The following is a 288,358-nucleotide window of genomic DNA, read 5'->3' as shown; positions in this document are numbered from 1 at the left end:
TCCAGAAAATAGGATGCTGTATGTACTTGACACAGCTTCTCTTCTGAGAAAAAATCCTGAAGGTTTCACTATTTGTTTTTATGATATATCCAAGAAGGAGAACTAGACTGTCACAATTTTATTCTAAAAATAATCAAAACCAGCACATGACCCAACTGAAACACCAGAGAATCATTTTCAGATTTTCACTTTGCCTTAAATTTTATGATAATTTTATGCTAATTAAGAAAGAAAAGCTAGAAAATGCCTGTTGAACGCACAGCTTAGAGTTAGGGTTCCGAGGTGGGAGCCTGGCATGTATTCCCACAGTCAGTCAGGCAAGACAAGGAAAAGCTCTCAGGCTTTCCCATTTTAGATTCGTTCTGGACTGAGGCAGAAATTTTGTCAGTTCAGAGTAAGGTTTGAAAAAACTCTGCATTTTAACCCTGCTACTTCCAGTCTAAGACAGTTTACTACTGCTTAAGAGACAAAAGTTAATCTTTTTCCTGTCATGGTCACAGGACTCTGTGTTTCACAGAGCGCTCAAAAAACAGAAATTCCTCTCAGTATTATTAAAAGGTAAAAAAAAAAACTTGCTATCTTTTGCTATATAGACAGAGAAGAGTGGGGTTTCCTGTGCTATAGAAGAAATATTACCTCTAGACTCTATGCATTAGCTATTATAAAAGGCTTAGAAATCTTGCTCTGACAGAAGACAGGTGCAACTGCTACAGGCACCTTCTTATACACTTTCTGAGTGCTGACGTACACATTGCTTCCTTCAGCTTCTCCATGTGTAACTGAAACCAGTCTAAATACAAAGTCATGTCCTTCCCAGGTACCTCCAAGGTGAAAGACTTTGAGGTTTTCAAGCGAAGGACAACTCTCCTACAGTTTTGTTGCAGTTTATATGACAGAAGGAAGGCATGCCATCCAAAGGGACCTGTGAGTGTCCCATCCTTGGAGGTGTTCAAGGCCAGGTTGGAAGGGGCCTGGGCAGTCTGATCTGGTGAAGGAAGATCAGCCCATGGCAGGGAAGGCTTTCTGGATTGTTTTTAATGTCTCTTCTCATCTAGACCATTCTGTGATTCTGTGGTCCCTGAAAGATATTTGCTGGGTTTTTTTCCAACATTGTTTTGGAGTGGTAACAGTTCTGAAATTGTGGAATTCCCCAGAAAATAGAAAAAACTCGTTCTTCTCAGCAACAGTTTACACACGGTGTGTTTTAAAATGTCTTGCTGTTCCTCACAGTTTTCAAAAAAGCACACACATGGTGGTAGGAAACATAGCATGAGAAATTATCTCGATTATACATCTGGATACAACAGGGCCACAGATTCATAAGCAAGCTATTAAAAGTTAGTGCATGTTTCTTCATCCTGGTATGCTATTCGTATACTCCAGCATTTTGTCAACCAAGCTTTTTTCCCATTGAACAACCATACTGACAATAAAAGGCGTGAATCCAGGTGTAAAATCCAGGTGTAGCTTTGCTTGCAGCTTAAGAAAATGTTTGAAGAAGACACAGAATCATATCTCAGTAAGAACTGTATGAAGTATCAAACAAAACTCTTGGCCAACCCAGCAAACCTGAAAATGAAGGCAATGCCATCAGTCAGGAAGCATGAAGCAGCCCATCAAGGTTATTTTGGTATTTTTTGCAGTTTAGCACTTGACTACCAGGTTTCTTTCAAAACCACCAGTAAAAATGCATGACACCCAATTTCAACACTGATGTATGAATGAGTCTCAGTCAGCAAATCAAATAGGTTCAGAGCTGACTGCAGCCAAGCCCTTTCACCATCAGCAGGGTGGGTGATATGTGAATGGTCTAATTCTCACTTATACCACAGTGTCAGTGCTGATACAGCCCTCACTATCATTGTGATTATGAAGCTACCTGACAGCGATACAAAACTGTCCTCTTCTAATACAGAAATAAGAGTTAAGGATACATCTGCATTCACATTATGGCCAGTCTAAACTTGGAAGTTTTACTGGCAGAGACATGCTGGTTCAGAGTGCAGAGAAAGTGTCACACACCTCTCTAACAACTGCGCTGGCAGGCACCCTGGCGGAGTGCTTAGATAGGCAAGAGAAGTTTCTGCAGGACAACAGCAGCTGTCTGCATAAGCGAGGCTCGTATGAGAGGCAAGGTACTTTGAACTGGCTTAGCACCCTTTCACTGAGTTTGACCTAATGTCTAAAGCCACAGATGTGTCATTAACGATACTATATTCCAGGAAATGGTAAAAGCGGTAACAGCAAGCGTGCTCTCTTTTCAGTATAGATGTCTTCTCTCAAGGGTAGGAAGTGCATCAGTAGAACTACCATAAGTTCTGAAGGGAACTATCTCCTCAACTACAACAGTGTAGTTAAAATGGTCCAGAAGATGAAGTAGTCTAAGAAGAGCACTCTTTGTCTGTAGGTGACTTCAGCTAGACATGCTTTAGGATAGTGCATCAAAATAGCTGAAGGTTATTAAGCAGTAAGGTTTATTAGGTAGTTTCAATAAAACTGTTGCAAGAGAGTAAAATTGCAAGCTCAGACAATAACAGTGAAGTTGTACTCAAACAGGGATGGGGATTCCCAAGGATAGCAAATTTGGACTTCCCATTTATGACTCAGAAGCTGAGGAGACTTCAAAAGCTTGCCTGCTGCCTTGTATACAAAACTATCATGTACATTCTTCCTCCCATTGTTTTACAGTGCTAAAATTAGTGCAAAGCAACTGTGGAAAGCATGTACGGAAATAAAGAAACTTTGCTGAACATGGTTTTGTTTTTCATAATTTCAGCATTCTGCTCTGAAACAGAAAACTGTTGACATTACTTCAGACCTTTATCACCCTGCTAGATACCCTCCTTCTGCAATAAATCCTAGAAAAGATTTTGAACTCTTCAGGCCAAAAGTGGGCAAGTAAAATGTGCAGTGCAAAATAGCCATAAATTTTATGGAAGGCCTTCATTTATTATTTCACTAATGCTTTTTTTTTTTTTTTTTTTTTGTAATAACAAGATGATCTACTGAAGATTTCAAGTACACAGCATGAGGCTATGCCCTCCCTCCATCTAGAATTCCTCCTGTTTTCCCATTGTCTCGTTCCTGCCACTGCAATTCTCAACCACATCACTTTCATCCTTCCTAACTCACTCTTTGCCTTCACTGCTGCACTGGTCTCACTAGGCTCCATTCTACATTGCAGTACTCACCAATAATTCCACAAAGTTTCTAGATAGCTTGCAGAGTCAATCAGCCTCAATTACCTTGCCTAAAATCTCTACTCGGTTAATTTTATAGAATCATAGAATCATTAAAGAGTTTGAACTAACAGGGACATTAAAAGGTCATCTAGTCCAACACTCTGCAATGAACAGGGATATCTACAGCTCAGTCAAGTTACTCAGTGCCTGGTCCAACCTGACCTTTAATGTCTCCAAGGATGGGGCACCCATCAGCTCCCCGGGCAGCCTATTCCAGTGCCTCACAACCCTTGCTGTAAAAAAGTTCTTCTCATATACAATCTAAATCTCCTCTCTTTCAGTTCGAAACCATTTCTTGTTGTCCTACCACCACAGACCCTGCTAAATGATGTTCTTTCTTATAATACCCCTCTAGATACTGAAAAGCAGCTCTCAGATCTCCCTTCTCCCCCAGCCTGTCTAGGTCTCTCTGAATGGCATTCTGTCCCTTGAGAGTGCTGACCACACTACACAGGTAGGCATCATCTGCAAATTTGCTGAGGATGTGCTCTGTCCCACTGCTGATGGATACATTAAAGAGCACTTGTCCTGGTACTGACCCCTGTGGGACATCACACATCACATATCTCAGTCTCAACACTGAGATATTTACCCCCAGTCTCTGAGTATGATCTTGCATTCATTTCCTTGTCCATTGAACAGTCCACCCATCAAATCTTTCTAATTTGAAGAGAAGGATGTCTCTGTTCTCTGCAGGGCAGTTGGACTAGGTGACTTTTAATTCCAACTCTAAGGATTCTATGATTCCATGTTACGGGGGACTATGTAAAAGCCTTACTGAAGTCCAGGTAGATTACATGGCTTTTCTTTTGTCCACTAACACGATTATATCATCACAGAAGGCCGCTAGATTGGTCAGACAGAACTTGCACATGATGAAGCCATGCTGGTTGTTTTTTGTCACCTCCCTGTCTTCCATGTGCCTTAGAAAAGCTGCAGGAGTATCCATTCCATGATCTTCCCTGGCACTGAGGTGATGCTGACAGGTTGGTAGCTCCCTGGTTCTTCTTTTCTGCCCTTCTTTAAAATGTGCGCTACACTGCCCTTCTTCCAGTCACAAAGGACTTTTCAAATGTCATCAAATGTGGCTGGGTAACTGTATCAGTCAATTCCCTCAGAACTCTGGGATGTATTTTGTCAGAACCCGTAAGATATTCAGGTTCCTCGGGTCATTGAAAACATGATCTTTGCTTATGGTGGGAGGGGCCTCACCCCCCATTGCCCTCTTTCCAACCTATCCATTTGAGGGCTGTGTTCAGAGCACTTACCAGTGAAGACTGAGGCAAAAAAATGTTGAACACTTCAGCTTTTTCCTTGTCCACTGCTACCAGCCTGCCTGTATTTCCCTCTTGGAGTTCCCTCTTCTGGTTACTGTGCCTCTAGAAGCATTTTTTTAAATCTACTTCTTTGCACCCCTTGCCAAGTCCAGTTCCAGCTGGACTTTGGTCTTCCTGACCCCATCCCTACGCAGCCTAGCAGCATATTGATATGCATCCCATGGTACCTGTCATTGCTTCCACTACCTGTGCATTTTCTTCTTGCTCTCCAGTTTGACCAGCAGGTCCCAGTTTGGCCATGCCAGTCTTCCTGAAGCCCTTCCTTTCCTGACTTCTTACACCTGAGAATGGAGAGCTCTTGTGCCCCAAGGAAAGCTTTCTTAAAGATCTGCTAGCTCTGCTCCACTGTTCTCCAAGACAGTGTTTTGTTGACTAACATCCTGAAGAGCAGGAATTTAGCTTTCCTAAAATTTTAAATCCTCGTGTCTGTCCCATATCCCTTGTGAGTGTAAACTCCACCATTGCATATCACAGAATCACAGAATCACACAGAATTGTAGGGGTTGGAAGAGAGCTCCAGAGATCATCGAGTCCAACCCCCCTGCCAAAGCAGGTTCCCTACAGCAGGTCGCACAGGTCGGCATCCAGGCAGGTCTGGAACATCTCCAGAGAAGGAGACTCCACCACCTCCCTGGGCAGCCTGTTCCAGTGCTCCGTCACCTCACTGTAAAGAAGTTCTTGCACACATTGGTGCAGAACTTCCTATGCTGCAGTTTCCGGCCGTTTCCCCTTGTCCTGTCTCCACTCACCACTGAAAAGAGTCCGGCCTCGCCATTCTGCCCCCCACACCTCAGATATTTATAGACCTGGATCAGGTCCCCTCTCAGTCTTCTTTTCTCAAGGCTGAACAGACCCAGTTCACTCAGCCTTTCCTCATAGGAGAGATGCTCCAGGCCCTTCACCATCTTTGTGGCCCTCCGCTGGACTCTTTCCAAGAGATCCCTGTCTTTTTTGTGCTGGGGAGCCCAGAACTGGACGCAGTGCTCCAGATGAGGCCTTACCAGGGCAGAGTAGAGGGGGAGGATCACCTCCCTCGACCTGCTGGCCACGTTCTTTTTAATGCACCCCAGGATGCCGTTGGCCCTCTTGGCTACAAGGGCACACTGCTGGCTCATGGCCAACCTGTTGTCCACCAGGACATCCAGGTTCCTCTCTGCAGAGCTCCCCTCCAGCAGCTCATCCCCCAACCTGTACTGGTACATGCAATTATTCCTCCCCAGATGCAAGACTCTACACTTGCTTTTGTTGAACCTCATCTGGTTTTTCTGCCCAGCTCTCCAGCCTGTCCAGGTCTCGCTGAATGGCAGCATGGCCTTCAGGCGTGTCAGCCAATCCTCCCAACTTTGCATCATCAGCAAACTTGCTGAGGGTGGCCACTATCCCCTCATCAAGGTCATTGATGAAGATGTTGAACAAGACTGGACCCAGCACTGACCCCTAAGGAACAGCACTAGTTACAAGTCTCCAGCCAGACTCTGCACCGCCAACGACGACCCTCTGTGCTCTGCCAGTCAGCCTGTTCTCAACCCACCTCACTGTCCATTCATCTATCCCACACTTCCTCAGCTTTGTTATAAGGATGTCGTGGGGGACAGTATCAAATGCCTTGCTGAAATCAAGGTAGACTACATCCACTGCTCTCCCCCCATCCACCCAGCCAAAGACAACATCATAGAAGGCTACCAGATTGGTCAAGCACGACCTCCCCCTGGTGAACCCATGCTGACTACTCCTGATAACCTCCTTTTCTTCCAGTTGTCTGGAGATGACATCCAGCACAAGCTGTTCCATTGCCTTTCCAGGGACAGAGGTGAGGCTGACTGGCCTGTAATTGCCTGGATCTTCCTTCTTGCCCTTTTTGAAGACCGGAGTGACATTGGCTATCCTCCGGTCTTCAGGCACCTCCGCCGTCCTCCAAGACCTCTCAAAGATGACAGAGAGCGGTTCAGCAATCACCTCCGCCAGCTGCCTCAGCTCCCATGGATGCATCCCATTGGGTCCCATGGATTTATGAACATTGGTGTTGCCTAAGTGCTCTTGGACCGCCTCTTCCCTGACTGAAGGGAGGTCTTCCATTCCCCAGACCCTCTCACTAACCTCCAGGGTCTCGAATTCCCAAGGTGGAGCTTTTTCACTGAAGACAGAGGCAAAGAAGGCATTCAGTATCTCTGCCTTCTCAGCATCCCCTGTTACCAGAACACCCCCGTCACTTAGTAGGGGTGCCACATTCTCGCTAGTCTTCCTTTTACTGTTAACATACTTAAAAAAAAGCTTTTTTATTGTCCTTTAACCCCTTCGCCAGATTCAATTCCAGGCGAGTTTTAGCCTTCCTCGTCGCATCCCTGCAGACCCTGACAACATTCCTGTATTCTTCCCAAGTAGTCAGACCCTTTTTCCACATTTCGTGGGCCTTCTTCTTTCCTTTGAGTTTGCGCATGAGCTCCTTGCTCATCCACACAGGTCTCCTGCCACCCTTTCCCAATTTCTTCCTCACAGGGACGCACCGATCCTGAGCTTGGAAGAAGAGCTGCTTAAATGGCGACCAGCTCTCACAGGCCCCCTTACCTTCCAACACCATAGCCCAAGGGATAGCTACAAGTAGGTCCTGGAAGAGATCAAAGTTGGCTCTCCTAAAGTCCAGGGTAGCAATCCTACTTTTCGCTTTACTTCTTCCACTCAGGATCTTTACAGCCCTCTTCAGTCAGCTCCTTTTTCCTCCCTACAGAGAAGAACAGTTTATTTTTTGGATGATTTCTTATCAGGACTGGCATAAAAGCTACAGATGATCTTGTAGCCTAAATAATATATTGCAGTCCATTCTCAGACAGTGTAGGTATGGCGAGAACTTTAGTAGCCTAGGTGTTAAGCACTATGTTACAGAAACTTCACAGATTAAAAAGCTTTGTGCAAACTCTCATCTCTAGTTGTGAACTGGGAAAGGAAAGGAGGAAATTAATGATTACACAATAAATCAAAAAACAGTAGGGTGAATGAAAGTCTGTGTTATAACCCAAACACAAACCAATGGAGACAGAGAATAGCTTGTTTGGTGTTTCACTCCCCACAGCCACCAAAAGCAAGCCTCCCTAGGGAAGAGTTGCTAGACAAAGGACACGGGTTGATCCTATTTCAGCACAGATTTCTGTGAAACTCTCTGCAGTAGACAGAGGAAAAACATGTAAGTCAGAAGTTCTGGAGGGGAGTGCAAAGTCAACATGCGGGTACATTGACTGGAAGGTGGGAGGGTTATGAAGTCTCAGTGTGCTATAGCAGCATGCACTTAACTGCTCTTTCCAACAAACCCAACTGTGCAGTGCTCTGCATTCTTATTTGCCGCTAATTGTGACAATCAAGGTGCCAAGTCTCAGAAGGGAAACTGAATATATATTGTTCTCTTTGTATGAGGGCTGCTCCAAAAGTAATGCTTCCCATTTTATGTTGGCCATGATGTCAAGGGCAGATGTTGGTAGTGTAGTAGTAGAGGTTGAACTTTCTCATCAATATCTCATTATATTTTATTGCCATGCAACAGATGGCAGCAGAGGGGCAGTCTGACAGAATACTGTCTGTTGTGCAAGTGTGTATGAAGCAAAAGTGTGTTACTGAATTCCTCCATGTAGAAAAAATGGCACCCACTGACATTCATCAACACTTGTGGAACATTTTTGGAGATCAAACAGTGGATGTGAGCACAGTGAGGTGATGGGTGGTACATTTCAGCAGTGGTGATACCAATATGAAAGACAATCCACGTTCTGGAAGGCCATGCAGATTTTTACAAGTGTGGCATGCAAGCTGTTGTTCATTGCTGGCAAAAATGCACAGCTAATGGTGGTGACTGTGTTTCAGAGTAGTGTTTTGTAGCTCTGAATTTTCTCTATCAAACAGAGTTATTGTGCTTTTTGTATCTGTTGTGGTTCCATGAAAAAAAAACAAGAGGCATTACTTTCATCACAGCTTTATGTCTCTAGCTGATATATTTCCTGCAAATTACGAGAAATGCAGTGCTTTCTTTTAAAAGCAAAAATGGAAATGGGCTTCTTGTCAGCAGAGAGACACTAGAACTCCCATTAATCTCTCTTCCTTGCCGCTAAAAAGCAGAGTTCACACATCCTGCAACCCCTACTGATAGTTAATAACTTGGCTCCCTGAGAGCTAAGAATAAAAAAAAAATAGAAATCTTACTGGAAAATCAGCATGGCCTTTCCTCTTAATTGCAGCATTGTGACAGAACCTATATTGAATGTAAATATTTGCACTTTGACAGCACTGCATAAAGTAAAAAGACCAATATTGGCATTTTTTTTGTGTACTGCACATTCCTACAGAAAATCATCTCCATTGCTATCTCAGTTGCCTGTCTGGTTATTGAATATCAGTCAATTGCAGCAAGCATTTTTGAAACTGGTGTACTAACAGATGAAAATAATTTGGTTCCACTATGTTTATATGAACTTTCTCTTACAGAAAATCATTCTGTCTAGGCTGACAAATATATGTTTGCTATAAATATAGGAAAAGAAATTGATACCGGTTATTACTTATAACAATTAGAATGTTTACTTTTACAAGTGTAATACAGCACAGTAAATACATACATAATTGTTTAAAAAGTAGTCACATCAATAACTAATCACAGTGATACATCAGAACAATGCTCTCTGGAAATACTGACAACTACTTCCATAAAAACCGAGTCATCCACTGTTCATGAGAAGCAAGCTTCAAAGTCCAAGGGAAGTGGTCAGACCAAAGCAAAATCATTACAGCCTGGAGAATCTTGACTTTTTTGTTGATTGTTTTCTAAGCCCTACTGATAGTTCAGAGTTGGCAGAAGATTTGATAGTATAATTTGTTATTGATGCATCATGTATGCCATAACCAACAAGAAGAACATTAATTGATAGCTCTGGCTTCCATTGTAGCCCTTCACATAAGAAGAGTACTGAGTGACTGCCATCAGCGGAACAATGTCTGTAACTCAAATGGTACCACAAAGTTCTGTACACACTGAGTATCAAATCCATGAATTGTTACTGGTAGTTCCTCCTTCTGTCAGATGGGAATAAATTGCATTTGTTGAACAGCATCAGCAGTCTTTCAAATACTCGCACCTGTACATGCTTACACCCGTTCACCATACTCTCCCACAAGCCTTGAATTGAAAGCAATTATAATTATACAGTGAACAAAAATAATTACATAGAAATAAAGTTTGCAGCATTTATATAGACATACTAACAACATACAGACCTCATCTCCCTCAGCCTCCCCTCTCTTCACAGACTACCCTGTCCATGTGACATCCTATGGCCACCCTCATGCCTGGACTATTAGCCGTGTGAGCTGCTTCCCATCGCACAGCCATTATTTTTATGCTGCTGTAATAAGTTGTGCATCCTCTCACTGTTGTACGATGAACAGCCTTATGTGACTAAATTATTGCTGAGATTATGTAAGAAGGATTATGTAAACTCAGCCCGTAAAATGACTTCACTCTCCCTCTAATATTGTTTTTTTTTTAATTTCCTCCTTTTAGCTAGACTTGCCTAGAAATCAAAGTCATGCTGGCGCAAGTCTGGTTTTGAAAATTTGCCCTGTTATCCTGCTTGCCTTCCATGCAGAGAGCTGTCATCTTTAAAGCGAGTTTCAATGAAAAGCTCATTCCAGTGCATAGTTCACTTTCATTTACTTTTTGTTCTATTTATCGATATAAATTCATACTTTCTTTTACATATTTATGAAAAAGGTGTTTCCCTTCACATGATTAAACATACATTTCTGTACATGATTTTTAAAATAAAGCAGCAATTTTTTTTTTACCATCAAATTCAATGATTTCCACATTAAAAATGATGGAAAGAAATGAAAACAAGTTTTAAAATATTTTGAAATAAGTGGTTCTTTTGTTATGTAAAAGCATTAGAAAGTCTCCAAGGTACTGCAAATAAAATAATTTATAGTAAGTGAGATTATTATTGCTGGGAAAAGGACCTCTTAATGCCAGTTTTCTGCAGGAAAAAAAAAAAAAAATCAGATTGATCCAATAAGGATGCTCAGAAATATACAGCAAATAATCAAAGCTTTAAGGATCCAAAGCAATAACTATAAAGTGCATGCTGAGGCAGCAGTTTGGAACAGGATCTTTCTGTTTATCTGGGAAGTAGGTAAGGGAGGTAGCCTTAGTGTCCTTAAAATGAAGATAGGTGGCATATTTTATCACTGTGTTCTTCCACAATGGTACTTTATCTAGAGAAGCTCCAGCAGCATAAATGTGGAGTAATTCATTTTTGAGCCAAGCAAGGATACATGGAGCTGAAATAGAGCATTCAACATTGGGAGGATGCAAAAAAAAAACTGTCTGGAGAGCCCATAAACTGACCTGCATGGCTCCCCAGAACAAAGCTATTATGCCAGAGTAAATTTTGCTCACTGTACTCCTACAGCACTCAGATAGTAGTGGCTCACCTTCCAAAGACAGCGTTACTACAAACTGAGTAACTCACCCATGTAGCCACATGACTGAACCATTAATAACCAAGAACAAGCCCTGAAAATGACTAAAAAGTATATAATATTTATTAGAAATAGGTATCAAACGGTGTATCAGAGGTGATTTGTATCCCACACACTTTCTGCCTTCAGATGACGAGTTTCAACATCTTGTCCCTCAGATGTCCTAGATGTCTCGCCAAAAGCATCAGCTGCAGCTCTCAACTCAAACATGATGATGGCATTTGGAATCCTTAGGTAACAGTGTAACAAGATCTGTCACCTGGATGTGGAGGTGCAATCCTTGTAAGAAACGCATTCTGTCTGAACTCAATCCCCTTTCATACTTGTGTTCTCGTGAGTCTTGTTCCAGCTCACCTGGACGCCTCATAAAGCACTGTGGAATTTTGGGTTTTGATGGATCAAATATATATGTAAATATACACATTTGTTTGTTTCTTTATTTGTTTATATTTGATCCATCAAGACTCAGATATATGAAGTTCATATTTTCTTACGACTGTTCCTTTGTTTCATCTACTGAAGCACTACAAGGAAGTGTTTCTCTGTTTTTGATGTCTCACATACACATTAGTGCAAAGCAAGCTGATGAAAGCACAGGCACATGGAGATGGACAACCCTGAATTAATTCTACTAGATCTCACCTAGCATTGGCTTTACATGGTATGAATATCTACTCTAATGCTATGATTACCATGTTAAGTAACTTAAAGTATAATGATTTGCACTTTGTAGAAGTTTTTGCTTATCACATGCATTGTGGACAGGAACTACTTAAATTTCATGAGAATATCTTGAAGACAACAGTGATAGGCAGAGGGATTAAAGCTGAAATGTATTTTATAAGTAAATAAATGGCCTTACTGACCTCAGTGGTTTGCCTGAAAGCTTCTTACGTGTCTAATAGCCAAATATCATTTGCATTTGAAACCAAGTTTCTACAAAAATGTTAACAGCTCATTCTCATTTATCTCAGTTCTAATTTCAAAGCTGATAGGAGTTAGATGAAACACCTGAAAAATCTGGCACTAAGAAATTCATCCAAGACCTTACTATCATGACTGTGTGTGTACAAAGAGGGCTTTAACTGCCTTCATCTCAGACCTCTGCTCTCTGCTCATGGTCCATGAGCCTCATGAAAGCTTAGGCATGGACATTTACTGCTTGCCTTGTCTGTGTTATAAGTCTTTCAGTCCTATCCTAGATGTCTCTTGGACTTACGCTGTTTACTGGTTTGCAGTCCTGTTTCTGGTTCCATATCTGCTACTTCTGGATGAGTTCCCTGGATGAACCCTGCACCTGATTCATTATTTTCTCTTGTGTGAGTCTCTTGATGCAACCAGTCATCAGCATTCTAATTCTGCCCTTCCTGCTCACGTTCTGGAACCACGTTGTGGTGGTGGCATGTGTGGTTGCTCCTTTCTGGTTTGTCCTCTCCTGTAGAGCTGCACTGCTCTTGCTGCTCTTTGACACACAAGACAGACAGATTTTTTGAGTATTTCCCCTGTTGAGTTGAGTGCATGTAAGCTCAAAACAAAACCTAGTGTTTTTACAAATACTTGTAAATTTCCATTCATTGTGTTGGACCAAATTTCGGTCTCAGCAACTGTACTGTAAGAACAGAGAAACTTCCTGAAATTTTCCTGTACCTTATGATATCTAAGTCAAGTCGGAATCTATACAGACCAAAATATTACTGAGAATATATCACTGAATTAAAACATTAAAAAGGAACAGATCTCCTTTTAAGACCAATGATGAAATCATTGCTTTTTTTTTCTTCTATTTTTTCTTTTCTTTTCTTTTCTTTTTTTTTTTTAACCAGGGAAAAATATCTGATAAAAGCTTTGGGATCATACAGCCCATTAATATATAATGAGCAGTTGTTCCTGCTTGATTACATAGTTGAGAAGAAATTCAAGATAAAAGATAGAAAGCAAGGAAAAGAAAAACAGTTTTAGGAAAACATATGCAGAGCCTGATCAGAAAAAATGGAATGTAGTAAGCGGTTACTGGAACCTGCACAAATGAACTAAGTCAATATTCAATTTGTCACGTAGAAATGATAGTATAGATCATTGCAGTGCATCAGTACTCTCTGCTATAGCCATCAAAGCATACAGAGCAATGCTGCTCAAACTGATCTGATGTGGAAAAAACATGTAATTAGAACATGTGGATACAGAGACTGCAAAAAATGTAAACTGTGCTGCAAGTCACTGAGACATAAAAGATAGAAAGAGATATAATGCTCTTAGAGAAAACAAATATGAGATCAAACTCTGTTAGAAGTACTTTTTCATCTGGGGTCATGTGGGAATTCAAATGCAGAACTTTCATTACATTTAATTGGTGCCATTGTATGAAGTCCCACTGCACCAAATTGTTAATGTAAGCCATCAAGAGTGGATTTATACTTCTGAAGATGTATTGAGGAACAGCAATTTCTCACTTTATTATGAGCTTTGAGCCTCTAAAATCCTTTTTTCTTGGAGGATGCATTTTAATTGTCAGTCCTCTTCAATTTACCTGTTAGAAAATGCCATTTGTACTACAGAAAAATAATCTGTATGTTGTTAACCATTCTGGATAAGGAAATGAGACAGGAAACAAATATTTTTACTATTATCCCTTTCATTTTACACTCAAGGGATTGTTTTGGCCTTTTTATGTTTATTAGTTTTATCAGAGTTGACTCCATGAATATTCCCTATGTGAGAGCTCAGCTAACAGTTTTCAAAACAGGCTACAGTTTGTCTAGATAAGTTCAAGATGTTGACTTCTTAGCTGTGACAACCTCAGGGGCTGGTGATTTGCTGGCACCAGTGGATGCCAATGGAAAAAAGCAATCCTCCCAAGTTAGCATTCCACTTCATTTTCCGCAACTAATTGATGAAGTGTTGGAAAGCACTCTGACAGGGCTGTGGATTCACAGAATGGGGCATCTGAAGTGATTTAAAGGAGGAATTTACTTAGCAACATCAAGATTTCTAGTTTTTCCTATGTTGCATATCTGTTTTTATTCTTGGTGTCTAATTTCATCCTTCTCAGGAATGAAGAGGCCATTGAGGAGATGAACAAGAAAGTGTGAATATTTGTTATACTTATGCCCAATATCCAGAGTTTTCAGCAAATGTTTAATCTCCTTTCAAATGCTTTTGTTTCTTTAGTGTTCTCTTTAGAGAACAAATATCCAAATATTCCTTTTTTAAAGAGAAATGAACTTTATGAAATCAAATTAGGAAGAAAATATATGAATTCTGTGTGAAGGCTGTGGCATTTTTGTCTAAACTTCACCAGTTACAAGATGAAAGATCATAAAATAGGAGAATAAAAGAGAGAAGTAGGGGAGCTACAATTGAGATCAAATAGGTAGAGCATTTACAAGCGTCCTAATTACCTTGCTGTTGGATTTCAGGTGTATAATAACTTTCTGAAGTGTAATCAGTTCTTCATAACTCCTCAAGTTCATATAAAAATTTCTCTCTTTACTTTCTGCCAAGATGTCTGGGGATGTCCATCCACCTCTTCTCATCAGCTTCCCTACTTGTCTGGAAACATTCATGCTGGTAAGTAACTCCAGGGCAAGGACTGTTCCCATGCTGTGGGCCAAATGACACTGTCCACATTGCACAAAGCTGGCTTGAAGTCTCATTCATGGTGTTCCTTTTGGTGATTACATGGCTCTAGAACATTCTTGCATGCTTTTACTTTTAATTTAGGTGTCTAAGCATAGAGAAGGAGCTGTGCTCAGGGATAAGGCATCAACTTATGAATGCCTGTTTGGGATAGCCTGGCCCACACTATCCCCTGAACTGTGCTCAGGCAGTGTTTCAGAGAGTATTAGCTGGCACAGACCAAAATAGTATCGTTGTCTGTGCTAGCAATGAAGCAGCAGCTTTGGAATGCTCTCCTAAGACTATCTCAAATGGAGATACAACCTTTGTGCACATCTATCTTCTGCATGTTACACCCCATACTGCGGAAAGTGCTGTGTTTTTCCACCTTTCTCTTCTGCTCCTGGTAAGCATATTCTAGTGATCTTGGAAAGGGTTCATCACAAGTAGACTTCTCTGCTGGCTGATCTGCTTCCTCCAGGAGAACACATAAAGTGCAAACCTTGCAGGCTCAAGAAATGGCTGAAGCGTATTACAGTGAATCTGTCAGTGGCTGTTAAGCATTGTCCAGATATAACCACAGACTCAGGAAGTCATTAGGCTGCCAAAGACCAACTACTGAGACAGTATAGCAGGCAGCAGGTCACAGTACTTTTCTAGGCATTTGTTGCCAGTCTCTGTCAGAAACAGGCAACAAGGTAAAAGGTCTTGCTTCTTTGAAGTGCTGGTCATCATGACAGTTGTGACTTTCTCAGTAGTGAGACTAATGACTAGATCTTCAAGGAAGGAGGAAGAGAGGGAAAATATACTCTTCAAGTTACTTATGATATTATTTGAAGAATAAACATGTAGAGGAGATGATATTTCTTGGAGAAACTTGGCTCCCAGTCTCACCCAAGCAATATAAAATCTAGATGTAGTGTTATTATCAGGTACATTCTAGGAACTTTCATGTGTTTAGAAGCACTGGCTTCTTAGGAAGAAAAAGGATTTTAAATACATGAAAGCTGTAATCACAGAATCATAGTACTGTGATATTTGGGGAGACTTCTGGAGATCATTGAGTACAACTCCCTGCTAATGCAGGTTCCCAACAGTACGTTATACAAAAAAGCACACTTTTTAATCCACCCCAGGATACCATTGGTCATAAGGGCGTACTTCTGGCTCATGGCCAATTTGTTGTGTCCCACGACATCCAGGTTCTTCTTCACAGAGTTCCTCTCCAGCAGATCAGCCTGTACTGATGCATGCCATTATTCCTTCCCAGGTGTAGGATTCTGCACTTGCAGAATCTGCACTATTGTTGAGCAATATCAGAGTTCCTCTCAGATCAACTCTCCAGCCTGTTCAGATCTTGCTGAATGGCAACACAGGCATCTAGTATGTCAACAATTCCTCCCAGCTTTGCATTGTCAGCAAACTTGCTGAGGGTGTGCTCTATCCATTCATCCAGGTCACTGAAGAAGACATTGAACAAGACTAGCCCCAGCACTGACCCCAGGGGAGCACTGCTAGCTTCACACCTCCAACTAGATTCTTCATTTTGCTGATAATAACTCTTTGATCTCTGCCCATTAGGCAGTTCTCAATCCACCTCACTGTCTGCTATCTGTTGCACACATCCAAAGCTTATCTTTGATGATGATCTTCTGGGAGAGAGTTTCAAATCCTTGCTTAAATCAAGTTATGCAACATTCACCTCTCATCTACCCAACTGGTGATGACATCATAGAATACTACCCTTGGTGAATCCATGTTGGCTACTCCTGATAATCCTTTTTTCACCCACTTGCTTGGAGATTACATCCAGGGTAAGCTGCTCCAACACCTTCCCAGGGATAGAGGTGAGGCTGACTGTCTAGTAGATTTCTGGCTCCTCCTCTTTGCTTCTTATCAAAACTGGACTGACAATAGTTTTCCTTCTCTTGCTCTCATCAAATCATAGAATGGCTTGAATTGGAAGGGATCTCAAGGATTATGAAGTTTCAACCCCTCTGCCATAGGTAGGGTTGCCAACAGCTAGATCACATGCTAGGTCAGGTTGTCCAGTGCCCCATCCAAGATGGCCTTGAATACCTCCTGAGATGGGGCAACCAAAACCTCTCTAGGCAATCTGTGCCAGAACCTCACCATCCTCTCAGGAAAAATCTTCTTCCTGATATCTAATCTAAATCCTTAGTTCTAAACCATTCACTCTTGTCCTATCACTATCTACCCATGTAAAAAATTGATTTCCCTCCTGTTTATAATCTCCCTTTAAATACTGGAAGGCCATAATGGTGTCTCTCATCAGCCTTCTCTTCTTCAGACTGGACAAGAGCCCAGCTCCTTCAGCTTGTCTTCATAGGAGAGGTGTTCCTGTCTTCTGACTGTCTTCATGGCCCTAGAAGTTATCCATGACCTTTCAAAGATGATAAAGAGTGGCTTAGCAAATACTTCTGCCAGTTCCCTCAGCACTTGTAGGTATATCTCATCAGGGCCAGTGGATTTATGTGCATTGAGTTTGCATAGAAAATATCTGACCAGGTCATCTTCTATCAAACGGAAGTCTTTCTTTTGCCAGTCTCTCTGTTATCTCCAGGGTCTGGGATTCCTGAGGGACAGTCTTAGCAGTCAAGACTGAAGCAAAGAAAGTGTTCAGCTCTGCCTTCTCAGTATCTTCCATTATCAGAGCACCTATGTCATTTAGCTGCAAACCCATATTTTCCCTTGTCTTCCTTTTGCTACTGATGTAATTAATAAAGAAGACTTTCCTATTGTCCTTGACCTCCTTCACAAAATTCCAAGTTGGTCTTATTGCATCCCTGCATGCCCTGATAAGTTTCCTTGTGGCCAGATCCCCTTTCCACATTCTGTTGACTTTCTTTTTCCATTTGTGTTTTCCCATGATCTGCTTGCTCATCTGTATTTTTCTCCTGCCATTTTTGCCTAATTTCTTGCTTCTAGGAATGCACCAATCTTGAGCTTTGTGACTGAATGTCAACCAACTCTCTTAAGTTCTCTTACCTTCCAATGTTCCAATCCATGGAATACTTCTAAGTAGGTCTTTGGAGAGGTGAAAGCTGGCTATCCTGAAGTTCAGGATTGTAATTGTACTTACTGCTTTATTTCTTCCACACAAGATCCTGAACTCCACTGGTCCACTTGGTTGCTGTATCCAAGGCTATCCAGTCTTCACAACCCAAAACAGTTCTTCCTTGTTTGTAAGAACAATGTCCAGCAACACACTCCTCCTCATTAACTTCTCCATCACCAGCAGCAGGAACCTCCTGGACTGTGCACACCTGGCAGTGTTGCTTTTCCAGCAAATATCAGGGTGATTGAATTCCTTCATGGAACTAGTGCCTGCAGTCACAAGGCTGCAAAAGTAAAACCTGTGGCCTATGAAGACCACAGCTAATATGGGAACTAAGAACTATGTCCAGTTGATTTTGGAAAGTCAGAAACTAGTCTTTTTGCAAACTGCAGATCTACTGCTGTTTGAAAGAAAAGTACAATTGAATGTTTCAGAAAAATAGCTGCTGCCACCATACAACATATGCAGGCTTTGCAGGTGACTTTGTCTCTGATGTTAACAAATAGATTCATGCCAGCACACATAAACGGTCTTTTAAAAACATGGACCAAAATATGACAGAGTGGAACAGAGATTACCTTAAATTCTGAATTGTGCTTCTGGAAGAGCTGCTTTGAGTCAAAAGCCATGCTATGAGGTACAGAGTACTTCCTCCCTTTCAGTTCTTGCTGCAACACTGTAAGATAATTTTTCCCATTAATGGCCATCAGGAGATATCAATGACTAAGGGAACATAGATGGGTCCAAACAGCTGCATACGATGTGGGGAACAGAAAAGAGGCCATGGTGCTAAGCTCACCTCTGTGAGAATATATTGCATAAAAGCCACATGTATTTATGTAGTTGGAAGATAGGTATTCATGCTCTTGGCACTATATAACCTCAATTTAGGATAGTATAAAGAAAATGCATAGACGTGGGGCTAGATTTAAAAAAAACAGTTTGATCACTTACTTGCATGGTCTTTCATATCTTTCAAGAAGATAGGCCATCCATTGGAGCATCTACCATGTTCCAGTTTTTGTGCTTTCTAAACATGTAGCTGTAAACGTCACTGTCTTTTTGGCTTACTGTCTTTCTTTTCTTCTTTATCTGGCCTCTCTGTTTCGCACAGCTACAGAAGTTGCTTTAGATTTTGGACTTATCCTTCATGAAAGAAATTCTATTTAACTTCTTCCCCAACTTTTTAGCTAAAATACCTATATAGAAACTGTTAGGTCAAGACCTGAGCCATTGACTGAACACCTGGTGAAGGAAAGTAGCCTGGGAGCACAGGTGGAACAATTCATCCGTATGGAAGGGATGGGCCTTGGCTGCACCCCCCTCTAACCTCATTTAAGGGTGGGCAGCCATAAGATAAGCATCTCTACTTGGTGATTCCTTCCTTTGTGGTGTTTGGGGAGCCCTTATCCTTGGAAACAAGTAAGCAATTCCTTGTTACCAGATTGTGACCATTACCTTTCTTGCATAATCCAAAACTGGTTTAAAGTAGCTGTATCTGCTGCTGCATATCCTCAGAATACTTAGAGATAATGATTCTATAGGAATCAAAAGCAGAGGTATTTGCCAGGTATTGTATCCATCTATCACCAGCACCTCCAGCTCCACCATTCTTGTCCTCAGATTATCTTATCCAGAGTTCTCCAAGTGTGCCAGCAAATTAATTCCCTAAGAAGGTATGCAGGAGAGAGCCAGCTGATAACAGAGTGCATGCCACTTGTCAGCACAGAACTAGAACAGCCTAATACATTATTAATAACTTTGTGTTACCTGGCTGTTAAAAGAAATATGAAGGTCATATGATACTCAAGGCTGAATTTTCGCATGAGCAATATGCAGACTTAAAAGTCTCAAATTTTCTAAGAATAAGAAATCAGTTGCTCAGTAATTTTCTTCTTCTATAAAATAAAGAACTAAATGAATTGTACCCTACGTAAAACTGTTGAGAATGCTAGGTTGTTACAATTACACTATTATGTACCTCTGTTTTTGTTTACCAAGCATTAACCATTCAAGGAGCGTTGCTGCCCTTGTTCTGGTTTCTTCTAGTTTTGAAAAACAACGCATCTATCCCTGAGAGAAAAGTAAGGAGAGAGTAGATTGCATTATGTTTCTTAATTCAGCTCAAGAATCAGAATCATAGAATGGTTTGGATTGTAAGAGGTCTCAAGGATCACCAGGTTTCAGTCACCTCACTGTAGGCAGAGCTGAAAACCACTTGATTTAGCTATCAAATGCATGCCCAATCCCTGAAAATCAGCTTGTATGGGGCCCTGGGCAATCTGATCTTGCACCTGATTGTGACATGTACAGTCTCTCTGGACTGCCTGTTACAGCATCTCACCACCCCTCTCAGGGAAAATCTTCTCTCTGACATCTAATTTAAATCTTCTCTCCTTTAGTTTAAAAATTAAACCGTTCCCCCTTGTCCTATCACTATCTACCCTGTAAAAAGTTGCTTATAATTTCCCTTTAAATAATGGGAGGTATTGGTGTCTCCCTTCAGCCTTCTCTTCCTCAACTAGGCAAGCCCAGCTCCCTCAGCCTGTCTTTGTAGGAGAGGTGCTCCAACCTTCTGATCATCTTCATGGCCTTCCTCTGGACCCAGTCCAAAAGCTTAACAGCTTTCCTTTGTTGGATGTCCCAGGCCTGGACACAGTACTTTAGATGGGGCCTCATAAGGGCAGAGTAGAGAGGGACAATCACCTTCCTTTCCCTACTGGCCACCTTCTTTTGATGCAGTCCAGGATACAATTGGCCTTCTGGGCTGCAAGCACACACTGCTGGCTTATGTTAAGATTTTCACCTTCCAGGAGCACAAAGTCCTTCTCAGCAGAACTACTCTCAGAGAGTTCTCCCAGTCTGTACAAGCCTGGGATTACCCTGACCCAAGTGCAAAACCTTGCACTTTACTTTGCTGTACCTTGTTAGGTTCACATGGCCCACCATTCGAGTTTATCAAGGTCCTTCTGGATGGCATCCCTTCTGTCTGCTGTATCAACCGCACCTCTCAGCTTGGTGTCATCAGCAAATTTGCTCAATGTACAGTCTATCCCATTATCTACGTAACAAATAAAAATGTTAAAAATGTCCCAAGACAGACCTCCAAGGGACACCACTCATCACCAGCCTCCACCTGGACATAGAGCCATTGACCAGGTCCCTCTGAATATGGCCTTCCAACCAATTCCTTATCCACCTAATGGTCCACACTTCAAATCCATGTCTCTTCTATTTAGAGATAAGGACATGGTAGGAGACCAAGTAATAGGTCTTTCCAAAGTCCAGGTAGGTGACATCAGTTGCATAGTTCTCTTTGTAAAGTTTATCAACATTTAGAACAAGTCTTACAATATCACAGTAAGAAAATCAGGGAACATAAGATCTTGTGTTCTTGCATGAAAATCTATCCAAATATGGCAAAATGACAAACCAATAGAAATACTATTTGTAGGAATGTTTTAGCATACCCAAGCTAAATCTGAGCACAATGAAGTACCATCCAAAAAATGGCTGTTTGGCTCCTAATCCAGTGTCTCTGCAGGCAGTGCATACTATATGCACCCTTTTCTGTATAAATTTCTACCCAAGCTAAACAAAGCAAACAAGCTCCATCCTATTGTAACCCTTCAAGAATTTCCCCCAGTCAGTATTAGCAGAACGACTTACTTCCAATCAAAAAATCACATCGTTGATTTATGAAGTCTCATAAGCACACATGATAAAATCAGAATGGAAGTAAGGAAACAGTGACACTTCAGTGACCAGCTCAGTACTAGATGAGGAAATGGCTATTCTGAGAAGAGTAGAGAGCTATTTCTCTTTACTAAAATACTAACGTGATAAGTAAGCTGTCAGTTCTGTACTCATGATATGTGGCTCTACAGCAGAATTAGACATCTCCTTGGCTCTGCTGCAGCTTCTCTCCCTGTAACTCTTTATGCATTTTGACTAGCTGCTCTTGGTTGTTCTTAGATTAGTCTTGACTGTAGGTGACTGTTTGTTTCTCACATACCATCCTGATAATCTGAGAAAAACTCTCCCAAATTCCAGTCAGGGATACAGTATAATGGGGAGCTGACAATATTTTACACAGTTTGTTCCAATTCCAGCCTATTTGCTTTCACCCTGGAGACAACAAAAGTTAGTACAAACTGGAGGCAAACACAAGGAGGGAAATGAAACAATGAATCTTTTCATCATGCTAAGTACTGATCTTGGAAAGAGAAGCTGTGTGTATTTCTCTCCACTGTGGGTTGTTGAAAGAAAGACAAGAAAGAAAAAAGGGAAAAAAATATTCTGTCCCTCTCTTTAACAGCTTTAAAGATCAGGAGAGGACTTTCAGAAGCAACTTTTAAAATACACAGCCTTACTTTATGTTAAGTACAGAGATACCACAAAAATAACTGGAACTATGGCTAGAAGAAAGCATGAGGTCATCTAGATCAACCCCCCGCCCAAAGGTGTTGCTCTCAGTGTTACTTACCTAACTCATATTTAGTTTCAGTGATGGGGACAAAAAGTATCCCAATGTAACCCATGGACAAATAACTAAATCTTAGCTAATGTTTTAACAATTCCTGTCCTCACTGCAAAAAACATGGAAACACATTTTATTCCTTCTCTCTTTTCAGCAACATGTAACATATCTGAAGTTGCATCCTGCCTCCCCTTTTCCCCACACTAAATAACCATATTTCTTTCCATTTTTCCTAAAGGTCATGTTTTGGACTTTCTGACCTGCAGCTTTAAGGTAGCACTAATCACTCACCTCTGCAGTGATGAAACTTAACATACCAATGTTATGTATAGTTGCCAGGTGGAGACAATTAGGCACCGGTTTAAAAACATGCTCATTCATTGCTTGTTCTTCATTCCTATGCTATCAGTCTTAATGATTTGCTGTGTGTCCTCGTAAGCTTCTTAGCAGTACATTTGAATTGCATATACATATACAATTGAATAGTATAGTGAAGCCACACACAAGTCTGTACTGGGACTTAGTGCAGATATCTGGTAGCAATCAGCTTATGAACTTTGCAGGCTTGACAATACCAAGCACTCCTGAGCTCTGATGGGCCAGGATGCATACACCATTTGTAAAGATGCTCAGCAGCTCTCAGGCAGAATATCTGATCAAAAGACCCACTTTTTTTCAGAATTTCTTCTGGACATCTTCCCAGCTAAGGGAAGAGTCAACCTCACTGCTAAGAGTTCAACCTTGCTATTGTGGTTTGTCAAGTTTAACAGGTTTTCCTGTAATCCTTTTCCTTTTACATATTAGCACACTGATATTTTCTATTAGGAAAAAGATCAGAATTGATCACCGCCATCATGTTAGGTAGCTCTAGCCATATCTGCAGTTAGTTGAAAGATGTGGAAGAGGGGAAAGAGAAATATACATCATTTTAAGATAAGTATTAGTTGTGCTGTGCGATATGAAAAATAATCTTTTATGGAGGGTTTTGGATTTAGCCCTCTGACTATGTTAACAGAACAAGTAGTAGAAAATACATGCACAGAATAGAATGAAGATCAAGACGTGGGAGGTTTTTTTCTTTTTTTTCTTTTTTTTCTTTCAAAAATCATCTTCTGGTTCATTTAGTTGAGGTTTGCCTGTCTGTGCATTCAAAAAAACTAAAAATTTTATGATTTCAGCAGTGGAATACATTGAAACAATTGGAAGTGCAGATGGATAGAAGATATTTCTATCTCTGTGGCACACATAATCTCCTATTCGTGCACTTCTGTGCATTTTCTGTCTAGTTTGAAACTGCAGTGCAAGGCCAGTTAACACTGCTCTGAGACAAGTAGTTTCTTTTCATTTCCACCCAGCTGTACTGACAATTTTACTAGTGGGAAGCCAGACCAAAGGAAAGGAAACATGTCATTATGCATGAAAACAGTGTTTGCTTTCAGTGGCTGGAATAAGTCTTTCCCAGGAGACCTTCTTACAAGATTATTTCTCCCTTAGAGAACTTTTTTATTCATGACTCCCACTTGCTTTGTCTTGCAATTTCCAAAAGAAACTTTTATTTTCATGTTTCCAAAGAGCACATGTTTCTAAAGGTGATGTTACTAAAAGCCTCTAACTCAATTCTTTGCCAGTCCAGGCAGAGAGAAAACTTGGATAAAGGTCTAGATGTTCTACACATGAATTAAAATGTTTTGTTATGGTGACAATACCATATTCAGATACAGAATTATGTATTTTAATGTTTTTCACGGAATCAAAGAATCCTGAGAGTTGGAAGGAACCTTTAAGGGTCATCTAGTCCAATTCCCCTGAAATGAACGGGGACATTCACAGCTGGATCAGGTTGCGAAGGCTTGATCCACCCTGGCCTTGAAAGTCTTCAGGGACAGGCCATCAATCACATCTCTAGGTAACCTGTTCCAGAGATTCATCACCCTCACTCTAAAATACATTTTCCTTGTATCTAACCTAAATCTTCTCTCCTTAAGTTTGAAGCCACTTGCCCTTGTTCTATCAACACAGATCCTGCTAAAGAGTCTGTCCCCTTCCTTTTTGTATCTTCCCTTTAGATATTGAAAGGCTGCTATCAGGTCTCCTCAGATCCTTGTCCAGGCTAAACAGCCCCGGCTCTCTCAGCCTATCCTCAAAACAGAAGTGTTCCCTTCCGTGGATCATTTCTGTTGCCCTCCTCTGGACATGCTCCAACAGGTCCATGACTTTCCTGTACTGGGGACTTCACATCTGAACACAGTGCTCTGAGTAGGCAGGCAGGATCACCTCCATCACTCTGCTGGCCACACTTCTTTTGATGCAGCCCAGGATATGTTTGGCTTTCTGGGGTTTGAGGGCAAATTGCCAGCTCATGTCCAGCTTCCCATGTACCAGTACTCTCAGGCCTTTTTTGGCAGGGCTACTCAATCCTTTCATCCCTCAGCTTGAATTGGAAGTGGATGTTGCCTCAACCCAGTTACTTGAGAACAGTTGTGTGTGTGTGGAAAAATACCTGATACTTCACACTTTTGGAGGGAAGAATATTCTTGAGGAATTGAAGCAATTTCACAAGTCATGTAGTGATTGCCTAGTCCAACCCCCTTGCTAAAGTAGCTTTCCTACAGTCGGTTATATAAAAAAAGTGTCCTGGATGGTTCTGAATATCTCCAGAGAAGGACACTCCACAACCCATGTCGACAGCCTGTTTCAGTGCTCTGTCACCATCAGTGTAAAGAAGTTCTTTCTCATGTTTGTGTGGAACTTTCTATGTTCCACTTTGTGCCCATTAACCCTTGTCCTTTTGCTGGGCACCCATTCACCTGACACCCAGCCATGGCTGAAATATGGCTTGCAGAAAAATTCAGGACAAAGAACTTCAGTTCCTTTAACAACTGTACTAGCAACCCGTGGAGGTCTCTGATGTGCGTTAGAGGAGTCATAAGATACTAAATTTCTTCAAGAGTTTCTCAGAAACCTTCAGCTACTCCTGTGAATTTTTTGTAATGTGGAGGAGCCTGTAGGGATAGCAGTTCTGTGCAGATGCCTTCATGTAATGGGAGTACATGGCTCTAATTATGCCTTTTCCTGAATTTGTATGCAGGCATTACTGGTCTGTGGTTTCTCTCCTATCCTGCTCCAGGATGGAAAGTGGAATCTGATGAAAAACAGAACATACTCTGTTCTGTGTATTTCCCTAGAGTGAGGCATCATGAGCTCCAAACTTTTCTAAAAACAAGGAAGTCCTTTAAACAAAGACTTATCCCACCAGATGGTAAACAGCAAGGGGCTTCAATTCCTGGCTGTCACAATTCCGGGACTGAGTCAGTTAGTGCCAGTTTCAGAGCAGTAGGAAACAGAAAAAAGATGAAGGTGCACGCACTTATCAGCTGTAGTTTAATATGCTGCAAGAATACTTTTAAAGGCTCTGACTATCTGCAGACAAAAAACACTCCATGAGATAAAAATCATTATTGGATGTATCTGCCAAGTTCTCCCACTGTTCAAGGGCAATATGTAGGGGCTTGCAGTAGTTGTATTCCAACATGAAATCACAGCTGTCATCCTGTGACAGAGAACTCAGAAGTACTTAAGATTTTTCTAATTACACTTTAGATGTTTGAAAAATGAAAGTGGCAGTTATTCTTAAACTCTGCATCACAAAACTATCACTTCGAAATTAAAGTAACTCTTCTAATATCAAACATTTACACTAAGATACTGTTATATCATTTCACTGTGTTAACAGTAGCATTAGAGTCACTCATGGCAGCGAAAACAGATCTTCAAAGTCAAAGGTTGTGCAATTTCTTCTGTAATTGTGCTGGTCAGCCATAACTTAGTAGGCCTGGAATTGGTGCTCACACCCAGAATTGGTGTTCAGCCCAGCAGCTGAAAAGTTATGAGCTCAGCTCTGGGGAGTTTTGAAAGGTGATATCTCCTCCACTGTGTGGCAAGCTCTCAGAGCTCAATTAACCCTCAAAATTCTGACTCTAGTCATGACATTAATGTATGTTTTCCTTCCCACAGGATGTCACAGCTGAAGACGTCATCCCTAGAAACATATGGGAAGATGGAAAGCATTTCAAAGGCACTATTTCCAAATGAAAGCTCTAGAATATAATAAAATATAGACTTCAATGTCTGTATTAGAAATCTCTGGACATGCCCACTCGGTTCAACTTCAGTGCTTGATATACCCAGACTAGTATGACAGTCTTTGGAGTTCTGTGCTTGAAAAAAACAGATTTCAGAGGTAAATCTCATGAATATTTCTTCATTGTGCTCCAAAGAAATGTGGTGAAAGCCTATAGGAATTCCATGCATGCCTTAGGAAGCATTCCAATCTATAAAATGTCCTACCAAAGCCAAAGAACAGCAGGGTATCTATGGTACTGTAGCATCCTCACTGATGGCAATAATTCCCCTTATCTGTATGGAATTGCTTCTGTATTTCAGATGAGCAGCAAAGGATATGGATTATATATACTTGGAGGCAATAGGAGGGCAAGTACATTTAGAGTTACAAATGAGACCCGGAGATTTCTTGCTAATATTTTATCCAGTGTTAAGACCCTGAACTCTGCCCTCTCTAACCAACTGGGGAAATAAATGCCATTCATGCTTGTAATGCAGTGCATTACCCAAATTGTCTACTTCAAGGTCAATCATGATTATCTCAAAAGTAGCAGGAAGATTTCAGCAGGAATCACATTCATATCCTTCCTGTAACTTTTCTCTTCAATCCTTTTGGGGAAGTCCACTTAAGACCCTTCCTTTCCTCCCACCTCCTCTCCTCCACCCCACCAAGAGATAATCAGATATCTTTTTGCAAGCTAGTGCATAATACTTATTCTCAGATGCTTAATCAATTCTGAAATAAAAAAATGTTGTAATTTTACACTGAAAGCTAAATTGAAATATTATCCCTGTGCAAATATCCACTCTAAAGCATGTAAGACTGGCTGACAGCACCCAAAAGGCTTTTATAGCATCTGTTCACATTCACAACTTTGGGGCCAATGAAGCTACCTTATTCCCCAAGTAGGGCAGCCACAGCCTCTGAGCAAAGACCAAAAGGATAATTTTATTTAATGCTAAAAAGAATTGACAGTTAAAGAGAATTATTGACTCTGTGGACAAGAATCTTGCTGCTTCTGGATGCCAAAGCCAAACAACGAGACATCTTGCTGCCTGCCCAAAGTAAATCTCAACTTGTCAACACTTGCACTAGTTTTGCTATCAGGTCTAAGATTTATCTTCTAGACTATGTTTTCAGGTTTCCCTTTGTATATCATGGCCAGCTCAATACTCTTCAACTCCAACTTATTTAGAGTACCAGCAAGACTGATTATTTGAAGTAGCATTGTTTCTCTGTACACAGGCCTGAGTTTCTGAAGATCTTATGTGTGGCATGTACACAATTTTCATACTGCCTTAACTGTACATCCTATTTACTCACTGCTAATAACTCTGCACTGATGTCAGAGATCCCATTAATCTTAGGCAGAAAAGCATTGACTGCTGTGGACAGTGTCACTTTTAAAACAGAATTGTCTGATATCCTAATATGGGTCACTCTTGAAGTCTGGAAGTTATGGCTTTGTGGAACAGAAATCCTCATGGGGATACTGCCAGTTGCCATGGCTGTAATAGAGTTACTATTTGAAACTTTCTGCCAGCTAGAACCTTCTGCCATACTCTATTAGTACCTGTCATAAGCCTACCCCATGGATCCATCCTAAAACTAAGTCCTAGACTGTAATTGCAGGAACCGTGCTTTACTAGCCCCACGATAATTCGTCACTGTCACCTAGTGAACTTCTATTGCAGCCCTTTGCCTGGTGCAAGCAGGCAACTTTCAGGTCCTGAAGAAGATGCACTCTCCACAGATAACCCTTACTGAAAGAAAGATCCTTGCCCCCTTTCCCGGCAAGCCATTAGATCTCTCATCATTGTTCCCTGTCATCTCTTGCTACCTACCTGTAGTCATGCCCCCTGTTTGAGTCAGTTTTTTCAGCTTTGTTTAGACACAATTGTGATTGTCCTTTCCTATCCCATCCCATATATTTTCTACCAGTTCCCTTTTATCATATCTGATAGGTTTCTCTTCATTCAAAGGCTGTTCCACCCTTACCTATAATCCATTTGTTTCAGTATCTAAAGGTGATTTAGTAATTCTCACTGACTCATTTGAAATACCAGCCTGCACGTTTTTTGCTCAAATCTCACTCTAGTACTCTGATCTTACATATGCAATCATGAAATTCTGTTTCTTTAATTTGCTTACAAATCCTTTTTTCGAGGTCGTCTGCTCCTGATGTACTATGATAAGTCTTCACCAATTTTGGAAAACATTACAAAGGATAAGAAATCACCTGTAACTACTGTGTTAGATTTCTTTATTGCTGAAAAAAAATATTTAGTTTTCAGCAACTCATATCTAACACAGCTACAGAAAACACTACATTCTACCTCATATGTCATTGATAAAATTGCCATTTAAAGCCTCCCTTTTTGACTTCAGTCCCTGGAGATCATGACTGGACTGGAAGGAAATCAGCTTGGCTCATAGAAACAATGGTATGTTGGAAGTCATGAAAAAAGGCAGGCGGAACGTCAATAAAATCCTACAGATCTCTTTATAGAAAGATTTTTCTAAAGACAGCTGGACTTCAACCAAGCCATTTTCCCTGTTTCTAGGTGCTGACAGCAGCAATAATTACCAAATACATGTATCTGCTGATATGATCATCTCATGAACAAACACACCTAAGAAGGACTGTTAGGTGACTCCTGCTCCTTCACAAGATTAGTGCCTGTCCACCTTGTAAACAATTTTGTCAGCAACAGAAAAAAAGTTATTAGGGAAAAAAAAAGATTTTAATTAGAAGGCATGAATGTGCAAAAAGACAGATATGATTAGGGTTAATGTAAACATGAGTCCTGCCGCCTTTAGGTGCAAGGAACAAGGCTTGGGTTTTCAAACAAGAAACATCCTTTTTTCTTCTTCTTCTTCTTTTGGAGTTAAAATTATTTTTAATCTTTTCAATTTTCAGTGACTCCTTTGGAACTATTTTTATTACTCTCTCTCAGAGTAAGCTGCTGCTTTCAGTCACTGTACTGCATTTTTTCAAGCCTCTCCTCTATGCTTTCCTATTGGAATGCACAGCATATCCTGACATCCTAGGAACTGCAATTTGAATTGAGCCGCAACTTGGCTTTTATTCTAACTACTTCTAGTTCTAAATATTTGCGTATTTCTCTTCCTTTAATCTAGATGTTCTTCAAAGATTCTCTTATAAAAGTGCAGAAGAGCTGTTACTAAGAACTATGTTGCAGTCCCTGAATTTCATTGACTGTCCTTTGCTTGATCCTTGTGTGTTATCTTCAAAAGAGCAATGGTTCCTTGAAATCACCCAAACTACAAAATGTGTGAAGATGCTATCAGAATGACTGTGAAATCTGTTTTGTCAGGATCTTTGTATAAACTATATTTTCATTTCACCTGTTCTGAGATTTGCAAAAGATTTTTGAGAAACATAAAAACTAAGGTACCTCAGATACTTCAGTCAGATTTTTCCTGAATATAAATTTTGGACAGTAGAAATGATTTTGCTGTTCTATGGAAAGTTCATAGCCATTTAAGTGTGTTCCCACTTTTTTTTGTTTGTTCTGTTTTGTTTTGCAATTTCAGAGATGAGTAACGAAAGCTACTTCCTTCACCTAACCAATTTAGAAAAACAGAACTTGGGTGCAGTCTGAACAAACCTACCCAGTTGTAGTTAACAGTAAACTGAATGGTGCTCATTATAACAAGAGTATATTGGCAAGACTACAGCAAAGTAGTTCCACTAAGTTTATCCTTGATACAGTTAAGCTGATGGAATGTGTGTTTGTGTTATGTTGCCAAAACAAATTCAGCAGGGACACAGAAGTTGCTATTATTTTTTTCTTGTACTGAAAAAGATTTCAAACACTTCAGGATATAATGATCAAGGTCCTTTTTCAAAGAAACCTGTCACATGGTTGGAGAAAAAGAACTTGATTGTTGGTCAGAGAAAATGCCCAGAAAAAGGCAAACCGTGAGAATTTTCTGTGCTTGTGACCTCACTCCAGATCAGCCTAGTTTTCTTTGTAACCTGTGCTAAGTGATTTGTTCTCTGGTGAAATGAATTTGACTGGAAAAATAATAAACTGAAGTCTGACATTTGGAACATGTCCCTACTGTTTCACTGTAGCAGAGTTTCGATATAAATAGAAAATTAATTAGTAAATAACTGAAGAATCAGAAACGGAAGGCTATTTATCTCAGCAAAATAAACATTTATCGTGCTGCAAAGAACATAACTGAGTCTTCATGATCATAACACAGATAGCCAATAAAGGAATGCTGGAAAAGCGGAGTTTGCAGCCAGAAGTCAGTACTGTTTTACTGTAAAAGCTGAATTCAATCCTTGTCAGAACCTCAGGTCCCAGAGACCTGAGCACTTTACAGAGATTTGTGAATAAGGATTAAGTTACAAAAACCTTCATATATACAAAGATTAAGAAGAAAAGCAACTTGCTTACAATCATGTAAGAAAGATAACTTGTACCTCCTAATCAGACTTGAAGCAAATCCAGAAATGATGAAGGCTTAAATACAACTCTATCTTCTCCCCTCATTCCATAAGAAAATCACAGAGTAGAATCATAGAATCACCAAGGTTGGAAGAGACCTCCAAGATCATGCAGCCCAACCATCCACCTACTTTCAGCATTTCCCCACCAAACCATGTCACTTAGTACCACATCTAAATGTTTCAAGAATACCTCCAGGGACAGTGACCCAACCACCTCCTTAGGCAGCCTGTTCTAGCACCTGGAAACTCTTTTGGAGGAAATTTTTTTCCTAGCATCCTGAACCTCCCTTGGTACAAATTGAGGCCATTCCCTCTTGTGCTTGTTCTTATTATGCAGGAGGTCAACCCCCACCTTAACCACAAAATCCTTTCAGGTCATCTCTGAGCCTCCTCCAGACTAAACACTTCCAGTTCCCTCAGACACTTATTGTAACACTTATGCTCCAGACCCCATATCAGCTTCATTGCCCTTCTCTGGACACGCTCCAGGGCCTTGATGACTTTTCTGTAATAATGGCCCCAAAACACAGTACTCGAGGTGCAGCCACACCAGACCAGAGTAGAGAGGAATGATCACTTCTTGCTCCTACTGGCGTCACTATTTCTGATACAACCCACGATGCCTTTGGCCTTCTTGGCCACCTGGGCACCCTGCCGGCTGATGTTTAGCTGAGCATCAAAAAACATCCCCAGGTCCATTTCTTCTACACAGTCTTCCAGTCACTCTGCCCCAAGCCTGTAATATTGCTTGGGGTTGCTGTGGCCAGCATTCAGGACACAGGACTCAGTCTTGCTGAATTTCATTTCATTGGCCTTAGCTCAGCTATGCAGCCTGTCCAGACCCTGCTGTAGGGCCTTCCTATACCCAGGCAGATAAACATTTCCTCCCAGCTTGGGGTCATCTGTAGACTTATTGAGGGTGCACTCAATGCCCTCATCCAGGTCATCAATAAAAATATTGAACAAGACAGGCCTCAATACTGACCTCTGGGGAACACCACTTATGACTGGTTGCCAGCTGGAATTAACTCCATTCATTTACGAGCAAAGAGTGTATACCTGTCCAGGACATGGGCTGCCAACTTCTCTAGTAGAATACTGTGGGAGAAAGTGCCAAAGGCCTTGCAGATGTCTAGGTAAAATATCAACAAAATGTCAAGAGCCTTTTCCTCATATACCAGGTGGGCACTTGATCATAGAAGGAGGAGAGGTTCATGAAGCAGTACCTGCCTTTCATGAACCCATGCTGGCTGAGCCTGATTCCTCAGGTTGTCCTGTATATTCTGTGTGATCTCAATGAAGATGATCTCCCCCATAAACTTTCCTGGCACTAAGGTCAGACTGACAGGCCTGTAGATCCCTGGATCCTCCTGATGATCCTTCTTGTAGTTAGGAGTCAGAAAAAATGCAAGAAGTGGAGAGGAAATCAAAACATTTGCAAAGGGGTAACTGAAATTAGACTGCACTTGCTTGTCAAGTAATCAGTACGGTACTATGTACAGTAGCCATCACTCTAGAATTATATACATAATAGTTTTATGAATGAAACCCACATTGTCAGTGTGGATAAATCTGTGCTGCATACTCAAGTATATTTTCATGTAGATACAGGCAAGAAAATCAAGAGTTAGAAACATATTATGATTTTGTAATGCTGACTAACAAAAAAAGGCTGTATCCATACAGTCTGGAATAAAATGTGAAAAAAAGGGCTTCTAGAATGAAAATACAAAATAAATTCGTGTTTATAGAGAAATAACTGGAAAATAATCTTGTCAGCATGTCTTTATTATTTTTATAACAAGACTAAGAAGCTGCTTGGTCTACATAAATGTAGGTCTTACTGCAAAGAAATAGTACCTACCTAACACTATGCAATTAGAAATAACATTTAAATCTATTTTTACAGGAAACATTTTGCAAAAAATACTGCTGCATCATTTGAAAGTTGGGATAGATGATGTCTTCCTTTTTGCCTTGAATGAAAGTAGTTCTCATATAAAAGTATTTCCCATACGCATTTTTCTTTTCCTTTTTTTTTCCTTTTTTTTTTCTTTTTTCTCAACATAAGCCCTACTTGTTTTGTAAAATGTCCACATCATCAGAAATCTTTTCTATAGTACATGGGAAGATTGGCAAGCAGAGGATTTTGTGGCTAATTAAACAAAAGCAGATTATGAAGATGTCAATCACATTATATGATCTTGAGATCTGCTATTTTAGATGCAGCCAGTAATTACAACAATGGACACTTCAAATGGCAGGCTGCATTTCTCAGATAACGGCATTCTTAGCTCAGCCCTAGAAGGATGCCAGAGTGAGATCTCACAATTGTTTCTTGCAGTGTACAGCGTGCTTAGAAATAAGGGCAAGCTGAGTAACTGTCCTGCTGCTGTCAGAACAGAGCTGTGAGATGTCTTTGCCCCTCTGCAATCTCGTATTTGACACAGAATTCTCAAATATTATATATACTTTTGCTCTGCATTCTCCCAAAAGATAGTACTGGGCACTACAGTGGAGGACAGTCTTTACAAAACATCCTAATTTCCAAATCATTTTCCAAGCATAAAAGTTAGATCAATTAAACAGAGGACATAACTATATTTATGTCACGTCTTCAGCATTAGAGATGACATCAGCTGTTCCCTGTTTAGATCTATCCATCCCTTATGCTGGTAGAATTGAAGAAGGTTAAACAGGCTTCAAAAATTTCTTCTTGTTCTGATCACAGGTGACAGAAGATATGCCCTTCATATTTGTATCTCTGTACATTGGCTCTCCTGTCTCTCCTGTCTGACTGTGACTGTAAGCTTGCAAAGTTGTGGAGACTTCTGCTTGTGGCTGTAGAATTTCCTGCTGCTTTACACATAAAACCGTATGGAACATAGACAATAGTTCAGGCGTCCAAATACACTTTCTCATAAAGCTGAAATTCTAAATTTGGGTGGATGCTTAGCTAGATAGCCTAGTGCTACTGTGAAGATGCAAAGTACAAGAGTTACTGTTCTGACTGCACAAAGCTGCGCCTAGGTAAAATGTTAGGAAGGCTGCACCATCTGTATTGGACTGAGAATAAGCCTACGTACAATTGATATAAGCCTCCAAAAACACACAGATCCCATGAAGAAAGGGCAACTTGTATCAAGGCTGCTGAGTACACAAATGTCACAAAAGACAGACAACTTTTGGCAGCACAGCTCTTCCCTATTAATGTTTTCAGTTTAAGAACAGTCACAATCATATCCTGTAGCCTTTTCAAGGTCCTTTTTATCTTGTGCTTACACACACACACAGATGAAGATGAGACTTGACATTTGTGCGGATAAGTTTTACTGCAGATGATAAATTCAATCACTTCTGGAAGGCTGCACCACTCCATATTTCTCAGAAGACTCTCAGGTGAACTGTTACACTTCTTTCCACCCTAATCTAGTGGCTTAATAGATCTTTTTTATTTTGGGATTATTAAATGAGACAGCTTGCCCAAGGAGGCTGTGGATGCCCCATCCCTGGAGGCATTCAAGGCCAGGCTGGATGTGGCTCTGGGCAGCCTGGTCTCGTGGTTGGCGACCCTGCACATAGCAGGGGGGTTGAAACTCGATGATCACTGTGGTCCTTTTCAACCCAGGCCATTCTATGTCTCTGTGAAATGCTTGCACTGCTGCTTAGCAGAGACAGAACTGTGGTTATTCATGTTCAAATTAATACCATATTTGAGAAACAATATGCTATCTATGTATCTCATGTGTGGCATCCGTTTGGATTTCAACTTTTATAAAGTTGGTCAGTTCTGATACTATTTTGCTTTAATATCACCATGCCATCTGGCAAAGCACAACGTCAAAGCACAGTGTGACCATGGGAGAACTGCTTCTCTTTTCATGGCAACTTTGCAATAAAAGGAAGAAAACACAGCATTTCTTTCAATTTAGAATCTCAAATCTTAGACAGTACAATCAACCTATTGTTGGTAAGATTGTAACTATAAGCACATTTTTTTTGGGCTTGAGTTTAAGATTGCAGTCGGAATCTGAATTCCCAGAGCTTTTATGTACTTCAGTAAAATCCAAACACAGTTCCCTTTTTCCAGTGTGCTTCTTAAAATCCTTTTGATTCAAATTGTTGGATGTACCCAATATGTTTGGTAGCCATTGAAAAATGTAGAGATAAGGAGGATGAAAAGAAGTAATAAGGTGCTGTGCAAGCTATAAGTTTAACAGAGAAACACAATTTGTGTGGCAAATGTTGTGAAGAAGGTTCTGAACAGGTCACATCCTGTAGCAGGAACTCTGGGTTACTGACAAGTGGAACTGGAAATTCTCCTGCTTGAGAGAACTGTCCAGTCCTGGGGGTTGATTTATAAGACGGAAATGTAAAGTCATCCAATAACTTTGGTAGGCCTAGTAGAAAAGCCATGTACAAAACAGATTAATTGCTCTGGAATTACTGAAACTTCAAACAGAGGAATATACATATGAAACTCTTCATTAATATAACCCCCGATAAAGAATTAGTGAAGGTCCATAGGCAGTGCTCATCATGAAAAATTATGACAAAGCCATTTGTAAAAACTTTATTTTGTGAGAAACTGTGTTTATAATCAGAAGATGTATGCTTTATTAGAAGTTGGATGCCTTTGGCTTTCTTGCTCCAAATGCGTGAGATGTCTGGCTCACGGGCTCTTGTCCTGGTGGGGGACTTCAACCATCCGGACATCTGCTGGGAAAACCACACGGCAAGCTGCAAGAGCTCCAGAAGGCTCTTGGAATCCATTGACGATAGCTTTCTGGTTCAGGTATTGGACAGACCGACCAGAGGTGAAGCGCTGCTAGACCTGCTGCTTACCAACGCCGAGGAGATCATCAAAGGCGTCAAGGTTGGAGGCTGCCTGGGCTCCAGCGACCATGCCCTGGTTGAGTTTGTGATCTCAAGCGATGTGGGCCTGGCAAAGAGCAGGATCAGGACACTGAACTTTAGAAAAGCAGACTTCAAGCTACTCAATGGATTGCTGGCCAAGATCCCCTGGCGCGCTGCCCTCAAAGACAGGGATGTTGAGGAGAGCTGGCGGCTCTTCAAAGATGCCCTCCTGGAAGCACAAGAGGTCTCCATTCCTCTGAATAAGAAAGTGGGCAGGCGAGGTAGGAAACCGGCATGGCTCAGCAAGGACCTGCTGAGAGAACTGAGGGCGAAGAAAGGGGTGTACAAGCTCTGGAAACAAGGCTGTGTCACCTGGGAAGAGTACAGGGATGCCGTCCGGACTTGCAGACGTGGGATCAGGGAAGCCAAGGCGCAGGCAGAACTGAACTTGGCAAGGGACGTGAAAAACAATAAGAAAACCTTCTACAGGTACATTGGCCAGAAGAGACAGGCCAAAACGGGCGTACCTACTTTGGTAAATTTAAAAGGAGAACTGGCTTCAACAGATGAAGAGAAAGCTGAGGTGCTGAATGAGTTCTTCACCTCGGTCTTCACTGGTGGCCAGGATTCTAGTCTTCTTCACGTCCATGAACCCTGCATCCCCAAACCTCTATGTGGGGACCAAGGAGGTAAATCCCTCCCCACTGTAAGGGCAGAGCAAGTCCGAGAGTACCTCCTTAGACTGAATGAATACAAGTCTATGGGGCCAGATGGCGTGCATCCCAGGGTCCTGAAGGAGCTGGCTGAGGTGGTTGCCGAGCCGCTCTCCATCATATTTGAAAAGTTGTGGCTGTCAGGTGAGGTCCCAGATGACTGGAGGAAGGGTCACGTCACTCCCATATACAAGAAGGGGAGCAGGGAGGACCCGGGGAACTACAGGCCGGTGAGTCTCACCTCCGTGCCTGGGAAGATCATGGAACAGATCCTCCTGGACAACATGCTCGATCACATAAAGAATGAGCATGTGATCCGAGACAGCCAGCACGGCTTCACCAAGGGAAGGTCATGCCTGACTAATCTTGTGGCCTTCTATGATGGAGTGACGGCATTGGTGGACGAAGGGAAGGCAACCGATGTCATTTACCTGGACCTGAGCAAGGCCTTTGACATGGTCCCCCACCACATCCTCATCTCCAAATTGGAGGGAAGTGGATTTGATGGGTGGACGACCCGATGGATAAGCAATTGGTTGAAAGGCCGCAGACAGAGGGTGGTGGTCAATGGCTCTATGTCCAGGTGGAGGCCGGTAACAAGTGGTGTCCCTCAAGGGTCTGTCTTGGGACCGGTGCTCTTTAACATCTTTATTAAGGACATCGATGAGGGAATTGAGTGCACCCTCAGCAAGTTTGCTGACGACACCAAGCTGAGTGGTGCGGTTGATACGGTGGAAGGAAGGGATGCCATTCAGAGGGACCTCGACAGGCTGGAGGGCTGGGCTCGGGTGAACCTAATGAGGTTCAACACAGCAGTGTGCAAGGTTTTGCACTTGGGCTGGAGGAATCCCAGGCATCTGTACAGGCTGGGAGGAGTGGTCCTTGAGAGCAGCTCGGCAGAGAAGGACCTGGGGGTCCTGATGGACGAGAGACTGAACATGAGCCAGCAGTGCGCTCTGGCAGCTCGAAAGGCAAATGGGATCCTGGTCTCCATCAGGAGAGGGTGGTCAGCAGGGAGAGGGAGGTGATTGTCCCTCTCTACTCGGCTCTTGTGAGGCTCCATCTGGAGTACTGTGTCCAGGTGTGGAGCCCTCAGTACAAGAAAGACATAGAGATCTTGGAAAGGGTCCAGAGGAGGGCGACTAAGATGATCAGGGGGCTGGAGCACCTCCCCTGTGAGGACAGGCTGAGGGAGTTGGGCTTGTTCAGCCTGGAGAAGAGAAGGCTGCAATGTGTGACCTCATTGCAGCCTATCAATACCTGAAGGGAACCTACACCCAGGAGGGGAGTAAACTCTTCAGAAGGGCTGACAACAGCAGGACTAGGGGAAATGGATCCAAGTTGAAGGAGGGAAGATTTAGGTTGGATGTTAGGGGGAAGTTCTTTACAAGGAGAGTGGTTAGGCCCTGGAACGGGCTGCCCAGGGAGGTTGTGGATGCCCCGTCCTTGGACGTGTTCAAGGCCAGGTTGGACGGGGTCCTGGGCAACCTGATCTGAATGTGTGCGTTTGGTGGCCCTGCTAGGCAGGGGGGTTGGAACTACATGATCCTTGAGGTCCCTTCCAACCTGGGTGATTCTGTGATTCTGTGATTCTGTGATTTAGCATATGCAAGTTGCATATGCTAAAATTTACAAAAATTACACCAAGCACATTTCAGTATTAGATATTATTTTTAAACAATTTAGAAATTAGTCTCTGGGTTAGAAGCTAAGAATAGAAATCTTTCCCTGACCTGTTTGTGTTCCACTGTGACATGATTTTCAAGTTTAAATATAATTTTACAGTTCTAAACTTTCTTAGAATTTTCTTAGCATTGCTAGTTCAAAAAACAAAACAAACCAACAAAAAACCCTTCAGATATTTCCCCATTGTATGCTGGCCACCTTAAAATGTATTTTCTCCTCTCTCTTAACCATGGTTTAAGTCTTGCCCAACATTTACATAACCACACTCCATTTTCACTGTTGTATGGTCAGATTTCCACCATTCTGTTAGATTCTGGGTAGATTTCATAGCAGCTTTCAATGCTTTTCATTACTGCAAGTTACCACAAAGAAATCATGCAGCCATGGGCAACCACAACAGAGATACCATGATCTTGTGATCTCCTTCTGTTAGTCAAACCAACTGCAAACTGAGCCTAACCCAGTGCAATCATGAACACTTCAAAGTACATCTAAGCACCCAGCAGATGCTCAGAAAGATATAACCAGTCTCTTGCAATCCCCTTTTCTCTCAAGCATAGCAAGTTTATGATCACTGCAAGGTAAAATTCACCAAGGCCAAACTAAAAAAATATGACACTATCCAATTAATGTTCAAGTATTCTCACGTATGGCCTGTGTACCCATCAGAATATTTTTTAGAGGAACAGAATTGGTAAGAAAGCAGGGGAGGTGCTACCTCACAAGAATGAGTGAGCAAAGGATATTTTTTTTATGCATACAAAAGCTACGACTTGCAGTAGTGTAAAAAGGAATTAACAGGATTTTGGGGTCACTAAATGTCTTCTCTATGCCTGCTAGAAATAAGAAAATATTATGCATGTACGGTTATGAACTGCTAGTTGTGAGGTTATTCAGTGCCAGGATGCAGAAGCTGATAGTGAACGGATGGATCAGTAAGGATGCAGAAAGAATTGCCCTAGCTGCTCAGGAACTTATGAAGAAGAAAACAAAAGATAGAAGAATATTGGGAGAAAATGAATTAATGTTTTCCTCATAATCATGTCATCAAGAAGATAGACTTCTGCCCACAGAGGGCAGAGTTGAGAAAGCATAGTTCACACAAAGATGACATTGGCTCCCCAGGAGACCCACAGTTCTATCTGTGGTTTGGGGTTAAGCTGTGTCCTAGGATTATCTCACAGTGCCAGCTACAGAAACCCTTGCTGGCTTACTTTCTCCCACAGAGGAATTCTCAGAATACTGAGTTGCCTGCCCTGTCCTTGCTCTGGTGATTTGACATAAACCTATAATGGTAGCCTCACTTGAATGGTCTGACAAATGCATGCAGAGTGTCTGCTTTCACAGAGCACTTTTACAGTCAGGATCATCAGGTTGTTGAAATTTCAATGTCTAGGGTTTCATATAACCTCACTACTGCTATACATGATATCTCTGATATGTAATGTTCTTTGTGCCTCCTTTACTGCATACAATCACCAGCTGTCTTTTTATTTACAGTTGCACAGATGCTTGGAGTTTACAAGTACCTGTGCAGGGCCTAGCACAGAGGAGACAACAGTTTCAGGAGACTTCTCAATAATTTAATCACTTATGTATTGCTGTCTTTTCCACCTGGCAGCCTTGCTACCCAAACTACAGAGTACTTTCTCATGGGGCTTTCGGCATATCTCTTATCATGCAGTGTACAATTGTGGATACTAGCTTGGTAAAACTGCTTCAAAAAAGCGAAGGAGGTATTTGCTGTTTTCAAGTAGCATCACCTTGGTTAGCAATTCTGTGTTTACCTAGTTCCTTTCAGTCATTTTTGTTTCCTGCAGGACAATACTGTGACCTTCTTTTCTGGTCTAAATCTGCCAGAAGCAGACATGCAGTGGTTGAAAGCACCAAAAAAACTAGCATGACTCTGGTAAAGTAAAGACTTGGAATCCTAAGAGAATACCACTAAACTGGAGCTGAACAAGCTCCTTCCATTATCTCTTCTCTCTTATTTCTTGTCAGGACAAGGAAATTAGTTTGGAACAGGTTACAAGTATAAGTTTGTGTCTTGAAATGTTCCATATGCTGTGGTTCTTGGTATGTATGCGCAGTTAGCTTGGTAGGCATTACACTTCTCACTCTAAAGCAGAGTCTGGTAGCAGAGAACTAACAAGCACCAATGAGTCTGCATTCAAGTGCATAGGCCACTTCATCCCGACTTGCATGAAACTACCTTATGCAATAGGAACAGGTTGTGGTGAAATGCTTCAATCTTCCAAAAAAAGTTGTCACAGCTCTCACAGTCTTTTGTCTGCATTGTCCTCAGCCTTGTATTTACAGAACATTCTTAGTTTCTAAAAGCAATTTCAGGCATAGAAATCTCAATAAAGAAATTTAAAAATGAAAGAAGGAAATGGATTTTTCCTACTCTCCATTACTGCCTGGATGCTAATAGCTTCATCCTGCCAGTGGTTGAAAATCTCCTGCTAGGAAGTGAGTTCCCTCATTATTTAAATGTAATCAGAGTGCACTCAGTGCCTCGCTAAGGCACTTGACACTTCATAGGAACAGATGCTAAATGTTCAGTACATTAACCATCTGACTGTTACCCTCAACCTTTTTGATAATTGGAGTCATTTAAAATTCCACATACTGCTGCTCAAGTATTGATAACTCCTCTCCTGACCTTTCTAATGAATATAAATAACTCATTAATCATCACTTATTTATCTTCTACAAATAACAATACATGAGACAGACACTTATCTTGAGCTTTTTATGTAAACACTATTCTCTATCTGAGAAACTAGCAGTCTGCTACAACGTAACTTGGCAACAGAAAGTAATTCCATTTAATACTTGCTAAGCAGCTTCACAAAACAGTTCAGGTAGTCCTTTTCAGTTGTTTCAAGCAAAATATCAGATTTTCACTACTATATTCAGCTTTCCTTTTTCATAGTAAATGGAAGAATGGCACTAAAAATGTATTTTCAGAACATTTTTTCTTCCATTAAGGAAAAAGCTGACTTTGAGTCTTTTTTTTATTGTTTGGTAAGTATTTGGAGACTGTGGTTTATTGGTATACAAAACATCTATAAGCATAACCTTGTAGTGTTCAAGAAGGCAGTGAGAAGGAAATAAACTTTAATTTTCCCAAATTAGAAGCAACCAAACTTTGCTTACCCTCAGCTGCACTTCTGGTTGGAAGGCACCACAAAAAAAGAAGAAAAAAAAAAAAAGAGACGTATTCATGTTGTTTTGTCCTGAAAGAATCTTGGATTTGTTTCCATGTGGATTTTAACTTAGATGAATATGAAAAAGTATGAATCAGAAAAGCCACAAAAGGCAATGAGATTTTCCCACGTTAATCAATGCATCGCTGTGTCAATTAATTTATGAGACCGTGGAAATTTACAGGAATTTGCAGCCCCTCCAACAGCTGAAAAATTGTAATGCGTTAACCTGCTGCGCCACCTAGCCTTCGCTCGCTGGTATTTACACCTAGAATTTACAGGAACTGTGTACCAAGAGTATTCAATAGAGTACAAATTGAAATACTACCCTCTAGAATGACACGCTTATTGGATGAGGGTGATATTTTTCTAGCTTATGTTTCTTGCCTTGAAAGTCTTTACAGCTAAATCATAAAAGCTACCCTTGCACAATAAGTCCTGGTCTGCAAACTAATATATAAATGTTGGTAGAGAAAAATAAAATTGAATTATTCTTTAAACAGTACAGCCAACATTTTATATATTAGGTCATGCATTCACATGGTATCATCACTGACCTTGTATTTATGATTAATTTCTAATTGATAATCAATCTAATTGATTGATTAATTCTGGTATTGATTCACTAAATATATATTAAAATTTCAACCAGTAATAATAGTAGATTCACTTCCTGGTATCTAACTTTAACATCTGAGAATCTCAACTTACTGAAAAAAAGTAGTACACTAAGCTAATTTACCTTCTTCACTCCATTTTTATTATTATTTTTTTTAATTCTAAGCTTGAATTTGTATTTCAGAGGAGGAGGGAAGAGACAGTTCATTAATTCTTAATGATGGGAATCTGGATTTCCGCTTCTGATATATCCACAACTGACATAATTTTTCATTTTTTTCCCCACGAGATATGATGTGCTTGCCATCCATGATTTCTCAGCACCTCACAAAGAATGGATTCTAATAACTTTTGAAGTACTTCAAATTACATAGCATCCGAAAAAACACACCTTCTATTCTAGAGATTGATTCTGCTTTCCATTAACTTTCAACTGAACAAAAATCTCCATGGACAAGACTGCTGAATACAAGTAGCCAAATTCAAGATGTGGAACAAAATGAACTTTGCTTTTGTTTGTTTGTTTTTTTGTTTTTCATTTAAATCACCAAAGTGCCCACAGAGCTCATTTCCAAATCATTTCGTAAACGTATAAGTAGATTTAGTATAGTTATCTATCATATAGATGTGCTTGAAGTTGCTACTCTCAATTGTTTATACGGCTGAAAAAAACTCGGTTGGGCTTGAATTTTCTTTGCTGGTTACTGAAGGTTTCTGAATGTTCTTTAAACTTCATTTCAAATGACTTCTAAAAATTATTTTTAAAGGAAATCCGGAGACTTTTCAGAGTTGCTCCAATACACTCACGCTTGATATAGTGGAAATCCCCACACTTTCTGTAAACAGCTGGCTTGGAGACCTGAAAGCAATCTGACTGTTGCAAGCCCTCTTATGTTGCTATTTTGGTTTTCTCTATTCAGTCTACAGTAGACATATTCTGAAACAGTATGTGAGCCAATTAATTCTCTTATCAGTTAGAACAGCATAATACTAGTTTTGGAAATTGAAATACCTAAGAAAACATACGTGCCAATACCCTGTGGAAAATAGCCCTTTGTTCTCTCACTTGTGTAACTAGCTGGCAGGGGTACATGCCAGTACTACATCGTGTCCTGCCACTGGCTTGTTTTGTCCTAGAACTCAGGAATAGCCTCAGGTTAATACCAGGGCACCTAGGGAACTATTGCAGACAAGTAACCTTTGTCTTGTTTCTTGTTTGCTGCTGTCTCCAATTGGAATGATGATTTTTGCATCCGGATGTATTACTGTTTATACACTGATCTGACTCCATAGCATTCACTCTAAAATCATTCATTTTTGCTCTGCAAATATTAAGAGAAATCACTCTACATCATTACTTCTTTCTATGCCTTTTCTGGATCTTCTTTGGTTAACCTGATTTCATCTATGCTGTTAAAAATCGGTATCAGCTACAGCTCCTTTGCTGGTACTGGCTTCAATGGGAAATACCTATGATCTTTGTGTCAGATACTGAATTTTATTTCTGTTCTTACATTAGGAGAAAAGCCCATAGCACAGTAAGAATCCACAAAGAACCTTCTTCTCCTCCTTCTGCATACAGCCAACTCCATTATACAGTCACTAAAAATGGGCTGCTGTATCTGGACGTGACAGACAGTGCAGTATAGATGACCTGAATAAGTCCAGTGTAATACAAGCATGCAAAGCTAGCAGCCATGTTAAAACTGCAACATTCTGATCACACACAGAGAAATACTAGGCCAGTTTTCACATTCTAGCAAGTTCTCTCACAGGAAAAATACAACAACTACTTTTTTCAAGTACACTAAGGGCTGTTTACTCCTATCCTGGAGTGTTACATTATACTCTCAATATTTTATTAGTCCAACATTCCAAATATGGTATGAAGTTTCAACCCATGACTCTCACTTGAGAGAAATGTCTGTCCTTGATGTCACTTCCCATAGTTTACCGCAAGATGGTAGCAGAGAGTTTATCATGAAACCAAAAACCAAAACAAAAAAAACCAAAACAAAACAAACAACAACAAAAAAAAACCCACAAAAAAACAACCATGAAAATATCCCGTGTCTCAAAGAGCAAATGTTTCTAAGCTTAATTTATTTGGGATAATGCAGTAAGCCATACAGTCACTAAAACTGTTCTGAAGCAGAAATAAATTCTCTCTCTGTAGTCCCATCCAGCTATCCATTAATATGGGAGTCTGAATTCAGTTGGCACCTGTTCATTCAAATTCCTGGAACACTTCAGAGTTCATGCATACAGAATATAGTGTGAAGTGCGTATAGCCTGCACAAACACTTCTGCTGTCAAGAACTAGGTGGAGGAATGCACAGGAGGTCCATTTCTCTGGATATGATTATTGCATTTTGCACATATTTGTCCATCAAAGGAAGATGTTGATGACACTCCCTTTCAAAGTGTAAAAGCATGCAGTATTTTCTGAACAGACTACTGGGCAGAGAGCTCAGCCTGAAAATGAAGAGTTGGATTCAATTCTCTCTTCAGCCGAAAGTTCAAATGTATGCTTGGAACAACCCTGGAGAATGACTGAAGGAATAGATTCAGGGATGACATAGATGGAGACTTGAAATGACATTTTAATTCTTAATAAACACCTTTCAAAATTGAAACCAGTAATTTTATGCAATTATTCATTAGTGGCAAATAAATGTTCATTTTTTTCTACAGCAGTTCCCTAATTTATGTTACTGTGTATTTTCAGAACAGACCTATGCTAATTACATAACAGCTGAGATTGTATCACATTCTACATACACAACAGCTGCACAATCTCTTGTTAAGAACCATGATTATTACTTGATCAAAGAGGTATGCCTGGAGGGGAGACTGTTGCTGGAACCACACAGGTTTGTTTGTAATACACTGCAATTCAATACAAGCTCAGGCTTTGCTCTTTATAGTGACCTCCCACAGGCACAATGGAAATGTCTACAGAAAGCACAAAGCTTACTTGAGTAGGCTTCTCAAGGTGCAGCAGCAAAACAAGTGAAGACAATTCATCATTCCTTCTACATTTCATGAGACAATGCAGGCTGGCAGACAGGAATTCCAGCTTGACTCCAAGTTAAGACACCTACTGAGATGCAAAGAACATTAGCTCAGTCCAACACTAAAATAATTTCTGTGACTCCTTGGCAGCTGTGGGATTTCTTAGAGAGAAAATCTATAACTGCAGCTGAAATCCTTCTGGCACTACAGAGTACTCCTGAAATTGTTCAGTCCAGTGCAGTTAAGCTGAAGAACACATCACAGTCCTTTGCTCTACAGCACCAGAACTTGAGGGTCCTTGTGGATGAGAAGCTGGACATGACGCTTGCAGCCCGGAAGGCCAATTGTGTTCTGGGCTACATTAACGGAGGAGTGGGCAGCAGGTAGAGGGAGGTGATTGTTCCCCTTTACTCAGCTTTTGTGAGGCCCCATCTGGAGGACTGCGTCCAGGCCTGGGGCCCCCAGCACAGGAAGAACGTGGAACTCTTGGAGTGGGTCCAGAAGAGAACCACTGAGATGATCAGAGGGCGGGAGCACCTCTCCACTAGCACTGCACTGCCCATTCATTAAGGCAGCAGTGGGGAGCAGAGGCTGTGTCTTGTGTCAGCACGGGTGAGTGCTCTTGTCTTTTTCTCAGGTGACTGGCTCTCCTGTTTTCTCAGGTGACTGGCTCTCCTGTTAACAGGCCCTGACACCACCCCTCCAGACATGGTCCTCACCAGGAAACGTACTTCCCATGCAAAGACTGTGGCAACCCAGACAGAGGGTCTGCTTAATAATGTGGCGGTTCAGGTCTCTGGCTGCCGGGAGTGCCTCAGCCTGCTGCTGCCAGGGGAGGATGGGAAGGATGCCACTTGTGTGCGGTGTGAGCAGCTGGATGAGCTGCTCAACCTGGTGGTGGAGCTTAGGGAGGAGGTAGGTAGACTGCGGACCATCAGAGAGTGTGAGCGAGAGATTGACTGGTGGAGTGACTCTTTGCGAGAAAGGCGCAGAGATTGCACTACCCAGACTGAGGGGACAACGGACCCTATCTCTCATTGTAGTCAAACAGGGAGAGACAGCTTGAGAGAAGATGAGGAATGGCAGCTGGTCTCATCCCGGCGTCGCAGGCAACCCCCAAGTTCTCGACCTACCTCGGTTCCCCTGATCCCTCTCTGTAATAGGTATGAAACTCTGAAACCAGAGGAGGTGGTGACTGATGATAATGTGGGAGCACTGCCACCAAGCTTGCCTAAGGTGAGGCGGTCAGCCCCGCGTTTAAAGACTGCCTCCTCCAAGAAAGAAAGGAGAGTGGTAGTCGTAGGTGACTCTCTTCTGAGAGGAACAGAGGGTCCGATATGTCGGCCTGACCCTACCCGTAGGGTGGTGTGCTGCCTTCCTGCGGCCCGGGTCAGGGATATTTCTAGAAAACTCCCTAGCCTTATCCGCCCCTCTGATTATTACCCTCTATTGATAGTTCAGGCCGGCAGTGATGAGATCCCTGTTAAAAGCCTGAGGATTATAAAAAATGATTTTAGGAGACTGGGGAAGTTAGTTGATGGAGCGGGCATACAAGTAGTGTTTGCCAGTATTCCCTTGGTGGCAGGGACGAGCGCTGAGACGACCAGGAAAAGCCATCTTGTAAATGAATGGCTGAGAGGCTGGTGCAAGCGCAAAAATTTTGGGTTCTTTGATCATGGGGTGGTCTACTCGGCATCTGGCCTGAGGTCTGCTGATGGGAATTGTCTGTCTCCAAAAGGGAGACGGATACTTGCCCAGGAGCTGGCGGGACTTGTAGAGAGGTCTTTAAACTAGATAGGAAGGAGGAGGGGGATAAAGCTAGGCATGCTAGAGGGCAGCCTGGGGAAGTGGTATTGGGATTAGGTGAGAGGCAAGGGGCTCAGCTGAGGTGCGTCTACACTAATGCACGCAGCATGGGCAACAAACAAGAAGAGTTGGAAGCCATTGTGCAGCAGGCAAACTATGACCTAGTTGCCATAACGGAAACGTGGTGGGATTGCTCCCACGATTGGAGTGCTGCAATGGATGGCTACAAACTCTTCAGGAAAGACAGGCAAGGAAGGCGGGGTGGCGGTGTGGCTCTCTATGTTAAGGAATGCTTTTATGCTACTGAGGTTATGACCGGGGACGATAACGTTGAATCCCTATGGGTAAAGATCAGAGGAAGGGCTGACAAGACAGGCACCCTGGTGGGCGTCTGTTATAGACCTCCAAATCAGGATGAAGAGACAGATGAGGTATTCTATAAGCAGCTGGCACAAGCTGCACAGTCGCCTGCCCTTGTCCTCATGGGGGACTTTAACTTCCCTGACATATGCTGGGAGTACAGCACAGCAAAGAGGAAGCAGTCTAGGAGGTTTCTGGAATGCATAGAGGACAACTTCCTGATACAGCTGGTCAGAGAGCCCACGAGAGGAACTGCCCCACTAGACCTGCTGTTCACAAACAGGGAAGGTTTGGTGGGAGATGTGGAGGTTGGAGGCTGTCTTGGGCAGAGTGATCATGAAATGATAGACTTCGTGATTCATGGTGGAGCCTGGAGGGGGAATAGTAAAATTGCTACCTTGGACTTCAGGAGGGCGGACTTTGAATTGTTCAGGGGACTAATAAGGGGAGTCCCCTGGCATTCAGTCTTAGCGAGTAAAGGGGTCCAAGAGAGCTGGTTGCTCTTCAAGAAGGAAGTCTTAAGGGCGCAGGAGCAGGCAGTGCCCCTGAGCTGCAAAATGAGCCGGCGGGGAAGAAGACCGGCGTGGATGAATAGGGAACTGTTCCTGAGGCTCCGGGAGAAAAAGAGAACCTACCGCCTGTGGAAAGAGGGACAGGCCACTCAAAATGAATACAAGGAAGTTGTTAGGATATGTAGAGGTGAAATCAGAAAGGCAAAAGCCCAGCTTGAATTTAACCTAGCCGCTGGGGTGAAAAGGAATAAGAAACTCTTTTATAAATACATTAACAGTAAGAGGAGGACAAAGGAGAATATCCACTCTTTGCTGGATGAGGCTGGGAATGTGACTACTGAGGATAAGGAAAAGGCAGAGGTTCTGAATGCCTTCTTTACGTCTGTCTTTAAGAGTCAGACCAGTTATCCTCAGGATACTCCTCTCTCTGACCTGGTAATCTCGGCTGGGGAGCACACTAACCCTCCTGTGATTCTGGAGGAAACAGTCAGAGACCTACTGCTCCAACTGGACTGCCACAAGTCGATGGGGCCAGATGGGATCCACCCAAGAGTGCTGAGGAAACTGGCGGAGGTGAGAGCCGAGCCGCTTTCCATCATCTGTCAACGCTCCTTGTTGACTGGTGAGGTCCCAGAAGACTGGAGGCTTGCCGATGTGACTCCCATTTATAAGAAAGGTCGTAAGGAGGATCCGGGGAACTACAGGCCTGTTAGCCTGACCTCAGTGCCAGGGAAGGTTATGGAGCAGATTGTCTTGAGGGAGATCATGCGGCATGTGCAGGGTGACCGGGGGATCAGGCCTAGCCAGCATGGGTTCATGAAGGGCAGGTCCTGCTTGACCAACCTGATCTCCTTCTATGATCTAGTGACCCATCTGGTGAATGAGGGAAAGGCTGTTGATGTGGTCTACCTAGACTTCAGCAAAGCCTTTGACACTGTCTCCCACAGCATTCTCCTGCAGAAGCTGGCAGCCAGAGGCTTGGATGGATACACTCTTGGCTGGGTGAGGAGCTGGTTGGAGGGCCGGGCACAGAGAGTGGTGGTGAATGGAGTCAAATCCAGCTGGCGACCAGTTGTGAGTGGTGTTCCCCAGGGGTCGGTGCTGGGGCCTGTCCTCTTCAATATCTTTATTGATGACCTCGATGAGGGCATCGAGTGCACCCTCAGTAAATTCGCAGATGACACCAAATTGGCTGGAAGTGTGGATCTGCCTGGGGGTAGCGAGGCCCTACAGAGGGATCTGGACAGGCTGGAGAGTTGGGCTGAAGCCAATAGGATGAGTTTCAACAAGGCCAAATGCCGGGTCCTGCACTTCGGCCACAACAACCCCAGGCGACGCTACAGGCTTGGGGCGGTGTGGCTGGAGGACTGCGTAGAGGAAATGGACCTGGGGGTATTGATTGATGCTCGGCTGAACATGAGCCGACAGTGTGCCCAGGTGGCCAAGAAGGCCAATGGCATCCTGGCTTGCATCAGGGACAGTGTTGCAAGCAGGAGCAGAGAGGTGATTGTTCCCCTGTATTCAGCACTGGTGAGGCCGCACCTCGAGTACTGTGTCCAGTTTTGGGCCCCTCACTGCAAGAAAGGTATTGAGGCCCTGGAACGTGTTCAAAGAAGGGCAACAAAGCTGGTGAGGGGTCTGGAACACAGGCCATATGAGGAGAGGCTGAAGGAGCTGGGAATGTTCAGCCTGGAGAAGAGGAGGCTCAGGGGAGACCTCATTGCTCTCTATAACTTCCTGAAGGGAGGCTGTAGTGAGCTGGGGGTCGGCCTCTTCTCTCGTGTCATTAGTGATAGGACCAGGGGGAATGGCTTCAAGCTACGGCAGGGGAGATTCAGGCTGGACATGAGGAAGTATTACTTTTCGGAAAGGGTGGTCAGGCACTGGAACGGACTGCCCAGGGAGGTGGTGGAGTCACCAAGCCTGGGGGTGTTCAAGGAAAGGCTGGATGTTGTGTTGAGGGACATGGTTTAGTAGGAGCTATTGGGAATAGGTGAACGGTTGGACTGGATGATCTTTTAGGTCTTTTCCAACCTTGGTGATTCTATGATTCTATGATTCCTATGAGGAAAGGTTGAGGGAACTCGGCTTGTTTAACTTGGAGAACAGAAGCCTGCAGGGAGACCTCATTGTGGCCTTCCAGTACTTGAAGAGAGCATATAAACAGGAGGGGTAACGGCTGTTCACATGGATTAATAGTGATAGGACAAGGGAGAATGGTTTAAAACTGAGAAAGGGGAGGTTTAGGTTAGATATTAGGAGGAAGTTTTTCACAGGGGGTGGTGAGGCACTGGAACAGGTTGCCCAAGAAGGCTGTGGATGCCCCATCCCTGGGCATTCAAGGCCAGGCTGGATGTGGCTCTAGGCAGCCTGGTCTGGTGGTTGGCAACCCTGCACATAGCAGGGGGTTGGAACTCGATGAACTTTGAGGTCCTTGTCAATCCAGGCCATTCTATGATTCTATAAATTTCTGCAACCACTAACACCAAATAAAAGCTGTTTCTGGCTGGAAATCAAATTTTGCATGAGAAACATGTTTATGGAAAATAATATTTATTTTGGTTTTGGAAGTTATCACTGTGTGGTCTGAGAGCAGTTAACAATGGTTCAGTGTTAAGAAGGAACAACGCCTTGAGCTGCAAAGAATCTGTCTTGGCTGTTAGCTGTCAGTAATCTGTCTGATAAATAAGAGGCCTGTTGGATTTTCAGATGACTTAAAGCTATGATGGATCACAAGCATACTAGAAAGCAGAATTAAAATTGGAAAGCATTTTGACAAAACCATGAAAACTGTCTATTAATAGGAAAAGCTTGTAGTTAGGAGCAAAAATAATCAACTAAACAATCTATGAAAAAACAGATCTGGCAAGAAAACAGTTCTGCATAAAATGAACTGCTTACAGAACACCACAGGCAGGTCTTGTCAACAACATTTCTTTTCTTAGGAAAAAGCAAATAAATAGGTAGGAACAGAAGTGACATCTTTAAGTAAATACAGTGCTGATAAGGCTAGAAATACATGTACTTAATTCCTTCTTTTGAAACTGGACTTCAAGTATGATGGGAATAGCAGTATTCACAATCAATATTCTTTCGACTACTGAAATAATTGAACTTATTTAGCCAAGAGGGGGCTGAGAGGATTCTGTTATTTATCTTCAATACTTCAAAGTCTGCTACAAAATAAAAATCTGTGAGATTTTAGACAGATACTGGTGAGTATAAAAAGCTAGTAACTATTTTTGGATTATACATCAGAGAACTTTTTATTACTAAGGATAATTAATTCCTTGCTAAAGACTGCCCCAGAAGGCAGTGAAGATTCTAGCAATAGAAGTTTTAAAGAAAAAGTTTGGAGAATTAGGCTGTAGGCATGATCAATTGTGCTTTAGTGCTAAAGGTGGCCTAAAAGGCTTATTCACACTGCTGTAAATATACATTTACAACTGAAAGACTTCAGGATTCTTCATACATGTTACTGCTTTTCTGTAGAGATTCAAAATCTGCAGCAAGCCTCAAGGAGATTAAACGTCTTGACTATTTTTCTACTTGGTATTAGAATCCTAATCAAACTCTTCTTTGTTAAAGTAAGTAATTTTTCTCTTCCTAGGCAAACATCAGCACATTTTTACTTTTTTACTCCAGAATTCCAGCCACAAGTATTCCTAGTGAGTGCAACTCGACACTGTCTGAAGAGGTAGGCAGATGATGTGAACAAACACTTACTATCAATCTCTGTCTGAAGAAAGAGAAAAAACAAAGATACTCACACAGAGGGGGATTTATTCATGCCCTTGAATTTTTATCTGATGCATTTAATCTTTCAAACAGCACAGTGTGTTTTTGCTAGTATTATATGTTCCATGGACTTGCTGTTTAAAATCCAAATTTTGGTTTGTTGCCACCTAAGGTTTCTTACACAAGTTCAGTGTAGGCTGATATATTATCCTAAATGAGAATGATTTCCAAGTTATCCTTTCCAAATCATAAGCTCAACATTTTTTTACCTGAGTTTTCCTACTAATGAAACTTGCTTACATCAGCATATGTATAAAGCAAAGCAAGACAAAACAAAACAGCCCAACCACCCCCTCCCCCCAAAATAACAGAAAAACAAACAACAAAAATAACTTAAGAGAGCTAACAGAAGGCAGACACCAGATACAGAAGTTTACACAGAATTTTCTAGGTTCCATCTGTACATTTTCTAGATCTTAAGGAAACATCTGTTAGATTATTGGAGAACTTCTGGGAACTCTATAGAACTTCAGGATGCCTATGTCTGCCAGGAAGAGATAGCTCCAGGACTCTTTGACTTCCTAAGTCTAATAACGTAGAAGGAATTCTACTAGCTGTTCCTGATGAAAGGGTGGTTTAAGTTCTTTTTTTTCAGCTGATTCTGAGACAGAGGATATGTGAAAGAGGCCTGTTCGTGTTCTCCGATATCCTACAGATATTAGAACTTGAATCATCAGCAGTGCTGAAGGAAGGGGCAGGCAGCAGCACCTCTGTGCTTTGGGATGGGAAAGGGAGATCCTCAGGACAGCAAAGGCTAAAAATTTGGCTGGGAGGTGATGCCTAAGGGCACAGGTGCTCAGTTGGTACCTTCTCAATCCAGCCATAGAAGGGAAAATGTGTCAGCCATGAGTGGAGAATTCTGAAGCTGAACATATCCCCATACCGCAGGTGTCAACTAGAAGGAATCAGATTTTATGACCATGGGACCCTCGTTGAGGAATAAGGACTGCTGGAAGATAAGATCTGCCTGACTAAGAGTGGCAAAAGCTTCTTTGCCAACAGGCTGGCAATCCTGAGGAGAACTTCAAACTAGGAGTGATGAGGAAAGTGATGATGAATGACAGTGAAGTGAGGGAAGTGGTGGACTAGTTGGCAGCCACCCCAAGCTTATGCACACAAATGAAAAAGCTGAAAGGACAGCATTATGGGAGAAGATCTCATACTCTGGGAGGAAATTATCATGGCTGGATGCCCACCTGAAGTGATATTACACTAATGAACTAGGCACTGGGAATAAACAGGAGGGATAAGAGAGCCTTGCGTGCAAATGCAGGGCTCTGGTAGTACTTTTAACCACCAGCTAGGATACTGTAATAATGCATCCAGATATGTGTTACTCCGTTCAAGGGAAATGCTGAGAAACAGAAGACAGACCACTAATGTACTAAGACTGTCAGTGGCCTGTAGCATATGAACTACAAGCCTGCTTTGTTTCCCAAACAGAAGATAAAGGGAACACTCAAAGGCAGGCCACAACTATCTAAACAGCTGTTACAAACTGGACAAGCAGCGTATCTTGGTGATTGCAAATGCCTTAAGATAATGAGAGTCACAGATTTTGGTCAGGGATGTTTAGGTTGTATATTGGGAAAAATATTTCAGGGGAAAAGAAAGGTTGTGTCAGGTCACTTAGAAAGGTTTTGAAATTGCATTTATTGGAGGCTCTGAAGAATTATCGTACAGGTGAAGTCCGGTTTTGAATGGGAGGGTTATGGCCCTTCTTGGTCAGTTTGTTTAGGTATTTTTAGCCAAGTACAGACACTTTATATGAAGAATATACATAATTCAAAATAAAGCATTTAGTTATTGCCTAACACACACACACACAAACATAGCTGGTGTTTAATGAGTTATTAGACTAAGCATTAGTATACTTGACACTTTTGTTAATGTCCTACAGAAGCCTATACAGGGTCAGCAGGCACGAACAAGAAGGGAAAGGGCCATTTCCAGTGTCTCAATTGAAAGGATTCTCAGTATTGTACTGTTTCCACCTTCTATCAGATCCTCAAAGGTAACGATAAGATTCACTGATTCCCAGCTAATTCCTAGCTAGACTGACTAGCTTGACTAGCTCTCCTCAGGTGACTTTTCCTGTTAGGATTTTATAGCTTTTTATGCTGGTACTTTCCTTCCAAAATTCTTCAACTACTATTGATATCATGCCTTTCTTCTTTCTTACAGTCTGTACTTCCAACACTCCCCTCTTTCTATAGATGCTCTCCCAGTTCAGTCATACAAGCCTGGGTTGAGGTTACGCTGCTGTGACATATCAGGTCAGGGATCTGGACACACGTACACAGGCATCTGTGCACCTGGGATGGTAGGTGATGGAATTCAGTGCTGCACTTCCTGAGAAAAAAGGCTGAGGCTGGATTGATGTCTCTTCCAAGGCCCTCCCAAAATACATTTCTAAGACTCACTACACAAAGGTCTTCGGCATCTAGTTTGGAACTTTTTGAAAACACTGTAACACTGACGTCACATTACACTTAGTTCATCTGTGGATTTATTTTGGTTTTTTGCTTTCTTTCTTTTTTTTCTTTTCTTTTTTCTAGTTCCAGTTTCTTGCCTCAAATATGAAAAATCTGATAATTTATCTTTTGAAATACCTTATAATTATTATTCAAAACTTTTCGGATTTTAGGTGACTATTTCAGGAACACTTTTCCTAGACAGAAGTAAGAAGCCTGTTCTGAGGTATGGTGCATTCAAAAGATAAACAACTACTTTGTTAATTCTGGAACGGCTGGATTATGTGGATGAGTGCGAAGCAGCAGCATCAGAGATTATCACTGCTACCCAAACAGAGAGTTGAGAGGCTGAAAATTTTTAAGCCAAAGCAGTCATGAAATGATCTGGGAGCTGCTGATCAGCAGATTTTTAACAGGTATCTCCAGCAAAAGTGTAAGAGGAAACACTTTCATACACAAGACAAGGAGGGCTGGAAAAAGATAATGATTCAAAATTACCTATAAAATAGCAAGTGCAAAAATTTTCAGCCCTTACATTAGAAAGACAAAAGAAGTTTAATTACACCCAAACAAAATTTTAAAATCCCTAGGACTAAGCAGCTTAATTTATTCCCTTTACTTTTCATTATGTGATGTGCCATTTTTCCCACCAGACTTTTTAACATACGAACATCCTATATAATATTAATTGCACATTAATTGCAAATCCTACTGTCCCATATGAAAATGATAGACTTCCTGTAGGATTTCCTAATTATACTGTTAAAACACAGTTTAGGAAATAGAGCTCATTGATGTATTACAGTGATTTGCTAGAGAGAAAAAGTGAGAGAAGGAACATGCCAAAAGATGGATATCTTGTTATCAGACAACTTGATTTTTCTCTAAAACGACATAATTATATGACCTTTCACGTATTCACTCCCTGCATTCTAAGAGCATTGAAAGGCAGTGGTGAACGTGTATATATGGCGCTAGCGCCTCAGATAGGTAGGCAGGCAATGCATGATGAGTAACCACTGACCGTCTAGGAAACGCTCAGTTTGCATGACTGAACTTGCAGAGGAAATCCACGGAAGACATAGATGTAATTCTCCGGAATAACACTCCGAACAATAACACTGTCTTCTCGTTAGAGATCATTTGCTTGGCCACATCGTGAGAAAATGGAAAAGCTAACTAGAGCAGCAGGGCGCTGCTCAGCGAGAGGAAGAACAAGGGAGTGAGGAGGAACATCTGGCGGAGCGCAGCTGCAAAGGATCGCGGTGCTGAAGGCGGGCAGCGTCCCGCCTCGCCAACCAAACTCTTCTCGGTTCCGAGTTCCGTCGGACGGCCGCACCAACCGGGAAGCCCCGGGAGCCCTGCGCTGGAGGAGCGGGGAGGTGTGATAACCCTCCCCGGGAACGAGGCCAAGGGAGCCGGCCACGCTTCCCGGAGCGGGGAGGAAATTCCTGAGGCTCTCCTCACCCGTCCTCCGCGGGCTGCGGGAGGCACCGCCCCGCCCGGGAAAGGAGGGGCTGCCCGGGCCACCCAGCGCTCCGCTAGCCCTGACCCGCACCGAGCAGGGAGGCCGGCGCGACGGGGCCGCCGGGGGAACGTGCCTCCCCGCTTCCTGAGAGAGCTGCCTGGCTGCAGGTGAGTAGGACCGTTCCCCCCAGCCTCCAGTCTGTCTCCCCGCGCCTTCGCTGAGGAGAGCTGCTGACCTCTCTTTGGAAGCGCTCTGCGGAGCTCTTTTACTCCGCTTTGTGTTCCCCGCGGTGCCCGCTGGCACCCCCTGACTGCCTCCCGCTTTTCCACCCTCCCGCTCACACGGCCCCCAGCGCCGGCCGTGTCCCCTGCCGCCCCGCTGTTTGACCGCGGGCAGCGGCTGAGCCGGGCGGGGCTGCGCGCGTCGTCCCGCGGCTCTCCCTCCGTCCCCTGGATGGAGTCTGCCGAGTGCTGCCTCGTGCGGGTCCTGTGTTCCGCGGAGTGCGACGGTTCGGGATGTGTCTTTCATCTCTCGTTTTACCTAAGTGTTTCGTGCCGAGCTAGTTCCCGCAGAACGAAGAGCGCGGTGGGGCTGTTGGTGCTGTGCCACCACGGGGTGCCACTCCTCCCCTCCTGCTCGTAGCGTTTGCGTGTTGATGAGCGCGGGCACCCCGACTTGCTCACTTCAATGAGTGCTTCACATCTTTTCCACCCCGTTTTTGCACCCCTTACTTGCTCTTTTTTGTTTGTTTGCTTCGATTCCAAACCTCGTGGGATAGAAAAATGCAGTGCTTTCCTGTTTTGGAAAAGCTCTTTAGAAAATCAACATCCAAGAGCTCACTCTTTCTGTTTGAACTAACGAACAACAAACCGGGAGACAAAGCTATCCCTGAATAATCAGTTAATTGCATGTGGATCAGAACTTAATTACGGAAAATCCTTTCTTTCACATGCAGCTTTTATAAATTCCTTTTTGTCCTTTAGACAACAAGGATTTATTACCATCTTTCAATGTCTGTACACAGCTGTAATTTCTGCTGTAAATTAGTGAAGTAGATGGGAATCAACTTTAATATTTCTTGGGAAGACAGAGGCTGTGCACAAGAACTAAAGGCAGTGCTGCTTTTCAATCACCTGTTCTCTCTCTCTTTTTTTTTTTTTTTTTTTGTAATTCAGAATTGTTACAAATCATGTTTTTATGAGCAGTGTGACATAATGCTGAAGAGAACTGTTTAATTTCAAGATGCTTTGGCAGCTGCTTCTTTACCAAAACCTGCTGAGTGTCAGATGGTTTGACACTTCTCCCTTCTTCAAGGGCAAGTAAGTTACCCCAGCTGAATGACAGATTCACACCACTTATTTGTGAGGGAAGATGTAATACTGGAATGCAGGAGTTAGAAGAGCAGTAATGTGCTTCCATCCAAGGTTTTTGTAGAAATCACTGGCCAAGGGCATTCCAGCTCATTTTGGCACTAATTTTGGTAGCTAATTATTGAGCAATGTGTGGTGTTGCCTGGTAAGAAACTGAACTGTGGTTCCTGTCCTTGGTCTTTTTGTTTCTGAAGAAGAGTGAATAAGAATATGTGATGTAAAACATCATCTAAATCCATAGGATTATTATTACTGTATTTACCTCACTGGTAAGAAGTTATTTTCTACATCTGATTTAGGAAAATTTGTCAGATAATATCTATACTTTGGTGTCCCTGCGTAATACTGTCCTTCAGATGAATACATTTTTCTGCATCATAGAAAAGCATTTTGCCATTGGATCAATTGGAGATGTGGGTACAGCTGGCAGCTGTTTTAAATAAGCAAAGGGTGCTGAAAAAGAACCGTATGACAGGTAATTTAAAAATGCAACTTGAGAAAGATCAATACAAGGCAGATCAATTCTGTCATGAACTAATGCTAAATATTCATAGGAGACACTGCAGCAGTATGTGCACCATATAGATCCAGCCTCTGGCTCATGAGTACCATGAGCCTCATGCTGAAGGAAGTTACAGTTGAAGTTTTATGCCTTTAAGAGAGTTTTGACAAAATGTTTATCTTGGCATACTTATCAGATGAATAACAGGAATTTCTTTTTCCTCTGTTCCATGCAATAGCAAAAGCATTGGCCAGAAGAGGACTTATGGTGATAATCTAGATTTTGAGCCGAAGAAGAAGCAGTTTACTTAAGATATTTATTTAGACTATTTGAAAATTACCTGCAGAAAGAGAATTTATCTTTTCCCAAGGTAATGTGTTTCACTTTGATTTGTGTCTCTTGGAGATGCCACACATTCTATGGACCACAGACTCTCCTTACTACATTAAAGCAAAACTTAAAAGGAAAACAAAACAAAAAACCCCCCCACAAAAAAATCCAACCCACTAACAGCAATATTATGTGTGTATTTGGGGAATAGGCCTGATTCCACCTTACTTTTTGGCTTGCATCTGTAATTTAAATTGAGTGATGTATTACCAACTGTCTCTGCTTTTTTTTCTCCCTCATCTAAATATCTGCTAGACCTGGTGGTTCATAGCTGGAAGCATTCATATGACTGCCTTCACATAGCCCTCACTTTAAGGGTTTGGAGGCAAAGCTATCTGGACCATTAGGCTTAAGGAAAGAAATTGACTCTGATGAGCTGATACCTGGTGAACATTTAGAATGATACTCCTTGGGGGTAGATATCTGAGCCAGTGCTGCTTAACATCTTTGTCAACACTCTGTACAATGGAATGAAATACATCCTTAAATGGCATACAGATTGCATTAAATAGATGAAAGCAATTCACACTGTAACAGGCAAGGGTGTGATTTGTTGGGACCTAAGCAACCTGCAAGAAATTAGCTGACAAATCTAATGAATTTAACAATAGAAAGATAAATGTAAAGTCTTGTTGGATGGAATAGGAGGGAACAGTGCAGCTGAGGAGCTGAGATGTCACAATGCCAAACAGCCAGCAGTGTATTTTTTGGTGAGGATGACTAACTGACCTATGGGGCTATCTTAGCAAGACCATATCCAGAAGGTTGAAGAGAGTACTATTTCCTTTTATTTGGTGCTTGTGAGATCACATCCACATTACTGTGTGGAGTTTTTAGCTCCCATTACGAAGATGGACAGACTGGGCTGAATCCAGAAGGATACTGTGGAGGCTTGGAGGCTGGAGCATATTGAGGAAGTGTATTTGAAATAGAAGCATGTTTAGCCTTGAGGAGAGAAAGTTAGAAGCAGCTCTAACTACTGTCTTGCCTAACTAATGGGTATTTACAGAGAAGAGAAAGCTAAGCCTTTTGCAAAATGATGAGAGGAACCTGATGCAAATTCTAACAAGGAAAATTCAGCTTGAATATACACAGAGGGTTGTTAAGAATGGGGAAAAGTTGTCCAGGGAAGGTGTGGCACGTCTGTCTTTGGAGTTCTTCAAAACTCACTTGAACAAACAGCTCTGTGATAGAGAAAAGCTATTGCAATTTTATTTTATTTTTTAAATCACAGAAGTATTCAAATTGCATGTTTGCTGTCCGTAATCAAAGTCACTGACATGAGACCTTCTTGTTCTTAATCTTGAGTTTGTGGACACAAAACTCACAGGCCTTCCATGCTGAGGAATGGTAACAAAACACGATCTCTCAGGCTTTAAAAAATGTTGACTCACTCTCAGATGAACAACTGTGGCACACTGGTGTGGTGCTTCTCAAAGTGCATCACTTCATATCTTTTCAGATTGACAAATAAACAACCAAACCATTCAGCAAAACAGTGATTGTGATATTGCAATTTTTCCTGTGGCATTTGATATTAAAATAATAGTTATTGGAGGTATTGCTTTGCTCATTTTTGGTGATGAAGTTAGTTACCTGAAAACATTCTCTGACTGTCTGACTTCATTTCTGTTGTTCAGTTGCTTTCAGTTTTGGCAAGGATGTTGTGAATCCAATATTGCTATGCATTGCTTTTTTTTTGTTTTAATGATATTAATTATGTATTTTCTGATTCTCTTTTAATCTTTTTAACTTAGACACATCCTAATTGATTGCATTATAAAAGTAGTTAATTACTGATATTGCAAATAAGAGCTTGACCTTAGTTGGTAGTTATGGCAATACATGATTAATTTGTTAGACATGGTCGGATGTCTCTGTATAAAGATTATTTTGATCAAAATAATGCTCCTACATTAGGGAATGCATTTTTTAATAATGTTTCTTTTATTTGACTGTATTCAAAATTTTCTTCTCTTAGAGAATTTCATAACTGGTTCAACAGCTATACTTCATCACAATTCACAGTACTGTATTAAATGAGACTATTAGCATATTATGAAAACATTTTAACTTTCTGATGGTTCTTTATTATAATGTACTGTACACTGTCCATTAGCAGTGTACAGTAGTTGTATCATGCAGCAGTAAAAATGAGAGAGAACAAATCATTAGAGAACTGACAGTGTGTATCTGCAGAGAGGTAGTTAAATTAGACAGAAATTTCAATATGGTAGCTGAGAGTACCTCTGTAGAGCAGAAAAGATTTTGGACTTGTTTTCCAGGAAAGTGGTAGTTTAAGCAAATAGCCTAGTCTGTCATGACTGCCACAACACTTTCCTGTTAGTTTTACTGTGTAAATGGTACATGACAAATACGTCACAGAAATACAGAATTGTAGGGGTTGGAAGGGACCACTGGGAAAGGGTGTGCAAGATTTGGCTTTGTCTTCATTTCCTATAATACAAAATAAGAACAATGTACTGAAGTTTTATGAATTTCTAACATAATCTACTTTGGAAAAACTTTCTACTTTCTTTTCTTCCACTTGCCATTCCACTGTACAGCAAAGAGCCCTTTATTGTGTTTATTTCAGACAAGATATATCAAATTATTTGACTTAAAAATATCTAAAGATGGAAAAACCATGAAGATGTTGATTACACTTAGTTCTTGAAACAGACTGTTAGTTGAAACATGAACTAGACCTACATTTTCAAAACTATGTTAATTATTCATGTTAATTTTAACATTGTCCAAACACTTCTGAGGATATTGCTGCCTGGGCAAGAAAGACTGCAGAGGCCTATGGACTAGGAAAGGCAACATTCACCTTTCATGTCTGGAAGACTCCAGCTGAAGCATTTGGGCTCAGGAGGAGAAAGCTACGCAGCTCCAGGAATGCACAGCATAGAAACCAGAAGTCAAAGATAACTCTATCCTATACTATTGTTCCTGTTAACTCTATCCTATGCTATTGTTCCTGTTGTTTGGAGTCCTGTACCCTCTGTGTCTGGTGCTTTTAACTGTGCCATTGCTGGATGTTTACCTCTTCCTTCTGCATAGGGGAATGTTGAGGTGGTGATGTGTTATGAAGTTTGACTTGTCAGTCCCATGGGACAGTGCTGAAATGTGCGAGTCAGAGTTCTATCCCTCCACAGTTGGGAGTGTGAAAACTGTAAGCAGACAGCTACGTAAAGCTTGATGTTATTTGAGATGACAATTCTTCTAGATATAGAAGTTGCTAAGACTTTAACACAGGCATTTCAACTCCAGCTGGCTTTATCCCTCTAATACTGCTATCCTCTCTGCTGGCAAAGGATGAAACCATACTTGGTCAAGTCTGTAGGATTTATCATTCAAGCTGTAAGAGGAACAGAATTCGCAATGCCTTTTGCACCTCTGTCACCTTTTTCCTTTTTTAGGGTGAATCTCTTGTTATTTGTTCAGGGGGAAAATGAAAAATGCATCAGGCCAGACTCTAGTCTGGTGGGAAAATTATAGAGATTTGTATGTTTTCCTTTATTAGATTGAATTGAACTTTTATGTGTGATATATTTTCCCCTATACTGTAAAAAGATCCTAAGAACAAGAGGATGTTTCTTTTTCCATTGTCCATTCTCCCTAAATGTCTCCTAAACTGCCTGGGTTGTTGTGTGGGTGGGTTTTCATTTGTTAATTTATTCTTAAATAAATTAATAACAATTATCTGGCATACATTTATCCTAAAAGAAACACACAAATGGAAATGTTGTATTTCTCAATAGATTGTGTGCAGGAAAAGGGAGATGAATGATGAATCACTTCGTGTTTCTGGCAGTATTGCTCCACTTGAGGACTTGGTGCACTGCATACTCACAGCAAGGTAAATACTTTTTTTTCATTTGGAAGCTACAACATTCAGAGCTTTGGACTTGCTCATTTGTGACATTGATTAAGCAATGTTACACACTCAGTCAAATTATTCTACTTCATAAAAAAGATGAAGCAAGATTTAAAATTACCTTCTGTAACCCCATCGTGCAAAGTTGCCCTTTGAATCAATCATAGCACTTGCAGTGCTGTGAGGTCAGACTGTATTTGTAGATCTGCTCCCATTCTCTCATCTTGATCTATACTTCGTCACTTTCAAATAATTTACTTCTCTGAAAACTTTCATGATTTTCTGTGTTTTTACTTTAGTTTGTTTCATTTGTGAAAATGTTAGGACTTACTATGACTGTTTTCTGGTTGTGCCTTCAAATCCCAGGACCAAATTTTTATTGTCTTACTCTTCATGAATACACCTCATACAAAGCAAAAAGTGTATATACATATTCTGAGGGAACATAGTTAACTGTAATAAAGCTTTCCAGAAGACTGTGTATTTTAAAATAAGGGAATTGCTTGCACTCTCACTGCTGCCAGTAGCACTGGGAATGATGCTATTAAAAGAAAAATGAACAATTTTAATTGGCGTATCTGTGACCACCATTAAGAGGCTGAACATAACTATGTAGTCTTCATTATAGAAGTTTCATTGCACTAGCTGTGGTGAAGGATGAAGAAAGTTTTTTTTTAAATTATTATTTTATTATTTACTTATTCAGTATGATTGTACTTGATACTATACTGAAAAAAAAAAAGTATGTATTTCAGACTTTTTTCCTACCTCCTCACTTCATCCTTGAAATTCATATTTGCATGCTTCTTCCACTCAGGGTGCTAGTTTCTTGATTTTTGAGATTCTATTACCAATATCCTTTGAGTGGCAAACATTTGCAATGCAGACAAGTCCAAACAGTTACTGCATCACAGTAGCCTAGTAACTTGTTTTCACTTGCAGTTGTTCAGGAGTAGCAATCTTTGTTGTTATTGGTAAAGCTGTTCATGTAGCCTGAGTTATCTTTCAAGTAGAACAAGTCTTAAGATGCCCTCATTGTTTAAATTTCCTAGGAGGAGTAGGTTGTAACTGAAATGAGTCATTTTCTTACTCTTTCTTTTCACTGTACATCCAGGATGGCAGTGCTTTCTGCATAGATGATGCTTGATCTGTTGTGAGATTTAAGTTTACTCTGTGAAGAAGAACTATTTTCCTAAGGATGCTATCTGAAAGGACACAGGAAAGGGCGAAACAAAGAGCAGTCATTCTCTGAATATTTGCTCACCTACAATCCTGTATTTACATTTGGTCATGTATCTGCAAATTGTCTGGAAGGTCCAAATCCTTTGAGGTTTACTTCTTTATGCAGGGTTTAACTGTCTTCCCCTGTTGATTCAATACTTTACACCTAAAATGCAAGTACAGTAAGGATCCAGAGATTCAGATCAGCCATCAAATTTTGTATCCAAAATGAATCTTCTTGAGGCTTTGCCTTCTGGTACTTCAGTCAGCAGGGTGGTGAAGGTACAGGTAATGTTGATGAAAAAATGAGTAACAAAGATTACATATAGCAGAATAGTAGCATTACTGCCAAATCCCCAGCATAAGAGGGATTTTAACAGCCTTTGTCTTGTTTTGGTGTTGAGAGTTTGGAGAATGTGAGAATACATAATTGATCATTGTACCTTCTCTGACATGCATTAGCTGTTCTGCTTCCACAGTTAATTGTATCATTCTTTACATTGCTTTGGTTCTTCTGGCTCCCTGCCTGGTCAGTCATTGGCAGTGAATCTAACAATATTTCTTTTTTTTCCTGTAAGACCTAGAATTGCTATTCCCTCATCATTTAGTGAAGTGAAACTTTTTTCCCAGGCCCTCAGCTTTGTTTACTCCATTCCAGACATTAGCAAATCATCGCGGTAGTTATAAAACTGACGGCCATTATTATTATTATTATTATTATTTTTACTATTTTCCAATCAAAAGCAACTGTCAAGCAGCAAATCAATGATGGAAAGGCAATGCCACAACTGTTGGAAAAGTAGAAGATTTATTTCTTCACATAAAATATTTTTGTAGTTACCTCACAGAAGCTCTGTCAAATCCTGCTGTCACTTATGTTCATCTTTTTCTAATTTACATATATATATATATTTATGTGTATTGCCTTGAAAGCCCATAAGGGAAGAAGGTACACGTGCATGTATGTTTGTGAACTTCCTTGAAAATTTTTTGAAGTACCACAAGCCTGTTTCTGAAACCAAGAGGTTAGGCAATAAAACCTAGCTTTCTCTCTCATGTTTTCTCTCTTGCCAGAAATGGGTGATTTGTTGCTTATGAATGGTGACAAAACATACATCTAAGAACAACCACTCAGAAGGTGATCTGTGGTTTTCAGCTAATTAGTGCTCCTAGAAAAAAATCTGCTGCTCAAGGAGATTTTTTTTTTCTTCCTGACAAATGAGTTTAATCTGACTTTTAAAATGTAATTTATTCTGGGAGTTAAAACCAGACCTACAAAGTCCATTTGCCTTAACTAACTCAGTCTTCATTAGGTCAAAGAACGAAAATTAGTCTAAATTTTCTGACTTAATTATTAGAAGGCTTTCTGAGTGTTGGAATTTCCTGAGATTCAGTCCCTGTTAATATGTTGTGGTGTCCCACTTCTATAGGCTGTAAAGAAAAGGATAAATATACTGATAAAGTAGCTGGTAAATTGAGAGCATAATAAAATTAAATAGCATGCCAAAGACAATAGTGAGGGGGTTACAGAGGGTTACTGAGTAGTTTTACGAACCTCGTGAGGCCACATCTCCAGTGCTGTGTCCAGTTTTGGGCCCCTGACTGCAAGAAAGACACTGAGGCCCTGAAACGGGTTCAAAGAAGGGCAACACAGCTGGTGAGGGTCTGGAGCACAGGGCTTATGAGGAGAGGCTGAAGGAGCTGGGATTGTTCAGACTGGAGAAGAGGAGGCTCAGGGGAGACCTTATTGCTCTCCATAACTACCTGAAGGAGGCTGTAGTGAGCTGGGGGGTCGGCCTTTTCTCCCAGGCAACCTCTCCTGTTGCTTCAGATCTTCTTGAACAGTACATTAAACATAACTGATAGACACAAAAGGACACACCCTGACAAATTTGGAGAAAGATGCACAATCAAAATGGGTTTTGAGAAAGTTCTTAGCAATTGCCTAATTCAATTTTTCATAATTACATTAACGGGATTAGAAGTTTCCTTTACAATCTCATAGGTTTTTTTACTGAACTTCTTTGTTATGTTCACTGTTGAGCAGTGGGAGAGCCATTGTTGGAGATGGGAGCAGAGTTTGGTATGTCTTATGACTTGTTTGAAAAAACAGAATGGTTGAGGTTGGAAGGGACCTCTGGAGCTCATCTGCTGCAACCTCTGCTCTAGCAGGAACACCCAGAGCAGAATGTCCGGGATTGGGTCCAGATGGATTTTGAAGATCTCCCAGGAGACTCCACAGCCCCTCTATGCAATCTGTGCCAGTGTTCCATTATCTGCCCAGTACTGTAATGCTTCCAGGTGTTCACTCTTCCAGTCTGTGCCCTCTCTTTGTTCCACTGCCTTGGCTTATGTCTCCCAGAAAAAGCTAGCGTGGAGATTTTCTGGTCTTTCATAGTATACTCTTCAAAGGACTAAATAATATATAAGCATTAATATTTTTGTGTAATTTTTGTGCTCCTAGAATCCCTTGTGTTTCCAGTAACATATCTTAATGTTCACAAGGATTTGGCTCTTCAACGTCTGCTCGTGGAGTGGGATGTTGGCAAGTCAGCGCACAAGGCTGGGCTGTTAATGTCTTTCGAAATACAAGTCCGTCGAGCAGATGAAGCTATTGTGTGGACAGTAAGTGCATTAAAAAAAGAAATAGCTGTAGTAAATACTTGCAATATGAAAGAATCTAAAGGATAATAAAATGTTCAAATGCATATGCAGATTGTCTTGCTGTATAGGTTTATGATTTACAGCAGAGTATTTCTAAAGCTGTAATAGAAGTACCTGCACATTTCAGTAGGTGCCAGACTTGGTCTATAGTTATGCCCAGATATCGTGAAAATAAAATTATCATTTAATTGAAGAGGTAATTTCTGTCTGTAGAAGAATGTATATACGCCTTATATATCTTTATTGAGGGACTGCAGTAGACAAGCTTAAAAGATCTGATTCTAAAACATTTTGTTTCCCTTCCAAGACACAATTCCCACAGACAACCTCCAAGAAAAATACCATTTCACTTTCGAAGACAGGTTTTTTGGTAATGTAATAGCTAAGCATTACTGGAGACAAATTACGCATGAGCTGTGTATTGCTGCAACTCCTTTCATCTTACGAACCAAACAGTATTGCCTCAGCATGACTGAGACCTTTTAAGCCCAATATTTGGTCTTGTCAGCAATTACCATGTATCCAGCTTGTCTGTTTGAGAAGAAGGTGGTGGAATCCCCTTTGCCAAGTCCCTATTCTGCTAATTTTCTTTAGCATGTGAAACAGCAGGATTTTTTGAAGAGGCTCATGTATTATCACCCAAATTATTACTGTTTAGGTCTGCTTTTGACTTCTTCTGAGTCCTTGACTTTAGCGTGAGAACTTTGGTCTTCCAAGAAATTGCCTTTCCTTTGGATCTGATAAAATCTTTTGGGAATTTAACACATGTCTTTGGGATAGCTTTTCATGAGTCATCTGCTGATTGAAATATAGAGGGATATTAAGTACACATGTGAAGATTTAATAAAACTGGAAAAGTGTTCTAACTTGTTTAAAGTTGCTATTTGTGAGAAAGGATGTATAGCAGAAAAACGCTTACTCCAGATCAGCCAGTTAGTTGGTAGTATTTTTTCTCTTAGGTTTGAAGAAGCACATCGCTCAATGTAGTCTAGAAGATTTTGACAACTTTGATACATGAGGTAGAATCTAATGAGTAGATATAACTTTGAAGTCAGAAACTGGGGCTTTGTTACTCCAAATTATTGTGGTTATTTCTGGGGGGAGGGGAGGAACGTTGGGGGTGTGGAGTTTGGACTATTCTTCCAACAAATTATTAACTTACTGGAAGAAAGAAAGAATTTTTTGAATCCAAGGACCAAGTTTATAGTGTTACTATAAATATGAAGTGGAAAATAAACAGGATATTTTGGATGTCACTGTCACGCAGGAATGTATTTGCTTATGGTTTTTTTCTGAAGACTTTTCTAATAAAATACTTTGCTTTGGTGTAAGCAGACTCACATGCACAGTCCATGTAACTTTCAAAGCAGTGGCTGCAGTAGTAAGTGCTGTAACTGAAAATAAATTTTAAAGTATATACAATATTCTTCTCCAAGAGGTGCTATTATGAAGCTGCAGGTGTTGCAGATAGAAAGAAGTAATAGAGAACAGTTCTCTAGTTGCTAGGGTGAGCCAGGGCTCTGAATCAGTTCATTGAATACAGATCTATATGCTGAGGGTGTGATGTGATTACTCTAAGGAGAACTAAAATACATGTTGTGTTCCAAAATGTATTTATAATTATGAGCACTAATACAATCCTTGAGACCACCTTTCACTGGCAAAGATGTATTTTTCAAATATGAAGGTTAGTCCAAAAGTAATGCCTCCTGTTTTGTGATGTTGGCCCCCCACATCTGAGGAGGTGGTATGGCAGTAGAGGTTCAACATTCCCACCAATATCCCACTACGTTTTGTGGGTATACAACACAAATGGCAACAGAGAGGCAGTCTGAAAGATGGGTACCTGGCATGGAAGTGCGTATAAAGAAAAGGTGTGTCACTGGAAAAAAAAAATGCAGAAAAAAATGAGGTTCCTTGACATTCATTGATGCATTTGGAACATTTGCAGAGTGAATGGTAGCACTGAGTTTGTCAGTGGTACTTTTCAGCAGTGGAAACAGTGGGACATGAAAGATAAGCCATGTTCTGAACGGCCATACATAGCTGTCAAACCACAAAATGGAGAGTATCTTGATCAGCTCATCTATGTGAATCAAAGGGTTACAGCCAGGGAACTTGTATATGGATACATATATATATATATGTATATATGTGCAAATTTGTCAAGGCCTGCTGAATCAATGCAAAACTGGAGGTGACAGTTTCCATCATTACTGGTGACAAGAGGTGGTGTCACAACATGAGTCCATGGAGCGGCAACATAGGAATTCTCCATTGAAGAAAAAATTCAAGATGTAAAAATTTAGCAAGTAAAGTGATGTGCACTGTCTTCTGAGGTAAGAATGGGTTGATCCATCTGGATTTCCTGGAGCTTGGACAAATCATGACCCCTGACAACTATGCTCTGGTGCTGCCTGAGACAAAGGATCAAAGTACCAAAGTCAGACCAGAGAAGAAGACAACCTTTCTCTTGCAACATGATAACACCAGGCCCTGTGCAATTTTGAAGACTATAGAACATTGCTAATCTTGTCTGGACTGTCCTACCACAACCACAGTGCAGATTTGACTTCCATCTGCTCAGAATGATGAAAAATGTAGTGTATGGACAACATTTTCCTAGCAAAGACATGGTCGTAGCAACTCTGAAGCATCTCTGCTAGTGCAGATTTCTATAAGTGTGGCATGAAAAATCTTGTTCATATAGCTAATGGTGGTGACTGTGTTGAAAAATACATTCTGTAGCAGAGAACTTGCCTTATCAAATAGTGTTATTGTGTTCTTGATATCAGTTGTAGTTTCCATGGAAATAAACAGCACACTTACTTTCAGAGAGACCTACCTACGTGATAGTGGCCTGCTTAGTTTGAGTTGCAGTGCTGTGTATTAGTCTAGCCCATTCAGCTTCCAGGTGGTCCGTAGTATGTGTATGGTATGAAAAACTTCCATACAATACTTTGTCTTAGAACACAGTAAGACATTTTATATTTGTTGTTGTGAGCTTGAATTTATGCATTTCAATATAATAATGTTTGACAAGTTACAGAGCATTTTGCTCTGTTTTTGAACTTCACATTATACCTTGGGTCATTCTTCCGTTATTATGGAGCTCTTATTACTTTTATATGTGTTCTTTCACACGCACAAGAAATGCGCAGTATATGCACAACAGTCAAACATTTTGGAGAAATTTGTGGGTGTTTTCCTACTCTGCCTGATGTACTGTTCTCTGATGCTGTTTGTCAGAACCATAACAAGACAATACATGCATAATTCCCTACTGGCCAGTGCAATTGTCTGCTGTAGTTCAGAGCCAAAGATATGTAACACAGAGCGTAAGACAAGGTACATAGCAGGCATCAGTGTGTCTGCAGACTGATGTGTAAGCAGGCACAAATTGGCCCTGAGGATTAACCTGTTTCTCGTGGAACATGTCCTGAGTCATAACTCTGTTGTTAAAACCAAGAAGTCTTGCCGGTGTCTCCGCCTCTCTGCCATTGCTAGTGCAAGTTTGTAAGCCATTAATTAACATGAGCAGCAGGTAGGATTTCAGTGACTCATCTTTCAAAAGTAGTTGAACCTGCTCTCTGCTTGGTCATACTTCTTAAGTGTCTAAATATTGCTGTGTTTTCAGTAATTTGCCTTACCAACCTTTATTTGCAGGCGTTTTTAAATACCACACTCGATAAATCAGGAAAGCCTTTTCATTGGATGTGGGATTCAGACTTACCTTTGGAGTGTATGTCACATTCAGTGAGAATCAGGAGCAAAGCGGAAGCATCAAACAGCTGGAGTCAGTGGAGTCTGTGGGAGACTGTCCAGGGTGAGCAAAACAAGCCTTTGCAATATTGGCTTTATTTTTCTAGTACAAAGCTAGATTTTAATTTTCTGGTGGTTTTAATGGTAAAGTCCAACTCAGGGGAAACAACATCAAATTAAGAAAAACCATTCAAACCTCTTTTTATCTCTGAGCACTAACCAACTCTTTTTTTGCAGCCCTTCTTGTAATTTGCAGACTACCTTAGTAAGTTGATGGACAAAAAGTTTTAGGAATTTTCTTGCTCATACATTAAAGCAGTGTGATATGTTGGGTAGTATGGCAGTTTGAATTTGAGTAGAATTTGGCCTTCTTTCTTGATACAATATCTTGCCCTAGTCACGACCTAATTTTTAGAGTAGGCTTTCACCAGGTCAGACAAAGCACTGGCACCGTCTGAGGGAGAGGAAGGGAAGCACGTAGTTGTGGTTGCTTCTTCATCTGATGCATCAACACACGTTTTGTCTTGGGATCATAGCTTTGATTAGTTTCAAAGACATGGAGAGTGAGGAGTAAGTCAGCTCCCTATGTCACTTGGAAATGGGCTAATAATATAAACAAATGATATCAGAAGAAAAGAAGAAGATTTTAATTTTGGATCATCGTATGTCTTATTAAAGCAATTTGATTTCCAGAGAATTTGGTTTAGACAAAATGTATGGCTATTTTAGGAAAAAGATGATTTGTGGGTTTGTAAATAAATACTATTCTTGCTTGGATCAACAAGGGTTTTTAATTATGAGAGAAGATCCTGGTAGTAAATCAATATGCTTAGATTGTATGCAAATTGCTGATCTCCTTCACTTTATATAACGGAAGATAAGATGAAAGAGTTTCTATTTTATTCTCAGGAGTGAGATTTTTGTGATTTTATGTATATAATTGAAATCAGGTAGGAATCATAAAGGCTTTTCATAAGCTGATCCTGCACTACAGATCTTATTTGGAATGTCCTGATTTTTAACCAGAGAGAAAATTTTATCCCCAGCCTGTGCAAAAGCCTGTGAGGTAGCTTAAATCCCACAGATTTTTGCCCCCATCAGGGAGTCCAACATTGAAAGCCATAGATATTCCATATCCCCTTACCAATCTGATTCATTCATTGTTGGCTTGTCTTAGTCAAACCTGTGAAAGATTCAGAGTATGTCGCTTTTTCAGTCCTCTGCTCTAAATCAAAAAGAGCGGGCATTTTGGTGGTAAACATCAATCTGTTTGGATCAATGGATCCAGGAGGCAGAGTTCATCTGTAAAGGCAATTCTTGAATGCGCTCTGCTTGTTTTCACCCATGTGAAAGGCAGCAAGATGGATTTAGGCCTCTTAGGTTGTCTGTTGTGCTACAATTATATGTGGATGGATTTATCAGAATATACATGTGATTACATGTCTAATTGATCTCTGATGGGGAAGAATATTAAATAATTGATCATGAATGATAATATGTTAGCAAATTTTCATGTAAATGCTCTGTTATGTGAGGCTCCTGCCATAAGAAAATTTTGAAATGGGTTATTATGCATTAATTTACAGGTCTGGATACTTCAAACATCAGTGAACCAAAAATCTTTCCGGATGAAAAAATTATAGAGGAAGGCTTTGACATCAGTCTTTGTTGCGTTGGAAGGAAAGGTCGAATCATAAAGGAATTTTTTTTAAATTCACCTATTCCTTATTTCAATCGCACAAATAGTCAAGTTGGACTTCTCATTGCAAAGAATGTGACATTTCTGGGAGTGCCTCACGTCCTTTGTAGAGAGTCTTGCCATGAAGACAATTGCTTTGCGCATGCAGTTTTCTTTGTTGGTAGTAAGTGAAGGCTTTGTTACAATTATGTTTCCCTGTTCCTATTAAGTCAATAATGGCTGCGAGGGATGTGGTGAGAGACAAAGATATCTTGTAACTTGTCATTGTCCTCTTAGGTCTAGCCAAATTCAGGTTAAACTCTGACTTAAAGTCTGTATGTATGCATGTAGAAAACATTACTAAATGGAAAGCTTTGTTTTAAACATGTTTATATTCATCTCGTTAATGATATCAATATAGCTGGTATGGTATGTGGCATTAAGTTTTTCATGGAAAAAAACACCAACACAATACAGGTTAAGTTAATTAATGCATTAATATAACAACAAGTAATAAAGAAAAGCATCCTAAAGAAGCATTTGGATTGCAATTAATTTAGGGTGCAGTCCTGGTATCTCTGCAGAGTGATAACCTAATAAGTGTAATTGAAATAATGACATCTGTAGTTAAGCAGGCTTTGTATGCATCCATCATTTCTAGAATGCTAATACATTGAGTTTATTGTTTTTTTTGTTTTGTTTTGTTTTGGTATTTTTTGCATTAACTGCCATGCTGTTGCTTTTTATGGTTATTGCCTCTGACAAGGACCACCTGATGCACCTCATGATTTTTCCTGCCAAACTCAGAACATGAGAGAAATAACATGTACCTGGGACCAAGGACGAGACACCTACCTTTATGGAAGTCACTCATCAAAATACAAGTTGTCTGAACAGTAAGTCCCCTCATTGTTACAATAACTCTAGCCTGTGATGTACAAAACACATTATTTCTAACCATCAAAATCCATAGAAGTATTTTTATCGGTGTTGCAGTTAGCTGCTTGCCTCTTTATAACTCACTTATCAGCTTATTTAAGCTATGACCTGTAACAAAGTTGTTGTTTCATTAGACCAGCTTCTGCTTGATAAAACCTGCTATAACAATTATTTGGTATCAATTTGTATGAACATTTTTAAGTACCTATAAAGATACCTGCAAACAGGATATTTATAACTTACAAATAAAATCTAATTTGTTGGATGATGCACACAACAGATAAGTAGGATTTAAGAGTGAATATCATGTTGTTCACAATCTGTGTTGACAGTAAAGCCTATCAAAATTGCTATTTCCTAGCTAGGCACCAGTTAGCCTCATTAGATTTATTAGTTTTTTCCTCTAAAATTTTGTAACTTTCCATTTCCCTCTTGAATTCTCAAGCTATCTCAACAATCCTACATCTGTCTATAATTTCAGTTTCTTTTTTTTCCCTCTTCTATTTTTAATCTCTCTGTAGACTTTCTCACAGTTTTTTCTTACCAGTCTGGGTCAAGGTCTTTGGCAAATCAGACCTAGGCCCTGGTTTCTTGCTACGGAGGCATTTAAGCTCACAGGAGAGGAAGGGAGGTGAGACCTTAGGGCAAGGACAACAAAGAAAAAGGCTTGAAGAGAACTCTTAAAACAAATAATTTGCATCAAAAGATTCCAGAAGGCAGTCATCATAGCACCTTCAGGAGCTCTGCATCATTCACTTCCATTCAGATATAATGATGTTTCAAAAATAGAAGGTTAGCAGATGCGCTGAGACTGCTGTTTCGTTTGAAAATATAACTGTAGACATGGGAATGCTTTATCACTGATAAACTCTGTCCCTTGTTTAAAAATCTGCAAACCCATGATGAAGTACCTAAAGCAATTTAGCTTTTCTGGCAACTAAGGATGAACTAAGTCTTCTTCAAAGAAAACTTTCATCTAATTACAAGAATAGTATATTCATGCTAGTTTGGACTAAGAAGAGAACTAGGTAGCTTCTCATAGACCACTGCAGCCTTGTTTTCTGTGATGCTGTATTTTAGTTTAGGCATCGGTGATTTCCACACCTATCTTGGTTCTATATCAAAAAAATTTTCTTTTCTTCTTCTTCCTTTTATTTTTTTTCTTCCTGTTTTTTAATAGGTTTTCCAAATCTTCAGTTCCATGCACGGTAAATTGTTCTGAGAGGTGCTCATGTTCTTGGGATATAGGGAAGCAGAGGGTCTATAATATCACGCTGACTGTTGAAAACCCACTGGGAAAGGGAACTGCCACGGATGTTTTTGATGTAGCTCACAGAAGTAAGTCCTTTTCTATTTCTTTGATGAAAACTTTTTGTGGAAGGCCTTGTTTTCTTGGTCTTAATACTTGGATGCCAGCTTAAAGCAGAAGTCACTGGTTTTGTCTTCTCAGGTTTTGTTAGTTTTCTGTGCTATAGTTAGCTGCTTTCTCTTCGGTTTCAGCTTTGCAATGTTCTGTAAATAGTAGTGGCTGTGGTCCTATGTTCTGTATTATTTTGTGTGCCCCTGGTCCCTTAATTTCCTAACTAGTCATCAATGGCTCTATGTCCAGGTGGAGGCCGGTAACGAGTGGTGTCCCCCAGGGGTCTGTCTTGGGACTGGTGCTCTTTAACATCTTTATCAATGACATTGATGTAGGAATCGAGTGCATCCTCAGCAAGTTTGTGGTGACACCAAGGTGCGTTTGACATGGTGGAAAGAAGGAATCCCATTCAGAGGGACCTTGAGAGGCTAGAAAGGTGGGCCTGGGTGAACCTGATGAGGTTCAACACAGCAAAGCGCAAAGTTTTGCACTTGGGAGGAATCCCAGGCATCCGTACAGGCTGGAAAGAGCAGTGCTTGAGAGCAGTCCTGCAGAGAAGGACCTGGGGGTCCTGATGGATGAAAAACTTAATATGAGCCAACAGTGTGCTCTTGCTGCTCGGAGGGCAAATGGTATCCTGGGCTCCATCAGAAGAGGGGTGGCCAGCAGGGACAGGGAGGTGATTGTCCCCCTCTACTCTGCTCTTGTGAGGCCCCATCTGGAATGCTGCGTCCAAGTGTGGAGCCTGCAGTACAAAAAAGACAGGGAGCTGTTGGAGAGGGTCCAGAGGAGAGCCATGAAGGTGATCAGGGGACTGGAGCACCTCCCCTATGAAGACAGGCTGAGGGAGCTGGGCTTGTTCAGGCTGGAGGAAAGAGAGCTGTGGGGCGACCTCATTGCAGCCTTTCAGTACCTAAAGGGAGCCTACAGAGGGGAGGGGAATCAACTCTTTGAAAGGGTTGATATGTGTAGGACGAGGGGAAATGGTTTAAAGTTGAGGGAGGGGAGATTTAGGTCAGACATCAGGGGGAAATTCTTTACCCAGAGAGTGGTGAGGTGCTGGAACAGGCTGCCCAGAGAGGTTGTGGATGCCCCATCCTTGGAGGTGTTCAAGGCCAGGTTGGATGTGGCCCTGGGCAGCCTGGTTTAGCATTAAACGTGGAGGTTGGTGGCCCTTCTTGTGGCAGGGGGTTGGAGATTCATGATCCTTGAGGTCCCTTCCAACTCTGGCCATTCTGTGATTCTGTGAACTACTTCTACCTTAAAATACTTGTCTATTTACTGTGTTTCCAGCAGTCTTTCCAGTTCTTCTTAATTGTCTTTGTGTCCTTTAACCCCATCACATCCTCCTCAGTGTTGCCATGCTCCTTCAGTTTTCTTGCCTGTGTAAAGGAGCAGGAAGCAACCTGTGATTTATCTGCTTATGAAGTGGAGAGGCTGATGGACCAGGAGTTTGCTGATGTAGTTATTGCATTCTGGCAGCACTTCCTTCCTTACAGGCTCTCATTTCAGGTTTATTAGACACATTATTTTCTTATGACTCATAGGAACATGTTAAAAGTCCTTCTCTGTAAAGTTTATTTCATAGAAGCAAGTTGATTATTTGAGTTTTTTGAGGGAAGAAGAAATGGAGCAGGAAGAAAGAAAAAACTGGGAGGTTGTAGTATGACATTGCATTATGATAAAGTTAGTTTTCATGGGAAATTAGTCTTGAATATTTAACACTGAATGTGCTCCATACATTCAAGTTTTTACTACAGTTTTCTTCTGCCAGTCTTCGTGATTGTTACAAGCTACAGAAATGGTATATAATACTTACGATGAGTCAGTCTTTTAAGTAGTGATGGCAATAAAGTTCTTAATGTTTTCTCCGATCCTGGAAATAATTACAGTAGAACATTCGTAAATAAAGGAAAACTGAAGTCCATAATTTCCAATTCTGCTTGTGGGCACTGTGTATAAAGCACAAATTGCTTGGAGTCTGGAAGTCCCCAGATTTTAATTTATGCTCTATCAAGTTTTAGTACAATGATGAAAGCTGGACACATATCACTCATTTGCATTGCCAAGTCTCATTCCTTGGAACTGAGATGATAATAGCAGAGTTAGAAATCTGCTTCTCTTGCTGAGTATTATTTACAAAGCAGTAAAAGATCTCAAAAATCTTTCACAAGTAACACTGGTAATGTTTACCAAGAGGGTAATTGCTAGTAGCATTTAAAATAAGAATTGTGAAAGACTGTGGTACAGGTTTCTGGAGTGTAGGAACTTGTTGAGTGTTATTCACTATTCTGCTTCAGAAGATTCCACCAGTCCCTATGTTACAGCATTTAAGTGCATGATATTCTAAAATATCTCCAAATCAGGACAAGTTTTTTCTTGCCATTGTTTGTTTGCTTGTTTGTTTGCTACTTGTATAACATTTATACCATTATAGAATGATTTGGAAGGGATCTCTTCCTTTGAAGAAATCTAGTCCAATCCCCCTTCTTCAAGGAGGATAAACAGGACTATGAACATTACGTTTTCATTGTGAAATTAACTTTTAACTTATGTCTACTTCTCCTAGAGCAGCAGAAAACAATTACACTGTGTTTAATATTTCTTTAATTGCTCAACTAAAATACCTTAAAATACATTTGTGTGTATTTTATATTTTACAAGAGTTAACTCAGGTTCTCTATTTGTTTGTAGTTTATCCCCTGCCACCTTTCCAACAGTGGGAAGAATACACAGGTGCAGAAATTGAGTTACACTGGGAACAAAAGGAAAAGGAAATTGAACTATTTTGTCAAGCTGAAGTGTGTCAACCTGATGGGAAAGCAAAACTAGTATGAAATCTGAATTTATTCTAATGCAAAAATTATTCTTTAGCAATCTTAACTTAATCTGAGTCTTGTGAGCATGCTGATTTGTATGTTTTTCTGATTTTATTTGCTATCAGGTTCCATGCTTATTATGTGGTGCATATGGCTGGCCATTGCTAATGTTACTTCATACTTCCAACACTGCTTGTAATGCTGACTGAAATGTATGGTGTGACTGGTCTATATACTCTGTCCTCTGCCAAATGGTCTGCTGAAGTAAATGAAAATACTTACAGGCCTTATAATTGCTGTTATTATAGCTACTGCTAATCTTCATTTGTTTGCCATACTTTTATAACTCATATCATCTTAGAAGCAAATGGCATGGAAGTGTATTGAAGGATCACACTTTTTTGATATTAGTCCAGAATTCTCCTGTACACCCCTGGCTGTTCTTAATGGTAGTGTGCATGGTTTCCAGTGAGGAAATCCCAGGACAGTTTTTCTTTCCATCCTCTTAAACCTCCTTGAAATTGTTTAGGTAGAGTCATCGTGTTCCAGTTCTTTCACAAACACTGAAGTTGATTTACACTTTGCATATTTACTGTGGTTTCTTTGTAGTCCTTTTCTTATGAGGGCAGCTTGACTTCAACATATTAAAAGGCATTAAGAAGATCAGAAGCAACCTGTGTTCTGTCTTTACTATTGCCTAAGAGCTGTCAGATTAAATCATTGCTGCGGTTGGCCTTTACAGGAGCATGCGCACTTTTGCAAGAACTCATTTGATCTTTTAAGATTGAGTGTGGAAAAAAAAATGAAAATTGAAAGAAAAGGCAGCTATACATGCTGTGCATATGTCTAGAACAGCACATTGCTTAAATTAGCTGAGTAAGAGACCTGGTAATGGTGAGGATAAGGTCTCAGTAAACTCTGTCTGCCTTTATGTGAAGAGTTGTCATTTGACTCACTGCAGGAGTCTCCTACTCAGATGGTTGCACTGAACAAGGTTGTACAACTCTTTCTGCATCTCCCATTAGCACTCGTGACTATCTCTTTTTTCCTTTTTTTTCTTTTCTTTTTTTTATTGACTGCTGTTCAATTATTGTCTTTTCCAAAACAAGCCTTACTGGCCACTGTATGTAGTAGAAGCAAAATCAGTTTTTCAAACAAAAGCTTCTTGTTGCTCATGAAGGAAAACTAAGCTCTGACTGTTCTGTTTTTCTGTTTTGCAGTACAATAGTTCAGACACACAACTATACCGTAACCGCATCACCCTTGGTGGACTGCAGCCCTACACCAGTTACACAGCTAGAGTACGTTGTGGTGCAGCTCAGCATTTCTGGAGATGGAGCGAGTGGAGCAAAGCCCACACTTTCAGAACAAAGGAAAAAGGTGTGTCTGGTCTATAGAAAAAGGAGTCTTCACCTGATCCCTCTTCTTGCTACTTGCTACTAATGCCACTAGAGGAGAGTCCTTGTTGCAGTCATGAAAGCAGAATCATACTAAGCAAACTTTAGGAAGGTGGCCTCTTAAATCATCCTTCATAGCAGCCTCTGGAATTTCATCTACTGCAGGCAGTGGAAAATCCAGGTGACCAGGAGGATGAAAGTGTTCTTTGAGGGCTAGAAAAGCAATGCAGAGGTGGGAATAAACAACCGGGAACTGAAAGCAAAGAAAGGATTTTTAGAGAAGTGAGCTATACTAGTATTCAGAAGTAAAAGCTGAATACAGCAAGAAGTTAAAGGATGTTTTGCCAAGACGTTGGAGTGATTGGGAAAGAGAAGTGTGGAGGGTTGTATGTCTTCAAATGGAGGCAAATAAAGCATCTTTGTTTTGCTGTATTTCCTCCAGTTCCATCAGGGAAACTGGATGTCTGGAGAAGAATTACACCAGCTCTGTGGGGGCGGAACGTGACCTTGTTCTGGAAGGTGAGACATTGGCACAGAAATGGAAATAAACTATTTGAAAATGGGTTTGAAACTTCTCTCATTAACTTTAACAAGCCTCTGTGCACTTTATGGCAAGAGCCTAAGAAAAATATTTTATATTACATGTTTCAGGAAGTTTCTAGCTATATGATCTTGGTATTTCAGACATGCATACTTCTGTTTTGCCAAGTATTATAATAAGGTAAATCCTATTACTGGTATTTCTGCATTTCCATTTGAAACAGTATGCTTATGCTTATGAGTGCAATGAGTGTTTATATTGTTACAGAAATAATGCATGTGAGTTATTATTTAAAGTTGTTTTTCTCGTGTTTTTCTTCAGGAAAATTTTCTAAGTAATTGATGTTTACCTACATTTCTTTTTTGTTCCTAGCAAGAAGCAGATTTTCAAGCGAATGGGGAAATTATTTCATATGAAGTAACCTGGGAAAAACTAGTAGGCCAATTTAAGCCTGAACACATTTCTCTTTCATCAGATTGTAATAGTACAAGGATTTTCATTGATAATCATCCCTACAGAATCAGTGTCACAGCAAAGAACAATGTTGGTTATTCACATCCTTCGGTGTTGATCATCCCTGGAGCTACAGGTAACAGCAGGAGTATTTCCAGCTAAAACTGGCTTTTCATTACCAGAGTTTTATATCCACTTATATTAAGAGAGGCTGTCTTTATGGATGAAGGAGTGGAGCAGTGCTGGCACTTCTTTAAGGCTGCATTTTTGAGAGCACCATAGCTCTCCATCCACCTGAAATCAAGCAGAGAAGGCAGGAGACTAGCATGGCTGAGAGGGTACCTCCTGATCAAGCTAAAGGATAAAAAGTGAAAGCAGGGATGTGTGGCCTGGGAAGAGAACAGGGATGTCATCCAGATGTGCAGAGGAGAGATCAGTAAGGTCAAAGCAAAGAGGAAACATGGCAAGGTAAATAATAAAAAAAAGATTCTATACATATATTGGTCAGGAAAGAAGAGTGTACCCCCTCTGATAAACGAGAAGAGACAAGTGCTTTCAACACATGTAGAGAAGACTAAAGTACTGGGTGAGTTATTTGCATCTGTCTTCACTGGCAGCCAGACTTCCCAGTTCTTCTTTCACATCCCTGAACCTCTAGGCAGGTGTAAGGGGAGAAAAATCTCTCCTGCTGTAAGAGCAGAGCAAGTTAGAGATGGCCTCATGAGGCTGACATGAGCCAGCAGTAAGCACACAGCCTACAGGGTTAACTGTATGCTGGGCTACATCAAAAAATTCCAGCAGGGTGAGGGAGGTGATCATCTCCCTGCACTCTGTCCTGATGACCCACCTGCAGTACGATGTCCAGCCCTGGGGACCCCAGCACAAGAAAGACATGGAGTTGTTGGAGCAGGTGCAGAGGGTGGCCACGCAGGTGATCATAGGGCATAGCACCATTCTTACAACGAAAGGTTGAGGGAGTTGTTCAACCTGAGGAAAAGAAGGCTACCTAGTGCCCTAATGGCAACCTTCCAGTACTTAAAGGGAACTCGTGAGCAGGAGGATAGCTTTAAACTAAAAGAAAAACCTTGCATAGCTTTAAACTAAAAGAAGGGAGATACAACTTAGATATTAGGATGGCATTCTTTACACAGAGAGTAAAGTATGAAAGAATTCTTTTTCTGTATTTATGGTAATAACTTCTTATGTTTCCTGAGGTGACCCATCCCTGGAAGTGCTCAAGATGGGTTGGAAGGGATCCTGGGGGGCAGCCTGAGCTTGTGTTGGGCAAGAGGCTGGATAAATATTGCCCTTGGCTAGTCTTTAAGGTTCATTCAAATCCAACCATTCTGTGAGTCCATGATTCTATGACTTATAATCTTGAGGGAATAAATTAACCTGACCTGAAAATGGAAATCACGGCTATCTGAAAATTATCACTGTATTTCAGCCTACAGGGCAGTACTCTATGCATATTGACACAAGGGCCTCGATCTGTCCCTCCTAAGACAAAGTCTGCTTTACACAGTCTTTGCAACGCGTGCTTAGCCTTAGTCTAGGCATCAGACCTGCAGCATGTGCTGTGACAGCCCAGCCCTCCGTGAGTGAAACTTGTGCATGCCATTAGCCTCTTGTGGCTTTCTGTTCTTGACTGCAGTTTCTCGCTGTTGAATTCTTTTTCTGGATTTATGGTAACAACTTCTTATGTTTCCTGAGCAGTTGGCTTTCAGCATAGGAGAGGGCTCATATGTCTGATCATGGAAGAGCATAACTATTTATTATGGTTGACCCTTGTTTATTCAGATCTTATGCAGGATAATAACAGAAACTGCTTTTTTTTTTTTTTTTCATTCCTAGACACTGAAAAGAGGCTCAATAAGTCAGAGCTTAAAGAAGAACAGGTTAATGGCACAGACGGCGGCATTTTGATTTCCTGGAAGCCCAGAGATAAATCTGACAGTTACATTATTGATTGGTGTAACTTTCCAATCCTGCAGTCTTGTGATTTACAGTGGAAGAGATTTGGACCAAACACTTCCAGCGCTCTGATCAAATCAGGTGATGAAAGCAGAATGTATTTTTTTTCTGATGTCCAAACTCTTTTATGCTGTGGGCATTAAAGGAATTCAGAAAGCATGTCCTGTAGAATACTGAAGTTTGTGCAGTGCACATATAATTATGTAAAAGCATTTGGCATAATGGTTTGCCCAGCAGCTAAAATAGACACCATAAATACGTTAGCACCACTGAGCCATGGAAATCAGAGCAGTATTTTAGCAAAAATCTTCTGAGTGTCTTTAAGTGACATCTTGAAGGAGTGTAGTGACTGTTATCTGTAAGTACAGAGTTGCAAAATGGAGCTCTGCCTTGTCTGTAGCACAGGTTAGAAGTTTACACTGACATTATAACATCTACTGCACGATGAGAAGCTTAGTACTCTCTGCATTCCCCAGAGAATGTGCAGATTTTATCCTGGTAGTGACCATTAGATCCAAATCCTTCCCGGCCTTTTGAAAGTCACTGTGACCTACTACTGAAATGGATAAAGTCATATAGCCTTCCCAGACTCTCTCAACTGAGAGTTCAACTTTTGAAATGAAATGACCAAAGTTTGGCTGAGCACATCTTAGTATTCAATAAATAAATTGCACGTCAATCATTAGAAGAAAAACAAAAAGCAACCCACGCAAGACCAAAAAAAAAAGGTTACATCATGGGAACCTATTTTTGTAATCAGTTCTACTATTTTCTAGCTGCTTTTGTTCCTGGGGTGAGATACAATTTCTGCATCTATGCGTCTGCTGCTAATAGAGTTTCCTTACTGGAGAAGAAGACTGGTTATCTCAAGGAGCTTCGTAAGTTGGGAATGCATTTCAAGTTTATGTATTTGCTGAATTCATCTACCACCAACTGAGGAATTCCTTGGCCCTGCTTCTGTAGCTAGATTAAAATGCACTTGCTGTGTTGTTTCAATATAATCTGTGAAATAGATGATTTACAAGTTGTAAAACAATGTATATTCCCTTTACAGAGGATATGAGACCAGTGCTGTGACCAGGTCAAGCCCATGCTGATCAGACTATGATTAGCAGTGCATGTGTGCTTTGTGTGCTATGTAGACTCACACTATGAAGGTATCAGATTTTTTTGAGTGCTTTGGCTTTGTTCAGTCTTTAGATTAAATTGAGATACAAAATATCTTTTTGAGATACAAAATATCTTTTTGAGATACAAAATATCATATACATGGGAATTCAGAACTTTTCCAAGCGAGAAGATTAATGTGATTGAAGGATAATGCCAAGTCCAATAGACATTTTCATTTTTTCCAGCTCCTCAATTTGACCCTGATGTGAAAAAAGTTGAACTGAGTTATCATGAAGTAACACTGTACTGGGATCCTTATCCCACGGATGAGATACTGCCTGGTTTCTTAAGAGGCTACCATGTTTATGTGTCACCTGTGCAAGAGGATTGCAATTTGAAAGGATCCAAAAAACATGTTCTTGCAGGTATCAGAGCCCTGGGGTTTTGGAAGTTCTGTCATGAATATAGGTGAGAGGGAGGCCTTGTGGCCTACACTGCAGCCTCTTGAAAAGGTCATATTGGGCCAGCAAATCTGGCATCTGCTTCTTTTGATTCCTTCCTAATATTTGAGGTGTTAATGGGCAGAATTAGGGTCCTGGCATTATAAGGATTTATAGCTCCTTGTCCTTTTTCTGTAGGTCCCTTCAGCATTAGTGTGAACTACAGAAAGGATTCTTTCAGTACTGTAGGAGGAGTCATTCCTGCTTCTTGCAATCTGAGTTCCAGATGAATTTCCAAAACATCTGTTTGTGATCTACTTGGATGAGAGTCATAGGAAGCATGGTAGTTTTACTAGGTATTTTAGAAACAGATGGAATAGCACTTATTTCCTTCAGAATTGGAACACTGTGGAAATTCCCCATTTGAATTCCTTTATAATGAAAGTATTTGTTGCTTTGCTCTCCAGTGGAGTTCTTAAGGCAGTTCTTAAGCTGTGGGGTGGCACAAAGCCATGTTTAACTTTTCATTTCTGGTTTTAATGATTCGTGTCCGAAACTGCTCCGATGATTCGTACATTAAAATTTTCATGTGTTTCCAAGTTGTTCAAGGTTTTTTTTTCCTTATCTCTTCTTCCAGGTGAGTCATGTTTTCTCTCAGATCTCTCTCCCTATTAGGTTATCACCAGGATGAAAAACATAGGCTGAATTGAAGGAAAATTATTAGATGTTTCAGTCATCTTAAATTAATCAACGCTTAAATTAAGCATTGAAGAGCCACAGTTCTGCAAGTAATCCCAGTTAAACTTAGAGTGGTTAAAAAATGCTACTTTCCAGTTGCATGAGCTAGCAGATAAGAGATGTGACTGGGAACATGAGAAACAAGCTAACCCTTCTCTCCCTGGGGTCTGGGAGTTGCACAATAGACAGAGTATAATTTTGGGATAGAGATGTCTTGCTTCCAATTAACTTGAAAGAATTTGATCTAAGCTTAAAAGCATCAGAACTCTGAAGAAAATGGCAAAACACCAAATCAAACTCTAGTCAGAGGAAATGGAAGTATAAGGAATTCTTGTATTTCTTGACAGCAAGTCATCAGAAGGCCTACTGCAAGACAGACTGTGCTGTCAGAGTCCAGCTAGAAGGGATGTGAGCACAGCACAGTGGCAGTGAGTCAGGATGCATCATTTTTCTCAGAAGAAAGTGTGCAGATTACAAAGAAGGGGAACTGCAAATATTCTGTTATTTCAGTGGTTTAGCTACATTGCTTTGTAACGTTTCATTCTAGGTGGTTCAGTGGTATGTAAGTTCACAATTGAAAACCCAGAGGAAAAAACATACACAGTGAAACACCTGACGTCAAACACAAAATACAAGCTAGCCATTAAAGCGTATACGGGTGGAGGAGAAACTCCCATTATTAACTTCAGATACATAGATACACCACATGACTGTGAGTACTGGGAATGAGAAATGTTTCTGCCCACAGAAGGATGGGAGGGTGCTAGAATAATCTTCCTTTCTTAAGGGAAAACACTTAATTCTGAAAACGAAATATGTATACCAATATGATATTTTGATGCTTTTAACTGGCTGCGTTTTTATTTTAGAATGAAAAGAATTCCACAGGCATAGCATATCCTTCTGGGAAGTATAATAATTCATGCAGATTTGCCGGCCTAGGGAGTCCAGTTTGGTAGATCACTGAAGAATTTTATTTGGATTTAATTCATATTATAATACAGGAGAAACTAAATACCAATATGCAAAAAGAGAACTTCTGTATGGACTTTTGAATTTCTAATTATGATTCCTTTACTTACTAGTCCTTAAACCCATTGTCAAGCTAACTCTTTCATAAGTCAGTAACAGAGGGTTCTTTGAACACTGCAGTACACTAATGGGGTAGATTTGATCTCCAAAGCAGAACATGAAGTCACCTGCATCTAGTTCTGTTCCTTGAAAATACAATTCAGCAATCTCAGTTGAGAGATTTGTGATCCAAGTTGGGAATGTCTCGTTTTGAAACATTTGCCTGGGGTAAGGGTGAAGGGGGAGGAAAGGGTGAAGTGTTGGTTATGCAAGGACACTTCATGCTTTATACTAACTAAATAAAGGGCCCAAATGCTCATGGTACCCAATGAGAGGCAGTTCTGCATCCTGCACCTTTGTTCTATCTTCCATGCTCCTGCTTTAGGCACAGACATTTGTACTGACATAATTATCCTAGGAAAGCTAAGAAGGAGAATGTAGTGTGACTATTTATTTCCTGCTGTGGTTTGTGGTAGAGACACAAAAGCTGGCTGGCACAGGGCAAGAGGGCAGCAGCTAGTGGAAGTTTTCAGAGGACACTTGTTCTTTGTCAGGGCCTACGTGTAGTAGTCTGAATTATTTGTGAGAAATAGTCTAAGGCTATGTACTATACCCAGAAGTGAAAATACCGAGATCCTTAATCTGCATAAAACCTAGGAGAGCAAGAACACTGGCAATGTCTGTCCTGATACGGTCTAACCATACTGAAGGTACAGAGTTTATGTCGGCTTTGTCTCACTGCAAAAATATGTTGCCTCTGGGGATCTGTAAGGAAATCTGAAACCAGTAGTTGCTAAGTAAGATTCCTACACTTTTAGCTTTTGGAAATGTATGCTTACAGTTAAGAAGTTAATGTGAGGGCAAAACAAAGGAACCTAGCAATATTTCAGTTTTGGTAATCGATATCCAAAAACATACAGCTATATCCCAGAACTTAGAGCCAAAATATCTTACAATCACAGGCAATTTCACTGCTGAGTTACTGGCTTATATCGTGCATGGACTTGGTTGTGTTTCTGTTGCAGATTCTGAGGCTATATTAAACAAATGAGAAGTTGTAAACAAAATAATTTTGAAGTATTTTTCTTTTACAGCAGACATGCTGTACCTTCTAGTCCTGCTTGTGGTAGTTCCTTCACTAATAATGGCTGTGTGCCTCTGGAAGATGAAGTGGTAAGCTATAATGCATTTTCTTCTTGCAGCCAGAGAATGCAAGTAGTGTAATTCACAAACCACAGCTGCTTTTTGTTGCTTCCAGCCTGTTACAAAGCCTTGTTCATTTTTTCTTTGACTGTCCATCTGTGTGGATGCTGTAAGTATTTGGCTTGCAGCATTTCTGAGACACTCATCATTTCCAGCTGTTTCTCTACACATCTAGTGTTGCTTTGGCTGGCAGAATATGCTTTGATGAGAGAACAAAGAAACATCACTTGTTTTGCTTTCTTGTTTCCAGGGTGAAGGATTGCTGTTGTCCTGTGATACCTAGTCCTAACAAGAGCAAAGTGCTATCATTCAAAGAGTTTAAAGTAAGATCACTTGAAATGTAGTATTTTTTATTTTTCCCTTCTTGATTAGTAAATATTTTCTAGTGTTAGCTACATTTGACATGAGTGACACTCACATGCAGAAATGAATGCAAATTAATATCCCCGTTTCATGGAAAACTTAGTGATAGCTAGATACAGCTAAAAGTGAAAGTAAAATTATACACCAAGTGGAATTTTTTGGAGTGCTTCTTCCAGCATTACTTTTCAAAAAGCAGTGCTATCTGAACATAACAGAACATACTGTGGGATGGTGCACTTTGAAGCAGCCTACTGCTGTATCCACCCATCCCTTGGCTGCATGCATCCCTTATGCTGTCACGCGTAGGAAAGAGTGTGATCTACGTAATGATTCCTGGGAGGATGCATGGGACTCTGCCAGGTCTGGTGGCGAGGAAAGAATCGGTTAAAGGCCCTAAGCTTCCCCTGTGTGTCCTATAAACCAGGAGCTGCTGCCTTAGTGCCATGTGCAAAGGAGCCGCATCAAGAGCAGTTGTCAGCAGGGCAAGGGAGCTGACTGCCCCCCTCTGCTCTGCTTTGTTGATGCCTGTCCTGGGGATCCCCGCACAAGAAAGACATGGAGCTGATGGAGGAGATCCAGAGAAAGGCCATGGAAATGATCATAGAGCTGGAGCACCTCCCCTCTGAAGATAGACTGAGGGAGCTGGGATTGCTCAGGCTGGAGGAGGCTCATGGGAGACCTCATCGTGGACTTCAGTGTTTTAAGAGAGCTTATAAGAAAGGTGGAGGCTCACTTTCTATGCAGTATGATAGTGATAGAGCAAGGAGGACTGGTTTTAAACTAAATGAAGGGAGACTGATGAAAAGTTTGGAGGAGATTCATTATTCAGAGGGTAGTAAAGGACTGGCATGTGTTGCTCAGAAAAGCTGTGGATGGAGGCACTCAAGGCCAAGTTGGATGGGGCCCTGGGAAGACTGTTCTTGTGGGTGCTAACCCCTGCCCCTAGCTGGGCTTTAAGGTTCCCTCCAACCCAAGCCATTCTGTGAACATGTAAAGGATTGAGTGGATATGGCCCTTACTGCCATATCCACTGTCCCTTAAAATACCTCCAGCAATGGGGACTCCACCACTTCCCTGGACGGCCTGTTTCAATGCTGTGTCCTTTTGTACCAGAGATACTCTGTGAATTTCACATAAAATCCAGCTTTCATCAAACATTTTGTATTTTTCATTAATTTCTGTTCATTTAATCCAAACTCAAAAAATTGATAATTTTACAAGCATTTAAATTAATCACTCTTTTCTTTACTCTTGAATTCTTCCACTGAGCACTTTTTTGTGTTTGATGCTTCTCCTGTAGATTGGTACTGAGAAAGTACTAAAGCTAAGTGACTGCATTCCTGACACCCTAGCACTGGATAATAAGGCTGAGGCCAGAAAATTACCTCCACGGAGCCTGATTTCTTCAACGCCAACAGAAGATAAGATTGATGATCAGAATCTTTCCTCAGTTTATCGTAACAAAAATGAAGAGAGAAACTTTCCATCCACACCTACACCTCAGACTTACACTTGGTTTGAAAATTTTGCTTATTCTTCTCAACTTGCAGTTGAAACCAATCCCTATGAAACACCAGAGACACTAGAAACCAGCAAGGGAGAAGTGTCAGCAGTGCTGTACCAGCCACAGTACTACCTCAATATTCTGAATGATGCTTCTACCTCATCACCTGGAGAAGCAGCTGGCAGGAAGAGCAATCTGAGATACATATCACAAACAGATGTGCACTGCATTGGAAGGAGGCTCTTTGACTGAGTCTGTCGATTGGTTGTGTTTTAAAATGCAAATACGAATTTCTGAAGGCACAGCAACTTCTCTTTCTGATACAGGCTTTCACAAGCCCAGATGTCCCCCTCCTGTTATCCCTGCAAAGCTGTACGTTGGTGACTAGTTCAAGGCTTTTGCAGTGAAATGCTGCATGCTATCTATTGATCAGAAGTTACTGGCTTTAGAATTTGCAGGCCAATGTTTTGCAGCCTGTAACATGCAGTGGGAACCATCTTCCCATCAGGGCAGCTGTTTGTGGAGGAGTTAGCAACACTCTCGTAGTGCCATTTTTGGCATTACTCCTTGCAAACTCCAGACAACTATGTAAGCAGACATGAGTCAGATGCAGTTAGTTATATTAATCCCCTTTGCAAAGAAGATGTTCAGGCTCTCTATCAGCTAGATCTTCAGATACTGTTGTTTGCATGTCAAAAAAAAATAATCTTCCTCCAGCTAGCAATGAAGGAAGGGCCTGCTGGCTGTCATTTTGAAACTCACAAAGACATTGATTTTGTACTAGCACATTTTAGCTTGCAGCATTTGTAGATACATGAATTGAGCACTATGACTTTGTGATAACTGAGAATTTGAACAGCATACTGAGGTGAACTTGGTCATCTTTGATTTCCAAAAATGTTTGTAAGGAAGCACAAAGATTGTATCCTTCATTTTTAAAAAAGGCTTATTTAAAGAAAACTTGAAAGGCTGACTAAAATCAAGAGTAGGTATCTAAGGAATTCTCATATAGGACTCACTGAAAAAGTCAAGATTGTCCCACAAACCACGTATTAATCACGTACTAATATTTGATGTGGTGCAGGTTCATTATGGCAGAGGGGGGGGGCTCTGATGAGGTGTTATTTCATACTTCTGAGCTGCTGTTGCTGGGGCTTGGCTGCAGCAGCTGAGCACAAAGCGGCAGGGATGCTACGGGTGGAGGTCATGCAGCTGGTGCTGCCCTCCTGATGGTGGGTGAGGTACTTGGGCCACTCCGGAGCTCCCATCTCAGCTCCAGCAAAGGTGGTTCACATGGTCTTTCCAATGAAAGCACTCTGTCATTTGGAAGCAAGAGAACAGCTTACCAGCAGGTACAGGCCTGCCTGGCAGCCTGAGAGGTTAGTTCTTCTGCCTGTCTGCGGGCCGATAGTTTCACAAAACGCAGGAACAGACTGTTCCAAGGAGAAGGCTTTTGTGTAGGTGGAAGGGTATAGCGAGGGCACTAGGAAGCACTTCTCACACGGGGATAGAGAGGCATGTAAATGCCTCTTTTTTTTCTCCCCTTCCCTCTAAGACATCTGTCTTGTATTAATAATGGCTGAATGAGTTCAAAACGGAAAGATTTATTTCTTGTTCATAATTCAGCTTTCACATCTGCTGTTGAAATGATAACACTTGAATTGTACAAACATCACATAGTGGAAAGTGACTAATTCTCAGTATCAGTACTATAAAGTTTTAAAATAAAAATGGTGTATAAAATACTAAGGAGTCCCCTTCTATTTTTACAGGACATCTTACAAAGTACTAATGTAAAATATACTTTGACAAAAAATGTTTATTTGGAAAGCTTCAGCTTGTTCTAGTTAATTAGTAACGTACAAATATAAATAAAATTCTAATCCATTTCTAGCATTGAGAGGTACATATGAGACCAGAACAACTATGAGAAGTTTAAGTACATTTTATTAACAATGCATCCCTTTGATAAGATTATGCTTCAGGAGGCTTTTAATGCCCATAGACATGAACTGTACACACTATACAAAAAAAACAGAACAAAAAAAAAAAAAGAAAAAAACAGAAAAAAAAAAAAAAAACAGAACAACAACAAAAAAAAAAACCAGAAAAAAAGAAAAAACCACAAAAATCAAGGTGGGCAACACCATTTTGGGACAAGCCTCTGTTTAAATTATACACAGCTCAATGCAATATTCTTACGGAAAATATATAAATACTTCTTCTTTCTATGTTACAGGTATACAATATAAATCAGATTTCAATGTCTGTTCAGTGACCTACAAACACTAGAACCTCCAAATGTGTAGCAGCGTATTACTAAATAAAGACAACATGGGGCAGGGAGAGTAAGTCTAGAGATTTTCCTTGATCCCCTCCCTCCTCAGAATGATTAATTTACATCATCTCCTCTAATGCAGTTTTAGGGATGCTGACAGCCCAGTACTGGAACAATGTTTTAATTAAGCCTATAAAATGTCTACCTTTACTCCCTAAGATATTGCATCTTGTGATGAAACAACCTACTCTGTGGCAAAATGGCATGTTACACTTTTATGGCATAAATTACATTTCTCAAATTAAATACTGTGTTTTACAAAGCAATTTAAGCAAAATGTGCAATTTCTGCATGCTGTGGCATTACTATCTGTCTATGTCACAAAAATAGCCCTAAGAAAATCCACATTCTTTACTGAACATACAAAAGCCAATGAAAATAACTGTCCAGCAAACCAGAACCAAATTAAGCCAAATGAGAGGAACCACAACAGGGAGACAGGAGCTTTGACCAAGATAGAAACAGTGTTTCTATCATGTTCCCAAAGGACTGGTCTTGTCCTCACCTTGTATACCTTTAATAAGAACATGATAACAAAGTGTAACAGAAAGAATGTTCAGCACTGGCTTCCAGCTGCCTCCACACAGAACCCCCAGTAACAGCACTTCTGCACAGCAGGAGGCCAGCAGATCCAAAGCATGGCAAGAATTTCACCGTGATTCCTCAGCTTGAGCTCATGCTCACAAGTTAACGTAACATTCCTGAAGGCCAAATCGCCATCAAGACAAGCGCACAGATTAGGAAGCAGCAACTACTCTTTGATTTCTCTCTGGGATTCAATCGCCTATTGTTTTTGAAATGTTTCTCACATAGCTATCTTCACTGCGAAGCAGTGAGAGCGCCATACGTTTCTTCGGCTTCTCAGTGCAGATTACAACTCTCATTCAAGACACAACATGCATTTCAAAATGACAAGAAAATGACCAGTACTGTTGCTACTACCTTTTAAGATGTTTCTAAGGGCAGTTCACCTCTGTGTGCCAACCTCTGCACCCTGAACTACAGGCTATTGTTTCTTGTGGGGAAAAACTTGGGGCCTATATGTCAGGTCAAATAAGAGCTGCCAGATAAGGAAAAGCATCTGTCACCAGCACAACACGCCAAGGGTCCAGCATACAAGCTTAGAGTACCTCAAAGCCTGACTATCTACAGCTCCAACTGACAACCACACAGCTGGAAGCATTCAGCATCCCTGAATTTCAGGCATCAAAAGCTTCCTCCTCCTCCCTGTGCAGTGCAGAGCAGCAGGAAATAACTCAGAGCCCTGGAATTACATCTCTGCCCTTTGAAAAGGGCTCTCCCTTTTCACTGGCTACCAAAGATGACCAAGAAAGTGAGTCAGATAATTTAGAAGGCTACATTGCCCTGGTTTCATAGTCAGGCTCTCCCTCCCACGAAGGCTTCCACCTCAGACCTGTTCTGAGTATTTCCTATGTGAGCACACTTCAGCAGTCACGAGTTTCCTTTGCCACAGCAAACTGAATCTGTGTCAATGAGCGCTGTCTGCTTTACCATTTGTTTGACTGTATTCCAACCATGAGTGGGTCTGTCAGCTTCCCTTCCTACCCCTTCTAGGAAAAATAGAAGGATTCTTTATTAGGTTTAATAGACACACCTTTTTTTTTTTTTTTTTTTTTTTTTAATTTACCACAGCTTTCTTTTGAAGTTTTATCATGATGCAAATAAAGCCCCAAAATAAGAACTTTAAAAGGGATATCTAAAACAAACAAACAATAAAAAAAAGCAACTGATAGAATTAGAAATTCACAGTTTATAACTAGGTATCAGTATCCCTTCATTTGCCAATTAAAACGAAACACTAGTATGAGCTTAATGTAAATTAATTCTAGAAATGTATGTTATGTACAGACTTTACAACCTTTATGCTTACTTGTTGAAATCTACTGACACACACACTTTTAGAAAAAAATCATTTTAACTAAATTTGCAGCAATAATACAGACATCAAGTTTCTGTAGTCTTGGATCCCCATTACAAGCAAGTATATTAGGAAATTTAAGATTCTAAATCTTTCAAAAGTATACTGACATTGCTTTGCTTACCTTTTTCTATAATCAGAGGCCTTTCTATTGCGCTTTCTACTTTAAGTGCTATGTATTAAGCTGGTAACAAATGAACACGTGTGTTTTATTTAAATACAGGTGATAAAACTTGTTTATTTTGCTTTAACTGAAAAAAAAAAAAAACAAAAACATGGAGTTGTTTGATGTAACCCCATCTAGTTGCTAAAACAAATCTCTTGTACTCTAGCCTAACTGAGGTAGTGTTTGAAACTACTGTGTAAGATACACCAGCCCCATTTTTGGGAAAATTACATTACTTCCTTTGGAGTTTACACCACTATTTGGTCTACTGTGGTTGGCATTTTGGTTTTACAGAAGATTTCTTACAACCAGAGAAGTCCATCACTGGTGTGGTATGTTTTCAGAATATTTCAAAACATTTCTTGACACTGATACATTATTTCTGTCACTGACTACCAAATATTTGAATCTGAAGATTTGCCCCTTCTTTCAGTGGGAACTCATGAGAAGAATCTTAGGAACTAGACTTGGCTATGAGCAGCAACTTACAGATCTGCTTTATGAGATCCTGATGGTACACAGTGCATATAAGAACTCAGTGAAGTGATATCTGCAAAGCAGTGCTTATGCAGCAAGATGAAGTTTTCAATAAAAACAAGTAAATTTTAAAATGTCATTAGGATTCATGTTCTACTGCTCACGAGACAACTTACTGAAACCTCCAGTAGCATAGCTAGTAAGAATATGGTTATGAGTATCACTTATCTTATAAATTTCACTTATCTTAAGTATTAATCTGATAATTATAAAAATGGTAAAAGTGAATGGATAAAAATACGTTCTACTTAGTACAGTCCAGCTGAATTATTCACCTATATCAAAATCAAAGGGTAACCCCTTCTATTACAGTCATTCTAACAAAGGTGGCCATGCTACTGTATATATACACATTTGCATATATTTATATTACCCTTGTATGAAGGCTTCTGACTTTTTAGATGCATTATAAAAGTGATGGGACTCCTATATTTTTCTTCTCCATTAGGATTGCACTTTTTACTTTAGAAACTTCACCAGTTTGATAGAGGCATGTGTTTTCCTCATTAACAGTCACTGTATCATATAACTTTCACAAGTCTCAAATACCAATATAAAATTTTAAGTTCTGTTGCTTCAAAGTTTGGTACTTAAGGCTTTTCACTACAATTATTAGCACTGTCTGATGCTTGACCGCTCATCCACTGAAAACTCAATCAAACCTTCGTTTTTATAAAAGGCTGTTCTCATGGAATTTGGAAAACCGCTCATATGCCTTCTCACAAAAGCAGCAATGATTAAATGTCTTCAAGTCTAGTTTACACAATATTCATTTATCTGATACAAATCATGCCTGTTAAAGGTTTTTAGTTAAGAATAAGACCAACATTCACACTATATGAGCATGAGCATAGAAACTGCAAACGCATGCGTATCATTCAGGGAAAACAATTTGACTTCAGCATTTTAACTTTAAATGATTTGCTATTTTTAAATCAAACTGTAGTGAAAATCCTTAAATGGTTCAGATAAGATACATGTATGTAAATGTAATGAAAATGGAGAGATTGCTAATAAAATGACTTACAACTACAGTAACATTAAAATAACTTAAAGGAACCTCAGATTCAGAGGCTTTTCTTTCTGTCTGAAGTTACAAACTCCCCAAGTAGTGTTATAAACAGTACAAAAATCAACAGAAAAGATCTAACATTTATCCCCTGCTGTCCACAATCACAGCACAGCTCCCCATTGCTGGCAACGGAATGCACCCTCATCCAACTCCTGGGGTTTTATAATAGAAAGAAGAAAAAAAAAAAAAAAAAAGCAAGGCATAATTCTGCTTCTCCAGAACAGAATTAGAAGTCAATCATAGGTGTCTCTGTGTGTTGTTCTTTTTTTTTTTTTTTTTTTTTTTTTTTTTTTTTTAAATTTAAGGTAAAAAATGAAATGAAAACTTGTGGAGGTGTTCAGTGCTCGGCTCTTGCATATACTGATAATTACTATTATTAGAACTACATAATATTTAATAAATCCCCAAGGGACTCCATAGACTAGGGCAGTAATTGGTTGAGGAAGAAAAGGTTTTTCAGTTCGTTCTTCAGGTACCAGTAGCTTCTGGAACAGTCTAAAAGATGATGCTCCAAACTTTATTATCTGCTCAATTGAAGGATGTCCGAGAATTCCAGGAAGCCTGTATGCAATTAACTGTGTGAGACAGAGGTCAGGATTCAGCTGATACATCAGTTACTGGTTGCTTTGTTGGTGTTGCTAAAATAGCCTCTGCCTCTTCATGCATCTGGAAGAAGAAGAAGTCAGGTGAAATATTAATGTCATTACAGATTTTACAAGAATTGCAAAAGACATTGCAAAATTGTTTTTAATAAAAATACCTGGAAGCTTTATTATTCAGTGTAATGAAACCTACACCCCACACATTTTGGTTCCTTCCAACCACCTGAACCTTCCTCTTACCTGTAAGAACTGCACATCTTGAAACAACTCCTGAATGAACCTTCTGGATGGGAGTCGAAATGTACAATGTGCTAACAAGTAGGACACCTCAGAATACAGGCATATGTCATCAAATGCTTGAGGATACTTCTCCTTAATTCTGATTAACAGCAAGAAACAAACAAACAAACACAGGTTTTTACAAATACTGAGAGAAGGTTTCCATAATGTTCTTTAAAACTGTACAATTAAATCTTGAGTTTCATAATTAATGAACAAGAACTCTTCAGTAATAGGTATTATAAATTCTGGATCCGATGGACAAAGAAAAATCAGATCAGACAGCATCATGTCTTATAAAATTGGAAGAAACTTGCATTAAAAAAATGAAATAGAATATTCTATACACCTTTCAGAATTGATATATAAGATTACCAAGTCTCTACAACAGATACCGAAAAAGAACTGCAGAGGCATTCACAAGTATTGCTATAAAAAAGTAAATACAGAAAATATAATGTATATCTTATAAATAGGATGACCACTACAGAATTTTCTTTTAGCAGCTGCAAGCCTGTTTTCAACATCAGCAGTCCAGAAGCCTAGTTTCTATCACAGTGTTTAGTCTCTGCATTTATATTCTATATTTTTACCACGACTTTTGAATATGAATTAGCACCAGTAATTGCACTCTTCCTTCAAGCAAATTTGTGTTTCTCAATTAGTTATTTTGCCATTTTGACTACATAACTCAGATTGTAAAAAATAAACACAGCAACTATCTTTTTTTTTTTTTTTTTTTTTAAAGATTGAAGACAAAATGAGTATACAATGAAACATCATTCTCTCTGTACTCAGCACTGATGAGGCTGTGTTCAGTTCTGGGCTCCTCACTACAGAACAGACATCAAGGCCTGGACTGTGTCCAGAGGAAGGGAAATGAAGCTGATGACTGATCTGGAGCACAAATCTTTTGAGAAGTGGCTGAGGAAATTGGGATTGTTATAGTCTGGAGAACAAGAGGCTCAGAGGAGGTTGCAGCAAGACGAGAATTATCCTGCTCTCCCAGGTAATTGCTGACAGGATGAGATACATCAGGGCAGGCTCAGCTTGGACACTAGGAAAAAAATCTTCTCTGTAAAGAGTGGTAATACACTGGAAGAGACTGCTGAGGGAAGTGGTGGAGCCACTATTCAAGAAGCACGTAGACATGGTACTTAGGGACATAGTTCAGTGTGCACAGCAGTGATGGACTGATGGCTGAATTGGATGATCATAGAGGCCTTTTCCAACCATAATGATTCTGTAATTCTATACTGTTGGATTAGTGATTTGAAGAAGAATGCGAAGAGAAAGACAAAAACAGAGTAAAAAATATTAGAAGGTAAATTCTTTGCTTAGCCTTTACACAATGTTCAGCTATCTCCAGTCCACCACAACAGTTTTTGCCTGATGCTATTTTAAGATGCTATCTTAAGAAATAAGATCAAATTTCACCAGACATAAACAATATAAACAGAATATAAACAAGTGAATGTTGATAAAACATCTGAAGTGTATTTAACTTACGTCAGGAGTCCAGTTTCATGGCCCTTAGTTCCCACTGAACTACTCAAATTGATTACTAAACGTAAGACCTCTTTCCGGAGAAGTATTCTGCACACTGGCGTATCATCTGGGATTGATTTTACTCCTGAAAAAAAACAAATGAATCAATCAGCAAGTAAGCACCTTGATTGTGCTGATTTTACATCACGTAAGCCTGTTTTGAAATTCCGTATACACGTACATGCACACACACATACAAACACTTCCATATATATTTTCAATGCTCTTGAATACTCGTCAAAACTTAAATACATTTTTTCAGGAAGCTTTTTTTAAAGGTATACTAGCATTTCAAAAATACGGAGAGACAACTGGAAAAACTGGAAACTAAACACAGACTCAACTGCAGCACTGCATCTATTATTAAAGCATGCTGCTGGGTGAGATAGTACTAAGAAGCTACATTAATTCAAAATAGAAAGTGAATAAAAAACTGAAATGTCTCTCTTTAAAGAAAATCTGTACTTCCTTTAAAGATCTTTTACTTTTTTTCTACAGCATTATGTTAAAAAGAACAAAAAAGTCAACCTGATCACCATGTAAGATAGAGAGATGTTTAACTGCAAAATTCCATACAATCAAAGCAGAATTTTCAAGTACATTTTCCTATCTGACATCATAATGTACAATGCAGCTGCCTTGTTGATAAAGTCATCCAAAAGTGGTTTATTTTAAATAACAGACATAACTTCATTCCAGTACGAAAAAAAAAAAATTCCACAGTACTTAAAATACTGTAAGAGCTATAGCTTCTAATAATACTAAGCTTTCAAACTCACCTAGTACAAGCTCTGTACTCTTGGTGCTGCTGGCTGAACCGTGGGATACTGCATCACTACAGCCTGAAATTCCAGAAAATTTGGAGGAATGCACATCTAAGTGATTGTGTATGGTTTGCCCACACCAGTCAGTATATGGAATGTCTGAGAAATCTGACAGAAACAAAATGTTGCATCTTTGTTACTCATGTTTTTCCTCACCTGATTCTTTTCAATGTTGAATATACAATCCCCCAACACACTTAGTATGGTAACTGCCAGCGTAAAAAAATAAGTTGGAAATTGGATGCTGAATTTTGGACAAATTACATTCAAAATGTTTTAAAATCTTTTACATGTTCAAAAATCTTTTAGAAATATCTAAAAAGCATGCAAACAACTTGTCAGACTAAGGCCCCTAGAAATTGAGAAGACCAATGTCCACAGAAATACCATTAACTGCATAAGAAGTTTATTAGTAAGAATTAATTTCAATAAGAAAAAAACTAAAGACCCATGACTTAAAAATGAATAAAATCCAGCATTCTCATTCAGTTTTATCACACATCCCCATAAGGAACACAGACCTGTACGATTATATGAAGAGTTCACTTTGTTATTAGGCTGATAACCCAAAACTTGAATGCAGACACAATAAAGGCAGTTCTCATCTGTGTGTTCCTGTAATCCAGTATCCTCTGTATTTTCTAAAAACTGAGAGGCATCTGAACGGCTGGTATTCATTATTTCTGTGAGACTGATCTGCTGTCGGAGCATCTGAAAAGGACTTTTGACAGAGTCACTAGTGCCTGATGGAAGACCTGTAGATAAGCAAGTAAAAACCAGTACAACAAGACTGTCAGTTAATACAACACAATTTTAAATAAATTTCTTATTCTAAAGCTAAGGGAGGATCTAATAATTTTTTAGTTTTTATTTTATTATTTTAAACTCCTAAAATCTGTTAAAATTCTAGAAATAAACATCAAGCTTTAGCCGCAGCTTACCAAACATAACACAGCATTGCAAAGGACTGAATTAAATCTCTAAACATACACAAGGCATGCAGTTAATTCCAAAAAGTACATCGATAGAGAAAACTAACACCCTAACACCAATATGTTACAAATTTTCATAACATCCAACAAGATTAATACAATATATCCAAAGTATACGTTGTATATTCACAAATGAAAATAGAAACCATTTTAAGAACCTTGCTCGACATAAAGAAACTAAACTTACTGAAGGAAAAGGACAAAGTCTTTAGAGCTATTCCTTGGATAGAATATATGAACAAGTAAGTTATAAACCAAGTATACTGCAACTTAGCAAACCACTGCAACACTCCTTCAGGAAAATCAGAGTTATACATTACACTACAATCATGAAAGACAAGGAGTAAGTAGGATGTGTTTATCTGTCTCCTCAAGTGCCTGTAATAAGGTTCCAGTAATTGAGAAACAAGACAACAGCTATACTACACTACTCTGGAACCAGTATCTACGTTTTGAACTGTCCTACTGAAACTAAACAAAACAAACAAAAAAAAACCAACACCACATATTGATGCCCTACAGACTTGCAATTGCTCTTGAAAGTGCTTTCCAGAAAAAGTCAGGCATTTGTAAAGCACTGGCAATTCTTTTGTACCATGTCCCATCACCTCCAATGATCAACTGTTACAGAAACATCACAGAAAGATACAATTTACTTCTGAAATAAACACCTACTCCATTTATTAGTTCCTATAAATTCATATATTAAGAGTAAAATTTCCACATAGCATTTATATATATATATAAATATTGTTTTTATATATATAAACATTAGCTTAAATATATATACTTTATACACACACACACATATATGTAAGCTTGAATAGTTTTCTTTTTTAAATGCACTATCACAACCCATCAACAGCTAGCATTAGTTCATCACATTACAATGAACTGGTGGATGTAGTTCATGCTGAAATTACACTACGTTTCTTTGTAGTGGATCAAAAAAAAAAAAAAAAGAATTAATCATCTACTATCCTAAAATCCAGAACATAGCTGTCAATGCTCAACAACTAATAATAACCTTTTCTGTAAACAGACAAAAAAACCAAACCAAACAATTAAACTCAACCAACATAAATAAAAACAAAAACAGGAAGTTACAAAAGAGAAAAAACATACCTCCTGCCTCAGGTGCAAAAACTCTTGCTCCATGGTCATCAAATGGAGGTGTAGTTTTCTTCTGGAAATATGGAGTCTCTTTTACCTGGAACATTCCAGAAATAATCAAATTTTGCACAGTTGAACAATTTTATACCCAAAGAAGAACAGATTTTGTGAAGATAACTACAACAGAAAGACCTAATAAGAGTACTAAAGTCAAGCCAATGAAAGCAAGAAAACAGATTCTGAATAAACACAAAGGCTTATAAAAAAATCACTAAGTGGAAAATACATAGTGATGGCCTGTGAGATGTAGAGATGAACGAGAAGAAGTGAAGCAGCACAGATATACCATAAAGATCATGAAGAAAAGAAAAACAAAGCAATCACACAAAGGAGAACAGAAAAGTAGTACAGGAGATCATGCCTTTGCTTTAGTTATTTCTGATAAAGGAAGGAGGTCTTAAATGCAAAGACTAAGTAAATTAAAGGTAAGAAAGCCACAGATTAATGTTTGACGTAGATCATATCCTCTCTGATAATTACATAACTGATTATTAAACTATGTGAGTTATCAGTATGTTACACTGCAATGTGTTTTAACTAAACAGATAGAAGACAACTGGCAAGACACAGAGACAACCACAGAATCAAAGGAGTTGGAAAGGACCTTTACATATCAAGTCCAATCCCCCACCAAAGCAGTTTCCCTACAGCAGGTTGCAGGCACAGATATCCAAGTCAGTCTTGAATATTTCCATAATACATTCCTTGGATGTGCAACATACTGTTTACCTCCTTTCTGTAGATCTACTGTGCTCTGATGCAAATGTAACAATTCACTACCTTTCATTAAGAAATGCAAATGAACCCATTTATAGCATCACATACATACCTGAAATATTTCATTGATATCCACTGGGAGAGCAAGGCCAATGTAATCATCAGAGCTTCCATACGTAGCATTAGAAACCATGGAACGAACAGAGGAAGAACGCTGAAGTGTGTTTTGGTTAATAGGACTTAATAAATCTTCCTTATCTAACGAAGCATAACTTAAAGCTTTCATGAATCTGTAACAATAAACAAATTGCAGTCTTAGTAAATCTGTCATCCTTGCACATTACAAATAAGAAGGGCTGCAGTCACAAAGACTACCCTAATTTTTCCTTTGTAGAATCCAGAGCTTGTTTCTCCTGTAACTACATATTTGTTTCTGTTCTGCATACTGTCACCGTGCCTTTCTTTGCAGTTCACAGGGAAAAATTTGTGATCTCTTTCGAAGCCCTAGGACATGGACTTGAAAAATAGTTGGATAAAGCTTCTGCTTAATTGGCTGCCAACGCTATAAAAGCACAAGTTTTATTCAACTTAAGTCTGAAAATATACAGCCCAGACACAAATCAGTGCAGATTTCAGCTTTTAAACTGCTAGAAGTCTCATATTTGAGTACATATTTGAGTATTCTGTACACAAAATGTACTGACACAATGATTATTCACAAATTCAAATCTCAGGCAGATTACTGCAAATGCAAAGCCTGGACTTGCTAGGAACCAGAGATGGAACACTTCCTATACTCCAAGGACATCTTCGTGTGGAAGAAGAATTTGCTCAACTGATGAAAGAACAAAGAACAAATGTGAAGCTACACAGTGAGCAGTGCTGACTGTGACGAGCAATCTGAGGAAGAGAGAAATAGGTTGGAAAAATGAGATGGGAGATCAGAGGTTGGAGAACATGCCCTAGTGCTGCTATTAGTCTTGAAGATGAAAATCTCATTTGGCCACCTCTCATTTTATTTATAAAATTCTATTTTATTTCATTTAATTGAAATTATAAACCTATAAATGCTTTCTTCAAATCAAGCAAAAGCAGACTGCCTACACAATGGAATAAAACCTGCTATTCCACAATAACTGCACAAGAGCTTATCTACTACGACAAGACTGCTTCATTCTTTCATCACTGTTCTTCTTCAAAACGAAATTAAAGGAAAAAAAAAATCCACACCTAGAAAGTCGTATTTAGGTTTACGTAAAAAAAAACAGAAAAGGTTAAGAAGATACAAGTACTAAAAAAACTGCCAATTACTATGCAGAGCCGTAAAAAGGATTACATTGCTGCCATGGTTTTGGCTTGTGTAGAGTTAAATGCTTTGGACATTTGATAAAAACATCAATGTTTCAGTTGCTGCTGAGCAGAGCCAAGGACAGCTTCTCACCCTGCCCTGCCAGCAAGGGGCTGAGGCAATGCAGGGTGCTGGAACAGAACAGAACCAGAACAGCTGACTAAACAAGGCAAACAGATGTTCCATACCATACAATGTCACGCTGAGCAATAAAAGCTGAAGGAAAGAAAAAGGAAAAAGGGCTGAGGGAATGTTTGGAGTGATAGCATTCATATTTGTGACAGTTGCTGCACGCGTGGAGCTCTGCTGTCCCGGCAGTGGCTGAATGCCCACCTGCTGATGGGAAGGGGTCAATAAATTCCTCATTGTGCTTTGCTTACACTAGGGCTTCTGCTTTATCTGTGCACTGTCTTTAACTTATCCCTGAACTTCTTGCACTTTTACTTGATTCTCTTCCCATTCCAGTCAGTGAGCATCCATGAGGTGCTGATTTGCCTGATGGTGTAACATCGTAACGGTATCACAGCATAATCAGAAAAACTGTGTTTGTTCACCAGAATCAATGCCTTATTTAACACACATACGTTACTACATTAGACTGAAAGAGATTGCGTGTAGCGATCAAGAAATTGTCCACACGAGCACAGCTTGATTAAGGAGACCTGGTATGAAAATAAAACCCAATGCTATTTATCATTCAAACATAGCCAAGAGTGGCGGAGAGACTTTTGAGGTAAGAGCTTCAAGAGTAAGAAGCTTCAAGCGTGGCAATGTGTTCTGAACATCAAAAGACACACATTTCTCAGGAACAGTTTTTCTTAGATGGCTGCAGATTATTACACATCAGGAGCTAGTGTGTCGTGAACATTTGATTTTTTGAAACGGACTTTCTGTCCTGGAAATTGTTTCCTGTAATTGTTGCAGGTCTTTGGTTGTTGCTGTTGTTTAGGTGGACAACTGAGCTGCTAAGGATTGTAAGACTGTAACAAATTTACACTGAAATCAAAACAAACCATTGTGTTTTGATCACGTGAAGTTTATGTAATGGCCAAGTGAATGAAAGACTATGAGGACATCGCTACTCTTCCTATACTGACAACTACTGACGAATTCTTACAAATGCTAAATACAGTATATGGCAGAACTGCACTAAGTCTCAAGCCATACTTGAAAACCCAAATTAGTTAACAATTGCAGATTTTATTTCACAATAAAATGTTCTATAATTGCTTTCAGTTTAAAATTACAAAAAAGTATAAACTGTAATTATTTGCCTTTGCTTATCCTGGCAAATCGTGCATGTAGGTAATAGCAGGAGAGCACAGCAGGAGTTGAGATAAACACCTTAATATTTCTTATTTGTCTTTAAAGATTGAGGTGGAAAATTTGTATACATTATTTTGCGAGGCTAAAGAAATAAGCTTGTTGACCTTTTGACAGAACCAACCAGCTAAAAAGATCACCAAAGTCAAATGACTGCTTCTTGGCCTTGGAAGACAAACAGGACAGAATATCTCTTCCCATTTTACTTAAAGAGAAGTTCAGGACAGTTTATTTAACTGGAAGCAGTAACATATGCAGAAATTGAATAGACCAACCTCTCTAATCAATTATATCAGTAACCAAGACGATCCAACAACCTTTCATAATATGCCACTCTAGTTTTCAACTTTCTTAGATGAGCACTTCAATCACTGCAGTTCTATGTTAGGAATACTGTTAAGTATTACATTTCATGCCGAGTCTCAAGATGGAAGTCCACCTCAGCAAGGCTCACTTTGCAGATCAAATGCATGAATGCAAGGAATGGTGCAGCATGACCACAGCAACAACAGAATTTGTTAAGCCACTGATACTGCACTGACTTGTTCCTATTTTACACAGGATGCCAGTAACAGAGCAAAGAACAGCACTTTCTGTTTGCCAGGATGGCACATCTTAACTACTGAATCATCCTCAGAATCATACTCAGTTTACTTCTAACTTAAATGATCAAAGGTAACAAAACCCTTCTATGACATTTCTGCAGAATCTTCTGAAAATATCAACATATTAATATTATTCTTAATCAAGACGAAAATTAACAGTAACAAGCAGATGTAATTTACACACAGCTGGTTGTGTGGAATGTAATTGCAATTCTGTGCAATCAGGAGGTGACTAATATAACTTCCCCCATTTCATTCCTGTGAGAAAGGATGTTTAGGAAAAGTAAATGATAGAACGTGTATTTTTCCTTCCAATGATTACTTCAAAATCCAACCCATTAGTTAAAACAGATCTTAAAGGACAAAAATTTGAGAAGCAGAAAGTTGTTAAGCACTGACTGTAGCTGTTGGAAACAGTGTCAATGTTATGAGTTAGATATCTTATATAACCAATTCGTTTTCAGAACATCTAATATCATCCAAAATCAAAGGAGATAACATTACAGTCTAAAAACAAGCCCAATGAGTAAAATCTTTCCTCTGTTCTGCACACTAACATCACTGGCAACAGTATTTCACCTCTGGCCTCAATGTCACAATGAACTTGAGTATGTTGTATTGGCAGGACATGCTGTCCTAAAACCTTACCAAGTGACATTAAGAAAATTATCTTCTGAAATACAGCTCTGACTGCATAGGCAATGTTATGCAACTGCAACTTCAAACAAGTCATGTAATTGCATTTAAATCATGACAGTCAAACAGAAAACAAGAATGATGGAAGAAAACTCCTTTGTTACCAACAGCATTTAAAAGAGTGAGACAGCTGTGAAAGTTGGGCTTCCCTTAGAGCACTTACAAATATAAAACTTCTCATTAGCTTACTGCACTCCTAATATCAGCACTAAAGTATGCTAAAGGATGCTATAGCAACTGTCACTTTCAGATTACTTTGGAAAAAATATCAGAACAACACATTTCTTATTCTATTGCTCTCCCAGCTTTGAAGAAAGAATAAATACAGAATAATTTCTTACCGGCTTGGGGTTAGCCGAGAATCCAGGCTGCCAGACTTCATGGTAATAGTGTCAGTAAAAAGCACGTCCTTTGCTGGAGATGCTAAAGCTTCTGAATGAGACAGTGAAGGATGCATCCTCTGTTGCTGCAAGCGTTTTAGTGTAGCATAACCAAAGGCATCTCGAGAACTTGTGTAGCTGAAATTATAGTCAGCAAGACTTTTTATTGTAGCAAGAGAAGGAGCTTTAAGAGACTGGGCTCTCCGAGGAAGTGTATGAGAAGACCCCGGTGGTACCAGAGACACAGAGTTTGATTTTGAGAGAGGCAGATGGTTAGACTGTGGTGTCGAACAGTGACTAGGTTTAACTGTTTTTGTGCTTACCACAGTACTCAAACTTCCACAGTCAGTGTCTACATTTGTACTGTCCACACCTACAGTCTCCCTTGAAGGGCTAGAACTCATTGAACTTATGCCACTTGTTGTTGTATCCGTATTAAAACTTAAACTACGACTCTTGAAATGTGTTTGTGTAGTACCATCCCCTATTAGCCTTTCTCTGCTTGTGTTTTCTCGGTGAATTTCATTTCCAAGACCTTTCGGCAGCTTCAAATCATTTTCTCCAATACTTGGGGTACTATCAGTATCCTCTTTTGTTGGAAGTAAGCACATGGAAGTTTCTGTTGGTAAAGTCTGAATTTTTGGAACTCTGAAAACAGGGTTGAATTCCTCTCCAGAAGGAAAGTCTAAGGAAGGCTCTGTTACGGTACGATTTCGCCTCAGGCTTGATTTACTGTCAGATGATGTCAGCTTTCCTCCTTTTGGATCACTGCTACTTCTGTGTTTTTTATTAGGTAGAGTAAGAGAGTTTAGAATGCGATTTTTCACAATTCTGCTTGATGAAAAAAAGGGAAAAGGACTACGGTCTTTCTCCTTTGAAGGCCCAGGTCTGTCGTAAAATATTTGTTCTCCATCTTCTGTAATATCTAGGAAAAATGTACTAGTGGAAGTACTACCAAAACGATCATCCTCCATGATGAACATACCTGAAATCATGAGAGACTTGTTGATGAAAAAGGACAATGTGCATCAAGTAAGTCATGAAAAAACAAGTTCCTGAACAAAGCTAAAATTGTTGCGTATGTGGCTTATCGTTATGTTCAACTGAACCTTTTTTTCTTCAGAACTTAGTACGGTGAATTAACTAACTTCAGGAACACCCATGCTAAAATTTTCTTTGTTTTAAAAGAAAAGCCATGCTATCTTACTTCAGTGCATACATCCAGCTACTAAGATTACAAGTGGTACACTCCTTTAATGGCATCTAAATATGGTATATATCTGGATTCAAATTCAAAATATCAGTAACACTATAGACAAAATACAACAATGCTATGTGTGTATCTATTTATTTCTAGATATTCGTTGGAGGAAAAGCAAGTTAATGTACATCTAGAGCATGCGCTTTTCTGTAGGGTACTACATCAAGCTGCCAAGACTTGACTATGAATTACTAGCTTAGCCTAATGTTAAAGTTTCTTACCTCTACATTAAATATAATTCTGAAGTACTACTCTTTTCTTCTCACTTATTTATCTCTCTGAAAGCAGAATCACCTCCATGCTTTCACTCTTCTTCCTTGCTGATATCACTTATAAACTACTTACCTAACATCACCCTTGCAAAAGAGTGAAACAATGAAACATTTGTTTTGCTTTCTGGTTTGATTTTTTTTTTTTTTACACTTACTGGAAGGTGCAGATTCGCTTTCACTGTTATGCCTAGAACTGGTGGACTCAGAGTTTAAGCTAAGAGTGCTGGGTATAGAAGAAAGTTCATTGCAGAGCTGCTCCATGTCATCAGGAACCACCGGCCAAGGCTGTCTACGACTATGTCTTACTGCATCCCAGTTATGATGCTTCAAAATGTCACATCCTTGTTTAGTTTTGGCTATTAGACCAAGCACGTAGACACAGGTTCTGTATTTAATACATACATAGAGAAAAAAGCAACAATAGCATCAACTTCAACTAAACCTTTTTTACTTTTTTGTAAGGAAACACTTTCAAAACAATTCAGTAGAAACTTCACAAAGTTTTTGTTCCCAATTTTCATTTGGAAATAAACAGAAAACTAAAAAATGAATTAAAATATCTGAAATTCATTTAAAAAACATCTACCATCCAAAAATAAAACAACTACAACAAAAAACTCAAAGTAGAACATGAACAAAGCTGCACAATTAGGCAAAAGAACATCCTTTCAATGATATTCTCTTTTAAGAATTTGAAAGATGCTGAATATAAATGATGGAATAGTAAAGTGATTCCAGAGAGGACCTATATACGCTTTAACTGCTTTTTAAAAGAGACAGAAAGTACTTTTTTTTTTTTCCCATTTGCCTACTGTTTATACTTTTGAACTTGTATATAATTTTGAGAACTTTCTCAAAATCTGTTATTAATAACCCTTAATAACTGATTTCAAACTGACTTTCAAGTGGCAAAAATACATCTACATGAATGAATCAAGAGTATCTGAGAACCTTCTGCGCCTGTATTCTAAAAATTTTGTTTAATAATTAAATACACGTACCCTCTAACGGAGAGAACCTCACAATGTTGGGCAAGTGCCATTATATCCGGAATTACATTCTCCTCTTGAAGCAAGTTAAGACCCCAGTTTGATGATCCAATGTTACCCTGGAATAAAATGGTTTGTCAAAAAAGTTTTGACTTTGACGTGACCTGCAACACCAGTAAAAAAAAGCCCTCAACACTTTTGTCAGTGGTATGGTTTCTACAAAGGTTTTAGAAAATTTAAGCAGCTTCTCTCTCCTTTTTGATCTTAGTCAAGCAAATCCAGTAAAGGACAATAGGATACAACAACTAAAACTGCTAACAGCTAGCTAGTACACACTCCTCAGGCTACTAATTCTACTACAGCCAGCAGTAAGATCTTAGTTTACTTATTTTACTTGCCCGTTAAATAAGCATTTTTTATATTATTACACATTTGATCATGACTGTTACAAAAGAAAATTTAAGGAAGATAGGAAAGAGGTAAGTGAACAATTAAGGTGATTAAGCAGCTTTAGAATTATAGCTTGGATAGGCAAAGACACTAGGTTTTACTCAGTGTTATCCCCAGTATCAGAGTTGCTAAGACTATATTCACAAACCTCAGCAATGGCAGCAAGCTTTCCTGTAGAAACATTATATTTTGGAACACAGCAGGTTGAAACATCTGATTCCATATTAACACTGTCACCACATGTTGAAATTTATTCTTTTTTTATATGTAAAAACAGTAATAATAGTCAAAGCAATTACAATAAAGCTTAGACAAAACAGACATAGTAAACAAACTTCATGTGATATTCCAGTTATGATATATTAAAAAATCAACTGAGAGGGAAGAAGCACAAATTTTTGAGAAGAATTCATAAACAATGGTTTTAAAGGATTTTGTTCAGTTACTTCAGAATCAAAAGTTGTGAAAGAACCCAAACTGCTGTAAAAAGGTTGTAAATCTGTAACTAACCAAGGCCCAAAGGGCTGCTTTCAGCTGCTTGATTCCTTCCCACTTATCCAGCATTGGGGAACGAACAGTGTAACTCAGATCTGTAACAATACTCTAAAAGAGAAAGAAAGAAGAAAAAATATTCAGTTGAAAATGGGAAGGACATTTCAGTTGAAGAAGTTATCTTACATACTTTTAAATTAGTGCTTTATGTTTGCTAAAACTGCATCTCACTGTGAACAGCTGTAGCCCTGGCATAATAAGCGCAAGTTAAGAGGAATGGTAATGTAGCTAAAAACAATTAATATCACCTCTGAATGAATCAGATTATCTCAGATTTTATAAAGGCAAATTTCTTCCGCTTAATACTCTACAATATAGGCACTCCAAAATTTTTCAAATTTCAACACAATTCATCTCTTTTTTTAAAATTCACTTTAAAAATCATTTCAAACAATAACTAAACAGCTTTTTTAGCATTTCTGAGAATTTCAAGTTAACAGAAAGAACATTTTATTACCTCGCCTCCATGCTTTGATACACATGGAAGGACAGGCACAATTTTGCCACTAAAATAGGCACTAAAATATACTACAACTAGCAATTTGCTTCCCACTGTTTTTTTTTTTTTTTTACTGATCATTTTAAAAAAAATACTGTAAGGAAAGAATTTTACATGAATCTGGATGGAAAGGTTGTCTTCACAAAATTATGGCTCCATAACATTTCAGATTTACAACCTACTTATTTTGTAGTCACTATTTAACTGACATCTCTCAAAACATATTCCTTAAAAAAGGGATGCTGTCCACTAAAATCCTTCAAGCTATAAATCATTACAATTCTCACCTGAGACTCCAATAAATGGCAGCCTGTTTTATGGTGCACCAGTTGGCCATACAGGTGAACTGGCAGGTAGACATGTGGTCGCTGTAATCTGGTGGGAAAAAAAGAAAAAAACAAAACGCTTTCCCAGCAATTTTGAAATTATCTATTACAATAAATTACACTGAAGTGAGTTACGCAATATTTTTTTTTCAGATGAAGATTCTTGTGGACAGTGTTTACCTTTGGTTGCTCCTACGAACATAGTTATCACCATCAACAGGTTTGCGATACGTTGTAAGTGCTTCATTTAGTTGTTCTTCAATCAACTCAACATACTTTAAGTTGTACTCCTAAAAGAAGGCAATGTTTGACATAATACATTTAGGTAGTTTATTTTTTATCGTACGGTACTTTATAAAGAAGAAACATCAGTGCTTGTTAATTAAGGCTGAGTTTCTTTATGATCTGAACATGGTGTTCTCCAAAATAACCATGTTTCACTCATACGACTTCACAGAAAATCAAGAACTGATTCCATAACTATTTCAGAAAAATTGTTAAAAGGAAGGAAAGAAACATTTCACATTTGACTTTAACCTGAAAAATCTAAACAGACCACAGTACATTTCAGTATACCTAATACTGTTTATAAATTAGTCAAAAAATCATTTAACAGCTCATATAATTGTGACTATTAACAAAATGATTAACTACTACCTCAAGAAAATAAACGTAAAAATTGTAAAAACAAAGTAATACATGAATACTACTTTTAGTCTACCAACAATGTATGAATTTTATTGTAAAAGTAATGCCTCTTGTTTATTTTCATGGAAACTACAACATACACAAAGAACACGTTCTCAGCTACAAAATACTATTTTTCAACATAGCCACCACCATTAGCTAATTCCCATTCTGTGGTGTAACAGCTGTGCAAGGCCATGAGGAAAACAGTTTTTCTTTCACATCCCTGCCAACACTGCAGTAACACACCAGCCACTGCTGTGTGTCTCACCATGCTAACATCCAGTGTTTGGTCTCCACAAATGTTCCACAAGTGTGAATGAATGTCAATAGGTGCAATTTTTCCCACATGGACAAGTTCAGTGACACACCTTTGCTTCCTATGTACTTCCATGTCAGATGCCATTTTGACAGACTGCCTCTCTGCTGCCATCTGTTGCAAAGCAACGAAGCACAACAGGACACTGCTGGGAAGACTCAACCTACCTCTACTGCCATATCACCACCACCTACCTGCCTCTGACACTGTGGAACAGCGTAATAAAATAGGAGGCATTACTTTCAGAGCACACTTCAGAGCACACTTTCATATTTTTTTTATTTTGAATGCATCGTGTGTTCCTATCCACTTCCTAACAGCATAGGCTAACTCCATCTTCATGAGTTTTGGACATAACTTTAATTACCTATTATCAGTGTTGACACACATCTTGAAAAGCAGTATTCCTTTCCACATTTCTTATAACAACCTATTTTGGAAAGTCATTACTCTCAGTGTATTAGCTAGAGAAGCAAAACTACATGAAAGCCCTGGCTAAAAGAGTACATATCAACAGAGGAGTTAAACAACTCTAAGACCAAGCTGTCAAGCTTTATCAGCAAATTCTTAAGCCACTGAGGGAATACATGTATTGGCATTAGTAATGCATATGTAAATCTACAATATTTTAAATTACATTTTAGCCCTCTCAGGTGTGTTCTTATACGTTATCTCTTTCTAATTCCAAGTGAACACACATTTTTATTCTTCATATTACCTTTTGCCATTTTTCCATTTGCTTTGTTACGTAACCTCTTTCATTCAGATATGAAAACCCCTTTGGAATGGACAGAAACCTGCAAAGCAACAGCAGACCATCAATACCAAACTTCAATCACATAATATGAATAAAAACCAAATGCTTATGACTTCCACAGTGTGAATTTCAACAGCATACTCAATACATTTACCTCAAGAGTAGAAGCAAACCCTTGTCTCCAAGGTGAGATAGAGCTGGTTTCATTTGGATAAGGGCATGAAGATTGGCCTAAGATAATTAAAAATGTGCAAGTTATATCAGAGCATTATAACATTCTAAAAACTACAATTACAATAACCTGCCAGTAATGATGCTGTGAAGTTTTCATACAAGGAACTATCAAACAGCACTCATTCTTATATCATCCACTTTTGTCATAACATATGTAATTCTTCTAAAAAGACTATAATGATAAAATACATTAAGACTGAGTAAATATTTATAGTAAGCAAAATCTACTTCTTATTGCTATTAACAGTGCAGTTTATAAACCACATGATGAAGAAAAGAGTATTACTAAGACTATCAAGGACAATCAAGAGAGCAAAGCATGAGTAGCTTCCTGAACTTCTCCTCTGTAACTGGAGGGAGGGTAAACAGCATAGAGTTGCTTACCACAGGGAGATGAAAAAGGGAAAAGATGCTCACCTTGTCTTCACATGCCTCATCTAGAATATCAAGTGCCTCAGAAGAAATAGTTTTATTTTTGTCATGTAGCTGGGTCACCAGTAACTCAATCCCCCAGTTACTGAAGAACTCTACATTTGCCCTCAGTAATACTCGTAAGTGTTTTGTTGCATACAGCCTGCAGCTCTGCAAAAGCAAGGAAAATAAATGTTTTTTTGAATGGAAGAAAGATAGTCAATGCCTTTAATGATTTACTTTTTTTACTTCACTTTTGAAAATACATTTTCAATCACCGTATTTTACATAAAATAACTGTACTGACCACCTTATAGTATTAAAACTATAGTCCATTACAGAACTATATTCAAACAATAAATTTGAGCCTGAGATCATAAGTAACTCAGTCACTGTCAAATCTTACTTAACGTCTCTAGTGTTCTTATACTTCCAAGGCTATGATACCTCTAACCTAGTAAATTTTCTATTTGTTAAAATATAGAGGATCTATACTGGGGAGATATGTTAGTATCTGTACTATCAGAGACAAGTGAATCTGTACTATCAGAGACAAGTGAATTGGTCCAGACTGGACACTAAGTAAGTTGTCTTCTGGAACGATCTGTTCTCTTCCTCCTGAAATACTTGGTAAATGGGATTTCACAAAAAACTAAGTATGAACTGTAAGTCTTGTTTCATTATTTCATCTTCAAATACTTGCACATTTTTACTTATTCAATATATATTTATCTTTTTGGTGGAGAGGCTAAGGGCACTCAAGCTGTCCAGTCTGGAGGTGGCCAAGAGGTAACCTCACTGCTCAATCCAGCTCCCTGAGGAAAGGAAATAGGGAGGTGCCAGACTCTCTCCTGAAGACCACTGGCAGGACAGGAATGGCACAGAGCTGTGCCAGGGGAGATTCAGACTGGACATAGCAACAAATTCCAGGGTAACAATGCAACTAGCTTCCTAGAAATCTGGTTGATACGTTATGTCTGCCAGAATTCAAGAAGCATTTTGGTTGGGTAACGCCCTCAGTATAACCTCAGGTTAGCCCCAAAGAGGTCAGGCTGTTGGATTTAGTATTTCCACATCCCTTCTAAGTCTAATCTATACATATTCAGTTAAAGCAAGAAAAAGAGCATCTTTAGCTCATGAAATGAGAAATATTTCATTGATAACATCTCAGAGAAATAGAATTTGAAAGAGAAGAAGCATTATTGGAAATTGTCTTTAACTCTTACAAAGAGCTTTTTATAAATTACGCTCAGTTCCATGCCTTGTTGAATCTAATTTAGAAGCAAGAGACAGCACAAAAACAAAATCACAATCTAATGTATGGACTATAAAAGAGAAATCCTTCCACAGGCATTTGTTTATTTGCTACACAGGCTGTACTCATTCTTTCATGTTCTCATCAGAAATTCTTAAATGGGCAACGTGGAAGAGCATGTAATTGCCTTATTTGAACTGGATGTTTTTAATTAATTGCCTGTCCAAGACAGCAGATTGCTAGTATAGCTAGAATATATATATTCTCCCTATGGTTCTGAAGAGTGAGAAGTATGAAGTGGAACAAGTTTCGATTTCTCCCTATCATGCTCTCTAAATACAAAAGGAGTGCTCTATCTTGGACAGTGTTTCAGAGTTCTACATAATAAAATCCATAAAATGGCAAATACCTCCCCTAACACCTGATAAAGATTTACTTTCAAATTACTCTTCAGTTAATGGAACAACTCACGCAAGCATGTCACTTCAATATTTTCCTTATTCTTTTGAATTATCTTATTCTCCCAGACCAGACTACTCCTTCGAGTTTCTGGATGAGACTTACAGTCTTGCAATTACAAAAGCTCAAAAATATGGCCTATACCACTAAAATACAGTTAATTCAACTGATTCAAAATAATCAAAGAAATCAGACAAAATTGCTAGATCCAAATATTAAGAGATGGTATTGACAACATATGTATACCAGTATTGCCAAACAATACTTCAACAAGTTCACATTTTGCTTTTCAGTCAAGCAGAATTCAGTGAAATTTTCTTCTCAAAACTCCAACAGTTCAGTTACTGCCGTAAGAATGCATGTGCTAGGCACACAGAAAGCAGGAAAAGAGTTTAAGGAAGTTAATTATTGATGTATGAAATTATGTGTGGTTGACAGAATCCATTTCTTCCAGATGAGATAGTCCGTTTTATTTGTGTTTTGCCTCTCTCAGATCAAAAAAAACAAAGTCCATTTGAATTCTAAGAATTCCAAGTAGGCCAGCTAATCAGGAAACAAAATGCTTTTCATTATCCAATGTTCAAGAGATCAATAAAGGAAGTTTCACTATTTAAGGGGTTCAAAAAGTATATTTTCCTTTTTTTTTTCCTAGTATTATCATAGCACGAAGATTCAAGCTCTAATTTTTTCAATATTTCTTAACTTCATTTTCATCAGGTTTGTTCCCCTTGGTATGAACATTTAAAAAATAATTCTCTTCAGGTATGAAATATCTGTTTGAATGACTTTAAGTACTGAGCGCAAATGCAGGAGAAGGTATAAAGTCCATTGTAAATACAAGAGCTACATGAATATGACTTTCATTTTACTAAATACAAAAGCTCTTCTGAATTTATACAACATCTTAAAAATGTTACAATCTTGGATAATAAAGAGGCAAATAGAAAAGGTACATCAATTGAATAGCACTTACATCCGTAGCTGCTGTCAGAATTTTAGACAGGATGACTCTTGCTAAGCCATCTCTGCTGTAATCCAAACTAGAAACAGTCAGTTTTAACAAATGATCTTGGTTCTTCAAAGAACAAAGATTAAGAAGACTGGCAGGAGAAAAAGAAAATATCAGTAATTGAATCCAATAATATCCACTTATTCAATTAACAATTTCAACTTAGCCTTCTGAATAAACCTTTATTTCTATAAATAAAGAATTCAAAGCAGGTTCCTATGAAGTGACTTTAAACTATTCAAACTGTTGAAGGGGGGGAAGAATAAAGCACTAAATGGCAAGAGAAAAAAAAATGCTTTTAAAATGGTTCTGTAGTAGTTTTGTCAGCACATCTAAACTAGTGATTATTACAAAAATAAATGCTTATGAAGAACCGTTAACAATCTTCATTCTAAAACACTGTAAAACCGTATGGATTTCGTTATCTTAAAAAGAAACAACCAAGAAGACAAAATAGAAACAAATCCTTTCACCTCCCCACCACCAAGAGAAATATAAAAAGAAAAAGAAAAAATCCATCCTATAAACATGTGGTTTCTACTTGATGTAATCACAAGAATTTTGAAGTCTCCAGCTTTATAGATAGCAGCCCTCATACACAGTTTACAAGTTCTGTAATGATTATATTTGTGAACACAATTCAAACAGAACAAGAACACTTACCACTGAAACACATTACATTTTTCAAGCATTTTGACTCCATGAGGATGACAAGAAAGAGTACCAAAAAACAGAAAATAGTGTTGACTAAGGGTATTTAGTAGCCCATTATTTTGAAGACTTCGTTCAGGTTTCATTCCTGATGAAGAGTTGAGCCAATTAACAATATCCTTAACCAGCTCCTCCAGATAACCTTGTCCATCCTAAAAAAAACAAAGATTAAAAGCATTTACTAGAAACTGAACTCTTTACTGAAATCTGCCATTTTAAGCTTCTTAAGATGTACAAGCATAATACAGACACAAAATAGAAATGTTGACTGGTAAACAAGTCACACTAAAAAAAAATGTTCCAAACATTTTAGAATCAACTCTGGTTGTTCTAGGAAAAGGACTGTTCAGTGATACTTTCCCTACTTTTCTGACTCAAGGCATAAGCCTTCAATACAGAGGAAAGGACATAAAGGACAAATACATACAGCAAAAACATAAAAATCAACAAAACTAAACAAAAAATCCCCCTAGAATGTAATAATAATAAAAAAATTAAAGAAAATGCATTTAACAACAAACAAACAACTCAGACTTAGGTATCTCCTCCAAGTCTCATCTGGACAATTCAGGATTTTATGTCGTATTTCTTAAGTATGTTGTTCATCTTTGGTTTAATGCTGAAAAGTTTTCTTAAGTTTTTACTCAAATTTAGGGTTTTTCGTTTTATGCATTCTCCCTTGTGAATGAAAATGTCTTACCTCTTCTGATTCAAGAAGAAATTCAGTAAACTGACAACCCACTACAGTGAGCTGCTTAGCCTTGGCATAGTCCAGATCCAGATTGGCATAAAGTTTACTGCTAGGTTTATAGAAATATAACAATCTCCTTACAAACCTATGGAAAGTAAGAAATAACGTGTTATTTTTCTGTAAGAAAAGCAATTCCTAACAGTATAAAATGATGCTGCTATAAAAGGTATTTTATCACTTATTGCTTATTGGCAATACATTTTCAGAAGCCATTAAAAGAGAGTAGCAGGTACAGTACTAGGTCTATCCAAATAATTTCAAAGCTGTCACTGTACTCTGTGTTACAAAGGATTATCTGTCATGACCTAAAAATACGCAAAGGATCTCAAAATCTCTACACTCTTAAAAACTGCAGCTTACTTTTACTTCTTGTTTATGTAATTTAGTCTGCTATAATTTATTCGGTGCCAAGACCAAAAAAAAAAAAAAAAAGTATCTGCAAAGTATCTGCAAATTTGTCCTAATGTTTGTGTGACATGACTTTTCATCAGCTATAATAATTAATGCTACTGTGAAAGATATGTTCTTATGCTCTGTTAGGAAAAGGCTACATTTATTCATTAACAGTATTTTCACTCACCTCACTTAAGCATTTCTGAAGCAAAACAGTGCTAGCAATCCTGCTAGCAAATAGAGACTCACTGTTCAAAAAAACTTCACTTCTGCATTGCAGAAATAAAACTTCAGCAGAGCTTCCCCCTACCATTTATTAGTACAAAAATAAATGCATGTTTGTGCTTTCAAAGATCAATATTCTATCTCAAGGTAGATAAATCAAACATTAAGGAAGTTTATACAGCACTGCCTTTAGTTAAAAAAGGTGAGAGTAGATAACTATCCCAGTTACCAATTACAAATGAAATCTGAGAATTTCATTTTTTTTTTCAAATGAAGGGTAATTTATTACCTATTAGCCATGTATTGTATTAGTACCTACATTTATACATGAGCCTATTATACAAGAGAGCAAATATATAAAAACAGTATATACACAGCATGAACTGTGCATCTGAAATTTGGCAATTTATATTAAAAAAAACTGCAGTTTTCCTTTAATAGTGTTTCTGTCATATTTCCTGGCTAACAGTAAAATATATATATCAAACGTCTTCAAAAATACAAAATTAAAGGAAAAATCCTCAGCAGTGAAACTAGAGCTGTTTAGCAGTTTAATTACTTTTAATTAAACAAGCAACAGCATTTTACAGTCATTAAAACATGTATCTCACAATCCTGTAGAAGTTTTATACTATCTTAACTCCACATTTTCCAATTTTCTCACTGAACTGCAGCCCAACTGCACTGCAAAACGAGGACACAATAGCACTGTCCCATGCAGGCAGGTAGAGATGTGGGTATCATAGACAAGACTGCAGACACACCTTTAGAGAAGCAATATTAGAAAGCCAGCAGACTTGGCAAGTAATCCTTTATCACACAGCACAAACAAGCAACTAGAAACATTCTTCTCTTAGATTTTGATGACAGATGTAATGGTACAACTACACAACCATAGATCTATTTCATCAAAAGTTGTCAATTGTTGCCATGAAACGTTACTGTTTTAAATAACAGAGAGGTAATAAAGTTTAAAATTAAATAGGGTTTTGTAAAACTCGAATGATCCTTGTTAAGTGAATAGCTATATGAAGTATGCACAGAAACTACTAAATCCTAAAGTCCTGCCTGTTTAATGCAAATACTGAAACCTAAATATTCACTGTTTTGCTGCTTATGTCCAGATTAAGTTTTAGAAATGTGACATCTCCAAGGAACAGCTTGTTGAAATTATCAAAGAACAGTTTTTCCAATTCCTTTCTTCAAAGCAAGTCTATATAATTTTTACATACCTGTGCAATTGTTCATCTTTATAGTTCCTTAGATTTACATTTGGCCACTAGAAAAATAGGAAATATAGCATTACATGAAACTTGTACATCAGCTGAATATTAATAACTAATATTTACTTATTTCTTTTGCATTCAGCTAATATTTTGAAGTGTAAGATTCCCTGCTAATGTTAATGCTAATCTAATGTTACCAAACCATAAAACCACCTTATTTTATTGAAAAGGCCATACTTCTTGCCCCAGTAACTATTATATTTTTTCTGGCACAGAAGTGGAAATTGTTGGGTGCATTCTATCTGCAGAAGTCCAAAATTATAATGAAAACAACAAACTATGACATGCTAATGAAAGGTAAATAAGACTGCCTTACTATCTGTTCTGAAAGTAAACAACACATTTCAGTATGCATAACAGTAACTGCTTTTTTTAAAAAATAAATCACTATTAATCTGATTTGTTTTAAAAATTGTCATTCACTTAAATCACCTAGTAATATATTATTTAAATTCACAGAATCATAGAATAACCTGGGTTGAAAGAACCATAATGGTCATCTAGTTTCCAACCCTCTGCTATGTACAGGTTCACCAGCCCCTAGACAAGGCTACCCAGAGACAAATTCCTCTGTCTATACATGAAAGATGTTCTAAAAAGGATTGCAAAAAGTAAATTTTGGTGGATCTTTCTCTTTTTTTCTCTCCTTTCTTTCTTATCTAAGCAACAGAATTATACATTTCCAATGAGTACATTAGTATTAAGACAGCACAATAATTAATGATCAATAAAACTGACTATACTAGTAACACTGGATTCACAGCACCAGACTAAGGGTGCAGACCTGTCAACGGCAAAGTCTTAATTCTTCCATACTGACCACCAGCGCTTCTGTTCTTCTTTTAGCCATCTAAACAGCAAGTTGAGCGAGTAAAAGGCAGAAAGGGACCACATGAGACTGAAGTAGTAAGGTGGTAAGAAAGATGATGCTCCACAGTCATAAGGTTGTGACTGAGAGTGGAAGGAAGGTGTATAGCCATATGTGATAACAAACTCCAAACACTGAAATCTGGATGCAGTTCATTCAGTCTAAAGATGGACTGCTCTGACAAACTATACAACATGAATGTAAATTAAGATAACACTAGCGAGAATTGAAGTGGTTAGAACTTAACCAGAAAGCACTGTGACTACTCATTGTGAAAGAGAGAAGTCCCTAATTTTGAGGCATTTAAATCTGTTTTACTGGAGACTACAAAATACACTGCAGAGGGTATCTGAGATTGTAGGGAAACTGACAGCTCTACCTAGAAGCTTTTCTGCTTTAACAGCTCAGGAAAACAGTAGCTCTTAGTTGTCCTTATAACTAAGCTCCTTAGTTATCCTTATAAAATATCCATTACCAAAATATTGCACAGCTTAGCTAAATGTGATATTTTGAAGAACACCTTCTTGATTAATACTCTTAATATTAAGTAAAATAACTGACTAATATAAAGTTAGTTAAATTACAATAAGAATTTGTAAACAAGCAAAATTTAGTGAAGCAAAGCTACTCTGATATATATGTGTGTATGTACAAATATGCATAAACATGCATACACAAATATACACATACACATATACCTAAATGTATCTATTTATATATATATATATATGCTTATATATAAATATATATACACATATACACACACACATTTTTAGGTCTTTATAGCAGACAGATTCTTGCTTTCTCAATCAGCCTTTTAATTTAAAAGTTTAATTTAAACTTGTAATTTAAAAATATACAAATATTCTGGGTATTTTGTGGTAAGTTTCCCTGCATGTTCATTTTTACTTTGTTTTTGAGTGCAAGCTTGATTATGTCAGTACTTCAACCATTTTATAGCAAGCTAGTTATAACAAAGACTGTTGGAAAATATTTCCTGAGAGTAACAAAAGGATGGTTTTGCTACACAGAATGACAGGAGCTCCTTCATCTTTAAGATGATGTACTGAATACTCAAAGTTTTCTTGCTCCCAGGAATTTCAGTGCTCAAAAAAGAGATAGTCCTCAGAAAGAGATGAATGCTCTCCTTATCAAAGATTTCCTGTTATTAAATGTCGTACAAAGTGAATTTAATTTTATAAAAAACTGTCCTCATTAGTTAAGTCTACACATTACTAGTAACTTGGCCAAAACATCTGAAGCTTAACCTCTAACCCAGGTATAATATTAACCTTCTGCTCATGCTATGTGAAAATAAACAAACATACAACTATGCTAAGAAACTGAACAAGGTAATATTTGTATATAGTTCAGACAGAAGTGTAAAGTATTGGTAACTTTAAGATCATTATATCTCAAATCTATTTCTATTCAAATAAAGCCAAATAAAATTTAACATGCTTTTAAAAAGACATCTGTGGATTTATTAGTAGTGCGCTTTTCCCCTCGTGCAGCTTACAGATTGTTGACAAATTATACTTACTGTGTATTGGTATACTGTACACTATTTTATATGTTATTTATTTATGTTGTAAGTATACTGTACACTGTACGTACAGTATATTGGTATTGATTAAATCAATTTCCGAACTTTCTGAAATTAAGAAGACTATCATAAAACCATCGGTGTTAGAAAAGATCTCCAAGAACATGTTCACCTATCACCAATATTTCCCCACTAAACCATGTCCCTTAATAAAACATCTAAACAGCTAACTATGGCATATAGTATGAAGTTAATAATAAACGATAAAACTCTTATGTGAAATAGAAACAGTCTTTTTTCCAACAGCTGCTTCTAAAAATTCTATTACATCTTTTTATGCTCACCTTCAGTATGGTCCCTATCAGATTCCAGTTCCACTCAAGATTCTCCTTATGGTTAAGAACCTGGCTGTCTCGCAGATTCATGACCAGTGCTTCTTCTGTATCCTGCAACATTGACATGAAATGTTTTCTTGTATCACTGCTGTAATTGTTACAGGATACACTTACTTTTCATGTACACTAATCAGAAGCGCCTCTGCTACACAGTAATTTGTACCTGAGAGTAAACTGCAGGGTTGTTCTACTGTGGAAGTAGTAATCTAAAAGCAAGAGACCATAATGCCACCTAAATTGCATTAAAATTATTATACACTCAATCAAGTTCTAGAAAACACATCATGGTATCTACAAGTAGATAAAGAAAATATTGAATGAAACGATCTATAAAAATCATATTAATTACTCTGAATTAAAAAGCAAGGTGGTAGGATGGGGTGGGATTTAAGTATCCAAAATACAATTTCAAATTAAATTCTGACAGATTAATAATGGTAATACCTTTAAAATAACAATGTCTTTCTGCACACGGTATTGATCCCTTTTTTGATGGGTTGAGATTGCTTTCTGTATAATATGATCTAAATGAAGGCTGTAAGGTTTAGGTCCTCTTTTCTTCATCTCGTGAAATCGTTTTAAGCAGTTTAGTGCAGCACTTGCTCGTCTAGTAAAAAAGATACTGTAATCAGTGTTTGACAACTAAGAGCCAACTAAAGAATTAGTGCTATATACTAAATTCAATTAGCATAGCTCAAGGAAGATTTCACCAACAATTCTGAAGCCAAAGACGCTTGTCTTGATGCAAGTTTTCATACATTCATGTGCTTTAATCTTGCAGTGAAATTACACAGAAAATATTCAGAATTTCTACTGAAGAACGAGACTTGACCCATTTTCTTCTACTCTATAACCAGCAGTGTCCTTCACACTTCACAGAAAAATACAACAGTTCAATTACAAGGGATCTACAGAGATCATCTAGAACACATGAAGATTAAAGCTGAAAAAGTATATAAAACGTCACAGTAGATCAACACTCTGCAGTTAAGGGAGTAGAGTCAAATTGTCTCAAGTAGCATTCCTTGTCAATTCTCTTCCTTCCCTTATGACCCCTAAACTCGCGGGCCTCAGCAGTGTCAGCAGTACGCTGTCTTCTTTATATCTTAACAGTTCAACAGCAGCATGTAAGAAATTTTCTAGTAAAAGACAGGCATATCAATAAATACTGCTAGCAGAAAATACTACTGAGCATATGAAGAAAGTGTAAACATGAGAAGGTAAGCCTATCACTCTTTCCCACGAAGCACAGGAAATATTCTTAATTTCTGACATCTTCAAATAAGCAAATATGCAGATTCTTTCACCTAAATTATACAAACCTAGGCCTGTGTAGACGTTTGCAATTTTTTATGTTCTGAAAAATTGCAGTGTCCACAAAAACTTAGACTGCCTAATATAACACTACAAAATCTTATTTTTAAAACAGAAACAGGATTTCTTGCTCTTTTATCAGATCCATAAATGCCAAGAAGTACAAAACCTGAAATTCACAAGTATTTTTCACTCTTCCTTTCCTCCCAGAGTTCTAAGTGAAATGCCCTGCAAAATACCCCGCAAACTGAGTTTCAGGCAAAGATACACAACAGCCATTTTTCTATTAATGGTTCAAACCAGTATATACCAAGAAATAATTTTCACCTCAAATTACATAATTTTAAAAAATATTAATAATAATTATACCTAGCACTTTTCATATATTAATATTCAGTTTTATTCAAGTTAGGTCACTATTCAAAGACTTGTTTGTGTTTTTTTTTAAATCAAACTACTGACACTATTTGCAACAAAAAAAAGGCCTGTGTTGTGGCTTAAGCCCAATAGACATGTTTGTCTACAAAATAGTATGTCTTTCTTGATAAATATTTTCACATACCAAAATCTTTTGGTGGTATAAGGGATCTTTAGAAATACAAAGAGAAAATCTGAAACTTTCTGGGAAGCAATCTACAAGTGTCACTTAAAATTCTACAACAGCAGTTTGCAAAGATTCTGTAAATCATCACTGATGATACAACAAAACAAAATGTGAAGATAACTTATGAAAATACTGATCAAACAAGCCAGGATGGCAAAAGCAATGACCAAATTAACAGAAGGATTTTCTATAACTTTTTATGTAAAGAAAAAGAAACATTCCCACTCATACACACTTTAAAAAGTCTTCTAAAAGCAAATACAGGTAAGAAACCTGAGTTTACACACACATTTTGAAGATACTGGATCTATGAAATTCTCCCAGCGTTCCTCAAACAAATTATGTGAAGCACTTTTTGTTCAATTACAAGAAAGGACATATTTATTTTTGTTTTTAGAGAAACTTGGAATTCTTACAATCTCTTCTCTTTCATGATGTCAAAAGATGCTGCCATATTCATTAGCGTTGGTAAGCAGTGCAGGTGATGACTGTGAGAATGAGGGAGAATCGTGTTTGCCTGAACAAAAAAAAAGAAGTCTGGTTATTATAACATTATAACATTTCTGTCTTTCTCTGATGGATCAGCATTTGAAAAAACCTACTATTTCTCATGAGAGCTTCACACATCCATGAAAATTTTTCACATATTACCAACAATAACTGGGAACAATTTTGAATATTTTATCTAATTAATAAATCTGAATAACAATTAAAACTAAAAACAATTGAAACAATTGCAGGATTCCATCTTAAAATTTTTAATTTTTCTTTTTTTTTTTTTGCATTGGTGGTAGCTGGAAGAGGTAACACGCAAAAACATTCAAAGTATCAGTTATCCTTTTAAGTCACGTGTATGAGAGTACTAAAATACATATAAAATGAGAAATACAATTTCACCATGTCCATTCAATACTTTTGCACAACAAAAGATACTTCACACACAAAAATTCGCAAAAAATACACAAGAAACCTTAACAGAGAGTGTGTACTCTCCTTGCTGTCAATAAAGGATGTGGAGAAAAACAAAACCACTTGTTTGGCCAGAAATGTAAACCATACCACTTCACATATGACTAACAGTTCCTCAGCAGGCTGCAAAGTAGCACTTGCATGTGCATTTGTGCATTTAAAAGCATCATGTCTAGGCAAGAACAAACAGATCAAATTTTCTTCAAACACAGAGAGGAAAGAGGCATGAAACAAGATGTCTTCAACTTCTCTGTGCTATTCAGAGGCTATCAACAGCAGTGTGGGAAGACTAATTCAAGTTGGGAGTTGCACAAATGAATATTAAGAAGTGCTCCAGTTGAATGTGCAAGTTTCATCTGTGAAGCAGAAAGCTAAGCATGTTGTCACTAGTACCGATACAGAAAAGCTAAAACAAGTAGCAGTTTTATTCTCAAACAAAGTAACAGACAAGTGAATTTGCACACATCTATCTTAAAAACACAATGCTTTACTGAGGCAAAGTGGAGAAATAGTGAGAGCTGGAGATGAACAGCCTATTAATTCATGCTGTTTTTAATGTATGAAGTGTTACAAAATAAAAAAATAGCCTATTGCTTTGATAGAAAGTGGATGTTCCAAGTTCCAAACAAATTTCAATCTTTACTAACAAAATAACTACTTTCAATGAGTTACTAATAATACTCTCAGAAAGAAACTTTACTTACCATATGCAGAAGTTCTCCCAAAAGGATAGTTGCTCTAACAGACACGTGGTCATCACTACTGGTGATCACCTCTACAAGACCCTGGAAAAAAAGTTAAAAAATAATTACAATGTTTAATATATGATGTATATATCATATCTCATTCCAATGTTTTTAAGAGATAAGCAGTAAGCATCTGTCTCAATTTAATATCACCAGTTACCTCTAGAAGTCCATTGGTAATAAAAGCTGAAAGCACTAAAGCCAAATAATTATCCATGAGATCAGGCCTAAGGAGAAAAACATAGGGAAAGAGTTTAGAAAAAACATTTTTTTTTACAAATTATTTCTGCAAGAGAAAAGCAATTCTTTTGTACACCATAAACCAAAGGCTTAGTCTGAGTTTATTAAATACCCACCGTGACCTGGCTCTATGGGGTAATATAGTTTTAGCTTCAGCAGCTACAAAGCCATCAGACAGTCTCCAGCAGTCCTGAAATCTGCTTGGATCTACAAGAAAACAAACAAAACCAGTGCCAATTATAGCTCTGTATTTCAGTGTTATTTTAATAGTAGTTTTTATGAGCAGGTGTACCCTCAGGGTTGAAACTACAGAAAACTTCTGTTCAAAAAGGATTTTCAACAACTCATTCAATCCACACTACTACACAAAGTGAGGCCAACTTCAAAGCTAGGACAAATATTTCATTTAGATATCAAAATAATAATTTTTCCTATTCAAAAACACAAGAAATTTATCCAACTGAAAACACTATAACATTTTTAAATGTACATGCATATCTAGCAAAGTCACAAGTGTGCAACAAATAATGATTTATTAATAGTGAAGTTCAGAACAAGGATTAAGCTTCTATAATCAAGCCCTTGACAGGCATCCGTAACTTGAATTTGGAGGATAATGGAACATGAAAGACTCAAAATTACTCTCTTCAGGCTGACATTTTTCTGAGAAAGAAGTAGAGGACGTTTTTAAAGCTTGCAAATAAATAATTCTAAACTTAAAAGAGTAACTTTTCTTAATGTAGACATGAAAACATACAATTACCCTAGGAAAAGTAAGTTTCCTGAAGTGCACTGAGGAAAATAAGCATATTTTCAATATACAGAGATACTTTTGAGTAACTTTTCTGTGTCAGCCAACACTTCTACATACCAATGCTTCAAACACTTTGAAGACTAATAACGTGTATTGTACAGTCTTTTGTGTAAATGCTCAATTATGCTTCATTACTGATTTTATATCCAACTTCGACACATGAAGTACGTCAGAAAAAAAGTGGACTTGTAGCTTGAACACTGTTAATTTGTTGAAAAAGGATTTTAAACAGGACTTCAGAATACCTCATGAATTCACTGATGAAAAAGTTAATACTGATATAATTTGTAATCCAGGGGAAAGATAATGGGTTCATCAAATTTGTAGAAGAATTTGACAGAATTCTTGTGTGAACAAAATACTTACCTACGCTAAGAAGTGCCTCAATAAATTCTTCTGCAACAACAGGGAGAGGAAGACGAAAAATGTCATAGAGAACCTCAAGCAGACCTCGCTGCAAAAAAACCAAAAAAAACAAAAACAAAGAAAAAAAGCACAACAATTTGATACATTTAGAAAATACGGCCTTTCTGCTCTATTAAATTAGCATTTACTTTCTACTATTAAATTAGCACTGAAGCTGATTTTTACAGTGTGCTAAAACTAGCAACTGATTTGGAGTTGTTTTTTGGATTATAAGCATGTCTTCTAAAGGAACCTGGAGAAAAAAGGAAGTTCTGCTCACTTTACAATGGTGCCTTATTGTCACTGCAATCTAGAGAAACATAAGCTTCTCAGATTTTACATACATTTTTTACAAATTATTTTACTCTTTATTTTTTATTTTTTACTTATTGTCAAAGCAAAAACTGATTAACTTGCACAACACTGATATAACGTGAATTCTTGGAAATGATGGACATTCTCTTAATGCCTGCTCTGTCTGTAGTAATTAAATATCAAATGAAAAAAAAATCATTAAATAGTAATGTAGTAATTAAACATCATAAAATATGAATGAGAACTAAACTTAAAACCAAGAACAGTAGTTGAAAGTATATTTTTCTTGACAGCACCAATTTCACAGTATTTTAGCATGTTTCTAAAATTTGTTTTAATACAGAGTAATTTCAAGATATATATAAAATAAGAAAAGAGACTAAGACTAAAAGCAAATAAACTGAAAGAAAGTAAGATTATAGATTATAAGAGTAAATCAGTTCCAATGCCAAAAATATTCCTGCGTATACAAATATTTTGTTTACTGCCTGCTCAGGTCTAACACTTTTTTCCCTTTTCCCTCCTCCATTCCCTCCTGTCAGACAGAGTGAGCTTTGATTCACACTCCACTGACACAGAAAGAGCAGGCAGCTTGACCACATGGAAAAATCACACAGGAAATTTAAGGGTCAAATAAATTCAAGACTAGTGGTCTCATATTTAGATTCTCTGTTAGACCACTAAATTGTTTTAAAAAATTGTAAGCATATTAACTAAAACATCAAATATATTCCTATTCCAGTAGGAAATATTTAACACTTACCCGTATTTCCATATTTGGTATACAAAGTACCCCAATGAGAGACTGAATCCCAGAATTTCCAGGTTTGCACAGACTAATAATACCTAGAAAAAATTAATACACAATGTTTCCTCACCAAAAAAAAAGAGACATTAGACAACATTAAGTGATTTCTAGCTTGAGCAAAAGTGCAGATGACAAAAGTTACTAATCACTAGCATTATGTCATTTTTCATTTTCAATCAATGCTTAACAAAATCTAGTAATTTCAACACTAAGAGATATAGTTTCTTTTTAATCTTAACAGTATTTTTAAGTTATCTCCACAAAAACAATATTCACAAAGAAACTGCATACAGACAAAATCATAAACAAAGGATCAGTCTTAGGCCAGAAGATGTACAAAGAACTATTAGCAGATTCTGCAACAAAAATTGTGTCTTAACCCAACCAGTAATTAGTTTCCTTTTAATCTCAGATGTACTCTGAAAAGCAAGTTTAAATATTTAGAATAACATTCTCTATGCATCACTTTTAGTCATCTTATCCCAAATAAGAAGGACTCACCTTCCAAAACAACTTTATTTCACATAAAATCTGACAGCCTTTCTCATACTTGGTCCTTCTACACAGTATTTTCACACAAGTTTAATTTCTTAGCATTCAAAGGATGAATACTTAAACAGCTTTTAAACGTTATTGAATACCACCTGAAGTTAACCACTACTGTGATTTTCAGCCTCAGTTTATACTTACATCTCTTCATTCAAGATGTGGCTCCTGAGACAGCAACCTTGCTCATTTCCTTACTGTTTTTCTTCACGTTACAAAAGAAAAAACCTTACAGTAACACTATTCTAAAACCAAAGAAGTTTATCCAAGAAATAACTTCACATGAATAAAAAAGGGGCCAGTTCTTGGAACACATAAATAAATCTTAATTCAGAAGGAAGTACTAAAAAATGAAATTAGGTAAATTGTTTCAGTAAAAACAATTAGTTAACTTTTATGATGTACTTTATGTGGAATGATATCCTCAAGTTCATAACTTCCATGTCACAAATACTTATGTCTAGCTCTGTACCCACAGAGATCATTTTTTTTCCCAAGAGTAGTTGACAGCCACCTTCCTACTGCAATGCAGGAATAGATTTCAGTGCACAAAGTCACTGCTGCATGTCCCAGTTTCAATTGTAGATGAAGACTGCAGTGGAGGATAAAGTACGTAGTAATAAACTCTACAGAGTAACTCAATCCAAAGAGTTAGGAAAGCAGAACAAAAAAGCACAGACAGAATAGACAGGTAAAATAAGAAGAATAAAGCTGAAAAGCCAGAACAGAAACCAAACCAAATAGACGTTCAGTCCTTTTTGCAACATGGCCTTTGGGAAGGATGACATTATGAGGACACTTTCGTACTACAAGCATTAATGCCCTCTTAGCCTCCAACAAAATAAGAGAACATGCATCTGAAAAAGTACCACAGCAAACAATACATTACAAAACAATTCTCACTTGAATTTTTCAAGAAAATTGTGGTATTAGTTCTAACTGTATGAATGAGAGAAAATGTAGCAACATTCCTAACATAAATTGCTTTGTAGAATCTTCAGAGTTATCATAAGCTCTCCAGACTTGCACCTCAGCATCAAGAAAACGTGAGATATTTTTTGAAAGGATATTTCAATGTTAAGATTTCTGATCAGTTTTTCAGAACATCTAGTTCTGAAAGCACAAGTAATTTAAAGTCTTACAATCAAAACAATTTTTATACAGTCTAAATCATTCTTAAGTACAGCATGTGCAAAGCCTATCCAAAATTTCTGCAGGGGTCATATGACTTGATTTAGTTCATTTGTAAGACTCTGACTTCAGTAAAAGAATGAGGCCTTATTACCATGTTAAGTACCGTAAGATAGTAGAGAAAGCAGAGAAAGGATTTTAAAAAAATACAAAAAACTTTTCTGGGTTCAGAAATGTCTTCTACACAAAAGGACCAAAACTACATCCAGATTGGGATTTATCTTCAACTACACAACTTAGTAAAAGCAGATGCTAATCAATCTACTCTGTTGAAAACTTTTGCATAGATAAAGATTTCTTATTACACTGACAGTAAAATTTCAAAGGCAAATTCTTATGACACAATGCTACTTTCAATATTCTTTCACCCACCATATACCAAGTATCACCATTAAGGCACAACTGATACAGTATTCTGAACTGAAAATAAGGCTGCATCCTATCTATAGGGTTTAGTCTAAAGAAACTGTTTAGGAGTCCTCAAATTTGACAATATCAAAACATTGCTGGAAGGAAGTGACAAAAAAACCAAGACTGTCAGATTGTGTGACTGAATAAACCATTACATTGCACTGAAAAGTTCTTGTCAGTCAACAGATAAAACAAATTAGAAATCTTACCTGCCCATGATCGAAATGCTGCCACAATTCCCATTTTACTAGCTAGGAACCGTGCTTCTCTGTCCTCTCTGTCATAAAACAAATATGACAAGACACAGTTAATTACTGTAAAATAAACTGTGTTACTTACACAGCAGGTAGTTAACTGCAATTCTGGACAGGGTACAAAAATCAAGAGTAAGAAAATTTTCACACATGTACATTTGCATTTTTGTGTGTGCATATACATTTCATTGAATATGTACACATATACAAAGATTACCATTTTTAATCATTGTGTCTTTCTTCTTCAGTGGAGTTTTGCAGTAGAAAGATTACAAACTAAACACCTATTTTTGGTGTGTTATTCACTTTGAAGACTCCACTGATATTAAGACTGTAGCAGGGGCCTAAGGACATTGTCCCAGTCTGATAATCTACTGACATTTAATAATTAAAAAAACAAACACAGAACATTGAATATGTGAGGTTGAATGCGACTTCTGTGACCTATTCTAATTTTCTACAAAAAGAAGCTGCTGGCTATGAGAGCAAACCAGGTAATAATAATCAGGGCTTTATCCTGTCAGGTCTCAGAAATTTTCAAGGATGAAGGCTGTACCATTTATCTGGAACAGTCTGTTTCAATACTTGAGTAACCTCCCAGAAATCTGCTTCTCAAGTTGGAACTTCTTTTTTCAGTTTCCCTCTGCTGTTTCATGTCTTCACAATGCACCACTGACTATCTCTTCTTGATAACCTTTGCACAGGTTCTTCCCTAAGCTTTCCCTCACACAATGTGCTCCTGCTCCTTGACTATCCTAAACTAAGAGGTCCAAAACCAGAACCAGTGGTTTACGTGAATTTTTGCAAGTGCAAATTGAAAAGAAAAATGACATCCCCCAACTTCCTAGCTATGAACTTTTAAAAGTAGGCCAATACAATGTCGATCTTGTCAATGCCCCTCGGCATTCTATCTACTAGAACCGTTTCCCACCTAGTCAGGCTCGCAGTCTACCTCATAATATGTCCTTCCAGACACAGGATTCTGCATTTGCCCTTGCTGAATTTCATCATGTTCTTTTGGCTCACTCTTCCTACTTGAAATCCCTGTGGATTCCAGCACTGTCTTTTTATTCTATCAGCTCCACAGTCTGCTATCATGTGTAAACTTCCTGAGAGCGTACCTCTTCCTCACCTTCAGGGAACTGATGAAGATGCTAAACAGCATAGGTCTCATGCTAAACCCTTGCAGTACCACTCTTATTACACGACCATAGGCACAATACAATGGCTTAATTACTGTCCCCCACGCCTGACCGTACAACCACCAAACAGAATTTAACTCAAATATACTAACACTGCAAATATTTAAGACAAAAAGAAATCTATACTAGAAGATACACAGATTGTAATAATACCAGGTAAAAGAAATATTATGGGAGAAGAATAATTTTATCTTTTAATTCTTAATTCCTAACAATGTTCTACAAACTTGGCTACTGGGCAACGTCCTATAAATGGCTACTCTAACTAGCCATTGCCTTCAACTTCAAACAGTTCAGTGTTAGTCCCCTGGTTTGTTTTGTCACTTAAGAGAAAAAATATTTTAGTTGCAATTCCATGTACACAAGTCGAAGCGCTAACACTTACTTGAGCTGTCCTTCTGCCGTGTCTGGGTTATGCCTGTAGTGAAAATCTGTGTAAGGAGCTAAAATTCGCTAAACAAAAGAAAGACATGCATTACTTTCACGTAACAAAACAATTAATGGATTTTGCCCTTTCATCAGTCCCACTACAACTTGTCATATTACTCTTTCTTTACAAATCATGCTCTTTGTTTAAAGGTTAATTGCTTTGACATTTTGCATTAACACCAAGTGTGAAATCTCAACTGAAAATTAAACATCTTCATTACCAATATATTGTTTAATTTCTGTCACTAAGTAAAAATGAACTCACCTCTAACTCTACATCTGCTCGCACATACTGACGGGTCTTTGGATGATTAATGAGGTGCAAAACAGTAGTTATCAAAGCTTCATTTATTCGGCTCAGCTGACAGTCAATCACATTTTTCAGGATGGTACTTAAGCCACCCCGAAGAGCCACCACCTCGGGATTCTGAAGTGCTAAACGAAAAACAGGTCACTTCAATAGGTGACAGAAAACATCTCAAGATTTTCAGCATGACAAACGTGTCTGTTTAGAACATATATATCCTTTCCTTCTTGAATGCTGCTGAGATACACATAAGGTTTATAATGGAACTGACAGACTGCAGCAATGAACTGAGATTTTTAATTAATTTTATCAACTAAAACTCTGGTCAATCAATCACCATTGTTTAGCAATTTTCCACTGTATTTCTAACCAAGTTTCCATATTTCTAACCAAGTTTCTATACAGTAAGGCTCAAGTTTCCCTCCAAAAAAATATCAGTCCAGAATTACAAAGCTTGGATGCTTTTAACTTAAAAAATTAGCAAATTACTTATTTCTTTAAACCAGAAAACTATGTCTTGAAAACACTGAAGTTATTTTTCACTAATACTAAGTAATATTATATAAATACTATATAAATACTCTGAAACTCACATATGAAGATCTCACAATTTCCAGTCCATTAATCCTAGAAATTATCAACTGTTTCAAGAAAATATTTAACAGAAAAATGCCAATTATTAAAGTACAGTACCTAAAGCACTGTACCCAAAATATTTGATGTTTAAGAGATTTTCAGTTTAAAGCCCTTATTTTTTAATTCTAATATCAAGCTAAACCTACAAAATAGACATTAAGAAGATTTAAACTCTAATTCATTAATTAATAAAAAAATTCACTTTATTATTTGAAAAAAAGCTATTTACTATGAACACACAAGAGAATCCCTTCAAAAACTGATGACAACAATTTCAGTTTTCTTAGTTAGCTTCAATTATCTTACCTAGTTCACAAATAATGGCAATACATGCTCGAACCATTCTGTCTCTTTCTTGAAGACCATCATTTCCAACTGCTATCAAAGAATTAGTAATAGAGCTGGGGAACAATGAAGCATTCACAGTGATCATCTGTTAAAAATAAAAGAAAAATATGATCTGGTTTTGTTACAGTATTTTTCAAAACATATTTGGATTCAGCAGCATTGTTTCTTAGATAAAACTGTACTAATAATTCTACATATAACTTGGCTACATCCTGCAAATCCTGTAACTTCTTATGGTATTCTGAAGAATTTTTGACAATTTACTTTACCATTCTCTTCCTGCTTTTTTTTTATTATTTCATCATAATAGAGATACCTACTGACAAAGAGAAGATTAGAAACTCTTCTGTAAGATTAATCCATACCACAACATTCATTATACCTATTCAACTGTTCAATTTGCCAAGACCAAAATTATGTTTTCTAGGGACCTGCAGCTGCACACAAAGGAACAGAGAACTGTAGACAAGAAAAAAATAACAGTCAACAAAAGATGTTGCTACACTACTTGGAAGGCAACTGCTAGATACATCCCTGAACCCTCACGTATAGAACCTCATAGAAGTAACAGCCAATGTACCTTTATCATAAGCTGCATAGATACATCACAAAAAATACAGATTTTAAACATTTCATATTGAAAAGCACAGACGAAACCAGATCTGCTTTCATATGTCAACAGTCACTAAATTAAGATATAAAAAACACTTGCAATAAATTTAAGACAAAATTTTTGCCCTAATAGCAAATGGTCCTTCATGCTACTTAAGAGCTCCTGTACCAAAACTTTCAGCTGCTAGTTTAAGACAAGAAGAATTTAAACCACTTTTAAGGAGAAAGGCTGCATGCACACATTAAAGACAAAAACAATCAAACTAAACAAATGACTTCTCATCCCAAGGCTTTAACTGAGGCTGAAAAAACTATATAGTTACATATTTTCAGTTTGCTAAAATTAAATACACATATCCTATGTACTATGGAACAGGAGCATTACTGCAGATAAGCAGACATATTACTAAGGAGAAATAGGTTTTTGTTGTTGTCTGACTGCTTTAAAAGGGAACAACATATTTTCTTAAAGTCCACCCAATCATATCATATTTTCTACTAATGAAAAATACGCAATGTGAAAAAATGCTCAACAGCCACCAAATATCTACAAAAATTTTCAAGCCAACTTGTGAAGATTTTCTCTCACATTCTTTTCTTTCCAAAAATAAAAAAGATTTTAAAAAATTGGGTCTTTTCCAAAATTGTTTTGTCCTAAGTTCATTCTTACAGTTCTGTGAGATGTCTAAGATATTTGTTTGCCAAAGGGGATTGTTTTTCTTTATTTGCAATGCTAAAGTGAGAAGAAATACATTTTAACACTATAACAAGTTTATTTTTAAGACACATTTGAGAAACTTTTTGTCATACATAACATTATTACCCACAAAACAGGAAGCATTAAGATAACACTCTAAAGAAAATACAAACTCTTCCCCACCCACATAGCCTTTCATTTTTAGAACAGCATAAAATAATAATTAGCAATAGAATGGGTATATAATATCTACTAAATGCTAACATGCTTTCTGAAGCAACTTATTTTTACCCTTATAGACACTGTTAAGTTACAAAGCTCTCAGCACAAAACATCCTCATAGAGCATAACTGAAATACACTATTAACATGCCAACTCTTCCAAAAAGCAACAAAAAATCTCCAAAGTTTACAAAGTTTGAAGTTGTTATTTTTTATTTTACTACTTAACCTGCAAACTTTCTAAAACAAGTTTATCAAGAAATGCTTTTTATAGATATCAAAAACACTTTCTATTTTATTCTTCTCCTTTATGAAAAGGATAAGTGAAAGGATGCATTGAAGTTTTACCTAATACTACTCTTAACACAGGAATTTTGGTATCAAAAATAAGGTAAATAATTGTGTTCAGTTTTATCTCCATCAATGAAAAACCAGCAAGAATTTTCTAGCCTGCTCAAGATTCTCAGTCAAAAAGATTAACATCAAAGTCAGTCTTTTTCCTCATAAGAGTGTAAAAAGAAAAACTGCTTATAGAGAAATCCTGGAGTCAGCATAGCCGACTGACAGATGCAGTAAGACTATTTGCAGTTAAATTTTTACCTTTCGGACTAAGCGAAGTGCTTGTGTTCTTTCTACTTCATTACTCTGCTGTATGTCAATGCACCTAAAATATCAAAAAACAAAAGCATGCTTAATTGTGGGTTTTTTTTATAGCACTAACTTTCACCTTAACAGTAATCATATTGTGTGAGTATTCACGCAACTAAATAAACAGAAGAAAGCTTATTATGAATAATTGTTTAAAACCAATCCCTTTAAGCAAGCATACTCATAGTTCGCAGATTGTGTTCAGTTTATGTAATTTTCAGTTGTTTTTATTGTAAGTAAATGACTAGAATACTTTCAAACGACAAGGCATAACAACTTCAGGAACAATTTAGTGCTAGCTGCATCTGTCTTTTCAAATGAGACTAAAGAAGAGCATTTGCACTATTTTAAATCAACATGTTCTGAGTGCTTTCAGATCAGAAAAGTGCCTTTGACCATCAGAATTTAACAGCACACTAAAACCGAGCATGTGTGTGCGCATCAATCCAGAAACACGCACACATTCGTATCATCATAACAAACTTGGAAATTTTAATGAAGGAAGCAATAGAAGTAACAGTAAATTCATCTAGTCACCATGCTGGCCTTATCATCTCATTGTTAGTTTGCTCTTTAGTATCACTGTGGTGTCACAGGTTTTACTTCCATTACAAATTCTCAGGTTTGAACTACTTTTTCTGTCCTGACTTTGTACTGGGCCTCTAAAGCACTATGGAAATGATAATACAAAGAACTGGAATAAATCTGACAAGGCCAATAGCTAAGCTGAAGTGCATCTATACCAATGCACGAAACATGGGAAATAAATGGGAGGAGTCAGAAACTGTGGCACAATTGGGAAAGTATGACCTAATTGCTATCACAGAAACATGGGGGGATGAATCCCATGATTGGAATACTCTGATTGAGGACTATAGGCTTTTCAGAAGGGATAGACGGAGTAGGAGGGGGGTAGAGTTGCCCTCTATGTTAGCAAGTGGACAGATTGCAAAGAGCTGTGCCTGAGAAACAGGCACAATAAGGCTGAGAGCTTGTGGATTAAACTCAAGGATTGGCCCAGTAAAGAGCATCTAGTGACTGAGGTCTGCTACAGGCCACCTCATCAGAGGGAGCCTGTGGATGAGGTCTTCTTGCCTCAGCTGCAGGAGGTGTTGTGCTCACAGGCTCTTGTCCTGATGGGGGATTTCAACCACTCAGATATCTACTAGGGTAACTGGCAAACAATTCAAGAGATTCCTCGAGTCTGTTGAGGGTAATTTCATAGTCCAGGTATTAGATGGACCAACCCAAGGTGAATCCTTACTGGACCTGGTACTCACTAATGCAGAAGAGGGCATTAAAAAGGTTAAGACTGGAGACAGCCCGGGCTGCAGTGACCATGCCCTGTTGGATTTTGTGATCTGGAAGAATGTGGGCCTAGCAAAAAGCAGAGCTAGGACCCTGTGCTTCAGGAGAGCAAAATTCTGGCTGTACAAGGAACTGCTGAGTGGGATCCCCTGGGAAACTGTCTATAAGGGCATGGGTACAGAGAACAGAGCTTGCATCTCTTTAGGGACATCCTTCCAAGAGCTCAATGGCTCTCCATCCCCCAGAAGAAGTAGCCAAGCAGAGGAGGCGGGCAACAGACATAGCTCTGCAAAGACCTGAAGCTTAAACTGAGGGAAAAGAGGGAAATATTGAGGAAGTAGAAGCAGGGTTGTGTAGCCTGGGAAGAATACAGGACTGCTCTCTGCATGTGTAGAGATACGACTAAGAAAGTTAAGGCACAGTTGGACCTGAAGTTGGCAAGGATGTGAAAGATCAGTGGACGGGGGAAGGGCAACAGATGTCATCTACCTGGACTTCTGCAAAACGTTTGGAATGGTCCCTCACCACATCCTTCTCTAAAAAGATGGAGAGGTAGGGATTTGAAGGATGGACTGTTTGATGGATTAGGAATTGTTTGGCTGGACACTGAACTGTTGTGATCAATAGATATGTGTCAGGATGGAAGCCAGTCACAAGAGGTGTCCCTCATGGGTCTGCTTTGGGACTGGTGCTCTTCAACATCTTCATCAGTGACATAGACGATGGCATCAAGTGCACCCTGAGCAACTTTGCAGATAATACCAAACTGAGCAGTGCAGATGATACACTGGAAGGAAGGGCGGCCATTCAGAGGGATCTGGACAGGCTGGAGAAGTTGGCCCATGAAAACCTAATGAGGTTCAACAAGGTCAAGTGCAGACTGCTGCACTTGGGTTGGGGCAATCCCAGCTATTTATGTAAACTGGGGGAAGATCTCCTTGAGAGTAGCCCTGTGGAAAAGGACTTGGGGTCCTGGCGGATGAGAAGCTGGACGTGAGTCAGCAGTGTTTGCTTGCAGCCCAGAAGGCTGACTGTGTTCTGGGCTGCATTAAAAGAGGGGCGGCCAGGAGGGAGAGGCAGATGATTGTCCCCACCCTACTCAGCTCTTGTGAGGCCCCATCTGCAGTACTGCATCCATGTCTGGGCCCCCAGTACAAGAAAGACACAGAGCTCTTGGAGCAGAGGAGGGCCACTAAAATGATCAGAGGGCTGGAGAACCTCTCCTATGAGGAAGGGTTGAGGGAATTGGGCTTATTTAGCTTGGACAAGAGTAGGCTCTGGGGAGACCTCATTGTGGATTTCCAGATCTTGAAAGAGATACAAACTGGATACTGATAAGACAAGGTGGGATGGTTTAAAACTGAGACAGGGGAGGTTTAGGTTAGACATTATGAGGAAGTTTTTCACTCAGACGGTGGTGATGCTCTAGAACAGGTTGCCCAAGGAGGTTGTGGATGCCCCATTCCTGGAGGCATTCAAGGCCAGGCTGGATGTGGCTCTGCACAGCCTGGTCTAGAGACTGGCAACCCTGCACGTAGCAGAGGGGTTGAAAGTAGATGACCTTTGGGTCCTTTTCAACCCAGGCCATTCTATCATTCTATGCAAAACAACTGAAGACATGAAAATTACAAAGGTTTCAACCTACTAATAATATCACATGTTTATTTCTGATTAATAGCATTTGTGATTCAATCACATCTTTATTAATTTTTTACATTATTCATGTGTATCAAATATTAGAACAGCACTGCCTTTGCATTAGAAGCTATGACCACTGTCCTCCTTTTAAGAGTTGGACATTATCCACCCTGAATTAAATAGACTTGTAATACTACATGTAAAAAAATGTAAGAAGATATTAAACCTATTCTCACCTGTCTCAACCATGAAAAACATGTAATATAAAATTTCAAAAAATTTCTATTTACAACAAGAAGGGAAAATTACCGGGCAATCAGGTAATCCACTTTCAACTTTAGCACCTTCTGGAGAATACTAGAGTCTCGAATGAGATAGCGAAGGGCTCGCAATCCTGCTGCTCGCACCTCTTTTGCTTCATTTAGTAAAGCTAACCGCAAGCTACAACAAAGGAAACAAAGAGAGCAAACATACAGTATATGTTATATAGTAGTTGGTATATAGTTGTATAATAATTATATAGTTACATAGTAGTTGGTAGATTTTACCACCTGACATGTAGGTACTATCTACTCCTTTAAAATAAAATGTGATTTTTAAAGAGAAATACCCTCAATTAGTTTTCCGTCTTTGAAATATTGTACAATCTAGAAGTCGAACCATGCTCTTGCCAGAAGATTAAGACAATTAACATATTGATACTAATATTGATATAATATATTAATCTGAACAATGATTTACTTTTACAATCAGTCTGCGCATTCCTGAAGTAACATATCACTATGATCTGTATATGACATGTTATTTATCAAAGCAGATGAATACAAGAATAATCATGAAAAAGTGTTCTAGATCAGTTAAAATTTCCAGAAAGATACACAGGTAGGCAGGATTTTCTCCTCTTTACAATGTTAACTCCTAAACATGGATCCTCAAAACAACATCTTGACACTGAAGTGAGACAAATTTGTGTCTTAACTAATTAATAAGCATTTCTCTCTGAAGATACAAAATGATTGTGTGAAATAAGAAATTAAATGAAAAATACATATTACATAGCATAGATTTGTAAGCATTTCAACATTTCTTTTTCTAAAATGGTCCTGCACAATAATCAACTATTTTGAGGCCAAGATCTTCTGGATCTTTCTGGAGATCAATTAGTCAGTCCATGTAGAAGTAATTTTAACAGTAATCTACTCAATGAAATATGTATAGAAAGGCTGACACATAACATGGAAATAAAGACAAACTGATTATTACTTTCTATATCCAGCAGGGAATTATTTCAGGAAGACCATAATTACTGTAAAATCAAATATGATTTTTCACATAGAAGTTGAGTGCTACTAATTGTCTTTGCTTACTTTAAGCTCATTTAGTAGAAAATAAGAAACAGATTTTAAATATTATGATGTTAGGAAAGATCCTTCCTATACGAAAGCAGAACTAGGAGATATTTCCAGAGTCACTCAGGCAAAGCAGACAAAAAGAAGAATAAGCAAGTCTTCAGCTGTCTTAAGCAGATAATACATATTTCTTAGGTCACGAGTCATCCTTGGTTTCTAGTATTGTAGATTTATAGAGATGTAAATCAGAGAGAAGCTCATACAACTCACTTCTTCTAAATGATACTTTTCTATTTGGACTTTTACTTTACTATTTAGAATTGGTTTGGATTTTTCAGTTTAGGACATTCCAGAGCTTACTTCTAATACAGAAAGTATGCATTTCTCAAGAAAACAATGTTGTTGCCACCCACGATGTTTCTTAAGACAGCCAAATACTGTTTAAGGATTTTTATCCCAAGAAAAGTACATTTACTTTTATATTTGAGAGGAAAACATTCCTTGAACGAAACAAAACAAAAAAATCTTTCTCTAAAGTTCTTTAAAGCAATAATGCTTTGACAGCTTGTTCTACAACTCACAAGAGAAGACAACATTAATTTGTAGACAAGAATTAGTTGATACCAACAGTGAAACCACTGTGAAGGACAACACTATGAAGTTACCTAAAAGCAGAAGAGGCATATTGTCATTTAAAAAGTGACAAAGCATGGAAAATGAAGACTGCCTGAAAGAAATGCAAAATGAGGTGATCTGAGAGAGGCAGCACAGCTTCATTAAAGGTAGATCATGCCTGACCAATCAATTTGGTCACCTATGACAATGACTGCATTAGGGGACAAAGGAAGATATGGTCCTTTGTATACGGTCCAACATCACATCCTCATTACTAAGATAGAGAGACATGGATTTAAAGAGTGGTCTATTAAGAGAATAAGAATTGCTTGGACGGTCACAGTCAGAGGGTTGTCATCACTGGCTCTACATCCAGGTGGATGCCAACTACAAGAGGTCTAGGGGTCTATCTTGGGACTAGCACACTTTAACATCTTGATGAAGAACATACATGGGGGAAATCAAGTGCAATCTCGGCAAATTTACAAATGACAACAAACAGAGTGGCACAGTTAATATAAAAGGAAGGGATGTCATCCAAAGTGATCTGGATGAGCTTGACATGTGGGCTCACACAAACCTAATAGGTTTAAGAAGGCCAAGCACACTTGGGTGGGTCAATCCCAGATATATGTACAGACTAGGGCAAGTACTCATTGAGTGCAGCCCTGCAGAGGACTCTGGATTCCTGGTGGGCGTGATATGAGCCAGCAGTGGACATTTTCAGCCCAGAAGGTCAACCGTATCCTGGGCTGCATCAAAAGAGGAGTGGCCAACAGGGAAAGGCAGGTGATTGCCCCTCCATCTGTTCTGCCCACACAAGGCCCATGTGGAGAACTGAGCTCAGACCAAGGCGGGGCTCAGATCACAAATGATATGAAGCCATTGGATTGGGTCCAGAGGAAGGCCACAGAGGTGACCAGAGGGCTGGAATACCTCAGCTACAAAGAAAGATGATGGGAGCTAGCTGTTTTCATCCTGGCAAAGGGAGCTTATAAACAGGAAGAAGACCAATTCTTTACTGGTAGTGACAGGACGAGGAGCTTCATACAAGAAGAAGGGAGGATTATGTGAGATCTTAAGGGGGAACCCTTTACTCAGAGGGTGGTGAGACACCAAAGAAGTTGTGGATGCCCGATGAATGCAGACATTCAAGGCCAAGTAGGATGGTGACCCAGTCCGCATGATCTAGTGGGAGGCAACCCTGCTCATGGCTGGCGGTTGGAACTAGATGATCTTTAAGGTTCCTTCCAATCCAAGCCACTCTACAGCTAGCTGACAAAGTCCTAAATTACAGGCTTTAAAAATTCATCAAGCTCCAATAAAAGCAATTACAACAAAACTACAAGGCCAAACCAAAACCTTTCAATTGAAAACAAAGTAAAGAAACTAAGGCATTGGCTGATCAATGATCAAACCACAAAACCTGAGAAAACATGTTAGGCAAAAAACACAAATCTGACTTTTTAAAGCCAATAATCACAGAAGAAAAAAAGAAAAAGAAAACTGGGGAGGGGAAAAGTGTTAATAACACAAACATATATGCATGTGTATATGAACATTTCTGTGGGTTCTCATGTAGAAAATTTAAAAAATGAATCAGATCTACTGGAGAACCAGAAGAGGAGAAAGAATGAAGCAAATGAGATGGACAGAAGTCTTCGAGAAACATGCCTTCTTCATATTAAGTCACTGCTCTGCAATGAAATTTCTATTCTATTGCCTTTTTTATTATACTAAATGTTGGAATAAGAAATGAAAACAGTAGAAGAGTTGAAAGAAATCAGGAACTACTAAATAAGAAGTTTGATGGGCCAATGTGAAGTGTTTGGAAAGAACATTTACATGAAGTATCTTCATATGTTTGTTAGCATTCTATTATAGAACAGTAGCAATCACAACAGAGGAAAGGTAATAAATTTGTCTACAGAAAGGATTCCATAGTGCATCCAGGCAACCATCAGATATTCTTGAAAGAAAACTAACTAACCACACGAGGAAAAAAATACAGTTTATGCAAAATGACTTCTGGTAATCTTTTGAAATACTTGAAAGGAGTTGCTACAATAGTATATTAAAAAGGAAACACTTCCCTAAGTTAGCAAATCCAACTTTAATACAAGAAGTTGCTGAAGACTGAAGAAAGCGATACACAGACATTTTAAGGTGATGAAAACTGGTCACATAAATCAACAGAATGAATGCAAAAATCTAAGATGAATGAGTGGAAGATTTCTGTCCTGACAAATTTTATGCTGATTTTTATTCTGTTAAGTATCAGGTTCACAATCTCCTTTGAAAAACAGGATTTAATACACAATTCACATTTTGGAAAAAGACTATGAGAAAATTACACATAGCATTATGTTAAATAGAAGAGAGTAAGGCTATAAGAATTTTCAAGGCAATTTAACAATTACCTGTATCTAAAACTAACAAGATTATGAAAGTTCAAGATTGTTAAATTTGAGATAACGCAAAGGATTTTGAAGCAGCCACTGGATCAACTAAGCGATTCCAATCTGCACACTATGCACATATCTGACTAAAAGCTAAAGAGACATTATGATGGTATAAGGAATAAAGACTTAACAGCGTTCTACTTGCTCCAGTATTTTAAGTGTCACTAGAGAAATTAAAAACTTATTAAGATAGCATTAAGATAAATAAACTTTAATACTGACAAAAAGTATGGAAGGACTAACAGAGGACAAAAGTAGAAAGCATATTCGCTGCCTACCACAGCTTCATTCTAAGACTTATTTCCTAAACTGCCTCATCCCCACTCTCTACAGTAAAAACAAGTTATGGTTTTGACAGGTTTCTGAATCCATCAGATAACTGTAAATATTATAAACTTCAAATGGCCAAAGCCTGTTGGTATGTTAAAGACCTCAGAAATTTGAGGCCTACCAGTGTTCCATGCTCTTCATGGCTCAAGATCTCTGCTAAGCTACCAACGGCCTGATGCTCTGGAAACCAGCAAGATCTACACTGAGAATGACAATAAAACATGTCACTATTCTCTCCATCTTCTTGCAGGAAAGAACTATAATGTACTTAGACCAACTAAAAAGAATGAGTTCTAAAAATCAGATCTTCTAACTCAAGAATAACTGTAGTTGCTGCAGATTACTGTCCACACTGCAACTGTCCTTAATTTTAAACGTTAAAAGTTCTGTCAGGATTAATGGCATCAAAACCTAAATTTTTATGGGAAATGCATGATTTTTCTTGAAATCTTTAATTCTCTTACAGTTTTTAATTCTCTACAGTTTTAAAGTTAACCATTTATACTCCACAAATGCAGAAGCTCATACAGCATTACTTATATCCAATTAACTCCTTGCAGTGAAAATGAATTTGTTCTCTACTAGAAGATTAGCATATGAAAATCCAAGGCAAAATTAAGAACGTCTGCAGAGCAAGTTACAAACTTAAATTATTTCCAAAGGAATATACGTATTTAGCCTAGCTCAAGGTCACATCCTACACTCACTAGAAAGTTCAGCATTTACAGCTATTTTTCTTCTCTGTTTGCTGAGAACAAAGTATTTTTATCCAATCATATCAGGATTAGCAGATCTTTGAGAGTTTTTTTCCTATAAAAACAAACAATATTTGTGTAACCATTCCAGAGCTGTATTTAAAAATGTGTGGTAAATTTTTAATTTTGAAGCTATACCCTCCAGTGATGTTTTATATCAATGCAGAACACTACAGCAGATAACAGATAAGAGGAGATTATTAAGTACTAAAGTTTTAAACAGCTAAATATGCATCCACAGAAATATGAGCATTTAAAATAACATTCATCTTAACCAGAGAAAGTCAGTTCTATTTAACAAAAGTACCTACAGCATCTGCAGACAAATCACACTAATTTTACTTAATTTTTACTAGATTTTAGCTTTTCTAAAATTGCTCTCCTAAATTAGGAGACTATATTTGAAAGAACACAAAGTCATAAAATACTGGATCTTGTTTCTTTTATACCATCAACGCTGAACCTCAGTGCCAATTTGCCAATGCTTACACAAATTCACAGAAGTTCTGGAAATAGGCATGTAGTTACTTTTAAGTGTCAGAAATTGATACAGATAATAGGAAAATTCCACTTGTAAGTATATACACAGTATCTTAGTAGCAAATTGAGCAGCACTGCAAAGCATATGCACATACATAAGATGTTCACCTTTCAATCTGACACCAACATGAAGAGTATGTATACTCCAAATTCCTTAAGAAAAGATTTTTTATACAAGTCCTTCCTGTAAGTACTGAGAAATTTAAAGGTATTTTCGCATTTGAGGAAATATAGAACAAATATTCATGCTAATATTTTTTCCATTTTGCCTGAAAGTGTATTGTTTATTTCCGATTTTACACAATAAAACATTCATAAAGTGTACATTCATGTTATGACATTTTAAACACACTGGAGTTATAAAATATCAGAGTCAAAAATACAAATAAAGTTTATTTAACTGCACTTCAATCAATTAAAGTACCACAGTTTTACCAAAGTATTCTGTAGCATCCCTGTTTTCCGTATAACTTACCATATTATGATCCTGTCGTATGTAAAACCTAGCTTTTCTTCAGCATGGCCAGTATTACAAAGAAGCTGAAAATAAAAAACAAAACAAAACATATGTTACTTACAACTCTATAAAAAATGACTGTATAAAACGTAAGATATTTGGTAGTACTTCCCAAGTAATGCAAGGAATTTCATTCATCACAAGGGGAAGCATACCAAAAATCAGACTTCTTTGATTATTTTTGCTGTTTCTATATACATGAGATACAAAAGTCATACTCCTCTCAGAAGAAAAATGTTTGCACAACTGAATAACTTGCCTACTGACAGATTTTTTAACTTTACTTTCAAATGCTATGTTTCAGATTGTTCCTCTAGCTGCTCTCAGGCTATCTGTAGAACATGTACTTGTTGTGCAACCGGTAACCTCAGCAGAGATTAGAAAGCCTAAAGAATGTAAAACAGTTGCATTGAAAAACACAGCTAGGGTAACAGTTTTGAAGCAAAGCTAGACACAGATTGTCTACAGCAGCACAGGCACATAAAAAAGGAGAAGCTGAAAATGTGTCCCACAACAGATATTCAGCCTGACCTGCCATAAATTCCTCAGGATTTGCAATTTTTGGTACATCTAAAATAAGTGCAAAGGTTAAATGTACCTACATAAGTTCCTACATAAGCTGTAGGAACTTCTAAACACTTCAAGCTCATTTGTCAGTTATGAGGCTTAATTTTATAAATGCAGTTTTCAAGGCCAAAACCAGTCTCAGAAAGAGCAAATCAGGTGCATGTCATGCTTTAACATATCGAGAAAAAAAAATTATCTTATTCTAAAAGATCTGATACTGTTCTCCTTCATATGAGCAGCAAAGAAGTTCCTAGACATCTTATTTACTGCCCGTTCTAAAACAATAAAACAGTTCTACAGTCTAATGTGAAATCACTAGAAATAAAGGAGTTCCAAAAACTCAAGTGACTAATAACTGACTGCAACAGTTCTGCAGTTTGTCCCTTTCTTTTGAAAGAGATACTCATTGAATTCTTAGTCACAGAAGTATTAACAGTTTTCCTCTGTAAGGAAAGTCAGTGTTTGTGCAACTAGTGAATACCACAGGAATTATTAAAATACAGCATACGCTGCCTATTTATTATTAATTCAATTTTATTAGCACAACAGTCACTCAAAATGAAGATATTTTAATTTTATGCTCAACAAGAACAAATTCTTGCAAGGACTACATTACGTATTAAGAAATATTTTTTAATTCTGAGAAAAATGCACAACAACCTGAAAACCAAAGCTGTTAGTGAGATAGAGAATTGTAGCCCAAAGATAGAGCTCATCAAGGTCAATTTAATACTCTAAGAAAAATGTAACCTTGCCAATTTTCCACTTTTCTTAGCAGAGGCTATAAACAGAAATAATAAAGTATACAGAAAGTCATTATACAATCAGCTTCCCCCACCTCTAAATTTTAAATAATAAAACTAGGCAATTGCATGCCTTAACTGGTTGTGACAATATGTGAAATCCTACTGTCAATCTGTTTTTATGCCATATTGCTGGACTGCCTAAGGCCACCACTGCTGTCTTAGCATTTCTATTGATATCTCATGAACTGTAAAAATTGGCTGGCAGAGTGTAAGCAGAACAGTGTGAGAAGACAGCAAGTAAAAACAGTTTCTTGTTCACTTCAGACAAGTTCATCAGCAGTCATTCAGGTTCAGTCATTATATATCTGGACCTCTCCCCTAATTCTTTCCACTAGCAAATGAGAAAACTGAATTTAACATACACCAGACCATTTTCAGCACCTTTTTCCCTACATTCTGACATAAGTACAAGCTGTTTATTTCAATGGTTCTGCAGATCAACCTCAGAATACACTCCTGCAGAGGCACAGTTCTTTTTAATGTGCAAAGGGAACTATAATTACAAATGCAGACATTTTACTTAAAAAGCAGTTGGCCCTGGTAGTGGACTGTCATTTCAAGTAATCTCAAGCCTTACTACTGGATGAGATTTCATTTTTTTTCTTTCATATTCTTCCATAAACTAGAAACAGCATTGCAACTAATGTGCGCACAACAGCAGGCAGCAGAGAAACTCGTATCCTGAAGTGCCACTATGCACTCAGTTCTCAATTCTCAAGACTAGACTAAAGCTAGTGCAATATAACTGCTCTCTGTCAAACACACACAGTGTGGCTATTAGCTCCTTGGTACCAACTGTTTTCAACAGTTTGATCTTAGTTTGAAAGTCAACTGTGAAAACTGATGATATTTTCTAACTTCAGGAAAGTTTAACTGCTATATGAATTTCTGAATATGATAATTGTTATCATTATGTGAAGTATGTGCATGGATGTGAAAAACCCCTTGCAAGAGAATAATAGTTAAAACTAGCTAAGAAAAATGTAAGCACAAGACTAGCTACTAGTTAGTTATTCTCACTCCAAGGGGCCGCCATTACTTAAATATTGGATCTGTTTAGAATTTGCACAGTATCATGTTCTTACAGGATTACCAGCTAGAAAATAATATAAAAGATGGACAGCAAGTTCAGAATTCGAAATATTTCACTGATTCAAAAGGAGTGCACAAATTGGATAAGAAAATTCAGTTAAGTGAACACAGTATCATAACCATCAACAACCACACATTAAGAGTCACAGGAGAACTCTGAAGAATCCAGTAGAGAAATACAAACACTCCAGAAATGACAGAGTATCAAATATGGAGTATGGCAACTATTTCAAAAGTAAGGTAAGATTTATGAGTTACAGTAGTATATAACCTAAACAATTGGATATGTTAATTTTAAACATAAGGTAGTCCTATTAAGAGTGTTTTCTATGCAATAGGCATATATCATGTTTGAGACTAAGAGACTTTTTTTTTTTTCTACTTCGCAGGCTGCTCTTAGACTGCATAAAGAACAAAATTTTGGTTCTACATTTCAAGACCGGACATACTGATCTAAGCAGAGCAGCAAAATACATACAGGAGATAGAAAATACATTGAGTTAATTTATCTAAGGAAAAAAAAACCCAAACACTTATAAAGTAAAGCTGGATTGATATATATTTAAAAAGGAAGAAAGTTACAGAGGCTGCTTGTAAATAAGATACTGTTCAGCTGGTCTGAATGCTTTGGGTATTTGCTTGGTTATAAAAGACTGATCTGAAATATATTTAAGGCAAAATCTTTCTACTTTCTCTCCATTTCACTTTCAAATAACATTACGCAGATCAATGAATCTAGACCTAATGCAGTAATTTTTGTAGTTGGCTCAATTCCTGACAGACAAGTCTGCAATGCAGGCCAGAAGGCCAACAGTACCCTGGGTTGATCAAGAGAAGCACAACCAACAGGACAAGGGAGGTTAATTCTGCCCCTCTACTCTGTTCTTGTAAGATGCTACCTGGAGTACTGTGTTCAGTTCTGGAGCCCCCAACACAAAAAGGGCATTGAGCTGTAGGAGCAGGTCCAGTGGAGGGCCACAAAGATGATCAGAGGGCTTGAGGGAGGAGCACCTCCCATACAAAGACAGGCTGAGAGAGCTGGGGCTATTCAGCCTGGAGAAGGCTCTGGGGGGTCGTTACAGCAGCTTTCCAGTACCTGAAGTGGGCCTACAGGAAAGCTGGGGAGGGACTTTTTATAAGGGCATGTAGCAACAGGATAAGAGGAAATGGCTTTAAACTGGAAGAGGGTAGATCTAGACTAGATATTAGGAGGACATTCTTTACTATGAAGATGGTGAAGCAGTGGAACAGGTTGCCCAGTGAGGCTGTGGATGCCCCCTCCCTGGAAGCATTCAAGGCTGGATAGGGCCCTGAGCAACCTGGTCTAGAGGGAGTGTCCCTGCCTATAGCAGCAGTTGGAACTAGATAACCTTAAAGGTCCCTTCCAATCCAAACCATTCCATGATTCTATGATATATTCCTTACTGTAATGCTTAACAGTTAGTGTAAGCGTGTAGGCACAGGCATTATCAGAACACTAAACATCTTCTTTTACTTTGACAATGTTATAGTTCACTAAAATGGCAAAAATTACCCTACCATTTAAATGTTTTTTAAATTTACATATATATAAATATACACATACACACAATCTGTATTTTGCATGTTAGAACTGCCTACAGCTAAAATTTAAAGTTTTTGATATAATGGTAAGTTAATGGGAATAGCAGAAAACATCTCTGAACAGATGATTTAATACTAGCATGAAACAATACTCTAGGACAAACAGTGACTAACTTACAGTGAGGGGTATTTTTTTTTTTTTTTGTATGTTTACTGTCAGCTATGAGTTTTTCATGCTACTTGGATGAGTCATAGCAATATGAGCAACACATCAACATGTCTTGGATACAGTAGCTGAAAACAAAACCACAGGAGGTCAACAGCATACACAAACTAAGTGCACAGACTATTCCATGTTTAAAATTGACAGAACAGTTATAGCAATTAACAAGAAAAATTTGATATTATTCCGTATGTCCAAAATGCTATTATTACACTAATTTTTGAAATACAGATTGAATCACAGCAGTAATATAAACGAAGAGGTCGCTTAGCAGAATTCAGTCTTACTAGAAAACTGTATGGAAACTACAGACTCTTGATTTAGACCCATTTCTTTCTTCTTCAAGTTTGTTCCATAGCTGAATATCCCTATCAGCTACATACTTTATCAAGAGGTACCAAGTTTTGTTCATAATGGTATAGTTATTTGGATGAACGTTACAGTCAGTAATTACTGCATTCAGACTTTATGATCTTTGGTACAAGACAGACCCTAAAATGACAGTGGAAGCAGAAAACAAGACAATGCAACGGTCCATGAATCAGGCAGACACAGACTTTGGGACAGCTCCCAAACTCAGCCCACTTTCAATCAAAATCCAACAGCATGCTCAAAAGCTAGCAGAAAGACAGAGCAGTAGAGTCTCATGAGACAATAAACCAAAAAGTTTTTAAGCTGACTGATAATTTTTTGTATGATTTATGCAATTCAGCTGCTAGGGTCCAGATAAAAAGAATTATGCTACATTTTGTCCTGAAAAATGAAACTGTTGGTGAACAAAAAGAAGTGCCACAAAATCTGTTTCTTTTTTTTTTCCTGTTAATATTTTAGTAATATTTATTTTAATATTTTTTCCTGTTAATATTTAAACGGTGTCAGCTTTAAGAAGTATAAGTTTCTCAGACGCTAACAGGGAAACATACCTTATATACTGCAGGATTCTAAGTGAGTACTTCAAATACAAAAGACCTTTTCAAGTAGGTAAATACAACTCTACTGTTCCCTGTGGTTTTCAGTAATTCATCATTTACTACTTCTCACTGGGGTGGGGAAAAAACCTCCAGAAAGCACCATCATGTTTTGTTATTAATCAGTAAAAGATGGGAAACTACAAGGCGGTTGCCTTCTCTGGATGGCTTTATAAATCAAAGTTGCTTAAGCAAAGACAGCTCACTGAAGCCAGCGGTACATAACGTTCTAAACCACTATTATAACTGCAGGTGCAACCGTCCATTTATTAAAAGGTCAAATCCTCAGTTTTCCAGGTCAAAATTCCTATTACTTAAATAGTGATAAAGGCATTTTGAAAGCTACATGATTGTTTTTGCCCAATACAGGCCAGGCGGTTCTCCCTAAATCATTTTACTTTCAAAGGCACTGCTTCAGGTACTAGCGGATGAGTAGCAGACAAGAAGAAAAAAACTGAGAACAAAATATTCTTTCCAGTACTCTGAATATCAATCAGAACCATGGATGTTATGTTTTTAAGTAGAAAATGTAAATATTACGTGCTTGTAAGACGAGAGTACTTCATGTTCTGCAATCAAAAAGCCAAGGAATTAAACACTAAGGTTTTTACTATTTAGTAGTACTAATTAATATTTGATGGATAAAATACAACTTTCTATAAAGTACCAGCATACTTTGCACAGTAACTACACATGCTGCACTAGTTAAAACTTCTCTTGATTGGAAAGAAAAATGGAAATATAATTCCAACTCTGACACAGTAATTTCACACTAAGTATCTGCCTTAAACCATCAGTCTTGGAAATAAAGAAAGAAATCCTACTTACTGCTCAATTATTTTTTTTTTTTTAATAGTTATCTAACTTCTGCATAAAATCTTGGGAGTCCAGTTCAGTAACTCTTTAAATAAAAGTAAACAACTTCAAAAATAATTTTGTGCATTTGTACTCTTGATAACATACAAATAGGAGAAAAAAAATCGTTGAAAATCTAGTCTCTTTCAAGGGAAAAAATCTAAATGTATCTCAGATACCTCTGAATTAATGCGAAGTTTAAAGTCAACCACAAGGTCTGCCAGGAAAGTCATGTTAACTCGTTACTAGTTTTCACCAGAATAGAAGTGTTCTGCTCCCTCTGACCAGAAGACTAGAGCAGTATTCCTTTGAAATGTAACAGCTACCCAGTCTTTGAAGGAAAAATTTGGGTCAGCAGGAAGCAATTGTTTCATGCTAACATTTTCCAGCCATTCTGTTGCTTTTTTTAGTGTAATAACATTCATAGTGTAGGAGAGGTTGGATTTTATAGTTTGGTTTCTTTTTCATATTATTTTATCGGAAATACACTATTAAAAATGTCAGTTACTTTCCCTACCCACAGTATAAAAATACAGGGTGCCGGAGCACTGGCACAGGCTGATCAGAGGAGCTGTGGACTCTCCTTGGAGATCTTCAGAGGCCACCTAGACACGATCTTGACTATCCTGCTCTGTGCATCCCTACCTAACAAGTGGTGGGAACAGATGGACCTGGAGGTCATGTCAACCTCAGCCTTTCTATTACTTTGTTCTTACAGACTTCCACATGGATTAAACGCTAGAGTACAAATGAAGTTCATCAATACCAATAAGATTTCAAAACAGAATACAGACATCTTCAGCTGTTAACTTATCAAACAAACATATCAAGCATTCTACTGCCTTCCACATACTTCTATTTTGCAAACAAGGAACTGAGACTATGTCAATTCATAGCAGCAGATGAGAGTGCATAAGTGAAATAAAAAACTCCCCCTGTACCCAGACTTTAAACCACTAGAATGAAAAAACAAGGACGGTTTTTCAACAATAGGCAATTTGAACGCCGAGGTTAGCAGCTTCGGAGCCGTCCCAGCCAGAACCACAGCGACTGACTGGGCGGTACAGGGGGTTTCGGTCGGTTCCCTCATCCAGGGATCCCCAAGACAACAGAGCAGCCGGGCAGCTCTCGCGAGAGCGGCTGACGTGGCATGGGCGTTGCCGGGGCAACGGCTCTGCATTCACGTCCCCTGCCTGCAAAAAGCCTCCGGGATGGAGAGGAGTCGTCAGGGTGTGAGAATCACGTGGGCTGTTTTAACGAGGAGAAACCCGTAAGCCACCCATCCACAGGACTACCAGCGATTGCTGTTATCACTGTGAAGCGAGTGATAAGTGCGGGGGCTCCTGCTAACGACACGGCAACAGCACTATCGGCAGCGGGGCGGGGCTGATCAGTCACCCCATTAAGGCCGTCTAGTGGTGTTAGTGAGCCTGCTGGTTTGCCATGCCAGCACCTCGGCAGAAGGCTACCACCACAAAAGTTGTGGAGACCCAGACAGAGGTCCCATGTTCACGTAAAAGGAAGACTGCAGCCAAGAAGAACGTGGAGACCCAGACTGAGGCCCAAACACAAGACACTAGTGTGCAGGTCACTGGCTGTGATGACTGCCAGAGACGGCCTCTGCAGTGCCAGGCAATGAAGGCAGCACTTGTATAAGACGTGACCAGCGAAATGACTTACTCAGCCTTGTGGTCATCCTGGAGGAGGAGGTGGAGTGGCTGAGGACCACAAAGGAATGTGAGAGGGAGATCCATTGGTGGTGCCAGTCCCTATCACCCCAAACAACCTGGCACACAGCTGAGACTCCACGTGGAGCACGTCACCCCCTGCCACCCTGCAAACAGGTGGTAGAGGGGAGCCAGAGGGCAGACAGTGCTGCAGCGAGCCTCCTGTCCTCTCCTCCCCCTAACAACAACAGTGAAGAACTGGTGGGGGGGAGGGGGATTGGGCAGTGGCAAAAGCAGTGTAACTCTCCTAGAAAGGCACCAGGGTGATATTCAACAGACAGTGGTGGACCCTGCCAATGCCAAGCAGAGCAAGGCAATTTGAGAGAGGAAAAGTGGAAACGGATACCAGCTCAGCAAAGTGGGCATTCCCCATCTCAACCATCCTCAGCTCCCCAGCTGCCCCTGCGCAATAGGTTTGAGGCCCTGAAACTCAAGGGAGAGGTGAATGGGGTGTGGAGGGAGGTCCACGTGTGAGGTTGCCTAGGCTGAAGCAGTCAACCCCACAACTCAAGACAGCCTCCACCCAAGACAGAAGGGTCGCTGTTGTATGTGACTCCCTGCTGAGAGGAACAGAAGGCCCTATATGTCAGTCTGACCCTACCCATAGGGAAGTGTGCTGCCTCCCTGGGGCAGGGATCAGGAACATTACTAGGAAACTTCCTGGACTGATTCACCCTTCTGATTATTACACCTTACTGATATTCAGGCTGCAGTGATGAAGTCGCTGAAAAAACCCTAAGGACTATCAAGAAAGACTGCAGGGGATTGGGGGGTGGGGGAGGGGAGGAAGTAGTTGATGGGGCAGGCATGCAGGTGTGTTTTCTTCTATACCTCCAGCGGCAGGGAAGGATACTGAGAGGATCCAAAAAACCCACCTCATAAATAAATGGCTTAGAAGTTGGTGCAAACACAGGAATTTTGTGGTTTTTTTGACCACAGGGCAATTTACTCAGCACCAGGCATGGCAAATGCAGATAGAATCCGCCTGTCTCCAAGGAGTAATAGGATCTTAGCCAAGGAACTGGCAGCACTCATTGAAAGGTCTTTAAACTAGGTATGAAGGTGGAAGGGGACAAAATGAAGGCTGCTGGGGTTGAGTGCATCGTTCAAGGGGTCATACCAAGCTTGATGAGCAAAAAGTGTGGAATACAAAGGGATGGACTAGGGCAGGGGGATGCCACTGTTCTAGGGGAAGCTAGATCCTCTGTAAAGGCTGTGAGAAGGAAAACCCAGCAGAAGTGCCTTTATACCAATGCACACAGTCTGGGAAATAAGAAGGACAAGCTGGAAAACATGATGCACTTGGAAATTTATGACCTTGTTGCTATCACAGAAACATGGTGGGTGAAAAACAGTAGGAAGACATTCTACAGGAACAGTGTCCAGAAGAGACAGGTCAAAGCGAGTGTACCTCCTCTGGTAAATATAAAAGGAGATCTGGCTTCAACAGATGAAGAGAAGGCTGACGTACTGAATGAGTTCTTTGCCTCGCTCTTCACTGGTGGCCAGGATTCTCACATCCTTCTCACATCCTCAAGTTCTGCATCCCTAAACCTCTAGGTGGGGACTGGGGTGGTAAATCTCCCTCTCCTACTGTAAGGGCAGAGCAAGTCTGAGACTGCCTCATGGTACTGAACGTGTACAAGACTATGGGGCTGGACGGCGTGCATCCCAGGGTTCTGGGAGCAGATCCTCCTGGACAACACGCTTAATCACATGAGGAATGAGCGTGTGATCAGAGACAGCCAGCATGGAGTCACCAGGGGAAGGTCATGCCTAACCAGTCTGGTGGCCTTCTATGATGGAGTGATGGCATTGGTGGACAAGGGGAAGGCAACTGATGTCATTTACCTGGACTTGAGCAAGGCCTTTGACATGGTCCCCCACCACATCCTTATCTCCAAATTGGAGGGATGTGGATTTGATGGGTGGATCACCCAACAGAAAAGAAATTGGTTGTGAATGCCCCATCCCTAGATCCCCACGAAGGCTAGGATGGATGGGGCCCTGGGCAACCTGCTCTGGTATTAAATCGGGAGGTTGATGGCCCTACCTGTGCCAGGGGGGTTGGAGATTCATGATCCTTGAGGTCCTTTCCAACCTGGGCCATTACGTAATGCTGTGACAGTTCCAACCACAATGCATTTTGCAACTTTTATGTCATTACTTGATTTGCAATTCAAACAAAAATTGGACGGGTTTTCAAAATTAAACATACAAACTATATGCTTATATTGGTCTCTCTGGAATACCTGCTTTGAAAGCGCTAAACAAATGCTGAACACCAAAGATTAGGATGTCTGCCTTGCACAAGGTCATTCTGATTTAGGATCCAAACCCAACTATGAACTACAGTCTGTCTTCAGAAGTCCAAGATGCAAATTACTTTTCAGAAACTCTTCATTCCTTGCCACTGTTCAGTTGACAAAATTCTTTTCGATGTTCCTGAATGCATTTTCCAATTTTAACACTGAGTCAGTATTAAGAATAGCAGCTTTTCAAAATATTTCATTGTGAAATCATTCAAAATTAACTTCCTAACATAATTTTTGGTTTCTCCTTTAATTATGTTATTTATAACTAATTAGCATCTGTTGACTTTCAGTAATAAAATGATACTGTTTTAGGCCCATAGTTTCGAATGCTGACTTCTTACTAAAAATTATGCACCCGGGAACCTAAATCCAGTTCTTTAGTTTTAAGGTAGCTAGAGAATTTAGAGGCAACTGAATTCATACATTTCCAGATCAGCACAAAAACACATGAGCCTTTTACTGCAGTTTAATAGTGGCTTTCTTGAACTAGTTTGTAATCTCTTTGGAATCTAGGTTGGTGATTCTGTGATCTCAGTAACTGTAGCGGCATTTGTCAGTTAGTGGCTGCAGATGCAATTAAAAAAAAAAATGACAAAAAGATTTTACTGTAAATAAGCAGTTTCTCAGCAAATGCTATGCATTTTCACGTACTCTGAAGCAGCTCAAGATGAAGTACTTAAAGCTTTATTATTAAAACACTAAAAGACAAGTTTACTTGCTATCTTAAGTTTGTTCACAGCACTCATGCTCCTGCCAAATGTATCTCATATGCTATCACTGGAGTGTTGTAGAATTTATAAGGAGTGCTTTGAACAGCCAAAAAACATGCCTACCTGAAAGATTATGATGAATATTTGTCCTTCTCATATCAATTGGCTCCACATTTATCCCTGATCTTTCATTCTTGAGTGCCTCAAAACCGTTAAGTAGCCTTCTGGCTGTTGTAATGTTGTCACATGTAACAATGATCTTTTAAACCTCGCTTTCCCACAAATTCTCTACTGTTACCTCCTTTCCTGGTTACAGCCAATTGCAGAATCCATCCTGTGTGGCTGAGACATAGGTTTCATCTCCAGGAATGTAGTCCTAAATGTGACACTACTAGAAAGGTGTACCAACTCCTGTGTGTCAGTATATTTGCTCAGGTAACACAAACACTGCAGCACCATTGCTGCCTATCCTACTTACTGCAATACATCTCTCTCTTTCCTTGATATCTGGAATGCTGATTCAGCCATAACCATTCACTATCCTACAGCAGACATCTTTTTCCCAACTCACTGCTCATTTCCCAGTCTTCTCTGCTCTCTTACACAAGTTGTTCTTTGATTTAAAAAAAAAAAAAAAAAAAATCATACTTGCTGTCATTCTGAGAGTCTTTTACAGTCTCTTTCCTGACTCTATCATCTCTCATTCAGAAGTTATTAAAACTTTGAATCCTGGCATCTCCCAGTATACCTATCAAAGTTTCAAGCAAAGATCATTTACAGTCCCATGATCAGGAACTTTCAATTTGGAAAACAAAAACAAAAACAACAACCTCAAATCAGCAATATAGATCACTTAGTGAAATTGATCCTTTAAGTCTTTTTCATTATCAACAATGGAAGTTGACAGCTTTCATACTGAATAAAAGTGTTAACACTGCTCAAGCCGCTGCCTATCATGCTCCCTAATACAGCCCTCCCCCTCACCATGCTTTGTCAGTTAACATCCAGAGAGTCACACATTTCGGATATTTTATTCAGTCCTGTGAAGCATGAAGCAATTCTTCAGCTCAATCTGAGCAACTTAATCCCTGAATTAGGAGACAATTGCTAAGCACTACAGTACTGCTAAGCACTACAGTACTACAAAGTCAGTCAGCAGACACAAATTTCAGCATGACTCTGTATTCACCTGTTTGCTTGCTCATTTATTCCTTCCCTCTCCCAAATCTTGTAAATTTTCACATGTTATTTTATTATACTGTTTGATGAATCTTACAGGCATCTGAAAGAGTACATGCAAAGCATTTTGTCCATCTGATCACATATGAGCACGTACCTTAGTAAAGTTGTTCAAGTGACCTAGTTTCCTCATATTTGATACGCCTTGTAACTTGGCCACATTTTGAAGAATCTCTCTCATATTATCACAGGGTTCTGGAAAAAAGATGGGTTATTAGAAGACAATTCAAAAAAAATCAAATCTAAACATGCATCCAACATGCAGTTTCCAAAGCATGGTATTTTCCTCCTCCTAACTAAACATGCTGCTTGAAGGAAAATGATCTGCATCAGTTGGATTTATGTCTAGGATCAAAGCCAGGTACACCCAAGTTCCTTAAAATAAGTGATGAAGCCTAAAATAGGAGTCTCGCTCCTCTTCAAAGCAGATTTTAATCAATATCTTAGGTTTACAAAAATATTTGTTTGATGACTCAAACTCCAGTCTAGTATCTCTTAACTAATTGTTATTCCCTCTGTATTTTAAAGACAATTAGTAAACTCACAGGCTTTCCACTGACGTAAAAAGACATTTTATTACCTCACCACATGACTTTATTTCCTCCCCCTCTCCAAATAGAGTCAGTGGGATTTTTGGAAGAAAAAACTTTTCTGCTCTCCATATTAACAAGATTCAGACACCAGCTGTTGGCCCTATATTTTGCTGAGAAACAGAAAAAGCACGACCAAACATGGGAGAAGACATATTTTCCTGTTTTAGGGAATAAGACCGGGGGTACACACAGAGTAGGACAAAAAGCACAGAACAGACCTGGTCACAGAGATGCACACATCTACTATATCAAACTCAGCAAGCTCTGTACTCAGCAGAACCCAGTTAGAACAGTTTTTAACAATTTTCTTGATTGCAAGATTGTTGTGGATCTTTGATTAGACACTGTATTTTGTAATACCAAGCACTACAATGCTGTCAACAGCACCACATTTTGAAATAAAATACAAAGGATGGAGACATGAACAACTGAAATCTACTGTTACCAAAAAAAAAGAAAAAAAAAACAAAAAACATTCTTAAGAAAAAGCTTTGAGAGTTCCAAACACTGAACATCTGGAAAGCTGTGCTTTTTGTGCCCAGTGCAAATTTCCAGTGAAAGAAACTTGCTTCCTACCATAGCATAGGCAGCTACAACTAAAGTTGTGTTGTGTTAATAAAACTCTCATACTTCCCCATTCATTCTGCAAGCGTATTTGTATATTTTTCTGTAAGGAAACCAAAAGCAGATACGGAAGAAAGCACCTTCTCACTACCTTTCTATACTGCAAGCTGAATTTGTTACCAGCTTCTCTAGCTTATGATCAGTAAGTTTAAAGAAGCAGACATAACCAGTAATCTGAAGGATGTATTTGGAACATAATAGAGAGCAAAGAGGTTTCAGGAATTCTAGGCAGAATTTACTTAAAAGACAGATGACTACATGGAAGCTCCTTGATTCTGGTATGTAACCCTGTTCTAGATGTCTCAGCTCCTAATGTAGTCCACAGAGATCTCATCTATCAACCTCTGCATCCTAAAAATATTAAATAGCTGCAAGGCGTTCTCTCTAGAGTAAGATGAATCAATTGGTTCAACTACACCGATAACAGGGACTTAAGCTACTATCACACCCCATAATTAGGATTTTTTAAATTATTTTTATTTTTTAGATAAAGGATCAGCTGGATTTTTAGATGAGGTTGATCCCCACTTAAGAAGCCTGTCAAGCATCACCAGTTTTACACAAAATACCCTCTTCCACAAACCAGCAATACATAGTTAGCTATCAGGAACAGCCACCCTCTCTTTCCAAATATGATGCACAGTGAAATTAAGCAATAAGCTTTACATTTCAATTGGAACATTTCTTTGTATCTGTTCAGACCCTCCTTTCCTTCTCTGTAACAGGGACAGCAAAATCTTCAATAAAATCACAGGAATTAAGAGAACAAAACTTTCTGTCTGTTCCAAGTACAGGATTCTTTTGTACAGCTTACTTTTCCAGGACTTCACTGAGTTTCAGCTGTTTGCAACAAATCAAGTCTTACAGAGAAACGTCAAAGATAAGCAGGTTGGAACAGTTATAGCAGTACAAATAGTTCATACCATAACCCCTAATTTCAAGGGAACAGAAGAGGAAAACAACTTCCTCATAAGTTGATTTCTCTGAAAATAGTTTAGCTGATTTCTACTTCTTGGCCTGTTATGGGTTTGGACCTGTAACATAACCCCATTTATGCCACAAGAAAGATCAGTAAGAGCAGTCTCTGAGCTCTCCAGAACATTCTATGAAGAACAAACAGAAACAATAGCTTTCCTAAATTAGTAGAAACATGTACGTAATTTCAGATTTTGAAAATGCAGACGGTTACACATGGAAAGTAAACCTCCAAAAATTAAGCTTACCATATGGTCAGAAAAGATATGAGATCACCTAGTAAATTTCTGCATTATCACTAGGAATAAACATTTCTGTTTGGTTGCCTGATGTTGTGGGCATAACTTGGAACCAAGTAACATGTGCCCTACAACAGAGTAGACAATGTGGAAATGAAGAAGCTAGGACATGATTACATCATGATGTCCAATTATAACAATTCCGTAGCAGTGACATACCTCTATGAAATAGCTGCCCAGTTTAAACGTGCAAAATCATTTTATTCTACGCACATGAAAAAGAGCAGTTAGAGTATCTTTTCTAATATCCTTCTCTTTCTGAAACGGTGTAACTCCTACAGACAGGAAGGTTTGATGGAAACCATCTCTGCAGCGCTTAGCAGAGCAGCCAAGTGTTTCCCAGAAACACAGCACTAGCATACAAATACTTTGAAGCAAGATAGGGACCTTAGCAACAGATCTGCAACACTGTGAGAATTCAACAGGCATTCCTGCTATCAAGTTGATCATACTAATACAGCAAGTTATCTTGCTCACAGTTCGACGAAATCAAGAGCCAAAGCAGTGGAGGAAAAAGAACACCGCAAAAACCAAGACAGTAAAGAAATAAATACTCCTTAAAAGCACACTCTCATCAGAATGAACTAAAGAGTTATTTTGGATCAAACTTGTCCATTGAAGTCTTGCTTTAGTCTTGGGAAGAGTTGTTTCCATTCTGTTTTCTAAGAATTGTGATGTTTTAAACTCAAGAGATATTTATCCATTTTTTCATGTTCTTTGAAATAGATGATACATTTCCAGGAGTAGAAAGTATATTCAGATATTCCAACAAATTTTTTAATTAAAAATAACAACAGTAGGAAGGTAGGCAGACCCATTGTTGACATAAAGTAATTTAAACAAAGTAATGTGATTTTACCAGTGGAGATGCAGCTTTTTTGTTTTGTCCCTTCCTCTAAAGGGACTTGAAAATAGATAAAATGCACTTTGGATTCTCTCCAACAAGCAACAGTACTTTCTATTTATCGAAGATCAGACCCAATACTGCACACCTTATTACCAAAAAGCACCATTCAACAACCCTAAAGAACAGTTTAGCCCTGACATACAAAAAAGCCCTATGGCATGCAGTCTGAGAATGACCTCCCAGAGAATAAATATCCTGGCCTTTATACTTCATTATCAAGCTTAACAGTACATGTTGGTGTCAGCAAGGACAGGATTTTTTTGTTTGTTTGTTTAATATCTCATGTCAGACCACTGCAGCAGACATTTCTTAGCTTTGGTTATTAATGCACCCTTTTTCCTCAGTATCTCTTGCTTTTCTATCTGAAAAAGATGAAGAGAAGCTACAAACTTTTTAGACCCCCACAGCAGTCTATTATTTCCCCACTTTACCTCATTTATCACTGAGATGCTGACTCATTGTGAGTCAGCCCACAACAACAACAACAACAAAATATTTTCACATTCTTTCCCATGGTGATTCTGAGGGTGGAGTTGTGCAAAATGACTGAGCTGATCAGAGCTCCCTTCAGACAAAGAATACACAACTCCTTCCCTTACCTTCTTTCCCCCTGCCCTGTCCCCTCTGTAGGATACACCTTATCCTTTACACTACTCTGGCATCTGCCAGCTCCACCTAAAAACATTTCTGCTTAACTAACTGCAGTCTACTTCTCATTCTTTTGGTTGCATTGGTTTTCTGCTGGGTTACTGGACCCAGTCCTGAAGTCATGGAACAAGCTACACAAGTCTCAGACACCGAAACATTCGTAGACAGTGGTGGAACAAAGACATGCCCCTTTCAGCTGAAGTGACTCATTAGATAAAAGTCAGGCACTTTATTTTTACCTGCACATCTACACTCGGCAAGTTGTCCTGATCAACATATGGAAAGCCACTGTCTCAAATCTAAAAGCTTGATATATACAAAACTTCCAAGCCAGGACATCTGTGTTTTGCAACAGCTTAGCCTTATGATCATTACTGTCTGATTTTCTATGTATCTGTTTTTCCTTTATGGAAGTAGCAGATATCTATGTTGTGGGTATTCTCATTACACCAAGCATATAGTTCTTAATCCATAGCTGTCTGTACTGAATAACAGTGCAGCATAAAGTCCAGTACATATCATCTTTAGCCCACAGCAGTACTTGATATTTCAAAAACCCTAGCCTCAACACTTCAGTCACTCTACACCTTAAAGTAATTCACAGATGCATATACATCAAGTCTTCAATGTTGTTTCATAATGTTTGTTCTTAAACTCCTGTGGCCTTTTAGCATTTGACTCATTTTTTCATCCCTTCAGGACTGTAACAGTTTTTTCCTCAGTGAGAAATCACAATGCATTCTGACAGATCTCATTCTCCTGTGAGAAAATAACATCACCACAGAGCTCCAGTTACACAAAACAACGCTCCATCCAATGCAGAAATGAAACAGGACCAGTAACAGCTATGTTACCAGGTGTGATGACTCCCCTCCTCCCGAGCCTGGCATACATTGCTGACCACATGCACTAGCAGCAAGTCAATTAATTATTCTGTTATGCATATGCCAATAACAAGCAAACAAGAATGGCAGGCTTTAACATACAAATAATTCAGTAACTCTGAAGTTAGGCATGAGTTAAACTGAGGAGTGTATACTTACATACACATTACCTCTGAGATGCCAGGTCAGTGGCTGAGCACAGAAAACGCAACAAGTAACACCAAGTAAACTCAAGTGAAAGACAGCACTATGGCTGCTATCACACATACTAGGATCAAAGTGACAAGAAATGAGATAAGAGACTAAATTTGGCTAAATACTTTTCTTAAAGAAGGAAACTGTACTTAACTGAAGCAAAGCATTTAGTAATTGTGTAAGAATAATGTCACAGGAGATATCTTCCTCATACTATGGGAATGAGATCTTTGTGATCTTTTCCAACCTTAAATGATTCTGTGACCTTACTTAACTTGAACCTCTATATTTAGTACAGGTTGGTTTTTTTTGTTTTCTTTTTAAGACTAACTGCTACATAATCAAATGCTACAAGGTTGCTTTTGGTGGCTTGTTGAAGAACAAAATGAAGGAAATATCTATGAACATTAATACACTGTTCTTTGTTTCCACTGAAATAGCCATGAGTTATCAGTTATTAAAGCAATGAATTATGAGGAATCTGTTACTCAGAGGTGTGATGCAAGTCTAGATGACAGGCAATCAACCCACTAAAATGGTTTTTGACCATAAATCAAAAAAAAGCAATGAAATGCCAAAGAGAAATTATATCCATCCATTGTAAACCATTCTAATAATATGAAATATTATTAACTTACATCCAATTCAACATGTGGAAACTATACAGAAGAAAAACCAAGAAGTTCAGAGACCAGTGGAAGAAATGACAACTACATAAGAAAGGAAAGAGATAACTTCTGAATTATTGATATGGACACACTGAGAACCAAACTTTGCCAGAATAAAAAAAAAAACAAGCTAGTGTATGAATGGTACACTTTCAGCCTATGACTTCCAAAAAACAAAACACAGTAGTACTGAAATATGCCTTCAATCTAAAGGAAAAAACAATTACAGAGAATCGTCTCTGCATCTGAACATTACACAAATACTACTGTGTTGAAAACAAAGCAGTACAGACTCACTCTATGACTGCAGATAAACTATTACTTGAATTTCTAAGGTGCCATATGCTTTGCTCTGGTATAAAGTGACATGCAAGTGTTGCTAAGTTACCACCAAAAATTTTAAAAATAATAATAATAAAAAAAATTAAACGATGTATTACAAGCCCTAGGTTTAACAACTGAGAACATTCCCGTAGAGTTCACCAAAAGCAGTGATTCTAGCAGGATGCAAGCACAAATTTAGGTGGTTTCCTGTATTTTCCATAGGTGAACAATACATAAAGCACTCTAGCTTGAATGCAACAAAAAAAGTCCAGATCATGAGAAGAGAAAATAGAAGTACTAAGCTTATTTTCACTCATGCTGCTCGAGAAGGCTAAGAATACATGAAAGCAGCACAGCAATAGAGAAAGTACATCTGGAGAGATATTAGTTAGCTGAGAAAGCAAAAGAATTGCTCCTCTACTGCAATTAGACAGAAATTAAGTTTCATATTTACAAAAATGTCTAGAAAGCAATACAAGAAACAACATATAAAAACTAGAATCCAGGAAAAGCGAGGATCTCAGAACGAAAAAGACTTGTGTCAGGATTACATTCATGAATTTAATCTCTCATATGTACTTTATTGCATATACTTCTGTAAGTAAACAAGCAAGTAAAGTTTAAGAGCCTATTGTGACTGTACAGACTTCTGCAGATGCAATATATAAACTAATGCAAACTAAACTTTTTTTTTTAAAAAAGATTCCCAAGGTGACATTTAATAACATTCTTACATTGCATTAACCTTGAAGTGTGGAGATCAGTTCAAGAAATGCACAATTTTCCAAGTTACCTCTTAGAATACTATATATCAAACCAATCCATTCAGATCATGCTTGTAGAAAACTCAACCTAAGCATACATTCTCACCCTTGGACTATGTTAATTATTCACAGAAAGTCATCTTGTGTACTACATTTGTAGACAGCATTGTTTTATTTTTACTACTAGAACTCAAGAACAACAGGTTTATATTTAAAATGTTCACAACATTCATAGCATCTAAAGCTCCAACAAAAGCACTGAACAAAGCTGAAGGCTTTGCATCACTTAAGTGATTTTGGACTACTAGAGACGACATAAAATACCTTTAAACTTTGAACACTGCAAGACATAACCAAAGAAAACTCATTCCAAATGATAAAACCAACACTTGTTTTTGATAAACAAGTGATTCTTTAGAGTAATATACACGTGATTATCCTGCCTAAGTTTCCTCAAATATTAATTTTGAAAATAAGTTTCAAGTTACAATTACATAAGGTACCAAGATAGGTTTCAAAATTCATTCAGTAATTTGTCTGTTCAGAGCATTAAGAATTGCTGGAGCTCTCAAACATCAGACAGATGTGCCAAGAGCCTTACCAATCTACAATCTTCTATATTTCACATACTTTTCTCCCCCACGCAAAACATATTTCCATCTTTCTACAGTAACAGATGAACATGCTAATTATTAAAATCAAGCTGAAATTAGACTCCAAACAGAAGTCCTGATGTTAGTACTTCCTATTAAAATACTGATATACATTCTTCCAGTACATACAGTTACAGTCTAAAAGAACTTGCTCTACCACACAGAAATTCAGATATTAATTAAAAACAAAGAAGGAAAAACAAACTCAATCATGAACTGCTAGAGGCCGGGAAAAGCTCCGTGGCAGTGAGACTATGCTCCCGCTCTCCTATTCTCTTTATTGTACCAATTATCTGCTGCCAAAAGCAGGCTGCAAGGCAGGAACAACCCAGTACCACAGCTATTTTGTTGAAAAGTTGGTTAAAAGGTAAACAGTTGGAGGACAACCCTTTGCCAGATCTGTAACCTTGGTTATGTTATATGTAAATCAAGTTAGTCACAGATTCAAAGAATCCTTAAAGTTGGAAAGGACCTTTAAAAGTCATCTAGTCTAACTCCCTTGCAAAGAACAGGGACATCCGCAGCTAGATCAGGTTGCCCAGGGCCAAAATCTCCAGGGATGGGGCAACAATCCCATCTCTGGGCAACCTGTTCCACTGCCTTACCACCCTCACTGTAGAGGAGATTTTCCCTATATCCAACCTAAACCTATTCCCTTTAAGCTTGAAACCATTTCCCCTTATTCTGTCACCACCCTGCTAAAAAGTCTGCCCCCTTCTTTCCTCCCCTTTAGATACTGAAAGGCCGCTCTCAGGTCACCTCACAGCCTTCTCCTGTCCAGGCTGAAAAGCCTCAGCTCCCTCAGTCTGTCCTCATAGGAGAGGTGTTCCAGTCCTTGGATCACATTTGTGCTCCTCTTCTGGACATGATTGGTCTATGTCTCTCCTGTACTGAGGACTCCATATCGGACAAGTACCCCAGGTGAGGCCTCACCAGCACAGAGAAGAAGGGCAGGATCAACTCCCTCACCCTACTGGCCACGCATCTTTTGATGCGGCCCAGGATATGGTTGGCTTTCTGGGCTGTGAGGGCACATTGCTGGCTCATGTCCATCTTGCCATTCTCAGAACTTCCTGGTTGGTTTATTTTTTGGCAGGGCTGAACTCAGTCCTTTCATTTCCCAGCTTGCATTGGTAATGGGGGTTGCCTCAACCTACGTGCAAGACCTTGCATTTGGATTTGTTGAACCACATGATGTGTACCTGGCCCCAGTGCTCAAGGCTCTCTTGGTCCCTGGTCCCTCTGGATGGCAACCCACCCCTCTGGTGCATCAACCGCACTCAATGGCTTGACATCAATATTTTCTAGATCATGTAATAATTTGAATGGGGGATAAAAGCTTACTGTAATGGTTTAGAAATTTATGTTTAATCCCTCCAACTAATATTCTTATTTCCTGAATTCTAAAAGGAGAATTCAGGCCAGACATAATTTCTAGTAGCTTTAAAAAGATGTGCACTGACTGCTTCACATCATGCACTACTGTTTGGTTTGTGTATCACGCAAATCTTCTTTCAAAACTACTCAAAGTAATTTTGATGATGCATCTCCTTGAATACTACTGAGCTAACAAGCAGGTTAATAATACTATCACTGACATTACCAGAAAATTTCTGAAAGGGAGGAACTTGATCATATCTAAGAATATTTTCCCAAGTAGCACTTTAATCCTGTCTGCAAACATTTTAATTTGTTCAAGAACCCAAAAACATAAATGCAGTCCAACTGAATGGCCCTTACTGATGAACTGCAAGGTGCCTGCGGCTGCCCAATGTCCCCAGAAAATTCTGCTCCACAGGGTCTCACGCAATTAGCAATAACTTAACTCCAGTACCCTGAGGTGGGATCACCCAGTCTGCTGATAAAGACAAAGGGGCAATTTGTCAATACAGAGAAAGAGCAAACTAATAGCTGCAAATCCAAACATGAATAAAGGTAAACAACTGCAAAATGTAGGTAATTCACAAACAGCACCAACAGCAGCAGGAACTCTTTACACTAGGCTGATTGTATGATGTGATTACTACCTCTTCAGAAGACTATGACTAGAAGATTTCTAAATAGCACACAGGATGATGACTGTTAGAAGCTGCAGAGAGGACATTTACTCACAGTTGTGATTGACTGTTCAAAGCCTTTATTCTCCCCTAACAGTTACTTTCAGAGAAAGGGCAGGAAAAGTCATAATCGCACTGCAGATTTCGCAAGAAGATATAAGCACAAATTTTTAAGCGCAGAAGACATCTAATTTAAAGACTTTTCTATGGTGAAATTTTAGCCATCTTGCTGAAGAAACTTGCTAGCCTAACAAATTACATTTAGCCACATTTATGGGAACAGAAAACAAACGCTTTTCCACTTTCCCACTTTTTTTTTATTTCACAAAAGAAAATTCCAGCAAGTCTACCTGTGAGAATCACAAAAGGTTTGCATAACAGGAGCTGAACACATTTTAAATTCTTTAAGTTTGAGGTTGCTAAAGCTCACTTCTGGTATCACGTTCAGGAGGTAAAGGAAGAAGATTAATCACAGCTTTATTCTGTTGCCTGTTTTTTTGTAAGTTTTTTTTTTTTTTTTTCCAGCAGTAATTTTCAGGTAATAGCTGTTCCTGATATCTTCTTTTTGTATGAAGAAACTGTCAATTTTTAAAGCGATATATACTTTAATTATAATCCCTATAAACTTCAACAAGGAAGCCACAGTTTAATGCAGCTAAAAAGAAAATAATCATCAAATCTCCATACCAATTACCATATATTTTTATTTGAAAAAATTAATAAAGCTATTCTTTGTTACTCTTTCAGAGTATTTGTATATTTTTCAATTAATCAAGGTCACATTGTTTTGTTTTAAATACTTTATACTTGCAAACAACTAATTTCTTACTCATGTTCTATACTGTTACATCAACAGTTGCTGCTCATTTCACAAACATTATATTCCACATAAACTGGGAAATTAAGATGTACCTCTTTCACTTTGACCAAAAAAGTGCTAACTATCTATATCCATTTCAAATGTGGGTAGAGTGTCCCATCCCATTCTCACCATTTTGACATCCTCTTATTGACCCACCAGGTTATTCATATTATCACTAATAAGCAGCCTAAAATTTTCTTAAACTTCACATTTCTCCAACTGAAATGAAATTCAGAATCTTTGTTTTTAGATTATGTCTCATACAATTAAATATATTTAATTTCTACAATAAATAAAAAGAAGAAAAAGAAGAAAAAGATTGCTGAACTGCTGGGGAACACCTTCTTGCCTAAAAGATCACATGCAGCCAAAATAACAAGTAGCACAAAAGCTCATCTTTCAGGAAACTTCCATAAAGTCTCCATCACTCAGCCTAAATTATCAATTAATTTGGATTCCAAGAACATTGCTGTTCAGCCAGAATTTGGACTTGGTCATAATATGTACTCACACATATTCAAGCAACTATTTAGATGCATCTTGGTACACCACTGAATAATACAACAAAAATGTAAGAACATGAGTCCTACAGAGATATAATAATTCAGTCAGACAACTACAAAAATACAACTGTAAATAGGATTTTCCTTTCTTTATTTTAAGCCATTTTCTCACTTATTCCTCCTGTTCAACAGCTGCAAGGAGTTGGTGAATACTTTCTATACTAACCATGTTCTGAAGTTTTGCTACCTTTTTCTTCTGATCCATTCACACAAGTTTTCCATCACCAAAGCAGATGGTTAACAAATGAAACAACATTGCTTCTAAATGAAGATACTAACTGCAGAGATTTCTAAGCTACAATAAATCAAAAGATTTTATTATGAAAGTTCCAAGTGTTCCAGTCAAAGTGGTTTGTCAGCTACTGGCCAGCGCTTGTATACAGCTGTGGCATTTTCCCTTCTGCATTGAAAGGGACCATCCCTGAGCTGCTCAGTCTGCAATCACCTTTGTTGTGGAACAAGCATCTGCATACTTGCATGCAGTAAAAAAACACTTCCAGTGAAAAGCAAACCTCTTATTTTATGCAATCTATTATGTAGTTTTCAAAGCCTGGTGCTGCATGTTTACATCTTAGTTCTAAGAAAACTAGCCTGTCTTTTGGGTAGGTAACATGTAATTTCAAAAATTATATGACACAGGCAGCAGTACAATTCAATCTGAAAGATAAAATGCATAACCAATTTTTCAGCAGATTCCCAAAACTATTCAGCTACTATTTCATCATCAACTCCTTACTGCAATGCTGGGATCTGTATGGGATCTAACCAGTTTGTAAATAGCCACTTTTTAATATAAGTTGCTTCTTCTCACTTATAATGTTGATATAGAGCATCTTCTCTAAGTTGATAAGAAAAAACTTTCAACTTTGCTAGCTAATTGGTAAACTGCTTAAAGATTACAAGATAGCACAAAAGTCTGATGTATTTCTTCCTGGGAAGGCTACTGTTGACATAGCTTCCTTATTCACTGTGATTATGATGAAGGCTGTGCATTTCTTTACATGGCACCTGCCCTGAGTAGGCTCTGACAAAAAAAAAAAAAAACAAAAAAAAAACCAGAAACTAAGCATTGTGTTAGTCTAAAACAAGGAAGGAAGCTAACGATAAAAAAAGGCAGAAAAGTATTTATGACAAATAATAAAACACTCCTGTCAAGAAGGTAACAGACTGGAGATTTCGGTACTTCAGAAGTTTGTAAGACTCTAACCAGACACCCAAAAAAGGCCATAAAAACCAGACTATACTGTTGTGAAAACACAGCATTGCTTACATACCTAAGAACTTACTTATACTAGTATAAATATCAAAACAATCTCTTTTGTCAAATACAAAATGAAATCACAAGATATTAGAATGGCAATTATAATTTCTGGCCTTCAGAAATAAAGTGCTGAGATTTGTAGATCAATTTGAACCACTACAGTAAAAACATAAAACCCACTCATAAAAAACAAACAAATTTTGTGATGCTAAAACTTTTCAAGAAACATGAGTACAGATATTCAAAGACAGTGGAATGCTGAGCTCCTGCAGATACTAAGTATGGATGCAAATCAAGTTTTTAGAATTGCCTTTTCATGACTTTTTCCCCCTCAAAGATGTAGATCCTGTTTTCAAGAAATGAAAGTGAAAATACTGTAAAAGCACAAACTACTTCAGTAGTTATGAAAAATCTTACCACTGTAAAAGCAATAATATTTTAGAAAGTACAGCCAAAAATATGCAAGTGTTATTAATCTAACCAGGCTACTACACTATACAAATTCCAAAACAATGGCAACTCAAAGGACATGTGTAGATAGTTAAGCGTATGTCTTAATTTTGGAGTGCGTATGCTGAGTCCCCCTAATTCCTCTGCTTTTAAAATCTACTAAAAGGTTACGTGTTGTCTAAAAAGTTATCAGGCTGCCACTAGCAATTAGTTCCCCTCTTGAAGTCTAAACTGCTTTAAAAAAATTAAAGCACCTATATTCAAAAACAATGAGGTTGAGAATTGTTCAGACAGCCAGGCACATAAGATAACCCTTCAACTGCTTCCTAGATTGACTCTCCACATTCTTGAGCTGCAAAAAGTTGTTGCTAAATACCTTCTTGCTACTATTACAGCTCTGTTACAGATTCTCAAAGAAGGAAGCAAAAACCAGCTTGCTCTGTGTGATTTGCTAATACAACCATCCTATTACTGTAACCCAACCAATGAAGGCAGACTGCGAGGTAAGGGCAAAAGCTGCTCATACATTTTACTTGGGTATTTCTAAAATCATGTTTTTAGAAGCAGAGGAGCTCTGCTTTTCCATATCCTCAAGCCAGATCATGTATCACAACAGTATGCAAAGAAGAACCGGCAGTTCCTCTGTAACAGTCTTCCATTGAAGCAGAAGACTGCCTCTGAGCCATCAAGAAAGCATACACCAACCAGCATCTCCACGTCTTCTTTACTGCCTTCTTGTAAGGACTCCAAAATCATTCCCCCTCTCAACACACACACACACCCTCCCCCACAACTTAAGCTCTCAATATTAGGCAGGTGGGCAGCATTCCCTGCTTCCTTTTTTACTGATGAAGCAAATTGGAAATGAAGTGGTCACCAAGTCTCAAGCTGAATCTGGAAACAAAACTCAGCCTCCTTTAACTACCTTTCAAATAACCCTTGAACCCCCCAACATTTTTGTGGACAGCAAAATGCAAATAGCCTCCTGAGACTTTTGTCCTGCATTCAGTGCATTATAATTTGCCATGTGGGCACACGGAATCAGATATAACACAATTTAAAGTGACATAAGCACAGTGAGAAAGGCAATATGTCAAATTTTGTGGTCTAACAGAATTCCCGTGTGTTAGATTGAAATGATGGAGAAGGGAAGGAAAAAAGGAAAACAATATTTTTTCAGATAGCAACATGCCAATTAATTAACTCTCAAGGAGAAAAAAAGCCAATTCTCAGCTACTTTATTCATACTTGTCTCTCACTGCAACTAAGACTCAGCACAAAAGCAAATTAGTACCAAAAAAGCTGCTAAATCAAGCAGCATCTTGTAATGCATATTTACCGATTATAAATTGAAGATCGAGAAGGTGCATTTCATTTAATAAAAAGCACAACGTCAAAAAGTGAAGACTGTTACCCTTGAAAAGAAGGAAACTGAGTCATGAACTTGGCTCATCCGTCCTCAGCAGTTCTATCTGCACCCTTCTATCTCACAAACACAGCAGGGAATAAACAACCTCTGGAAAGCTCCTGATAGACCCTGCAGGCTCAGAACTACAGGAACACACACAAATATGGGGCTCTCTTGCACAAAGCACATAAAAAGGACGCTGCCTACAGATAAGGCACTATAAAGAATAGTTCTCATTCAGACTGCCAGAGCCCATACAGCAGCTAATAGGCCCCAAAGCAGGGGTGTGGGTCACAGCAGCATAAGGCAATACTGAAGCAGTAACCAATTTTCAAAATCCGTTTGTAAGTAAATTCTGTAACAGACAGGAGCAAAGCAAGAAATATTACACAAGTCTTGCAGAACGTCTAGGGCTCTGGGAGGTATAGGAGCTCACAGGTTCAGCTAGGAACCCCTGCAAAACAGTTAAGAACTAAGATGAGTTATGCTAGCAGTATGAAATGCTTGCAGCACAGTTACAGACACGACCACAAACAGACTCAAAGCAAGAATTCCTACTGAATGCGATAACCTGGTCAATAATTCCAATTGTTCTCTCTGGCCTTAAGTAGTTAGGAGTTTGATTTCAGGAGTCTAATTAAACCAGTCTGCCTCATCCCATCGCTAATTCCTTCCAGATGACTGCAATGGGAGTTGTGCTACTGGTGAATCTGTCCTCCTTTTCCTCTTCTATTCTGAGAAGGTAATATAACACAAGGCCAAAAGTTGAGTATACAATGAATCCCAATTAATAATTTAATTTTATAATCAAAAGATGAGTCAATATATATCCTTAAATAGTCAAACACAACCAGTTTAACCTATATCTTCACATTTTTATCTTTACTGTACCAGTACATTGCCCAACCTTATTTGTGCTAGGGATTATTTTTCCAGACCTGACCATGTTTTCAGAAAATTGATTTTATAGGTAGAAAAGGGGTTAAGAAAACCATTGTCACCACATAAGATTCATTGGAATTGTCTTAAAAGAATAGCCTGACCTGAGCAACAGAAAACTTTCAAAAAACAAACAACAAATCACAAACTCTACACCACTATGTTTAACAGCTCAAACACACAATGCACCGCAATACAAAACACCTTTCATAAACATTACAGTACCATTTTTGAAAATGAAGAATGCTAAAAAGTTCCAAGGAGTGAAATTCACTACACTAGGCATGATAAAAATAACGTAACAAGAAAACTACATGGTGCGTTCTGGGAAACACTGGTAACCCCCAAGCAACAGCAGCAGACAGGAACAGACAGATCAACTCTGCATGCAGCAAGGTATTCTTGGAGTACTCTGCACTAAGAGATAGAAAGAAGCAGAACCCAAAGCAGCATAAGCAGGGCTAGCACTCTCCCTTCATCTATTCTTAGCTCTGAAATACTTCACATCAGCACTGGCCCCCTACACCGTCCACAGCTACGAACTACTAAAGGTCTGACTTGCAGAGAGGAAAAAAGATGTGGCTTACATGAGAATCTGCTTAACACAAGGCAACACCAATTGGAATTCACATAATAACAAGGAGATCACTGTAGCTAAAATATATGGTTGATGCCTTGTTGGTGGCAATTTTCTACTTCACCCAATTCAGATACTCCAGGTTACACAAAGTTAGCTGGGGAAACAAAGAACAATAGAATATTATTTTAAATTACTAAAAATGTGAGCCATGTGGGAAAACTATGCCATCAGCATCAACAGAGTCAATCTAAGCAGTATAACTATACAGAAGTATGAGAATTTAAAACATTTAAACTAATTGCTTATATAACTATTCTAACAGTAGGAAAAAGAACATGCACTGTGTGTTCAGTGAGGCAATCAGACTATCATCTAGCTTAATTAGCTGATCACTGAGACATTTTCATTTGTATTTCAGCTTTATATTCAAAATTCTCTATATCATTACTGGCCAGTGTTTTTGTCTAAACCAACCAAATCCTTTACTTTTGGTAAGGGTTACCTGTTACCATAAGAGTCTCACTGATCTACAGGTGGCTTAAAATACCTCATGGAAGAAAAAAAAAAAAACACCCTTACTACAGATGCCTTTTGAATTGAGTAAAAGATCTCCAACAGATCTAAAAGTTACCACTCCAGCATTTAAATTTTGCAGAAGAACAATACACATCAGAACAACTCAGTGTTACACAATGTAAAAAGGTTACTAAACACATTCATTAAAATCCTGATTCTGTAAATTTCACAAACAGATAACACTACTTACAGTAACAGCTGTGTCATGTGTTTGGACAGTTTAGGCCTTCATCCCACATTCTGTTGATGAAGCTACACTGGCTTTAATGTTAAAGACACTAAAACAATTGTATCCATGCTATGATGAGGAGGTAGAACACAAGACCCTGCTCCTTTAAACTGAAAAGAACTCAGAACTTTTCCAGAGAACTAAATGTACTTCTAAATAAGATACATACAGGCACAGATACCTTTCAGTCCAAGGTAAAACATAAAACCACTTAAGAATAAAATTTTAAAAATAAACATCAGTTTAAAAAAAGAAAAAGAACAGAATTAGAGGTGAAACTGTTGATATGGTTAACTCCAAGCCAAAATTATTATAGATACTGCCAGTATTCTTACTTTCTTTACATGGAATCACACTGAATCATTAAGGTTGGAAAAGACCTCCAAGGTTATCCAGTCCAACTGTCCACCTACCACCAATACTGCCCACTAAACCACGTCCCTCAGTACCACATCTAAAAGTTTCCTGAATGCTTCCAAAGATGGTGACTCAACTGCCTTCCTGGACAGCCCTTTCCAGCCCTTGCCACTCTTTCAGAGAAGTTTTTCCTAACATCCAATCTGCATCTCCCCTTGTGCAACTTAAGGCCACTCTCTCTAATACTTTCACTGTTACCTAGAAGAGGCCAACCCCCACCTCACCACAAACTTCTTTTCAGGTAGTTATAGAGCAATAAAGTCTCCCCTGAGCATCTTCTTCTCTACACCAAACAATCCCTCAGCTGCTCCTCCTAAAACTTGTGCTCCAGAGCCTTCACCATCTTTGGTGCCTTTCTCCAGACATGACAGAATCACAGGACGGGGCATCCACAATCTCTCTGCGCAGCCTGTTCCAGCACCTCACCACTCTCTGGGTAAAGAATTTCCCCCTGATGTCCAACCTAAATCTCCCCTCCCTCAACTTAAAACCATTTCCCCTCGTCCTACACATAACAACCCTTTCAAAGAGTTGATTCCCCTCCCCTCTGTAGGCTCCCTTTAGGTACTGAAAGGCTGCAATGAGGTCACCCCGCAGCCTTCTTTCCTCCAGCCTGAACAAGCCCAGCTCCCTCAGCCTGTCTTCATAGGAGAGGTGCTCCAGCCCCCTGATCATCTTCATGGCCCTCCTCTGGACCCTCTCCAACAGCTCCCTGTCTTTTTTGTATTGCGGGCTCCACACTTGGACGCAGCATTCCAGATGGGGCCTCATAAAAGCAGAATAGAGGGGGACAATCACCTCCCTGTCCCTGCTGGCCACCCCTCTTCTGATGGAGCCCAGGACACCATTTGCCCTCCGAGCCGCAAGAGCACACTGTTGGCTCATATTAAGTTTTTCATCCATCAGGACCCCCAGGTCCTTCTCCACAGGGCTGCTCTCAAGGACTGCTCTTTCCAGCCTGTACGGATGCCTGGGATTCCTCCAGCTCAAGTGCAAAACCTTTCACTTTGCCGTGTTGAACCTCATCAGGTTCACCCGGGCCCACCTTTCTAGCCTCTCGAGGTCATGGCATCCCTTCCTTCCACCGTGTCAAACACACCACTCAGCTTGGTGTCACCACAAACTTGCTGAGGATGCACTCGATTCCTACATCAATGTCATTGATAAAGATGTTGAAGAGCATCGGTCCCAAGACAGACCCCTGGGGGCCACCACCCGTTACCGGCCCCCACCTGGACATAGAGCCATTGACCACCACCCTCTGTCTGCAGCCTTTCAACCAGTTTCTTATCCATTGAGTGGTCCACCCATCAAATCCACATCCCTCCAATTTGGAGATGAGGATGTGGTGGGGACCATGTCAAAGGCCTTGCTCTAGTCTAGGTAAATGACATCGGTCGCCCTTCCCTTATCCACCGATGCCGTCACTCCATCATAGAAGGCCACCAGATTGGTCAAGCATGACCTTCCTCTGATGAAGCCAACCCAGGGCCTTGATGTCTTTCTTGTACTGAGGAGTCCAAAACTGAACACTGTACTCAAGACGGGGACTCAGCAGAGCTGAGTAATGGGGACAACCACCTCCCTGCTCCTGCAGGTTACACTACTTGTGATACAAGTCAGGATGTTGCTGGCCTTCTTGGCCATCTAGCTCACGTTCAGCTGAGCATCAATCAATGCCCTCAAGTCCATTTCCCCCCTGCACTATTTCTGCTACTGTGTCTCAACCCTGTAGCATTGTCTAAGGTTGTTATGACTGAACTGCAGGATCTAGCAATTGATTTTGTTGAACTTCATCCCATTGGCCTCAGCCCAGCAACCCAGACTGTCCAGATCCCTCTGTAGGGTCATCCTACCCTGAGTCATGTCAACATCTTCCTCCTAGCTTGGTGTCATCTGCAAACTTCCTGAGGGTGCAATCAATGCCCCCATTCAGGTCATCAATAAAGATACTGAACAGGACAGGCCTCACTACTGACCCCTAGGGAACACCACTTGTAACTGATCACCAGCTGGATTTAACTCCATTCTCCACCACACTGGGCCTGGCCACGCAGCCAGTTCTTTACCCAGTAGAGTGCACTTGTCCAGGCCGTGGGCTGCCAGCTTTGCCAGGAGAATACGGTGGGAGACACTGTCAGACTTTGCTGAAGTCTAGGTATATCAAAATTTCACAGCCCTCTTTCATCTCATCGATTATGTTACTTCCTTGTCTAGCTCCTTGCAAAATGGACCTATTCATGAGAGCAGCTGCCTCGGCGCCGAGCAATAAAGCTCCTACTTTATCCCATGCCTCAGGTGCAAATCTTCTATCCACAGGAGGTTTGCTGCTGCTGAAGGCAGTTTGTTTCCTGCATTTATCCTGCTTCTTGGAAGAGCCCAGCATGCAGAAAGACAATGCATTCAGGTACAGAACAAGCTGTTATTTGTCTAAGCGGGAACTAGTTAATGTGTAGCACGTTATTGTTGTTTCCTTCCTCTCGTCCCCCACGTACTTCCGAGAGCAGCGGGTAGCAAGGCATGTCGGCACACAAGCGGCAGACGAACGTCCCGATCACCGCAGCGGGGTCCTCCGAGCGGCTGACTCAGCCGCAGGAAAGCCACGCATGCGGCCGCGGGAGCAGCAGTGGGGTTCCCTCAGGGCGCCCGCCCGGCCCCAGGCTGCGCCGCGTCTCCATTCGCGGCCGCGGCGGCGCCCCCGGGTCTGCCCCACCGCCTCCTCAGGGTACGGGTCCGCGCACAGGCTTCCGCCTGCGGCCGATCCCGCTCCCCACGGCCCGCCGGCAGCTCCCGCCGCCGCGCTCCGCTCTCCCCGCCCCGCTCCCTGAGCCCTCCGTGCGGCAGCAAGGCCCCGCGGTCGGCCCCGAGCTTCAGGCCGCTTCCCCTCGGCGGGACGCGGCCAGAGAACGGGCGGCGACCAGCCCCCCAGCACCCCCGGGCCGTACCTCGGCTGAGATCGAGGGGGACGTTCTCCTCGCCGCTGTCGTTGCGACCTGCGGGGACGGGGACAGTAAGCGGAGAGAGCGTTAGGCGGGCGGCGAGAAAAAAGACGAGGGAAGACAGAAGGAAGCGGCGGGGGGGAGGAGGGCGGGTGAGAGGGGCGGCGGGGCGCCGGAAACCGGGCGGCGCGGCCCGGCCGGGCACCTTACCTCGAATGCGGAGGTGCCTCAGCGAGCGGGCGCGGAGGCTCACCGCCATGTTTACGGCCCCGCAGTCACAACACCGGAAACCTCGCCCGCTCTCGCGAGAAAAACCCCGCGGAGCCGCCACGGCCGCGTACGGCGCCTCCGCCCCGCCCCATGCCGGCCCCCCACCCACCCTCCCGTCGCGCCGCCGGCGGGACCGGCGCGGGGGCGGCTGAGGGGAGGGAGGTGGCCAGAGAGCCCGCGCTGTCAGCGCTAGCCTCGCGGGGTGGGCCGGGCCCAGGAGAGGGGGTTTCTGGGTTGTTTGTTTTTTTGGGTTTTTTTTTTTATTATTTATTTTTGAGGTTTTCATGCTCGCTTTTTCTTTCCCTAGAGCTGCACTTGCCCCGTGTTGCGGTGGTGGCTCGGGGGATGACGAGTGGCAGTGCACGCAGCGGGTGTGCGCATCAGTGAAGAACAAAAAGGAAAATATTATCCCTTCCTTGCTCTGTTTCAGTCGCAGTGGGTCCCTGCGGTCTCAAGCGTGGATCTGTTTATTTCCTCGAGATCTGTTAATAAAATCAGTGTGTGTGTGTGTGAAATGCTTTTGCTGAAGGAAGGCCCTACGCAGAGCCGGCAGATTTGCCTACACACCCGTTTGTCCTTTCCAGGCAGAAGCCCATCCACATGCGCGACTTGCTCCCTGCCCTGGCTCTGGGAGGCTGCAGTCCAGGCACGGCCCTCACCAGGATTCACAAGACGTGAAAGTAGTGACCACACTGACGTGCAGGATTGGCCCTGCAGGCATAGATTCACCAGCTCCAGCTGCTGTTTCAATGCTTTGGCTTTCCCTCCTTGTCATGGGTCGTCTTTCAGTTCAGATCCTACGTCACCGCCCTAAAAATTGGTGTTCTAAACATCAACAGTGATTTAGGTGGCTAAAAGTAGCTGTCCCTAAAGCCAGAGCAGAGAGGGATTGTGGCATTCCATTCAAGTTTCTAGCGTTGCAGCTCAGGATATACATATGAGAACCTTGTTTTAATAGGATTATGTCAGCTTTATTTAGTCTAAAAAGCCATTTCAACAATTTCCTATTTCAATTTTCGCTTATTAAACAAGAGACTAATATCTTGATGGATTCCAGTTCTCAAAATTTAAAGGTAGAAATAATGAAATCTCACTCATGCGTAACACAAGACCAAAGTATACAGATTGCTTTAATGGTTTCATCAATATGCCTCAGAGGTTCCCTTTGAAATTTCATGTCCAGGGAGCTCTTGACTTCCTGAAAATGCTAAATTAACCGCTGCTTCTGGTAGTAATACTGCATTCTGTTTACTAGAGGTGATGCTGGGTCTCATTAATTTCACACCAGCTTTGAAGCACCATGGACCGTTGGCTTGGTCTTGAGCTTCTGAGTTGGACTTGAATCTATAATCTGCATGTGAAATGCTGGTGACACGCAGCACTTAATTCTTCCCTAGTAGCTACAGTCAGACAAACACACTGCTTTATGAAAGAGCACTTTCCAGCATGGACAGCAAGACTTGGAGTGGTATTTAAAGTCCAGCTGACTCTTCTAGCATTTTGTTCCTGCAGAAAGGAGACACTGTTTAATAATCAAAATATTTCTGAACTCCTTGCTTGTTATTTTTTCTCTTCTTTCTTCCCCATGTTTTCTCGATTAAATAGAGTTATGCAGATAAATTACAGGTTGTCTCTGACAGGCAAGATAATGTCCCTAAATCACTTATGAGCGGGAATACACAAGGCTACCTGACAGATAGATTGGAGTGTAATTAATATTTTCCACAATTGAAAAAATATATGTAAGTATAAATATATATATGTGTATGTATAAAATGCAAAGTAGCAAGGATGCGCTGGCCTTAACTACCATTTGAAGAGCTCTACACAAGAAGAAAATAAAAAAGCGTGCTGTGGAAGGAAGCGTGCCCTTAAAATGTCATGGTTACAACTGTATGAGGACTCCTCACCCTACCAGAGGGTATTTTGAGATCTTGATCTGGAGATTTTCTTTCTGTTCTTTCTTTTATTAAATGTGGGGAAAGGATCACACGAAAAAAAAATAATTTAAAATTGTTTTAGATTCCTTGCTAAAGTTTTTGACACATATTTATAAACTACTAAGGAGAGCGAACATTGGGCCAAACAAAACAAAGCAACACAGAACTGTTATTTTGTTGATTTGGTGGGATGGGGGTGGAATACGAAGGTGACAAATGTCTTCAGCTGTCCAGTGACTTCTCTGTGTCACAGATTTATCTACGTAAGGCAGTTTATTTAATTTATTAATTTTGTCTTTAGCTGCCCATAATTAAGCAGAGAAAAAAATGTTTTAATCGCCACGTGGGGAATAAAGCTCCTTTGATTTTACTTTGATTTCCTCCTCTACATGCCAGAGGCTTATGAAGAAACACCTTTGTTCCATCATTTTCTAATGAGAAGATTGTAATTTTTGTCTCCTCAAATATAAGATTATGGTAATGACAGTATTTGTACATCCACTAAGGTTCTGCAGTATGCTACAGAGAATGTTGCTACCTGAACTATACATCTTCAGGATTTAAAACCTAGTGTGAAGATACAGGAGAAGTTTTTCCATTTGTTTGGAGTCAAAGAAATGCTGGTACAAGGGACAAGCTGAGGGCAGAGCCTTACGTGGCTGAAATTGCTGAAACACTGTGGAAGTGAGTGGAAATGTGCAGTTTATCCCAAATGCAGCCTACTTTTCATAGTCATGTGAAGAAAAAAAACAGAAAAACATACGTCAAGTCACACAGATAAGATGTTAGCTTTCTGAACTCAAGTGAGCTACAACAATTTGGATTTGTTGCACTTTATCTCTCCTAGGTATGTTACTAATAACCCTCCTTAATTTTCAGTATCGTGAAATTAATTTTAGATAGATGTAAAATCCTGAATGACAATGGGCTGAGGAGGAAGAGAAGAAAACATAGTGAATGAGACAAAAAGTTTAAGAAAAATCATTGCTTCTTTTGCTATCTCTATACTGTTAGTAAGGACTTTGCAATTATTCTCTTTGCTCTGACTTTTTCTTCTCCTGAAGTCTACCCAAATACTTCAGAAAGGATGAGACCTCAGCTCTATTTCCTACTGTCTTGAAAAACTGTCGGTGAAATGGAAAGCATAGGGAAACCACCATCCATCGAATGAAGTATTTTGAAAGCAGTTTTGTTGTCAAATGGGATAGAAAAAGGTCTAAATCAGCTGTCGTCTTGGAGTATCTCTGTGCCCTGGATCCTGCCTAAGAATCCTGGATTCTTAGAGGATTTAAGAAAATGTGAATATGGGAAAGTTCTGTTGAAACCCTGGCTGAATTTGGGTACAGGAAGAGGCAGGGGTCTTCAGGACTCTGCAGCTGTCCTGAGCCAAAGGTTATAAGCCAAATAATTCAGCCAATTAATTATAATTATAACTAACAATAAAACAGTTTGCAGCAGCAATATGATTTGGCTAAAGAAGAATAATTAACGTGTTCTTCTGGAGTCGCTCTGATTTTGATCTAAGTTATTTCATGAACACAGTAACCGTAAATCCAAATAGAAGTTAAAAAAAAAAAAAAAGAAAGATAAAATCTGAATTGATTGCAGCTGGGTAAAATGTTAGCATTTCTTCATTATCCAGTAATGGAAGGAATTAACCTAACATGGAGCACATAACAGAAGATTATGCAAGAGCACCAATAAGTGGCATAGTAAAGCAACAATAACCAGCTGCAGAATAACAGCATGTCAATTGATGTAACAGGTCTTCCTGGGCAAGCTGCTAACTGGGTGGTTAATTAGTGCAAACTCTCATTTAAGCACTCATTCCTGTCAGATTTTTCACAGCATTCTGTGCTGCATAATGCTGTTGAAGCTGTGAAAAGCAACAGGTGCTCAGTCTGTGTATGGCTAGCATATTAATTAAACCTGAGGAAAAAAACCACAGCTGTCGAAGGTTTCAGTCCAAATAAATCCCAGTCACAGGGCTGAAGCTATACATATGCATAATTTATCACCACTTGATTCAAAATCTCTATAGCAGCAAAGTTATTTTTTTTCTTTAAGTTTTCATTATCGTTTTATTTTAAATTGATCCTTGGGCAAAAAGTTCTGTACTATTGTACGGCTTGCTTTCCATTAGGAAATCATAGCATAGAATCATAGAATGACTTTGGTTGGAAGGGGCCATAAAAATCATCAATGTCCAACCCCCCTGCTGGAAACATTTGAGTTTATTTTCAATAGGTCAATTTATTAATTTTTATTCAAGCTCTAAGTAATTTGATTTACTTTCATGCAGCATCTCAATTACTGAAAAAAAGCCTCCTCAAATACTGTTTGATCTAATTTGAAACGCTATGGCAAAAACAGCATAGGTCACAAACACAAGAATCATTGAATTCTTCTCAGCTGTTGGCACAGCAGAGAACCTCTGCTGGTGTCAAGCATGGATTTGGGCATCTCGTTCCAAAAATGGGCATTTACACTGAACAACCTCTAAAAATGAAACAAAAATTCAAATGCCAGGAGCAGGGAAGCAGAAATAGGGGAAGAGCTCAATTAGATGAAAAGGGAAAAGAACAGGGAAGGAAGGAAACGAGGGACACAATGCCATGATCAGAGGATCGAGGAAAAGAGGAATAACTGTAGGGAATAGAAAGTGATTGTGAAAGTAAGTGGAAGCATGTTGATCATGTCTCACACAGAGAAGAGGGCAGTGGCACCCAGACCCAGCGTGTCTTTGGGTCCTTGGCTTACCTGAGGGAGCTGGATAGCAGGACAGAGAGCTGGGCTGGGGGCATGGCATGCCTCAGGCAGAGCAAGGAGAGGTCGGGGCCCCGTGCCCTGTGCTGGCACTCCTTGTGCATTTCCCACCCGAAGCCCACACGTGCCAACAAGGGAGCAGGTGGCTTTTCCTGCTAAGGACTTGGAAATCAGGAATCAGGCCAAAAAGAGAGTTACAAGGGAGGGAAAAAAGCTGGTACTTTTTTCTTTTTTGTTTTCTTCGTCTGTCTCACGATGCTTGAGCTGTAGGATTTGGCAATACTGCTGAAGTAAAATGAATGGTAGTGTTTCCTGGGACCACTGGTATCCACTTAATTCACATTTCATTCATGTACGTGTTGACATTTTGCATACTTTCCTGGTGCCTAACAGTGAAAATACTGAGATTAAGTGATGTTTCTAAATGCATTAGGAATGAAAATAGTTTCCTGTGTTCTTTTCAACAACGTCCGTGATATAAAAACCCTTGAGCATGAAACTTCATACATTTAATAACAGCTTAATCCATTCTTTCCAAATGGTTTAAAGGGAGGCAAATGATGATAATTCAACAAATTCTACACATATTCAGGAGCTGGTAGTCTAAGCACAGAGAATAAAAGCCATGTGTGCTCCTTGCTGTTTTGCTCTACCCGGCAAAGGAGGGGACCTGGGACCATCATGCTGCACAGGTGGAAGTCAGTGATGCTGCAGCCATGCTGAGCAGTGGGGAGAGGATTCCTGCCCATTGTGGTGCTGGGAGGTGCTAGGGATAGACCCTTTGGCTGGACTACCATCTGGTTCCTTGGCAGTAGGGATAGAGGGCTTGGCTGCCATGCTTGTTGAGCGACTTCGGAGAAATAAGTTAATTCTCCCAGAACAAGTCTGAGTATCTCAGCCCAGTGTCTCCCCAGACCACGAACACCGAAAGCTGTAGCTCTGGCCATAGCTGTAGGGATGACACAGACCATGACAGCAAACTCGGTGTCCACACCAATTTTGGTGGAAAATGAATAGACATTTCGCTATATATCATCTAAGCTATGATTTAAATCATATTTCAATGGTATCCCCAATCTGCCCTTTTTACTACTGTGTACTTGTATTTAAAATATATATTATGGATGTTCACACTTTTCAAACATGAAGTGGTTTCTCTCTCCTCTTTTAACCACTGGAAGAAGCAAAAAGCAGAATGTATTGAGAGTGCTAATATGAGGAAAAAAAAACCCACTAAGAATATCATTAATTTAGCTTTAGTAATTTGCTTTTATGCCTGGAACTAATGGATATGTGCCACAAATTGTCCTTTGTGCCTTCCTTTCATACACTGAAATGAGAACAAAATATTTTTCTGTTTCACAAGATAACTCCATTCCTATTCATGGAAATCTGAGATCTCCTTGTGATGGATGGCATGGGACACAATACTTCTGGTGCAACAGAAGCCAGGGAAGATTTGCAGAGCTGAATAACTGCCTTTTCTGTTAGGTCTCATCCAGAACTGCACTAAATGAGGCAGGGATCCTGTGGAAAAATCTCCCAAGCCATTCAGCAACTATTGACTGCACACAAGTGGGCAGGACTGAGGACGTGCAAATGCAAACTGATGTTTCCTTGAGTTCGGATGCTTCACTCTGCAGTGAGGCTGTGTGTGGAAGCTTTTTCCTTGTAGAAATATCTGTGGTTGGTGGTCAGATGTCTCCTTTTATGGATTCATCATTCTTCTCAGAAGTTGACTTATTTGCCGCAAAATACATACACAGTGATGCACACACGCACACACGCACCTATTTCAGCTGTAGAGCAATGTGGTGTTTCATCCTTAAGCTGCTGCATTTAGCCTCCTACACTGCATTTCCTTTCCCTCGCCAAAGCACCAATCTTTGCTGCTAAGGTGGATTATGTGAGAGGATCACACATTGAGGAGGGCTTTGTTACCACCGAGGGAGGAGTAGACAGGGGATCTGCAATTATGAGGATCGAAAATATAAACCTCTTAGGCAGGAATGCACAGGAGATCAGTGGCATTCCTGTAGCCCAGGGAAAAGCCTGCAGTAAAAGCAGGGAAAATGCTCTAAAGCTGCTGAATCAGAGGAAAAAACTCTCCTGCTTTTTGTTTTGCTTAGCTTGTTTACCAGAACACCATGGAGGTCCAACTGGATGGAAAGCAGTGCTATTTAACTCAGCTGGGTTATTCATGCTGAAGCCTATTTTTTTGTCAATATTTTGGTGTTTTCTGTGCTGAATGTTTTAGCAGGCATAGCCAAAAACTCCAGGATTATAAACAGAGTTTGGAGAGGGAAAAATGTCTAGAGAGAGAATAGCTTTCCTTTTGTTTCTTTATGAATTTTAGAAAATATAACAAATTACTGGTGAGAAAGCCTTAAAATATAGCCTTTATTAAACTAACTAAGTAGTAGAGTTTCCTGTCTGAAGTCTTTCTGCTTACATATCACATTCTGAATAGTAGTTGCTGACAAATGCCACATAGTAGCTGTGCTTCCATTGCAGCAGTAGTAAAGATTTTTACTCTGTCTGCTATTTGGTGATAATTACCAGAAGTTACTTTTCAGCTACTGATGTTCTGGCTTGGCAGAAGGTGGTGTGCCCACATGTCTTGGGAGAAAGCATGCATTTATTAAGAATTAAAAACAAAAACAAAACAAAACAAAAAAGAAATACACTGAATCCAGCTAAAGGCACTGGTAAAGTAACAAAATGAAAATATTTATTGTGATTTCAGTGTATGATACCTTATAACTACACTTCAGCACCCCATGCCAATCACACTATATATCAAAGAATGCATAAATTTTTAGTTTAAAGTATCTTACTTCGTACAACGATCCAGTGCCCCATGAGATCAGTACAGAGTCAACAAGGAAACAGTACCTACATCACATCAAAGTTATGAAAATGGTAAAGTTATTCAAATGCATAACCAACAAATCTTAGTAAAATTCACATTTGTGCAGGGGAACAAAAGAGGTTTGTGTATTACTGAGGTTCTTTAATGCAAGATAAAGTATGCACAGAAGGAAAGTTCCTTTGTTGATCCTACTGCAATGCATTGAGATCTACGATGAGTTGAAATCAAAATAAGATTGAGCATATATACTTTGAAATTTAACACAAACTCTTTATTTCAATTAATTAAGTAAAGCATGAAAGTTTTTATCCTATTTTTAACTGACCAGTGGTCGAGTTATTTCTGAATGTCTAAAATTTGAAACTGGAATTTGCCCCAGTTTGCTGTCACATTACCTACCCAGCGCACGTGCCTTTTAGAAATCCCCATAAAAAATAAATCAAGCACCAACAGCTAAGACACATTCATTTTATTTAATTTAAAAGATCATGTTTTAAATTTGAGTGCAGGTGCTGATGTTCACACATAGAATTGGTGCTTGCATGGCTGGATTCTGGTTTTAACAATACATTTAGATCTGGAAATACAAGATTGCTGCTAGCTTTTCTGCGTACTACCAGTGATTTTAAATGCGGATATTATTCCTACAATTAATGTCATTTTTGCTACCATAGCATTCTGCTTATTTGGAGATATAATATACTTAGAATTATCAGTAAAAGGCACTTGTGTGTGATGAAATCTCAGCTCCACTGAAAGTGAGTCCAAAATTCTGACTTCAACAGAGCCAAAATTTCTTTATGTTTAGAAGCTAAACTTACCAGCTTGCTGCATTGACTGTGTTGAAGAATGTAATTATCATATCTGCTCTTGAGAATTAGTGGAGACTTGATTATCAAGAAGGACTTTCTGATCTAGCCACAACAGTTCTGACAAATTTTTTATTATCTTGCAAAACAACAGGAAAAGCATCACGCAGTACAAATAGATTCCATTTTCTGTACTCACTCACCCTCTTTACTGGAGTTCACTGTAAACTTCTTTCGATTTCCAGTGAGTTCTGATACATAAGCAAGTCCACAGTGATTATTATTATTATGGTACACGCATCCATTTTGAATTGTTTTGCTATCTGCTCATTCATATGAAAGCTCTGCTAGTTACCATGGCCACTTTAGGAATAAATACCATTTCTACAATGGATCAGCGTGGAAATATCTGATTTATATACCTATGTAAAAAAATAATACCTAAAAGATAAAGGTAGCATCAATAAACATACTTTTTAAATGTAGAAATTATTTCCAACCAATTTATAAGTGTGTAGGTCCATTTTAATGCCTAAAATATTATAGTGACAGCGATATATGTTTAAACTACAAAGAAATTAAATCTTGACCTAAGCAATCTGAAGATATTCAAAGAAACGCTACTATAAAGGAGACTGTTTTATGGTTTATATCTCAGTGTGGTATGTAACATAACATAATTAATGTTTTACTATTAATGTTATGGCAGCCAAAAAGTACTTACAAAATAAAGATAATTTTAGAAATTGGCAATATATCACTAGCACAACACAGAAAAAGAAATTTTAGCAACGAAGGTACATGGCTGTACATGTCAGTGTAGCTAACACATTTACAGTTGGAAAAACAGGTGAGCAGTACTTAGTCTGATGCCCACTTTTGATTTCCTGTTTTCACAACAGGATGTTATCCCCAAAGGAAGCATCTTTACAGGATGCTGTCATACCCAGAGTGGCAGTCGCTGGAGTTCATTAAAGTGGAGCTAGAGTAAAACTTGTTCACAGGGTTTGTTGTCCTTTGTATCCTTCGTAGACCTGAACTGGCCTCTTTGGGCACAGCTAATTGAAGAATTGTTTTTACATGGATTGTTAACACCACAGAATGGAAGTGGAAGATGTCAACTTCAGTTTCAGTTCATATGCCCCATATTTGAATTGCTCTCATAAATGGCAGTACAAATATCTCACAAAGTAACTGAGAATAAAAGCCTGAAAAAAAAATGCAAACCAAATATTGTACATTTAAAGAGCTTAAGCAATTAAGTTGTAATCATCTTTAATGACTTCTCTTGCTTGGCAAGTAGAAGTCCAGCATAGATTTTGGTCTTCAATGAAGCTCTTACTCTCACAGAATTCTGCGTTAGTCATTATCATAGATGCAATCTGAAATGGAAATAGAATGCATGAAGATTGGCATTTAGCACTTTGACTAAAGGATAAAATTAATTGTAATTTAATATATTATTGTAATGATTGAAATGTTCAACATACCTTCGCCAATGTCATCATAAATTTCTCCATCACTGAAAGTTAGAAAAAGAGAAGAATAATGTATTTCAAATGGAAATATAGATATTACTCTCTGACTACAGGTATGAAATGCTGTAGCACTGTGGTTCAGATGCACTGTACATATGTACATACAGTTCATTTGCTGCTTAGGAAAGTGCTGCATTAATTGTAAAAAAACAGCACTGAGCAAGAAGGTAAAGACAGAAGAGCTTCAGCAGAGGGCAAAGCTGTATTTCTTTCTAAAGTAAAATGCATGCATCGTTAAAAGATTTTTTAAACTAGGTTTTAAAATAGCTATTCCAGCAAGTGCATACTAACATTTCCATTAAGAATGAACGACTAAATGAGGTGTTTTTTTAAATCAAAATTGGGAAAGATAATTAAAAAAAAATCAGTATAGACCTGAAATGCTTATTTGTTTCTGTTCACATTTGGATATGTTGTAATGATCTTGGAAGACCAGATTTTTGGATAAGGAATTTGCATAAGTTCTATATATGATAATTGTTCTCTGAGAAGGAATTTTCAAAATATGTCACTCAGACACTTGAACAGTTGCCTGGAAGCCAATAGGGCTATTTATATATGTAAGCTAAGCCCATGTATAAGTGTTTGCAGGCCTGACTTCTAAAATTGACATCTGATTTAATATTTAGAGATCTAACACAAAGCACATTGAAGGAAATGGAGAGGCTCTGTCTGACAAAGATTTTGGATTAGAACCACAAAATTATTCTCAGGAACACGGAGCCAAATCTGCTCAATCCCAATAAGACTGAAATAAAAATAAGCCTTATGAATAATTGGTCCTCTTTAGTTAAACATTTGGAATTGGCATCAGTATATTTAATCACATAAATGTTGGTTTTAATAATAGATTATAGTCCTGATAATACTTTATTTATGCTGTTTTTCGTGGTTCAAGCCAGAATCTGTGGGTAAGCAATGAAGAATGAGGTCTTGGATAATTTCCAGCTTAGATGTATGTGATTAGTTCTTGAGAAATCAAAACTCCATAGAAGTATCTCGATTTATAGCACCGGGATGACATATTGAAATAATCAGATTTCACATTTATTTAACAAACAGTTCCAAACAAAGAACAGCATTAAAAATAAATGTTTCAAAACGATGATTCTGTACTTACTTCTCAAGTAAATTGCTTCTTAGAACATAGCCATCTATAAAATTGAAATACACACATATTTAAGTTAAATTTAGTCATGATATTTGATCTCTTTCTATCACTTGTGAAATGCCATTTTCTCCTAATTATTTCAGACAGGAGGACTTACGGTGTATAACAGTGTACAGTACTCATCTTAGTTTTAATTGCTTAATTACTCTTATCTACTTGTTTTCTGTAAAATGGATCTCCTATAGGGACAAAAATGTCTTTTAAGATATATGCACCAGATAATAATTATTAACTGTGGCTGTTAAAAATGTTTTAACTGTATTAAATTGATAAAAAGTTTTTGTGTAAAAATCTGAAAATACCTTACAAAAGCTATTCAGTAGTGATTTAATTTATTATTGAGTTACACTGAAATCTGATAAAACTGCACAAATTCTTCTTTCATGAATTTAACCTCTTGGAAAAATGTTATTCACCATCTTTGGTAAAAGACATCAACTGAAATACTTGTCAATTGCTATAACATGTAAAAGCAAAGAGAAAGATGTAACTTTAATTATGTATTTATAGGTAAGTATTAGTATGCTTGTAAAAAATTAGAATAGTTTCAAAGGAAAAAAATGTTTTGTTTCATTTGAAATCATGGTAAAAGTTCGCCCATTTTATTCCTTAGGATGCTTAAGTAGTCACACTAAAATTGTGCTTTTTTAGTAATCCATACAGTACCATATTAACTGGTTTTAGAACAAATGTATTAGCTTTAGTTGTAAGTTCCTTTGCATTCTTGCTGCTGCATCATCGCATGGTACGAAAGTATCAGTTTTCTGCTGCTACATCTGGTAGTGATCCTGCAAGTCAGTCTATATGAATCTTCAGATCTTACTGTCTTACTTAAAGAGATGATTTCCTCCTTCACATGAAATTCTTTGATACATAAAAGTATCTTTCTTTTTTATTCCAAGAGCATACAGGAATGTCCAGATAAAGAATCGTTACCTACTTTTTTTCTAAGCGAAATTTCCCTCTACCAAATCCCTGTTACAAGATCGGCTACTTTTCTGGCAAGACTACTATCCCAAATAGAACTGCAAATAATAATTAATTCTTATACACAACTTTTCTCCATAGAGAAACACTTACGTAACTCAACTTTGTGTGTTTCAACATGAAAATAATTAGATATTGCTATAAATTTCAAATATGTAATGTTTTTCCCCCAGAATATGCTATTTAATTGCCAATCTTATACAAAATAGTACAAGTAAGCAGTTTCTTCTGTGATAGCCTTAATACTGTACAAACACTGAATTGTTCAGAAAAAACTTCTGTCTTGTGCTAAAGCTGAAGTTTTCCTGAAAAGCATTATTTTCACATAGTAATATTTCATTTGACACTAATCTGCTTTAGCTTCCATTTACTACTTAGCAGTTGTGGGGATACATATAGAGTGAAAAATAACCTTAATAGACCTCTACATAAGCCTCTGTGTTAACTAAAGCCTCTATGAGTTCAAAAACACTTTAAAATTAATCACTGATCCACAGTGCATGCTCTCTACTATTAAGAAAGTTATGAGTTTCCTTATTTTGAATGGCTCTGAAACTTATAATCATTTCAGATATCCTTTGAGCAAATGATACAAATTTTTCTTGCTAAGAACACCAAAAAACAGTTATATGAAATTAGACTACAACTGTGTAAGAAGAAATAGTTGCTTAACCTTCCTGTATTTATATCTTCACTGTAGTGAAGATGTGATATTTACATAAGTTCTGCTAAAACTTTTGCCCATTAAAAATGTTAAACTGCATGTAATCTGATGTATTTCAAAGAACCTAGTGCTGTGTAGCTTCAGTCCCCTGTGTATTTTTCAACTGTGCAGGCACGGAGCTGTGGAGGGGCTCTGTATGTTAAAGACCAAGCAGAAGAAGTAACAAAACCAAATGTTAATTTTCAGTCAGTGTGGGCTTCAAAAGGTAAAACTCTACTCTTAATATATGAGGATACTCCAACTAGAGCAAATAACCACAACTCCATAAAGTGGGACTCACATTTTACTAATTAATGTGAAAATTGACAGAAATCTTCACAGAAGCTTTCACAGAGGATATTTTTGTTTGTTTTGCTCCTTTATGCATAGCAAAGCAGTATCTACTATCACTTTCTGAAAAGCTTTGAAGATTACACGAGGAAAACAGACAGCATGAACTAATTTCCACTTTGCTATTATCTTGCTTCAAAAAATGTGGCATTGACAGCCCCACTTTGGGAAGTAGCTGCACTAAAGCGATCCATATTTTGAAAAACATATGTGTTGTTATGCAAGAAATTCTTCCTATTGGCCTGCCAGGAAGAAGGCTATACTCCAGATTGTAACAGAGGAGTACTGAGGGGAAAGAAATAGAAAGTGACCGAATCTTCTTCAGAAACATAAGGCATTGGACTGTCATCTACATAGGTTAATGATAAAAGGTAAAGGTAAGAGGAAGGATACTGCCACTTTGAACATAGTGTATTCTGTGAAATTATTAGGAGGAGAATTGAAAAGCATTGTAACATAAGTGCATGAAGAAATTGAAACCAAGAGTAGATGGTCCAGATTTCTCCAAAAAAATGCAAAAGCTTCTGCCAATGCATACTCTCTCCAAGGGTTTCAGAGAAACACTGAAAGGCCTTGTGCAGTTCCCAAAACAGGCAGGGATGCCAACAAGGACATATGCCTTGGATCAGTTGGGGCCCAGCAGGGGAAGACTCCTCAGCAGTTTTTCCTCCCTGCCTGCTGAAGAGATTAAATTCCAGCTCCGAGAATCCAGAGCAAGAATACCCTCATTAATCTTCCCTTGGCTGAAATCAATGGACAACAGTTCCAAGGATTTTACTATTTTACCTGGTTTAGGGGGTATCGGTGCAGTAATCTTTTAAGAAAATGGAGGGAGATGGAAGTAGTAAAAACATCTGCTTGTCTTAGCTGATGCAAAGTGTTCTCTCTCACAATTTTATCTCTTGACTATTGAAGTTCTGTTTTCTAGGGTCAGATACACTTAACACTCTCAAGGACCGACTGTAAGTAGTAAAAATAATGAGATAACCACAGTATACTTCTTGTCAACCACCAGACAAAAACAAACATGCTCTGCTCTAGTATGACAGGAAATCTGTATTTTTTTCATGTCCTGTCTGAAGTTACCTATTCTCAGATCGTTTAATTTATAGCACATGCATTCTGTACTACAGCTGGTAATTAAAACTTACATTTTCCTTCTTCATTCCTGCACAGCACCTTGGTGTCATCTGTACTCTGTATAACTTCAAGAAGCTCTCCTGGTTTAATCTGCAAGTCTTTAGATCCCCACTTTTTCTGGGGCAAATCCTGGACAGTGGTCGTTGAGTAAAGAACTTTGATTTCACCTTCAAACTGTAAAAATGAAATAAAAAGATGCCAGATAAAGAGCATTAATGTAGAATTTATGATCATGCATTTTTATAGCAACAAATTCTCATTTATTACTAGATTTTTTGAAAGTCAGGCAAATAAATGTCTATGCACTTGAAAATGTTTAAATACTGTTTTTACAAATAGTAGTACTTTACTTGTTAAGAGCAAACTGATTGTTTACAAAGTACAGGATATACATTAGAGAATACTATATTAATTATATTTTAGGTGAAGGAAACTTACCTTGAACTTTTTTCTGAACTCTTTCTCTTCTCTTTCCATCATTTTAAGCTTTTGTGGATACTTTTCATCTGATTTGCCTTTTCCAAGGCTCATAGATTTTGGTAAACTAAAACAAGAGGTTATAAATGAAATAAAATTAGTAACACTTCTGAGGTACTGACAACCTCTGTGGCAATTCCAATTAAAATGCACTTCCTTCTGCATGTCCTTAGTATGTTTCTCTTATCTAGAAAAATAACGTGCATAGTACAATGCAGATTTTATTACTGAAGAAATAAAGAGTTGAGATTATCTTGCCAGCTTTTTTTTTTTTTTTTTTGTATGAGTTCTGATGTTAATATATCTATTACAGCAGTGAACATGGAGAATATTTCAAAGCTCCTAGCTACCGCATCTGTGAGAACTTTTCATTACCAAAATAGCTTATGTAAGCAATACTCATCACTCTAGAATGTTTAAGCAAAGGACAATTTTTGTGAAGTCTAGGTATATTAGGAGAGTAGAATAACTATCACATGGCCCATTGCAGAGGTCGCTAGGGCATCTTAGTCCTTCATAAATAAATTAATCCGTTGCATCCATCATGAGAATTTGCTGCTCAATGGAATCTGCATTACATTTCAAGTTCTTTTTTTTTCTTTTTCCCCACAGTCCTGATATGTTGATTTGCACCACTGATCACTGAAAAGTCTCACTTCCTAATTACCTTTCCTGGTGCTGTACCTGGGAATTGAAAGTCAGAGCTCTGAATCGCTCTGAATCTGTTTCACTGATAGTGAATGTATATGTTTAAAGTAACTGAGATCTAAGGTGGACCATGTCCTGTTTTTATACTCCAGATTAGATTACCGTAATGCAATCTGTATGTAATTCCACTTTAGAGAAATCAGTGATAGCAGAATGTGACAAGTTGCAGTCAGCCCTACAAATGCTTATAGCACATCTGTGCTCCAGAGTCTCCAGAGATGGCTGTGAATTCCCAGTACAGGGATAAAAGTTTTCCAAGTTGAACTTCACACTTCCAGATGTGTTTCATACTGATAACATTGAGCACTATCTCCTTTTCTCAAAAAATACTGTAGCAGCCGAGATCAAGTACAGTAGTTATCTTAAAAGTCTCCAGATTTTAATAGGAAGAGGTCTGCACGCAGATAATCTACAATTAAGGATCTTTAGGTCAGACATTCACTTCTACTTCTTGTTCGTCAGAGACTGCATTTGTTGAAGTTCAAAGCATTACTATTTACAATAATAATATATATAATAAATTACTATTTATTCTGTACTCTAATGCAATTATTGTTTCAACATGTAATGTAGGTCGTTGCCAACAGCAGGGTTATAACAACCACTGGACCTGATACCACCACATACAGCATATATCCACCTATACTGAATACTTTGAAAATATATCAGAGCGTCCTGAAGATTTTTAATCAGAATAGTAATTTTCACTTGCTTGAATTCAGGCGGTGGAGGAGGGAAGTCTGAGGAATCTACATCATCATAAACATCATTGTCTCCACAATCTGAAACAGTAATAGACAGATTCAAAACTATTACACGATCCGTGAGTAGCTGTATTACAGTTCATAACAGTATAGGTAAGTTGACAAGAAGCTGCAGCAAGTCTTGTAGTTGCTCCTTGTCTGTGGGCCCTCTGTTTTGCACAATCTGCTGAGTAAAACATACGTAAGCAACCCTTTTCAGAATAAGACTCTTTATTAATAATAATAGGTATTCACTGATATTTTAATCTTCTTAAGCTGGAACAAGTTTTAGCACATGTTGGCTAATGCAATAGCCTTTAATCTTCCTTTTAATTAGTCTCTTTCCCACTGTGTTGCATCAAAGTCTATTTTTAGGATTTTATTTTAATATACACTCAAGTGCTTCTATTGTACTTTGGTCAGTGTAGCATTGCCTAGAAGTGGGCACGATTCACACATGCACTAATTTTTTGGTCACCTTATAGTGTCAAATTAGTAGAAAAGATTTTTACCACAAAAATGTACTTTGAATCACATCCAGAGCATTTGTGGAAAGGAGACAATTATTCAACTTATCAAACCCATGGCTTAAAAAAGTCATGGTGGGAGATAAAAGGTTTAGAATTCAGTTCAGGCAGCAGTCTGCAAACTTGTGAGAGTTTGCTCTTTATTTTATGGCTGAGCTGGTATTTATGTTTTCTTACAACAACACTAAAAGTGATAAAAATAACAGCAAGCATCTATGCTTTTGAACTCTCTCATTAAGAGTTACTTTTCAAATGTATCTGTTCACACATAATGTTAAATGAAAAGAAAAATTGGAATTCTCCAAGAGAAGCATCCTTTAAAAATACATTAAATTGTTCTCTAGGAAGCTTGTACTGTATCAGTACTTCCTCATCAGTGGATCAGACACATTTGAAATTCATTTGCTAGAACTGGGTAAGTAATGGGAAATCCTGTTTCCTTCCTTGGGTATCTTTTTGTGACTAGGACAATACAGAGTAATATATATGTACGAAAAAAAATCAGTAATCAATATGGGGACAGAACAATACACTATTAATTACCTTTTCCAAACTGCTTTGTTGAAGGAGACCTGCTGGAAAAAAAAAGAAAAAAAAAAAAGAAAAAATATGGCCTTATATATTTATATCACATTTCACATTATTTACAACACTTACAACAGAAGGGCTCCAAGTAATGTCCAGGCATTTTTAAGACCTGCTGACACGTCAAGGACCAAATGTTTTTTACTACTGAAAACTAGCTTAGAAGTGAATGAGAAAAGATTATAGTAAAAACATTAATTGCTGACCTAACCACTAAGCAAGCTGGGAAGAAGATAATTTTTGCATTTTTCTCCATGAAACATTATTCCTAAAATCTGGATTGGCAGAACTAGATTTACCTGTTCATGTCAGCTGTATTGCACTGGTGAGCAACATATATTTAAATAGAAAACAGAAGAATCTGGTATCACCAGAGTGGAAGAGATGATGCATTATTTGAGCATTTTTTGTAAAGTATGTATTTTTTGTTACATTTTAGTTATTAGGCTCATGCAGCAAATATCGCGTGTAAGCATACTAATGACATTGTGAAGACAAGAAGAAAAGAGATCAATGTTTTTTGCAGAAAAATATTGTTCTGATTTGCAATTTGGTGCATGATTCATTAGGCTGCAATGAGAACATGTTAATAGCATGTGATCAATGCTTTATTAGCATTAGTTAATATGCACTGTGATTTCCTAGCAGACTCTTACAACAAATCTCCATTATCTTCTGCCCCATTGACTTTGGCTGTTTTTTCTCGTACACTTTTCTTTTTGACATCTTTGACCTTTAGTTTCTTCAAGATTCCCCAGGACCAGATATCATTCTTATCTTCATCCTGTGATACGGACCTTTGGAGTATGCATGCGATTATCACAATGTAAAATGTAACATTCCTTTCAAAATCTTCAGTTGTAGTTTTTCATTGATGTACACAGTTCTCATTAATGTCAACACTGTATATACCAAAAAATGAGGATGCTTAACTATCTAAAATGCTGAAGTATGTATTTTAGATCTTCCATAGAGACACATTTATAGTTGTAGATATTCATTGACCTGATTTTTGACTTGGTGCTATTATGCAGCAAGCTAAATCTTTTTTATGTTATTTTCATTTCAGAGTTATTTGGTCTACCTGGTGATTTTCAAGATTGCAGCTTCTTTTGCTGATATACTAAAATTAGTTACAAAATGAAACTTCTCCTAAAGACCAAAGAACTTTTTATTTTTCAGATTCCTGTATCACCTGATGTATAGTCACTTACTGGTAAGCCCAACTGTTGCTAATTACTGTGTCAAATTTTAAGAAAATAAAAACCAAAATTTAAACACAACTTTTTAAATGATATGAAAACATACCTAGAAACAGCATCTGTGTCATCAACGCCATCGTAAATTTCTTGATCGGAAGGAGGAGGTGGGAACATCTCTTTAAGAGATCAGAAAGTTAATGTATTTATATTTAAGGCTTCTGAGCATGGTACTAATGACTGGCCTCAGTGCGTCAGATTTCTGAGCAAAGTGTGCAATATCCTTATAAACTGAGTTTTTCTGTAAACCTGCAGAGCCTAATTATTAAAACAGTAGTTGAGACGTATCCCAGTCAGGCACATCATCCAAAGCACTTAAACATGATGACGTTGCCATTAACAAGAGCATGAATAGAGAAAACAAATGGATTTACACTGTATTTGATGAAATTCTCAGCAGTTGGTTTTGTCCCATTTGTGTGATGACTTTTTCATGTGTTTCTGTTTGTGATGATTGAGGATGTCAGACCAGCACTTCAAGCAGGTGACACCTTGTGTTCATCCACGGGACTTACAGGCAAGTGCAATGCAAGCTCCCCATTTTGGCCACAGCTCTGACCTCTCAGCCCCACCTTCCTCAGTGCAGGGCTAGCTCAGTTTCCATACCCATTTCCAGCTGCTGGTCAGACCTCTTAGTGAAATCTGTACTTATCTGGCAGCAGCTTCATTCAGGACTGCCAGGGGATGCTTCTCCCATGACTAGTATCTAAACTCTAAGCTGAGAAGATGAGCTGTGCTCTTGTGATCAACAGAGAATGCTACATAAATATATGTGTTACCAAAGAGGAAAATGATTTGAATGTGTGTTTTTGACAGTGTGGAACTGCTGCAGATTTAAGAGTTAGGACTCAAGAGTATTGCCAGAACTGACATACTCCTTGAATTCGCCATCAAAATTCACTTTAATTGGTAATATCACTGGCTGTTTCAGAAATGGATTTATCTGGCACAAAATCTTAAGCTCACATTAATTTGTTCTATATAATAATGTTTTCTAGTTATATCTTTCCTGTTTTGCAAGGTCATTTACCTTTTCATAAAAATACCTTAATTGTTGGTAATCTAGCATGCTTCCAATTCAAGCATGTGAAGACAAATTAATTTTCATCCAAGTTAACACAGGTGTAAGAAAGTGAATTTGGCCACTACAGTTCCTTGTTTGTTGTTTGTTAGCTAATGCATGGCATGATGGTGGGTAACTACTGCATTATTTGGAAGCTGCAGGGGCCTGGATCTGAAGGTAAGCAGTATACAGAAGCAACTTCCCCTAAAAGCACACAAAGAAACTTACTTCCAGCTCCATTTCGACCACCATTCTGACTGGAAAAACAAAAACAACAGATGTTTTAGAGAAAATACTAGTTATTTGAACAAACAAGCAAACGAACAAACAATATAACACATCATGATTACCTCCTGCTTCAATTGTTCTTAGTTCTAAACCTCTTGGCTTTGGTACTCGTTTGTACTACTGGCTGTGCACTACAAATTCTGTGCTGAAAGCTCAGGCACAGGCTTGTATGTACTGTGGGGGCTGCAACTGAACGTGCCACTTCTGTTTTTCTGTCTGCAGAATGTGCGCTGACTTCTTACAGTCAAAAAGAAGGTGCACTCTCAGTAGTGCTAAAGAAAGTATGTCATCTAATCGATAAGTGAATTAGCTCTTAGATGAGGGGAGATTAACTTTTTGCAGAGTTAGGTAAAAGAATTTAGGAAAATTTGCTCTGTTTTTGTCTTTGGAAATAGTTCATTACAAAATAGATGGAAAAGTGTTTTCAAATGTCATTCACAATAATTCACAGTGGAATACGTCAGAGTTATCAACGGCCACTTCAGTTAATATAAAAAGGAAAGGGACACAGCATTTGCAGAGATCAAAGCAAATTTAAAGTTACAGATAGGTGCACATTTTCATATCTGCAGCATACTTAAATCTAATTGTTATTAATTGATACTATTGGAAATTTATGGCATTTTCACTTAATTTCAAGGAGGTGCAAACCATTGTCTAGAGCTGTTAACTAATTATGTATTCAGAAAGGATTTTTTATTGCTGTTGATGTCATTAAACTGAAGAACAAAATATGGTTTATTATTACAGGATAATTTGAGTTGGAATAGATCTTAGGATGTCATGTAGCTCAATTGGATGGAAATTATAACCTGACTGAACATATCAGAGTGCATCCACACCCTTTAGATTCACACCTTATGAGGCAATTTTCATGGGATTAAATAGTCAAAAAAATTATTGCTCAACTTCTTTTAATAGGTGATGCTTTAAACCTCTGACTGCATGTTTCTAGAATTTCAAGGATTCTGTATTAGCGTGATGTTCTAACTGTAACTGAAAAGAACCTGATGGGCTCAAAGTTGCTCAGATTACTTCCAAGTCAAAGTCTTATTTAAACTTATACATCAAAGTGAGATTTTTCTTAAACTCTTGTGCCAGGATCTACCGAGACACAGTAGCCCTAGTCATTTATAATTTTGGAATATTAATAATGCTCCTGATAATGAGATAATTCTATTTGGTAAAGAGGCTTTTTTTAGTGTGGCATTCTTACAGTGGTTTAAAAACATGTTGATGCACTTGAGACATTCCAACAATTCATGCTCATGAACTGAACAGAATGCTATTAATCACTAGAGAAGATAAAAATGTCAAAATAAACTTAAAGGATTTAATGAAGATGAGCCATTCATTCAGCCATGCAGGTTCCTTTATCTATTATTTCAATATGCAACAATGTAAGTATTCTTGTCTGCTTTTGAAATTGAGAAATTTGAGGAATTTGAAAAAGGACTGAGGTAGCTGATTGTAAGACTTGACATAGTGGAATGGGTTGGCCGGAGAAACTTCTGTGATGGAAGCACCTAAAACTTTGAGTATCTAAGCCCCAGAATAACTCAAATAACTCTTCTGACTACCATTACTATGATATGAGACCAATGCACATTGAGGGAAAGTGATACTGAGCAACCTGCAAAAATACCAGATGCAAAGCCGTATTAGTTACCTAAAGAATGCCAACCCAAAGGCAGATCTTCAAAGTGCTGCTTTTGGAGCTCATGAGGCAGTTCTAGCAGCTGAGGATCATCTGTGACCCAGCCAGACAGCTGTGGTCATTTTAATCCAGCCAAGTCTCTAACCTAAGGTGCTGGAAGCACTAAAATCAGATATAACAACTGAGTGTTACATGACAGTAGTCCTGCATACTGAAATCCTCCATGCTTATACACAGACCTCTTATCTGAATTCCAGTGTATGTGATTCTGCACAGGATGGAGAATGAGCACTGGTTTGTTACTTCATGCGACAGACACAGACTCTCATATTAAAGCCAGGTAACAGAGTTACTACATTCATTCTGGGCTATATGATAGCTCCAGCTCCTGTCACAAGATCGTAAATATACTACCTTGCCAGCAAATTTGGCATCATCTGGAGATGGCCATTTCCTAGATGCAGATATCTTTGACATTAAAAGCACGGCACACTGAAGTACAGAGACTGTGATGGAGCGCTGCATTTGCAAATGCGTGGGGACTGTTTAACTGTAGAAGTTGATCTAGGGGAAGATGACCTTGCTCATGACAGAGGAGTTGGAACTAGATTATCATTCAAGGTTCTGTTTTGCAATTCTATTTTTTTAACAAAAAGTTAAACAAAATGTAGCTCATACTCATATCAGGGAATAAATAAATAAATAAATAAGGAAGAGAGGTAGTAAGGCTTATCAGTTGAGAGCAATGACAGTGATAAAAAGTTCTCCAACATAGTGACTGCTTCTGGAGTCTTTCATTCTTACATGTTAGAAAAGGTAGTATATGACTTCAGGAAACAGAGCAAGGAATGAGAAGGAGGGGAGAAAATAGCAAATCCTGCAGGTTTTATGTTTTGTTTCTTTCGAGTTGTGATTGTACACTATGGACAGCAAGGATTACTCCTGAGGATGAGTGCTTATAGATAGTGAACCACTGAGTCCATTCTTATTCTTTTGACTACTAAATGAATAGTATTTGGTCACATGTTTTTGATATAAATAATTGTTTTTGTTTTATGAAAACAGTCTACTTGGTAGTAGTAAAACTTCTCCTGTTTAGTCTGGCTGAGATGATTCCTTTTAATGTGTTCCTTATACATACCTGCTAATACTGTCCTGCTCTCCAACATCATCATATACTTCTTGGTCAATCTCTGGTTGTTTCACAACAGCTTGTTGCTTTGTTTTTAAAGAATCATAATCAATTTCCACTACAGTTGTTTTAATGTATCCATCTAAATAAATGAAACCATGTTAATTACAGAGTTTTATAGCCTGCAGTAAAAAAAGCGTTTTAACAGAAGATACAGAATCACTGATTATGTTATATTGGATCATCTTTGAAAACAGTCAGAGAAATGTGTCATTCTATCTGCCTACATATGTACAAATCTCATCAGCTTGTGTCAAGTTAACTTCATCTTTGCTTCTTGGCTACAGCCTAAGAATTTCTTTAGCAGGCTCCAAAAAGAGAGCTGCTACATGCTCCCTATCAGTTGACTCTGGGTCCACTGCAATCTTTTAGCATGTTTAAGGACAGTCCATGACGAAGGTTCCAACATGATATAAGGAAGGAGAGACACTTTGTCCAGTTGTACATACTCAAACTCATAATGAAATTGTCATTTCAGTCTCCTCAAAATTTAAAGCAGTGCTTTTAATAACTTTCACTGATTTTAATGACTTCCACTTGTGGATCATCTTTTAATATCTTTGCTACACCTCAGGAGCCAGACAATCAGTCCTTCATGATAGTCATGGGTCCACTGAATTTATTAATACAAGCAGAAAAATGTTTTATATTTCAGAAAAAAAAAAAAAAAAGATAAATCAGTGGAAAAAAAACACTTAAAATAAGATCTTCTATTCTCTGCTTCTAATTTAGGCATCCATTTTATTTCTCTTAGAACAATTTGAAAAAGCCAACATCATTACTTGCATGGAGCCAAATTCTGATGTTATTTTGAAAGATGATACTGAATTACCTCTCAACAGGTCCTTGAAGATCCAAGAGTATGCCTAGAATAGTTCCTAACTTCTTGTAGTGCCTGCTACATTATGTTGTACAGTAACTTGCTGCTATGTACTGAGACCTGCATGCCAGGTAAGGACAGCAGGGCTCATGGTAGTAATTACTGCTTTGATGATCAGTGGCTCAGTCTTGTTAAGGTGACTCTTTTGGTGAAGTGCTGCATGCACACACATGTTCCCTGTCCTGTAGTGAAAACATTCAAGAGCACAGTGAAGAAGCAGAACTTACAACATCCTTTTATCCTGCCCAGCCACTTTCCTTCTGGGTTGTCTGTTAGACGAATGATTTCAATTTGATCCCCCTGCTTGACAGTCAGTTCATTCTTTCCTCCCTTGCTGTCAACACAAGCCCGTGCCTGATGAAGGACTTGGATGGGTCCTGTTAACTGCGGAGAAAAAAAGCAACAAAAGAAGTCACAGTTGTAGAAAAATGCAGTTCTTTCCCAAACATTCACACAAAAGATAACATAACTATCATGATGATTATTTGTTTCATTGGCATTTAAAATACTGTAGGCAAATACAAAGACATCACCCCTACTTCCAACTTATGAACTACAGTTAAAACTGGGTGTTAAAAGAGAAGGCAACCAGATAGTAAAAAACAGCTGAGTGAGTGGCAGAAGCACAGTAACAGAGGACTAAAATCAACCTGTGGAACTGTTTCTCACAGAACAGATTTGTATTTGATTCTACTGGGCAGCTCCATGTAGTTACAGCAGAATTACTGATACGAAGAAACCTCCAGTAAGATTAAGAAAGTCTTCCACATAAATTATGTGCAGAAAATTATGCTTTATAAGTGATCCTACAAGCACCTACAAGTGATCACTCAGTTTGGTAGAATTCAGGAGTCTCTTTATGTATGCTGAAAGGAAACTTGTTTGGATTTTAACTTGTGTGGCTTTTTCAGTAGTGTTGCAGTAGGGTTTGGCTGGTAACAACTGTAGGCTATCTTAGGAAAATCTATTCCTATATGAAGTAGATATCTGGCTAACCCCCGACAAACATCAGCTAAACCACTATTAGCTATTAATATTTTCCTTTAATATTTTCCTTTAATGTTTGCTCTTTGGCTCATATCAGTCTTTCGTCACCAGTGCAAGGCCATGATGTGGGAGAATCACTATGGCTTCACTGTGTACAGTGCATAATAGAAAGGGAGAAAAATAAATCCACCTACTATGTACAATGAAACCAAAAGCAACAGAGTAAGAACATCACACATAAGCATCAATTAAAAGAAAATGATTGGCAATTTTGTAAACTGTGGGAGCGTGCTGACCACCGGCTCCATAAAAATGGCAGAAAGCAGAAAGAACTACCTCATAACTCAGATCCTAGGCTCTGACAGTAACCATAGCTCCCATACAAATGTACCATACTCCCTTCCTTAGGCTGGAAGTCCCTTTCAGATGGGGACCAAGACAAGGGCGTTGTGATGCTATTTAGTGCTGAAATCTCTTAGAGGCTCAATATGGTTGTGTCTAGCTTGAGTTAAGCAAACAGTATGAAGTATATGGTCCCCAGTTTCACTTTTATAAAGGACTTTTGGTGCTATTCAGTGAAGGAAAATTATTTTAAACTAGGAAGTAAAGAGAAATGCTTTTAAGGCTTTTTTTCTATTCATAAGTAGAACATAAGGGAATTTAATGAAAACAGCATAAACACTGAAAAAACATCTTTGTCTTCAGTACAGAGTCTGAAATCAGGCGTATGCCAAACATGAAAGGGTAGATGAAAACTGTACTCAGGATTTATCCAGGTGCTTGACCTACCTAGCACAACAAATACACATCTTAGCTGTCTGCAAACTATTTTGAACTCAGCAATGCTAATTAATGAATCTTAAATGTCTTTGCCCAGTTTACAAAACAAAGTGCTTACTTTGAACTTCTTCCTTATTTCCTGCTCTTTCTTTTCTTTTTCCTTTTGTTCTTTCTTTTCTTGATCCAGTCTTTTCTTTTCTTCCTTTTCCGACCTCTTTTCTTTTTCCTTTGATGTTCTAGAATTAAAAGCAATGCAAATCTCAATAGAGGTTTCTTACCCAATGTCAAAAAACAGCTACATGTGACAGAAGACTACTTCTCCCAGTGAAACCAAAGATGCAAATTCTAAACCCAAATGCGGTTGCAAAAAATTGAAGAAGCAGCCCTCTCTCTTATACCACATACATAATTTAAAGTAGCTGTTTTTCAAGAGGACAATGTAGCAGAAAGGAAGGCCAGCTCTGCAGGTGCATGTCCAAACATCTCTGAACTGATTTTGGTAAGGAGGCTTGGAAACTGGCAGCAACATAGATGCCAAATACATATCCAGGCTATCAGTGGTTCACAAAACCCAAACTGAAGCCTGAACTAAAATGCAGTGCACTGTAAGTGTGCCTAATACACCAGGGTTCATTGCCTGTGATGCCTTGCATGCTGGATGGTACTAAGAGGTGGGGATGTAAGTAGGACTATAGTTAAAGCTTTGCAGGTTGCTGCCAGAAGATTGGCTGGAAGAGCTATGTTCTGCAGATCCTACGGAACCAATTGAGTGAGGCTCCCTCTTGCTTTATCAATACTTTTGCTGAATTGATGTGTTCAAATTAAAAAATAAAATTAAAAAAAAGGAAGATCTATAAATAAAAATACTAAGTGAATGAGGAGTACTTCTTTTGGCTATATTGCTTCAAAACTAACTATCTTCAAAGGGAACCCAACAAGAAATTACTGCTGAAAGTCATTATACTTCTGAAACGATATTTTGGTGTAGGAACTTTAGAATCTTATTTATTCTGAAGGAATTAGAATGTTTCTTTACATTCTGGCATATAATGAATCCCATATATTTAGCCATTAGTGCATTGAGACACTCCTCAAAATGAAGAGCTAAAGGGTGAGCAGAGCTCTGATTTCAGCTCTACAGAAACGCCAGGAGTCTTGGGCCATGAGAGTTGTAAATCCAGCCAAATGAAAGAAATTCATTTATGTACATTTATATACAAAGCAAGAGCAGCTAAAACAAAAGGATCTCCCTGGTACAATAATATTGAGAGGCCTGACCTTACTTTTGCTCCTAAGCTGTAATTCGAAATAGTGATTCGTACATGTTCATTAGATCAGAAATCAGACTTTCCTGTTACCTAGCTCACAGTAATCACATTTTTTTATTACAGAATTTTTTTTCACCCCAGGGCATATAAGATATAAGTTGGAAAAAAACTGTGAACAATCTGACTTTCTCTAAGTGAAATGAATGAATCCAATAATGCTTGGCAGCTATTGCACTGGAATCACACTATTGTGCCAGATGAAGCACCCTTTGTAGGAAGCTTTTGCTAATAAAGATACAATAGGCTACAGGGTTTTAAATTAATACCTGATGTCATTTATGTCCTCGTACATCTCGCCATCACTTCCTTGGTCCTGTAAGACAAAAATCATTTTCAGTGGCTTAGATACATCTGGAAAGAAGAAAATACACCTGTTATATGAACTTCATATGGACTATATAAAAACATTTACAGCAAGATGTAAATTCAGATGTTCTCAAGTCTAGTTACTACATTTTCAGACTCATTCTTTTTTTTTTTTCTCCTGACTTTATATTTGTGATATCCCAGTTATAAAGCCCTGAATTGTTACTATTACAGTAACAGTAGCACAATGCTTCATCAAAAGTGGCTGTTTTAATTGCAATGCTAGTCCTGGAAAGCCTTTATCTGCAGTGATTACTGCACTGCCATGATGAAAGTGCCATGGTTAATAGCAGCAACTAATATCCCAGTCTGGAATGCTTGGGATCAAAATGGAAGACAGATTAGGTACTTGAATACATCCAGACAAACCTGTGCTTAACTGATGCAAGTCATTCACTACCAAAATAGAACAGGGCCCTTGTTTCTGGGAAAGCTCAGTAAGATTAAATGTCAGAAGAAATAAAAGGGTTTTTTTACACTCTTTTTTTGTTAAACACTCTTTTGTTAAAAAATAAAAACCAAGTACTGGTGTCAAGCCAGCTTTGATAATTAGCTCCAGGTTGCTCTGCTTACACAGTTTTATTTATGCCCTTCATAATAAGTACTTCTACAGTTTATTATCAATATGGCTGGATTAGCTCCACAACTAATTTTCTAATTAATTGGAAGTAACTTGCAGTAAAATGAATAAATTTATCAGGGAGGATAATGCTTACCCCATCTTTATTTCCAGGACCTGTTTAACAACAACAAAGAAAAAAAACCAACACAGGATATTATTTTTTTGCTGTTCGAAAGCAATCCACTCTAGAGTTAACTCTTTACAGACTGCTGAAACATAAGTGGCATTAACTGGAAATAAATGTAGACTCTTGCTTTCAATTAGGATCTGAGAGTGAAAAAACCAGAGGTTTTCAAGGTATTTTTTCTTGTACTTTGTAAAGTAGACATACCTGCCATAAACATTTTATTTCACCTGCTGTTTTCTGAAAACTAGCATATTTCACCACATTTTTAGAGGTGAAAAATTTGTTTTCAAGATTCTTCAGTGACACTAATATACCTATGCAATTTTTATGCAAAAATGTCCACTTACACAAGAAAATTAACGTTAAAAAAAGACAAATCAGTGTGAGCAGACCACATAAAACTTTCTTGCACCAGCCCTGCAGCTGAATAGGGGATGCAAAGGTTTTCCTGTTAAGCCGGTGTCTGCCCTGGGCTGCAGGAGAAGGAAATCTGAATCCACCATTTCCTCCTCCTTGCACAGGTAAGCTATGTAAGCAAAGAGCTTGGGCTCAGATGCTGCTCCAGCACCCACACTGCTGTACAGCACAGATGGCCATCACGCTGAAGGACACATATTGTGCCTGGCACAGACTGATGCCTCCAGAGCAGAGATCAGAAGGCAGTCTGAAATTCTTTGTGTTGCAATCTGCTTGCTTCTCTGGCTGCTCCTGGTACAACACTGCCACTCACTGCCTCTTACAGAAGGCAGATTAGAAAGAAAAAACACTAAAAGCACAATGAATATATTATTATTTTCTTAATCAAGTATAAAACAATGTCTGTTTCACCAAGGCATACAGCTTCGGCTCTGAACGAACAGCATTCATTTGGGCTCTGATTTTCAAATCTGCTAATTTGCTGTCCCAGTACATTTAACAGAACAACAAAATAAATACGGAGTAGGGGAAGAGTGTGGAATAGAGATATTTAAAGCAATTCTTGAGAGTATGTCATATTAATTGTAAAACAGCTATATGAGAAAAACTTCTTCACTCATAAAACTGCAGTACCAGCATAATCACATGAATCATTCACGAACACATTAAGATAAATATGCCTTTGCTTCTCTTATAAATGCAATTTACTTACAGCTTCATATAGCTGTTGTTAATTAGAACTTACCCATCCTACCCTGTAAAAGAAATTCAACGTCATCATAATTTTCTTCAATGGCTGGATTTCTGTAAATAAGAAAAAGGGAACATGTGAAAGCTTTAAAGATGATTTTATGATTGTATTTTCATATAACTATTTTTTTCTGGTGCTTCTTCAATTATTTTACAGAATGGCAAGGCACTCTGTTAAGCCTCATACGTTCCTTAAGTACTCGTGCAGTTCCCTAAGCTGCTCTTCCTGCGATTCGGTTTCTCACACAAGGGACACCTTGATCCGGAGTATGAATGGAGAAAATGAGCTGAAGGCACTCAGATACCATGGAGATGGGTGCGGTATGAGAAATACAGTAGGCAGATGGGCTGACCAACTGAGTGTGTTGGTCATCTTAATCATGCTCACAGGTGAGGGCTTCTCACACAAAGTACAAGCAGAATGCCAGATGTTTTGCACAACGTTAAATATAGCTCCACAAATTGCTCCCTGACTTGTATGGCAAGTGCAAACAAGGGACGGGAGAAACCACATCGTAAGGGTGGGCCGGGTACAAGAGCTCTGGTGTTGGATCTAAAAGTGCTCTCAAACCGAAAGAAGTAAGAAACTGAAAATTTAGCCGGCAATTACATTGGAGATCTCTAACTTTTGAACACTTTATAATAGTCGAATGAAGACTATCGACCCGAGCATTCATTCATCAGAGAGGCGTCACGGGAGCGAGGAGGGGAGAACGAGAACCCCCTAACAAACACCAAGCGGGGCCGCCGCCACCAGGGGGGGACGCAGTGCGGCTCCCGGGTGCAGCAGAGCCCAGGCGCTGCCGGGCGCTCCCGGCTCCCCATCTGTCTCCCCGTCTGCTCTTTGAAGCCAGCTGCTGGCAGGAGGAGAGCTCGATATTATCCTCGGCTTGTTTCCGGTCACTTTGCACGCCGTAAAGAAGTGCTCTCTCCTCTTCGCTGCTGTAGGTTTCCCGATTAGCTGGCGGCTTTTCGAAGAAGGGCGAAGTAAGACCGAGGCGTAACAGAGGCTTCTAATATTATCGCGGGCGGCCAGGCTGCGCTCCGTCGTGCGGTTTCACACCCACCGCTGAGCTCGGTTCCTCGCGCTCGCACGGGGGGGTGTCAGCTAAGACAGACTGACCCTCCGGACTCTTTCCCTCCGGAAAGATACGCTGGACGGCTTGCGTTACTGACTCGGCCGACTTTCTGCAAGCATACGAAATGTACCCCTCTTTGGAGTACAAAAGCCAGCAGGGTGTCTGTCTGCTCCCTCCCCTACCGCCTTAGCAAGGGGCAGAGAAAGCGTTCTTACAGATAACGCTATATGGGGAAACAACTAAAAAATGCACAGAGAATGGAAACTTTTCCATACAGGAAGGGAAAGGGTAACATGAGCAAAATGCCCAGAAAATTGGAAAACCATCTTCAGCTGCTACTACATGAACAAATAGGCAGAAATAGGAGAGAAGACAAAGGACCTCGGATGTTAAGCTCACTTACATTGTTTCAGAGCTGGGCTTGACATTTCTGGGCGGCAGGCTGGGAGCTGCAGGGGTGTGCAGGGATGGGTGAGAGGCTGGTGGAGGAGGTGGTGCAGGTGGGGAGGCTGCTGGTGGGGAAGGGGCCATTTGTTTAAACCCTTCATTCTTAGGTCCTGAAAAGCAAACAAACAAACTAATAATAATAATAATAATAATAATAAACAAAACAGAACAGACTAAATTAACCAAGCAAACAGCTCAAGAAGCATAGAAAATGGAAACCTCCTGCCTAGAAGAATTTAATTCCTACAACAGTCCTTGAAAATGTTTTTGCAAACATATGAATAAGATACTAAAACATCAGTTTGTCCCATGTATAAGCTGTTGTGCTCTTGAATTATCATTTATTCTACAGTGCGCCTGCAATGATCAGTGCCACAGAAGCAGTGATGCAGTCTTGCTGGAGTTTTCCTTGCTCAGAAACAAAGTTTAAAGGGAAAGGATGAGAAATGAAAAGACTTTTTGGTATCAATTAAAAGCTGTACAGATCTCTGTACAGCTTGAAGTAGATTTGTAATGTCAGCTATAGAAGATAGGATCTAGTTTTTTAACTGGCAAGCCTATACTAGAAAAGATGCAATGTGGGAAGTTACACCCTCAACAAACAGGTGTAGTCTTAAAAACAAGATGATGCAGTGCAGGAGAAACACAGAAGCCATAATTATGTGAGTAGACTGCACTGTGTACTGCACTGAATGTGTGCTCCACACAGAGGCTGCAACCAAAACTGTTCTAACTATTGCTTTGAGAGTTCACATTCAGAGAAGTTACTCACACATATTCAAATAAAATCACTGCCTGGATGCCATGATGTTAAGCACAGGATTATATTTTAACGAGCATTAGTGGATTAAAAGCTACCCATAAGGAATTCTTCCCAGCTGTATGGAGCGAAGTCCAGCAAAATCTGAGAAAGAGAGGAGCAGGAGAAGAAAGGGTATTCACATGTCAGTTAAACCAACAACAATCAAAAAGAACCCTTTTGTCTTCTGGAGGTCCTCTTCAAGTTTACACCTGTGTAGTGAGATGAATATCTTGTTGTGAACAGAGTAATCTTCCAAATTGTTGGGAAAAAGAAGTGGCTTAAACACAAAGCAAGAAGTATTTAGTAGTGGTTAATATCCAGACTGAAACAGTGTAAGACTACTGAAAGAGCTTTCCTTAGCTGTTTGGGAATTTGGGAATTTGAAATTCAATGGAAAAAGTTCTCGTACAGATTCTCTTTTTGTAAATTTATAAAATAGAATGTTTAATTTATCCATAACGCATGCACAAAAAAAAATGTTAAGAATCCCATTACCTGTCTCTTTTGGGATGATGTCATTTTAACAATATCGTGAGACAGAACGAGGAGCCTGAAGCCTATTGTATTACAGAATAAAACGGTGGGCAATATAAATGTTCTGTGCTTCATTTCTCCACTTCAGATCATTGTTGGCGGCAGAAAACAGGAGTTATTCTTATCTCCTTGCATTAGTAGACATGAATGTGACAGGGTAGTTGCTATACTATGTTTATTTTACCTATTTTTGGTAACAAATACCAGAACAAACTGAATTTGTCATGTACCCATCTACAGTGCTGGCCAGCCATTTGCTGCTCAGGGCTAGACATGTGTGCATGAACAGTACTTCTTCCTGATAACCTCCTAGGCTGTAACTGCTGTGAGTTTAGATAAGCTAAACGCGGCTTCTGCATGTTAACAGTTCTCAAAAAAATTATCTTCCATGGACTTGTGCAGTCTCTCCTTCTCCCCATGCAAGTGCACTGTAATGACAATATGCTGGCAAGAATCACAAAGTCTACATCAACCCATGTTGGGAAGGGGGTGTTAGGACTACCTGACCCAGGCTTCCCTCCAAGCAGCCAGTAAGTATGGCTTCTTCATGGCTTCTTGAAGCAATACCCTGAACATACATATCAACAAAAGTAAATTTGATGAGATTAAAATGTGTGAGATCATAAAATTTTAATGCCGAAAGTGCAGTTTTCTTCAAAAGCCTAGCCCCAGAACAATGTGAAATAACACCGAGTACTGAAGAGACTGCAGCAGTGATAACGGGCACCAGCTGGAAAGAGCCAAAGTGGGAATGATTAGAGATCTTGAAAAAGTGAATTCCTGTGACCTGAATGAATTGTGTTATTTTGGTGAAGATGACAAGACTGAAGGAAAGCAAAAAAGCAAAAAAGAATACATAAAAGTCTCTGGCAAAGTAAAACAGTTCTTTTTTAAAAAATAAAAGATAAAAACAACAACAAAAATCACCCCCTGCTTCTCCATTTATATGGCAGAGAAGACTAGAAGTAATGAGCTTAAAGACCAGCACTAGCTATTAGGAAGCATTTTCTAGTTTTCCTGGTTTGGAACTGCAGGCAACCAAGTATCAATCTAAGGAGCATTAGCAAAAAGCTTTTTTTCTCAAAACTTTCTAATTGTACAAAGATTTCTTAAGGGTAGAACTCAAAAAAAATTAGTGTTTTTGTCTCAAAATTGTTATGTATTAGACCTTCTTGTCACATCACTGTTCTTTTTCAGCTGTCAAGTTGTTTATCCTCTGTCTTATCTAGATCTTTTTTTTACAAGGCACTGAACTACTTAATTTTCAGTTCACTTTTATTTAATTCTCATTTATCTGTTCGAAGTCTCTATTCATTGAGACTACCAGCAATAATCCCTTATTTCTCCAAAGTCCCTGATGAAGATTAATACAACTGACTGTTCAAGCATTTCTCTGCAGCTGGATCCTTTCAAGTGGATTCTAATCAAAGAATGAAGGCAGAAAGACTGCTTTCATAAAAGTGATGTTATTTGGTATTGATTATACTCTGAAATTTTTGTGTTTTAACTGCCAATCCCATATCAACTTTTCCACGGTGATATATCATGCTACAGTATTGCTTCACTGTGATTAGTTTGTAGGACTAAGTAATGATTCTGCTCAAGTTCCTGTGCATAGTACTCCTTCCACCCTCTCAAGAGCCAAATCAAAGCAAAAAGAAAAAATGTCAGGAAAGAACTCCGTATGCATTTTAGATTAAACACCTTTTAATTCTTTTTAAGTATGAGGATTGAACAACCTATCTGTTTTTATCTATTTTCATTGCTTGATGCTTAGATAAACTGAATGGTTATAATGGTAATGGAAACATAGCTTTTTCTGTTCTCTAACTGTTGAAGTGATTTAGAAGTGCAATTACCTACACCTACACAAACTGAGGCTGCTCTGAGTATAAAATGCTTCAATTCTAATACTGAAAATAATGGGATGAGTGAAATAGGGAGGCAACACTCAGTATGAAAAGGCTGTTAGGAGGCTTACAGAGACAAAGCTATATGATGTTTCAGTAGAAATTTATCTATCTATCTATCTATCTATCTATCTATCTATCTATTTGTATTGGAGCAACTTAATTTTACCCCCTTCTCTCCCTGGTACTCCGAGGATTCAGAAAGGTTCTGTGCTGGTACAGGAACTGAAATCAACTCTGGACAGTCAGTATGAGAGATTAAATCAAAACTGTCTCCTGGTTAAGGAGGAGCCTAAGGGAAGCCACAGAAAACAATGTGATGGACCATCACTGCATGACAGCTTTGATTACTAACACTACTTCCAAATGGCCTCTTCTCTGGTCTTTGCTTTTTCACATACCAGGAGGTGCTGAGAAAGCAGATAAAGAAACTGAAATTCTTGACAAAGAAATGAAAGACTGGATGAAATGTAATTAGTTCCTCAAGTCATGTGCAGCTGTAGAGAAGCTAAGAGAAGTTTGCCATAGAATCTTTCCATAAAAATAATTAAAAATTGCTGCTAATTGTGATTGATACTAAACTTTTAAAATCATCTTTAGAGCTGTAGCACTCACAGCAGAACTGAGCACAGAACACTGTAAACTGTTCTCCTATGGGCTTGGGGAGGCTTTTCTAACCATTTCTGTATGTGCAGTTAGCAGAGGTCACCTGCATTCCTGCAGAACATTTGTATATCAGGAAATTCAAACACTGAAATTGTCTTGATGTAATGTATATACCTTGACCCTTGCCATTGCTGACTTGTGAAGGAGATAATGAAATATCTTCAGTAGCTAATACAACATCTAGAGATAGCACTCAGGTATTCTGCATTATAATTTTAGTAAAAATCAGCCTGAGTATAATAGTTCTCAGTAACACCCATGCTTTACTGTGTGAATTCAAAGAGAAACTATAGAAAACAAACAAACAACAGCAACAACAAAAGCATGGAAACAAAATATAAACAGATAAACCCAATTCCTTGGCACCTCTGTACTCTGTGCAGTCACACACAACTTTAAGGTTAGTAAAAAGGGATGATAACCTTTCTCTCCTTACTACAAGTCATCCATGACTGCCTCAAAATGCTGCATTTCTCAGTCCTGAGATACTGACACCAGAAACACCTAGCAGACCTGGAGGAAAACCCCAGCAGCACCTGTATTCCTTACTGAAGGAAGACACAATCACAACGAGCAGTGCTGAGATGAAACAGGAATCTGATGAGAGCCAGTGCTTCAGCAAGGACGTACTCTCCCCAGTCTTTTTCAGACTCGCGAGTTTTATGATATGGGCTTCAATGCTGACAAAGCTGAACTGGCACATTTCTATATATATTCTTCCCTAAATATCAGGATGTTTCATTGCTTGGATGAGAGGCTAGCAAACAAATGAGGAACAGTATCAAATTCTCAGCCTGAGCAGATCAGAAGCAGTCAAAGAAAAAAGCACAGTAAAGCACTCACAGCTGCAGTTCAGTTCCCATGAGTTGAAGGTACAAACTGCTGATCAGTTCAACCTGTGATTCCTTGGCACTAAGCTATTAAGTAGCAATGATGAAAAATAATGGTTTTGATAGTTGCCCATGAGGTAGGAAGCAATCCCATTCTGCACAGCTTCAGCTCTTCATATTTTTCTTGAACCTTGGCTGGATTGCAGCAACTATGAATGCCTGCTGAGAATGAAAAGGACCTCTGGAGGCTATTTGGTCCAACCTCTGCTCAGGCAAGAACGGTCGGAGCAGGATGCCCAGGATCACGTCCAGACTGCTTTTGTAACCTTGACTGCAAGAACTGTGAATTACATGTAAGGTATTGGGCCACAGCATCTAGGCCTCCATCCAGAAATTTCTAACTGAAGAATGCATACTGAAAAATAGAAACTGGACTTACAGATCACTGTAATTTCAAGTTCACTCTCATCTCACCTACTTCACCAAAAATGTATCAATAAACACGTTATAGAAAAACCTGTTCCATAAGAAATAGTTTTCTTGTATATAGAGGGGAAAAGCTGTTTCTTCATTTCGTATCCTAAAAACCAGACCATCTCTCTTTCTTTAGTCTATGGAAAGACCTCCTTCTTTATGATTCCTGATACAGTGTGCTACCAATTAGGAGTCACCCCTTTCTGGTTTTGTTAATGTAGAGAAAAACTAACAATAATCTGCTACTGTAAGGAAGGAGGTTTACAGAGTAAATGCCTGGAATTTCATACATCTAAATGATTTATTTATTTTTTTTTTTCCCATGAAAAAAAAGGACTTCTAAGATTTTCTAGGCAGTTACACTGCTGGTCAAAAGTTTTGCATTTTGAAGTAAACATTTATTTTACAAAATAAAATTCTTTTGAGCTAATTTGCAGATGTGGTATTGTTTTTCAGTTTTACTGCAAAACGTGTCACCATTTCTACATACAAGATTGGGGAAGGCTTCTGGGTTTTACAGAGAATTTGCTGAGAACCTGCAGCAACATTTGCAGCAGCTGATCACCCACTTCCTACTTTATTCATAATTTGCAGAGAGCTGATCTGTGCTCTGCTTCCCTAACCTGCATATTGATTTAGATACAAGCCGTTATTTCGTGTTTCATTATTATGCTCCTTCGGAGCTGCTGAAAGTAAACAGGCTATGCTTGCAAGATTTCTGGAGCTCAGTGCTTTTCATATGCTGTTATCAGACGTGCTGTAACCGTACAGACATTGAGATTACAGGAGGCATTGCTCATGCCTGTAAAACAAAGACCACAAAATGGTTTTGATTTTGCCTTCCTTGAGTCCAGGTCCTACCTTAAGACATATTTCAATACAATCTTTATTTTTTTTTCTTTTCTTCTCAGCTCTCCTGACTGTTCTTTATCTAAGACAATAAAAGTGGTTTCTCAGTATTATTCTGAGGAAGTTACCTCCCACAAAAGGGAAATTTTGGAGGAGGGAAATGAGGAAAATGAAGACTTAGCTCTGCTTAGCTCCTTCCGTTTTAAGAAAACATTGCTGATGTTTGCTCATACACCATGGAAATCAGGATCTGAGCAGGTAGATAGAAAATTTGTCTCTCTTTTCCACATAGAACATCTCATTGATCTAAACTGGGAAATATTTTCATCGGTTAAGTGGTATTTCAGTGCCTTACATTCTCAAGATGGCACAGAGACCACAGATTGCATACCTTGATGACAGCATATCCCATTCTACTCTACAACAAGACTGTAGAAACAAACAGATGAGGGGTAAAAGAACACCAGAAAAATCTACAAATGAGGTTGCTATCTGAAAACATTAGACGTACAATCAGTTTTGAGCTGTATGGTGGCTAAATATGAGATTGAATATTCAGAATACTTTGAGCAGAGCTGACTGGCTTGAGGGAAATGATTTCAAACAACTGATGTGTAACATGCAGAAGCATATCCTTATCTAAAGGGGAACCAATATTTATTCCCCTTTGAACTGTAGATAAAACTTTTAGTTGTTTGATGAACAAACCTTAATGATCATTATTATTACTTTTCTCAGCGAGAATTATTTATAAAACTGAGCCAATTATTTTTGTATTGTATGGGAAAAATATATGCAGGAGAAGAATAGAATAGAGATGGAGTAAATGCAAGATAGTAGTAGTTTAAAATTAATTAAACAAATGAATGAAGAGCTTGACAATTTCTTTGACTTGTTCAATGTAAAAAACAAGGACATCATGTAAAGCATACAGTTCTATTTAAAAAGTAACCTTAGAAGTGCAAACACTGATAGTCTATATGAAATGTCAGTTGCATAAAAAATTCCCACGCTACAAAATATTGCATTCAAATCAGGGGCTTTTTGATCATTTATCTTCCAGATCTGCAAACAAAGAACATCATTGTTCCAAATTTAAAATTTCAGGAAGGCTCAGTTTCAGGAGGAAACTGATAACATCAGATACGTTCATTGATAAAACAAATTCTTTAGGATAAAATTGTCAGCATACTGCTTAAAAAGCTTCTAAGATCTTGATGTTTAAATTATATATTTCTTTCTATCAGTACTGAATAGTTACTTTAGTATTTAATAATTAATAGCAAAGCATTCCATAATAACTAGCTATTTCCTATAAGAAGTATTCGGCTAACTAAAAGATCTTTATTATTTTCAGAAACAAGATATAAAGAACTTGATGAAAATGATCTTTAAAAAATGTATCAAATGATAAATGGAAGATTGAAGCATGAGAAGTTACTGTCTTTCAGAATAGAAGCTATATAAATAAAAATTTTCATGGCAATTTTAGTGGAAATATGTATATAATTGTGTTTAATGAAGATAGCTGTATTCTTCTACACCTGATTCAATCCTACAAGATGTTTTCTCTGGAAATTGAGAAAAAACTGTCTTGACTTTTCAAGTCAAAGTACATTTGCCAAAGTATACCATAAAAAACGTAAAATCTAAGCATTCAGTTTAGTCTTGATTTTTCTATGAACACTTCACAACTTGTGTGTATGTGCATGCTTGAGAGTATATTTAATAAAAGGAAAACGGTTATTGCTTTCTAGTAAAAATTGACATTCCAGGTTAAAAAGATTTGTGCATGTCTTTAGAAGGACAAATATGAAATAATATGCATAAAGCTTTGTGCTGTGTTTATGTAGCATGGTTTAGGTGGTGGTGGGTGAAGAGAGTGCAGTGGTGGCTTCTGTGAGAAGATTCTAGCCATTTCAAAAAGGGACTCACCATGGCCAAAGCTGAGCCCATCAGCAAAACTTGTGTCACTTCTGTGATAACATATTTAAGAAAAGGAAAAAAAAAAACCATCGCGTAGCAGCAGTGAAAGAGAGGACTGAGAAAAACATGAGAAGGGCCCTGCAGGCACCAAAGTTAGTGCAGGAGTGCAGGAGGTGTTCCAGGCACTGAGCAGGGGCGACCATGAGGGAGTGGCAGTGACAAAGCATTGCAGACTGATCATAGCCCCCATTCCCCATCCCTACACTGCTTGGCATAGGGAAGTTACAATGAAGTCAGGAGTGAAATTGAATCTGGGAAGGCAAGGGTTGGGAAAAGTTTTTTTGTTTATTGTTTCTGTTTACTTTTTTCTCACCATCATACTCTACATTAACATTATTAATTAATATATTGTCTATATTAACAATAAATTAAATCAGTCTTCCTCAAAGACTTGAATCGTAGAATTCTAGAATTGTAGAGTCATAGAATCACAGAGGTTGGGAAAACCATTAAGACCATGTAGTCCAACCGTCAACCATGCCTGTGGTCATCCTAAACTTTGTCACTGAGGGCCAGATCTACACTTTTCTTGAAAATCTCCAGGGACTCCAGTGACTCCACCATTTCCCTGGGCAGCCTGTTCCAATACTACATCACTCTTTTAGAGAAGAAATTTTTCTTAATATTCAACCTGAACCTTTCCTAGTGCAACTTACAGCTATTACCTTTAGTTTTGATGTAAATTACATGGGAGAAGAGGCCAACTGTCACCTCACTGCAATCCTCTTTCAGGTAGTTACAGGATGATAAGGTTTCCTCTGAGATTCTGCTTCTCTAGAGTGAACAATGCCAGTTCAGCTGCTCCCCATAAAACTTGTGCTCCAAATCAAAACTGAACACAGTTCCCACAGTGTGGCCTCACTAGTGCTGAGTACAGCTGCTACTAGTCTGACCCATTTTATGTTTGTTTCCTTTTTTAAAAATTTATTACTTTATTTGTTTTCAGAAACAGGATTGTGGAAAAGCACATGAAACCTCAGCTCTCCCTCCAAGGAATCCAAAAGTAGACAAATGATGGTAATCAGACCTGCGTCATCTACAGGAGAGTATTTCACTTCTACAGTGGAACTATGAAAGCTGGGAAAGTTGTTTTGGAAAACCATTTAGAACTCAGGAGTGTTCAGCAGTGCAGAAAATTGGATTTATTTTATAATATCGTTATTAACTTGTGCACTGTGACTTGCATAATACAATCAAAGAATGAAGGTTCATCTAAAGTCCTTCTTCATGTGAAGCAAAACAGATCCAGGAAATGACAAGATAGAACAGAATATACAACATTGTACAGTTTTACGTATGAGAACCACCAGGGATATATTACTAAAACAATTAGGAGAAATTAAAGACATCTCAGCTCAAAGAGAAACTATGTCAGACTTGAAAGGTATGAGAATTGCAGGCATTTTTGTAAGCCAAACACAGAGGACTGGCTTGGATCTAGCTAAAAGTGAGAACTTCAGGCTTCAGGATGCATCTTATGAGCAACATGTTGATCAACAATCAGCTGAACATGAGCCAGCAGTGTGCCTAAGTGGCCGAGAAGACCAATGGCTTCCTGGCTTGTATTAGAGATAGTGTAGCAAGCAGGATTAAGGAAATTATCATCTGTCTGTACTCTGTTTTAGTGAGGCCGCACCCTGAGTACTATGTTCAGTTTTTGGCCCCTCAACAGAAGAAAGACATTGAAGCCCTTGCGTGTGTCCAGAGAAGGGCAGCGTGTGTGGTGAGGGTGTGGGAGCACAAGTCTTAGGAGGAATGGCTTAGGGAACTGGGATTGTTCAATCTGGAGAAGAGGAGGCTCAGGGGAGACCTTACTGCTCTCTGTAACTACCTGAAGGGACGTTGTACGAAGGTGGGGTTCGGCCTTTTCTCCCATGTCACAAGCAATGGTTTAAGAGGGAATGGCATCAAGTTATGCCAGAAGAGATTCAAGTTGGACATAGGAGAAATTTCTTCTCTGAAAGAGTGGTCAGGCACTGGAACAAGCTGTTCAGGGAGGTGGTGGAGTCACCATCCCCGGAGGAGTTCAGTAAATGTTTAGATGTTGTACTGAGGAACATGGTTTCCAACTTTACTATGAAATTACCTGTAAATTAATGTGATACTCTGGAGACCCATCGCTACAATTAACTGTAAAGCAAAACACAAATGAACTTAATAATGTGGAAATTTTCAGCTAGTTCTTATCATTTTTCTTGAGCTCTCACTTAAAATTGTTAGTGTAGATTGTATTCTTATTTTTATCTAGGATAAGACCAGATTTTGGAATACACGTGTCCTTGTTACAGCAAAATTATTTGTGTTTTGTTACCTATTGAATACAACCAAATGATGAAGATTCATCAAAAGCGTTTCACTATATGAACCAAACAGGCCTAGGAAAGAAGAAGATATCAAAAACCGAAAAAAGAAAACTTACAGAAAATTATTCAATTGAATCAGCTTCAATGTTTTTCTGTCTAGCACTTTTTGTTCCCTTTGTCCACTTTCATAATAATTCAAAGCTGTGTTTTTCTTTTTACCTCAGAAGTTTTCCTAGTGTTCTCAATACATCCCACAAAGGTTTCTTTTGTATGCAGAATAATCCCAAAGGCATTTTGTTGTTTTCATCCAGCACTGACCCCAGTTTAGTAGAACACTGGCTTGTAAAATTACATAACACATCATGTCTTTCATTCAGTTCTTTGCAATTTCTGGACTAATTCAAAGAACATATTGGGAATATACTTGAATTCAAACCAGAAATACCTCAGATCAATTTCAATTACTCTGTTGATATCATTTTGCAATTGCTAGCAAGCGATCGTTTAGTTTTCTTCAACAGAATAAATAGGTGCATCTTCAGAATCTTAAATTATGCATCTCAGATACTGAATACACAACTCAGGATTGGGCTAAATGGCATTTAGCTTAGTCAACTGCAGGAATGACTCTAGAATTCGTATGTAGACTGAAAATACGGGAGAAAAACATTTGTGTGCTTGTCGTTCATACAAGGTTACTCATACGCAGTCCACATTTTGCTGTTAATTTTACAGCAGTCTGGTCATATAAAAGGGAACAAGTATACCAAATAAGGTCTTACAAAAAAAAAAAAAAGAGAATATATCACAGAAGATCTATGAGTGCGCCAATTATAGCAGCTGTTTTCTTAGGCAGATCAGTAATTTGTAGTCATACTACAATCAGAGTGGTTATGTTCATTTTTAAATTGCAGTTTACTTTTTTTTTTTTTTTTTTTTTCACTGATATAAGCCAATCAGAGTTTTGGGGGGGGCCTTTAAACAATTAAAAGCAACACTTACAAAACTTCAGTGACAGGATTTTTTCCATAGTATTAATATTCTTCTTTGCTGTGGAGAGTCCTGAAGGAGTCTCTGACTGAAGCAGACAGAAAGCACATGATTGCTCTTTGTTTGTTTACTGAAAATTTTCAACCTAATATTCTGTAATTATGATGCATTTAATTATAGCTGGAGAATGAAGAGAAAAGCAGAAGGACTGAGGGAAAATTAATTCAGCTAGTTGGTTGGAACTGTCTTGTTTGAGCTAACGAAAGATAGTTTGAAATTACAAAGGAAGAAAAATCCTTTTTTGAAAGAAACCTTACAGTAATGCTGTCAGTGACAAAACTCCCTTGGGGCCAGATGCACTCAAGTGATGACAATGCACTTGTACAAAATTGCATATTGCAATTGCAGTGTACGAAAATGTATGGGTTTTCGTACACTGTGGTCTGGTTTGCATCAAAACTCAGAGCTTTGAATGCATTTCAGCCGAGTATCTTTCTTCAGTTCTAGGAACTTCAAAAATTGATTCTTCTGTTTCTCAGCCATGTTTAATATTTCAGTTTAATTTTGCTGAAAGATGAATCCTTTAGGTTCCCCTATGTACAAAGACAGGAATGTCTTTAAAGGAAACCTGAAAAGTTTTTACCTTAGTTTATTAATTACTTGCTAGTCCAGATTTCATAGCACTTTCAAGCAGATCAAGAAAAGTTATGTTATTTACACCATCACCTTGTTTTACTTCCATCTAGACAGATCGCTTGCCTCAAGTTACAATTCTCTTTCTCATCTTACACCTTATGACTGAGCTGTTTTGTAACTATCCAGTTGAACACTGAAGAAAAAACCACCAGTGACATTTTAAGTCTTGATTCTGCTGTAAACTGTAGTGACTTCCTGTGATTAAAAAAATCCCCTTTTTTTTTGTAACTTTGGAAGATTTTGTTTCATTTTGCCATCTTACAAGGACAACAATTTGCTGACTTTAAGGGACTCTCTAAAGATGGTCAAAATGTTATTTTGGCGGGTGTACTGCTTGTCACTTAGAAAAGTGTTGTGCTATCTTAGACAGCATGCTTTGCACCTCCACTTTTAATTCTGCCAATATCACATTATCTACTACAAACAGCTTTGCCGCTGACTAGTTATGCAACAAGTTGTAGAACAGAATGCTAATGCGGCCAGCAACACTGCCTTTATGCAAATTATAAATTTTCTTGCATGCATTATCTTCTCCTTGATTCAGTACAGTTTCCTTTCATTTCTCCCACCACCACTCAAAATCTTCTCCCAAGCAAAATTCAGAGCACTGGTGACTTCTACAGACTTCATGTGGGTGGCCATCTGCGCTGACAGGAACCCACTGAAGTCAGCCCAGGTGCAGTTCTCTGAAAGCAACTGTGTGTTGTGGCCTCACATGGAGTGATGTCAGTAAAACGGTTTTGTTTCTCTCTTTTATTTTTTTAAAAAAGCCCTGTTTGAACTTTGGATGCTTGTTATTAAACATTAATGTGAGTGTTATTTTCTGAGTGTAGAAAGCACGTGCATCCCACTGATTCCAAGCTGAGGTAAGTATGATCTCAAGAAAATAGATTTAGTGGGGCATGACACAAATTTAGACTGAAATAATTCTATGATTCTGAGTTGGAAGGAACTTGCAAGATCTTGCAATGAACTCCTGGCCTCTCATGTGAATACCCAAATATCAAACTCTGATTCAGAGTGTTGTTCAAATGCCTCTTGAACTCCAGCAGCTTGGGGCTGTGCCTGCTGCCTTGTGCAGCCTGTTCCATGCCCACCACCCTCTGGTGCAGAGTCTTTTCCTAACATTCCTCTGACGCCCCCCTGATGCAGCTCCATGCCCTCCCTGGAGTCCTTTTGCTGTCACTAGAGAGAAGTTGACATTTGTACCAGAGTGCCATGTATTCAGAGGCCCAGACTGGAATTTTTTGAAACCCATCTTCAGTGGAAAGGAGTAATAAATTTGCCTCAGCAGTGCATTTGTATCTGCAGGGGTGTTGCCAGGATAAAATGAAAATCTCTAATCAATAGCCAGGCAATCCATAACATTCATGCAAGAATGATGGGCTGTCTAAATCCTTCTTGTACATGTGAAGAACTGCTGCATCTGAGGTGAGTTTTTCAGCCTCGTATATAAAGTTATTTTGTGCCCAATTAATACTTTTTAATGAAAAAAAACAGTACAGTAGCTTTCATGGGAAAATATAGCAGTCAAAAAATTGAAGAAAAAAAAAGAAAGCTGTGAACTGATGCTTTTGAGAAAGCCAAGTTCAAAATCCTGTTTTCAGTCAGTAAATACAAGTTTTCTGCACCCCAGGCAGATGTCCTTAGCACATCTTAAACAGTTGCCATGAATAAAGCTTCTCTCTTCACAAAAAGACACTATAAAGCTCAAGTTTTGCTCTAGTACAGATTTAAAAAACAAACAAACAAAAAATAAACAAACAAGCAAAAAAAAAAAAAAAAACCAAAAACAACAAACAAACAAACAAAAAAACCCAGCAACACCCCAAAAGGTTAGATCTCAAAAATCCATCCTAATGAATGAGAAAGCCTTCTCCATTTCCTTCACTATCTCCGCTTTTTACTCAGTCTATAAATCACAGCAGAGAATAAAGCAAATATGGCAAAGCTGCTATGTGTCAGGAAAAAGTAATGAGCAGAAAGAATTAGTGCTTTTCAGTCCTGAAATGACAGATAAAAGAAAAAAAGAAAATAAGAAAAAGCAGTTTGGTTAAACTGCCTTTCCGAAGCAGGTAGGTTTTGTCATTCAAGTTTCCAAGAAACCCAGCAGTAATGAATAACCGCCAAACTGAAAATTAGTTTCTTCAGGATTTGCTCTAGAACATAGAACCTAGAACTCAGCTTGGTTAGAAGTAAAATTGAAAATTATTTTTTTAATTATTTACAGTTTACAGTGTACAATTTTGTGTTTCAGCCTTGGTCAGGATTACTCAAAGTTTTAGCTATTAAAGCTCATATTTCTTTTGTTTAATCAAAACTTTTGCAAGTACTCATTGCTGACAATGCTGCTTTTCCATTGTGAAATTTTTCTGGGCAATGAATGGACAGTCGTTCTTGACAATGCTCTATGCTGAAGAGATGGCTGTTCAAACTGTTATGAATTGATATATTTCTTTTGAAGAGACACAAATTTATATCATCTCAAGACATGGCCCTGGTAATGAGTTTGAGAGAGCGTTTCCTTAAACACAGGATTACAGAGGGAAACCAGAATATAGCAGAATCTTCACATCATAGACTCATAGAATGGTCTGGGTTGAAAAGGATCACAATGATCATCCAGTTTCAACCCCACCTCCACGTGCAGGGCTGCCAGCCACTAGACGAGGCTGTCCAGAGCCACAGCTGACAAGACAATACATTTTATGTTACTGATAAACTCCTTCTTTTTGAATAGCAGAAAATAGTAATAATTATATATAGCTACATGCATGCTCTATCGTGGCCTTTTGTTTTCACATAAACTCTGATAATTTTCATCTGATCGTGGCACTTTTAATTTGATCTGTCTCACAAAACCCAGTCTGGAGTGCATTCAGAACTGCCAAAACACAAGTAATGCTGTATTCTAAACACAGAAAGCACAAGTAAAATTTTATATCAAGTAATTGACATCAATTTACCTGATGGTTGTGGATTCCTTTAGAGCATCTGTTTTCAGCTTCATCAGATGCTGAATCATGTAATTGAGCATATCTCTTTCCTACTTAGTATATTTGAAATTTAAGAATCTAAGTTTGATCTGTTTAATTAACCTAAGAAAGGATGCTTAAAATAGACTAATGTAGTTAATGTGAAATGACCCCCAGTGTCAGAAACAGCTGTGTGTTTTACATGACACAATTTGTAGTGGGACATAACTGCATAAAATGACTTGAGCTAAAAAATATTTGTGAGGCCTGAGTATATTCTTTGCTTCCCAAACTCAATGTAGGTAATAGTGCATTAAGAAAAACAAGTAAACAAAACAAAAAAAACCAAATAAGTGAAAAAAAAAGCCCTCAAAATTTAACAGAAGAGTAATTTTTTTTTGTTTCTGTCCTTTATTCCCCTTCATGCACTGCATTCTCCTGGACACATAAAGCTTAAAACTTTGATTTTAAAAATATGATCAGAATTTTTTATGTGATCATAATTCCCAGTACCTGGTCATATAACAAAAAAGAGAGAGAGCCCCCTCAGCTGCCCTACAACTATATATAAGCATGGCAATTGGCATGCCCCCCTCCTGTTGGAGGTGAAGACAGCTGATTAGGTCGTGCCAAGGACTACCTGAAATGCACTGGGGGAAAAAACCTTGACCTAAAACTTTTAAGAACAGGTGTTTTAAAAGAAAATTAACGACATGCAGAACATCTGAAAAACTGATCTCTCCTTCAAGGAAGTGACAGCAGATTTCTGGGTCTAACTATAAGAAGAACCATCTTAGATAAATTAGATTTTCAGACACAGCTTTTTTTTTTTTTTCTCTTCAACTTGTCACACATGATGAAAGGAACTTGTTGAAGTAGAAGCAGGAGTGGAGTCATGGCAATTACTTTTCTTCACAGAATCACAGAATTGTAGGGGTTGGAAGGGAGCTCCAGAGATCATCGAGTCCAACCCCCCTGCCAAAGCAGGTTCCCTACAGCAGGTCGCACAGGTCGGCATCCAGGCAGGTCTGGAACATCTCCAGAGAAGGAGACTCCACCACCTCCCTGGGCAGCCTGTTCCAGTGCTCCGTCACCTCACTGTAAAGAAGTTCTTGTGCACATTTGTGCGGAACTTCCTGTGCTGCATTTTCCAGCCGTTTCCCCTTGTCCTGTCTCTATGTACCACTGAAATGCACATACTCCTATATATTTTAAATGTATTCACAGTCTATTATCACACGCAAAGCAATCTCAAGTTTTACAGAAATATATTAATATTTGTGCCTGGATTACAACTATAAGAAATTTTGAAGTCTTGGCTCTTCATAAAAATAGTGACGCAGAGCCTCAGATGGCTACAAACTTCTATGCTATTGAAATCACACAAATCTAATAGAAACTACAGAGTGAAGGAGATGCTTATAGGATCTAGATTCAGATTTGGGTATGAGATCTATGCAGTTCCACTTGGGAATGATTGATTCTGTAATCTTGCAAAGTGTTCTAACGTGCACGGTATTCTAATATTCTTAACACTATAAAACTCAGTGGCTTATAGGGTCATGTGGTTAGTCACTGTGAATGTTAAAGAAGAAAAAAATGTATGGTTACAACAGGTTTACTATCACTTAGATATCAAGATGTGCTCAGGAAGTTCATTTGAGAACAGAACAGAGTACATCAACACCTCAGTTATAGGAAGTAACTAGTACAGTGTCTGTTGTGAAAAGCACTTAGACTCGCTGCTACGAGTAATAGCTACATCTAAGCAGTTTTGAAAAACAAATAAACCCAATACAGAAAATATTCCTTCTACGCTATATGTTGCTGAGATAGAAAGAATATAATTTTAATTTCTGTCCTGCTCAGAAGAGGCAAAGGCATATACTAAGGCTTTAAGGGGCTGTCTGATGCACAGGTCTTGCGTCATTTTCAAACAGAAGGGAGGATTCCACCTGAATTGAATTGGGTGCTGAATGGGTAGAAAAGAAATAAAAGCAAGAACAGAGAGGACTCACTGTCTCTTGGGATGCTCTTCTGGAACCTTTCCAGGTCCACGCTGGGTGGTCGGCTGGGCTTCTGTGGTGGCTGGCCCAGCTTGAACAGCGGGGGCAAAGACTTCCGTTTCGGGGCTCCTGAGCTCCTATCCCAGTCATCCTTCTCTTCTGACCCACCCAACGACTTTCCTGCAGCAAACGCTGTGTTTGTTTTATGGAACTTGGGAGGAGATAAACCAGATTCTTCCTGGATGATTTTGTTCAGAAAGATATTCCTGGAGGCACTCACTCCCTTTTCTTCAGTCTTTTCCTCTGCATTTTTGGGAGTGCCTTGAGATGCGCTGGACCAGTGGCCAGTAGTTTTCAGAGCCATGTTAGAAAAATGACTGCCTACAGTTTCTGCAGCGCACTTACTATTTTCATCCATTTCCTTTGTTGCTTTAAATGAGTGCATATTTGGTCTAGGGCCTCCTAGACCTTTATGTGGGAAAGCATTTTTACTTGAGGTGTCTTCATTGTGGGAAACTGTAAGGTTTACAGCAGGCTTCTGTGCAAGAGCTGGTTTGGAGAAAGAAGGCTTAGGATCATTTTCTTGTGTTGCAGACATGAACTTTTCCTTAACTCCAGCTACTTTTGAAAATGATGCTTTTTCTTCACTCTCTTGTGCTTCAGAATTAAAATTTAGCTTTGTTCCCAGAGGCCTTTTTTCCTTCTCTTGAGGAGCTGAATTAAGAAGCTTGTTCCCTGCAGATTTTGGATACAGAGACTTCAGCTCTTCTTTTGCCAAGTCACTGCTTTTAGTAGGGGTTTTAGTGTATCCAGCTTTTCCATCACTTTCCCTATTAGTTGCCTGAAGGTGAACCCCAAACCTTTGCCCAACTGGTTTCAAATATGGGGGCTTTGGATCCTTCTCCGTCTTATCTTCAGTTGAAGGCTTGACTGCCAGAGGAGGCTTAGGATGAGCAGGTTTTTGAGAAACACTGGGTCCTGAAGGAGAAGCTGCATTTCCTTGACTTGCAAATTTCTCAAATACTGCTTTCCTTGTTTGTAATCCTGAATGGGTTGGTTGTCCTGTGACTTTAGAGAGTCGAATGTTACCAGAAACATCCTCTGAAGGGCTGTTACCCACGTTAAACTTCGCCATGAGTGACTTCACATCTGCCTTTCCATCCTATGGGCATAGAGAAATAACAAAGAAAAAGAGACAATGAGAAAGTGTCAGTTGAAATGTTCACACATACTGTACTTTAAAGAATTTCCTGGTCTGAGGCTTGTAGTACTGCTGATTGGCTGTGGAGATATTGTAGCACATCTTCCTGTAGGGTTAGAAAAGCTAAGCACTTTGTTGCATTCCTGGTGTGGTTATATAATCTTCTAAATTTTTCACAACAGGTTCTGCATTCAGACAGCGATCATTCAGCTCCTTTTGTTCATAGCATGATTTCTGATTATTTCTGGAACCAGGAAATAAACAGCTGGTATATATTAACATGAAGATATCCACAACTTCAAAATTAAAGTATTCCAAAAGATATGAGTATCCTGTGCTTAGAAAAATAGAATATACTGGAACCTGGACAGTACGTCAAAATGGTGTTATTCATACCAGATCTTTGGAGAACTGAGAGTTGCATAAACAGAAAATCTTCTGTTTTGGAGAGACTGTGCGACAGATTTTCTTTCCCTTCTCAGCAATTTGCTTTCCTACTGCTCTCCACCTTCCCCTGCTTTGTCCTTGTTTCTGTTCTCCATTTTATATCTGATAAACACTGTACATGGGTAGACTGAAAGTGAAAATATATGGAGTAAAATGGGAAGAAACGACAACCAGTAAGCAAAAATACTGTAAAAGGAAGAAGATGAAGAGTTCAAAGTGAGTAAAATTCAGTTTCATTAGAAAATGTTTTAATTGGACAGCTCTATTTAAGACCTTTGAGGATCAGCCTTCGATATGAACTGAGAACAAAAGCTGAATACAGTTTGACTCAGTGCAGTTGTTACACAGTTCAGTGAAAGATTTGAGCAAAGGGAAGTGAGGTAGTCACACCACAATGGCCTGGGTCCACTCTTGTGTTACAGTTGTCACCAGCAGCAGGGGCTACTCCTTTGCAAGCACACAGTAGTGTCAGAACTGATTCATAGCTTGTACTAAGTGAGATCCATTTTATGCAGGAAGGTCAAAATGTAAAACTAATGTTATGAAGCAGAGATGTTAGAGCTAGTAACTGCCCTAAATTCTCTGTTTAGAAACAAAGATTATCACTATCCAGTACAGTACATAATGGTCTAAAAGAATATTTTAAAGTAAGATCAGCAAATGAATTATGTCTTCAGTCAGTACGGTTTCAGTGAGCATTTAGTAATTTTTTAACTTCATTAACAAGATTTTCTGAACTGTGGTTGTCTTCTCCTTTTGCCTTTTGTTTGGTTCTGTCATGCTATGAATTTCCTGATAAGCTGGAGTAGTTTCACTTGTGACTTCTGCAACATAAATTTAACTTTCTCAGTCTTTCAATACCACCAAGAAATTCAGTCTTTCCAAACTACACTGCACTACAGAGCTACTTAAAAGAAAAGCAGCCAAAACAGTTTGAAACCTATCCCCAGAGTACTCGATTATCTCTTTTTCTCTTGTAGGAAAGGGAGGAAATGCATATGTACTATGGAGATTATCAGGCTTAAGCTATCTACTGCTGGTTGCTATACGTGCGCTCAAACACACACACAGTCACACTACATAGATACATAAATATATATCACTAATCATTCAAGATTTCTCACATAAAACCTCACAAAGCACTGATTTTACCCACATAATGAGAAAATTAGGCTGATTTCAGTGCCAGAAAGAGTAACAAAAACTTCTGGTTTTGATCTCTTGAATCAGGTGCTTTTTGTTTGTTTGTTTGTTTGTTTTTTGACTTCAGTAGCAAAATCTAAACCATCAAAAATACAGTGTTTTAAATATTCAGAACTTGTAAATGACAATCTAATCAATAGCTTGGCCATCTCAGAAGCTTATTTCTTTGGAAAGTTATAGGAATAATTTGGTTCTTCTTTCTTCCATTTGTAATTAATGAAAGCATTCTGTACGAAGCTACAGTAAAGTGAATGTTTGGGATAACAGACATTCAGCACGTAAACCTTTCAGAGGTTGGAAACAGGGATTTTAAGAAAGTTTTCCTGTTGTAATGTGCAGTTTCTGAGAACTTTTCTATATCCTGGCAATAACAAGATCAATTACATTCATACAGGTTTTCAAAGGCATTAAACAATCCACTACTGCCCTGTCAGGACTGTTTATTTTCTGTAAGGACATCAATAGATTTGTTTTAAAAAATGCCTTCCTGGCACTGTGAATAGATTTCAAACATTGTCCTTATCAAACAGATGTACAAGCTCATAAAAAACAAGCTCCTGGAGATGTAGAGGGGCTTACAATCAGCAACATAACCTCTCTCACTCACCGTAAGCTCAGTAGTGAGGGTAGCACTCTAAGAATCAAAGGAGAGTAAGAAACTGAGAAATCTTTCTGTGTCTCTATAATGTATATAATCATTCTCTGATTTAACAAACGTATAACAGGAGCCATATTGAGGATTCTGAGGTAAGATCAAACTGTCAGTTAGACAGATGGAGAATCTTTTATTAGTGATTTCTGCTGTTCCTGCATTTCCCTTCCCAGAAGGGACAACAGTTACCTCTTCCATTAGCATATACAATATGTTGTACTTAATGAAACAGGAACTTGAAAAGATTGTGAAACTGGATTAAGTTTACCCCATCTTTCCTACCCGAAGTGCAGTGTGCATGTTAGACAGAGGAGTCTCATGCAAGAAGTACTTAGGTAATATTCTAACTTTCTGTTTGCATTCTCTTAGACTCAGTACAACATTCACCTTTTGAACTGGGCCACAAAGATGGTGAAGGGCCTGGAGCATCTCTCCTATGAGGAAAGGCTGAGTGAACTGGGTCTGTTCAGCCTTGAGAAAAGAAGACTGAGAGGGGACCTGATCCAGGTCTATAAATATCTGAGGTGTGGGGGGCAGAATGGCGAGGCCGGACTCTTTTCAGTGGTGAGTGGAGACAGGACAAGGGGAAACGGCCGGAAACTGCAGCATAGGAAGTTCTGCACAAATGTGCGCAAGAACTTCTTTACAGTGAGGTGACGGAGCACTGGAACAGGCTGCCCAGGGAGGTGGTGGAGTCTCCTTCTCTGGAGATGTTCCAGACCTGCCTGGATGCCGACCTGTGCGACCTGCTGTAGGGAACCTGCTTTGGCAGGGGGGTTGGACTCGATGATCTCTGGAGCTCCCTTCCAACCCCTACAATTCTGTGATTCTGTGAACTGCTGGAAGCAGCACAAAGTACACAGTAACAATTCCTTTGCAAGGAGATGGATGCATTTAAATGTGCTTGACTCATATCTAGAAAAATACTTTGGTTTTGATTCCCAGGTGTTAATCAAGGAGATTTGCATGAACGTGCTTTCCCATTTTCCAGTTCCTTCAGATAGGACCCACGCAGATATGAAGATACATTTGCACAGAATTCTTCAAAGAGTAGATTACATTTACATTTCAATGTACAAGTGCAATTCTCCATTATTTACAATATATGTATTTTTTTCAAAATAACAGTACAATGAGAACACAGCAAAAGTAAAAATTCCAAATTATTTTCTCTGAACATGTCAGTCTGAACTGGCAGTCTGATTAAAAACAAAACAAAAATAAATATATATTATTTCATTTCCATCTTGATGAAGCCAAAAGAGTTTTCCACTTCAGTTTCCCCTAGTGGTTGCTTTTTCTTTGAGTCAATAGCACCACTGGATCAATAAAGGCAACAATAGATGTGCACATATGGTTTGTAGTTCAACAAATAAAATGTGTGTTACTGTAGCATGTACAAGTTTACAAAGCTATTATTTTAAGAAAAAAAGCATGCATATATGTGAACTCTGTTATTGTGAAAAAAAAAATTACAAAAGCTGCTAACCACTGAAGGAATTGAGCTCTAATCCATGGACAAGATATAATGCATAAGGTATGGGGAAAAAAAGGTAAAGAAAATGAGTAATGCAAATTAAAGATAAATACAGATCTGAAAGTCAGTTGGCAACATAAAAGCCTAATTTAGGTTCTACAGAAGTGTATGGATTGAGGGATTTTAGCTATTTGCATAAAATTCTAGTATTTTATATTAATGATAAATTTTGCTTGACTATTTCTTTTTCCAGACAGAGAGATTTCAAAATTACCAGTTGTACAGCAATTGGCAAAAAAATAACAATTTTTTATTTTCGGAAGGGACAAATAATATTCAATTTACTTGTCTTGACTCTGGTTGTAATAATTAGTTAAATAAAACTTCTTTTAATTAAGAGTTCAACATTTGGAAAGTGGAGTCAAGATATTGCAGTGTTCTGTACCTACAGATGCACACAGCAGAAGTGTGAAAAACAAGCAGAAAGACAGCATCTGCTCAAATAGAAAGAATGGCAGATGCAGTGCTTGTAGAGTAATGAGCCCAATATTTCAGATTGGAAATATAGAAAGGGCCAGCAGTTATTCTCTTTGCTTTTCTTGAAAGGCTGACCTTTCAACAGGTCTGCAGGACAGGATAGATGGAAATCTATGGGATTCCTTGGAGAAAGGTCAACAGCCTTTTTGTCTCCTTGATGAAATCTTTTAAAATATCTGATGCCAGCAAATGAAAGTAGCACATCCACACAGACATGTGGTTGTCAAACTGAGACAACCTGACTACACAGTATTCTGTGTCTTTTTAGTGTATTCCACTAAACCTCTTTTGTCCCTCTCTTGTAATGTTTTCTCATCTGTCCCGCAATCCTAAGACCAAATACACAACATTGCAGAAAAATGAGAACAGTGTAACACTTCCATTCCATTCTGTGTACAGCAACTACCTTTCAAGAATCTTTAATTTGACTCTGATCATTCTAATAAAGCTAATTGAACTTGTCTGAATCTCAAGGAAAAAAGAAACCTCAAGCTCTTGGCACTGTAAAGATCCTACCACTACTTCTAGAATTTCAAGATCCTGTATGACTTTAAAGAACATTTTGTGCAGTGTTAAGACATTAATTACTGTTCTGAAGCTGAAAGAAAAATACCTTCCATGACCCACTACAAAAAATACTTGCAGTCTTTTTAGTATCTCTCATATTCACTGACATTCAATGATATCTCAATTCAGAGTATGATATATGTAAAGAAAAAATACCTCCAAACCAACAGCCACAAATAATACAAAAAGATTAAGCTGAGTTGTAGCTAGATGATTTATAATTCTATCTAGAAAATAATTGATTCTAATTGCCTCTCATTTCTCTTAGTCTTCAAAATGCAAATGTCACTTAAAGTAGGGCTGCCTTTAGTAAAAACTCAGGCAACCAAACACAAACCTTAGAGAGAGAAAAGACAGTTTCGTCAACTTGGCAACTTTTCAGCTGGACAATTAGTTGCAAGAAAATTTTACAATAGAATTTCCACATGTACAAGGTCATATATAATATCTTGCTCTGTTTATATATTTTTTTTCCTTGAACTTTGTGCTTTTATTTATTAGATAAACAAGTACAACAATTTACCTGGACTTCCCAAAGCTCTCCAGTATTTTGATACAAGCAGAAAAACGAGCTCCCTCAATGAGACAATCCACGGAGTCTGTCACATTAGCAGCCTATTGTGTTTGCTAAGAGGAGTTCTCAGAGAGCTTGCCTAAGAGAGGCTTTGCTTGTGGTTTTCATTATCATGACCAGTAGAAAAAAAGCTGCTGTCCTCAGGATATTAGGTAAGAAGTGGCAGAGGAAAAGGGAACTAAAATGTGTTCAGGCTGGCTGTTGCCACCGGCTATATTCATTACACGATATCTTAAGAGCAGTGTGAGCTCCAGCATTGCATTTGCACCATATTGCCGTATTGGTACAAGCTTGAATTTTAGAGAACAATATTTAAGGAAATATTTGTGGGAATTAAAATTGTAAAGAAAGCATATGGACCTCTTGGGTCATGAAGTCTAACCACCTGCTGCCAAAAAGAATCACTGCATCCATTCCTAGTCATCAACCGAAGATGTCAGCTAAGGTGTTGTTTTGCTCCCACTCTCGCCAGTAGTTTCTCAAGACATTCTGCTGGCCATTTTTTCTAAAGCTTTCGCTTTAACAGAGTTTTTGTTGTTGTTGTTTTTAAATTATGACCATAATCCTTTTTTTTTTTTTTTTTTTTTTTTTCCCTCACCCTTTTGCCTCTCAGTTTACTGCAAAAATCAAAGACTTTGGTACGATATAGGATAAGAAAGATACTGAGAAAACGAGTTTTATGAGAAACTCCAAACCTGCTGAAGATAAATCCAAAACATAAGGCACAACCCTCTGCTAAATACAGCTCAGTGAATTTTCTGGAGCTCTGCATGGTAATGAGATCGCAGATGAAAAAATTTGTCTTCAAGCTTCACTAGATGTTGTTTGCTTCTTCCTCATTATTCATCACTACTTCTTCTGTGCATTTTTTTTAAATTTTTTGAATGCCCAATTAAAGCACTGGAGGTGCTTGGCATTTCTGGATTAGTTGTGCAAACCTTTCTATTTTAGCTAGTTCAGAAGACTATTAGCGTGTTGGAGAAAGCTTATTTGAGACAAAAATACTACTACTTTCTCTGTATTTGTCACTTGCCAATGAAAACAATTTTTAAAAATTACTTCAATTTTTTTTTCTTAGTGGGAGAAATGCAGTTCTGAGCAATATTCTTCATGCTATTTATTCTGCTATGCCCTGTATTTGATTTATAAACTCATATTTATTTGTGAAAATACACATTGATCACAAGTGATGAAGCTTTTATCATTAGTCTTACAGCAGATTGGACTTTGTAACTTGCTATTCTATTTGGCAGACTGCACAACTGTTTTACAGTGCTATATGTAACAATATAGTCATTTTGCACTGGTAAACTACTGCAAGTTATGGCTCACATTATCAGGCAAATCATACAGCGATCAAAGAATGAACTCCTCTTGGAAGCTCTGAGTGCTAGAGAGTTCCTGCCTTCTCCTTCATCCACTGCACAGTTGTAAAGACGTTCCTAATTGATAGAAGGCTGCTGAGAAAATGAATTGCAACAAAAACACCGAAAATCACAGTTTAGGCTGCAAAAGTGCTGTGAACGTTGCTCATCTACAATATGTATGATTCATTTTATACTTGCAGGTGCAACGGCTTCCTGGATCCCCTCTATTTCTTCCACATAGAGTGGAGTATGTTTCTGAGTACTTTGGGGAAATTAGTTTTTCTTTATCTGAAGAAAGAATGTGAAGGAATTAGTATTTTAAGGAACATGACCTGCAAGGCTGAAAGCACACTGGAGCTGTTTTGTACTACTACTACTTTCCGCAAAAACAGAAGCAGAAGCAGCAATAAGAACTTCACAGATTTAAGCATGACAAACATATCAAATAAAGACGCTATCTTCTTGTATAGAAGCATGCCATTCCAGAATTGGTGTAGACCAAAACTGGCATCTACAGCCCAGTATAACAATGACTTTCCAAAATTCTCAAGTGTAAAATTTATCACTGCAGTCTTATGTGCTTTTTGTTAACAGAGCATTTACTCAAATTTTGGTTTCCACATATCTTTTGGAAAAATATCTGCTTAATAATTTATTTTGTCATAATCAGACAAAAGATAAAAGGGGAAAATAGTTGCCTCTGACTTGCTCTGCTTTAAGATGCTTTAAGTTTATTTTTTAAGGCAACTTTCATGCATTGTTGTTCACCCTACAGTGGCAGTCAGTCGCAACTGTCTGAACGGCTTTGGGCTTCCAGGTCAGTGCTCACAAAGAATGTCACAGTCATGATCTTGTTACAGCCACAGCTGTGTTGGTATCTTTACTTGGTATGCTGTGAACTGGAGAGGTGAAATTCTATTAAGAAAAAAAAAAACACATAACTTTTTTGCTTTCCATGTTGTTTTAGCATGCTTCCTTTCGCTGATCTTAGTGATCAAGGTGATTCCAAAGCAGGTCTGATAGCATAACAGAATCGGCTGTGGAGACTGGAGGAAGATTGGGAGATGAGCAACACAGAAATTATTTTTTGGCCAGGTAATCATTAAACCACATCTACAAAATGTTCATGGGAGAGCCCTTTCGGACAGGTGCACTAATGTCAATAAAGCAAGCCTGGCAATCCCCTTCCTAGGTCAGAAGTAGTTGTTCCATCTGTAATGTAAAATGCATGCAGATATGTGGAGTGCTTAATAAAAACAAGTCAGTTTTTCGGAGAAGCCTGTCTTTCAATCTCCTCATAACTCCCGTAGGTCTTTTGCCACCTAGTGGCAGACCAAGTTCAGCAGAAGAGATTATGTATTTTTCGTGTGGAAAATCAGTTGCATGTGCCTGTTCTCAGAGGGTTAGTCTGTCTAGTTTCATGCCACTCCTGGAAGATAACACTTCAATAATTCTACCACAGTCAGAAGACGAGGCAATGAGTTAATATGCCTGCTTAGCACTGCTATGCCAATCCTGGGAGCAGTGCTGACAGTGTGTACAGCCGCTGCCCATGACAGGTAGCCATGGCTGTGATCCAGTTACAGTATCATTCTGGAAAGCACCTGATTTTCAGTAGAAATTTGATATTCATGAACACTGGCAGGAGCTTCTGTTTTTATTGCTGTATTTCTTGTCAGAGCAGACTGTGTTATCTTTGTGTCTGCAAGACGGGGCCAGACTTCCTGAAATGTGTGCTGTTCCAATTCCACAAGGTTGATATTTGAAAGCAGTTTTAGTATTTCTGACACAAGTTTGATGTGGTCATGAACAAATTAACGGCATTGTCTCATGTCTAAATGCACTGTCATATATACGGCAACAGCTGGGCTTCCCAGATATTTGTGGACAGCTGACAGGCAGGATACCCTGAAAGCACATCAAGTTGATGCTGTGGTTCTTTTAGACTGCCATAATTACATTCTGATGAAAGTGTTGAATATAATTACCATCTCAAGATTTCTTTATACTAATGGGAGTCAGCTTTTGAAAACTGAAGAAAGAAGGCAAAAGATGATGACAGAACTTCCCCATGCCCGTTAAACTTTGTAAAACAAATGTTTCCGCCATAGAGGAAAGTTCAGTGTACTCCAGAGTGTCACAGTCATGTGCCTGTCCTTGTGGATCAGCTTGGCTGTAAGCACTGCACTAAACCACTCATTTCAGAGCATAGGTCTTCCAGTGAGCATCAAAAGCTGATGTAAAACCTCTATTAGTACAAAAAAAATTATATTTGAAAAGATTTTTTTTTTTTTTTAATAGCTTGACCTGAGCTCTGTTGGCTCAGACCCTACGAAACATTTCCTCAAAGGCAAAACCTGTTTTTGGATGCAAAACCTGTCTCTGATTAGATGGGAATTGGGAATGCTGAGCCTTCACTAAATGGTCCACAGGCACCTCAAAATCTCTCTTGATAGTGCAGGGCTGACTGTGCTGGAGAGCAGCCCTGACATGCTCAGACACACCACATTGCCCCTAACTTCCCACACACCACAATTCATGCCTTGCTGAGGAGCACAGCTGGCACAGATAGCAGCTTGATTAGATGGTTTAATGATTAAGATGAGCTAAATAGCAGGTGATGTGTGTGAAGCTGACTGCTGAGTTTTCAGTAGTGTGCTCTGGGCTTGTGGTAAGGACATTCAGACATCTTGTCCACAGGCCTGGGGGCCGTCTTGGTAAGGCATGCAAGGCAGGAAGCTGCTAAAATCAGTAGGTGAGTGGAAGGCTATAGAAAATGGTATAAGGATGGTGGAGGAGTGTGGCGGGGCTACAATGAGTTGGGCAGGGGCATTTTGTGGGGGAGAGGAGCTTGACACCTGGGAAGAGTGGGCAGCCCTTTGTCTCCCCTCACAAAGTTGTGCTCCCTCTGTTCCCCCCATGCACCTCAGCAGAGCCTGCCCTTGCCCTGCCCCGCCTCAGTTCTGCCTCTCTGCATTATCCCTGCCCGGACCTAGAATGCCGGGGAAAGCCTTGTGACTACCTTAGTAGTTACTGTGTCCTGGAAGCAGGAAAAGGAGAAGAATCCTGAAGTGGGAAAAGAGAGTATTTGGTGGTAAGTGAGGAGTATACATGGTCAAGTGGGGAATTATCTGCTGGATTGGCTTCCTCCTCAGCCGATATGGTGGGATATGAGGGAGGAAGCAGCTTTCATATAGAAGAAGTTATTTCACTTACCTCCCACATATACCCTGGTATAAATACTTTGGTGGGGAACTATTTGGCCTGGCTTTCCCCTCAGCACGCCCCCAGCTGCTGTTACCAGCAGGAAGAAGAAGTGGAAAAGCAAGAGGAACAGACATCCTTAGCAAAACGCCTCTAACTTCCCTTTTTCCTCAACGTGTCCTTCCCCACCTCTGCCTGGGAAGAAAAAAAAAGTTCAAGAACATGCAAATCACTCACCAGCAGTTGTGCAAACTCTTTTGAAGGGAGAGAGAGACGGCCCTGTGCTCCCCATGCCTTCACATGCAAACTTCTTGCCCTTTTCACGTGTTAAACACCTGCCAGCTCATTTGTTTTTAGTTTGGAGAAGCAAAACAGAAACCCTTTCCTAAAAACATTCCAGCTCCAAAGCAAGGAGGTCCTGCTCTCACTGTTAACCCTTCTGAGCTAAAGACTTGCAGCAGGTATCTGTGACTCTTTGGGTATTCACTTAGCTCATTTACCATGAGCTTTCCCAGGGTAGAGGATAGCAACGGGCCTTTACTCTACAAGATCTCTTCCTTAAACCTTCAAAAAAAATAACTGGGAACTGAACAATTTAGGCCTTGTCAATGTTACGTGATTTTTATTTTTTATTTTTTATTTTTTTATTATTTTTTTTTTTTTTCCTCTTCCTTGTCACTGAATTTAAAAACTTCAATATCAGGCACATTTGGTAGCAAGCGCCCCTGCCATATTACTGGTAAGCAGCCTACTTTTGCTTTAAAAAGATATTTACTTAAAAAAAAAAAAAAGAAAAGAAACAGTGCTCACAATTAATTTTGTAAAGTCAAGCAATCTCTGACAAACTCAAGACAAAAAAATATTTTAATAATATGCAACTGACATCAATTCACACTATAGGTGATCTCAAGTAAATACCTGTAACATGTATAACTGAATTTGAAAACATATATAACAGAGAAAATGAAGGCTCAAGTTGAATTATTGGTTGCCATGATTCTTTCACCATTCTCCCTCTGAACTCTTTCATGAGTTTCTGTGATAATTAGTATTATTTAGTATAACCAGAGAAACACAGAATTGTAGGGGTTGGAAGAGGCTTCCAGAGATCATCAAGTCCAACAAGCAAAGCAGGCTCCCTACAGCAGGCTGCATAGGTAGGTGTCCTGGTGAGTTACAGAATCACAGGGGTTGGAAGGGAGCTCCAGAGATCATCGAGGCCAACCCCCCTGCCAAAGCAGGTTCCCTACAGCAGGTCGCACAGGTCGGCATCCAGGCAGGTCTGGAACATCTCCAGAGAAGGAGACTCCACCACATCCCTGGGCAGCCTGTTCCAGTGCTCCGTCACCTCACTGTAAAGAAGTTCTTGCGCACATTGGTGCGGAACTTCCTGTGCTGCAGTTTCCAGCCGTTTCCCCTTGTCCTGTCTCCACATACAGCTGAAAAGAGTCTGGCCTTGCCCCTCTGCCCCCCACACCTCAGATACTTATAGACCTGGATCAGGTCCCCTCTCAGTCTTCTTTTCTCAAGGCTGACCAGACCCAGTTCACTCAGCCTTTCCTCATAGCAGAGATGCTCCAGGCCCTTCACCATCTTTGTGGCCCTCCGCTGGACTCTTTCCAAGAGATCCCTGTCTTTTTTGTACTGGGGAGCCCAGAACTGGACGCAGTGCTCCAGATGAGGCCTTACCAGGGCAGAGTAGAGGTTGAGGATCACCTCCCTCGACCTGCTGGCCACGTTCTTTTTAATGCACCCCAGGATGCCGTTGGCTCTCTTGGCCACAAGGGCACACTGCTGGCTCATGGCCAACCTGTCATCCACCAGGACACCCAGGTTCCTCTCCGCAGAGCTCCCCTCCAGCAGCTCATCCCCCAACCTGTACTGGTGCATGCAATTATTCCTCCCCAGATGCAAGACTCCACACTTGCTTTTGTTAAACCTCATCCGGTTTTTTCTGCCCAGCTCTCCAGCCTGTCCAGGTCTTGCTGAATGGCAGCACAGCCTTCAGGCATGTCAGCCAATCCTCCCAACTTTGCATCATCAGCAAACTTGCTGAGGGTGGCCACTATCCCCTCATCAAGGTCATTGATGAAGATGTTGAACAAGACCGGACCCAGCACTGACCCCTAAGGAACAGCACTAGTTACAAGTCTCCAGCCAGACTCTGCACCGCCAACGACGACCCTCTGTGCTCTGCCAGTCAGCCTGTTCTCAACCCACCTCACTGTCCACTCACCTATCCCACACTTCCTCAGCTTTGTTATAAGGATGTCGTGGGAGACAGTATCAAAAGCCTTGCTGAAATCAAGGTAGACTACATCCACTGCTCTCCCCCCATCTACCCAGAGACAACATCACAGAAGGCTACCAAAGTTGGTCAAACACAACCTCCCCTTGGTGAACCCATGCTGACTACTCCTGATAACCTCCTTTTCTTCCAGTTGTCTGGAGATGACATCCAGCACAAGCTGTTCCATTGCCTTTCTAGGGACAGAGGTGAGGCTGACTGGCCTGTAATTGCCTGGATCTTCTTTCTTGCCCTTTTTGAAGACCGGAGTGACATTGGCTATCCTCCGGTCTTCAGGCACCTCCGCTGTCCTCCAAGACCTCTCAAAGATGACAGAGAGCGGTTCAGCAATCACCTCCGCCAGCTGCCTCAGCTCCCATGGATGCATCCCATTGGGTCCCATGGATTTATGAACATTGGTGTTGCCTAAGTGCTCTTGGACCGCCTCTTCCCTGACTGAAGGGAGGTCTTCCATTCCCCAGACCCTCTCACTAACCTCCAGGGTCTCGAATTCCCAAGGTGGAGCTTTTTCACTGAAGACAGAGGCAAAGAAGGCATTCAGTATCTCTGCCTTCTCAGCATCCCCTGTTACCAGAACACCCCTGTCACTTAGTAGGGGTGCTACATTCTCCCTAGTCTTCCTTTTACTGTTAACGTACTTAAAAAAGCCTTTTTTGTTATCCTTTATCACCTTTGCCAGATTCAATTCCAGGCGAACTTTAGCCTTCCTCGTTGCACCTCTGCAAGCCCTGACAACATTCCTGTATTCTTCCCAAGTGGTCAGAATCTTTTTCCACATTTCATGGGCCTTCTTCTTTCCTTTGAGTTTGCGCACGAGCTCCTTGCTCATCCACACAGGTCTCCTGCCACCCTTTCCCAATTTCTTCCTCACAGGGACGCACCGATCCTGAGCCTGGAAGAAGAGCTACTTCAATGCCGACCAGCTCTCACAGGCCCCCTTACCTTCTAATACCCTAGCCCAAGGGATAGCTACAAGTAGGTCCTGGAAGAGATCAAAGTTGGCTCTCCTAAAGTCCAGGGTAGCAATCCTACTTTTCGCTTTACTTCTTCCGCTCAAGATCTTGAACTTCATCATCTTGTGGTCACTACAACCCAAGTTGCCCCCAGCCCTTACTTCCTTGACAAGCCTTTCCTTATTAATGAGAATAACGTCCAGCAACACCCCTCCCCTCGTCAGTTCCTCCACCACCTGCATCAGGAAGTTGTCTTCAACACATTGCAGGAACCGTCTGGACTGCGCATGCCTGGCCACATTGCTTTTCCAGCAAATATCTGGATAATTGAAATCTCCCATAAGCACCAGCGCCTGGAATCTTGACACTATTTTCCAGTTGCTTGTGGAAGGCCTCATCAACATCCTCCTCCTGATCAGGGGGCCAGCAGTACACATCCACAACAGTGTCAGCCACACCAGCCCACCCCTTGATTCTCACCCACAAGCTCTCCACTGCTACACCGCTCTCCCCCAGGTGCAGTTCAATACATTCTAGCTGCTCTCTCACATAATGAGCAACTCCACCACCTCGCCTCCCCAGCTGATCTTTCCTAAAAAGCACATAGCCCTCCATGACAACATTCCAGTCATGCAAGCTGTCCTACCACATCTCCGTGATTGCAATGAGATCATAGCCGTGTGACCATACACAAATCTCCATCTCTTCCTGTTTATTTCTCATACTGTGCGCATTAGTATACAGATGCTTTATGGAAGCAGCATCCCCCTGCCACTCTCCATCCCTTAGAACTCCACCCTCATCACCCATCAAGCTCAGTTTTCAGCTTCAAACTACCTGCTCAACAGCAGTGGCCCACATTTTGTCCCCTTCTCCCTTCTTACCTAGTTTAAAGACCTTTCAATGAGTCCCTCCTGTTCCTGGGCTAGGATCCTTTTACCCCTTGCAGACAGGTGAGCTCCATATGCAGCCGTCACGCCAGGAGCCGAGTAAATTGCCCCATGGTCAAAAAAAAACAAAATTCTTGTGCCTGCACCAACCTCTAAGCCATTTATTTACGAGGAGAGTTTTTTTTGATCCTCTCAGTGTCCTTCCCTGCCTCTCAAGGGATAGAAGACAAGACCACCTGCACGCCTGCTCCATCAAATAGCTTCCCAGTCTCCTGAAGTCATTTCTGATAGCCCTCAGGCTTCTCTCAGCAGCATTACCACTGCCAACCTGAACTACCAATAAGGAACAGTAGTCAGATGGGCGAATAAGCCCAGGAAGCTTTCTAGAGATATCCCTGGCTCATGGCTTAGGTAGGCAGCACTCTTCTCTATGGGTGGGGTCAAGCTGACATATCAGGCCCTCAGTTCCTTTTAGAAGGGAGTCATCTATGACTATCACTTTCCTTTCTTTTCTTTCTTTACTGGAAGAGGCTGTCTTCAAGCATGGAGCCAACCCTTAGAAAAGCTTGGAGGCTGTCCCTCCACCTCATTCTCAGACCTCACCCTCCAGTTTCAGGGCTTCAAACCTATTACTTAGAGGCACCTGAGGAACTGAGGCAGGTCAGGATGGGTGCCACCTGCGTCACTGAGGTGGGTGGGACCTGCTGCCATTCCTCCTCTCTTTTCAAGTTGTCTCTCTCGGGCTGAGCACAGCAAGGGAGAGGGTCTCCCACAGTTTGGGGGTTGCAATCTCTGCTCTGTTCTTGCAGAGAAGTCTATCTCCCTCTCACACTCTCTAATGGTTCTTAATCTCTCTACCTCCTCCCTAAGCTCCACCATCAGGCTGAGCAGCTCATCTGCCTGAGTCCTGAATATCTCCAGAAAAGGAGATTCCACAACCCCTCTGGACAGCCTGTTTCAGTGCTCCATTACCTTCACTGTGAAGAAGTTCCTTCGTATATTTCTGTGGAACATCCTATGCTCAATTTTATGGCCTTTTTGCTTATTCTGTCCCCACAGACTGCTGAAAGGAGGTTGGCCATGTCCCTTTGGTTCCCCTCACTTACAATACTTATAAATAAGATCCCCTCTCAATCTTCTTTTCTCAAGGCTGAACAGACCCAAGTCAGCCTTTCCTCACAGCCTTTCCTCACAGAGGAGATACTCCAGGCCCTCTATCATCTTTGTGTCCCTCCTCTGGACTCTTTTCAGGAGATTCCTGTCTTTTTTGTACTGGGAGCCCAGAACTGGTTACAGTACTTCAGATTAGGACTGAGCAGGGCAGAGTAGAGGGAGGTGGATCCCCTCCCTTGATCTGCTGTCCACACTCCTTAATAATGCACCCCAGGATACCATTGGCCTTCTCAGATGCCAGGGCACACTACTGGCTCATTGCCAACCTGCTGTCTACCAGGACACCCAGGTCCTTCTCTGCAGAGCTCCTCTCCAGCAGGTCATGTCCCAGTCTGTACTGATACTTGCGGTCATTCTTTCCCAGGTGCAAGACGCTGTGCTAACTGCAACCATTAACAATTTCAGAGTCTCTTCTCACAGTCTTGGATGCTAACCGTTTAATATATGCTATTTTACAACTGTTGTATTCTAAAACATGATGTGAGAAAGGACAAGTTAAAAAACTCGGTGCTTTGCAGTTTAATCTGAATTATATAATAGGAGTGTTATTTATGTTGCAATGAAACCTTGGCCTATTTTGTCAAATCACCTTTTCATGGCAGTCACATGGCTAAAATGTGTTGGGTTTTTTTTTTGTTCTTTTTTTTTCTTCTGGTTGGTGTATCATTAACAGGTTTCAAGAAATAGATTGAAATCCTGTTGATTCACTGTTGACCTGGATACAGAAGGTAAAACCTATTACTTCCAGTTTTAAGCTCCTTTACTTCTGCTTACATGGCAGGAGTAACCCACAGAAACAAGAACTCCAACAAGAACTATGCTGTAGAGCTCACTGAACACTATGTTCACCTGAGGGAGATACCATGTAACACCCATCTCTGATACCTATAACACTCTTCTTTTTTCACTAATACAGTACTTTGATGTGGGGAGTATTTCAAAAATTTCAGTGACGCTCTTACTCTTTTAATAACAAACTTCACAGTGGTTGAGAAATGCACTCAGCAGGAACTAATTTTAGGTGGAACTAATTTTACTACTTCAAGTACCACAGATTGAGCATCAGATATTTTTGTCTGTCTCTTGGGAAATCCTTTCAATTTCTTGTCCTTTGCGTTGCGAAGCTTCTTGAAAAATAATGCTGATATTATTATTTCCAGCTGACTCATGAATGTTGGAAATGGACAAGTGCTAAGTACTTTTACAAGGAAAATATTGGTGATAGGTGGATGGTTAGACTAGATGATCTAGGAGGTCTTTTCCAAGTTTGATGATTCTATGATTCTGTGACTCTATAGATTTTGCCCTTCAGTAGCACTTAATGATGTCATAGATTCTGTGCTCTCGAGTTTATAAACTATGTGAACACATACAAGGCAATTGGTAAAAACAGACATATACTGTTAGCACTACATTAACTACTTTGAAATGAGATACAGAAGTGACTCAGCTTTGCCTGTAGTTATTTCTGTTCAGAAGCTACCTCTTCCACATCTAAACTGCAGAATAATGTGCCTCCATACAAGTAATTATTAGTGAACTTATTACATGGCTGAACAGTGCCTTCAAATACGTAGCTATTACTCATCAGCTGACTAGCTGTAACTTTCTGGACTCTGCAGTTGGACTTTCAGATATCTGTTTCTCAGCCTGTTGTCTGAGCTCAGTTAGTGCAGTCAGACTGAGTGATGGCTGAGAGTGCAGGATCAAGGTCGAAGCACAGTGAAATATGACCAGAAACAGGATACAGCATCATGGTTTTCTATAGGTATTATGATATCATGATGGAACTGGGACAGTTGCTAAAGAAGAACTACAGTTCCCAAAATGCTGCAGTCCTTCCAGATGTAAGGACATTCCTTTTCTTCTCTGTATCACCAAGCAGCACTGTTAGGAGTTGTTCTCATTCCCATTTGTTTGATTTATTCCTCTTTATTCCTTTTATATTGCACTGTTCCACATTCCTTCATCATTTTTAGTACAGCAGTTTTCTTTCTATCTCAATTGAGCAACAACTCCTTACTTCTCTTCTGGTTTCCCACAGGGGGGAGGGTGGGAAAAAGGGGGGTAGGCCTGTCACATGGCAAAGATTCAATCCATGACATACAGTTCAGATTCTTTTTTGCAGAGTTGAATATGTTTTATAAGAAAGCAGACAATAGACTAGGATCCCTGTTTGTGTACACTGTGACGTAGGAAGACGACAATCCAGGATCAGTGTTTGGGTTCATGGCAGGGAGCATGTATGACAGAACTGTGAGGTCACTGCCACTGGGCAAAAACAGTTTTAAATGTCAGCAAGTAGCCTTGCATGATTTCTTGCAGCATTCTACTTCTAAGTAATCATTTGTTTGCCACTCATGCTGTGCTTAGTTTGTGCAAATTCTCCTGTAAGTAAGCATTTTCACAGCATTAGTGGAAAATTCACAATAGAAAAACTGAACTTGTGCTGTTGTGCTGTGTAGTCACTTTGGCTAGTAGTTCCTTCTGAGGAAATAAGAGTTTCTCAGTGTTGATGTATGGCATGGGATACCACACAATTACACTTGTAAGCTCTTAAAAAGCTATGATGCTGTATATTGACCTCCACAATTTTTTGTTACAGTTCATAAAGGTGAAGTTTCAATATAAAAAACAGTTCCTCACCCATATCCCTTCAAGTTTGCTGCTAAATACTGTTCTATATCATGTATCTTTGACAAGATGCAGATTGAAGATATTCAAGAAAAGAAGAAGAAAGAGTGAGGCATGGGAAAAGAGCTGCTTTTCAGTCTAGATTATTTTACTGCTTGAGGTTACATAACAGCATGTTTGTACCAACAGTGCAAAGAGACACAGGATTAGAACAACATTATGAGAGGAGTGACTGTATGAGAAGTTCCTTAAGCTGGTGCTGCAGTGGAGGTGAAGGAGGGTTGAATAACACTCTTCAAAAACACAACTTCAAGACAATTGTGCTGGTTAGAGAGGAACAAATAAAATACATACTGAAAATATTTTCTATGGCACATATGGGCAGAACCCTTGTTCTCCTTCATTCTGTCAAGCCAATGCTCTATCACAATGTCTGCCAAATAAGCCTGTTATGGTTTTGATACTTTTCAAAATACTAGTCAAACCTCTTTTTTTTTTTTTTTTTTTTTTTGTAAGTGTGAAGTAGTGTGACCAACACACTTTATAAGATTGCCAGAAATGAAATTAGGCATTTGGAAAAATGTTAAATTCAAAATGTTGAAGTTTAATTAAAAATAAGAACAATCATTTATATTATTTCTTAGTCTAGTACAGTTCTTGACATCTATGTGACACAGCCCAAATAACAATCCCATAATCAACATTTCAAAACATAAACTTACTTCAGGAATGTTTGCACAGGAATTCAAATCAAAGACGGTCATAATTAAAAATGAAAACCCAGTTTAATCTAAATGGTTTTAAAAACAAAGCTGCAACAAAAATCTGGGTATGAACTTCTGCCTAAGATTTACATAATACTAACATCCTTTCTATGGCCAAGTCCTTTGGGCTTACAAAAAGCTTTTTTTGATTACCAATGAACTTTGATCCTTGTAGATGGCAGCAGGTTGGTTTCAAGGTTGGCTGGCTTCCAAGTGATTGATATAAGCCCCCCTCCACCCACCACAGAAAAAAAAAAAAGGAAAATTAGGTTCAGTAAGAGTGTCTTCCTCTGCTCCTTTGATAAAACACAGAGAAGAACTGAGATGTATTTCCATTCGCTGAAGTCCTTTTGGCTTTCAGCTTTGTAAAGAGTATGTATTCTGTCTGTATAAGAGTGCCAGTTGATATATCCACATTTTATTAAAAAAAAAAAAAAAAAAAAGAAAAAGAAAAGAATTCTTGCTTCTGGTCCTACTCTTCTGTTTGTTTTTGTTTATGTTTGTTTGTATGTTTGTTTTTCCCCGAGACTCTCCTCTCTGCTATTCTTGCACTGTCCCTTTTAATCTGTAGCTGGCACTTGCTAACTAAGAAACTTGGGAGATGTGTTGGGTTGCATTTCCCCTCTTCCATTGTACACCTGCTCTGTGGCAAGACATATGTTACTTTTCAGCTGTCAGATGGCAGGGAACACTACTTCACACATCACTTTCTCTCTGCAGTTATTTTTCGTATTTTTTTTTCCCGTGGTGTCACGCCGGGTGTTGCACAACAGTGACCTCTAATGGAGGAACCACTTTCATTGCAAATCATAGCTTCATAATTAATTTAGGTAGAGAGGGTCATCTTGTCCAACTTTCTTCTCCGAACAGGAACAATGTTGACCAAATTGCTAAAAGCATTCCTTCACTGAATTTTGACTACCTGCAAAGATGTATGCTGCTGTCATGTAGATCTGTCCCAGTATTTGACTTCTCTCAGTGGAAAAAAAGTCTGATTGGATTTTCTGCTTTTTTTGCAGCTTGTTTTCCATGCCCCTCATTTCCATTTCTACTTCCAATTTAATCTTATTAATTTAGTAACTTACTGTGTCTATTATTTGCATGCACTTGAGTCTACTGGCTACAGGATATGTGCAAATCACAGAATCATAGAATCACAAGGTTGGAAAGATCATCTAGTCCAGCTATTCACCCATTACCATTGCTACTACAAGCTACTAAACCATATCTCGTAGCTCCTCATCCAGATGCCTCTTGAACACTGCCAGGGACAGCAACTCCACCACCTTCCTGGGCAGACATTCAAGCGCCTGACCACTCTGAGAGAAAAAGTTCTTCCTTATGTCCAACCTAAACCTCCTCTGGCACAAATTGCAGCCATTTCCTCAAGAATGAGGAAAATCACAGAATTCACAGAATCACAGAATTGTAGGGGTTGGAAGGGAGCTCCAGAGATCATCGAGTCCAACCCCCCTGCCAAAGCAGGTTCCCTACAGCAGGTCGCACAGATCGGCATCCAGGCAGGTCTGGAACATCTCCAGAGAAGGAGACTCCACCACCTCCCTGGGCAGCCTGTTCCAGTGCTCCGTCACCTCACTGTAAAGAAGTTCTTGCGCACATTTGTGCAGAACTTCCTATGCTGCAGTTTCCAGCCGTTTCCCCTTGTCCTGTCTCCACATACAGCTGAAAAGAGTCTGGCCTTGCCCCTCTGCCCCCCACACCTCAGATATTTATAGACCTGGATCAGGTCCCCTCTCAGTCTTCTTTTCTCAAGGCTGAACAGACCCAGTTCACTCAGCCTTTCCTCATAGCAGAGATGCTCCAGGCCCTTCACCATCTTTGTGGCCCTCCGCTGGACTCTTTCCAAGAGATCCCTGTCTTTTTTTGTACTGGGGAGCCCAGAACTGGACATAGTACTCCAGATGAGGTCTTACCAGGGCAGAGTAGAGGGGGAGGATCACCTCCCTCGACCTGCTGGCCACGTTCTTTTTAATGCACCCCAGGATGCCGTTGGCTCTCTTGGCCACAAGGGCACACTGCTGGCTCATGTGCAATGAGAAAATGAGAAGTGGAAACCTAATTTGTCAGAGTCTATTTTACTTTTGCTGTCTCCTCACAGTGGCTACCATCCATGATAAACAGGAGACTTTCTGCTCCGTGTACTGAAGTACTAGTGATAGGGCAAACAAAGTGCGGAAGAGGAGGGAAGAGACTTCTTGGTTCTGAGTTATGCCAGCTGCAAGCCTTGCTTTCCGGGATGCCAGGTACACTGCTGCACGCAAGATATATTGCTGCACATCAGATAGATTGCAGGCACATAATAATATTTTCCATTTTTTCATTGTTTACATTGCCATTTTTTGTCAAGCTGTGGCTAGATCAAAAGGTAAGTCAGCTTGGCATCCATTAATGATGGGCTGTTTGATTGCTCATTGATTGCACGGGATATACTTACTGTGGAGGGTAGATTAACTACTGACTGTAGAGAGGAGAAGAGTAGCAGGAAGGAGAAAAGCATTAGTGTTAGGCTAAGGTACTTCCATATTTTTATTATTTATTCTTGAGGGCTGCTACACAAAGATGATCCGCCACAGTTGCTCTTGTAGGCTGACCAAAAGAAATTTGACAGAAAGCTCATGTCATGAATACCAGTGGTAATCTAGTGTTAGAGTAACGAAAGAATTAGAGACAGAAGTCTCTAATCATCAGTTGCATGATATGCAGAGGGGACCCTCGCTTTGAATGTCCAGCCCAGCATGGGCAGTCAAGGTGTCAAGAGGAGCTGTGTTTCAGTACCATCCACTTCCAAAGCAGCTCAAACTCCTTCATTTGCTGCCAATATTTCTTTTTCAGTTGGAGTACACAGGGCTTCAGATCCTCTGTTTCCCTGACTCCAAAACTCAAGAAGTTGATGTTGAGTCTCCCCTGGGGCTCTCTGCCACAGACTCTACATGGCTCTACAGGCTCTACAGGCTCTACATGGGGCCATTCTCCTTGGCTGCAGCACAGAGCATGTTTTTTTATATTTTGTCATGCCTCGAGTGGCCCAAGGACTGATGCATGAGCATCCTGTTTAACTTACTCAAAGATTTGTTGTTGTTCAAAAATCCATGTGAAATTGTTCTTCATCTGTGTCACTTGATTTAAAGGATTTACAATCAGACTGTAAATAAGAATGCTCATTCTCCAAAACTCCCCCAAGTTTAATTTTTGCTACTTGGTGGATACTTAGCAGTTTTGTTGATCAAATCCTTTGGGATCTGATAATGTTCATCTTGCTGTTTTATTCCTAAAATGGATTTCTTGTGCAGGTACCTTGAATTTACTTTGTTTTAGAAGTTGCTTTCAGAGGGACTTGGACTGTTTTCTTTGCTTTCTCAAAACTTACTTCTGCTGTGGTGCCTCACATGATATATATATCTCAATATATTACTCCTCATCAATGTTTTTTCTCCATAGCCAAGATACAGATCCCCAGGGAAGAAGAGTGACTTCTTTCTTATCGCTGGAGTTGCCCAGGCAACTCATCTACCATTTGTCCCTTCCTATTTTTCCAGGTCATTACTGCCAGTGAGTTAGTATGAGATAATGTTGTGCGCCAAACAAACTTCCAGCATATAGTTCTTAGGAGTGCTTAGGAGTGCTGGATTTCAGTGCTGGGACCCTGAATTGCTGAATAATGTCTAGTGTAGCCACTTATAAATAGGAAGGGGCTTTTTTTTTTCTTTTCTTTTTTTCTTTTTTTTTTCCTGCCATCACTAACTGGCCGTTTGTTTTGTGTGACAGAAATTTGGTCTCAAAGGGTTAAAATATTTTAACTATTCTGGGAGCAGATGAAATTCTTTCCAAAGTACATGCAATAGAAATATGACACAGAACCATGAGTTATTTCAAGGTAAATTATAGTACAGCTGTTTTCCAGAAATTAACTGTATGGAGATTTTTTTTATCAAAGCTCATATGAACTGAATGACAGAATCTATTAGGAAGTAAAGGAGAATTTAGTAATGTTCCTGATGCAATGCGAATGCCTCCCAAATTGAGGTACCCAGAAAATATGGGTTGATGTTTGTGTTTGTATTTTGGATCTTGTTCTGAAATTCTAAAAGGGATCAGAGATTTCAGTTCAATGAACTTCAGTGGGCCCTCCTTGCTACACAGCAACTCACTCTTTAACTGGAGTCCTAGCTCTGCCTGGATATCATGATTAAGAAGATGCCAGCAATCTTCCACTTCTCTGGACGATTTTTAACAGAAATTCTATTCTAACAATCAGTAAATCCAAATAGATTAACCAGTATTCTTAGTCCTATCTGCGTTTATCTCATATCTCAAAAGTTCTTTTACTTCATAACCTACAAATTACCAGTAGCACTACAGGAAGGCAGGGTTGTGTTGAGTGTTATTTTTCCAGCTTAGAAATCAACACAGCTAGTCTTGGCCTTAAGTCAAGGGAAAATGCAATGTTTTCCTTTGCATTCATCAGTTGCTATTTCACATGAGGCAACAACTACCAGTGGCTGTTGGTGTAGTTTTAGTATTTTTTCATAACTTTATTATGTCTGTAGCTTTTGGTTTCGACTTGGTTCTGCTATGACAGACAGAAATAAAATACTGAACCCTTTCTTGGCCCTCATTTGATCTTGGGACCTAGATCTGCTCCTTCCACATCTTCCCTTCTGCATTTAAAGCAGAGTGGGCCTCAGCCAGATTATGCCAGTCTCAGTTCATTGACATTTTTGTAGGGATAAATTTGTTATCTCAACCAATTCGATCTCTGCCTTGTGTAAAACTGTCAGAAAATGCACTTTCCCTCATTATCCCTCACTCTAAACTTTTCAATTATTTTGCTCTCCACTTTTTTTTTTTTAAAACTACTTCTTTTTTCTTTTCAGCTAAACTGTGTTGCTATAATACAGATTTCCACCCCCGCAGCATCAAATATTGTTATTTGCTTCCTTAGTGATGCTTCTGGGTTGCCTGTGATGCAGAGATAAAAACACTCCTTTTCCTATAGAGTATATAATACTGCTGGGGAAATCTAATAAGAATATAAATACACAGTTTGCATTTCTTTGAACTGCCAGTCATATTTCGATCCAGATAAACTAATCTGAAACTTAAAAAGAATTTGAAGAAAATGTAGAACTGTTATTGTTGCTTAACTTCAAACTGCATTTGGCAACAGCAGAAACCTTGTGTTCAATGTATTTACATATTTACATGCTCCTCCTAAACAAGCTTTTTACAAAAGCAGCTATACATTTGAGTTGTGCCAATAGAATAACTGTATTATAATTTGCCTTGCAAATTGCAATGTAGAGTTCTGCAGACACAAAGGCTCCATGTGTACATGAGAATGCTGAATGGGAAGCTTGAGTTAAAGAATCTCTGCAACAACAGGAACTCAGCATGCAAAAGCACAGTAAGATGCTAATTTGTTAGAGCTGTTGTGCTTTTTTGAATCCCAATCATATATATGTGAGTAAATCAAGTAATGTGAGTTGACTTTTTTGCACATACAAGCACAATGGTTTTTGTTTGTTCGATTTTTTTTTTTTTTTCTTCTCACTTGTTCCTACACACTGGGATTCATTACAGCAGAAATAAAGAAATAAGAAATGTCTATTTTATATTTCAAATATCCAAACTATTACTGAAACACTTTTGAGGCCATTTCTTCAGATTCAGGAAGAACTCAATCTTTGTGTAAAACAGAGACAGCCTCTGCCCAAACCCTCCAAGCTTTGCGAAACACTGTTAAATGTAAACTGTGTTCTGCATTCAATCCTGTTTCACACTGTCATTCTTCTTGTCCTACTTGTGATGGACATTAGACCGTTTTGGCCATGAAGATACTAAATTCTATGGCTTGGGATCCTCTCTAGGTTTTATAAACTGCCTTTTTCCTCTTAAAACAGATAAGCAGATTCAAATAAAGAAAAGCTCTTTAGAGATAGCTTTGCATGAACATATTTACCACGGCAAAAGTATACAAGATACTCCAAGAGTTCTAAAATATTTCCTGAGGAAAAGGTGGTGTAAAAAGCCATTCAGACTATACAACTTTTAACATCTTTAAAACCATTTGACTTGAAATTGTTGATTCAATTTGCTAATAAATACTTAGAAAAACATCTGCAAGTATGTACATTTTTGAATTTTAAATAATCTTTTTATGAAAAAAGAACAGATATTAGTTAAAAGAAATATGTCTGTACTGCAAATTTACACCTAGAAGCACAAATCTTGTTTGTTTTTAGCTTCAAAGTTCTTCTTAATGAGGAAAGTACAATGTCTTCCTGGAAAAATTGTTAAAGAGCTTTACTCTCATTTCTGGCTTGGTATCATATTGACACCTGTCTACAGAATTCCTCTCGATCTACAAACTTAATTTTCAGCTTAGTCTTGAAAGAAACAATTGTCTCTTCCTTACTTTTGAATTTCAGAATCTGTAAGACACACACACAAACTGGTTCATATGGTGAAGAAACAGAAAAAACTAAAGTTTCTTCATTCCCTCAAAAGCAGGAAGTGAGCTGCAAGAAACTGAATTGAAAATTATAAGAAATATGTTTAAAGTTTTACAGTTGCATCCCGTATATAGTTTTAATACTAAATATTATGCATTCATATAATAAACAGAAAATGAATAGAGCTTACCATGGTTTCAGCCTCTCTGTCTTTACAGTTCTGCTAAAGAGTATGTACTGTACTGGAGAGAGTCAAAAACGCTCTTTGTCCTTCACTGTTCACTTCCTTTTTTGAAAGTGTATGTGGTCTATCCAGCCTTCACAGGAAAAGTTATCAGCAAAATCCTTGTTTTCCTTATTATCAGAGACCTAACAGAATTTTTAACAGCATTTGTTTGGGATACACTGCACTATGAAGGACAAATGACAGTGAATTAGCATTCATTCAATTTATGATATCTGAGAACATGTCTATAACATAATGTTTTGTCTAATCTTTGGCTGAATTATAAAAGAAAAAATACTTTGCTTTTTGTTTTTCATTCTCAAGGTTCCCAAGTTTTTGTGTATTCAGGCTTCATTACCTACCAAATGCACTTCTCCTTGTGGATCAGATTTTCCTGAATGTTTTAAATCGTAGTCATTTTCTTCCTCTAATAAGCTGAACTATATTTCTGTGCACTGACTTTTGATTCTTCATTTTTTTCATGGCTGATAACATCAGAAAAATAGAGCTTTTCTTGTCCAGCAGTATATTAAAGCTCAATACTGTTATAGAATTTCTACGTACAAAAAGTGAAGGAAGAAAGGTCACAGAGGCCTAAACCTCACTGATCTGGATCACAGAATCATAGAATCATAGAATCATAGAATCACAGAATCATAGAGTACTTAGAATTGGAAGGACCTTCAAAGGGCATCTAGTCCATCTCTCCTGCAGTGAACAGGGGCACACACAGCTAGATCAGGCTGCCCAGGGACTGATCCACACTGGCCTTGAAAGTCCCCAGGGATGAGGCAAATCAACCACAACTCTGGACAACCTGTTCCAGTGTCTCACCACTCTCTGTGTAGAAGACTTTTTTCCTATCTGCTATCTAAATGTACCCTTTTTGGGCTTGAAGATATTTCACCTTGTTCAATCACCACAAACCCTGCTAAACAGTCTGTTCCCTTATTTCATGCAGCTCCCCTTTAGATACTGAAAGCCTGCTATTAAGTCATCTCATAGCCTTCTATTCTCCAGATTGAATCCTAAAATCACAGAATGGCCTGGGTTGAAAAGGACTACAAAGATCATCTAATTTCAACACCCTGCATACAGGGGTCGCCAACCACCAGACCAGGCTGCCCAGAGCCACATCCAACCTGGCCTTGAATGCCTCCAGGGATGGGGCATCCAAAACCTCCTTGGGCAACCTGTTCCAGTGTGTCACCACCCTCTGTGTGAAAAACTTCCTCCTAATATCTAACCTAAACCTCCCCTGTCTCAGTTTAAAACCACTCTCCCTTATCCTATCACTATCAATCCATGTAAACAGCTGTTCCCCCTTCTGTTTATATACTTCCTTGAAGTACTGGAAGGCCACAATGAAGTCTCCCCAGAGCTTACTCTTGTCCAAGCTAGACAAGCCCAGTTCCCTCAACCTTTCCTCATAGGAGAGGTGCTCCATCCCTCTGATCATCTTAGTGGCCCTCCCCTGGACCCGTTTCAAGAGCTCTGTGTCTTTATTGTGCTGGGGGCCCCAGACCTGGACGCAGTACTGCAGATGGGGCCTCACAAGAGCTGAGTAGAGGAAGCACCAAGAGGTGCTTACTTTTGAGATCAATTTGGCAAGAAAATCTTTTCAGGTATATTATGTAAAGATCTCAACTTTAATAATGGAATAAATAATATGGCTTGCCAGATAATGGAAGCTATTCCTGCATACCCACTATGATCAGATGGAGTTTTGTTTCATTTATTTTCAGAACAGAACTAAATTCTCTATTATTCTGGATCACTCTCTGCTATTCTCAGACTATTTGCATGAAGGGCACAGCTCTAATTAAAAATGAAATGAAACACAGCAAACACTCTAAAATAATAAAATGAAAACTGAACAGAAGAAATATCCCTTTGAGGCACACAACTCATACATTCTACATCTAATTTTAAATTACATCTTTCAGTTTTACATAATATCCTAAAGTACGTATCCTAGCTGCTGATTGTGACATATGACTTCTTGTGAAATAGCTGCAGTTAAGGCACTGCCTTACAAACCCCATTATTATCCACAGCTCTTACATATCTTCCTTAACAGCAGCGCCTAGTAGGGGGTGTGTAAAAGGAATTTAGCAGCTGACCACTGCATCAGCTGGCACCATTTAAGGCATCTTAAATCGCTGACTCAAATGCTTTTAGGTCTAGAGGAAATCTCTGGGCCTCTACATCTATCTGAAGAAAGTTTAGTTAATGCAGATATTCTTGCTGTTCAGCGTGTGCAAAATCCTTTACTGTTCTGATGTCCCTAGGCTGCCTAGGCCTTTATTCTAATGCTATATAAATTTTGCTGCTTTTAGAGAAATTAAGTATTTTAGCTTGATCAGGGTTATTGTTCTTGCAAAGCTATGTAACATAGAACAGGAACATACAGTCCAGCTATAGTGAAACTTTAAATTAGCTCCTGAAGCTTTTCTGCTACTCCCTGCAGTAGATGTAGGTGTGTATTTCAGAGACAGTCAACTTTGAAGAGGTTTTTGTTTCTCTGTGTAGACCTCTCATAACATTTTTTTATGATCATGCTGGAACTCAGATGTGAAGATTTTGTCTGTTTCTATCTTAGAAAAGAGGATGAAAAGATTGTATGAGAAATCAGAACAGGCAGTTAAAAAAATAATATATGTAACACTGTAAAACTGCATAACGTACTTAATCAGTAACAATAACAATCATATAAGACAAGCACAGATATGAATACTGATTTTGAACACAAAGAATAATATAACAGAAGATATTATATCCAGATAGCAAAATCATTCTACTGAAAGTGTTAGTAGAGGCTAAATGGCATGTTATAGTAGAAAAATATATTTTGACCAAAAAAAAATTCTAAACTTTAGTAAGGTGTTTGATTTTTCTCCTTGAAAGTTTTCAGTGTTCATTGAAGGTGCTGAGAGGACTGGAGTACATGCTGTATGTGGAGTAACTGAGGGAACAGGGATTAGTCTAGAGAAGAGGAGGCTCAGGGGAGACCTTATTGACATATACAACTACCTGAAAGGAGGTTATGATGAGTTGGTAGTTGGCCTCTTTTTCCAAGTAACAGCAATAGGATGAGAGGAAATAGCCTCCTGTTGTGCAGGGACTTTCAGGTTGGATATTACAAACAATTTCTTCCCTGAAAGAGTGGTCAGGCACTGGAACAGGCTGTCCATGGAGACTGTTAAGTCACTGCCTCTGTAGATTTTCAAGAAACCAAGAAACCTGTAGATAACAGTACTAAGGAACATGCTTCAGTGAGCAATATTGGTGTTAGGTAGACAGTTGGACTGAATGATCTTACAGGTCTTTTCCAACCTTATTGATTCATTGATTTTATGAAACAAGCACATGATTAAATCTCAAAATAGTTTGATTCAGTTAATGTGATTCAGCTAGAATCAATAATCTGACTTCTCTCATGAGAGTTCTTCTGCGGTTTCCTTATGTATTTAATCTTTCTGGAGAGCCAGGCTCCCAGGGCTGCTTGTATCTGCTTAGCTCTGTTTGTGACCAGAAACTTTTACAGAAAAAAACAGCTCACTACATAGAGAGAAGACACTGTCCAAGAGGAGATGTAATTTATGCAGGAAATCTTGTCTTCAGAGGAAAAGAGGAGCACAATGCTTTAATGGCAATACACATCTATAAATGCAGAGTTTTCACAGATGGAAAAACAAAAACAAAAATGATTTCTCCTGGAAAGAGTCCAGCGGAGGGCCACAAAGATGATAAAGGGCCTGGAGCACCTCTCTTATGAGAAAAGGCTGAGCAACCTGGGTCTGTTCAGCCTTGAGAAAAGAAGTCAGAGTTTATAGACTCAATGTCTATATATATCTAAGGTGTGGGAGGCAAAGGAACAAGGCCAGAATCTTTTCAGTGTTGTGTGACAATGAGGGGAAATGGCCACAAACTAAAGCGTGGGGAGTGCCACACAAATATGAGCAAGAACTTCTTCACAGTGAGGTGACGGAGCACTGGAACAGGCTGCCCAGGGAGGTGGTGGAGTCTCCTTCTCTGGAGATATTCAAGACCTGCCTGGGTGCCTACCTGTGCAACATGGTCTAGGGTGCCTGCTTTGCAGGGGGGGCTAGACTAGATAATGATTTCTAGAGGTCCCTTCCAACCCCTACAATTCTGTGATTCTGTGATTTTTATTTTTCATGGATGGAAGAAATGCAACTTTCTTGATTCTTGTTTAGATTTCTCCACAAACTGAGGAAAAAAAAGCCCTGAAATTTGATATTCTGAGCTTGTAATCAGACCTGGCAAATGCTGGGCCCATAAGCTGCCTTGCACCCCTTTGCATGGTTCCTGAGGGCATCATTCATGCTCTGCATTCAGGCAGCGTGTACAGCATGATCTCAAGATCCCCAAGTTGTGGAGAGCCAGTGTATGGGCCACAGAGCAGGGAACCAGATGTTGAGAAGGCAACAAACACAAAATCCAACAAAAACCTTGTTTTTGCTACACTTTTCTTTGATGATCTGTGTATTCCCTTGTTTGGTCACACTACCTTACACGTCCTGATGTGAGAGCTCCTAGGTTGCTCACAGACTGCGTCCTCCTCATAGCTGTCTGGACATGCCATATCTCACAGATGGGCACACCAGCTGTGTAAAAATGAGAATATGATTTCAGAAGTATCTCTGGTACTCTGAGTTTCTGCAGTGTGAGGGCAACCATTAAATATCTTTAATTTTTACTTCCCCCCCCCATAAAAAAACAAAAACTTCTGGACAGCCAGCCTATAAAAATTAGACTTAAAATATCTCAATTTGAATATCTAAGAACACATGTGATTGGAAATAAATTAACCTAAGACTGAATTCAGTGAAAACACTTGAATAAAGTTTGAAAAAAAAAGTAGAAAAAAATCTGCTAAATATTTACGAACATAATGTGATTCATGTAGGTTCAAAAAGAACATTTCAACAGCTACTTTTAGCCTTGATTTATTTGTTTATTTTTTTCCCAGAACTCATATTATTTTGTTTGCTGATGGGACTGGTATCAAGAGTGCACAAAATCCACATATAAGGAATACACACATACTCCCAGTTTTGTCTCTTCTCTCAGGGAGTGACTTGGAGAAGTAGTAGAATTCTCTGCAGAAGAGGAAATCTCAACCATCTCAAACCCCCAAAAGTGACCACATGGGGTGTAGTTCTTTATACCTATATACCAATGTTCAGCAGATACTTATAGAAGCAATTGCTTCTTTGGAGATTCCGTATTGCATTTTGTTTATTTGTCCAGCCTTTCTATCCTGTTGTATCATATTCTATCTATAAAGTTTTCAGTCTTTCTAAGGATCACAATATTTATGGCCAGTACCTAGCTAAGTGTGGAAAATGGGTTTCAAGTTATGCAAGTTGCCAGCATCACTAATAAACTTCTACACATGTCTCATGAAAACCTTCAGTAATTTATTAGAATAGAAATAATTAAAAAAATCCCTGCTTCTAAAAATGACTATAAAGCTTATTTCTCCTTGCCACAACGGATGACTGTTGGGCAGTCATGCTGTTCCACAGTGAAATGCAGGCTGCACCCTTTTCATCTCAACACAAGGTGGTACTGTAGTATACTATGTTTTCTTTTTCACTTTCTGGGGAAGAACGTAATTCTGAAAAACAAAAGCTGCAGGCAGTGTGTAAGTAAAGTAATTGGGAATGTTCGATTCCTTATGAAATGTTACTTAAATAATAATAATAGTAACAACAACAACAATAATAACAATAATATCTAAATAATAACTGTAAGAATATTCATATCATATCTATATATGATTCTGTATATTAGCATAATGCTTGATTTACTTAGAATTCACTGTCTGGATATTTACCATCTTTAAGTACACAACATAAAACAGTTGTCAGTGTTCTTCCAAAAGCTATGTTGCATTTCAGTACACAAATTAGAATGTGATTCCACTTCCGGGAATGCCTGTATTTTCTGTTTTTTCTTGCCTTTTGAGACAGTTTTAGAGTCTTCACAGTGCCAAAACTATGCTTTTGTTCATTACATACTCTTCCCCTTCCTGCCAACTTCCTGCCTGTCAATGTGATCATTATGGCATGGCAACTGTGGTACAAATTTACAGTTCATTAGAAAAATCTCAACAGTCATCATCTTTGTTACACACAAATTGTCACTTCATGCATCAACCTAATATAAAAATAAATCTTTTTTTTTCTTCCAGTTAGACCTTAAATGATACTCCCAGATATTCTTCACTGAGATCTTTCCCTTTGTATTCTTTCATTACTTAATGAGCAATTTTCGCTCTTTTCTTCAAATGAAAAAAAAAAAGCCATATTGCTAAGTTTAATTTTTAGTTTACTGAGATAGCTAAGAAAAGTAACTTGTGTGAGAACTGCTCTCTATTACAAAATGTTATCATGTCTTCTAATTGTTTCTATATTCTTTTTCATTAATAGATTGTTGTTTTAATTGTGTTTTAGGAGAACACAGGAAAATATTAATTCAATATCAAGAAATCAAGAGATAATTTTTTCTGATTTATTTAAATTACTGCTGTTTGGAGGATATGAACTATAATAATTGGTATTCTAAGTAAGAGTGAAAAAATAATTGTACCAAGGTCAGGTACACAATTTTGTTGTACAATTGTTTTTTAAAGATTTGAGGTAGTTAGTCCATCATAATAAAGTAACATATTGATATTAATTAACTCACCTGTAGGTGTCATGCAATGGCTGTGAACTAATAATTAAATACATTCTTTCTAGTTTTTCATTCTATATCTGGACTTTTCAGTAGTTGAAAAAAAGACAGTCAACAGTGACTATAAATTCATCTATCATCTCTCCTTTTCTGCTTTGGTTAGCGGTATTACCATTAACTTATGCTACTTCATTTTTGTGATATTTCTGGAAAATTACATTAATTCATATACCATGCCTTTATTACTTTACAAATTCAGATCTTTGAATCTAGAAGCTTCCTTGTTCCCAGATGAAACGTATCTTATCACTTTAGACACTAAGCCTCCACATCCATTTCATTAATTTTCCTTCAGTCCTGTATATTTGTCAGTGATTTTTCATAAAACAGTTCTTGTGTACGAGGTAGAAAATGTATGCTAGAAGAAAGAACACTCCTATTATGGATAGTTAAAAAAACACTGAATGAAAAAAAAACAGGAAAAGAATATAAATCTGACCAAAGTTATAATGAGAGATCATAGGAATTACCCTTTTCTTAAGCATTTTGCATGTTTTGGTTTTGGGTTTGCAACCCACACATCTACATACTGGATATTTAATCTCTAGCATTAAAGCAATACTTAGGAAAAGCATTCCCTAGTAGAAAATCACTAAAACATATGCCCCTTTTTGTATATTCAGTTTGACTTAAATAGAAACTGGGGGAACTTCTTCATAGAACTGTAAAGCATCCTTTGCTGAATTATAACACAGCTCACTATGGAATAAAAACAAATCTAACAGATTTACGTTCAAAGTCAGTCTGTTCTGGTTCTGTGAGATGAACATGATCATACAATGGCCTGGATTGAAAAGGACTACAAAGATCATCTAATTTCAACACCCTGCATACAGGGGTTGCCAACCACCAGCCCAGGCTGCCCAGAGCCACATCCAGCCTGGCCTTGAATGCCTCCAGGGATGGGGCATCCAAAACCTCCTTGGGCAACCTGTTCCAGTGTGTCACCACCCTCTGTGTGAAAAACTTCCTCCTAATATCTAACCTAAACCTTCCCTTTCTCAGTTTAAAACCATTCCCCCTTGTCTTATCACTATCAACCTATGTAAACAGCTGTTCTCTCTCCAGTTTGTATCTGTTTCAAATACAGGAAGGCCACAATGAAGTCTCCCCAGAGCCTACTCTTGTTCAAGCTAGACAAGCTAGACAAGCCCAGTTCCCTCAACCTTTCCTCACAGGAGAGGTGCTCCAGCCCTCTGATCATCTTAATGGCCCTCCTCAGGACTCGTTCCAAAAGCTCTGTGTCTTTCCTGTACTGGGAGCCCCAGACGTGGATGCAGTCCTGCAGATGGGTTCTCACAAGAGCTGAGTAGAGGGGGACAATCACTTCCCTCTCCCTCCTGGCCACCCCTCTTCCAATGCAGCCCAGAACACAGTTGGCCTTCTGGACTGCAAGTGCTGGCTCATGTTCAGCTTCTTGTCTACCAGTCATGTTTTTCTGCCAAACCGTCTGAAACCTTCAACACTTCTGGTATGAAATTTGAAATATTAATAAAAGTTCTAATATTCTTAGAGAGAAAAGAGAACTTCCAGAACTAAGGAATTTTCAGCTGAACATATAACTTTTCAAAATTAAGCATCTTCAGTGAAATTATTGGTTGAAAGTCTGCTGGGACAGCTTATGTTGTAAAAAGAATATATATCTTAGCAACTATGTAGAGATGCTTACTTTATCTATTTATTTATGTCATTATTTCCAGTATTTTGAATCCTGGGAGGAAACACATCATAAATATTTTATCTACTTTCAAGTCTTTCTTTCTTTTTTTTTTTTTTCTTTGTACTTTGAAAAGAGGCCCCTAAGAAAAGAAAAATCTATTCTAATTGAAAAGACTGCTTCTTTAATGTTTAAAAGAAGAAAAAGTAGTGTTCTTAATAGGAATATCCACATGGCCATAAAAATCTTTCCACAGAAATTTTCAGTGGGAGTACTTGACTAGCTCTGCACATCTGGACACAGTCTTCCCTTATTATTATGGCTTCAGGTCTGAAATGATTACAGGTTTCATCGAATCACAAACCTGCTATTTTAGGAGCTGCAATTTGATATTTTCCCATAAACTGATAGCGCTTTTTTGATTGTTGCTTTGGTATGGGGACATTCGGTTACAGCTTACCCTTCTTCTAGATGCAGGGGTTACAGTGCAACGATGCGTTCCAGCTGCTCACCTTTCTCCTGTTGGAGATACAGCCTTTTGTACTCTCATCCCCCTGAGAAAAGCTTTTTCTGAAGAGCTGTCAAAAAAACCCACATGCCAGTATAGCCCTGAGCAGCATACTAAAATCACATTGAGTTTGTATTTAAATTGTAGATCAATATTTTGGAAGCATTTTCTAACTGTTTTCCGCCTCTTTCATAGAAGTACTTGTTACTCAGATTAACTGCCTAACTTTTCTTTGCTGGCTTAAAATTACCAGAAAAAACCTCAAAAATTTATTAAGACAGTTTTTTCCCCTTTTCAGATTGTGACCATGACCTTCATACTTGAAGCAAAGGCATACCAGCACATCTCAGATTGGCATAATGCTTCAGTATGACTTTCTAATTTCTGAGCGTATTAAGCTTGTGGAATTGTCGTTAAGCCTAAACAAATGTCTAAATGTTTTCCTGATTTAAAAGAAAGCTCATGAATAAACATGTTATTTGCTAGAAGGCTAATGTACAGCTGGAAAAAGCAAACAAGTGCTTAGGTCTCTAACTATACTAACCTTGCTGAGTGTAACGCTTTGCCAGTTTGGTTTCAGATGAAGACCTATAATTTCCAGTGCGACTCTTCATTTTAGTGCCCAGCTTCACACACTATGAAACTCCTGACTCTCAGTAAGTGAAAAGCTATCACGTTATAGAAAAACGTGTCTCTTGACACTTAGACTGTACACACCAAAGCACTGTAGGATGACTTATCCATTTTGAAAACCAAGGCCAATAATTTTGGGTGACTGTATCTTCACAGGTAGCAATGCTGCACAGCAGAAGAATGATGAGATACTGAAGCCTAGCTTGCCTGGGTTACTCTTTGTAATTTACTTCAGTTTTGGCCTTTCATTCTGAGTATCCATCCGCTCCAAGGTAGCTCTCCCTCTGCACCTTTCCAAGTAAATGCTGCTGCCTCTGTACTACAGTGGGGCTCCTGCACCCACCTGATCAGCAGACAAGCACTTCTCAGTGTGATGGAGCTTCTGTTGCATACAGTGCATTGCCCTCTATTGTAATGATGCCCTTTCCTTGTATAAACACAGCAGGAGACAAAACAAATGTAACCTGATTCCAAAAACCTGAGAAAGCTGCATTTTGGACAAGGAAGATACACCAGTCTCTTCAACTTTCAAGTACTATTTATTATATGTTCAGTTTACATATGAAGTAAGCTGTTACTGAGATACTGAATCGACATATGTATGTTTCTAACCATTGAATTTTCAATAGCTCAGTAATTGCAGGGTTGTTTGACAACCTGTTTTACTCTCTTACCTGCCTCTGATGCCTCAGAATTTCCACTATCACTATACTAGTGTAAACAAATATACTACTAGTAAACACTTCCAGTAGTAAACACTGCAGCTGCTGCAGTGCTGCCTATATCACACAGTCCCACTACCCTACCTATTGCCCTAAACAACTCTTTCCCCAGAAGCCTGTTGACCCTAAGCTAGGGCCTACAGTAAACTGATCCTTGGCTGAGGATGTTACTTTTAACATCTTTGCGATCCTCATGTGGAACACTGGAAGAATAAAGTACTGACATTCCTTCTTCTCTTCCTACTAATAGAGAAGAGCAATACTTTTTTTGTTTCAAAGCCTTTTCAAGTCTCTATCACCAAAGCCCAACTCCAAGCCAGCTCTCCAGAAGATCATTCTTATTCAGAAGTTTGTTGTGACCCAGATCTAAGAATTTAAGATACCATGTCTTGTGCACAACCCCAAGACAGAAATAACTCAAAATAACCTGCTGTTTAGCAGTTAAATATTACTTAAGTATTTGAACTCAAACTTTATAATCTATTCTAAGAATATTCTACAGTATGATGCACAATTGAGAAATTCTTTTTTTGTTCCCCCTTTTTTTTTTTTTGGAGGGGTGGAATAAGGCAGAGTTTTTTGTTGTTGTCGTTTTTTTTCCTGTCCAACACTTGATTTTATGCAGCAATAATCCAATCTGATGAGTCCCATTTGGATAAAACTCATTTGTTGAGCAAGAATATGAGACACAGATGCTTGTAATATTGTAGTTTCTTCATTAGCTTCATCTAGTGCTATATATACACCAACACAGATGACTGTTCTTTAAGACAGAAAGTAAGTCAGAATAAATAGCTATTTAAGCTCAGTTAGCCAACCAACAAGCATCTTCAGCCAGTCTCTAAGAGGTCCTTCTAACAGCAATTAGTGATCAACAACATGTGAAGTTTTTGGAGCAGGTTCAGAGGAGGCCTCAAGGATCCTCAGAAGGCCAGAGCATTTCTCCTATGAATAAATGCAGAGGGAGCTGGTCTTGTTCAGTCTGGAGAAGAGAAGGCTACAGGGATAACTCTTTTCAGCCTTCCAGTATTTAAAGGGAGCTTATAAACAGAAAGGAAACCAACTTTTTACATCGTCCGACAGTGACAGTAAAAGGGAGAATGGCTTTAAATCTAAAATAAATGAGATTTATGTTAGGTGAAATTCTTTATACAGAGGGTGGTGAGACACTGAAACAGGCTGTCCAGAGAGCAATAGATGCCCCATCCCCAGAGGTGTTTAAGACCAGGCTGCACGAGGCCCTGGGCAGCCTGATCTAGTGGATGGCAACCCTACCCACAACAGGTCCCTTACAACCCAAGCAATTTTATAATTCATTGATCTTGTCAGCTTTTGTCAAGCCCCAGCATCATAGGGCTATTAATTTTAGCCTGAAAAGCTTCTAAATGATTATTTGCTGATTTCAAATGTATAGTGTATTTAAAAGAGTAGCCCTTCACTTAAGCACTAAAGAACAGAATTTTTTAAGGTTTAGATTAGATAGTATCTCCAGATACTAAATCACATCTCCTTGCAGCCAAAAGTGATTCTTTGAATGCCTATACCTCAATATGGAAATGAAAAATGAACTTCCTTCCAAATAAGCATTTTTCAAGCTACTAATCAATGCCAGTAACAACGGATTTAAATAAGCAAGAACTTATTCTAAATTATTCAGAAAAAAATTAAGGCTGACAGCCACCTAAGACAGAAAATTTCCCATTTATTTATTCTTGTTGGCTATCCACATTACTAGCAGGAAACACTTAAGTCAGCTGAGAATTTAATGAGGAGCAATTCACGTTGAACAGGCCTGAGACACAATATGCTACAGAAAGACTTAAGAGAATGCTGTCAAACAGCTATGTTAGGAACCTGTGAAACAAAATTCTTAGCCAGCACCAAAAATCATAGAATCAATTATATCAAAAGACTGAGTTATAAGGATAAAACCAACAGCCACACAGATGTTTCTTTGCTATGAGAGTTGCTTGTTTTTAATGTCATTAGGTAACATCACTTGAGAAACTACAGTTTTATATAGCAGTGTAATATCCAGAAGTTTCTACATTTCCAGTTTGAGACAAATATTTAAATTCATAGCTTTTTTTGCATTACAGAAAGTGCAAGAAAGGTTTATATAATTGCATGACCTGCTGAATTGAGTACTAAGGCTGTCTTCAAGTTGATTTTCTTAGATCTCCAGTTCAGCAACTGCTTAGGCATTTGATTTATACTATTTCAAGTTTATACTTAGTATTAACAGAAAAAAAACAAAAAACAAAAAAAAACAACAACCACTCAGATATCAGCTATCCCCATTGACAAAGTGTTACAACTAGTTGTAACATCAGACTGATTTCTGATTTAAAGGTCTGTTAGTAAAGAGGTTTTTTTTTTTTTTGGAAAGGCACTGTTCACTGTTTAAGAGATTATGCCTCACATTAATGACACAGAGATGGTATATCTGTTCACAAGGAATCAAGGCATAGAGTAAAGCAATGATTGTCTTTTTACTTTCTAACACACTGGAATAATGTTGTACTACATCATGTCTGACCTATCTGCTTGTTCCATTTGTCTGCCAAGCCACCTTGATAAAGAAAGGTAATCTTCATAGATTTCCCTCCCTCAAATAGCTATATTAGCACCAATACAACAGTTAGTGTCCATGAATACCTCAATGTCCTTCAAGAAATGTTTCAGCTTATTTGATCCTGCAGTAGACCCCTATTGCTCAGGACCCCAGCAGCTCTGTTGAAGACCCTACGGTTAGTCCCTTTATTATATCTTTATGGCAGAATGCTCCTTTTACCATTAGTTAATGGAACAAGTGTATTGGATATGTTCCCCCTCCCCCCCAACCCCCAGTTTCATACAATCTTTATGGCTTAGAGACCAAGTCATATGTTCATTCATCATTTAGAAGCATGTAATATCCACATAACTTTACAACTGGCTGATATTGTCTAAACATACATCAACTGACCTAGTTGTTTAAAGTGTGGAGCAGCCACTAATTCAATTCCCTTATGTTAAGGCAGCATTTCTTCCCTAGGTACATTCAATTCCCATGTTTCAGGACAGTAAGTGCTACAATAAAGAGAAATTGAGGTGACTGCATTGTATAAAACACATGACTTAGTGTTGCTAAGCTCTTCCACAAACCACTGCAAAGTCTAAAGTAAAATTAACATCCACCAATTTGATTTTGGGTCTTCAAGGTTGAGTGTAAGTTTCCATTTGCCCTGAATTACTGTCTTCACAGCATGTTCTTCAGTGTCTATGCTTCAATCCACCTGGACATGTTTTAGATGACACATCATGGAACGACAGCAAGAGTGGCAGACAAAAATGAAAAAAGTAGAAATTGGATGTTGAAAAGAGGTCCAGTTATTCCATTTCTCCTTTTCTGTTTATGCCTAGTATACTGAAAAGAATTTGAGGTTAGAATGACTTGAAGTTATAGCTTCATAGTTTAAACTAGCTTATAGATACTAAGGGCAAATTTAAAGCAATAGCAGTACTCGTCTTCTGTTAAAAGACAGTACTTCATTGGAAGATTTGAGAAATGTGTATATATGGCACTTAGGGATGTAGCATAGTGGGCTGACATTTAGACTAGATTATCTTAGAGATGTTTTCTAACCTTACTGATGCCATGATTTAAATTAGCAAATCTTTCCTCTGCCACACATCTGACAATTCATGCTCTTTAGTCAGTGATAAGAGAGCATGAGTTAATTTGTTTCCCATGACATAACAGCTCTTAGCTTGTTATCACTTTAATTCACCCAGGTTATAATCCAATAAAACTTCAGATACTACACTTCAGAGAGCTGCATTGGGCTTTCTGCTAACACTCTCCTGTAAACATGCCCCACAGACGTGGCATACTCATTAACATTCCTCAAGGAAAGGAAATAGACATCTATTATGACTTTGAGATTTAAGACCATGGAGAAACAGGATCTTTATTGTTAAGAAAGTGACACTAGTTAGACCTAGGCAGACAGCATGTACAACTCTAAGCAGAGGTCCTTAGAAGAATGCTTCTAGAGTACAGCAAGCAATACTTCAGAGGAGCAATAAAGTTAAGCCAGTGTAGCTGATTCATGAAAACTGCTGGCAAAGAGCTAGTTGAAAAGAATTTAAAGTTGAAGTAGTTTGCCTAAATAGAGTAAATATTACCTGGTCTATGCAAAAGGGTTGCCAGAAGGACCACCAAATGGGCCAGAATGTTGCTTCTGAGATTCCTGCCAAGAAAAGTAATAAATTATTAGTCATTAAAGGTTTTTCAGATTTTATTCTTCATGGTTATTTTAGCTGATTTTGATTCCAAACTCCTTCTGGAAAGAATACTGAAGAGCACTGGCTAAGCAGGTATTAGATACCTTGCTTTAAGGAACTTAAGGAGATCTAAAGCTGTGTTAGTACACATTAGTATGGGTTAAGGTATCCTTTAGAAAAGCCATGTGGAACTGAGTTAGTGTATTCATGATGAAATCTGATTAGCCAAATGTCAGATGTTTGAAGTCAGCATTCTGGAAGTGATCCAGGTTTTTCTATCAGGGACTCCAAGTGTCATGTACCAAATGGAGTGAAGTGGATAGGCCATTTCCTTCCCCAAGAGGATACTGGACATGGGATCCTCCCATTTGTTCAGCAAACACTTGCACAGTCAACACTGTCTGCTCTCCATAGAAGTCAGCATAGCTGTAGAAGTCTTCCACTTCACCTCTATTACTTTACAGTCCTTTGTAGAAACTCCCCTCATATAGAAACAAAGTTGCAGAGGGGCTTCACAGCTTGGGGGCACTGGTTATGGACTTTAGCTAAATGGAATAAAGCTTCATTAGCCTTCTTTTGAGAAGGTTTTTTTGTTAGATCAGGTATGCAAGAAGTTTTATTCCATGGCCTCTAAAGCCACTGCACAAATATCACAAGTATTTCTGTTGGTGGGGTGCAGTAATGGGCATAGAGAAAACATCTGTTACTTACAGAGGAGACACTGAAAAGATCTGGTTTAGGTTGACTTTCAAACAGGCCATCAATTGGTAGTGCACTTTGTCTGGGAACAGGCTTCAGTGGTTCTAGGAGGAGGAGACATACTGCTATATCACTAAACAGCTTTTACGTGTACTAAGCCCTATCAGCACACTGACTTAAACTCATCCAATTAGATGTTTAAAAACAAACAAAACAACAAACCAAAACAAACAAACAAAAATAGATTAAAAAAATTGAAAAAAGCATGCAAGCTGCTTTGCATGACGTCAGTTTTATCTCCTGCCTATTCATCAATACACATAAGCTATCTGGGCCTTCTAACACTGCACAGACCTAGCCTACCTCAGTCCAGCCTAGACACTAGATGCATCAGAGTTTGGCCACTAACAATGGTCTGTGTAATGCTATTAAGGGAAAAGGTCCTTCAATCCTCTTTTTAAGAACTTTAAAGTAAATACAACAATCAGTATAATCATAGCTGTGAGACAAGACATGATCAGCCATCATGTTACCTGAGTCGCTATTCAAATACAATAAAGATTTTACCATTCATGGACAGCTTGCTAACTGTCACTGTGACCTGTACTATCTAGGTACTTTATTAATAAAGCAATTGCTGAAAGCTCCGGAGGCACCTGAAAAACTTTGCTGCTCTCCTCTTCTTGCTGGCACTGCAGGTGGCTTTGTCAGCTGGAAATCTTTGAACATTTCTTTGACGTCCTTCATCTCTCTATCACCAAGTGGATCCAGAGCAATAAAAGCATCACTCTCTTTCTTGGATAACTCCTTCTGAGGTGCAGTTCTAGGTGGTGGCTGAGGTGGGCTTGTTGTTGACACAGAGGGCATTACAGACTGTGTCTGAGCAGGTAGTGTTGAAGGTGCAAACACACTACTCTGGAAGGGATTTACAGCACTGGATGGCTGTACCCATGGAGCAGATGGAACTTGTGCTGGCTGTACCCAGAGGCCAGAGGACTGAGATGCTGTTGGACCAAAAGATCCAGGCTGGCTCCAGCTTGGCACTGCTTGAGAGCCAAAAGTAAGTTGTTGAGTAAATCCTGGAGACTGGGTAGGCATCATAGACCCAGGAAAGACAGATGTGGCCTGGGTGAAGGCAGGCATCTCCGTATTCCATGGTGACGGCAAGCCACCTGTGGGGAATACGGTTGTTACACAGTGCTTCAGCAAAAATCAAGAATGAGTGTACCAATTCCACTGTTGATACCAGAAAGGCATTCTTCATGTGCTGTTTGTAAAAATCTGTTGATTTACCATTAATATAATGCCACTGGGGTAAGGGAGCTGGTGAGAAAAGGGTTAGTATTTTTTCCTTTACTTCATATCAGTCCTTAAAGAACAGAATTGTGGTTGATAGTTACTTCTGTGTAAGTATTTACTAAGATCCTCCAGCAATAGTACTTTAGCATCTCAAGCTGTGATACACACATTAGCATCCTGGAACAACCTGGAGCTGCTGTCAAAGTTTAAGCAAAAGGTCCTGTTCTAGTTGAAGATGCAGAATTCAGGTCCCTAATTCACAGAATTTAATAGTTTATGACAGCACACGGATTAAGCACTGCATATGAAATAAAAGGTAATTAGAACATCTGTGCTGGGTTTAAATTCAAGCTCTTATTCCAGTCTAAGATATTTGATGTGAACTAACCTAGGCCAGCCAATGGAGGGGCTGTGGCAGGGCTTGTTTTGAAGAGGTCCACTCGATTAGTTTGCACTGGTCCTGTCTGTACTGATGAGTTTAAGCCAAGGCTCTCTGTAGTTGGTGCAAAAAAGTCCGAGCTAAACAAGTCATTTGATGCAGTCTAGAAAGAAAAAAAGTTGTTGTGAAATGGCATGGCAGAATATAAACTAACATGATTAAGAAGTCTTAATCTGAAGCTGTTATTTTAGCTGTTATTTAGCTTTAAATGAAGCTTTGCCGTATTTTAAAGGTACTCAGTATAAGTGATTCAAACTTCACCAGTTTATGCCTACTGATAAGTTTGGCATTCTATATAATATATAGTAGTTCCAGGTCAACAGCAGAAGAATAAGACAGAGTAACTGAATTACTTGTTACCATGACGAGAATCCTCTTCTCCTCACATACAAATATTCCTGCCCAGACTATAATGACCCCTGAAGTTATGTCAAGGTCATCAACTGAGTTCTGTATCGTTTGGCAGCAAGAGATTAACCCAGACACACCCTGTGTATGACTAGGAAATTTGGCAGGCACTGTGAAGACACATCGACTTCTGTAAACTACTATTGGTACCTCATTGTCAAGAAGCCACAGGCTGTGTGTTTCTATCATAGCTATCGTAACAACTATTGGCATTGTACCTGGCATCAATATTTCAGCAGTATACTTACCAGACCTTTACAGAAGTACGGCAGCATTAAGGAAAAGAACACATGTTTAGTAATCATAGCTACTATAGAGCATTCATGAGAGTTAGGATTTACCATTGCTGCAGAGAGGTTAGAGTAAGCATGGCAGGTGGAGGAGAAACACTGTGAAACTCTTTAGTCATTTACACAGTATGAAGAAAGAAAAGCTTCCTTCACCCAGCTTCTCTAAGTAAGAGCATGCATATCACCATTAATTACTTGAACATTGTTCACCTTGACAGACCTCCTTCCTCTTCCTGGCTTGTTACTTTGTGGTGGTGGGCTAATTGTTATAGATTCATGTGACAAGAGCTGGATATTGCTTTCAGAATCCAGCTTTACTCCATTTTGCAGAGTTACTCCTTTGGAAGGATCTTCCACAAAGAGGTTTGATGGGGCTTTAAGAAAGCCATTCTGTTCTCTCTCTGGTACCCCATTTGGAGTTCTTGCTGTGGGTGGCTTACTGTCAAATGGCCACTGGCTTGTTAGTGCTTCTCGTTTGCCAACTCTATTAGATATCTGGTCAAACTGCTTACCAAAGTAGTCAACATCACCATTTGAAGCACCATTACCCACCGATGTCAAGGTACTCAGATTTTCCTTCTTCTGATCAGCAGATTTTAGAGAATCAAATGAAGGTGGTGTGGATTTGTCTGGCTGTGCAAAAGGATCATCACTGAAAGGATCTGGATTAGGTGTGGGAAAGAAGTTGAGATTGGTAGAGAAAGAACTTTCTGGCAAGAAGGGTGGCCGTGGCTTTGGTTGTGGAAGGGAAGGTGTGATGCCATTCAAGAAGAGATCCTCTTTTGTAAAAGTCTGTTTGGTCTCAATTTCTGAGTTAAGATCCACTAAGAGAATCTCTTTAGTTTCCTATTTGTTCAGAAAGAAAAGAAAGTTAGTTTTCTGTATCACCTACTGCAAAGTACACAAGCTTAAAGGAAAATTTATAGGACAATTCTGGTATCCAGCACAACATACTAATATGTATTCAATGTCATGCTGAAGTCACACTAAGGTACCATTTTATAAGCCTGGTAGCTATAATCATATCTCAGCTACTCAGTTCAAAAAATTCATTGTTGAAAGCACCTGTTTCAAGATCTCTTTAGTTCAGGTGAACTTAATTTAACGGAATTTTAGTCATTAGCACTAATTATACCTAGGGATGTTGGATTCCAGTGACAGCCTGGGTTTTAGTCCTTTGTTTTAACAATTGTGAAATCACATTGCCTTAGAGTGATTTCAAGTTGCAGTCTCAGCTTTGGAGTAAGATTAGAAAGCAGTCTGCCTGTGGAGAAGGTTAACACACTATCCACCAAAGCAGGTGGCAGAAGACCTAGTCAATAGCTCTGCTGACATCAATTGCAACACCAATTGTTGCATGACTATTAATAACTTTTTGTGCCAGAGCAAACTAATACAATTGTGAAGTCAATGAGTTTTTACAAGGTAAATGCATACTTCTGTGAAGTTAGGCCCTGTTTTATGGACCTAGCTTACATCTGTAGTACCTAGAAGTCCACTTGGAACTTACTGACTCATCTAAAAAATAAGCTTCAACTTTAAAGGTTGTTAACTGAGTTTCTATTTTTTTCCTACAGCACAGGCATATTCTGCTAGTACATATTTATAAGGCCTATAGCTAACAACATAGGAGTAAATAGTATTTCTGTCACACAGACTTCAGTGAATACTGTTGGTTAAGAATATTAGCTAGTCTACTTAATATGTTCCCACTATCATATCTCTAAGTTTTTAATATATTACTATGACTAGGAAAAGGCTTCTGTAAAACCAGAACAAAATACATCTTACTACTCAGACAAAATTTGCTCTCAAACATAGAAGTGAGATAAGTAAAGCTGGAGTCCACTTACTGTGGGACTGCTCACATCAGGAGGTGTTGACATATCCCCAAACAAGTCCAGCTGGTCAACTCCCTTGAAGCCAAAAGTATTGAAAGAATTGGTGTCAGAGTTGTTGCAAAAGCAAATCCAAGTATTACACATATCTACTGAACATCTATAAAACTTGCATTTCCTGTATGACATGGTTCATAGTCTGCTATGAACTTTAATGGCATCAGGGTAAAGCTCTAAAATTTAACGTACCAGTTTCAGTTTGTTAGCTTGACCTGCAGATAGGGTCTCGCTACCATTCTGGAATAGATGGACAACTGTCAGTGTCAAGAATAACAAAAGCTGCCTTAAGCACTGAACTTACATGCTTGAACAAGCAAATGTTATCAAAGAAAAAGTATGGGAGATCCCTATTATGAGTTCTGCGGACACATTTGTCTCCATTTCCAGAGTATTTGGGCATCTCATGATTCCACCATAATGCTAGAGCCATGAAGAAAGACAGAGCCAGTTCTATCAGCAGAATACCTGATCAAGTGAAGATGAGTTAGAGTGACTTACCTGAGCCTTATTTGCTTCTTCACTCTAAAGAAGAAAAAAAGCTTTTAGTATCTAAACATCAGGTAGATTATCCAAAGCAAGAGGCTTTAGTTAGCTTACCTCCTAAATCTAGTGATGAAACTGCTGGCACAACTGCCAGCCAGTAGCATCATGTCTCACAGTGGTCTACAAGCCCAGCCAAAGCTAAAACAAACTTTATTTTATGCAAATTGCTGCAGCATCTGTAATTTTACTTGCCTTTTTCTTGTCTTCCTCTTCTTCCTTCTTCTTCATGTTATATATTAGTTGGAAGAGGTCCTTAAGATCAACAACTAGAGGCTCAGCCTGAAAAAGAACGTATTTAGACTACAAATTACTTTGTTTTTAGCTTCAGTGTTAGTCCAGGAAACTGCAAGTCAAACTTTCCTATGTGATGCAATAGTACAATTGAGATACTAGGAAAAGCAAGACTTCAAAGACTGCCTGGTCTCTTCATAAACTCTCTTATGCAGAGAGCTGGGGTGATGGCATACCATCAGCCCAGAACAGTTAACTCCCTGGGGAAAGTGACAGCGTCTATGTCAAACTTTTTTTTTTCCCCCTAAAATTCACAGTTTCATAAATACATGGCAAACCTAAACATTTCCTCAGAAATGTACAGGGCATTGAAGCTCCGGTGTATTCATGAGATGATAACAACATACGTCCTCTCTGCTTTCTACCAACTCCAACAATGAAATTGGAGAATGCTTCTTTAGTATTATATTTATTTTAATGCAATCATTCAAGTGTGTGGAACAGATACCAGGTAACACTTAGAGGAGACATCTGCACCTGGATGGAAGTTCAGTGTGAATTAGAAAGATATTGCATTTTGTGAACAAGAATGGGTGGCTCTAAACAGAACGTTATCAAGAATATTTGGAGCAGTTGTTGAAGTGGTAGCAGTTTCAGCTATTAAACTATACTGATTAGAAACTTTTGCTTGAAGCATATTGCAGCTGAGTCAGTATAAAGTCCTGATAAGTCAGAGACAAGTCCTCCTGCTCAGACACTACCTTTGGCTTGAGCAGAAAATCTGTTGAACTGGTCTCTTTGTTCATACGTGAGCATCCTTCTCTCCTAATCAAGTGTTTCAGATATGCAATTGCAGGCAAAACCATTTCAAGTTATCACTTTGACAAAGAGTACAGCTACAGCAGTAGTCTAGATCTGCTGAACTGCTTATTACTCAGATGTTTAAAAGCAACTAGCAGCTAAATAAAGAGCTCTCTATGGCTTGGCTAAGCTTACAGACTAGTAAGCTGCACCCCACGGTATAAAGCCCAGAGAACAGACTCCACTTGATCATACAGAAAGCTTTTGTGCTTAATCTGCAATTCCAGTGAAGCAGATCAGAACAGGAGTCTGAAATAAAACAAGCTCAATGGTGAAACAGCTGTTGCTAAAATTCTAACAGGGAGCTCCTCGCTCTCACCTGCATTGGGTCTGAAGCTGATAAGAGGTCCTACAGGAATGCAGGAAAGTATGTGTGTGAGGGAATATCTAGCACTGAAGTCTTGGTTGTTCAAGTGGTGACTATTTTAGACACGATCATCTAGCAGCTTATCGTGACAAATATTTAGCACATGTCCAGGTGTTTTAGGAAGCTGAATAATATTCAGTATTAATTCTAAGTAGCTTGTATCTAATACTGCTTATGCATAGTTTCTCTTCACAGAGACATACTCTGCACACTGAATTTCTGCAAGGTGGAAGCCCATTACAGAAAGAATTCTTCTCAGAAGAAACAACTCTAGGATAAGCAATTGTACCTCTCATTTGTCCCAGAAATACTGCTGCAGTTGCGTAAGTTAGTTTTTACTGCTGCACAAGATAATGCATAATGAAAACTAGACTAGTGCAATACTGTTGTTCTCTTTTCCTACTAATTGAGCAAACCTATTGATGTTCAACTCAAAAATATTCTCATTGACAGCAATATACTTCTGTACAGGAAAGCCCATAATAATGGCTCTGTTCATCTTACTAATGTCTTCCATAGTGAATGAAACTTTAAGCAACAACAATAATAAGTAAAGCTACTTGAACACTTTTATTCTGGATGACAGAAATGAATAAAACCAAAGCCACTGATGATAGTCATTTTCTACCATCCTTCTTCAGGATATATACCAATCCATCAGTACTGATGTTTCTTTACACCTCACAGAACTATCAATATGAAAGCCTTATCACACGTTTTACTAAGATTTTAGACAATACATAAAGAATTTGAAAAAAGGCCTATAATCAATACCTGCTGTGCTGTTTTTATGGCAAAAAACTGGTGCTGGCCTTCTCCTCCACAAATATAGCCAAAGGCACGATTATCTGTTACATCTCGAGCAATGAAAGAGATTTTGGTTACTGGATGTTCATGCTCGATGACCTGGAATTAGAAAGAAATGAAGTTCATATTGGAAGATATCATTAATGGATTTAGTTTAGATTCATCTGACTCCAACTCATCACTTTATTTAAGAGTCAAAATAAGAGAATGAGTTATTTCTTACCCCAGTTTTCTCATCTATGATCTTGATACCAGAGAGAGAGATGTTCACCCAGATCCTTTGCTTGTGTTGACCCTGGGAACGAGCTGCTACTGCCATTCCCTGAATAAGATGAATATTGTAGTATTGATGAGACTTCCACATGATTGAGCTTTAGCTTGCTTCCTTAGCATTTCTCATGATCCCATAGCTGTGACAGTATTAGCACTAGTCTTGTTATTCCTAGGCAGTGTTTAAGCCACATTTCTCTTCCAGCATAACACATGAAGCTTCATAGAGCATTTCAGAACTAGATTGTACTTCATTCATAAATTTTTAGGAGCTCAAAAGCTTTTATTTTTGTTCAAGGAATCAGTGAAGTAACAGCATCCTTATCAGGCCACCTCAGATTTACTCATGTAGCAGAAACTAATGTGAGGGTTCTGCTCTCCAGAAGATGTTATCTTCATTGCTGCAGGGTCACATTTACCCTTTGTTTTATCTGTATCTTTTGGTGCTACCATAGCTACAGAATAACAGCTTGGGCTTTGCAGTCTTACCCTAAAGAAGAAAAATCTCCCTCTTCCCCATCCAAAACCGAAGTTAATTACTTGTAATCAACTTAACACTTTGGAATCTAATATGACTGATAACAAGAGATTCATCAACAGAGTGTTCCCAAGACAGAGAGCAACTGATTATATTTAAGACTACTAGTCTCCTAGCAATGAGTTCCAACTTCAAAAGCATCTTTCATGAAGCCATAAATATCATGCTATATATTCCCACTAAGTAATATTTGAAACTGTGACAAAGTCATTTGATGCATCTTCTGAAGTCCAAGCAAATGTGTTGCTTGGATGCCAACTCAAAATCTTACCTTTAACTTCATCATTGAATCCTGACTCATTTTGTCTCCTCTTGCTTCTGGCACGTCATCAATGCCAATCAATTTAGCTTTGTATCTCACACCATCCCCTTTGAATCTGGTCAGGAGAGATTCATCTGTCTTTTCTGGCCCTAGAGACAGAAAGATTTGTTTTAGAAAAGAAATATTGTGGCTTCAGAAATATTGTTTAAAATGTACTAATATGGTACATTTTTGCTTTTAAAAACTGTCTGTTTATTATAATGGACTAACAACCATAGTCCTTCCAGTGGCATATGCTCTGCAATGTAATTGATCCTGTAAGGTCATGCTGCTGTTACAGAATCTGTAAGATTCTATTCAGAGAGTTGGGTCTAATGCTTGATGTTTGGGGATTTCAGAACAATTCCAACAGACTTGTTTTCAGGTGACAGCCAACTAGATGTGAGAGCTAAGCACCACTTCTAAGCAAAACCAGTACTTCCTGTGGTGATACTGGGTGTTCAGTAGGACTTTCAGACAATTGTGGTCTAATCAGAACTCTTCTTGGTCTCTAAGAACTTGCTAGTATCTATGCTGAAATTTTGTATCAGCACATTCATCTCTGTAAGAGGTACCAGTACTCACATCCTTGTAACCTCTTGATATTTTAGCTGCATTTGCTATTCCTGCTGTTCCCATTACTTCTCAGAACATCTTCATTTTCTTCTGCATGCTCCATACACTCAGTGTGTATGCTTTGAGTACGTATCTCTGTATGATATATTTTTATATAACCAAATCTGTCTAAAAACCTGTTGACTGACAATTTTTCTCATGAATGGTGTTTTCTAGATTCTTTGGGGTAAAATCTGAATCTATATCTAGCATGTCATTCCATCTTTGGAGGGATAAGATTGAGTTCACGCTCCTGGATGGTCCTCAGCTGTTTAATCTCAGAATGCTTTCATTTCACCCAGCTTCCAATGACTTATTTGCTGATTCTGACAACTAGAACTAGAAGAGCTAGAAACAGCTTTCTATCTAGAAGCCTATCTTCTGATTAGAGATAGTTCACTAGTTTATTTACTCACTTTTCCAGCCAACTTGAAACCTCAGAGTTATGTCAACTATGCAGTGAAAGTGATCACAGCTTTAGGAAAATGCAAAAAATTAAGGAGACTGAGTAGAAGTGTTCAATGAGTAGATATTGCTTACCTTTCTTTTTTTCTTTCTTTGAAGGTTGTGTTTTTGGCGGAGCCTGGTGCTCTGGCTGGTTGTTTACAGTAGAAGTAGTTTCAGCTTCAGTAGACATGATGAGATGGCAGTCAGCTATGCTTGCTGTAGTTTGAAATCCAAGTAACAATCAGTAGGCAAGCATAATATTTTACCTTAAAGAAGAAATGCTCCCATTAGACCTGTTAGTCCTGTTTTGTTCTGCCGAATTACTGAAACAGGACTCCTGACTAGAAGTGTCATCTCACCTGTTCATCTCAGGCTGCTCCTCAGAGAGCATGAAGTTATGGCAACTAGGTGATGACCCCTTCCCCCCAATAATACCCAATCAGTATATCATACTGACATACATCTGCAGGCTGTACTTGCAACCTGTAGCTTCTGAACTTCTAAAACTATTTTTTAGAACCTTAGAGATTTGCTGTACTCTTCACTGCAACCATCACCTCTGTAGGGCAGGAGACCATTCAAGAAATATTTGCTAGGACCTGTTTTTAACACTCATAAATATATCAACAGAACAGTAAAAAAAAAAAAAAAAAAAAAAAAACTATTAGATCTTATGTTCCCATAATAGTCAATGTCTGAAGTTTCAACACTCAAGAAGCGAAAGCCAATGAATTCTCTAGGCTGCAAGACTGTTTCAGAAGAAAGGCAAAACCAGAAGACCACCACACTTGCCTAAAGAGTAATCAAGCAACCTGTTTTACTTCCCCCCTTCCCACAAAAAACTCCAGAAGTTAAGCCACACTAGTCCACTGTTTCTTTCAAATCTGCACCATGATACCTTTCTAGTCTCAGAGAGGAAACTCATAATACATATGCAAAATATGCACCATCACCAACAGTCACCATGTTTTGTTCCCAAACAGAAATACTGAGTAACATTTAACAAATAAAGGCACGTGTACTTCTGAAGATCATTTATCCCTAGACAGAAAGGTATGGACATTCATACCTGCTACAAAAATTGCTCTGAGTATGAGATATGGTAATGATTTCAGACAGCGTGAATTTTAGGTGACAAGTGAAGCCAAAACAGTGTTTAGATAATTAAATTGCTGGGCTGCCTTCCACTACTACTAATTTCCTCTATTTCTAATGAGGTAGCCACAGACCAAGCCACCTTTTAATCAGCACTCCATTTGAGATATTCTATGTCCCCAGACAACTGCTGGAAGAGTTGCATACCTTCTGCTTTAAAAGCCTGCAATTCTCAATGGCTTATTCACCACTAGCCTTATTTTAGCTAATGCTTTACCCATTACTAAGAAGTTACTTTAAGAATTTTGTTTTCACTCCTACCTTTCTCCTCTTTCCTCAATTTGTTAAGTCAATAACTATGAACTGACTCATCCAGCCTGCAACTAGCAGAGCCATGGATGTCAATGCTTAACCGATTCTTAACCTAGAAAGAACACAAATGCCTAGATCTTTGGAAGAAGAAAAAAAAAAGTCACCCTGAAGGCCTTCATTTCCATTTAGACAGAAGGGCCACCATTAGTCAACTATCTTCTAAGAGAAGCAAAGTTAAATCTCTCTGCTTATCAGATGGTTTCAGAGTTGCATTTATCCTTGTTCAAGTATAGCAGCTAAGATAATACTGCTAATTTGAGAAAAATCTCTGGCAGCTCTATCTGTTCTCTTCTGTAAGGAACTTACTTGGTCACAGGTAGGTAATCCTTGAGTCAAGAGAACAGGTAGTGTAAAAATTTCAAGTGTTATTGAGTAAAAATACATGATATAGGAAGAGCCAATATTTCAAGTCATGACTTAGGAAAGCAACGTTGTTATTGTGTGCCCATTCTGACAAAGGACAAACTATTGCACTAAAACAGTTATTTTGCACAGTGTTTGCAGAACTACTAAAAGGTGCCAATCAGAAAACCACCAAAAAAAAAACAACAAACCAAAACAAAAAAACCCAAAACCCACATTAATCAAGTGAAATAAAGCCAAATGAATCCCATTTATGTCCAGGCCAGCATCTACTTCTGATGGTAGAGTAACAGTTGAAGATGGTCATTATATTACAGAGTAAGTAGCATTTAGTAATGGTCCTTTCCCTAGGTTTATCAAGTCCTTTAGAAAGAGAGGAAGAAAGATGATTAAGTTGATGTCATTATTTAACCACTCACCCTCACCTGGTATGTTACAATTTGGAGAACAGAAGGAAAGAGCTTGGAGAAGAACAGCTAAGACACACTGTCAAGGCCATGGGTCACAGCCTTAGAACTTACTGCCCAGTATGGTACTAGATAGAAGAAACAGCAACCTCAAGGTACCAAGTCCTTGCTGTCAGTGATCCTACTTGACCAGTTTAGTCCAGGATATATATACAGCCAAAGACCAAAGTATGATGAAGAGTCAAATGCAAATTAATTTCCTATGAAGGAACAAACATGCACAAACAGGACCTCACTAAAATGGTAGAACTCCATAAGGGCAGTTCTCATCTTCAGGCTCTAATTATGCATCTGTTGTTAGCTATCTGTCTCCTGCCTACAGAAACAAGACCACTGAGTTGCACAAAGATGTACATCACAAAGACCTGAGGTGGAAGAAAATGGGCAGGAACATACACAAGTATGAAATCTTCCACAGAAAGAACAGGATGAGTTGCAAGTGCTCAGCCACTCCGTGCTAACAACTCAGTTTGAGAAGATTAGTGAGACTTTTCTGGTCAGATCACAGAGAAAAATGTCTCTCATCTGAGGTCTGATACAGTTCATCTCACCTGATATTACAGTACATGACAGTTATGTATCATACATTCAGATAACTGTCTTTGTGAAATGCTACCACTGGAGCAAGGAAATTAGCCACTAAATTAAGAATGCATGGATAGACAAGTGCAGGCTCATACAAATTCACATTTTAAATAACTACTCAACCATTAAGTTATAGAATTAGTACTAAGTCCCCTTGGGCTTTATTTAAAAAAAAAAAAAAAAATCACTGGAGGGGAACAACAGTAAATAGCTTGAACTAGCAGTAATCTAGTTTGTTTTTGGTAGAAGAGTCACAACACCGCTAACTTTTGATTCTATGCTTTAGACCAAAGTTAAAGCTGTATTCAACCACAAGGTCTTTTTCACACTTGAACTTGTCTTATCATAGTGGAAAGTGCTGGTGAAGTCTGCATAGTGTTTATATGCACTTGTACATGTGCAGGAAGCTAATGTTAAAGTAATTTTTCTGTTCTTGTTCGGAGGCTTCTTTTGCTCAGTCCCTTAGCATTCCCTTATTCAGGCTGCAGGAGTAAGGCAACAAAATCCTACAGCACCTCAATTCCTACAGCATCTACCTCCATAAAGAAAGCCAACCAGCAATGCAAGTAAGTTAAAAATACAAGTGCTTTCATGCAAGGACAGTCATGCCTACTGTTCTACAAGGCTTTTTACACAGAGGGTGCTGACACACTAGAACAGGTTGCCCAAGGAGGTTGTGGATGCCCCATCCCTGCAGGCATTCAAGGCCAGGCTGGATGTGGCTCTGGGCAGCCCGGTCTGGTGGTTGGCGACCCTGCACATAGAAGCAGGTTTAAACTAGATGATCTTTGTGGTCCTTTTCAACCCAGGCCATTCCTTGATTCAGTGATAATGAAAATCTCAGGAGCTAGTCTGCAGATTGTTAAGTGATGTCTTGAAATTTCCATGTAGATACATCTGTTGCTATCACCACTGTCTGATTACCTGCTCTGCTATTATAATCTGCATCAGAAGGTATGATATTTTTTTCAATTCACTCTAAAAGAAATTCTAAAACTTCTTCCTGTTGGTACCTAACGCCTTTCCTGTAGGGATTATTCCTGAAGAGTACTGATCACACTTTAAGGAATGACTATTTCAGGCCCTGTATGCATAGATAACAGCTTATACCTCAAGGCCTATCTCAATCCAGGAAACTCTTGATTCAAATACTATACTTGATTTCCCACAGATCCACTCTGAGAAAAACCAGTCTTGGGACTTGAGTTATATCGTATTCGTCAAGAACACAAGTTATATTGTGTCTTCAAGAAACTTCCTACACGAGATAGTGACAAAGGATCCTTGAAACATCTTGTTTTTAGCAATAATTGAAGCACATTCCAAACAGTTTTGTTATGGCAGCATCTCTTAAGGAAAAGTAAATGTTATTTAACTATTCCTCTTACTTGAGCAGTGCAACATGGTATCTATCCTCCATGGTATGGAATTATTCTTCTTGTGTAAGGACTTGAGAAACTTCATTATTCTTACAGGCTGTCATGGGATTTAAAAACTAGAAAATCTTCTCCTAACATACAAGTTGTTTGCTCTTTGTTTTCCTCCCCCCCAATACAAAAAGATAATTCCCTTAATATCAATAAAAACACATCTGAGCAGAAGAGCAGTGGAAAAGTCAGAGCTAAGACAGATAAATTGAACATCTGTTGAGCAGTCTAATACTCCTTCTGACAGCCTGTGTTCCTTTTTTGTGCCTTGATACTACAAGTACATAACTCAGATTTAAGAGTTATTGCATGTAAATACTAACCTCAAATGAAAATCTCAGAGGCCAGGAGAGGATAAAAGTAGCTTTTATTGCCAAGTACAACATTGCTTGTAGGAAGGAAGTAGTAACTGGAAGCACAGCAGTAGTTTAAGTGCTAAACATATCTTCTCAAGGCATGTTTCCCCCTTGCCTGCATTGTGAAGAGTCAGCCAGGTTCTTCTGGTTAGAAGGTTGTATCAGAATCTGTACAACACAGCTTGAGAAATATCTTGGCTTGAGTTCTTGTCAGAAAGGCTGTTTTTAGAAGAATGGTAACCAAGAGATGGTAACCAAGCGATCTACTTGAGTAACCATGCTACAAGATCTCAGTTTTGTAGACTGGGACAGATTAGTGGCTAACAGCAATCCAACAACTAGGAAGAGTCAAAGTGCTAAAGCCAGATACTTTAAACAGTAGTGAACAGTTTTAACTTGCAGGATTCTGCCAGCTTAGCAGTACATTTATGTAAGGCCCTGTATCACTGACATTCACATCTAACTGCTTCTTAGTGTGCAAATGACTACCTGAGTTTCTCTTAGTTCCTGTTACAATGGTAGTGTCCTAAATGGCCCTGAAAAGCACTAGGTATGCATAAATAAATTTTTTTAAAAAGCATGATATTCAGATATTTCTATGATTCTGATTAAGAAATAAATTGAAATGTTTTGTTTCTTTACTAAAGCAAAAATTGTCCTAGAATCTGACAGTATATGTAACATGAATAAACCTCCTGCAACATGACACAAGATTTTATGTCTTAGATGGAAAATTCCAACTGCTTGCACTGAGGAAAACACTACAACCATTATTACATCTCCTGTACTAAACAGTCACATTAGTCTGCTAGGAATTACTGTAAAAATTGGGTAATATAATGGAAAGGTATTAGCCTTACCTATATATAAAATTATGTCCAGTATTCACTGTTCACACTAACAAATAAAAAGTATCTTCTTGATGATAAGTGGTAGAAAAGAGTTCATAGACAGCCTGGGAATTGTTCTCCAACTCATACCGTGTCTGGAACACAAGAACAGTGTAACGTACCAGAAAGTTGACTAAATACAAGCTCTTACACTGCCAAGTCTAACCCAAGACCCTGTGATTAGTCTTGTAAGAGACAGTGTTGGTCCATTCTGCTGAACAAATGACATTGTCAGTCATTCACACAATCAGCAAGGTCTATATTAGTAATGACCCCATTACAAATAATAGTTTCTCCTACAATTCCTTGATAGCAAGGCTAAAGCCATTGGTCTCATCTTCCCAAATTAAAAAATTTTTTTAAAAAAGATTCTCTTCTGTTAGGCTATAGGTAATTAGAAATCTACATTGTAGGTAACAGATCATTTATGTGGTGTCAGTGCCTCAGTTAAATCACACTTGATCTGTTGGAGAGAATATTTCCAGGTTAACAGGATTTTACTCAGGGAGCTGCCCCCACTTCTCTGCAACTTTCTATAAGCCCTCAGTAGTATTCTGTCCTCTCACCTAAAAGATGATGCATAGATACTTTTCAGAGGTTATAAGACAGCTCTATGCCAAAGGCTTCCTCTGCCAATAGAGGTACTCTTTAGGGTCAAGCATGCTGTAGAACAGGTCTCAAGGTCTAACTGCCTTATTCATATATATTCAGAATGAGAAAAAGGGAAGGGTGAGTCAGAAGTGCAGTAATGGATACGTTATGGAATACCTTCTGCACGATTATGATTCCCTCGGGTTTCCACTGCAAAGAAGACAGATCTTGTTGCTTTAGTAAGTGGCATCAGCTTCAGATGTTGGCATTACCACAGCTGGTGCAGAACCATGCCTGCGAATCACCACCCAGGTACTTTACCATTTCAGTCTATTTACCAACTGCTATTTCATCACAAGAACAGAACAGTCTGTTCTCACTGTATCAGTGCACCAGCTTTCTCCAAACTGCTTATTTTTTAGCAAGAGTGTAGAAATTCAAACTGAATTCCTGGAAGTGTTTGCTGCACACTTCAGTCACTGGAATTACAGCCAAGTGAACATCACCATCACCAAGCTAGAACTGAACAGGTCACTGCATACAACCAATACAGTTGAACCTTTCCTTTTTGTCATAGTGTTGCAGTTGTAAGCACAGCATTACTGATGAGATGATCAGTAGCTTCTCAGCCCAGCCATTATGGTAGTTCTAGTTTGAACTTTTCCTCCACTTATCATAGGAATCAATATAGCTATTCCAAGTGTATTAGAACAGAGATCTCAGTGAAGCCACAGCAAGTTTAAACAAGCTGCACCTGGTTAAGAACTTAGTATTATATAAGTTAACAAGAGGTTATGAAAAAAAGTCTCACTTCTTTAGAAGTAAGTGGAGGTCAACATTTGTTATCTAGTTTGCTAAGATTTCACCTCAAAACAAGGGGAACTAGTACTGCCATAGTCAGTCTCATAGATAAGAACTTTCTTCAGTCAGAAACTCAAGTGCCTAACGATATCATCCAGATACCTATCTATCTATCTGAATTTACAATTTATTCTAGAAATAGAGTTTTAAAACAAATCTTTGTAGCAGCCCTTCCAACATCTGTATTCAGCATATCATCCTCTTAGCTAATTCTGCAAACTAAAAAACCATCTCAGTTTTAGTACAAACAATACCAGCTTCTTAAGTCCAAATCCTTCTCTTAGAAAGCAACTGGTAGATAACCCAATGTTGGGTTTTTTTTTTGTTTTTAGAGACCTATTTGGCTAGTAACATAGGCTTATTCTAGAAATATGTACTTATAGAAGGTTACTTGCTTACTCCTATAGTCCTCACAACAGTTTCCAAATGAAATTTCTTTACATCAGTCTTGCAGAAAGACAACATCCTTTTACACTTGAGAGGCTGCTCCTACATATCTGGCTTCCATATGGAAGCCCCTAAAGTCAGTGGCTCCTGAGTCTGAGTCCATCTGTTGTAGACATTGCTCAGGAGAACATCACCTACTCATAGGACGAGAAAACTCAGACTGTATGTCTGCAGTGTCTACCACTCAGTCTTCTGTCAGTACTATTTGGCTGGACTCACTGAATGTATTAACAACTGCTTTGCTTCCAGGTTCTTTAATTAACTCAGTTAGGGTTTACTCAGATGCCAACTGGAGTTTGAGCTAAAGAACAACTCAAATACCTCACTTATAACCATGCTTCTAACTCTCTCATGCCTAGGAAGACTGTTTCTGGTCTTCCTTCTAGTTTGTATAGCAAAAGACTCTTGCCAATAACTGTGCTTTTCACCCCCTTCCTCAGAGCAGGAACTTGACACATATTGAAGCTGTTATCATAGGTTATTTCAGCTGTATGCTGTTAACTGTCCAGTGCTGGCAGGGTTATCCCTCTTTGCAGTTTGGGTGTGTGCAAGCTGTACTGAGAGAGATTGCATATATTCTACACTGAACTGTGTTCTCTACCTGATCACAAACACATCTCCATGAGAAACAGGATTTTTCCTGTACTGTTCTTGAGCTCACCCAGCTCAGCACTATATTGTCATTACCACATTGTCAGGTATTGTGGTCTGCTTATCCAGAAGGTGCTCATCCAGCCGATAATCCATGACCAGCCAGAAACCTGCCCTTAAAAATAAATCATCAGCATCTGAAGAGGTTTCCATGTAGCCACCATCTTCTGCCAGCCTTTGATTACATAGTTCAGTGCAGTAGTCACTAGTCACAAGACTCCTGTAACAGACACAAATTATGCTCTTGATCTGTCACTGGAAGACTGACGATCCTGCCTGCACTTTATGAAGACCAGCTCTCCTGCAGTGGTCTCATTTCTTCCTCAGGGAACTTCACAACATTACTCCTAAATCCAGACTCTAGGAATCCCTATCAGACCCATTTAGCTTTCCATCCCTGAGGGTCTTGATATCAGATTACAGATGTGTCCCCCGCCCACCAGAGGAGAGCAAGGGAAAGCCTCCCATCCTCATCTAGAGTCTATCTTCTATTAGCAAGGCTAGTAGCTGTTTTCAAACAGATCTGCTATTCAAGCTTCTAAAAAATTAGTTTTTTATTCATAGCAACATTTGTGCTCTTGTTTAAAGCACCAATTATCTTCTTTAGTGGAAGCACAGAAGTTAGCCTAAAGGATGGACAAAGGATGTAGTGTTCATCGCACTTCAACCTGTGTGCTCCCTACTTGTCCTGTCTCTTCTTGGATTACAGTCTCAATCCTAAGCTTTTTAGCTGTAAGAGAGATATACCACAGACTCCTTGTACGAGGAGATTGTGGCTATCTGATGCATCAGCATTAAGTGCTCCACATATTTTTCTAAAGAGTGCGATCCTCAAGAACACTGTTGTGAAGCCTTCTCAATGACAGGTTGAAGATCTAACCCAGTTGTTTGGTTCACGACATGATCCTCATAAGGTATTTTACTTCTCATCTAATTGCCTAAGAATGCAATATGAACTGACAAAACAGCAGGAAATTCAGCTCCAAGGCCAAAAGTCTGCCCTTAAGTGGCCCCAGAGTGTCTGAGCTTTGAGATTTAAGGCAACATGCACCAGCTATGAAACTTAGAAGCTTTTAAGGAAAATGTACACATGGATAGAGTTGGGAGTGAAGGTCTTCAGGGCATTTCACCCGAGGTGCTTCACTCTCAAGCATTCCATAGCACGTGCAAGGAACATCCTTCCAGTAAATGTGAAACTGGAATGATCTATGCCCACATCAACCCAGGCAACAGAGATAGACAGGAGACGATGCTTTGTTCAGTACTCAGCTGCCTAGCTTTATAAACAGCTTAATCCTGTTTGAACTGGTACATCTTGTTTATTCACTAGACCTGCCACTATACCTTATCCAGCTTCTTTATAACCCTGAGACCCTTGTACCCAGATACAGCCTCAGAACTGGGTTCCTAAAGTCAGTTTGTTTTGAAAGTTATACTGCTTTGACACTTCATTCTATTTGATCCTCCAAACACAACTTTGATTTTTTTTTTTTTTTTTTCCTACAGAAGCCAGGCTGAGGCAGGGGAGCAGCGGCTTATGCTTAGTTGTGTTACACAGAAGAAGCGTAAAACCCCTCAGATTTCCCTCCCCACCCCACACAGCAGGAGAAGAGTCTTATTTCTACTACTAGTCCCTGAATCTTCATCTAAGAGCTAAGTTTTTCTTCCAAAACCCTTGCAGATTACAAGGTACTTTCATGCTATCTCATCACTTTTGATGGAAAGTGGATAGCAAGCAGGATTTGGTTTACCAGGACTATTTCCAGAGTAAGATGTCTCTCTGGTGTGGAATGTTTCCCTTTGTTGTCCTAGCAAATTCACACTTCAGAGTGCTTGATTTGTGAGAGATTTGATGTATGAAGTCCACAAGCACTCCCAAGAACTGGGTTAACCTAGTAAGCCACACAAGTACAATAGCAGTGTAAAGTTCATAAAGAGAGAAGACCATCAACAGGAGAAAGATCTGTGGGTCTGGCAACAATACTCAGTAATCACAGCATATTATGCACTTCTATTTACCTAACATCACAAGCAGTAGTTTTTATTTTAAACATCCTGTCTGAATAGCAGCTGTTTGTTTCCCCCCCATTCTGACACTAAGTACAGCTGTTTTCCCACAAATCTAAGAGCTCTTCTGGTATTTTTTTTTTGCATATATCGTTCACATGTTTAAAGTGCTTTATTCCTATTTACTCAGGAAGCAAAGGTGCTAAGTAACTGTAGCATCTACTGGGCTATTCTATCCAGCAATTGAGTTATGCAGGAACTTTGTCAAGTCATGTTCTCTCACTGAGAAAGTAGGCTGTGTTCTGCAGATGTAAATAGAAACACAGCAGAAGGCACAAATTAGAATGGATAACCATTTCTACCTTCACAAGAGGAAAATGATGCCAGATTTTCGCTTTTGTCCCATCCTTCCAAGTGATAATGCTAAGCACAACTGCTGATGCTCAGCCAATAGCTTTGCTTGAAGTAAGAGCACAATAGATGAGAAAGTGGCACAAGTCACAAGACTTGTGCCATAAAGCTCATCATTCTTCCATTCTTCTGTCTTCAGCAAGAAGCAGAGAAGGCCCTACTAAATTCCCCACAGCAGAAGCATCTCATTTAAGACTCACAATACCTAACATTCAACCCACTTTAGTTTGAGTTTTCCTGTACTCTCAGTCATGAGGTTTGCTAGTGAAGCTTCTGCTTTGATGGTTCACCGACATTCATTTAGAACTCACAACAGTTTTTCTCCTCCAAATGCAAACTTCAGTGAGTTTCTATTAACAGAAGCTTCTGCTTTAAACTTGACCACATCCTAAACTCACTCAGGGCATTTTGGAAGCCTAACTGTGCCCCAAGGGCCATTTGTGTTGAATGTGACTGCAGTGATTCTTTAAACAGGCATGCTCCTTCACTCCCTCAAAAATGCTCTTCTCAAGCGTTCATTTGGATTCTGATTTGCTCCTGGTTAGCCACCCAGTGTCTTACTCACCTCACCTGACACACTGTTAGTAGGCCTTCATAACAGCTTCTAACTGCATAACAGGTCACTATCAGACATCACATCAATTTTTTCAACTTATTAGTGCCTAATAAATCTTCACAACCAATTGGAATATATAGCTTTGTAAATAATTTAATCTGAATTGTCTATCTACAAAGGAGTTCCCACCCCTAAGCATATCAGTGCTCATTCCTGCATACTATGACCAAATCTTAAAGCCCACAAGCTCTCAGACCCACTCTATTTTGGATAGAATTTTCATGGAAACTATGAAATACTCTGGGCAAAAATGTAAACTTCTAAGGCAATGCAACTTAATTAAGATGAAGACGATTTCTCTCTAGTCCCTCTTCTACCCTCAACATTCTCCCACGCCCCCAAATAAAGACCTTAACAAAGTAAAGTTAATCCTACCTTAACAATGGATTTACATGTTTCCCTAGCAAGAGCTCAAGCAACTAACCTCAACTCAGCAAAAAGCTCTGCTCCAGAGAAGTTCAACTGCACTGATCTTACTGCTGGATCGCAGGCACTACTGTGGAACAGCACTCAAAGTGTCATCATGTGATGATCACTGGGGCTTAAAGCTTCACCAGCTGAGAAGTTAGTTTTCCTGACAAAAGTGTGTTCTCACGTCAGTTAGTCCTAGAAATCCTTGACTATATCCATTTACCACAAGTGGAAATACCATCCTAAGATTTACCAGCAGTCAGAGGGCTGCTCAGCAAGGATGCTCCATCTAAACTCAGAACAGAAAGCCTACCCCTCCTTTACTATATTCTAACCCTCCTCTGCTGACAGAAGATTCTTTCATCTCGGTGATGCATGCATATAAACACAAAGTTTCATATAATTTTCGCGTCTTCACCCGACAAACAGAAATAAAATCGCGTGTTTATTTTGCTTTCAGCTCCGGCTTCCTCAGGGAGCCGGCTCTGTTGCAGCTCGGGGCAGGACGCGGGCGGGTTCCATCGCACGGCACCCGGACAGCAGCGCGCTCTGCGGCCCCCAGCCCCCCCCACCCCGCGCCGCCTCCTCTTCTGTTGCGGCCGGAGCGCGGCCCGACGCCGCCGGCGCTGCAGGGAGACGCGGACGGCCCCGGTGGGAGCACCAGCTCCTCCAGCTTTGCCACCCCGCGGCAGGGGTCTGTCGGCCCCCGCAGCCCCACTATAAGCTCGCACTGCCATGATCTCTAAAAGGAAAGAGGCGAAAGAAGAGGAAAAAAAAAAAAAAAAAGACAAAAACAAAACAAAAAAATCGCCCTCCGTCTCTGGTTATAGCCCCTCCCAGAGGCTTGCAAAGAGCCGAGTCCCCTCTCGCAAAGCTGCTTACAGGCTAGATCCGTGCCGCTCCGTGCATGATCCGAGGAGAACCGCAGCTGGCAGCCTGACGGGGAGCGAGGGCCCGGTTAAATATTCAGTGGCACTCTCGCCTTCGGATTAGTTAGCCACTCACAGCGAGAGATATGGTTTTAATCAGATGCTGGCAGCTGAGCACTACCCAGGAATGTGCTATGATGTTTTTGCTGCTCGGTCTTGGCTACTCCCCCTCAACGTGTCGGTGCTCACAAGATTAACTCCTTGCGAGCCGCCGCTCCGGCCCCTGTCGCTGCTGGGGGGGGGTGGGGGTGGTCCAGGCGTGTGAGACGTGCCGTGGGTGCGGACTGGTTCAGGGGAGACATAGCTGGTGCTCCTCATGCAGAATGCATTTGAAGCTCTCATCTAGAAAACAGGTACTCTCTTGTGTCTTTGTGACCGTCTGTTTTTAGACAGGTGCGGCAGCGTTGTTAAAAATCCAATCCAAACCGAATGCTTATTTTCTGCAAAAACACCAAATTCAAAAGTCCATCCTTTCTCCCCCACAAATCCATGGCTAGCTGAAACCACTGGGATGGTACGATTCTGTTTCTGGGTCACATCCAGACCTGACCTCCATAATTTGCACTCATCTTTATTAAAGCCTCAATAATGTTTTGTTTCCCAGTGCGGTACAGCAATTTTCCAATTTGTATGAAAGAACCTCTGATAAAAACTCATGCTTTGTCCTTGCACAAGGGCTCTCTCTCTCTCTCCCTATCTCTCTCTCTCTTTTTTTTTTTTTTTTTTACTTTTTCCCCTCAAAACTACAAACTTAATCTAACATTCATTTTCTCAAAAACAGTGCAAAACATTTCTGTCCAAATCTGTGCTATTGCCCTCTGCAGCAATACCTGACATTAAAAAATATTAAAAAAGACATTTTTCCTTTGAAGTGGTAATGAATTTGGTAGATATTTTAAACTGTTTTACAAGAAGAAGAAAATAATTAATACAAAATGATTTTATTACTGGGTAGTTCAGAATTCTAAACTGATGGGTGCATCTGGTCATGAAGCACATCCAAGTGGCACAATGCTTTCCTTGACACAATCTGATGCTGCTCAGACCTGGAATTGCCCTGTGCAATTGTAGGAGCCCTGTGCCTTTGGTAACTAAAACCTGTCAGTTTTGTGTTGTTTGCCTTCAGTCTTTGATTTCAGAAGTGCTAATTTTAACCATAAATGACTCTGAGAGACACGTTTTTGTACTCCAGCCTAGTGTTCACGGAAGGAAGTACATACTACGTAAGTAAGGCATTTGCTGCAGTTAGCAGGTTGCTGGCCATGCACATGTCGCTGTTTGAAGGATTAGATGTGAATTCGTGGGGACACTGTCTTATTCATGTTTAACAATGTTGGTTTTGTACTGCTTGTACTGCACTGTACATTATTGCGAACGCCCTGAGCTGGAGACCTATCAGTGAGGCTGGAGCTTCTCTGTGCTGGGGCAGTATGCGTTCTAAAGAGTGATGCTTCGCTCAGCACGTATTGTGGAAGTGAGCGACACAGCCTGCCTCAAATGAAGGATGAGATTGTGCCTGCTTTAAACACAGTGTAGAAACAAAGCAGTTTCTATAGCGCAGTCAGACTGCGCTGGCATAAGCAAGACTAACACTTGTGCTTTGCCTGGTATGAAATCTAAGCCCCGAAATACCTTGATTAGTTGTAGTAACGGCTACAAATATGATTCATAGTATTTCTTGTTGAAATGCAAGAGATTAAAATATTTTTCGTTCGCTATAGGAAGCCACTTATGAGTCCTTTCAGAGCGCTGTGAAATTACTCCTACTGCAGAAACGCCAAGAGTTCTTCACTACCTACCAGCGCTTGAGACATAACTAATAACACCATGGAAAAAGGTTTTTTTTAACTGATAAATGGTTAATAACTAACCGGAAAAAATGACGGTTTTCTTAGAGAATAGAAAATGTCTCAGGTCTTAAAGGACTACACTATCTATTTTGCAATTCAACTCTGAACAGCTCCCCTGATATCCCACAGTGTTGAACTAAACTGTAAAATTCAGAACTGTTACATTAAACATATGTAATAGGATTGCTTTGTGAGTGTAGGAGGAATCCAGGCAGAAAGCCCCACAGGAATTCAGCTATTTCGTCTATAGTGCACTACAGGACTCAAAGGGCGTGCTTTGCACTTCATGAAAAGTAAAAAGATTTGTATTTCACCACAGTAAGAACAGAACCAAATGAACAATGGCTGTTATGACTTTAAGCCTGACTCCTAAAAGATTATAGCAGAGAGAGTGCTCTGTTTTCCAGGACGATGATTTTTTTTTTCTCTCATTTGTTGTGTCTGATCTTACTGTTGCTGGCGTAAGTTCAGTGCCTACCCAAGGTTTTTTTGTTTTAAATCAATTGCTTATTGCAGAAAACAGTATCGGCCTGAAGACTTCACAAACAGGTCTAAAATTATCTCAAAGTTGCAGCTGGAAAGCTTCACTTCAGTGAGTTTTTCTATTGCTTTTCCGGACGTTAACTCTGCCTAAACCACAGTCTGTCATTAGGTTCACTGGGATTCCAGTCTGGGTGGAAAACTGGGATTGCAGAGTGAAATGAAAACACAGAAGTGCAGAGACTTTCAGAAGACATTCACTTTAATTGTAGAAACATGAGTGCCTTGAAAGTAGTATCAATAACAGTTTGTGAAAAATCTGCTTGCAGCAAAGCAGTGTGGTAGCTAATCCTGCGATGGCTTGCTCAAGAATGCACGGTTTATTATTAAAGTAA

General features: G+C 39.0%; 4 protein-coding genes across 17 annotated transcripts; 1 reads left to right on the top strand and 3 right to left on the bottom strand.

The window, feature by feature from the left end:
* Window positions 1–55,436: 55,436 nt before the first annotated feature.
* Window positions 55,437–88,524, top strand: OSMR (oncostatin M receptor). 6 transcript variants are annotated; one of them, XM_052670342.1, is made up of 20 exons: window positions 55,437–55,564; window positions 56,573–56,716; window positions 57,508–57,639; window positions 61,427–61,524; window positions 65,228–65,388; window positions 69,094–69,253; window positions 70,776–71,051; window positions 71,634–71,763; window positions 72,987–73,144; window positions 75,861–75,997; window positions 77,206–77,365; window positions 77,825–77,901; window positions 78,296–78,512; window positions 80,231–80,431; window positions 81,127–81,228; window positions 81,706–81,885; window positions 83,186–83,350; window positions 84,807–84,882; window positions 85,163–85,235; window positions 86,576–88,524. In XM_052670342.1, the coding sequence occupies exons 4-20, from the start codon at window positions 61,452–61,454 to the stop codon at window positions 87,029–87,031; spliced, it is 2,802 nt and encodes a 933-aa protein (XP_052526302.1). In that variant the 5' UTR covers window positions 55,437–55,564; window positions 56,573–56,716; window positions 57,508–57,639; window positions 61,427–61,451; the 3' UTR covers window positions 87,032–88,524. The 6 variants fall into 6 exon arrangements, with proteins under 6 accessions (XP_052526302.1, XP_052526298.1, XP_052526303.1 ...); XM_052670338.1 differs by having other exon boundaries at window positions 84,804–84,882; XM_052670339.1 differs by having other exon boundaries at window positions 55,463–55,564; window positions 56,603–56,716; window positions 84,804–84,882.
* A 2,209-nt stretch (window positions 88,525–90,733) lies between these two features.
* On the bottom strand, window positions 90,734–174,373 carry RICTOR (RPTOR independent companion of MTOR complex 2). Its single transcript, XM_052670318.1, has 38 exons — window positions 174,295–174,373; window positions 174,091–174,138; window positions 154,367–154,464; window positions 142,163–142,227; window positions 135,946–136,077; window positions 132,643–132,706; window positions 130,471–130,597; window positions 129,487–129,656; window positions 129,178–129,245; window positions 127,546–127,613; window positions 125,144–125,226; window positions 124,027–124,114; window positions 122,963–123,053; window positions 122,767–122,833; window positions 122,565–122,645; window positions 121,308–121,408; window positions 119,418–119,580; window positions 118,923–119,024; window positions 116,111–116,157; window positions 114,210–114,345; window positions 113,462–113,661; window positions 112,763–112,889; window positions 110,082–110,246; window positions 109,585–109,661; window positions 109,392–109,470; window positions 107,848–107,957; window positions 107,629–107,716; window positions 106,801–106,893; window positions 105,853–105,959; window positions 105,007–105,236; window positions 103,280–104,303; window positions 99,079–99,256; window positions 98,202–98,286; window positions 96,606–96,839; window positions 96,040–96,192; window positions 95,222–95,345; window positions 93,674–93,812; window positions 90,734–93,497 (listed from the first exon to the last, which is right to left on the bottom strand). The coding sequence occupies exons 1-38, from the start codon at window positions 174,341–174,343 to the stop codon at window positions 93,423–93,425; spliced, it is 5,136 nt and encodes a 1,711-aa protein (XP_052526278.1). The 5' UTR covers window positions 174,344–174,373; the 3' UTR covers window positions 90,734–93,422.
* A 7,396-nt stretch (window positions 174,374–181,769) lies between these two features.
* Window positions 181,770–248,619, bottom strand: FYB1 (FYN binding protein 1). Of its 5 annotated transcripts, XM_052670347.1 has the most exons (19): window positions 248,549–248,619; window positions 221,947–223,096; window positions 204,870–205,023; window positions 203,383–203,441; window positions 202,188–202,207; window positions 201,372–201,418; window positions 199,896–200,013; window positions 198,238–198,394; window positions 197,080–197,212; window positions 194,222–194,250; window positions 192,980–193,049; window positions 192,328–192,468; window positions 191,630–191,661; window positions 190,529–190,598; window positions 189,070–189,175; window positions 188,643–188,805; window positions 185,400–185,433; window positions 184,232–184,263; window positions 181,770–184,123 (listed from the first exon to the last, which is right to left on the bottom strand). In XM_052670347.1, exons 1-19 carry the CDS (start codon window positions 248,549–248,551, stop codon window positions 184,101–184,103), a joined length of 2,541 nt encoding a protein of 846 aa, XP_052526307.1. In that variant the 5' UTR covers window positions 248,552–248,619; the 3' UTR covers window positions 181,770–184,100. The 5 variants fall into 5 exon arrangements, 1 of the variants encoding a protein (XP_052526307.1); XR_008203201.1 differs by having other exon boundaries at window positions 184,056–184,123; window positions 185,400–188,805; window positions 191,630–191,658; window positions 248,549–248,618; XR_008203202.1 differs by lacking the exon at window positions 248,549–248,619 and adding an exon at window positions 228,542–228,713 and having other exon boundaries at window positions 184,056–184,123; window positions 185,400–188,805.
* Window positions 248,620–260,554: 11,935 nt separating this feature from the next.
* On the bottom strand, window positions 260,555–285,790 carry DAB2 (DAB adaptor protein 2). 5 transcript variants are annotated; one of them, XM_052670348.1, is made up of 15 exons: window positions 285,587–285,790; window positions 273,248–273,420; window positions 272,063–272,202; window positions 271,207–271,305; window positions 270,951–271,082; window positions 268,910–268,996; window positions 268,673–268,696; window positions 268,364–268,411; window positions 268,130–268,192; window positions 266,487–267,122; window positions 265,528–265,681; window positions 264,497–265,012; window positions 263,853–263,944; window positions 263,043–263,107; window positions 260,555–262,281 (listed from the first exon to the last, which is right to left on the bottom strand). In XM_052670348.1, the coding sequence occupies exons 2-14, from the start codon at window positions 273,342–273,344 to the stop codon at window positions 263,048–263,050; spliced, it is 2,148 nt and encodes a 715-aa protein (XP_052526308.1). In that variant the 5' UTR covers window positions 273,345–273,420; window positions 285,587–285,790; the 3' UTR covers window positions 260,555–262,281; window positions 263,043–263,047. The 5 variants fall into 5 exon arrangements, with proteins under 5 accessions (XP_052526308.1, XP_052526312.1, XP_052526310.1 ...); XM_052670352.1 differs by having other exon boundaries at window positions 266,829–267,122; XM_052670350.1 differs by having other exon boundaries at window positions 273,248–273,370.
* Between the last annotated feature and the right edge of the window lie 2,568 nt (window positions 285,791–288,358).

Source organism: Tympanuchus pallidicinctus, unplaced genomic scaffold, assembly GCF_026119805.1.
Source record: "Tympanuchus pallidicinctus isolate F22 unplaced genomic scaffold, pur_lepc_1.0 scaffold9, whole genome shotgun sequence".
Classification (NCBI taxonomy): Eukaryota; Metazoa; Chordata; class Aves; order Galliformes; family Phasianidae; genus Tympanuchus; species Tympanuchus pallidicinctus.
Note: the sequence above shows the minus strand (reverse complement) of the source record. Positions and strands in the feature narration are given on the sequence as shown.

Bases quoted from the DNA above. Each gene is read 5' to 3' on its own strand.
- OSMR (XM_052670338.1), top strand. From the start codon at position 61,452: ATGATGAATCACTTCGTGTTTCTGGCAGTATTGCTCCACTTGAGGACT. The intron at 77,902-78,295 runs GTGAGACATTGG...TTTTGTTCCTAG, and splicing joins ACGTGACCTTGTTCTGGAAG to CAAGAAGCAGATTTTCAAGC. The intron at 81,886-83,185 runs GTATCAGAGCCC...GTTTCATTCTAG, and splicing joins CAAAAAACATGTTCTTGCAG to GTGGTTCAGTGGTATGTAAG.
- RICTOR (XM_052670318.1), bottom strand. From the start codon at position 174,343: ATGGCGGTGAGCCTCCGCGCCCGCTCGCTGAGGCACCTCCGCATTCGA. The intron at 122,834-122,962 runs GTGGGTATTTAA...TTTTCTCCTTAG, and splicing joins CCCCATAGAGCCAGGTCACG to GCCTGATCTCATGGATAATT. The intron at 98,287-99,078 runs GTATGTATGTGA...GGAATGTTCCAG, and splicing joins ATATCAATGAAATATTTCAG to GTAAAAGAGACTCCATATTT.
- FYB1 (XM_052670347.1), bottom strand. The intron at 200,014-201,371 runs GTATTAATTTAA...TTTTAATTCTAG, and splicing joins GAGGACATAAATGACATCAG to AACATCAAAGGAAAAAGAAA. The intron at 184,264-185,399 runs GTAAGTACAGAA...TCTAACTTTCAG, and splicing joins AGAAGCAATTTACTTGAGAA to TGATGGAGAAATTTATGATG.
- DAB2 (XM_052670348.1), bottom strand. From the start codon at position 273,344: ATGTCTACTGAAGCTGAAACTACTTCTACTGTAAACAACCAGCCAGAG. The intron at 268,193-268,363 runs GTACGTTAAATT...TTTGGCTTCAAG, and splicing joins AAGCTAACAAACTGAAACTG to GGAGTTGACCAGCTGGACTT. The intron at 267,123-268,129 runs GTAAGTGGACTC...CTGAACAAATAG, and splicing joins CTGATGTGAGCAGTCCCACA to GAAACTAAAGAGATTCTCTT.